The following is a 242,669-nucleotide window of genomic DNA, read 5'->3' on the forward strand; positions in this document are numbered from 1 at the left end:
CACACAGAAACTAATTTACCGATACTGAAGTACATCCCCTAGGGGAGTTCCCTCGTTGCCTCGGGAGGGAGATGCTGGACAATAAGAGCCACTACTAAAATTTCCAGGAAATTCTTCCTTAAGTATGCTGAGAGGAAGGTGACGAGGAAAGCCTCTGGGCAGCTTTGGGTGCATCTTTGAAAGATAATGGGATGACCCCTTAGTTTAAAGCTTGGAGCCTTTCTAAAATTATTTACAAGTCCCATTTTGCCACATCCACTACTGCAGGGATCTTAAATAATTCTGAAGAGAGGGAAAAAACTCTGAGAGAGGGAGGGGGGGGTCAGGGATCAGGAGCTTTTGTGGTAAGAGGGAGCCATACAGAAAGACATTTTGCACGTGCATCCGAGACAGGTGGGACTTCCCACAGCCCGGAACAGCAATCCCCAAGTTGCTTTTGCTCCAATATCTGATACGTGGCTTTCTGGTAACCACTGCTGCTGCTTCTTCTGTGGGGAGCACATGACAAGAGGTTGGTCAGACCCTGATGTAGCCATGGCTGACCTACAAGGACTTTCACCCTGTGCATGGTTGCAAGTGGCAGAATTTTGTGGTTCCACGTGGAGAGAGCTGATAGCTCAAGGGCTGAGCCAGGCAGGCAAGGTAGCTAGGGGAGAATGGAGATTTAAAGATGTAGCTGGAGTCAGAAGTACAAGCAACCTCATTATCTATAATGATGGGAAGAGCTTATGCCAGTCATAGATCTGCTGACAATAGAGTGAAACCTTTTTATTTCATCGGAGGATCGGACCGGGAATTGAATACCAATAAGAACAAGGCCAAGCCTTTCAGTGAGGTTCAGAGAACTGGCTGCAGCTTCTAAAAGTACAAGGCTGTTAAAGCCTCAAATTGCAAACATAAAATAAAGCTATTTTAGGTCAATTTTAGTGGTTCCTGAAATGCATTAATTATATTTTTTCTTTTGCTAGGTCTGTGCATTTTGACTTGTCTTGCCAAGGGAACTTGGTTGTATCAGCGGAAAGACATGAAAAACAGTGCCATTGAACCCCGATTTACTTCTAAAGTATTCGGAACAGAGGGACGATGTGGCCGACATGCAAGCTTTTATTGGAATTCACTTGGAACAACCTGCGTAACTTGGAGTGCCTCCATCCAAAACTTGTGTTATTCTCACAACTTTATCACGTGCCTATCTTCTCTTTCTCCTTCTAGGTGTATATATATATATATATACACATTTCTCTATATATTTGTATACACATGAGTTTATCCTTGGTTAAGCTGCCTTTTAGCAAATAGCATAGTTCCTTTGTCTCCCAAACTGAGGACTCCACCATCCCAGTTTTTATTCCCTCTTGGAGCTCCGAGGTTGGTATATGTTAAAGGTGCAATAACTCTTTGCTCTTCATGCTTTTCTTCTCACTTTATGAATTTTGTCAGATATTAACTCAGATGTGTCTCCTTTATTGAATTCATAAATTACCTTCAACCTTTATTTGTCTGTTCATCAGATCACCCTCTATTTTGTTACTCCTTTGAGAAGAATCCAGCATGAATTTGAATTTACGTACGATCAGTGTCTCCCACGCTGACTGAATGTTCTAGGTTAACTATTTTCTGCAGTTTGATCTTGATCTTGATCTAGTGATCAGAACTTACTTCTTTTTTCAGGCAGAATATCCAGAAATGTTTCTTTTGCAGCTCGTCCGAGATGCATGTTACAAAGCCCCCTCGCTGGCTGCACGGGACTCCACCAAACCTGATGGATGAGCATGAGTAATAACTTGTCGTTTTGTAGAGCTTTTCATCAGAGGCATTTCAAAGCCCCTCACAATGGGAGTATCATTATCTCCACATACCAAAGGAGAAATCAAGGCACAAAGCTATTCAGGCGTTCAGAAAAAGCATCCAGGTCTCCCAAGACTTCCCTTCAGTGCTTTGTCAACTGTCTTCACTGCTGACCTTAACCTGTCTTGTGTTATTCCACCTTTCTCTCTTCAGTCTAGGGAGGTATTGAGGAGAGGAGAGTGATGTCTTATCTTCTTCATCAGTATCATAAAACACATAGCAGACCTGACATTATAAAATAACAGTATTTTTTTTAATTCCTAATACGAGTTTATGTTAGAACTCTGTAGAAATAATTGATTAAGTTTCAATTTATACTCAGAATAATAACTGACATGGTAGTAAATGTGTTCATTGATATCTAATTTGGTGTGGCTAATTTCCTCAATGCCAGCTAAATGCCTGGGTATTTCTTACCGCCTTAACGTATTATCTGAATCTTGTTGCACATTTGTTTGGTGCTTATGTAACTATGACTTAATTACATGGCAACTGACTTTATACCCTGGTATGGAAGTATTGCTCCTCAGACAGTTCCTCAGATAAACAATAGATAATTGCCATGTTCCTGCTTTAATTAATGTAAATTATAAGATCATTTGAATGATCTTGGGTCCAGCCTCGGTGAGGCACAGATCGCTTCTCGAGTCATGCTGAGCTCCCACAGTGCCCACTGAAGTCAGTACTGCCCATCAGCACAGGCTTTCATCCGGCTGTGCGGAAAACATGAAATACTGTCCCTTAGTAGGAGGGAATGGTACATTGAGGGGAGACCTCATCGCTCTCTACAACTACCTGAAAGGAGGTTGTAGCGAGGTGGGGGTCGGTCTCTTCTCCCAAGTAACAAGCGATAGGACGAGAGGAAATGGCCTCAAGTTGCGGCAGGGGAGGTTTAGATTGGATGTAAGGAAAAATGTCTTTACTGACAGAGTGGTTAAACATTGGAACAGGCTGCCCAGGGAAGTGGTGGAGTCACCATCCCTGGAGGTATTTAAAAGATGTGTAGATGAGGCACTTAGGGACATGGTTTAGTGGACATGGTGGTGTTGGGTTGACGGTTGGACTCGATGATCTTAGAGGTCTTTTCCAACCTCAATGATTCTATGATTCTATATATAACATTTAAAATTTTGCTCGTTGTGGCAAGAATTGCCTATCCCCACACCTCAGAGAAGGATGTGCATCATGTTCTTGCGCTGTGTGACCTACTTAAAGCAAGTGGGAGTCAATATCTATTAACTTCTCTCTGTTACATCAGTCAATACTTTGTCCTTAAAGCAGTTGTTTTCCTCTCCCTGCTGCACAGTTCATGATCGGGGGGAAAAAGGAACTTTTCTCACCTCCATCCCCCAACGCTTTTTCCCGTTAATGTGATCAAGTGAGCACTGGTTTCCAAACCACACCTGAGCCAAGACAGACAAGTGCAGGAGGGGGACGCTGCGGCTTTCTCAGCCTGCTAGACAAACAACTCTGACTTTCACACATCTCTTACCTCCTCCTCTCCCGGTGGGGTGGGCAGGGGGTGCAAACAGCTTTTGTTGGGATTCAGCCTCTAGGTGTGTTGTACAGCCTGAGAGCACCAAGAGGGACGGAAAGTGCCGCTGTGCAGCACGATTCCTGAAACGACGGAGGGAAAACGCACAGAATCGGAGATTGCTGGGAAAAAAACATGAGTGATCCTTCAAGATACTTAAATAATGTTTCATGACTCAAGTGAAATGCTCTCATTGGGCCCTCTGGAGGAGAATTTGACATTTTCCATGCCACCTGTAAGATTAAAAGAAAATGCTGTTGGCTTCTGCATTGTCTCCTGAAAGGCACAGGGGCTGACAGAAATGTAATCAAATTACCTGCAGCATTCATCTGTTGTCATGGCAGCCCTTGCAATGAATATAACAATAATTTCATCTACAGCTTAGCTTAATGCAGCTTTGCCTAGACCAGCCAGAAGGCAATTTTCTATCCCGTACCTGGCAGAGAGAGAGTTCAAGAGTTCCCATTTCAGTTTCACCAACAGTGGTCTACAGCAGGGTAGAATCACAGATTGTGCCTTTGCTGCATTCCTCCAACATCAGAGAGCACCCGTTACCTGTGGGTGATCTCGTGTGATTCAGGAGGTCAGATTAGATGATTGTATTTTCTTCTAGCCTTAAAAATCCCAGCATCACCGCATCAACTTATATGCAAGTAATAAAAGCACAGTGCGGTGTTTTTCCCATCTTGATTAAGTCCACCAAGAAGATCTGGCTGTGCTGTAAACATATGCCCTTCGTTTTGATGGAGCTGTGTTTGAGTCTGGATGTGTGGAGCGCAGTAAGGACGCAGCAGTGCTGGCACTGATGGAGGGCCCAGCAGAGTGGGTAGAATTCGTCTCTTTTTTTTTTTAAACTTGCCAAGTGGTATGTTTCAAACTGAGATGTTATTGATGGACCCAGGTGGCTCCGAGCATCTCATGACTGTCCTTTGGTAAATGTGGAATGAGCTCCCTGGCTCAGTTCAATATCCCATAAGGTAAGTGGTACCTATTGCTGTGCTTGGCAGAGAGGGGCCAGCAGACTGTCTCTGCAGAAAGGCTAAAGGATTGAATGATCCTGAACAGCTGGATAATGTCTAATACCTAAAGGTGGAGCATCCATTAAGTCCAAAAAATGGTAACAGGCTACTACTAATTTTGATGACTTACCTTTCTTTGGATATGGAGGACTTTGTCATTGATTTATCACTGTAAGAAATTTCAACAAAACTCACTTCACTTGCTAATATTCAATTTTATTTTAATTTTTGCTGCTATTTATTTACTACTTTCCTCTAGAAATTACTGTTATTTACCACCTTTCTCAATTGAACAGCCACGCAATTCAGATATGTAGGAGTAACATTTCAAGATAACAATTAAAAACAAGTCAAGAATGGAAGAATATGATAAACGCGACATACAGCAAGAAATCTGTGGCTCCACCTGATACACCTGGGAAATATCCCCTCCTTTTTGCTTCTATCCACTCCATTCCTGTTCGGCAGCTTTAGGGAGCTGAGGTTCATCCTACAATGACTTGGTTTTATCTTGCGTATTCAGGAATTCACAAGTTGAAGAGTGTTTAAATACCATGTGAAAAAAAGGCTAACTTGTGCATGGCCAAGATAAGCTGATTTGTAAGCTGACGCTTCCCTGAGCCTGGTGTATGGAGGAGTCTTCCTTCGGGCATGCTCTGCTCCGAGCGCTGAAGCTTTCTCTCTCTGGAGCAGCTGTGCGGAATGACCTTCCCAGGCTAAACAGTGCTAAAATGAGTTATTGCAGATTGCTTATGTGTTGTCATTTTACTTTTCTTTGTATGAAGAGACCAAATAATATATCCACATGCACAGTACCTTTCCTGTGATGCTCTCAAATGCTTTACACAGGTGCATAAATAGTATTTATTCCTATTTTACAGCTGAGGTAAGAGGAATGGCAGCAACAGAAGAGCACAGCTGAGTCTCAGGCAGGGGAAGCAGGAGTTATATGTGCCTTTGCCGTGCTGGATCATACCAAGCAGTACTTTCTTAGAGTTTGGTGAGTATCAAATAAATATCAAAGGCTGTTCTTGCATCAAATTGTCTGTCTGGACATGTACGTCCATCCCTTTGGACTGACCCAGAGGCAGGTACGGAACAGCTGTATTCCCTGAGCTAGAGAGCAAGGGAGAAATTCTGCTCCCTACCTATGCTGCTCTCCCACTATAAAAGGGCTAAAGTATCTTTCAGAAAGGCATCGGGAGATGAAGAATCTGTAATTTTTCTCAGTGCTGTGTTCTCCTGTTTTTTTCCTCATTTCTTCCTGGCTTGAAATCTGGGGAGCACAGAGTCACCCAGCACGGGAACTCACACCCTCTCCTGCCAAGGGATTTGCTTAGAGAGCAAGCAGGAGTGGGAAACATGAGCACTCGTCTGTCCCTCGTGCCCAGAATGAATCGCTGCTCATATATACAAAATTTCCTTTTTTGGGTTCAGCTATGAGCTGGTCGTTGGTCGACTCCAGTTCCCATTTGGGCCAAATATGGTAAATCCAGAGCTGTAAATGCTTGTGAGTTGCAGCCAAGTGAAGTTGGACCCGTGAGGTTTACAAGGGCTTGCTCACTGAGAAACCCTGCTAGCTGGCTATCTGTCAGTACCTGCAGTACCGAGCTGTGAAACTCAGGCTCTTTTACAAGACAACAAAGCTCCTGAGTCAACAAAAGTTTTGCTTTGAGTTTCACTGCAGAGGCTGCAGGGTTGGAAATAACAAAAAAGGATCAAGTGGCTTAGCCATCATGGCCTGGCTAACCTACAAATAACCGATTTTCCTGTGATTCGCATGTTACATTGAAAAAGCTCCAGTTTCTCCTTTGGAGGATATTACAGCTTTAAATCAATTAAGTTAGACTTAAGTAACCTACCCTTGAGAGGCACCAGCAGCTCACAGAAGCTGCTCTCGGTGGCTTTGGTCTCCCTGGCTGCTGGGCTTGTATCCCACGGGGCTGCAACCCGTGATGTCTTTGAGCATCGTTTTCTGCTACATCAGGGATTGTGGGGAAAGGAAAGGGCCTCCCACATCTCCTTCCCAGTCCCAGGACTCCTTGGCTGTTTGGTCTATAATCTGTTAGGGAGCGTTGGAAATGGAGAGCATGTTTCAGGGTTTAACAAGAGGAGCCGCTGATGAAAACTGAGACCTGAAAAAGGGTTGAATGCCACCGGTATTTCTGGTCTGACTCAAAAATGAGGTTGGTTGTGAAGGAGTAAATTAAAGAAAGGCAGAAGTTTAAAGATCCAGCAGTAAATACGCTGAAGGTCATGGGACGTAATAAGTTAATAAACTCAACTGGATAATTTAATTCAACACCAAGAATGCATCTGTGTGCACTGAATAGTAGGTAAGAATTTGACATGACAAGATGGGAAGGCTTTGTTATCCTCTTGTCTTGCCGGGATTTGCTTCAATTATGCCAAAGAATGTTACTTCATTCTTGCCCTAATAACACTGTAGAGGAAATTAAATTACTCATATATAACAAAAGTGAACCGATTTTGACATCTCTTCTAGGCAAACCTCCCGCTGTATTAGCTCCTAAGTGCATTCTCCCTCACTTAAGGTCTCATGCATATGTATGATTATCACTCATAGTAAATATAAGCACTTTGCGAGAACACAAATTAACTGCAGGATGTAATGGAGGTTGCCAAGGGTATGTTTTATTGTTGACTGTAACATGAAATCTACAATACGGGTACAATAATGAATGGATCGTGAGGCATGGAGAAATAATCCCATCAAAGGATGCTCCGACATCAGAAACCGCAACAGCAAAACTGATGTCACTAGAACCTTGAGCTGCTTTTATTGTGCTTTTATTTCATTTCATTTTAAGAGGAGCTTTGGTTTAGCTTGAAATTTTTTCTTTATATTTTTATAACTCATCGATTGGTGAAAGGAACAATTAAAGGCTGTAGAGCTAGGAAAGAATTAATCTTATTTTTTAAGGCTGACAGATCTTAGCCGTTGGATTCAGCTAGGTTAATAATGGTGGGTTGTCTCTGATGTGCTGGCTCTTTCTTAACATTTGATTGCTCTTTCATTACATTAGTTAGGTTTTGGAAAGGTTTTTATAGTAAATTTAACCTCCAGAAATAAACCTCGCAACCTTGAAACTAAGGTTGAACCCTGCAAGGCACAGACTATTGCATCAATGATCTGCTCTTGCAGGCTTTCATTAGGAGGAAGCGAACACATCCCAAACAATACAGCATTTAAAACAATGGAGCTTTATTTTTAAAACCCATTACTTTTCCCAGCCCAGTGCAAATGCAGCTCTCAACCTTTGTTCTTTCGTTAAAACAGCCTCTTATTTGACCTTTCATTTGGCTCCATCCCCCAGCCCAACCGTACCTCCACCTTCGGAGCCTGCCCGTGCCAAGGACTGTGCCGGGAGGGGTTTCTGCTGCAGCCGAGTTTTGGGGGTAGACGCACATAAACTGATGTCCTGGACAGCGAGAGCTAGTTTTGAGATGGACATTCCTGTAGTATTTTCTGTAATTTCTGTCTTGAGCCTCGGGTTCTTCCTATGAAGTGGGGATGGAGTTTTAGGGGCGTTGCTGGGCTTTTTGTTTTAAACTCGGTAACAGAACCAAGAAAGGCCACGAGGAGAGCGGGGACAGGCAGGAAAGAGGCCAGTAATTACCCGGGTGTAGCAGAGGGGAGCGGGAACAGCTCTGCCTGCCTTTTCCTAAGGATCGCAGCACCGCCGTCCTAGGCAGCAAGAGACAAGTCCGCTTTAGGCCATGATGGATCTCCCCGTGCACAGGGACGTGCTGCTGTTGTCAGGTGTGTCATCGTTATAAAGGAACAGATCAAAGAAAGGAAGGCAGCATATATTTTGCGGGCATGGGAGGAGGGGGAGAAGGAAGGGAGCTGAACTTTCATTGAAAATGGCAACGTCCTCTCCATCCATGATCGAGTAGGTGAGAAAAATGAGATAAAAATGGAGACAGTTGTCCCTGGGTTAACTGTAACCTTGCTTTGCTGCGGTTCAGCATCACAGGCTTCTCTGCAAAGCACATCGCGTGGGTCTGCTCTCTTGGCACTCAGCAATTGCATGCGGAGCGAGGCGCCGAGCTGGCAGAGAGTGATCATCAAGGCGCAGCAGAGCCTGCAAGCGGGTCAGACTGCTGCACCCGGAGCATCCCACATCCAAGGGCTAAATCGTTCTGATGCAGCCTTCAAAGAATAATTCCAAATACCAAGTATTATATAAGATAAAATACAAAATAAATGAAATACAGAAACTAATAGAGAATGAAATTTCTGCTTATTTCGCCCATCATCATTTTTGTTTCTAAAGCAAAATGAGCCTGGCACGCAGACGATGGGAAACACAGTGTTTTAATGACACTTACAGCATCCCAGAGGACCATTCAAAGCAACAAAAAAACCTGGTGATGTCCTTAAAGACAGCAGATGGTTTCTTCAGGGTGAATAATTTTATTGTTTATTGCCTGCTTTGTATACTGCAAGGAATGACATTTAAGAAACTACTCAAAGACGTTTTTTCAAAGCACAAAGAAAACATTTAGGAGCCAAATTATCTATACCAGTGACTGTGTCATCGCCAAAGGTTGGAGTCTGGCTTAGAGGCACGTGACGGATTTGGGACAGTGAACTTTCAGAAAACGTGGAATAGGGGTCAGGTTTGTGTCTCCGCCAACTTCACCGTCTTTGCAATGACCTCCAGAATGGGCTCAAAATCTGGAGAGAGGAGGGGAAAAAGAAACCACCCCCCCCAGTCTGAAACTTGTAGTTACGCAGCAGCAGCGCTGTCAGTCGCTTTGGTGTCACTCACCGGGCTGCAGCCATGGCGCGATTTTAAACTCGATGGCATGCAGCTCTGCTGAAGCAGCGTGTTAAAAGGCTAAAAGCACAATAAATACCAAACGTAAGGTCTCTTGCAAGGAGGCGGTGGTGTCACTGTATTGGGTTTTGTGCCAACGTCTTTGTTAATGGAGGGGACGGTGGCTGAACTGCCTTGTGCCTGCTACGGTGGCCTCTGTTGGGACGTGTGTAATGGGCTGGTTCGGGTGGGATGCTCCTTCCCAGCTGCTGGAACATGGCGAGGACCTCCGAAATGCGGCCAGGTAAGTCCTTCATCTGTGTTTAGATGGAAACAGGCCCTGAGATTCAGCTAATAATAGAAAAAAAGCCAAGGGTTCAGAGAAAATCTCAGCACTGGAATGCTTTTACATGGCATATAAAAATACAGCCTGTGAGAAAAGTGTTGTTATAAAAGCAGGTGATCTTATGAAGCTTTTATTGTATAGCTTTTTCATTTTTTCAGGAGAATGAAATACCATTCAGAAGCTTTCCTTTTCCAAGATATTTCAAAGTTTCCAGATCTGGCCAAAAAAACAGTATATAGTGCAATAACACCTGGAAAGCGTCCTTAAATCTCCTGTAAGCTTGTGTTCAAAATTTCATCAGTACTGAAGATTTTAATGCATTCATATTTGGCCAAACCTTCCACTTCATTTTCAAGGTAGGGTTTGGGGTTGGTTTTTTTTCATTTTTCCTCTTTATATTCGTATTCTCCCTCCAATTCCTGTCCCAACAGATACCTGTCACTTCTCCAGGGAAGTATTAACTCCGAATAGAAATTCAAGTGTGACCTTTTCCACAGGTAAAAAACTTATTGCTCGCTAGTGCAAACTGTTTTGAGACTGTGCCTCCCTGATGCTCTGTCCAAAGCTGTCTGCTGCCAAGGGCTTTGACCATTTTGTTCTGATTCTGCAGTCAGATTTGAAGCCTGTAAAGCAGGCAAGTGCTTTTGCGGGAAAAAAAAACCCACCCGCTCCCTGAAGGTAGAAGAAAGAAAATATCTGTTTATAACTTTTTTGATTGGCTTTGGGTTTTTTCTTCTTTTTTTCAGAGTTCCTTCTGGAAGGATGGTGAAAAGGTCACAGCAGAATTGCAGGAGAAAGGTGTCCGTAGATCAGCCTTACGAGCTGCTTTCAAAGCAACTTTCCCAGACAAAAAGATAAAACATAATCAAAGACAACAACTTTTTTTCCTTTTGCCTGAAAGGCATTGTAGAATTTCAGCCTTGAGAAGGATGGAGGGAGACACAACCTCTTAGACCAGGCAGAGCGTCGCCCATCAGCTCGCTGCGACAGCTCAGGCGCCACGTGGCTCCAGACTCCTTGCCTACGCGGTCAGAGCGATGCACCTCGGGAGAGTGAGTGTGTTATTTGCTACATTTGGACTTTTTTTTTTTTTTTAATGAAATCTCTCAGGGTCCTGCATAGGTGTCAGGGCCCAACACAAAAATTTAGACCTGTCTTCTTTGGTTTTCCGTGCTATAATACACAACAAGATACGGCCTCTCTTGGAGCAGAAAGTCTAGGGCAAATTAATGCACATGTCCTGAGAGAAACCTGTGAGTTGTTAAATGAAAAAAAAGAAGCAGCAGGAAGGCAGAGAAAACACGGGCTTTGGGATTATTGCTTTCATTTTTACTACTTATGCAGGAGGCCTGGAGATGGGGGGGTTAGCAGCTGGAAATGAGTAAAGCAGAAGCCAGCCCTATGCAGGCTGCTAGTGAAAATTAGTTGGGGAAATATTGTGTTAAATCCAACCAGCATACACACGACATCTAAGCTAGAAGTATCTCACCGTAAGAGTTATGTGCAAATTAAATGATAGCGAAGAGAGGGAACTTCGTACTCAAGGTCAAGAGACACCGGCAGGCATGGTCCACTGCCACAGCGCAGCCGGAGCCGGGATCGCTGTGCTGCTGCTGCGAGGGTGGGCTCGGCTTTCGGTTCAGATAAACACTGTCCTGCCTTTGCACCTCAGTGGAGTGGATGACCAAGCCTCCCAAGACGTGTTTGATTATGTGGTTGGCTTTTTTTTTTTTCTCCAAATTGCAAATTTTGTGGCTTTAGCAGTGAGAAAGAAAGTAGCTGGCAGCACTGTTTAGAAATATTAAAATGCCAAAGAGGGAGAAAACTCCTTTCGCATAGTAAGAAGCTCTTATAACTAGGACTTCTGAGATAATTAAGGATAAGAAGATTTTGGGTTGAGTGTCTGACTGGTGTGATTTAACAGGCTGGAGAAAAAGTAGCCATGGAGGACGGGTCAGCTCCCATCGGTCTCCCAGATTTGGGGTGACGTGCCACAGGGGAGGGAAGGCAGCAGCTCTACTTTGTGGGTCATCTTTGAGATTTGGACGTTGGTGCTTAGCAGACCTGCTAAGCCAGAGCTCCGTTCACCTGAGCGCCTACAGTCTGGAAAAGCACACGTTGCCTTTACCTTCTTTAAACCGTTAAAGCCATTTTCCTAATTGGCTTACAACTGTTGTAATGTAAGAGTTTTAACACTGTGAATAAAGATTACATATGATTAGATAAGCAGTTTAAAAGCTCAGAGGGCTGAATCATTGCATTTATTAATTGTGCTCACTCATTTATCTTTGTGCTTTATTTATTATGATAGTCCCTGAAACCTTAATAAAATTGATTCACAGAGAAAAGCTCATTACTTAAAAAAAAAATTGTACATCGCTCTTTTAATTAGTTCAGTTTATGTGACCCTGCACGGAGGGCTCTTGCTATAACCCAGGTGTGGCGCAGAGGTTCAGGGCTGTCCGTGTGCGCTGACGACTGCAGGGCTGAGCCCCTCTATATGAAGCAGACCCAGCTTTTCCACTCTGATGGATCCGCTCAGAGAGGGTCACAGGTATGACTGGATAATTTAAACTGGTAATTCAAACCATTAAGTCTGATTAATTTATTTTTTTAGACCAGTTTCTAGTCTAAAAACACTTGTGTTGCAGGAGCGTGGCAGTCTGCCTTTAAATGCACTGCTGAATCTTAATGTCCTTCCTCTGTTTGAAGGGAAGGACGAGGGTTTATGCTTTGTTTTGTTCCCTGGCTGAGAAGAGATCACACTGAACTGTGAAGAAGGACTTGGGTTTTAGCCTTGTGTATACATTTTTTCAAAGAAGTGGCAAATTAAAAGTAATGACTTGGGCATTGCGTGTTTGCACTTTCAGCTGGCCATAATAAATCTTTACACTGAACTGTCGGAAGCATTAAATCACTACAGCGAAGCTTGTCCTTGTTCTTCACTGCAGAGACAACAGGATTTTAATGAACAATATCTTTGATTAGGTTCAGCAGAAAAGCCAAGGATAACTAAGTATTTGTATCTGTCAGGGATTCAGCAAGAATCCTTGTAATTCACCTTGACTGCAAAGCTCTTACACATGAGACTTGATAACAGGTTTGGTGAGAGGGTGTTTCTCTGAGTCTCCACATTTGTACTGCTGGAAACTTACCCGTGTAGTGACAAAGCCTTTTTTGATTTTCCCTAATACATTGTAGAAAATCCAGAAATTATCCCACCCAAAGTTTGCGATCAGTAAAATGAAAGTGTCTTTCTAAAAATAATGGCAGCCCAACGTCAGTGCGTTAAAGCAAAAGCAGTATAAGTGATGCCCATAATGCACAGGGTCACCTAGAGAGCTGTTGCCCGCCAGGGAAAGCCTGTTGGAGGACTGTGATGCTCTCCTTGCCGTACAGCGGCACAGCTGACTGCTGAGCTCAAGGACTCGGTGTTTGCTCTCATGATACAAAGCCAGCGGGCCACCTCATGCTAATGTCAAGTAATGACCAAAAATAAAAAAAAGAGCTGGCTGATAGATGGCAGATGGCACAGAAGACCTTGCCCTGCTTTAAAATACGGTAACGCGGTCGTGGCCAGGAATGCAGAATAGGCACGGAGTTTGCTGCCCAGGAGCTGCTGCTGCTGAAGCAGAAATGCCTCCCGAGTTGCCCAAGCAAGTACAAATACGACACCGCAGCTTTTCAACGCCATTAAAAATTGGGACCATTTAGGCCAGTTGCCACGGAGTTTGCTCACTTTGAGGCTGGCTTCCCACTGGATGCTGAGGTGGCAAAAGCCTCAAGCAGTTGATGCGAGTCAGTCTGCATCCTGCAAGACATTTGGCTTACAGGAGTGCAGGCTGGATTCAGGGCTGCGAAGCCCTCGCCCAGCCGTGCGGGAGACCACCGTGTACAACGCGAGGTGCTCACAACACCCTGATTTTCCCTTCTGCCAGGCCAGCCCTGCCATGTCACTGCTTGTTCTTCTGTACCTTCATACAGCTCTAGAAGTTAGCTTATGCTTTAAGCCACAGACGTTATGCGTCGCTGTATTCAAAGCCTCTTGCTACCAGCTCCAGGGTCTGACTCCCAAGGCTTGTGTGCAGATGTTAAATACTGAAATACACCATGTACAGCGGTGCCGTTCCCTTTCGAAAAAAGAAATCTCGTCTTAAATACAATGGCTTGAGCCTGGGTAGAGAATATGATGATAGCCCAGACAATAAATGCATATTATGAAAAATGGAGTCATGTTCCTCAAAGAAGAAGAAACAACTCACAAAAAAATAGCCAAGGAAGATGAGACCTGACGGGCTGAACTGGCTTGATGAACAGTAATGATATATAGCCACCAAAACAGATTTGCGAAATGCACTTTGACTTAATTTTAAAATTGCTTAATATTCTCATGATATCTGTAAAAGGTTCCAAGGCAGACTTTACACTGCTTTAAACATATCATTATTTATGTTCCAGCCACAGAGAAAAGGGCTGGAATATGTGGCCAGGACTTAAAATGAAAGAAATGCTCAAAATGAAAGCAGGCAAAGAAAACTGAGAGCTTTTGTTTCAGAATAATGACTGCCCCAATGGGATAATTAATTTCCCTTAGAGCAGCTTGTTATTTTTCAAAGATATTATACTTATGCAGATTTAACTGTAGAAATATTATATTGTAATTTCTCCAGTGTGATGCAGCTCCAATTATTCACAGCTCAGAGCATGAAAAGGAAATAAAAGATGAACAGCAAGTTAATTTTTATTTTAAAAACAAAGCAGAAAGATAAGTTTTAAAAGAAGAAAAACAGACCGTCGTATCAGACTGGGAGCACGGATACATTTCATGGGAAGAGGCGCTGCAGTAATTCTGGTGTTCCCGGGGGGATGTTGCCAAAGGTGAGCTACAGCCTGGAAAGAGGCTCGAGGTTATTTACACCAGCTTCAGTGGGATGAAAGAAGCACACCCTGAAGTACGTGCTAACGTACCGTGCTTCTGTCACCTCTTTCTTTGGATTTACCCTTAATCTGGCTATATACATTAGTTTCAACAAATCTTCTCCAAAACTAAGGATGCCGTGGTTCCTACGGGGCTGTTTGGCTTAAGGCTGCTGGATCAAATGTGCTCCCAGGACAGCATCTCTCAGTCACTTCAGACGACAAACCCGCGTTCACAGGCTGCTGTTTCTGTGTCTGTCGCACCTCTGCTTTGTGTCTAGGGCTTATGCTGTACCCTTTAAGTAATCCAATCATTTTTCCCAGGCTATGAAAACCCTTTTCTGCCTCATTTTTCCTTGCCTTTCCAAAGCCTTATGCGATAAAGTGCTGAGCACTGTCAGTACCTGCAGACATACGAAGTTCCTGATCCCTCTGCAGGTTGGAGCAATAGCGCTCAGTGCAAACAAATTCTTGAGAGCTTCAATGCATCTGGTGAACAGCTCGGACGCTGCCTCCTGCCAAAAGCATAAGCCTTAATGCATCGGTGCGCAAGCACAGAGCAGTGGGGAGAGCTCCGTATCTTCCATGTGATGCTGGAGCCAATTTCCCTCGTGGTTTGCCCCACTGGGATTGCAGGCACCTTGGTTGTGCCCCTACAGCAAACCCCCGGAGTGGAAGGAGCAAATGCAGCAGGTCTCACCCTCGAAAGCGCCCATGCACATCACTGGAAAAGGCTTGCGATGGTTGCAGTCCGAAATGGCTCTGAAGCATCCATCACACGAGTCAGTGCTGGCTGCTGCTGAGGCAGCAATTAGGGAGGGTTATTAGAGCGTTGGCCATCGAGGTGCCACGGGACACTGACAGTTCCCCGCTTTGATGGGAAGTCACAGCGTCTGATTCTCAGGATCTTGGAAATGAGTTGCACTTGGTGCCAGGATTCCCAGACCTGCCACGTGCTGGCACGTAATAATCATCCAATGGCTGTTTGTAGAAATACGTTTTTTTTTCTGTCTCAGCCACACAACCCTTAAAAATACTCTTAATGCCAGGGGAGCTTTGCCCAGGAACTTGCACACTTTTTCCCCTCCCTGTCTTCTGGTCTCCTCCTGCACTTAGAGCTTGGGTGCAGGTATTGAGGATGTTGGGCTGAATGAAAACAGACCATAAAGCTCTTCCACCTGCTAACCTCATTGCTGACCGGTCACTTCCATATCTCTCCACCACCAAAAAGGAAGATTAAACTGCTGCCCAGTTTCTTTGCCATGTGTCTCACAGCACCCGCCACCCACCGTCACAAGCCTGTGTTGCTCCCATCACCTGCCTGACCTTTAGATTCAAACTTCTCCAGCTCCGGGGAGCAGAAAAGGCTGCTTTGTCAAGAACAAGCATTGCCTTTATCTTCAGGGAGCTGAAGGAGATTTCATTAGACATTTTGCGCATGATATCAAGATATAAGAGTTTGATTCAAAACTTTATTGTTTTCCATAAATAAGCCTCAGCTGCCACACGACAGGAAAAAGCCTTTATCAGAAACCCTAAGGCTGGTACCACACAAGCCTCTCTTTCCTCCTCCTCTAGCAGATAGCTAGCTCTTCTTTAGGAAAAATAATCCATTTTAATTAAGTTGAGGAATATCTTTAAACTGGGCATGAGAACCGAAATTTATTATTCCTGACGTACAGGACATCAAGGTTACGGTTCACACTGGAATTTAACTCGTTGTTCACCCACATAACGTAGCATGAAGCAGGAGGAGAGCCTGTAAGAATACACAGCTTTGACATTTAAAGCCACCAACAAGCCCACGCAGAAGTTAATCATGGTGTAGAGTATCCCCGCTGTGTCTGATATGAGCTGCAGGCCATACTGGACGCTGCAGCCCTCCCCAGCAGTCACTAAATGATGCACCATGTTGCCCAGCAGTGCTCAGTGGCCGCCCCACTGTCACCAGTCGTACAGTCCCACCGGGGCTACACGTGGTCTGCAATCAATCAGAGCAGCTACTGCCTGGGTCAGGATTATGAGGATGATGACTTTCCTCCAGTTCTGCTCGCACAGCTCATGAATTCGGAAATTTCAGCAGCATGCAGCCAGGAGGAGATGTGAATTTCTGTGTGCCGGCTCTTCTGAATGAGCTGGTGCCTCCTGGGCTCCAAGTGCAGAGCCCGAGCCTGCTCCACGGCCCACATTCATCTAGGTGCTCTCACAGGCTGGCAAACGACTGAGTTATTGGCCAGAAGTCTTTCCTAGATCAAAACAGCCCTGCAACGGTGAACCTCAACGCTGCGCGCCTACGAAAGGCAGGTTCCCCGGGGAACTGCGACACAGAGCTTGTTTATTGAGGTGCTGCAAACGGGTCAAGGATGTGGCCCCTGTACAAAGGCAGCTAATTAAATGTACAAATCCAATAAAAACAAATATGCCATTCTAATATGCAGGTCCTGCTGTTCCCAAAGGTAATACCATGCAAGTCGGTTGCTGTAGCTACCACAATAATGGCAAAGAAACCCAGGCTAGCCCGGGGAAGAAATAACATCGCCACCTAGTCCTGCTCCAACCCGTGCTGCAGTCAGCGTCCCCAGGCTGCTGCCTGGGGTCTGGCTTTATGGGTTGAGTGAAGACAGGCAGCACTTCCCTGGCCATTAACTCTCTTTTGCCTTGTTTCCTTATTGTTTTGCCTTCGGTACTATTTTATTCAGTGACTGGTGGCTTTGTTCTGGAGGTGCCGAGGGGTTCACTCTGCGGTAGGATTGACGCTCCCGCCGCTGTATCGTGTTGGCCTCCACTGGTGTTGCTCTCATTTACAAATGAGAAGCGAATGGGGCGTTGCAGACGCGGACAGAGACTGTAGAGCACCCTGCTGCCTTCTGCTTCGCGCCAGCCCTGCCCCAACACCCAGCCCTTGCCTGCCCCAGCCACGGGCTGTCTGGGGAGGGGAGACGGCAGCCATGGATTTTTATCTGCTACATTAAGAGTCAATACAGAGGAAAAAAAAAAAAAAAATCTCATCAGCTGGGCTTTTGCCGGTTGATGGGGTCACTGTACATAGCAAGCAATTAAAAAAAAAAAGAAAAGGCAAATTAAAGTGGCAGCTGCACCCAAAATGAGGTTTCTTGAACCAAACAGATAAAATGCCACCTCACGATCGCCTTTTGGCTTTCTAACCGACACTGTAACCCACGCCGTACTGGGCAGGGGTGCTGAAGGAAATGAGCAAAAGCCTCATCCTGATGGCAAAGCCGGGGATGCAGCAGCACAGAGCAGAGCTCCAGAGAAGTGTCTCCTCAACGACCGAAGCAATGTGAGCAGCATGTCCTGCTCCTGGTTTCTGAATTCCCGGGTTGGGTGGATTGACACAAACTACTGCCCCACCTTATTTTCTTTTTTTAGAAACAAACACAATTTCTGCAAATGACCGTTTGTTATCGTATAGCAAAGCCCAGGCTTGCCGGGCAGCACTCTAGGTGTCGTGCAGAGCAGGCAGTGCAGTCATGGTCACTTGGATGCTTGTGAGCCAAGAATAGCCCCAGCACTCATCAGCAAGCTCGCAGGGAAGCAAAGGCTGCCTCTGCCCTGTCAGCTATTCAGGATGAAGCCTCAGACACAATTTAAATAAATAAATAAGCAAACACTTTTAAAAAGGAGACAAGTACCAAGGTTGCCTGTGGGCAAGGATGATGCTACAGAGCGTTAGTGCTGATTCACGGGCGTGTTGGCACAAACCAAAAATCTTTGCCCATTCCTTCCCACCTTCCAAGTCAGCTCGGACATCGTGCGGTCCAGCTACGTGGTGAGTTAGCACGGTTACAGCATCACAACCTACGAGCAAAGCCCGCTGGGGAGCACCGTGAGGTCATTTTGGCTTTGGGCTGCAGCCACGCTCCCGCTCCAGCAATGCCTGCATGTTTTACCCAGGCTGAGTGCGTGCTGGGGGGGGGGGGGATCAGGGTTACGTTACCAGCGCCGTGGCACCCCTTTAGCCCCTTTAAAATGGCAGGCACAGTCTGTGCTTATGTCTGGCTCCTGGACAGACGCCGACACCTCTGGCTGCACCAGCTGACTGAGACCAGAGTGATGTTGAGATTAATAATCCTTCCTGGGACTGCACCCTTGCGCGGTGTGACTCGCTCCTGCAGCATTCACGCTGCTGTCAGCATCCACCTTCATCGCAACCCCCGTCCCGTCCCACGCTTTGGCCAAGAGCTGTGCCGGGACAGGCCCCCAGGCTCAGCCAGTGCCACAGGTGATAACTCCTGCGTGTATTTATTTGCCTTTCCGTAGCCAAAGCCACCTGCAGTCTAGTGCTGTGGGAGAGGGCGGGGTGATGCTGAGCTGATACATCAGTTGGGTACATTGAGGGGCTACAGATGCTACAGCAATGGGAGTGATGGCCTCAGCCCTCAAATCTTCCCTCTTGCACGTAATAAACATAAAACAAAGCCATGCTGGAGTGTTTAAACCCAATTAATACAGGCTGCCAATAAACAAGTCAATGCCTGAGCAGTTTGTAAAAACCCTTCACATGCTCTCTGCTCCGCCTGTAAGCCGGACGAACCGTAAATCAGCAGTGTGCTGCGGCTGCTGGCAGCTGTACAACGCACGCACGCTTCTGGGGCAAGTCACGCAGTGCATGCTGTACCCTGACACGTCCCAGTGCGCCCAAGGCTCCCGCTGCACCCTTCAGCCCCGGACAGACGGACGGAGGGAGTTGGCTGTGTGAAACCTCACACGAGTCAGGCGCGCTGCTGTTTTGCAGCTGGTGGTGTAAGGTAGTGCATTAAAAGCTCATTTACGGTTCTCAAAATAAAGCACCTGAATTCTCCAGTTGTTTGCTTTGCCATCACAGTAATGCCACTAAATCCAGCGGAGGTGGGGGGGAAAACAAACAACAAAACCAACCAACCAAAAAAAGGCAAAACAAAACAGTCCCTCCAAGTTTTTTGGAAAAAACTGAAAAGATACAGTAAGATGCCAAGAATTCATGTTTACAGCAATTGTATCACACGTAGGGCATGAAATCGAGCACGTCCATAGCACAGACAAAAATTAAACAGCAAAGTGAATGCCATGATTCAATTCTCACCTAACGGCGGCTGTAACAAGGGCAGGAAATGGAATGCCTTGACTCAGTTGTCATGACAATGCTCTTGAAAAAACAGCTGCCGTAGGAGAAACCCTCACTGCCTCCATGTGACTAGCGAGCGCACGCTTCTGCTCGTCTTCCCCCCACTAATGCGGCACTTTCTTTCAGATCAGTTCCAGGACTGAACAATTATACTCGTCTGCTGGATGCGAAGGCAGCAGATAGACAGATAGCAGTGCTGCAGTTTATAATGCAGTTGCTATAATTAGTTTTCGAAACTCGCACTGCATCGGGAACTCCTCAGGCTGTATCATTATACATATAATGGGCTAATTGCGACATGGTCACATTGTGTTTCTTTTTTTTTTTACTCGCATTTTTCATTGCTAATATGCTTGTTAAATAGTGACAAGTACAAATGTTTGTAGCAGAAAAATGAAATGCAAATGCTATTGCATATGCTAAAAGAAAAAAACAAACCTGCCCTACTGTATCATTTTTTTCCTGTTACCACTGGTTCTGTGCTTGTCTTAGGAATTACACTTCTAGGATGAAAATGCAACATATTCCTTGGAATATAACCTGTGATTAGAGTAGGACAATAGTTTTGGCCTTATTCTTGAAACTTGTATTATATATATTAAAAAATACGCACATTATATGCATGTAATAAAGGGAAGGGGGGAGAAGAAAGAAGCTGGGTGTCTCTGCTGTTCAGTGTCAGCTTTATTTTAGAGAAATTTAAGAGCTAACTGGGCAGCAAGGGAAAAAAAAATACACGCTTTCATCTATGAGATTCCCTGCTAATTTACTTCCCCTCATTGTCTTTGTAGCAAATATGTTACTAATATCTCTTCCAAAATAAGACAAACAGTACTGGCATGTGATTTAGGTATTGCTAGTATATTTATTTGTGAAAACAAATAGAGGGAGGGAAAGAGAGGAAAAAAGTAAACCAGAAACATGAGAAAGGGTCCTGCTGAGTGATGGACAGAGTTTGCCCCAGAAAGAATAGGAATGAGGAGTCGCCGAGAGCAGAGTTGGCCCGAAGTGTGCAAAACAGGCACGTTATCTCCTTGAATCAGCGTTTCAAGGGCAAAACGAGGCAGAAAGCCTCCCTCAGTTGCGTTCTGCAAGCGCAATTCAAGTTAATCTGAGGCAAAGCAGCAGCTTTAACATGTAGATCCCCAAATCATGCTCAAAACAGCCCATTATCCTTTGCAGTAGGTGCCCTCGTCCCTTCCCCTCGCTTTTATGAGCTGCTTTACAACCACTCAGCCCAGAGGTCACCTTTCCCGCCGTAACCTAATCTAGCAAACAAACAAATTGCTTTAGAAAAGAGCGGGCCTGCATTTGAATTCCCACTTGACCCGCACACTCGAGTGCCCCGTTGGATCCTGGAGCAGCCCACGCACAGGGTTCGACAGGCTCACCCTCGCCCACGGCAGCCTCGCACCTCTACAAACGCCGGTGCTTTCTGCTCCGCTGTGGGGCTTCGTGACAGACAGTGCAGAAAGCTTTAGGCGGAGACGTTGTACAATAGAATAAAGAGAATAAAGAGAAATAGACTAGAGCCAGAATAAAGCACAGGATGCTTGCGCGGTAAAGCAGGACGCTTGTTAGATGTGACAGGGTCTGCGCTATACAAAGGCTATTTTATTTGCACGTATGTGTAAGTGAGTGTGTGTGTGTGTGTGTGACAGAGTTCCAGGCTGACCTCAGGGCAGCAGCTGAATGACCCTGTCATCACCAGGCATCGCTCCGCTGGACAAATTTCCATGTGTGTCTCCCCCATCACGAGGGCTTTGGGGCTGCTCACCCCTGAGCACAGGGCTGGGGGGCAGGTACCACGCACCAGAAGAAAGGTCCAGCCCCTTCTTGCTCTGAGGCTCAGTTCAGGCAGCTTTAGCTCCTCAGCAGCTCTCTGGAAACACTTTACCCAGGGATTTTGCGCTTTTAGTCATGCACAGAGATGGGAACCCAGTTGCCACTGGCCATGCGGTGGGGAAGGGCGGACGCATGTTTGGATGGCCCAGGCAAAGCCCTAACAGCGGACCACAGCGCAGGTCACAGCCCAGGTCCAGCCGTCTGCCGGTCTGGTTACAAAAGCTACCGCTGAGTCACCTTGGAGAAGAGAAAGTTACCATCTGGTTTTCACCATATTAAGCCACCTAGAAGGAAAAAGGTCCTCCTTTTGACATTGCTCTTGATACTCTGGCAATCGGATTATTACCACTGAAGTAGGTTCCTCACCAATTATTTAATGAGGCCAAACGGGACACAGAGGCGATGCCTCCTGAAGTCCTGGCAGTCGGTGACAGCATGTCACAGCCCTTTTCTCAGATCATCTGAAACAACCTAGAGGAAAAATAATACCCTACAGAAGCACAGTGTCAGGCACTGCGAGGATGTGCTCCTGGTTTGGCAATACCCCATGTTTTCCTTTCCTTGCTATAAATGAGTTGGCAAGAGCTGTAATGTGAGAGCAAAGCCTTTGCTTCAAACCTAACCAGGACAGAGTTCACGTAGGAATGCTTTCCAACAATAAGGGAAGAAAAACCCACCAGGTTACAACAGATGATAAATATTTCTCCAAGAAGCCTCTGGTTTGGCTAAGCACAAATTACAAGACATGAGAGGTGACTGAGGGGAGATGCTGGAGCAGAGAGGGAGGACTGCAACCAGAAGTTAAACTGTCAGCTCAACAAAACACACAAGGCGATAAAGGCAGCAGCTCCGTGGCTGTGAATGAGTGCGTGGCTGGCACTGCACGTGGGGTACCCTCCTGCTCCTCCTCCTCCAGGTCTGAAGGCCATCCTCTTGCCCATCTGGGAAGGAGCGGCTGCTCAGAGAAAGCCCGAGGAGCCAGCAGTTACTGGGCACTCGTCGGAGCACGAGGCAATGGCTCCCAGAAAAGCACCGGTGCATTAAATGGCGTGTTTCTGTTTCAGTGTGAAAGGCAGCCCCAGTGTAGCTCTGGGCTGGGAAGCTCTCAGCTGAAATCCCTGCCGGTGCCGAAATCTCTGCCTGCGCATCAACGCAGTGGCATCTGGAAGAGGGAGCGGGGCGAGGGCCAGCCTGGCTAAGCACAACCTGCAGCTCCAGCTCCTGCACGACACAGCTCGCAGCCGTGCAGGCTGCAAAAAACCACACAAAGGGATAAATCGCACGCGTACCAACACCGCCTTTCGTGAGTCCATTTTCAAGGTCACCAGCGCCGTGTTCAGACGCAGCACGAGCTGGCCCAGGACAGCACTCTCGATATTAAAAGGAAACAATCCATTAAATGTGCCTCTTGATGTCCTCTCATCCTTGCTGGTGATCTATCTCAGGGACTTAGTCATCAGAGTGGCATGATGTGACCTACGAGTCGTCAGTGGGGATAGCAGATACCTGCAAGCCTGCAATTTGCTAGCCATCAAATAGATGTGGATGGCTTGGCAGATCCCAAATTACAGTGCAAGTAGGAACTGAAGGTTTTACAGGAGAAATTATTATTGTCAGGGTTTTATGGAGAAAATAACCCCGTAGAATGTATTTTAAGGTAGTAGTTTAGACAGGAGCATGATAACATCATAAACCATAAGAGGAAAACTTGAGGCATTTAAAAACATCAGAGGAAAGATGAGAGTGAATTACTACTGTCTCGCCTTTCCTAGTTATTTGTTGTCTTAAATTACATATGTGTGCCTGTGTGTGCATTTGTAAATATATTTCTTTAATTCTTTCTTTTTAGATAGATTTTACAAATGGAAGAGCTCACAGTGTTGCTGTGTTAAACAGTAAAAAAAAAAAAAAATCTGTGAGTGTTTACAAGCACCAGCCAGAGAGTACAGGTAAGTACCCTCATCGCTACAGAAGATGAAGGATGCTATCGCACAGCAGCCCATCTGTCTGACTGCAGCCATCAGGGCCAGCAAAATTCCCCTTGAAAAGCTCCCACCCCTCCTCCCTTGTGTTTCAGAAGCCACCAGAGCCCTGCCGGAGCAGGCACACGCCCCCATAAGTAGGTTTGATTTGTTTGGGGATCTTCTCAGTGGTCCTTTATGCAGCAAAACATACAAAAGCTGCATCAGTGCAGCCTGAAGAGTGAGGTGCAGGTGCCCGGTTACAGCTAAGGGTGTGCAGGGAGCTCAGGAGGATGCACCGGCCTTCTGCTGCCTCTGTGGAGCAACCAAAGTCCTCAGGGATGTATGTACGAGCAGTTTGAAGTTCACCTTAAGTTGCACTGCCCGGTGCCATCCCACACAGGGATGAACCTTCGCTCCAACACAGCGCTGCCTGTATCTCCTTCTCGGATCAGTTTTCCTAGAAAGTGGAAGAGGCAGACGGCAATAACCAGGGCTGTAAAACGTTCATCCGCATGCATTTCGGCACAGAGGCAGTCACGTGCTCCACAGAGCTGACGTGGGTTTAACTCCATGTGTCTTCCATTTATCATAAGTGAATGTCATAAACAAGCATCCTCCAGCCAGCCCGGGGAAGGAACTAAAACGTCAGCGTTTCCTGAGCCTCGTTAACCAGACACTCGGGCTCCATCAAGGACTTCTGAAGGAAAGCAGAAGGTCTAACTGCACGGAGAAAGGCAGTGGGAAGCACCTCATCTTTCTGAGGTGGGAGGCTGGAAGGTGGCAGAACAGCTTATTTTGGGAGCTGCATACACGCACGAGTGGGTTTATGGGCCTGGTTTGAGCTGTTCCTTACTCGTTTGCAGGGGGCTGATCGTTCCTGTTACGGTTCATGTTCAGACCATGCATGGGGATGCCCTTCCTCCACACGTACTGATTTCAAGCAAGCAGAGCTGCTCTTTTGGCATTACCTAATACAGGCAGAAAAAGGTCACTGTGGGACTGTCAGCCTCCCGGGAGGCTCTGTGCCGATAACATCATGGTAATGCAGCATTTTTCACAGATCTTGGCACTTCTGAGGAGCCATTAATTAGCCCTTGCCAGAGAGCATCCAGGACAGTTTTTTCCGCGCCGCTTTCCAGGTTCGGTTCAAAGCTTGTTTGAAGTTAACAGAAAAGCTCCCACGGGCTCTCACAGGCTTGGGAACAAGGACCTAAAAACTCAGTGGCAGCTTTACCTGAAACACTGATCTGAGGATTTTTTCCATCTTTTCCCTCATTTTCTAAACGTGCCTAACAACCAAGGGCAGGACAGTTTTCATCAGTGCTATAGGCTTGCTGTGAGACCAGACATCCCTGCACACACCCCCGCACGTGCAGGTTGTCCCCTGGGACCGAGCGGCCCCAGGCTGCTCTGTGCTGTCTCCCGCCCAGCCGGCTCGTGTGATCCCTGATTGCTTCAGGTCCCAACAGGGAAGAACACGAGAAGAACGTGGTCTCCTGCTCACAGATGGACAACTCTGCACTGTAAGACATCTTCTTGTAGATTCAAACCTCTGAGTCTTTCACTTGGCTCAGATAAGACCAAATTGCAGGCCAGACCCAATTTAAGCTAACTGCCAAAGGATAAATACCTGTAAGTGAAGGCTACCTTCTGGGGAGCGAGCAGGGTGGGAAGGTGCCCACACCGCTATTTATCCCCAGCATAACACAATGCAGCCTGCACCTTGCCAAAAAAAATCACAGTGTGTGTACTTCAGAAAGAGTTCAGTCATGCAGGGAAGGTAACATTACACTGAAATCTTCTTTTCTTTTTTTCCTTTAATCTGCTCTAGGTGTGTCTACATAGGCATGAGATTAAGGAGACTCTCAACAGAGGCAAAATCACCAGTGCACGACTGACTTCCCTTGGCAGCGTATGTGCCCTCTGGGTGATGTGCCCTCTGCCCAGGAGACTCAGCCCCGCAAGGTCCGGTCCCCAGGGCACCAAATCCCCAGCAGAGTTAAGAATCTAATTTTCCTCAGCCCCCACCCAAAGCCTTGCTCCTCTGCTTTCTGCAAACACAGATCGGGTCACACTCCTCCTGCGGTGGTCTCAACCCGGCGTGCAGCACTTTGCCCAGCACTTGCAGCAGATACTTGCTTTCCTAATAATAAAACTGAACTATGGAAAATGACGCACAGGAACTACGCGGGTTTTCACTACAATTATTTTCACTAGAATACTATATCAAAAGTATCACAGAGCTGTCCAAGGTCTATTGGAGAGGTACAGAAATTAGAAAAGGAAAAGGCCCGTTCAACCACAGGTCCAAGAAAAAGACTTACCAGCTCAGCTCCCTGCTCTGCCTACTGGCATATCACCAAAACCTTGTGTCTGATAAAAGAAGACATGAATGAAAGGCTAAAACATATTTAAGCAACTTTCTAGGAAGGGGTTCTCTCTCTTTTTCAAAAATATGATTAGGATTCATTACTGCTTTGAGACTCTAGTCCAACATTTTCTCTGCAAATCACTAACCGAGTGGGAAGCTGATGAATGGAAATGTCTGGCTGACACAGAGAGAGGCAAAGTGATTTTTACCCTTCATTGAACTCTCGCAACTTTCCAAGGTTTCTCTCTCAAAGTCCAGCTTTGTAACTTCTGCTGGAAGTTTTGAATTACAGAATCCTGCTTCTCAGTGCAGGATATGGGGACAAAGCAGAGCTGGGCATCTCCCAAGGATGCGAAGAGCTGTCCCTTTCAAACTCACAAGCAAGGAAACCCAGCTAGCATGTTGTGGGCTGGCTGTGGCATGTTACATGTGAATAAATACAGCACAGCTGACTGCAAACACAGTCTAAGAGCAGGCATTTCTAGGTGTAAGGGCAAAACAGTTTCTCCCAGGCAAGCAGATTTCTAGGTGCTGTAAAGCAGCCTGGGTGCTGATTTCAGTGGGGCGATGCTGATTTCTATCATTTAAAGATCTGTCTTGGACTGTTTAGAAAGTGGGTCCCTGTTAGAGCAACTCCCAGGGTATCTTCATGGCGTAACACACCCTTTCTCGCAAACTGTCAGCCAGTAGCATGAGTTATTTCAATGGCTGTATCACTTCAGACAAAGCCTCACCATCTGCTCTACCCTCTAATTACAAATGCAGAAAACATAATTCACAATCAAATCACATAAAAAAAGAAAGAAAATGAGCAATTAAAATGCACATTCTGCCAGGCAAATCAACCTTCCCTTCCCAGCCATGCTGTACCCGCTACTGCTCTTGCCTGTTACAGGCAGGGTCAGCGTTAGTCCCAGACCACGGGAGACTTCAGTCCTGCTGGTTTCTCTGACAGCAGCCTTCCAGGCTCGATCTTCTCATCTACCAGGGACTCTCTTCAGCTCTAGGCTGCTGCTGTATTTACTGGTGACTTGCTAACCCTTGGGATAATTTTTTCTGAGGGAGAAATTTACCTTTCCAATGTACAGACATATTGTTGTTACTTCCCACTCCCCGCCTCTCTTCTGGGGTCCTCCTGGCTCACGAGTCAACAAAAACTTGAGTGTTTCGGGGGAATAAGCAGGGATTGACGGTGGTGCATTTGCCAGCGAACACCCCAGGGTGAATTAATCTTTGGTGCAATGTCAGTGGAATTAGTGAAGTTATCATCCACTCCGTAACGTTCATGCTGAAATGTACATTAGGATTCAGGCATCATTTACACTCCGTAAGTAATTCAAGCCTACAGAGGCAAGTTCTTGCATGTTCAAAATTCAAAGTCTCCTTCTCTAACATCAGCCGGTTCGGAAGGACTGAAATCCAGCTCTGAGGCCAGAGTGAAGGGGGTCCTTGGAGAGGGATACTCTGCTGGGGAGAAGCATTTGGCCGCTGTGCCTTACCCCCACATACCTGACCCATGAGACTGGAGGACAGACAGCTCTGTCAGTCAGTCTGTCCATCACTGATGCAAGGGCTTTTAGGAGCAGCCTGAACGCCCATCAGGTCCATCCCAGAGGATCAGGGTCAGCACTCTGCAGTGGTCCAGAGCAGGGGGAAAAACCTCCACTCTGTTAATTGGAAGGAAAATGTCACTCAAGGAATTCAAAGCTCTGCATCTGACATGTCTACAGAGCCTTTTCTCGTGGCACATACTCCCACTCCTGCCTGGGTGGAGAAAAACCCCTTTGTGAGCCAGCACTGCAGTCTGAGCTTCCTTCCCTCCCGTCCCTCTCAAAGCCTGCAAAAGGCCCTCTCCCTCTTTGTGGCAACGCTCAGGTTTCCCTGACGGGGTCAAGGAACACACAGCGGATGGTCCCCGCTGTCCCCTCACTGCATAGCTGCTATATGGCACGGCCACGGGAGGGGAAAGGGATCGGGCTTAGCACCATGGACACGCTGCCAGCACTGCCAGCCCCGCTCTCAGGCGGCAGAGCCCCACAGCGTGCCGTGACACTCTGCCATTGCAGGGGCTTCACCTGGACTCCTCTTGCAGAGCAAAACTCCAGCAACAAGTGGGCTGCCATGGGCCCAGGCTGAGGCGGGTCCCTGGCCGGATCACGCTGCTAAATAATTTCTAAGGCCCCGATATTATTTCGGAAATGTTTCAGGGCTTTACAATAGTTTTACAATATCTTGCAGCAAAGTGGCAGATGAGATTCTGGACTAATCAATACACTAAGCAGAGCCAAGTGCCGGATCACTGATCTGAACTGAAAGAATAAATAGTAAATCAAAAGAATACAAAAGTTCCATCAGTTCTGTAAAGCAAGAAGATCCGTAACTTGTTCTGCGAGCAATTCGGCTCCCAGATTTGCAAGCCTGTACTGTGAGCTCAGCATGATAAAAGGAGGAGTCATTTCTCTTCCTGCACCAGATGCTGTGCCCGAGGAGGAACCGCAGCCCTGATTGCTGCTGCGGGTGATCACAACCCCAGCTCCTTGTAAGCTGCTTAGCGTGAGGCTGACCACAGGCAGCCTGAGCTGAGCACAGGGCTCGGGCAGCTCACCCAGCCCAGTTCCCAACGCTGCGTTCACCCTCCCTGGCCCGACTCTGCTCTTCTTCATGAACCAAAAGCATACGATGTTACGTGAGAAGTGCTGGATGCAAGCAGCAACCCAAGGTCCCCGCAGCTGACTGGTGCATCGCTTCAGGGGCCGCTCCACAGCTTCCTCCCTCAGGAAGCAGCATTTGCCATCAGACACGCGGCAGGCTTCTCCAGCAACTAGCAAACGGGGCCGAGACGATTCACAGCTCTCAAGTGCCGTCAGAGCCATGACAAGGCCTCAGCCAAAAGCCAAGGGTCACATCGTCGTTGCTGGCAGATGGGAACCGGTGGCCGGGAGGTTGATTGCGCCATTAGGCAGCTTGCCATTAAGGGACGAGTGACCAGCTGCCTGGCTGTAAAACCTGTGACACGCAGCTCCATGTGTCAGAGACGAGGCAAAGGGGAGTCCCGGCCACTCACAAAGTGCAGGGGCACCTGTGACCCCCCCCCCTTCCCTCTCCCTTACAGGTACAGTCTTAATTCAGGACTTGCAGGGGTACCATGCTGAATCAGGAAAACCAAAGAGCTCCTAGCAGGGGAGAAGGGATCTGTCCTTCCTATTTTCTTAACAGCCCCTGTGCCCAGGGATGAGTCAATACCCATCATTTATTATTGCACAAGAAAAGTCTTTTTTTTTAATATTTGGAGGTTATAAAAGCCAAACAAAAGACATGCAACAAGTTATACATTTGAAGGAGATCCTTTTAAGTACCTAACTGCAGCTGAACTGTAGTTACGGTTATTATACAGAAACAGACATAAAACTATAATGTGGATCAACACATTTTATCACAGTCATTCAACAAAATACTGAGTCCATGCAGCTTAGCTATTACCTTTCTACAGCTCTGAAAGATTTACCATAGTTTCAGCTTAATCTGGAATTTTATTATGTAGTTATTTTAATCTCACTTTGTTTTATCACTGCTTGGAGTCCTATTATCAAAGTAAGATCATGTTTAGATATAGCAATGACGAGTAGTGTTAGAAACAGCTAAACCAGAAACAGAACCCAGCTCTGTTTTGCTATACGCAGTAGAAAACCATCAAGAGAGCCTTTATGATGCGTTACAGAGTGATAAAGGGGTAGTTCCGACTGGGTGGCTGGGATGAATGTTTAAATGGATGTTCCCCTCTCCTCGTTATTTATCTGTATGAGCATCTGTCACCCATCGTCAGATTGAAAGCCAGAAGAGGCCATGAGACTCTCTTTTCTGAGCCCATGGCTGAATATCAGGCACCAGCCTGATTTTTACATACTCTTGCACACGTTTTGCTGAGGTAAAGTACTTGTTCAGCAGAAGGACAAACCCGCACCAGAAGACCCTTCTCCCCTCATTTTCTCCGTAACACTGAAGTAGGGCTGGGACTCTTCAACTGCAGCCAGTGACTCCCGCCAATCGTCATGAGAAGGTGACTTTCACAAAAGATACGATATTGATAGCGGATTAAGCATACCCCGGGCTCAGAGCTGACCATGTAGGCAGGGTCCCAGCACGCCAAAACCAGCCCCGTCCCCAGGGGCAGCTCTGGGGACAGAAGAGCTGCCAAGCCCACCCTCCCTGCCAGCAAGCAGAGCCTCTCCTGCAGGTTTCCTGCACTGCGGTCTGGTTGCACCGAGTGCTTGGTCTTGCCATACGGTTTTTGGAGATGGAGCTGCTGCTTAGGCTGAGGGGATCTCTGAGACCAAGCCTGGCACTTGGGGCTGCAGTCTTTGCCCCGTTGGTATTTTGTTCAGATGTTCTCTGGCGGGTGCTTTGCCACCCCAGCTCCTCAGTAAGGAATTCATTGGAGCATTAAAGACAGATGAGTGCTCTAAAGCACAAATTTACATCTCACCTGCCAAGACATTTAAAGCAGATATTTAAGTGCTACCCTCAATCAGAACCTTTTCCTAAATTGGGACTAAAAATTTTTAGGACATGCTTTAAAAACATAAGGACGAAATGCCACATGGGGCTACTTCGAGAAGAACCAGGAGAAGGCTGTTCACGCAGCAGAGCGATGGAGCATCAGCAAGCAAACCATTCACTGACACGGGCTCAGTCGTCTCAACCGGTGACACACAAGTCACCCGGACCAAAGGAGGGTTGGAGTCTTACCTTACCAGAGCCTGCAAGCACAACGCTGGGAGAAGAAACCGGCACCGTTCATTCAAAGCGCGATCATCTCCTTCCCCTACCTCGCAACACCTGCCGAGACACCTGTGAGACAACCCTAGCAAGAGAAAGGCAGGGCACTGGCCCAGGCCACCCCGCAATCACCTCGCACCAAAACGCAGCCTGGCACCCTGTGATTTGTGTTTCTCCCCCCTCCCTTTCCATCATCCTCAGTCCTGCAAAGCCATCCCCCCCTCACGGCACGAGGGGATCATGGCGGGGCAGTTTCTCAGGCAGGTCCACCACAGGTCCCGCTAACCCCCACGTCTCTCTGGTGTGCTGGGGGATTTACTCTCCTACGTGGTTACGCACCTTCCGCGCTGGTGTCGATGCTCCAGCCCGGGTGGGCACATGCATTCCCAGGGGAGCTGCAGGAATCGGAGGCTTCGGTTTAATCTCGTAGCAGATGGGATGTGTATTACCTTTCCTACACAGACATAAGTGTCGTGCAGGAGCCGTGCCTTGGCAGCACACTGAGCCGAGCCGCCTGGCCCGGTCTGCACCGTCCTCTAGTGGTCACCGGCCCCGATTCACTGGCCCGGCTCTGGTCCCTCAGGGCCGGGGGGGAGCAGGCAAAGCCCCCGGGCAGCTCTGGGTCAGATCTGCCTGCAGTGCCCTGACTGCAGCCCCGTTCCACGCAGCCCTTGCTTTCTCCATGGCACTGTGTCCTCACCGCACCGGGGTTCCCTCTTTTCCTCTGCCTTCCCCCAATCACTTGAGCCCGGGACTGTCATCGTTGCAATAACGACTACTGCAGCTATCGTGCTAATCATCAGCAAGGCTGTGGTTTTTACCCGTTGCCCCGACAGCAGAGACGGGGAGAGCAATTGCCACTATTTCTTCCACCCTTTCCAAGGCTGAGCTCCATCCCAGCAGGCAGCCAGCCCTGCAGAGCGGGAACGGGGTGCTCAGGGCTTGGGGGAACCTGGATGGGAAAGGCCACTGTGATGGCAACGCAGGTCCTGGGCCAGTCCTGTGCGTGCTGCTCTGGTCTCTGCGACCTGCTAACCTGACAACTTCTGAAGTTACTTCCCACGACAGCTCTCTCGGCACTCCTCACTCCATGCTGGCTTCAGCGTGGCTCTAGGACAAATAACCCAGCAGGGTCATCCTACACCAGCAAGTTTCCAGAGAGCCGGTTCCCCCGTCCCTCTTCACACAGCAGACGTCCTCTGAGACCAAATGACCTCACCGGTCTCTGCATCGAAATGGTGGGACACTAAACTGGTGTTTCAAAGACTCCACTTTTCTTTCCGATCCCTGTTTTTTGGTTTCAAACCAGAGGTTTTTAATCCGTTTTTCTCCGTGATAGCGCACGCTGCCAGCTTCTAAAAGCAGAGGTTTTTTTCCACAGTCTTGTAACAAGGAGATAAGAGACCAGCAGTGGATGAAACTCCCAAATAGCAATTACCTGCTGCCCAACTCTGTACAGAACACTCAGGGCAGCATTCCCCTCCAACCAAGGCGATGAGCATGCGGGAGGGCAGCTGGGAGAACCCCCCTCTCAGCTGCTCCCCAGGGCCTGGGTGCTGCAGAGGACCACGCAGGACGGCTCCCAGCTTCACTGGCCTGTGGGACGCTGGCTGGCAGGCTTCACATCAGCAACTCAGACTACCAGGACCAAAGCCCCCAGGCAAAAGTTGCCAGTGATAGCAACAGCCCCCAGGAGGAAGACGGGGGGGCTCCAGACTTCCACTCTTGGGCACAGAGGACAGGGAGGATTTTTGCTGGGAAACCGTCTCTGCTGCCGAGTATGAAATAAAGAGGAAGTTTGAAGTAAAGAGAAAGTTTGAAGTAAATCAGGCCATAAATCTCTTGATAAGCTGAAAAAGAGAATAAAAGCTCCCATCGATATTTATACTCAGGTCCTCAAAGATAACAGGAGTTCATTTACTAAATACCTTTGAAAAAGTAAGCCTTCGGGCAGACATGGTCCAGAGGAAACATTTCAGCCAGGCAGGATGCTTCAGGAGTCATCTTAACAAGGAAAAGCTTCACAGGAGAGGACTGTATCTCTAGAAGCAGCCACACGCTATAGCTTTAGACATGCCGCACCGAGCGCAGGAAGCCAAGCCCTGGGACAGGATGCAAAAGCGGATCCGTTCCAGCTCCCTTTGGCTCCACCGAGGCTCGGAGCCATCCCACAGAGCGCATGAGGCTGGTGTGTGGTCAGACACCCTTCAGGCATGTATCAAACAAGATCACAGCATGCTGGCCCATAGATCTAGCCAAGCACACAGCTAATTGGAGCCGCTCTGCTGGGCTCCACAGCAGAGCCCTGCGGCACACGCTGGGTAACCGGCAGCAGCAGCGACGATCACTGCAGACATCCCTGCTGCCTGCCCGCAGCCCCCAGGACTGGCATGGTGGTGGGACCTCACTTACCGCCTGCATCCCTCACCCTGGCCTCCCCCTGTAAGTCTACCTGTGTGACACAGCAGCAAATTTCACCTACAGCTTCTCTCAAGGCTTACTCAACTCCAGGAGCCATCGCCCAGGTCGCAGGAGGACTGCATCTGGGCAGAGCAGCACACCCAGCAGAGAGACCCGTCTCTTCACCAGCAGATGAGACTGAAGGTCTTCCACTTGGGAACTGCAGCTCTTGGTCATCAAGCCTCTGTTTCCAATACCACAGCACGCGGTATCTCCCGTCTCCAGCTGAGATAACTAAAATGTAAATCCTCACTCTCCCAATCTGCAGGAAACTGATGCAGGCAAAAGGGATGTGATGATTCATTCACTTCATATCTCGGAGCCCAACACTCTTTCCCCAAGAGCAGCACAGGAATGCACCTTGCCACCCAGCTAAATGATAGAAGTTAAATACGACAACCTGTGATTGATGCTTCTCCTCACATCGGCACTCCAGCCACAATCTGGATAATGTGTAGTGTTATTAAAGCATCAATTATCTTTAGCGCGAGCAGAGCTACATTAGCAGGACTGCAGTCTGCTCATTTTGATAAGGTTCGCTCTGTTTGTTTATCAACAAAATGGGGATACCAGCAGGCCACGGAGTCTGCAGGTTTTAACTCTGCTAGGACGGAGTCGACATTCACATCCTCTGTGCGTGCACCATCAACTAGAGCATCCTGGTTGTCCTGGTTGTCGGGGTTCATTTCTCAGGAAGGTTGGCACTACAGCCCATGAGGAACCGGTGGTCATTGCTGGCAGATAGCCTCCAGCTATAAAGCACAGGGTGAGTTCCCTGGGTCCCAGCGGTGTGCTTACGCCTGACTGATAGTGCTCCAGGTACCCAAGCAAAGCGGCCAGAGAGCTCAGGCTTGCTGCCGAGCAGGTGATGTTCCCAACAGCTCAAGTTTTGCTCCTCTCGTGTGCATGTAGGATGGCGGCTTAGAAAATTACGGGAGACCAAGACAGTTCTCTGAAGGTGGCCATACACTAACCCAGCTGTAGGCGCCTTCCACCAGCTCCGAGGATAAGCTTCCCTCTGCTTTTATCTCTTTTGGCTCTACCCACATGCTCCAGCTGTCTCTTTTTAGAGATGCAAGCATGGCCCAGGGACAGGGCTAAGAAACTGCAGAAAAGCAATTCTTTTTATTAACAGACCTAAAATTTCCTTCATAAACTACACTAAGACAGACTCTTGGCTTATTAATAGCAGTAAATCTCCAAGTCCAATAGACTTCAGTTAATGAATATTGATTATGATAGTGCTGGAGAAGGCTGGTGTCAGTCGAACTGAGATCCTGTAGCCCTCGTTGCCTGAGCAGGGTTGTAAATTACCCGAGAGCTCATTTGTTTTTCAAAACTAGGTAGTGGAAAACACAGGGGTTATGGCTGCACTGCAGCTTTCACCATCTCAGGGCTGGGAAACCACCTTAATGCTAATAGCAGCTGGTCAGGGGGCTAAGCATTTCTTACTGTCTTTTTTACACGCTCGGGAGCTTGTGGATCTGGCCCTTTTGGGACTAAGACAGGCTTTATCAACTCAGTCAGTGTCCAGCTCCCGTACGCTGAGAGGAGCTTGCATGCAATTCAGAGGAGCAGAGGTGGAGATGACAGGCAGGGGATGCCGGTTAGGCAGTTCCTAATACCCACTTGAGACACCTGGACGTACGGTGCGAAAAGCGAGTTATTTTACACACAGAAGCCTAATTTCTTGGAGGACCACTGCCAGCCTGCAACCAAGCATACTTATGTCCCACTGTGCTGGAAGAGGACAGGCACTGACTCTGCCCCGGAGCAGAGATCCCTCTACTTGGGGCAAGCCTGCCCCAGGGCTCTGGCTGGCATTTGCACTTTTCCATCTATTTATGGATGTAAATGTACACTTCCCTCTGACCCCCAATGAATATCTTAAAAGTAAAATTCTAAGCTGATTAACACAAACGTTGTGGTCACCTGGACCTTTGACTCACAAGACAAATCTCATCGAGCTTTTGATGAGCGGCTCTATCTTTTACCTTCAGGCTAGGATGACTTTGAAAGGCCTTTAAATGAATGAAAACTCAGGAAAATAAACCAAGGGCAGTCCCTTGCAACACAGAGAGACCATGTCACTATCCTCTGGTGGGGGAATGAGGCAGTGATGGGTGGGGAGGGTGGGGGACTCTGTCAATGTTTTCATAAAACTATCTTTTATGCTCACTGAAATAACCCAACAACAACAAAAAAGCCCAGAACAGCCCTCTCCCTGCTCCCCACATCTGATAAAAATCAAATAATAACAGGAGTGACTTATGCGCTCTCTGCCTGGTACTTCAATCTGGCCTTCCAGTTAATACACGCTATGATTAAAGCATCCATAATCTGCGGTCTGTGGAGACCTGTAGAGCAGCAGCAGCAGCGGGTGTGCAGCCTGATAAGGGTTGTTCACTCAGTGCAGATGAAACTTTTAATATTTATAACTGCTGATTTTTTTCCCGATGCCTCCTATTGAGGGGAGGGGGGTGAAAGTGTAAAGATAAAAGCTTGATGAAAGACCAGGTGGAATGTTTTTCCAAGGACAGGCAGGGGCTTGAAGCTATCTCCACCTAAAAGTCGTTTAAGAACGCTGCTTAGGCCAGTGCAGCATCGGAGGCGGGGGATGAAGTCTCTGGAAGACCTTCAAGGCTTGTCTAAAAGCGCACCCAGGTTTTAAGCTGCAAGTTCCTCTGAGCTGTCTGCGGTTTGTCTTGTCTGCACCAAGCGCAGCGGGGCTGTGCCTGGGACTGCCAGGCATCACCACAAAATAATTGTCACACCAGGTCAGCTGCACATACTTTAAGTAAAGAGCTAACAGCATTTCCAGCTCAGCACTGAAATATGCCGAGAGATCTTCACTATGAGGGTGGTGAGGCACTGGAAGAGGTTGCCCGGAGAAGCTGTGGATGCCCCATCCCTGGAAGTGTTCAAGGCCAGGCTGGATGGGGCTTTGAGCAACCTGGTCTAGTGGAAGGTGTCCCCGCCTATGGCAGGGGGGTGGAACTAGATGGTCTTTAAGGTCCCTTCCAACCCAAACCATTCTATGACCTGAAAACACACTGTGTCAGCCTAACCCTCCCTCTCAACATCAGTGGGAGCTGCGACGGCCAGCACACAGGGCACTGGGAATGCACTTGAAAAAATAAATTGCATCTTGCTCCAACCAAGTCACTATTAATTGCAGTACAGTACTTAGGATCCACAGCTGGTGAAACATTGAAGATGCTGATACCTTTGCAGTCTCCCTTCTGGGGAAAAGCAAACCCCCCCATTTCCAGTAGCATCCCTTTTCCAAGCGTACTGATGGTATTTTAGTCCGTGGTCATCTGGTCTCAGAGATACGAGGCTCTGCCCGCAAGGCAGCAGCAGACCATGTCGGAAGGCAGAAGCTGCTACTTTCCACTGCTCCCCACCAACTCAATCTGCCCCATGCGTGTATCCTTGTTTGGTGCCAGGAGACCCCAGGACGACAGACAGAGGCACATGGCTTACGCAGCCCTTCAGGTGCCTTGTTGACAGAAAGACTCCGCTTACCCTCTGTCCAGACGTAAGAACCCAACCAAACTCCCTCATTTTCAACACCATGAAACCTGGACTTGCCCCATGCCCAAATGGTTTAATATTCGTGCATTAAAAAAAGAATCCTAACACTCCCGGAGTGTCAGTATTATGAAAGATATGAATGACATTGCCCGTTGGTAATTTCAGACAGATAGAACTGGGCCAACCTGAGTAAAACAAAAAGGTGCAGAGAAAGGCATTCAATACATATATTCATTCATTTCAATATATTCATTCATTTCATCTGAAAGATGATACGCTTACATATTTCTTTGAAAGGTAGCTACGTGGTCCTCATTACTATGGCATCAGAGCACTTCAAAATGTTTACCAAACACATACATACAACCTACATATGATATAGGGAAATACATTTTAGAGCTGAAATACAAGGCTTGGGTGAACCTGAACTGAGGTCTCTCAAGTTTTAAGTTATCATCTCAGCCATTCCGCCTTCCTACCACAGATAGCAGAAGTCAAACAAAAAAGAAGAGCAGGCTGGCCAGGGAGGAGGCAGGATTGCTTTTTCACCAGAGAACAAACAGTGAGACTTTTTTTTTTAAGAAAAAAAATTTGAATCCTGAAAAACACCCCACCTGACTTCAAAAGCATCAAGAAGAAAGGAAAAAAAAAAAAAAGCAGAGGTAGAGCTCTATACTCTGAGGACATGTCCATTGTTTGAAAAGCATGAAGAAAACTGGATGAAGAAAACATAACGCTTTGTGTCTCCAAGACAGGTGCAGCTTTCCTTGACTTAAACAGACTTGTCTGCCAGAAATTAGATTTCTTGGCCTCCACTTTCTTGACTGTATTTTTCTCCTCCACAAAATATGACTTCAAAACATGCAAGCGGAGTTAAAGTCTAATGAGACAATAAGTTGTTGAAAACGATTACCAAAAAAAAGTCCTGAGTGAGTGTATCTGTGTTCTTAATAAGGAGTTGATCTCAAACTTAAAAACTTGGGGGGGGGAACCCCACCAGAAGGAATTTCTGCATGACTTTTGGAACTATATGAAAAAAACAAATTCACAAAACCACCTAATATCAGTGGACTAGTTAAACCTCAGTTAGCACCTGGATACACACTGGCCGTAGCTCCCACAACGCTTGCAGGCTGCAGGCAAAGCTACATTAAGCTGCTTATCATTCTGAAGCAAAAATCAAGGATTAGACATACCTCCCACTGCACATGAGTCGGCCTCCCTAATACAGCAGTCACCAGGATTATGCTCATTTCCAAAGCTCACGAGCATTTTGAATTAAGCAACCTTACAGCAGGAGATGGATGTACATGAAGGAACATCAACAACACTTCATAGATGGAATTACTGAGCATCATCTACGAGTTGTTTTTGACAAACCTGGGCTTTCAATGCCTCGAATGTGAGAGTGTTAAGATGAGTACATAGAAGCTAAACATCCCTCTGAAGACACGAGTTCAAAAGTGTATATGAAAAATATAATTAGAATATCATCAGGTGTTTACAGCTATGCATTGAGGTCACTTGCTACAAACAAGTTATCAGCTCTAGTATGAAAGTAACACATCTGAAAAATAAAAGCAGCAGTCAGAGACCGCACTTCCCCTCAGTCCCATCGAACGGCAGCAAGATGGTTTGTCGATGCAGTCACCGATCACAGCCAGCACCAGCAGCTTTGGAGAAAAGGGCTGGAATTCCAGCAATAAACAAGTCCGGAAAAATCTGCTCTGATGGAAAATCCCTCTCAAGTATCAGGCGGCAACATGCAAGCGTGAGAAACAAGGAGCAACAAAGGAAAGTCCATCCATGGGTAGCGGCAAAGGTCACTGAAGGAGGCTGCACCCTTCTCAAGCAGTCCAGCTCTCATCCCATGGAGATACTTCCAAGGCAGAGCTGCCGAGCACAATACGTGAGCTTTGTGCATGTCCCTAAGATCAGTCAGTTGTGCAGATGTGTTTGTATGAGATCACGTCAATCTAAAGTGAAGTGCTCTGCAAAAATATCATTTTTCTTCCCAAACAAACCTCGTACTTGCTCAAACTCCAGGGGCACATCAACAGCCTTTTTCTTTACTTCTTTATCAAAAAGCTATAAAGAAAAAAACAGAAGATATTGGCAAAACTCAGTACAAGCTCTTCACCCTGGCTGATACCACTGCTCACTCTAACTTCTTAAAAGATCCAGCAATAAACCTTTTATATAAAGGCCATCCCTGTCGCCACTGCTGCCTCATGCCCCGTTATTTAACAGACATTTTCCCGTTTTCCCTGGCTTTGGGTAACCAAAAGTCAGTCTAGCTCCCGCCCCAGCAGCAAGGCCGATGAACAGGACACGGCTATTGCGTCCAGGAACCAGTCTCCTTTCCCCTGGTTCCAATCATTCACAAAGGCACAGCAACGCTACCTCATAACCCGAGAGCTCCAGGAGTCCTGATATGTCATCCTCTATCTCAGACAGCGACTGGTTCAGGATTGCAGCTGCCTTGGCCACATCTGGGTGGTAATGGTTTTGTAGAGACTGCAAAAGCAAGACAAACAAGAGATGGTCTAATGAGTACCGGGTAACACACATCCATCTGGATTCCCACACAGGTATCTGCCCCTTTGTTGGTCAGATCTTCAGTGAACATCAAATTCTGGCAGAGGCAAGTTTGTTGTGCTGTGCTACTACAGAGCTTCAAGAAATCCTGATTTCAGCCGTCTTTCAAACACATGAAAGGCCCCTCTCACCTGGTTCACATCCAGCTCGAGACAGACAGACTCCTCCACGGGCCATGCCGACAACGCGTAACCCAATTCCGCTACCTCCCACAGCCCGGATGCTGCATCCGAGCTCCCGTTCTCGGGGAGCAACATTCTTGTTGCTGCTTCAGCCCCTTACACAAAACCTTTGTAGCATTTAAATGGAAAGTCATAATCCTGACATTAAGGTTTTAGAACCATCAGGAGTAATTTAACCAATTTCAATCTTCATTCACCATCCTACAAACGATCCAGGTGAAAGGTGAACGTTATAATCTTCTCTAGCGTTTTTAAACCCATTTCTACAGGATGACCTAGCTGTACCCAATTAATTTCTATCAGTGCTCAGCAAGTTCCTCTCTCCCCTCCAAAGCAAATAAAAAGCCTCATACATTTGCAGCTATTTAGTCTGTTTCAGCTGTTAACTGCACACTTTTCAACTGCAGTCAGACGTGTGCTCACAAGTCATCTACTAATTAGCATGTACGATTTCTCCAGTGTGTGGAATCCTTTGCCTCTTATGCTAGGATAGAAAAGGATGCAGAATAAATGATCAGCCAGAAACTCATCTCATTTGCAAGACGTATGTCAGGAGGTTCTTGTAAGTGGGACTGGCCACTGCCAATGTGTGCCAAGGAAGCGGCAAGGGTGAAAGAAGCCCATACCAGACGCAGATGTTCCTTTTTAGCCGACATACCTGAATCTCCCAGAGAGAGCTCTCCAAAGCCCGGCTTTCAGATGGCTCCTCCTCCTCCATAATATATGGATCTTCTGACATACCTAAGGAAATAGAGATACAGAGCTAATACCTTCTGCGTGATGTACATAACCCCAAAGGGAACACAGGGACCCAGAGCAGTGCTGCAGCCAGTTGCTCCTTCCCAAGACTTTTAGGGTCCAGGAACAAGCTGACACACCCCAGCACGACCCGAGTCACTGTTTGCAGCAGTACAGAATCATACTACTTTTAAAGAGCACAGGAAGTAGGGCACAAAGAACTGGAACAGTCTGATGCAAAGGGCATCTCAGGCAACTTTGAACGGTCACTACTGATGTTCGACACTGATCAGTTAAATCACAGAGAGATGAAATAAAAACTCAGGAGACTGCTGAGGCCCCAGTGGGGCCACCTACACAAAACCACCAAAACTGAAGAGGTCTCTGCATTCATTTTCTTCTCATTTCTTGAGGTGAACAAGACAAGCTCTGTGTCTGGTACAGGTCCCCCCCAGCCCTTTAGCATTTGTAAGTAGCCTGGGTCAGTGTGCCAGGCTCAGAGCAGCCTTCTCCCAGGGAATCACAGAGGCCGGGGAGCCAACTGCGAGGCCTAAGGTCAGAGAGGAGCAATGCAGATGGGTCTTCACAGTCAGAGAACTTGCAGAAGCAGCCTGCTGGCTTTCCACAAACGCAAGGGACAGAGGGATCCTTCTAAACCTCAGAACTGGGGCTGGGATCTCCTCCCCTCCTCCACAGGAATCCTGCTCTTTATGATGTCTAAAGGCGTTAATGCAAAACTCCCCTGCCCACCTTCCCTCTTACCTTCTGGCCCATTAGGTCTGTGTACTAGCACTTTGCATGCGGGGTGCCTCCGAAAAAGATTACAGATGAAGGGAATGACCATGAGAAGAGCCTCGGGAGGAGCAGTGAGGGCCAGCCGGGAGAGGCGCTTTATAAATGCTGCCACCAGGTACGCCGGCAAGTGACTGTTAGAAAGGAGACAGAAGAAACCAGCATGTAAAAGTCCTAGCAAGCGAGCCAGCAGTCTCACTGATCCAAACAGCATGTCAGGTTAAAGATCAGTGGGGCTCTTCAGATTTTTTGGGCTCTGGAGTAAAGAGAAGCTATAAGAATCCTGGTTTCAAGCAGTAATATAGGGTCTTGTGCGCTCTCTGGAACAAATCTGGGGGCATTTCCATTCAATGCATGAATAATCTCAAATCACTCTGTGACTCAATCCAGATGCATGGCACCACTCCAGGCACTCGCCGTAGCCAAGCACAGCTCTTGTACATGGTCATTCACATGGCAGTCTTTATTCAGTCATTTTATAAACTTCTGAGGGCCTGGCCAGGCAACCTTAATTATATTCTGCTAATGTCATTTTGTGGGTTTAACTAATACACGGGCCATGGTGTTAAATTTACATAATACTTCCAGCACTAAAGCAAGCAGTGCAGCTGTTAATGGGAACATAAAGCTGCTGTAATGTAAATGTGCAGGACAGTTCTTTTTTCATAGTAAAAATGCAAATTGCTAACAGCAATCAGCTCATCTAGGCATTTCTTCAGGTCAGAAGAGCCGGGATGAAAGATGACAATTTTCAGCCGCTCAGCCTTCAGCCCTAGGGCTTGCTACACCTGCAAGGCTCAGCAAAGCCACCCCACGGGACACCATCTGTTAGATCTCCTTACTCTCTCCAAAGCACACTAGGAATACAAGGGGTTTGATATTAAGTGCCTAGTGCTGAACTGTAAAGCATTACTCTTGGTGTATTTTATAACATATGATGGCAACTATATGACCAGCTGCTTATCTAGTTTCTTCCCTGTGTACAATGAATGGACAGCATCAAGACAGACTGCCAAACACTTTATATTTCAATGTTATATGTCTGTAAAAGGTCATCGATTTATCAACAGCTTTATGATCTATAAAAAGCCTGCAAATGTAACTTTTCCATATTCATAAAGACAGACAGAAAAATGATCACTTTCAGCCAAAGTGGAATACAGATCAAAATACATCCATAATCACTTGCAGATCAAACTCAGATAACTAACTGCATTTTTACTTTCTGAAACTAGATGGCCATGTGGCAAATCTTCAAAAATAGCACACGAAAAATTACACAACGCTACAATAACACTCTTGGATTCAGTTTTCTCGGTAAAAATGAATCTAATCCAGTAGGCACACTGAATACATTATATCCAGGCACGTGGGGGACTGTTCAAGAACAGTCTCTGGACAACAGAAAAACAGGAGGAAAAATATGTGAACGTATGTAATAAAGATGCTACTTACGATGAAGACAAAAACAGATCAGCCAAATGGAAAAAGCGGGCTCGGTACTTCACGTGATATATAGAAGGGTCTAAAAGACTGTACAGCTTTTTGAAAAAGTCAGGATATTCCCTGTTAAAAAAAGGAAAAAGACGACATCCATTAGTGATGTACAATGGGACCACACTGTGTCTAAATGTTTCTGTGCTTTCATTATAGACTACCCCAGACCACTGCTGTGCTCTGTTTAGCTTTCTTCGGCTTCTCTCCACAGCCACCGCCTGAAAACAAATTGTAAGGTGAATTTACGGCTCTTGCAGCGCCCAGCCATTTTCAGGATGTGAAGCTATGTCCATTGACTGCAAATGGTACAGGATCCAGTGAAAGGCATATCAAAGACTACGGCTTCACTATGTAACCAGATCAATGGAAATTGATTTTCAAGTGCTGAGCAACCACAGTCTGGAGAAAAGGATATTTAGGCTCAGCTGAAAAAAGGTCAGACTATCAAAAGAGCTCAGCATCCAAACAGCTGAGCCTCTTGTGCAGAGTTTGGCTTTCTCATAAGGGAATTTTGAAGCCTGAAGATGCACAGAATCCATTTCAGCTCCTTTCTATAAGGCTGTAAATGCAAAAACCCATGTTCCATTAAACAAGATGCTCTTTTCACTTACAGATTATGCTGATGAATCAGAATAAATAATCCATTTAAGGCTAGAAGACTGATTGCTCCACCTGTAAGAAAGCAGGCAGGTATCAACACAATAAGAAAATAAATATCAGCTTCGATTTGTTTCTATTATAAAACTTTCCCGCAAGGAACACAAGTTTAGAAGAACAGGCTCTGAAGGACTGAGACACAAACATGCTGCTCTAATCCCCCAAGAAAGCCACACCGGGGAGGCAAAGGTCTCCTCAGAAAGGACATTTCTGTAGGAATCTGCACATCCTGTGCCCGGATGCAGGCCAGGTATCAGCACTGCTGGCTGACCTCTATATTTAAAAGAAACCACTCCAGTATTCTACTCTTCCCAAAGCCTTAAATATGATCTTCCTTACACACAAGGAACAACAACACTGACAAACAGAGGTAAAAACATCTCACTTTCAGGGACAACGGAGTTCACACTAGTTCCTTAGCTTCATCCCAGCCAAAAGTACATCTATTTCATCACCCAGGCTGTGGTGTTGCATCCAGCAGCCCTTCCGAGTCCATACGTACCATGCTGCAGAGCCTCACAAAGGACAAAAAGCCTGTTTTCACTCACCTATGCCATAGGCCACTGTCAAGAAGTCTATCATGAGAGTGGGCTCATTCATGTAAGGCAGGATGGAGTCATGCAGAATGACAAGAACTTTTTTGTAAAGGCCAGTGGGTAGCTGTGAAGGACAAAACAATACAGTGAAACAAGCATTGCAGGGAGAACTCAGAAAGCAACGGCAACCCACGGCTCAAAAAGGCGACGCACAAGCAAAAGGGAATGTGCCAGGACAATACAGAACAGCTTGCAGCAACAATGCCCAAATGGTAGAGTTTACAAGTGACACCTGACAATTAAGCTCATTCAAAGAAGCAGGTGCTCACAACTAAAAGTGTCATCACAGCTCAGAGGGGAAAGTCACCAGCAAAAAGGCTTGGGAACCTTCAACTTGTGAACAGAGGTCGTTATGCTGCAGATCATTCCTTACAGGCAGACTGGTTTACACGGGGGAAAAAAGGCTGAGAGTAAGGAGAAGCAGCAGACCGTACACGAGGTCATGTTTCTTGGCAGGAGAACAATCCAGCAGAAATGGTGACTGGGCTGTTCTCATCTGACACTGAAAGCATAGTGGGGTCCTACCAGGAGCTCCACGCAAGGACGGCCACAGCCTCTAACGATTAGCAATTGGAAAGCAATGCAGATCGGTGGCTGAAGTAACACTCACCTTGTGCTTCAAAAAACTGAGCCACATTTTTTCAAACGCCTGCTTGTGTGCCTTAAAACAGAATTGCGAGCAGTGAGTTAAACACACTCGTGTAGACAAAGCTCTATTTTAAGTAGATAAAATTTCAACTCTGAAGCACCAAATGAACAGTTACCTGCAGCTTCGACACTTTCAATTCCTCCCAGTTATCTAAGAAGAAAAGGAAAACAGACGCTGAACTTGAAATGGATGTTTAAAAAATTAAGACGACCCTTTTTTACTTAGTCCTTTGATACCCTAAAAATTTGGGCTGAAGTCCTTGTCTTGACACAAGGCCATGACAGACCCCACTGTAGACTGAGGAACGTGGATTTTGTAACACTTTTAGAATCACTGTGATCACAGAAGCAGACATTTTTCATTAACAAACAATATAGTCTTTACACAATAAAAATCTTAAACCTGATTTTCCTTTTCATACACAGTTCATCATGTGGAGCTTACTAACCTTGCTTCACCATAAATCTGACCATGTCACACTCTTTGTTTGGCATGTTAATGGGCGAAATGAGGGAAAATACATTCTGCTGGTAAAACGGCAGCGGCCTCTGAGAAAAAAAGCATATAATCACACATGAAGCAAGTTCCACAACAGATGGTAAGATGCTGGACTTCAATATTGTCCTATTTCCCAAGCACTGAATATATTTAGGAGAGAAAAAGGAAAGGAAAAATGCTGATGGCTGAACTACATACTGGTATATTCTCTACTGCTGCCTCGTCCTGGACTATTACTTGTTTGCCTAACACAAAACCCATCTCTGAACTAATTCTGGTTTAACAGAATTGGTAGATCCAATCAAAGAAAACAGACTCTTCTTCTGCACCAGAGAAAAAACAGAATTAAAAGTTCTGTGTGTGCCACCCGAGCTGCAGAGATTTGGGTCAAACAGAAGCTAGAGCCCAGACCAGGTTTTGCATGAACAACAGTATGTGTGTCTTGAGCTACTTCCAATTTCAGACTGAAGACAGTCTTAGCATAATTGGCATATACTGTGAACAAGGAAAAAAAAAAAAAAAAAAGAAAAAAATCAATGCCTTCAAGTGAGCACACTCACCACTCTTGCTTCCAAAGTCTTTCCACATACCACTAGTCCCTCCCTGCTTCACGCACAAGATACACTTTTCAGAGCGGTTTATCCAGACCCACCTCAACAGTAACCATTTGTTACCTCTTTTGTCTTCTGCATGACTTGTCCAATGCTCTCAGTGACCGCCTTTATGACAAAGTACCGAATGTCATCATACTCCATATATTCTTGAAAGCGAGAGATCAGGAGAGAAGCGTCCTCATTTAAGGGAAGTAAGCCATCAACAACTACCTAACGAAAGGTTTGCAAAGGAAAGCAACAAGTCAGTCTCTTACAGTACTGGAGCAGACAGCGAGCTGTGATGGCTGAGGGCACCCTCCTGTCTTTCTGAAAGGCAGCTAGCATGGCTGTGCACTGCTTGCCCCAGAGCAATGTCCACAAGCCATTTTGACAAGCCCTCCTGACCTCCAAGATGGGCCCCTTCTATCAAAGGCAACGTCACTTAGAAATGACACGGTGGCTGAACCAGGGGCAGTACCCTCCCTCTCATCTCCCAGTCCTCACAAATGAGGCCAGGGACTCCAAAAAACCACCCCAGAACTGGTACCTCATAAACACTCAGGAATCCAGCTCGAACCTGTACAAGGCAGCTGCTCCCACACCCGCAGGTGTCACCTCACCAGGGACAGAAGCTCTAGGTCTTGGTGCTCTCTCTAGAACACCACCCTCCCTTTGCCCTGAAAACCTCCGAGCGTGAAATTTTAGTCCTGGAGAAGGTGAGCACATGAGGTTGTGCGTGCCATCGGGTAACTGACAGGAGGAACTTTTCAGTTCTGTAGCTTACCTTAAGAAGTTCACGAGGAAAAGTTAAACTCCCCTTCCACTCTACTTTGATCAACGGATATTGTGCCTCCAACTCAACAAACTTCATGAGGGTGCAGAGTGACAGTTCCTTTAAAAGAAAACAACAGAAAAAAAAAACACCTCAACAAGGACACCAGGGGTCAGACCCAAAGGAGGCAACTTCTGAAGGAGGAAGAATGAACTAAGATGTTCTTCACTAAGAAAGCTGCGTGCCTGCTCCTGGCAGGCTGGTGAGCAGAGGTGAGCCAGAGCACCAGCAACGTCTTACAGCACTGCCCGCCCTCCCACACTGAAATTATTAGAGTGATAATTGCTTCTGCATCGCAAGGGACCCCCACGTGAACTCGTGTCTCAGCAGCAGGCTCGGGACCTACCTTGACCTGGAAGGCATCGTGTCCCATCAGCTCCGCCAAGCAATCCACGCAGTCGTTGTAGCGGTGCCTCATCCACATCTTGTATTTGTCCTCCGCGCTGTAGTTATCTGAAGGGTGAAACACAGACAGGTCTCGAAAGCTCAGACCGGCCGGGACGAGCCCCAGGGAGACGCGACCCAGGCTCAGGGCCCTGCCTCTCCCGGGACAGGGCCGCAGGAGCCCCCCCGGCTCTCGACTCACCGGCGAGAGAGGCCTCCTCGGCGGGCAGCTGGCCCACGAACAGCTCCCTCCGCTCCAGCAGCGCCCCGAAGAGCCGGCTGCAGGTCCTGGCGGCGCAGAGGACCTCCTCCTCCTGGCCCTGGGGAAGAGCGCGTCTCTGAGGAGAGGGAGGCAGGGCGGCCCGGCGCGGCCCCGCTCCGAGCCGCGGCCCTCAGCCCCCAGCGCCGCCCGGCCTCGGCCCCCCCTCCCGCCCCGCGCCCCGGCCCGCACCGCCAGCAGCTCCAGGATCTCGAAGACGCGGTTGGCATTGCTGCGGCTCCCCAGCACGGCTTCCAGGCAGGAGGCGAGCGCGGCGGCCCGCGCCATGCTGCCGGCGGAAGGGCGGGCGGCGGGAGGAGGAGGGAGGATGAGGCGGAGCCGGCGGCGGCTCCGCCCGCAGGCGGGGCCGGGGCTCGGGGGCCGGGGCTCGGGGCTCGGTCCCGGCCGCCCGCTGCTGCGCCAAGGCGAGAACCGCGTCTTTGAGGAAAAACGGCCCGAGTCCCCCCTTCCGTGGGGCGGCGACCCCCGCCGGCAGCGCCCGCCCCCGCGCGTCAGAGAAGCCAGGGCAAGGCGGTGTTATAAAAATGTACACTTTATTACACCCTCAGGTAGGATACATCACTATTCCTTACAGTCCTACTGGATCAAGTACAAATGCTTATGTTCGTAAGTTATTTACAGGTTGACTTCCTAACACACTCCTGGGAGAAGGACACATCAAAAGGAAAAAAAGGAGAAAAAAGGTGATTTTTATCTTCATTAACTGACCTAAACAAGAAACAATTGCCTCTTTAGACACCAAATCAGACCAGCACAATGATGCAGTCAACAGCTTTCCCACTGTTGGAAGCGTTCCCCCACACACGACTTTCATGCACATAATAAGAGCTAAACATTTAAAAGTAAAACTGGGGCTAACTAAGCAATATTTTTGGATGAGCAACACTATACTGTACACAGTGTCAGTTATCCGTTACCATCGCATTTGCTTTGCATTTTAAACTATTCTGCTGCCAACACTACCAGCTTCGCGGCTAGTAATGAAGTTTAGCTAATGGCACAAACCAGTGGTTCCGCAGGGTCAGGGGAATGCTACTGCATGCACAAACAGCCTAAAAAAAAACCAACACCCCCGTAGTTGCAGACCTGAGGGTCCAAGAAAAAGAGGATGCAGGAGAAAAGAGGTATAAAATAAAATTTAAAAAAAAAAAAAAAAATCACTGACCCAGTGTTTACATTCGTGATCGTAACAGCATGGGCTGTACCTATCCCACTTAAAATGGAGCAGCTGACTGGGTATTCTTTCTTGTTTAAGCCATTTGGATTGCTAGGTACCAATAGGTGTGTACATACAGAGATAAGAACAAAAGATACGCTCTCCTTGCCTTTAAATAGGCTCCCCTCCTGAAAGAGTAAAAAGATCACAGAATGGAAAAATAATTTTAAAACCATCTCAGAAAAGGAATGTTATAATTTTGTCTGAATTTTACACGTCGTGCAGTTTTATGGCCAAAGTAAAATAAACCCATTCAAGCCACCAAGAGCTTTTTGATTCCTCACTCGGTGCTGTTTGCAAACAGAGTCTGTTTTTCATTTTATGCAAGAAAAGTAAAGAAAACCCCCACAGTTCTATGCAGCTTTTTGCTTGGGTGTTTTTTGTTTGTTTGTTTTTCATAACAGTAAGGCAAACTGATTTGGAGGAAGAGGCCACGCTCTATTCGCATCCAAAATACCCACCTGAAGATACATTCATCATTAGCTTTAGTAAAAGAATAGTACAAAAGTTAGATCTTACTCTTTACACAGTTGAAGAATTAGTCTTAGATTTAATTTCACTATTCTCCCCTTCCCCCAGCCCCCCACCCCCCCCCCCGAGCTGAAAGCTGAGTAGAAAGTACTGAACATTTAAACATGTTGCAAGAGCAGAATGAAACTGAGAGATTAAATTTTATCAGTTGGAGAGTTTCCTTGACGGAAGTCCCATGAGAAACAGCTATGGATCATTTGTTTAGCTGTATCCACCGAACAATTCTTTTACAAAAAAAATGGGCTACACTTTAATACACATCTACTATCAACACAGTATTTACCCAGTTCATGCCTAAAATATCCATTATCTTAAAGTGAAATATGATAATGAGCGCACAGGTTGGGTGATTCAGTAAACTGTACACAAAACTACTAACAAACATTTTAAAAGACTTACAAAAATGGATAATGAAACTTTTTTTCCTTTATAATTACATATACTTACAGGTTTTCACATTTATTGGCTAAACTTTGCAGGGAGCACTTCAAATATAAGTTAGATCTTCCAGAGGTTATTTACCTCAAGCGAGAACAACACGCAGCTTTTATACAGATGGAAAATACTTTGCTATATTAGCCACACTTGGTTCTTTGAATGGCTTCACCGTGGATATTGAGCGCACATCCAAACTATAGCAAAGAACTGCATATTCCCATGGGCAGTTTATGGTATACTAACATAGATGAATTTTACCGACATTTATGGCATATTACCATTTTACTTCTGTGAAGCTGGGCAGAATTTAAACGTAAGTAATGTTTGCTTTATCTGGTTTCAATGAGCACAGAGAACACTGGCAGAATACATCCTGTACAGATTTTGAGTGCTAAACAGTTGCTAATACGCTGAAGTTATGTGAGAGTTTCCATGTTTAAATGTTCACCAGCAAAACCCTTCCGCTAAGAAAAAAAATATAGAGGTGGTTTGTCTTCATTTGGATGTCTGGAGTAGCTTCTCACTTGGCTTAGCAAACAAGAAATGCTGTGTTTCCCTGTTATTGCGTTTTAATCATTAGTTCAACTTGGTTTAGTAGGTGCCTTTAATCTGACAGTAGGCGTCCTCATTTGTACTTTTGCTTGCTGATTCTGGGCTTCAGATGTTGCTGGTGTCTGGGCTGGATTCTGTACACCTGGAGCCTGAATCTGGGGAGATGCTGTTGTCACGACTTGCTGTTGTATCAGTTTCTGCTGGACGACCTGAGCAGTAGCGGTCGTTGCAGGAATCACCTGAACCTGCTGTTGACCTGCTGTCGTCTGAGAAAGAGTCACAGTTTGGGGTTGAGCTTGTACCTAGACATTAGGATGACAAGCCAATTACAAAAGAATAGTTTGGCATTGAACTGACATTCATTAAATTTCCACTCTGCAGAAGGCATCTTACTTATACAGGCATTTAGTCTCTTGACTGACAAGCACCTTGGGCAAAGTAGGAAGGCTGGGAAGGATTCTGGGAACATAGGCTCTGTGGTTTCAGTGGGAAACAACGTTCTGTCACATTTTCTAGAGCCTTATAAATCAGAACTAAGAGCCAAGATGCCTGGAACTCGGATCTCTGCAGCGCAAATCAAAGGATATTCCCCCAGATCCTTTACAGAAGATAAAAGGGAGGTAAAAAAACCCCACTGGATAAACAGGAAAATTCCTGTACTACAGAAGCGAAGGAACAGGGAAAAGAACAGAGGGATAGATGGAGGATCAAAGAAGGGAAAATGCCCACTCTGCACCCATATTGTGACAATAAATACAGCCACTGAGGCTTCCTACCCGTCTCTGACATTACCCTTTCAGACTACAGCTGCCAGTCTCTGTTGCCAATTTAGGGTAGAACAGTTTGAACTTCATCCAGATATCTAATTTTCATAGCTCTACCCAGAGCGAGGGAGAAAAAAAGTCAAATGTTTCCTTGTTCAGAGGACAAGGTAATGAAAATGGAGCAGCTTCAGCTGCCTTTGCCAGACGCAGAAGCCACATGAAGCTGCAAGGGCTTCTCCAGGGGAAAGTTAACTCTTGACCGATCCAAGAGAAATCCACGGGGAAGCATTAAAAATGCAGGTAAAAAGAATGCCACATATACATCAAGACCACAGTGCTAAAAATACTTAGCGTGGCCTAGTCCTGCTGCCACTGGTGTTTGTGGGAAGGCAGTTGTTTATTTGTCTTTTTACCACGGACTTCAACAGTCCCAGAGTTATGCCAACATCAATGACTTTTGAAAATCTGGCTTTTAATGGCCCTTGAAAAATTATCTAGGAGCTCTTACTGACTGCAAAGGACAACTCAACTTGTGTTGACTGATGAGGTTTCTACTCCCTGCTGTCTACCTTGCCCTTGAAGCATTCGCATCTGAGGTTGTTATCAAGTCAGCTTACACCACTTTATCATCGTTTTAAGATAAAGAGTCACAGATTTTATTCTGCACTAAAACAATGCACTATAAACTGTGACAGATTAAGAGCCGATTGGCTCAGATTTTTGTGCACTGAAGGCAATAACTTCATCCACTGTCCAAAGTTAAATCATTCCTGCCAATCAACAGCATAAGTTATGCCTGTTGCTAATGGTCCGAATGACATTGTTCTAAACAGTGTAAATAAACTGCCTGGTGGTCAGGGGAGGGAAGACCAAACTGTTTGACCTTCTCTTGCCCTAGTCCCGTCTGTTATCACACCACACGTAGAACTGATACCACACCATCCTGACTTTTACAAAGCACTTGGCGCAGCTTCATGAACTAGAACAAAATGATTTGTCCCGAATTTTGTAGAACAAACTCAGATAGCGCTCATTAGTTCAATTATTTGCTATCTTGACTATATATCAGAAGAAACCATTTTTTTAAAGTTCTTTCAGCTCTAGAAAATATTTTTAATAATCTGTTTTGCAGCTTATCTACAGTGATGAACAAACATTGCTCCATCTACCAAAGTTTTAGACCAGAGAATACACAGCAGCTGACTCAGTATTCACGATTCATTTTTATAGAAGAGAACTTGCCATATCCCTCAAAAATACTGCCTATGCCACACATAAGGTGAAAAATACACATATTCCAAATAAATGAGCTTTCAATAGGATCGTGTTTCTAGTGCTGTATCTGACAAGCGCAAAACCTACCTGTTGGGAAACTGAAACCATCTGTTGAATGTTGGCAACAGTAGCCTGTTGCTGGACCACTTGTGGAAGTTTTGCAACCTTTAGTGACATGAAATAAAGAAAGATTTGGACAAAATAAGGAATTGCTAATAGCAGCAACACAGCATACCTATCAAAACTGCTACCTTTCTGAAGTCCTGTTCATGTTAAGTTGCAGCTTGGCATTGTCAGCGATACTGAACTTTTGTAAAAAGAAACTTTAGATCAGTGTATTGAAGAACTTAGATAGGAGGGCAAGAGGAAAAGTAGTATTTTCAAATTTAACTGCAACATACTCGTTTCCTCCTAACTATACATAAAATTGAAGGAAGCACAGAAGTTCTAATGGGCTACATTATCTTAGATATACTTTTGAAAGACTAAGGCTTCCAATTCCTAACCCCCCTCTTTTTCCTTGGTTAGACTGATCCAGTTATGCAGAAAAGGCAGCAACTGTCACCCACTCTTGGCTATCAGAGATTAGGCTGGGAGGTAGCAACAGCAAACAGGAAGAACTCTGGCTGAATTTTCCTTAGTAAATACAGTACGGAATCCCTTGCTTAATAAAAAGGAGTGCCAATGTATTTCTTTCAAAGAGGAAAGGTGAACTGGTGGCTTAGTTCCTCTGACCTACTACAAGGCCGCATCTTCAGCACCACTTACTTTTGTTACTAAGTCAATTTAAACAAGTCTGTGACTAGAATTAACAAGAGTGGGTGCTAAAATGCTACATCACCTGCCATCTTTACAATTCTCCAGTCATCATAGAATTTAAAGGTGTAAACCTGTGTTACCTGTACCTGAATCTGGGCCTGCACTTGCTGGGTTCCACCTGGTTTCTGGGTTTGGGAAATTGGAGTTGTTAAGAACTGTGTTTTAATGGCAGGCTGCGTAGTATAAGTTACTTTCTGTTGCTGCGACGTCTGCTGTTGGGTTTGGACTGTAACCTGTTGAGCATTTATCTGCAGAAGAGAAAACAGCATCAATGACTACAAAATATATGTGTATTTTAAAGAATAGGTACGTAGCTAACAAGATTAATTACATTTAATTATGGAAACAAAATCCTCCCAGGATTAGTAATAGCAAAACGAGCGCTAGGAGAAAGCTTTCACGCACTTATACAAATATTCCGAATCACTTAAAGTATTTACTGAAAAGGTTCTCTTACACACATGCACACATACGCACACTTCATACGGTAACGCACTTCCAAAAAACCACATTGGTGGCTGACTGACAGCAAAGCTCATGAGAACATGACATTTCAAGAAAAGTATATTTTGCACAAATTATATTGTAAACAGTGAAAATATTTGGGAATTTTCCACATTTGGTTACATTAGAAGTGACTAAAGAGAACCTTAATCTTTGTTACTTAAAAAAGAAAACCCAGTTTGGGGCACGGGAAATCACACCAACAACAGCCTTCTTGAAAAAACTGTTAAGCACCTGACAAGGCAGACGAGAACCCGTTCTCTCTAGATACACTTAAGATTCACCCCTAGAAATACTGACGGACTCTCTAGGGGTGTCCTCGTAGTTCAGAGCTGAAGCTTTACAACCACAGAAGCATTACATAACTCAAAGGGAGAGCAAACGACAAGTACCTTTTGCTGCACCGTAGCTTGACCCTGTGCAACCTGAGGCTGGATAGCTTTCTGTTGCTGTGCTGCTTGATGATGCTTGAGTTTTAGAAGCTGCTGGACATGCAGTGGCTGTGCAACTACCGTCTGGCCTCCTGAAAATTACAAAAATAATTAGAACTGTAAAAGTCTTCATTTTATTGCTTTGTCCCAGTAATCACAGCTTGCAAACACAGATTGTGCTTTTTATAGACTTATACATCTGCATAGCTTTGAGCACTAATAACCCACTGGTTTTAATGGGAATAAGACATATGATTTTGACAGTGGAGAAGAAAACATTCTGTTATCTAAGGGCAGGAGTAAGCTACTTTGTGTTCTAACAATAATCTTCCTACAGGAAAAATTCTGTCCGCAGTACAGGAGACAGTTATGAAATACAAGTTCTCCTGATTCCATTTTGCTTAAAAAAAAAAAAAAAAAAAAAAAGATGAAACTACTATGTCTTTATTTTTAAAACTGTATCTGCTCGCCTACTCTCATGCACAGATTTTTAAAAAAACAAAAACCCAAAACCAACCACATCTGGCTGAAGAATCACGCTAACCTCTAGACTAAATGGAATGAGCTCAACTCTCTTACCTCATTTTAGAAACAAACTGGAATGCAACCTCTATCACTTTAGTTTTTAAAAAGTGTAAGTGTCCCACAGAAGACATTATTTGAAACGTCCGACCTTTAAAAAAGTGGGATTTAATATTTTATTATGTTTTAGCAAGTCTGTTGACATACCTGCTGCTTTCTGTGGCTGCCCAATGGCAACACTAATGCCTGCAACAGTAACGGGGAGTGTAGTGACTCCTGCAGATGACACAACGGCGGCTGGAACCGACACTACTGGAGGCTTTGCCAAAGCAACCTGTGCTGCTTGCGGAGTTTGGGCCTGGATCTGTCCTTGTGCTTGAAGCTGGGAAGCAGGAACACGAGTCTAAGCAGTAAGGAATGAAGATTATTGTACTGGCACAAAATATATTTGCTGCATATAACAGGTCATTATAAAGTGATAGTTGTAAATGTTTCTAAATATAATTGCTCCTTTACAGTAATACAATTCAGAGACGGTATCAGTGGGTAAGTGCAATTTAAAGCTATTTATGTTACAGCTGTATCTTTGTATTGCCTCAGTAATGCCAAAGGGCACTTGTGTGCGTGAACGACTGGCATCCAGTTCGTTTAAACCAGCAAACAGAGTAAGGTGTTTAAGACTGTTTTTGCAAAGTCAAAGACAACTTACAAGACGAGCAACTTGAAGGTTTGTCACAGTCGTGCCTGTGAGAACTGCGCCAGGACGAGGTGCTGTAACAGCAGTGAGTTGTTGAGTTTGCTGTTGCTGTTGCACTTGTACTTGTGCTGTTTGCTGTTGTGCCCCTTGCTGTGTCTGCTGCGCTGCCTGCTGCTGGGGAAGCTGCAGTTTCTGCTTCTGCAACTTGATCAGCTGCTCCTGCAAAAATCAAACACTTCCATCATTTCCCATCTTTTACTTGACTACAGGAAAAAAATGGAGATGAATCTGGAGCTTTAAAGGAGCAACATTCTATGCCAGACTTCAGTTAAGATCAAAGAGCTAAGAATGCAACTCCTTTACGCGATGGGTTGCCAATGAATAAGTAACAGTAAGTGCTTTACATCCTGACCTACTGCGATAGTGGTACTGTTTGAAATGGCTGTCAGCCTCACTGCCTTCGTGAAATTTTAGTAGGATCAAATTTAATAAAGAGCTGCATTTCACTCTAGCTCAAGAAAACAGGATACAACACGCACTGCTAATGATGCTTACAATAACGATGAGAGTAACATGTCACATCACTTCAGAAGCATTTCCTCACCTGTGACAATTTCCCTACAGTTTTTATTTGAGCTGGAGACTGGGCTTGTGCCTGAGCCTGAATCTGTGGGACCTGCACCTGAGCAGCCTGCTGCTGCTGTTGCCTCAGAAGCTGGAAGTGAGCTGGGGTGATTGTTTTGCCGGAGAGCTGGACTGTTGGTGTAGCTGTGAATAAAGAAAAAACAAAATGCTCTGAAGAAAGATTTTCAACATTCAATTTAATTCATTGATTTCACCTGAAAAGCCAAGCTGCTAAATGCATATTTTTCTGCTCCAGCACAGTTTCTGGACTAACTACAAATAACAACACATTAGCATAAGCATGATGTAAAAGCAGAGTAAATAATAAAATATATGCTCCTTTGTTCACAATGGTTTTTGAACCATTGAGACAGTCAATTCTAATATTTTACTGCTAGATTATTAATAATCTTTTTTAATTGTAACACCTAGGGGCCAAGCAGCTCTCTACTGCAACACTTTATCCAGAAATACTGGAGAAAAATGTAATCTGAGCACCAACAATAAAGCAAGTTAAAAATCATAGCACTGTTTAATTGTGCTGCCAACAAATCCAGATTTTCAATATTGTAGGGCTATGGCGGTCAAGCAACCTACAGAAATTCCGGGGCCCTTTATGTACCCTCAGAAAAAATCCCTAAACACGATTATTACCTGGTGTAACTTGAGTCACCAAAGATCTTGTCTGGGTCTGCACGGGTGTTAAGTTTGTAGTTACCACTGCTGATGCTGTCACTGATGTTACTGCACGAACTCCCTGGGTAGATGCTATGGTCACCAGTTCAGTGGAAGCAGCAGGTGCTGCTGCAGTTCGCTGCTGGGTATGTACCACTTGTGCGGTTGCAGTGCCTCCCGAAGTCTGAAAAGGAACAAAGTCGTTACTTCTCACAGTTCCCATACCCCACAGAAAGCTATGGAACCTTACGGAAATGGACTACACAATTTTAGAAAGAAACATCAAAAATGCAAAAGTAATGCAAAAGCAAAGAAGGTCCAAGTCTTTTGGACACATCTGTCTGTTCGGATGTGTCTCGTAATCAGCATCTGGTTAAATCTTTTTCAAACAGGCTGATCACCAAACCCTTAACTACATTACAGAAATTTGATTTTACTACCTTTCAATTTTTTGCTTTATCTTCCACAGTCTTAAACCATTAAAATAATACTAAAGATCATAATTAACAAAGTGCAAAACAGTTACAGGTTGGAAATGATAACAACATAATACGTTGCCTATGGCAGCACTCGTCTACGAACTATTTTAACAGTAGTACCTATTAGGCACTTTTTTCTGATAAACTGTTCCAGTGTGTTCTGATATTTTGGTAAGGGAGAAGGGTTTGATACAGAATCACATGATGCACATGAAATCTGCAAGAAGCAGTTTCTGATAACATGGAAAGCTAAAGAAGAAAACAGATATGCTGATAAAACATGCAACCAAGATCAGTCCAGGGACACAACTAGTGATGCAGTCTACTCACAGTCAACGTTCCAGGTATAACAGGTGAAGCCAGACGTTTATTGATGGGCTGAAATGTAGCAGCAGGGACTCCAGCAACGGTATTCACTATGACATTTCCACTCACTGTAGCTAAAAGCAAGCCAGGATTAAATGTGAGATTCTAAAAATGAAAATCCAAATGTCCTATCATCGCCAATGCCTAATTATAAAGTCTTCTTACCAGTCTGTATACTTGTCCCCGTAACTGCTGTTTTGATTGTGCCCGCCTATTTAGAAGACAATTGAGGTTAACAGTTCAGAAAAACAATAAAACTGAATATAGCTCTTACGCTACTATGCTGTTTAACACAATGCTGTATTCCAGAAGTTGACAAAATAAGAAAAATGCAATAAAATGCACAGATACTTCTGCAGTTGTTCATTCATTTTACGTATCAACAACAACTGATGTATATATTAGGGTTCTGCCGTACTAACTAGCAATTGGAGACGAGTCAAATGTCTGGTAAATACTGGTCGTTTGACATCCTTGTTAGCAGAAGGGAGCAATACATTACTCTGGCACGCCACAGACAACCACTTACACACGAACATCACTGAGCAGTAGATACACAGCAATACTTATGGGTCAGAACCCATCCTCTGTCTCTTTCTGTAAAAGCTGTAGTATTCTGGCCCTTCAACAAGCAAAATAAAATCACCACTGCCTGCACACATTAGTATGCAAACTGGACTGGCTCTAAAAGCAAAAGCCCCAGACCTGTCATCAGACTCATTAAAACAGACTCTAGATTTAAGGAAGCCATGAAAACTTTGCAGAGGTTTGCAATAAAACAACCATGATAGGTCCTGTAGGATGCAACATTCCACTTGTCTTGCAAAGGTTAATAAAGCTTTGGTTTTTAAGCTACTTTAACAGAGTAGCTCTTACAGCTACATTCTCTTTATTGTCCAAGTTCTCTGTATAACACTGTTCACTGACTCTGTAAATGTATTTGCTCAGACTTTGACTAAATTAAATTAAAGTTTAAACTGAAAAAGGCAAAAAAATCTTTGCAGAGGATATGGTGTTTTTCCACCTCAGAATGCCAAGACCTATTGCTATAATGGTACGAATACAGTCTTAATAAATGAGCAAAAAAGAAGATACCCAGCATACTCGGGGGGAAAAAAAAAAAAAGAAAAAAAAAAGGAGAAAAATAGTTTTTACCTCACTACACTGACCTAAAATTCTCACTTTCCAGAGAAAATAAAACCACGCAAATATGGTACACACAGAAGAACTGAAGTTACTACATCAGAGGCACCAAGCCCTCCCTTTCTTACCAATACTGCTGTGTTGGCCACAGTAGTTACTGCAGTCTGCACTACTGCCTGCGGCTGCTGAACTACCTGTGCCTGAGCCTGCGGCTGAGGTTGGGCTTGTGCTTGCTGTACAGCTGGTTGCTGAGCTTGCTGCTGGCCAGCTTGCTGCTGCTGAGACTGTGGACCTGTCTGCTGCTGTGCCCTCTGCTGTTCAGCCAAAGCCTAGGAAATCAAAGTGTGAGCTTCATCGTCTTCAAAACAGTGCATGTAACAATCAGGATGTATTTTTTTAAAAACAAAACCAAACGACAAACAAAACCCCTTTAATTCTAAGCATGTAATATATATGTGTGTGCAGAGACAGCATACAAAGCTGTCTTCACTGTAACTATAACTACAAGTTACATGACCTAACTAGTTTCAAACTACAAGCTATAGCAAAGCACAACAAGCAATTTGCCAACAATAAGCAAGGACAAGTATCTCTTTCTGAATAACATAAGAAAGGAGGCTACAGAAGGGTCAAGAATAAAACAAGATTTTTACATGGTTTTAGTACGTTTTCCAAAAAGATGCTTCTAAACAATGAGTGTAACATACAGGCCCGAGGAAAGGTCCCACTTTGGACCTTGGATATCTAATCCTAGTACATGAACAATTTGCAGCTGCCCGTAACATCCACTGTACCGCCAAACCTTTCCCAGGAGGCAGCTTTTCTCGTACTTCCTCTGTTGTCTAATTTTTTTAATTACTGAAGTCATTATATGTATAGCTGAGATGGAGACCGTACCTTTTTCTCTTTTGCAATACGTTCTGCTCGGAGGGATGCAACTTGAATTGGAGGAAGCGGCTTATCATAGTTGATTCCACTATAAACAATCATAAGACAAAGCACACAATTGTTAAAAATAAATAGCTGAAAGTTAAAAAAGAAAAAAAAAGCACTTTTATGCAATTTATAACTCCTTTAAGACAGAGAGTGCCCACCTTTCTGCAAGCACTGATGCATGCTTTGGATTCTTCTGGAAAGGATTCATGCCAAGTCTGAAATTGAGCAAAACTGTATTACTAGAGACAGAAAAAACTTTAAAACAATATTTAATTTCACATATTTTAGTGGATGACACCGCAGTTTTGGTGAAGTTTTCATGATATTCCCACCAGTACTGGAGCCTGCATACAGACAGACATTTTAAGAAAGACTCAGAGTAAATATTAAATGAATCAAAAAAAAGTTACTGCAGGAATATACATAGAAAACAACGTACTACTAAACGGCATAGACATCAAAATGTTTACAATTCAGGCAAATGGAAAGTGTAGTTTATAAAGTAGATTAAAAAAAAAACAACTGAGTGCTCTTCTGCTCTTAATCACGCAAAACAAATTCATGCAGTGAGTAAAAGCTAACCCAAACACATGAAATATGAAGGTGTTCCAATAACAGAATGCCAGGACACAAGCAAAGAGATCAAAACCAGAGAAACAAAACGGCGGTTTGAAACGAGCGTAAAATAATACTCAGTTGCGAGAGCAATTCAGAACACAGTTTCCAGAAGATCTGTGGTGACAGGGAGATCAAATGATCCCAGTTAAACTTACAGAGGTTTGATAGGTGGACTTCTTTTCCCTGCAATCATTTTCATCATCTCAAAATGATTAGTATAAAGTTGCGTGTGGGTGGCACCCTCATCTTGAGCATAGATCTGATTGGTACGAAGTGGGCGACTGTTTTTAGTCTAAAAAATGAAAACAAACCAACTTTCAATTGCGAACACACCCACATGGCCTTTTGTCTATGTATAAACACATGGTGCGCTTGTAGATTATTTAAAAACGTACTCCAACATATCTATCACAGACTGGTTTCTGCCTCGTGTCACTGATAACTTACTGTTACACAAAACTCTATGGGAAATATATAAAGAAAGAGCAAAATAAGGAGCAGTTCTCACGGTCACACTGGCATCAGCACTTGGGGATGTACAAAATGGCAAACTCTAATTTGAAAAAGAATCTTTGCTTTAGTTTAGATTTTGCAAGTTTAATTCAGTACCCAAACCAAGAGCCCATTAGTTTATAGTTATGCATAGCGCACACATAATATAATAAAACCATCACTGCACTGCTCTCCCAACAAAGCTATGTTAACATCCAACACACCATGCCATTCTAACATTTGGCTTCTCCTAAGTAGAAACTGCCAGTCAGGGACAAACCTGCTTATTAGTCAGAGAATGGGACTACAGTCAGAAGTTCTAGATTCTCTACCCAGTTCTGTCACTAAATTGCTGTATGTTTGGAAGAAGTTGTTTATAATCATGGAATTTGTTTTTGTTTCTGTAGCGTACTATCATCCTCATTTACTAAAAGGTGCTTCAAGCATTAAATTCACTATGTATTTGTAATCCACTTAGACCCTAGCATGAAGTACATTCTTACAGATCTTATGTACCATCATAATAATCAGGATAAGTTACATGGTGGTTGTTAGGTGGAAAAATACCCACTACAGTTTAAGTGAAATCACAAACTTCTTGCATGATTTAAAATTTATCTACCAAATCCAAAAGCTGAAGTCTGGTGTCAATCCACTGTATCAACAAAGAAAGGAAAAATAAATTTGGAATTTTAATTGATGTTTCAGAACTCAAGTAACACTCAACATGGATCTCATATGAATTATCTGCCCACCTCCATTGCTGCTAAATACCACAGTGTCTAGATTTGATTTTGAAAGAATACCAATGCACACCTTATAAATACTTTTTGTCTTCTTTTTAGGATTAGCTTCGTACATTAGCTGTAAAATAAGAAGGAAAGTTAGATGATCTTTTGTGGAAGATTTTGTTCAGGTGCTTTTTCTTTTCAAAGAAATCACATAAAATAAGTGGAAATCCTGATGAGGATAATTTTATAATCTTTTAAAAGTTATTTATTTACACTGTTGAAACATTTAACAAAAAACAAAGTGTTTACGGAGATAAGGGAAAAAAACTCTACAAACTTAAGGTAAAAAAAGACGCATCATTCTACGTAAACTCACCTTTCCTTCTTCCCTTGGAATAATGACATTTTCGTATCTGTTTCGGCATTGTTTTGGTGAGCGATAGACTCTGCTGCATGAGTTAACAACATCACTAACAAGGTCCCAATTGGGAGTGTGTGCTGGCGATACAACAGCAAGATTTAAAGGAAGCTCCAGCAGCTGCTTCACTGCCTACAATAGATAAAAGGTACAAAAGCTTCAGATGACAAATCATTCCAATCTTCCAAACCTACCCTTATCTGCATGTGTCCACACACCTTTACTACAGTGACACAGATAGCTTAGGGCTCAGGCTACGGCTTCACCTACGTTCACAGAGAATAAGCAAGCATAAAATGCTATTACGCAGACTGACGTGCAAGAAAACACGTGGAGACTGGTGTAAGAGGAACAGAGAGCTGCCATTCAAGTGCTGCTCTCTTCTCGAAGGTGGGGAGAACCTTAGCTGCACTACCCAACGTTCAGCCAGCACAGCTAATCTGGCACATAACAGTAAGTGGTCTCTACAACAAATATAGGACTTAATCATGCATTCTGTAGTTTAACCTTTAATTTATCCTCAGAGGAACACAAATGATAGGCAATCTGTTCTGAGTTACGTCAGCAAAATGCCAAACTAACCACTAAGAATTAGAAATAACCTTGAAGAGATAAAGTGCAGAAAGAGCCATTTCTGAAACTAGATGCAAAAATACAATAAAATACAATAAATAATAACAGCAGAAAGTGCAGGTATCATCTGACCTGCAGAAGTGCCCAGTCTTCACTGATCAACCACTCTGGATTATCCTGTCCAGCCTCAGCAGCTGGTTTGACAAGAGTTGGCAAAGGCTTTGCAAACTGCGTTTGTTGTTTCAACAAGATGTTTTTCTTTTGCTCTTTGCCCTCTCGGCGCATTTTCAACATTCCTGGAGTTGCTCGATCAAAAAGAGAACGAGGTGGAATAACTGTCTCTCCATGACGTTGCTTTTTCTTCCTACCTGCAGCTAAGACCAAAAAAAAAAACCACCAAACATTCTTGGTAAATAGTTACTACCATTCTTTGACTCTTCTGCTACTTACAGCTGCAAAATGCTCCTACGCGTGTACAGAGTATTCCCCACTGCCTCTTAAAAGCGTACTGTCAGTAACTAACCGGATCCTGGTATGAAGTAAGATCAGCCTTGTCCTAACTCACATAGTAGAATGCCTGTTTTCTAAAATTGTCCTTTTAAAAACACCTATATGTCTAAATAGAAAAACGCACTGTAAGAACTGGGGCTTCCAGTGATCCTATTGCTTCAAGACCACGGTGAGACAAGAATTTTCATCTCTTCAAATCTGCAAATTTGATCTTTACTGGACCAGACATGTAGGAGGTATGAAAAATCCCCTGATTTTTTTAACTTTCAGCAATAAATCTCAGAAGTTTTGAACAAACACTTACCAGATGGATCTGTTTTGTGTCGTTTACGTTCCTTCCTGACATACACTGGAGGCAACTTTGATTCTGGAATAGGGGTGGTATCATACATCAGGCACATAACAGAATCAATGTAGATATCATTGTCATCCTGAGGTGGAGTGGGAGGAGTCCAAAGCTGCACAGAACAAAATTTGTAGTTGTTGCAATATTAACTACTCTGCACTGATCTTTATGTTTCAAAAAATAAAAAACCTATTTAGGCTGCCTGGTGTTACTTTTACTTACTGGCATTATTTCGGTTTGTCCATCTGGACCTTCATAGACATATTCCTACACAGCAAAAAGAGAATACAGTTCAAATGATCCAACTGAACCCTGAAGGAAACGGTATTCTCAGAATAATTGTTAGGAAATACACTATTAAGAAAAACGAGACTAATCAGGAATTACTTTGTTGTATGCATCCTCCCGAGTGTACGTTAGAAGTTCCTCTTCATCCTCCCAAAGCATTTTTTGCTCTTTTTCCTTTAACTCCTTCATATGCTGGACTTCCCATGCTTTCTTTGCAGTTTTCAATTCCATCTAGATGAAAGTCAGACTCCTTATAAACTTTATGCAGTAACAGACACTGAATTAATAGTTATCGATTTGTATTTTTATGGACAAACTCCTTAAACTTTGACATTTTCAGGCACAGAAATCTTACAGCAATTTCTTAACAGATACTTTCACAATCATTTAGAAGAGATTTTTTGGTCTCTGTTGAGGGTCTTTAAACCCCTTTAAACCCTCGAAATAAAGCAAATTCAGAATTTCAGTTAAACAACCAAAGACAATCAGAACACAGCTCCTTTACCCAAATAAGCAGGCTCATTGAAATTTATGAAATTTTTTCCCCTATCAATGGAGTACGACAAATATTTGCTGAACTGTGCTGAAGAATGTCATTCCCATTTTATAAAAAAAGAAATTAAGAACTGACACCTGCTTAAACCAAGAGAATCCCAAAATAATAAGCTCTCTCTAAGGCATTCCGGTGTTCATAAAGTACAGCAAGAGAAGATCACAGAAGCACCTACAATATATTCCACGTCACTGGAGAAACTTCACTTCACATCGAAAATATAAACCTGCTTGTACATACTGTGACAGAACAACATAGAAAAGAAAGATTTGTTGGTTTACCTCATTCAGCCGTGGCTCATGCTCATCAACTGAAACATGGAAGAGCTCTAAATAATTCAAAGCATACTTCTCAATTGGAGTCAGCTGAGAGAACGTATCAAGGAAAAAAAAGTTAGCATTGAGGAAAATAAAAGAAATGTTAACTGAAGGAGAGTGTATCAGAGCTCTCCTTAAAACTCATCTCCCTTTCTGATGATTTAACATCTTAAGTCAGTAGAAGATTTCCCATCCATTTAATAGGAGTATCAATCCCATAGACAAAGTTGCTTTAAGGCCAGACTGCAAAGAAATTGAAATATTTGAACTAAACATTACTTTTTAACCAAATATTCATGGAAAGTCATGGTACCTGATCCACAACAGCAACTAACTCCTGCAGCTGTGAAGGCTCTTCATTGTATTTCGTCTCGCAGAGCTCTGTGATTAAGGGTTCAATGCTTGACTCAGGTCCTATTTCTCGTATGTGATCATTTGACTCCTCATCCTCTTGTTCAATACTGTTGAGGGCCTTTCAGAAAGACATATTTTAAAAATAATGAAGACTTCAAAAATACGGAAAGAAACCCATAAGAAGTTCACTGAAATCCAACACAAATTTCCAGAATAAGTCTCTGCTGAGGCAAGAGAAACAGTCCCCAGAAAGTATAAAACTCAACTGTGGGCTTTTGGAAGTTTTGTTACAAGGAAAATGACAAAACAACATAAAACTAGCAGGAAAAGAGATTGATAGAATTTACCTAAATAAAAAAAGATAAGGCAGCTGTTTAATACTAATGTTGCACAGCTGTATTTTTAATGTATGTGTTAATAATTACCTCTATGAATGGTCTTGCAACTTTAGGTGAAATATTTTCTGCTGGAGATGGCTCTTGAGAAAGTACTACAAATTCTTCTGCTTTCACTCTAAACCCAGAATCCTCCATAGGAGAATGAACCTCAAACAATTCCTGAATCGTTTGCTTGGTAAGTAGAAGGAAAAAAAAAAAAAAAAAAAAAAAAAGAGAAGTACATTCAGCTTTCAGGACCATTTTATTTTTTTTATATAACTTTGAATTAGCTCAGGTTCAAGTCACCTCATAAACTATGGACTGACTAAAGAAAAAATAAACCTCTATCTATTAGTTCTGGAAAATTGTCCGTTTTCTCTTCTGTAACTTTCTCCTGTAGGTCAGAGTAGAATAAAGCGTTAACAGTTCATATACAGGAAAGTCAGAAATACACACTGTCTCATCCTGCACCACCATACTGGGAGTGCCGAAAGGGGATGGATTAGCTTCATCAGGGCAGTCACCTTCTTCTGCATCTGCAGAGCAGCAACTCAGAGCCTATCTCGCTGAATACCCACACTTTCTATTTCGTGTTTTGAAAGTTGCCGAAACCTTCATCCTTACAAGCTCTGCAGAATTTTGCAGCAGGGTGCAAGAAACCAGAATACATTAAGTTACATAGGTGACGCCTGTGCATCACTATGCAAGTAACGGAACAAAAGCAGATAGACAGTATTTGAGAGAACGTGGCCCTAAGTTCAAGCCATCATGAAATCCAATATGCTCACCTATCAATTCTAGCCCAAACAGATTTCTACTAAACTCTCATTAAACACCCTAACACAGATGCTTGATTTTATTAAAACACTGAAACACAGGTGTTTTGAATATTAACTTACCTGTGTTAAAAAGGCCATTGAATAGTCATTTCCCTGAGCAGCTACTTCTCTGATCAAGTCCTTTGTGCCGTTTTTCAAAAGCTTCTCTTCTACAGAATTACCACTGACAAGCCTAAAAAAAAAAAAAAAAAGAAAAAAAAAAAAGAAAGAAAGAGAAAAGAATGGAAATCTGATAAGTCATTTCCAAAACAGCTTTCAGAAACAAAAAGAGAAATTGCCCTTAGAGAATAACACTGAACTCTTAAAATGTGGTGGTTTGTGGGGGGTTTTTTAGTTCTGGTACAGGCCCAGAACCAAACACATACTAACACCTCTACTTTAAAGCCTTCTTTTAACAATTAGTGTAATTTAAAAAAAATAAATAAATTTTTTAAAAAATTCAAAAAACACCTCACTTAAAAAATTCCATGTAAACTAACAGACAAAACCATGCAAGTACGATTCATTAATTACAACTGGTGTTAAGAAAGACCACGTTTTCATATGATAACCTGGCATCTTTTTTATTGAAGTGAGGTGAAGTTTTCAGCACTGTTTCCACTTTATTTCAGATCATACAGAGCAGCACTATCTGAATTAACCTTACATTAAAGCATGTTAAAGAGCTGTCGTTGATCTGTAACAATCACCTGTATATATGGATATCTTTACATCTCCCAATTCTGTCACACCATTCCTGAGCTTTTGCATCCATCACTGGGTTTAGATCATTGTCATAGAACACAACGGTGTCTGCCTCAACAAGATTGACTCCGGTGGAGCGACTGTGAGAGGAAAGGATGGCACAGAAAATGCGCTTGTCTCTGTTGAAAATTTTCATCAGCTCCTACATAAACAGAATAAAAGCAAGGAGGAAATAAACCACACACCAAAATAAAATACCAAAACAAATTCACTATAGCCTAATAAAAAACAGACAAAAACAAGTCTGGTGTTTCAAGATGAGTAAGAAGCAAGGCAAATTTCCTTCCCCTGCCATAGTGTATAAAAGCCCGAGCAGCACATATTGCTGTGCCAGTGGACAACCGTTAGGGCAAACTTACCTGCCGCTGTTCATGGTTAGCATATTCATCAATCCTCACAAATGTGAGGAAATGGAAATTCAGGAACAATTCCAGTATGTCCAACATCAGAATCATCTGTGACAAAATCAGCACACGGCGCCCTTCAGATTTCAACTTTTGAAGCAAGACAGCAAGAGCTTCTAATTTTCCTATATTTCAAACAAGAAAACAAATAGTCATTTTATACAGACATTCCATTCCTGTGAAACAGGAAATTACCGAAATATTATCACCAAATGGTCTCCTTTACCTGAGTCATACTGCACCAGCCGGAGGTCAGGGAACTGCAGCAAGTGAGGAGTTGTAATCTGTTGCAACTGATGCAAGTGTGGAGCTGCCTTCTGCTTAAGACTGTGCTTAAGGAGTTTCAATCTGTGACTATATGAAGGGGGAGGATTTGCTACATACAAACATGGGGGAGCAGCAACTGCAGCTGGCAATACGAAGAGAGCCCTGTGAAAAGCATGAAAACAAGGGAATACCAGTTTAAAAAGCTACATACAAAATGATCATCTGCAGCAGTAATTTTCAGCCTGTCAACCATGTAATTTTACACTATTATCTAACCACTTTGTTAAAGTGACTTAGTAAGTGCTGCACACCTTCAAAGTGTTAATATTCTCTACCTCCCTTTACTGTTTTGTTTTGGTTTGTCTGCTTTGATGATAGCTTCTGCTAAGGTGTTTGCACTGTGACCACTGTATTCAGTCACTGGAGCTCAAACACAAGAAACACCCATCATACCAAACTTACTAAAAGCAATTCAAAAAAGTTTGAGTTCTTCTAACTGCATTTCATATTTCTAGAAAATTGCAGCTATTCCTCTGCACACAATCCACTAAATGTCAGCTTTAGCCAAACTAGCTTCTGCCTACATCTGTGTCTTAACTCTTGTTGGTTGGCTCTAAGAGGTACCTACTCAGAAGTAAATCCAAAGCATAAGAATGTAAGCTGAAGTATGGTCAGCTGAATTTGGGCTTGAAATTAGGAATGTGGCACTGAAAACTCTTATTATAAAGATCCTAAAAGAAACAGAAGTGACTGTTATTTTTATGTTCATACTGCACATCATTTACTGCTAAATAAGTCAGTCTAAACCAAACAAGCTCACGAACAGAAACAAGGTTTTAAAGCTTTTTTGAAAAGGAAAGTTTAAGAAATAACTAAATGTGGTAAAGGCTTACAAGGCAGAGTCACACATTACCTGTTAACAGCATCCTTTAGAGATTCTTGTTGCTGAACCAAAGTCAGGATCATTTCTTGCAATGGATTACTTGGGCCTCCAGAGGCACTTGAAGAAAGGCAACAGTTCACAAAGCCAGCCCACCTCCAACTGTTGTCTTCACTGGAAGACAGCTGAGAGGGCTTTCTTTCACCAGTCAAAGAACAAACACTCAGCAAGTCTCTGCCATACATTGGGGCCCGCGAACAACGGCGCTCATTGCCAGAAAATATTCTGTCCAGGCGCTCCTTCAAAAGCCGGTTCTTTTCTTCATATGTTTCCTTTGCAAAGAAAAGTTGAAAAAAACATTTGCTGCTCATCACAATCACTTAGGAATTTGAGTTTCTTTAGACTGAAGCTATCAGGATCAGAGTACTGCGTGCCTCATACCACCAACATCCTAGATTATAACAACTACTTAGACCAATCACAAAACGTGTAAATTTTGGACAAAATTTGAAGACTACAGCTAAATTCAATTCACATTAAAAAGTCAATTCCACCTTAGGTTAGTATTTCTTGCTTTGTTTAGAGTACATTTTCATAGTTTTGGAAATAAAACAAAATGTATCATTTATATTTGGGATATTTCAATTAACACATCAATATTGATAAGGTGCAGGTTCCCGCACAGTTTAACATACACTTGATGTTTCCCTATGCTTTATAGGTTGCTTGAGTATCTTTTCTAAAAACTTGTTAAGATTAGAAGCCTATAAACATTTGCCCAATTGCCTTTGTGTTCAAAACACACAGAAAATCTTATGATTCCTTTATTTAAGCATTACTACATAATTATGATATATTACAGTTTTAAGAACCTGTCTGCTATCAAAGCACAAGAAAGCTGTTAGCTGCTTTTATACACCAGAATTTATTTTAAACTATGGATTATAGATGAAAATGCATCAGATCTGTCAACCTGAAACACTGACAAAAGTTAGGTTTTTTTACCTCATCTGTAATCAAAGTTCCTAATTAATTCCAGCTTTGTAAATTATAGCTTCCAGCCGTTACATGGGCTTTGTCTCAATCCTGAAAAGTTGTGTTTCCATAAGAAAATAAAAATTAAGTACCTGCGATTGTCCATGTGTAGGTGCTGGTTTTAACACTGCTCCCATGTCACCAGATGACAAATTAGTAACCGCACTTCTACCTGGAATACAAACTGAGGATAAACCTTGTATTTATATATTTATTCTTCTGAAGATTTGGTTTCATTATTTTCACTAAGTAGACATTTCATAGCTGTAACACATCATAATTGCAGACAAATTTTTAGTCTAAATGTCCATGGGGTATTGCAAATTTGTACTTTGTTATACATCAGATATCTGACAGATATTTACACCACCTGTTTTCACAAAAATCCAAGACAGATCAATGGAATTTTACTTTGCTTTGCACAAAGACCTGCTGCATTCGTAGTTTACTCAAAATGTCATGTATAGTGCAATAGGTATTAACATTTAGAAGTTAGACTGTAAATCAGGAAAAGATTGTTCTAATTTATCTCAAACAAATCATCTAAGATTTTTCAGAAAACGTATGAATTCAGTATATCTACAAGTTGATGAAACCTCACAGTAGCATTCTTATGAATTCAGCTGCTAGCAGATGTTTTCCCAGGCAGCTAACTAACCTGTGAGAACATCACACACAAGTAAACTAATCGAAACTACAGTAATACCCTTCATGTACCAGCAGACGACAGACACCGTGTAGCAGTTATGTTCTTGATAGGATATATAGGTTTCTATCTCAGCCAGAATGCGTTGCTCATCAGCACTGATTATTTGTACTAGAAAAGCAGTACAACCCTCCACTAGTCACTGTGAAACTGTATTTAGTGGCGAGTCAATACACCCATGAAGAATTGCATTCAAGTTAACAAGCAGGTGCTAGCCCTTACATTAAGAATAATAGACTCCAAGGAGTATGCAGAGGTTCAAGCTTTGCCTTTCCGCATTTTTATTATGAACAAGCTAATACAGATAGCCAGTATAAATCCAATTTTACTACACAGCTACACGTGAGCCCAGCAATTATAGTTTCCAGTCACCCAAAGCAATGGATAAAATGCCAAATAAATTCCAAAATTCAGAAAGTCAAAATAAGTATTTTCAATATGCTTTACCTCTTCCTCCAAAGATGAACAGCAACAATAATAAAGTTTTCTTTCATCAATTGGAAACAATAGTTATTAGTGCTTTTAATGGAGCTCTCTCTTTTACCGTCATGAGAGTAGTAAGATGCGTAAGTTTTTGTAGACATCTTACATCAATTTTCATTCTGAACTGTGGCCATATTAGGAGTGCCTGTAATGTTTCACCCTCCAGCTCTGACTACATTTGAGCCACAGATCTTCCAAACTATGACAGAAATCCTTTACCTCCCAACAACTGGGAGGCTGTTGAAGCTTCCTCTCCCCATTTGATGATGAGATGTTTACTCTTCAGAGAGTCAAAATATGAACTTCAAGGGCATATTAATACATCAAAAGGGAGCAGTAAACAGTCTGTTTTGAGGGAATGGTTTATATCCAGACAAAAATTACAGCAGATGGCCATTTCCAGGGAACGAACTCCTAGCATTGAATTTATCATCATTTAACAATCTGCTGTTTTGTTGTAAATGCATCCTAGACAGCAATTTCTCTAGTTTTTTGATCAACATCTTGATTGTGCTTTTAAGCAAGGAACTGATCACATTTGCAGCAAGGCACCAAACACCTAAGCAGTATTTGCAGAGGGAAAGGGAAAACAGTAGCTTGATTAGATAGAGAAGCAAAGAAAACTAGATAAAAGCAAAATCAATGTGGAAAAATGGAGAGAATTGCTGGCTGGCTGGCATTCTCTGTCAGTATAAAAAATAATCACCCTGATCTTTCCTTGAAAAAAAGTAACACAGTATTTCAAACTCACTTCTTCCCACAAAAATCTGACCTGAGACACAACTGGTAAAAAAAAAAATTCTATATATTTAATACAGTTTCATGGTCTCCCAAGTTTGTACTAAAAAATTACCTAAGACTCCAGTACACATCACACACAAATCGGAAGGATGTGCCTCATAGTTTACCTGCTTCTGAACTCAACTTACAGAATTACGATCTATAACAATTTGGAGTTAGATATCAATGTGATCTTAGTAATTGAATGTTTAGATAGAGATATTTCTTCAGGCTAGAAAAACCTACCTTGCTGTGTCACTGCTGTGGAAGTTGGGACACCTGCTTGATGCTGGTTTCCTAAAGCGTTCAGAGCATTCTGAACAGTTCCTGCTTGGGAAACCGTCTGCATGACAACCGGACCCTGAGGTCTCAAATACTGCTGACCGGGTGCTGAAACAATCTGAAGAACGCTTCCTGCAATGGAAAATTTAAAAAAAATTAGGCTGGATAGAGTGGAGGAGAATAAATAGTGTTCTCTAGCAAAAGATACTACTGTTAACAAACTGATCATTACTGTTTCAAACTATGTTAAATTTTCCCAGACAAGTTCATTACACCAATCTGATTTAAAGTTCCATAATATCCAATAGGAGGAAAACACCTAAGTCTTCATAGTTAAAGAGGAGATCCACGTTGGTATCAGGGTATCATTTTAAATCTAGGTATTTTATATGGAATTCGGATGAAATCCAATCAACCAAAAAATCCTCAGTGAGCGTTCCCTTTATTTATTTTGCTGGCCACAGAGAATCAAGATTTCCAGGTTCTCCTGAATTTGGCAACACACATACCACCAGCAAGGGAAATTTGAGGGCAAAATATATCGTAGCATTCAGGCACAGGGTAATAGTTGGGTCAAAATTCAGAGGCACACTGATCTTGAAGTCTTATTTACACCATTTCAGAACAAACCAAGAACGTCCTCAGTTTTGTCTGTTTCTGCTCATCAGGGAGTTTATTCTGAAATAATGCCTCACCTTACTTTAGCTGTATTCCACACATGTGAAAACAAATTCAATAATAAAATCTTGAAATACAAACACAGAGAAAGAAAGTAACCAAGTCTTTCATTTGATAGGCATTTATTTTTCAAAACAGAGCTACCTCGTTATCCCTGTCTCACACAGAAAACAGGTAGAGCAGAACAATACAAGCAATAGGGATGGAAAAATCTCCTTAACATATAGCAACAAGGAATGTGCTGCCCATATCAAAAAGCGAGCATTCGAAGTAATGGAAAACTCCCTGTTTTGGAATCAGTACCTTGTAACTGCAAGGGTTGCCCTGCAGTGAGCTGGCGAAGTTGGCTGTGTGATAAAGTGAACTTGTTCCCTTGGAACTGCAGTGTTACAGGGGTCTCTGGCTGAGCGATTCTGCCTTGTGCTCCTGCTATAGAAGCCAGCTGGGCTATTTTTACTACCTCACCACCTGTTAAGGAGGGAAACAGGCATTAAAAAAAAAACCCCAAAAACAAAGTGGGAGGTGGGTTGTTCAATATTCACAATTCTAAGTTTTGGTTAGTAAACTGGTGCTGAAGCGCCTTCCATGCATAATTATACTTAGTGCATCAAAAGTGTCATATAAAAGTTAAGCAGGTATTGCTTTCTATATTTGTTGGACAAACTGGAAAAAAGCTGATTGTTTAAAGGGTAAGAACATCAACATTTTAGAAGTTATCACTTTCATTAGCAAAAAAGTTAAGAGCTACCTGAAAACTCATGTGACACTTTGTAACAGAACGAGTATAGACATTAAAGTGATTTTCACTGCCTTTTCAAGAGCACGAATGAAGGTTTAAGGAAGAGACAAAAATATTCACACGTGGCACCGTAAATACACATTTGAAGTGGCCTGAAGTTTGCTGATGAAACATGATTTATATTAAGCTATCTGCACTTAGACAAACCAAAAAGCTTTAAAGTGACAAGGACCAAGCTTTTTGTGATTTAAATGCAGAATTGTTAGAGGCATTTAAGCATTAAGTTTTACGATATTGAGAAAATATTGGCGTGAAAATTTAGCTTTTGTAAAGGCAGTGCATTACCCCAGAGATAAAATTAATACATCAGTGCTCAGTACTCTATACACATGCTAATAGGCAGTGCACATACAACCTTAAAGCAAAGCCTCATCGCTTTTCTCTGCCTAACAGTTGCGACGTTCCTCTCTGCGAGAGGCCTTTAGCAGATGGATTAGTGTTTAATATGAAAGGAATAATTAGGATAGAGCTAAAACATTTGGTCTGAAGGAAGTCTTGCCAGCAGAAGAAACATGCAGAAATAGGAGATTAAGTTGACACCGCTAATGTATGTCCACAGCAATTCTATTGTTTCTTATCCAATTTTCGATTTTCCTTGGTCATAAGCAACGTACTGAGCAAGGCTAATCAGAAGAGTGAAAAAAAAACAACGATTCTGTACACATTTTAGGGTGCCTAGTAACTTAACCTCATTGTAGTACAAAGGTGGGAGAAACCTTGAAAGGGGAGGCCACTTACTAGGCAACCGTGCCTGGGCCTGAGAGGTCAGTACCAGCCTCTGAGGCAGCACACTCTGTTGGATGGTGTGCGAGGGGGCCTGTGGCTGGGCCTGGCCTAGCTGAGAGGCCTGCGCAGAGGTCTGGCCCCGCGGTTTCACAGGGTTGGCTGTGCTAGTTGCTGTGGTGAAGGTCGCTGCGGGCTGGTGTCTTGGAGCACTGGTGGAAGCCTGAGTTGTCTGAAACTGTGCTGCTGCGGCTGCAATCAATAAGGGTTGTTTGTGCAAGCTGTTAGAGGTTTTAACTCCGCTCTTTTAAACAACCTGCATTAAAAAGAAACCTTCCAACAGGATATTAAAATGGCTACAGGAACGGTTTGTCCTTACAGACTGGGATTTCTATCTGCACCTTTTACTCCATCCTATTTTTACAACATTATATATTTGGAAAGCATAACGTTTAAACGTTAAATCAATACACAAAAGCACTGTAAATTCCCATCTTTGACAGAACATTACATGTGATCACATGTAATTACATGTGGTTGAAATACCAACTGTGCCATATTTACTCCATACGCTAACAGTTAGGTTACACAAAGCTTAGTTTTGCATTATACTGGCAGATCATACTGCAGAAACTAGCGGGGAAATTTACTGGCAATTAATCTGTTGGTATTTTTAAGCCATTAGTATTCTAGACCATTAAGCTAGAGGGAAAAGGAGTTCTATTAACAGACTAACTTTTATCGTCTATGCAGAGGTTCAAGGTAACCAACCTAGCGCTAACTCTCTTACCTTGATTTGAAGACACCGCAGCTATGGGTGATCTTCCTCGTACTTGTCCCTGTTGAGTTACCGTTGCTGTGGTCACCGTGCGTTGTACTTGCGTGCTTGGGAAAACTACAGTCCTGCCCTCAGGTTTCTGACCGTACTGAACAGGTTGAAACAACCTGAAAAGAATACGAAAAGTCAAAATCTATGGGAAGATCACAGTTTGGCCTTTAAAAATAAACTCTTTCACCCGAGGAAAGTAGAAACTGATCACATCAGATGCTAATCTCTCTTGCAAATGGCCGAAGCTGGCAAGACTCATCACTTCAGCAAACTTCACGTATGGACGTTCTATAAAGTCATTTCGCCAAGTCCAGGAAAGAAGAAAACTTTCATTGCCATGCATCCAGTTTAATGCAGGATACATCAGAATTACAGCAAACAGCTTAAAGAGTCTAGCCCGGTATCTGGAAAAAGAATGGGTCTCTCCTATCACTTTCAGAGAGACATCAACATGCCGGCAGGTCATCAGGCAGCTCCTTTGCATCAGAAAAAACAGTTCCACCTTACTTTGAGATCACTAGGAGAGAAATACTCTTAAAAAAATTTACTGCTATAAAACTTCGTATGTCTCATAACACTGTAAGCACAGCTAACACTGCAGGACCAGCTTAGTCTTAAAGAATTATCTCCTTGCTAATTTTGCAAAACAACACTCACTTGCCATAAACAAGGACCCCAAGAATAAAATTCATCTGCTGGTGAAGTAAAAACTATGGGAAATCCATAAATAAACTTCGAATGGAACTGTATGCCTCAAAAAACTATTAAAATAGAAACCCTATTTTCAAGGGCAAACAAGAAAGCAACAGAATAATAGAATGTAAAGTCAAGTCTGAGGTTGTATGTGAATCACGTTACCAGAGATGCAGACAGAACTCTGTAAATGTAGCAACAAAACTATGTTTTCCTCCTGTAATTCTAGCTTAAAAGAAGGACAGTTGTACCTACCTGCTTGGTTTGAGCTTCACTGGGTTGGGCCTAGCTGGTGGTGGAGGGGAGCTGTAGATTTCTTCAATCAACTTTCTAGTAACCTTCTGTTTTGGCAACATTTGTGCTTCATAATGAGTCATTTTGTTTTCCATTCCAATGAGATCAAAAAGAGACAGGTCTGATTCCTAGGGATATTGTAAAATAGGGTTTATTTTATGTGATGACCCGAACAGTTAAGTCCTCTCTATGTTCTATGCCGAATTCACTTTCTACATTTTACTTTTCAACTGGAAATAAATGCTGTAAGTTTAAAAAGTAAACTATTAATCATTAGCCAAAACTGTCTAGAAACCTTGGAAATACATCTTAAACTGACAGTACCATTTTAAGCATCAGCATCAGAACAAAAAGAATTAAAATCATTAGCCAGTTACGGAAATCAAAGCAAGGCACATTTAACAGTTCTTCATATACCGTAATTTCTAAAGAATTAAGTAGAACTCTTAGAAGGTGTTTGTTAACTATTGAGCTCAAATGCCAAACTAAAGGCACACATATAATTTAGGAGTAGAAAAATATGAAGGACGGAAATAAGACCAACCAAAAAGATAATCTCATCTGCTCCATTACTCATACTTCTCTCTAATGCAATTATTTCCTTTGATTATCTCAAAGAGGGGGATCACTTCTTTAATGATAACACAAATACTGGTACTTCAGATAGATTGACAGAAGTGTACTAATTTAGTCATTGAATCAGTGTCTACTCTTATGTGAAAAAGAGTAAGTCTTGCTCTCCTTTAGCTACTGAAAGCAGAAAGAAAATTACAGAGTGCCGTAAATAAGCACTGTGCTACCCAGAGTGTTTTCAGTGTTGGAGAATTCCTGCAAACATGAGTATGATGAAAGCAAAGCTAATTTCTCTTTGACCAAGTAGTTGATGAAAAATTACCGATTACAAACCACTTGAAAAGCTCAAACTACTAATACAAAAAAGAGATGCAGCAAGTACGCACTTGGTAGGCACAGTCATGGAATAGTGAATTCCTTCTATTTATAAACTTCAGGTAGACTTATGATGTATAAGAAAACAATGTTAAGTACTGAAATTCTACAAGGGCACTAAGAGAGAAAAAGTAGTTTACTTTTCTACTCACCTTCCAAATATCCCTTTCTAGGGCACTCAGTACCAGAGATGCAGTTCTGTATTCCAGTGTTTCTGATACATAAGAGGTACTTGAAAGCCGGGGGTTTATCAGATCAGGGTGATTACAGATCCGTTGCAGCTGCATCAGGACATGCAGGACACTGATGAAGTGTCCACTTTTGAGGGCTTCTTGGGTTCTACCAAACAATTTACACAGAAATACATTAATTTAACTACAGCTTTTATGGAGATGTCCCTAAATCAGCAAGGTGAGAATGTGCAATGCAGTATGTTATGCAAAGGTCTTAAAACAAGCTCAGATTTTACCTAGGTCTTTCTAGAGCAGTGTACCAAATGTAAAGTTGGAAACATGAAACTTAAGGACCAGTGCTACCTTACAGTCAAATACGATCCAACCAGCTCCCTACCCTCTACCTGCTTTGTTTCTGTTTCATCCCTGCACCTATCAATAACCACTTGATGTCACAGCACAGGTAAATGGGTGGGTGGGAGGAGAAACACTTTGGGCTTTAAGAAATAAAGAACCACTCATTAGAGACAAATCTTAAAACAAAATAGCAGCAAACCTGACCATTACAACTTGATTTTTAGGTTCCAGAGGTAAATGCATGTTTTTCATCAGGCCCATAGCATCACTTGCCTGTAATTTTAGTTTACAATGTAATCACATTCTATTCACTGGTCATAATGGAAAATTTCAGAAAAAAAAAACTGAAACACTTCCAACTGTGACAATCATTTATCATCTTGCTTAAGCACCAAAAATGACAGCATTTTTTATTTACTGTTTTAACTCCTTACCCTGGTTGTAAGATGACATCTTCATACATAGCTTTTTGTCGACTAGAAAGACGACACTTTAGCACATGTTCATATTTCTTTGTTAGCTGCTTTTCAACGTCTCTCTTTGATCTTCGCAAAATAAATGGCTGAATCATCTGAAACATTTCATAATTAAGGGGAAAAAAATTTTTCTCACTTCAAAGATGCAGTTTTAGAACAGGAAGCTAAACCTGTTCACACCTAACGCATTTCATGTGATAAACCTCATATGCCATATACAATCATATTGCTACGCACACAGTTGTATAGGCATTAATTTGTTCTTTAATTTCTGCATGTTATGCTTCAAAATCTGAGCCTTGTATTACTTTTTTTAAAAGCAATCTCCATACTATTCTGGTAGCAGAAACCCTTGCTTTCAGCAGGACTTTCTGTCTGAACTGAACAGTGTTAAGAAAGGCCAGAAATTTCGAGCAGAACCACATCTTTTCATTTCTTCCCCCCCTTCCTCCCCACCCCCCTCAACAGCTTAACTACTGTAGTAGGACAGATGAGAAAAAATTACAACATACTCTGTGTAACCTGATGACCAGTTTATGGCAATAATCCTGGTTCTCCTCATTAGCTGCTTTTACTGGAAAATCTAGATAAGGTCTGGAAATTCCCGGAATCAGAAAATGTACCATGGTCCACAACTCCATCAATGTGTTATGCAAAGGAGTGTCTATCAGAAGCAAACGATGCTGGCTGTGAATAACAAAAGAAGATTTTTAATCGATACAGCATTTAGCTAGTATCGTTAGGAAAAGGACACCAATATTCAAACACTGTTTACTGTAGCTTTAGGTTTGTCAGAGAAATAAGTAGTGCTAATAAAATTAAGTCTAGGATAAATCATCTTTTTAATCTTGAATATACCATCAAACTAGCTTCCTCATTGCAGAGGAAGTATCAGGACATACAAGGGGATCTGTTTGCGAGCACAGAGTATCAGCAAAGAAGAATTATAGTGTTACGATAGTGGCAACAAAAAGTTCCTAAGCATGTCTCTGAATCCTGATTGTTTCAACTAAAGGCACCTCTGTAGGCGCATGTTGCATAGGAATTTGGGCAGACGAAATCAAGAGGGTTTTTTATCAGTTTTGTGTTAAAAAGAGAACTGTGTGACATGAAGAGAGAAAAACCCACTGCCAGCAGGAAAACAATTCTCTGCTCCATACCTGCGGAGACTGAAAAGTGCCTCCCAGTGTTTCTCAGTCATGTTCTTTATTTGTTGCATCTCATCTACTATTAAGTATTTCCATCGCATTTTCATAAATGCTGGGTGGCCTTTGAACAGCTGTTTGTAGGAAGTGATACACACATTGAAGCTGTTGGGTTCTGCCCATTCCTACAGAAAAGGAAAAAGAGGATGAGACAGAAAAGTTATGGCAGAACCCTCAAGTATCTTACAACCAGCTACTTCTTCACTAAGAACAGAAAGATGCTATGACCCAAAGCACTGTGAAAGACAGTCTTGGTCTTTGAATTATAGTCAGTTCAGAAAGCAGGTCAAGTATTGCATGTACTGCTCAATACCAAGGGAGTTCCAAAAATGCCTTTGAAAATCTAGAACTGTTAGGTGTGAAACTCTTTGTAAACCAGCTTGTAGAGTTAAAAACTTCTCATATCCCACCAGGATGTAAGGAACATATAGATAAATGCAGGTTAAAGGAAGAGTCTTGCCATCTAAAATGCTGAATACAACAGTGTAAGAGTCGCGAAATACAGTACCTGTCTTTTTGCCCTAAGTTCCCTTTGGCTGCCAAAGTAGAGAAGTATTTTCAACCCTGGGCACCAGCGTTTCAATTCCAGCTCCCATTTCAGTATGTTACAGCTCCGTACAACAACAAGGTGAGGGCCCCAGTTACCTACAGAAGGGGAAACATAGCAGTTAACAGCAGAAAGAGACTCCTGACAATTCATGTGGCTTATATTCTCCTCTGATTTTTTAAGTGCAGTGCACTAAATTAATCATTAAAATTGAGATCCAGTAACAACAGAGGCATTTTAATGACTAATCTATTCTTTATTATTTTTCAGACCTCAAGTACCCCTTGTGCACCTAATAGCTATTTTTCCTTCAACTACATCAACTGCTTGAATAAGAGATACTACCTCCACAAGCTTTGCCTTACTTACATTCTTAAACCATCCTGACTACAACACCACTATTAGTAATATCTGAGATAATACAAGACACACTTGTCTAACTGTTCATATTTACTCCTTGAATTTAATTATCTGTGGCCATCTGGTCATTAAACAACATGTAAGCCTTTTTTATACTAATAAACTAGGCTTCAGAAGAATTTTATCACCTAGAAGGTAACAGCAGATTGATCAAACAGTATACTTGATAAGAAGGTGCCCCTATGTCACACAATCTGAGAAAGTTTTTCTGATATAATCTTACTCTGTGCATTAACTAAAGTCTGATACAGTTCAGCAGAAAAAAATGTGACCCTAGGCTACAATTCACAAAGATAGTGCTGGCCCAGTGCCTGTCTAAAATTGTTAGGCAAATGAACTTACCTTCATTACAAGCCAAGTGGGCAAAAAAGGCGATAATTTGTACTGTTTTTCCAAGCCCAGCCTCATCTGCCAGAATGCCGTTGAGATTCTTCCTGTACAGCTTTGCTAACCAATCCAGCCCAATCTTTTGATATTCTCTGAGAGGCCCATACAGTAGCGATGGAGTATTGTATTTTACCTGTAATGTGAATGATGTGATACTTTTCTCCCAGAGTTAAATTCACGGAGCACATCATAAAGCATAACCATTCTGTAGTTCAGTAACTAGAAAATATTTACTGTGATTTGTTGCTAAAACCTGTGAAATCATGAAAAAAAGCATTCTTTGTGTAAAAGTAAGCATGCACAGTAGCAGACAACAGGGAGTCTTACCGCTGTTGTTATCCTAGAGCTGCCTTTAGGTAACAGCATTTCTGCTGCAGCCGCAACCTCTGATATGTCTCGCATATGCTTCTTTGGAGGACTTGATCTGTCTATACCCTTGTACTGGTCAATGCTGAGAAGGGAGTCTATGAGGACAACTTCTTTCTGAGGACTTTCCCTATCAGAGATACGGTCTTCCATTTCTATGAGAGAGAAAAATTACATTGGCATTTAAAATAAACTTAAGTATCGGTTACACAAAGGAATTGAGATGGCTAGAATTCAGACCAGGGTCTAAAAGGAGGCAGCTAACTTTTAAAAACAAGTCCATGATCTTCAAGCTAATCAAGCTAAAATGAAACCAGCCTAAGCTCAGGATCCCGTACATGTTCTGGATGTTCACGCTAGCTAGGCTAACATGACCGTTAGCTTTTCACAACTTCTAGGGAGGTCCTCTCATACTACCTAAAACCTATCCTCAAATATGTAATTCTGTCATCACTCCAACACAGAACAGATGGCAACTGTGTAATAATGGCTAGCCATGAGGTGTGCTGTTTAATTCAGTGTAGAGAGGCTCTTCTATGGCTCACTATTGTTCCTGAGAATCTCACACATCTTGACTTTAAGATAGGCAAACACTACCCTCTTTTCATAAACTGAGAAGTGAAAAAAAAGAGAAAAAGAAGAAATTCTTCACAGACCATTATCCAAAAGTATTTAGTGATAACAGGAATAAATCTCATTTTTCTAATGATCATTCCAAATGCTTAGCAAGAAAGCCACCATACTTTCCCTTCATTTTTGTATATACCATTCTTCTTCACTTAAAAAATAAAAAACATTTTAAATGTGATTCACTCAGTATTTGTTTTCCCCTAGTATAAAATGTCTTTTAACAGAGACCTGTAGAGCCAATCCATTTATTTCACCTTGTAAGTCAGTACAACTTCTTCTAGACAAAAAGTAATTTACCTTCCTCACTGCTATCCTCTTCACTGTCAGGCTTCGGCTGGGGCCAGTGAAAATTTTCTGCAAAGGCACCTTCATACATCTTTAGTAAATCTTCCAGAGGCAATTCAGCTGAAAAGTCATTAAAGGACGTAAGTTTAAAAATACCAAAACTTGTAACAATCAATACCATTGTTTTTAATCTCATTACATTCTTCACAATTGTATAAAGCCAGTTCTCTAATCAGAAGTTAATTGAAGAGGTAATTATTAGGTGGGAGATGGCAATATTTATTTAATGACCTCAATTACAGAGAACACTTGGCATTACACCAAGCAGTTTGCTCACCCAGCTTGCTTTTTACTATATTACAAACCCACCATACAAACTGACAGTAAACCACTGGTTGGGGAGGTAGGGGCATCAAATCCAGCCGAGTGGTTGAAAGACAATTCAAGAGCTCAAAGTTTCAAAACTGAGCTGTACCTCAACCCCACTAAACAGTACCTCCATGAATCCCTTGTCTGATCTGTTGAAGCAGGAATGTGCATGCTGGCGGTGGCCAATCAATCAGGAAACATCCTCATTAGGAACCTGGCTGACTGGCCAAGAGTTATAATCCCTCCAACTGGCCAGCTGGCTGCAGCCACTAAGCTGCCAAACAGACCAAACAAACGGATTTGGAAACTGCATATTAATTGTCAGACGGGTTTAGCTTAATGGGAAGCTTGCCTCTAAAAATCAGCAAGGTTTTTTTACCATGGTAAGTGAAGTGATCCCTATGGGATACTTTGCACACATCAAGCTCAGCATAGCAGTTATTGTTATGTTGTTAATGAAAGAGAGCTGCTAGCCAGAGCATCGTCCCTAAAAGCCCCTGATCTTCAAGTATTTATACCCCCCAAGATCAGCACTTCAGGGCCCTTTCAGACTTATCAGGTAGGTCACAAAACCCTTCTGAGATACTCTAGACAGTTGATGTTCATGTTCAATCTGATACACTTCTGGTTTTAAGTATTTATCATGCATTTCTAGAACTTAGGTTGAGTCTTTTAGCGTGAGGTTTTAAAGAAATGCAGTGCTTCAGCAGAGAAATACTTTTTCTCAAGCTACCTTGTGTGATAACTAGTTAAGTATACGGACTGCTTTATTAAGTACAGATGTCCCTCATCATCCCATAAACTAACCGCTACAACTTTCCAAACAGAAAAAAATAAATACGGATTACATATGACTAAACATCTGAACGCACTCAACTTCTCATCTATAACCCTATTTACAAATACAATAACTACTGCATGTTTTCACCTGCCGTTTCAGAGCCCACCACAGAGAGGAATCAAGCTACACGCCTACCTTCTTTGGCTAGATTAGACAATTCAGTTTGATGGTTTATGTTTCCTTCTTTAGCTTCTTGTTCTTCAATTGTTTCTTCTTCATCTTCAACTGAAATAAAAACAAATGCTAACCTTGGCATTCAAATTACACATTAATTCAGGAAGTTTGTAATAATATGCCTCTGAAGTGTACTAGCATAGAATATTGTAAGTTACCAGGATTCAAAAAGAATGAGACATGTATGGAAAACAAGAAAATCTGAGAGCAACTATACACAGAACTTAAAAGATAAGTGAAAAGGGGAGAAGCACTTCTGCCTCAGGACAAAAGGCAGTCTTGAACTCTTAAGTGTTGGCTGACAATGGTCACCAGAGACAGGTTATTCTGTAGCTTTAAACTGGGGATTTTGTCAGAAACATGACACAGATGTCATCACAAGGAAGGAACTAAAGCAGATGGGTTATTCAGTCTGAAATCCTCAAAAGAAGTTTAAGACCACTAGTAAGGTTTGAGAAACGAAGGAAGTAGGACAGAAAGAATTAAAATCCACCAACAATGATGGCAGCGTGTTTTCAGGGAAAATTTTATTTTCAAATTTTCACTGAAGCTCTTTTTAAGGAAAATTTACTATCTAATTGACTATCTAATCTCTCTAAGAAATGGATGAGGGTTGGTATTTGGTTTGTGAAATGCATTGCATCCATGCAGTAACAGACTGAAACGTGTGGTTTCAGGGTTAATATACAACTTCTGTACTACGCTATAGATGCACAGTTTTGAGAAGTGACTTACCTTCCTCATCAGTCAAAGAAGTGCTTGCCTTTCTTTTCCTTCCAGATGAAGAACCCTAGCATTAAAGAATTAAAATATGTAAAAGCACAGAAAACAAAGTTAGGGAGGTTTTTTTGTTTGTTTTTTAAAGAAAGCAACAAGTGCTTTGCAATCACAACAGCATTTGCTAACAGACACTTGACACCTATTAGCACTTTCCTGGCCAGGCAAAAGCAGATACTCTGCTTCTGTATTGAAGGCAGCATGCAATCAGCCACTTCAAGTGCTTGCAGTTCAAACTACTCAGGTCCAGCTGTGGCGCAGAGCCATAGCACACTCTTTCCCTTGCAAACATTATTGAGGCACAAAACTTGTACCCAGGTTGGAGTCAAGGACTAAATTTTCACTAGTCAATAAAAAAGAGATACGGCACAGGCCTACAACTGCTCACTCTCAGCTGTCCAGCATACTCTGTAGCACGGTTTAGCCTGTGCAAGTTAACACTCGCAGACAGCGCTAGGCCACAGTTTGGCTGATAACACACGCTAACGCTTGCTCCTAACAGGGAATTCAGATGCAGGCACTCTGCTTGGTGAAAGGGGAGCATTTCAGCAAGTGGGCATCAGCTGTGCCATGCCAGATGGCTCAGGGCCTCAGAACAATCCCTCGCTCATTTTTTTCCAAATTGCACAGATGTAGCCAAGGAGTCCTAGCACACATTTTGTCTAGGGCAAAAGATATTTAAGTTACAGAATGGATCAAACTGAATGTAACATACACCTGCATCTCTCAGCAGATAAATCACAGCTGAACAGCTGAAAACGTGCTTTCATGCCCCACAGAGTTTACCCCTGGTTACAGTAGGTGAAACTCCTGCCCAAAACGAAGTCTGGCAATTAATTTGTGCATTTTTTTGGTCTTGCAATCTTAGAATGACCAATTCAAAGCCATTGAATAAATATGAATTCTTCCTTTAAAAGACATGTATCAACCACAATCCATTTCCCCGTTAAAAGCTGTGGTTCATAACCAGAAAAAATGGTATTTGTGCTTATGACAGTATGTTCAATTGTCAGTAACTACACAGAAATGTGCTTGTCATCACCATGTATCTAAGGAAAACATTTCACATTTATCAAAACTTTTTCACATAGGTAGTCATATTTAAACTAATTTGATGGCTTTTTAAGAAACAGAAAGGCTTACCATTTCACTTTCTTTTTCCAATAAAAGGTCTTCTGCAGGTTTTGTATCCTTACCTGGAAAATTATTATACTTCATGTATGCATTAGTCACTTAGCAATTTTATGTTTCTTACGTGAACTTTTAAATGCATTCAACATAAAACACAAGAAATATTAACAAAATCTAGCACAAAAGCATAAAAAACCGCTGTAACTCATAGTTCAGATCTGTTCACAACCTTTTATTAGCATCTCACAATTCTATCACCAACAAGATTAAACACCACTGAGTGAAATTATATAAAACAATAGCATCAGAATTTATACTGGATTTCTTATGAAATGGAATACAATTACCTCTCCTTGAAATTCTCTTTAAATTCAAAGCTTTTTTCCTTTTCTCTTGAAATTCAATTTGCAGTTTTATTTCAACAACCTGAAATGTAAATCAAGTCTCATAAAGCACTTAAATTTTATAAATAAATTACTGAAGATGAAAAAAACAGTATGACTTGCACAAGTATTAATAAGTCGGTATTTTACCTGTTCAATGTTAGACCAGAAGTATTCTATTTCTCTAGCAATTGATGCAGCAATTCGCCTTAGTTTGTTTTGTTCTTCCCTTTTAGCTCGCTCTTCATTAAGTTTCTTTTCTTCATGGTAACGAGCCACAGTTCTTACCATCTAAAATACCACGAGAGATACTGAATTAGGTTACCTCAAAATACACATCACTGTATTTCTTAAGATTATAGTGGTTGTCAGCTGCTAGATGTTGACCACAGCTTTACACATGTAGCAATTACTTTCAATATTTCTAATTCTTACCATGCCAGTAAAACAACAGACATGAAACTCGAAGGAAAAAAGAAAATACAAGAACTATAACTAAGCAATCACGTAGGAAACTCGTAATTCACTACTCTCTCAATATAAAAATTAGGGAAAACTCTACTGAAACCAGCAGCAAACACACAAAAGAAAACTTTTTTCAGACAGCACATATGAAGAAGTCATAGAAATCACACCACAAAATGTCAGAGACCAAAGGTAAAATGAGTTCCAAAAGAGTGTACATACATGAGTGAAAGATCAGTCAATGGCTGTTAAAGACTGACTCGATTGCAACCTTTAGCTCAGAAGGTCCCTAAAACATTGACTTCCAGAAGTTTGAAGCGTACTGCCAGGGGAAGGATCATTTCTTATTTGCCCTTCCTGTTTCTCCTATTCTTAAAAACCTACCATTGGCCACAAATGGAGTAAGTGCTTCAAATCCAGATTTAAATTATATTCAAAATGCAGATCTTCATTTTACAAAATGATACACCTATTTCAACACTTTGCTTGTAAGGAAGAGAGTTCTGAGTTTCCATCATTTTAGAATATACAATAGAAAACAACGTGGCAACTTAAACTAATGACCTTCAGTTGCTCTCTTCATTAGCCCAAACTGGTCATAAATGTATCAAAAGAAGGTGCTACATTGCTAGAGTCCATAGAAAACTCTTGCCTATTGTAAATAAACAGATTTTACATATTTCATCTCACACCACCCCAGTTTTCATTCCATCACTGACTTAATTATTCCCACTGTGCTGCTCTCTTCCCCCATGGAAGCAGTTCTCTACCATGTTTACACTGCTGTCCTTAGAACATGGTTTCTCCTTCGTCTTTTTCTGAGATTAAGAAAGAAGAATCAGACAGACAACCATACCCAATGGAAGTTATTTACAAAATTCTGTATTTACTCTTCATTGAGAGGGATTTGTGAGACAGGCACGATAGCCGTATTTCTTAAATATGACACAGTCAACATATTGACTGGCTCCCCTAAACAAGCTATTTGACTTCCAGAGAAATAAAATCCACAAAATCCAAAACTACTCTTTGCATCCACAATCAATACAATTATCTAGCCTGTTTCAAATGCTAGAATATCCAAAGCTGACAACACGGCTTCTCATTTTGAGTTAAAAATCGGTGCCTTATATTCCCATCACTTCCATCTGTAGAAAAATAACGTTTAAATAGCTTTGCTCCCAAGCTCAGTGATACCAAGACCAATTGTTCTGAGTCAAAAAAATGTTTTTCCAGTACCTTCTTAGCAGTTGCCATCTTCCACTTTCTCTCTTGGGCAAAATCAGTTGCCATCCACTGCATTTCTTCCAGCAAATAATCCCAGTGAGATTTTGGTCTTGGAGCCTCTTGTAGTTTAGGCAGTCGCCTCAGGGACCATAAACCTTCCTTTCTCAGTTCTGCTATTCGCTGGTGGATTTGGTTTTCCTTAAAAAGAAGGACATATAGTTACAATGAAGCTGCAGAATGCACCTAAACCAGTAGCCAAATAGAAAAATAGTAATTGCTCCCACTCCGTCAGAATAATTGACAGCAAAAAAAGGTGTAACAGCGTGACACATGCATTACAAAAATCAAGTCTGAACACTGCATCAATGAAAAAATCACCGGACTAAATTCAACTTATGCATAAAGAGAATCACAGTACTTCAACCTGTATTACAAGAAGTACTTTGTTAAATAACAGGATAAAAAAGGTTCGCTGGACAGCACAAAAACCAAGTAACATGACATGTGCGAACAGCAATCAAATAATCTTTTTTTTTTCAGAAATTGAAATTGCAGATGTATTTACCCAAAGAAGATAAATATAACTTCATTATTAATACTGCTTGATTTTGTGAAAAAACAAGTTCTCTATGATGTTCCTGTTAAATAAGCAAAACATCTCCAGTTAGCTATAAAAATAAATAAGGTTGCAGTCACCTCGAATGAGTAGATAGAATCAATATAATAGAAAGAGAAAGAATGCAACAACAGTAGGAAGACCAGTAAGTCTTCTTCAACTTCTCTGAATGCCCATAAAAGCAAAACTCAGTATGTAGAGCAGACTAAAAAAAAAAAAAACAACCAAAAACCAAAACGCCAAACACCCCACTCCCCCGAAAAATAGCCCATTTTCATAACTCAAACGCATTGCTCGTGTTAATTGTTATTTGTGTGTTAACTGTTCATAAGTTTCGGGAAAAACAAAAAATCTTACCAGCTTTACTTGCTCAGCAAGCTTGTCTTGAGAGTTGTCCTGTGGTAATACCGCTGCATTCTGAGCTGGACTTTGTGTTTTAGGTGCTGCTGCTACTGCTAAGCCTGGGGGTTTTGATGCAATAGGAGACAGGGACTTGTTAGTTGCTGGAGAGGTCCTGTTTGCTTGTACTGGATATGCAGAAGGCGGTGTTGTGCCTGAGATAGCTGCTGGCGCAACGGATGAGGTAGGCGGTAGTGTATTTGCCGTAAGACGCTGAGAAGTCTGAGCAGGATCTGCAGATGGTCGTGTCAGAGTCACAGTCTGCCCAAGAAACACATTTGTTAGTGATGAGTTTAGGATTCAATACTGTCTTAGTCTACACTACAGCAGAACACAATGCGGACTTAAATTTAATTTAATAAAAAATTTACACCTGCATTTTTATAAGGAAAGGATTTAAGTGTCCAGTGGAATTAAAAAACGTTAACATATTTCATATTTTTTCAAGAAGATAACGTTCTTAGATTTTACTGGGCATTGAAACGAACATATTTTCACCCCAATGAAGTTCACATACCTGTTGCTGTATTGTAGCCTGTGGCTGTGACACTTGGTTTGGTGTTTGTCCTTGCACATGGATTGCTGGTGGCACCTGCTGTTGAAGTGGTGCTGTAAGTGGAGCGGAACTCAGAGGTACGCTTTGAGGCTGGATCTTCACCTGAATCTGAGGCTGAGCTGGAGATTCCACTATCTGTGGTTGCTGCTGTGAAAGCTGCAGCGCGGCTGGGAGAGACGTCATGGGGACATTTGCAGGTTGCAGTCTCCCTGGCAGCTGCGGCGGAGGTGTATGCAGACTTGCTGCGTTCTGCACAGGAGGGCCTTTAGATGGGTCATACTGCTGTTGACTCTGTTTCTGACCAGTCAGCTGTACAGTTTGAGGAGTGGGAGGCATTCCACCTACAAAGCAAGAGGAAACACGACACAGATGAAATTAAAACATCCAATGCTCTTTACCAATATAAAGAGGAAATCAACTGCAAATAGACTAATTTGTTACTTACTTTGCCACAAGACACCATCACTTGAAAATACCACATCACAATCACAAAATAAATCACCATTACAATAAACAACAAAGTATTTCATGCACGGGACTGCAACTAAAATTTGGAGCACAGCAACTATAAAAAAAACATGTCATTATATGTCTTCTGAATTTCTTATACTTCAAAAAAAAAAAGACTGGTGAGCTAATGGAATTTAACCTAAAATAACAGCATCAAGTCTAAATAATACTTAGTTCTTAACACATTCACTCTAACACATATTCTAAAGCTTGGCATGACTAATGAATAAAAATTTGTCATGATGTTGCAAATTAGGAGGCTTCCTTTTCATAAATCATTGGCTCAGTTCCAGAATTCTCAGATTAACCATTTTGCATCAGCACCTGTGACGTATTTCCATGCCCACATGCACCTTTGGAGCCCGTCACTCAGCTCCTTCAACAAACCAGGCATTGCATACCAAGTATTAATTTACATGGAGAAGTGCGTGGTGGGACTAGGATCTTGGAAGGCCGGAAGCCCAAGTTTCTAGTCCCATCACTAACATCTCCTTGTTAAATTAATGTGCAATTGGCATGTGGTGACACAGTACCTTGTGCCGTTGGCATTAGCTGTTGAAGAGGAACTCCTGAAGCCACACCCGGGTGCTGAAAAACCATCCCATGACGGCCCACTTCAATTCGTGGTCTCTTAGACGAATCTGTGATATTCAAATTCCATTTATGGCATGGTATAATGGAATGGGTTCAATTTTACAAAGCAAACTACTACACATGATTCCAACATCAGCTCAGAAAGCTATGACTACTATACATGTGTAGCATTTATGAAGAACATGCTCCGAGGGCAGAGTCCCTCTAACTTCAAGTTGGCCATCTCCAATCTTCTTAGCCAGAACAATCAACCTAACAACGTCTCCGTGCCTGCCAAATCCAGTCCTATATATTGTGAGTGGAGTGCACTCTTCACACAGCACCATTCACAATAGATAGTCCTAGGGATCTGGCAGTTCCCAAGGTGAGGCAAAACTGTATTTCAAGAGTTACAGAACAGTGGGCTCCATTAACTGTTTGGAAAAAAAAAAAGAACCGAAGTGAAATTCTGTCTGTGGAACATACCTGCTGGTGCAAGTGCCTGCTGTCTCTTAAAAGCTTCAATTTCTATGGTGTTCACAGTTGCTGTTACTGGAGTCCCTGTATGCGTTTGCTATCGGAAAAAGAAAACAAATCACAAAAGTTCAATCTGTAGATAGTTTAACACCAAGACGTAATTTACAAATGGATCTAAAGAGGCGAGCACCGAACAAATCCTTCAGAACAGTGGTACAACAAAGAAAACAAGACTCATTCAACATCTGCTATAACGTTTTAGATGTCCATAATGCACCAATACTCTTCACTAAGTTTAAATTTTAAAACAGTAACTGAACTGATGAAGTTGGTTATATATAATACACGTCTACATTTTTTAAAAAGTGATGCCAAACCCAGGAAAATGGGATACGTAAGAAATAAACTTGCCCAATATTTCTTTTATTTCTCATTTTTTTAATAAATGGAAATTTTCATTAATGTATTACCCTTCATCATTTGCATAATGCTGCAATGAAGTCAAAATGACGTATTCATATAGTATATAGCTGCAATAAAAAGCTGACGACAACAATTGAACATTGTGACTTCATTACAGGATAAATTAGAAGGGAAATTAGATGGGGAAAGAGAATTTACACATAAACTGTATCATAACTAACAAGACACAAAAGTCAGGAACGAGAGTCAATACATTTGTGAAAGCTAATCCTTTTCACTCTGTATGAAACATCAGTAACACACAAATTAACTCTCATCCTGAAAACAGTTTAAGCTTACTTGAGTCTCCACCACTGCCACTCTCAGGATAGAGGTCTGTGAGAGTTAGCCTTGAAATATTTCAGGAAAAACTGCTAAGACTCAGAAGATGGAATAAAAGAATCTCAGCCAAGTAACACAAGTTCCAATTCCAGTTTTCCAGATGGCAGACTTGTACTTGTTTGCACCGCTGGCAAAATGAGTACCATGAAGAAACTCAGTGAGGAGAAATACAATATTGCCGTAAGGCTAACGTGACATCAGAGCTCATCAGAAATTACCAGACATTTTGTCTGAGGATAAACATCACACAACTATGAATTAACAAGCCTGGAAGAGCACTACTGATACTGAGATGGAAAAGAAATCACAGGGGTTTGATTCAGCAAGTTGGAGTTTAGCTTCAGTAGGATTACACAGCGCGTGAAAACTTTATTTTAAAATCACTACAATTAATATTGGCAACGATGGCAGGGAGTATATCCTCAATAATCCTTTCAGCACCAAACTCAGATGGCAGACTTACATACGAGATTATTGAAACAAACAAGTCTGGGTATATGACCATTTCCACGCTCTTTGGGCCCTCAGCACTACTGGCAAGTACTTATTTATGTCCGCCAGTGTTTGTGCAAGCCCAGTTCTTTCCAGTGAGTTTCCAAGTCACATTTTTAAGTTCTCCTCAATATTTAGCCATGCTATACCCAATATTCTACTATGAAACTTGTTATGAGAAAAATAAGGGTCCAAAGAAAGGGCTTAAGAGATTCTATCAGAAAATACAAAGATGGACTTTACGTATGCCTCTATGTCCTGGAAAATGAGCTAATTCAACATTCGAGTTCTCTAAATGTAATTTGCTATAGGTGAGAGCGTCTGCCATACCGATGTACAGTAGGGGTTTGCAGATGTTGTGAAAATTTATTATGACAACATAGCAAAGACAGCAATTTCCCAAAAGAATCTTCTAGTTTATTCACAGATCTTTTCTTCTCTGATTTTTAATAGAAATTCTACCAATGTAAATTAAGCCTAAGGAAGTAAACACCAGTCTATATTGAAATAAACCGTAGCTGTCACAACCCTACATCTTCAACGCTTCATCAAACGGTATCAATAAACATAGCCAACGTCACCCAAAATGACTGAGTTTCAAACACTCCTTTTTGAGCTGAATATATCTCATGCCGCTCAGATTCTATCAATAGCTATGAATTAATAACATTTAATCTCTGCTGCTGTGAGGGCATTTGTGGCCACTCTAGCCATACAGCTGTAGCCTTCAGATGCGAATTTTGGTTTTAAGAAATCTCTGACTCATATTCATCCCTAATGGTCATGGTTCACTGTCATATCACACCCGATATGGATTAAGTTGTCAAATGTTTGTCTTCTCACAAGGCAGACATGCAGCATATTTCAAGTCCAACGGCCAGTGTCCGGCAGAGCATCATACAGTTAGGCATTTACAGAATTTTCAAAGTAAGTCACAACAACTTATCTTCTACAATGCTACTGGATTAATTAACAAATTCAGCTTATGTCCTATTTGCATCAAATGCTTTCTGGGACATCAGTTTAAGAAAGTACGTTCTCCAAACTCTGCTTCTAATGCCATTTATTTCACCTGCCCTCTTACTCTGGATGACTGCATACTCACAGTTTCAGGCTGCATCTCTACTTTAGGATTTTTGACTGACATTTTCTTAAGAGTATGCCTCCCAGCTGTCTGCATTATCACCACGTAATTTAGGCCAGACACTTCAAAGAGCAAAGATGTTATGTCTTTATAAATTGCAGTCACATACCACTAATATTAGACTAGAACTGTCCTAACTTTAATTAAAATAATGTAGTTCTCCAGAGGTCATGATTATGCAGCACGCCCACAATAATCATTCCGAGTGCTGCACTTATGCACTCAAATTTGAATGATGATGCTGATTGGGACACATTATTTCTCTATAAACAGTTACAAAGAGAAAGACTGATGGAAAGAGATGATACTTTCTGATACTTGTGCTAAAAGGTATTATCACAATTACATGGAGTTTTGTACATTTTCAGCATGTACCTGCTAGTTTCTCTGAAACAGGTCTGAAATGGTATAATACTTTCAAAAGTACTTCATCACTGCTGTAGCTATAGCTTGATGATAACCCTAATCACTATGATAAATAACCTGATATAATATTACATATTTTAAACAGCTTAGATGAAGCCTGACTACCTAAGGAGACTTCCAAGACATGTCACTATTGGCCATAACAAAGAGCTCTCAGTCAGTGCAAGCCCCTTAACTATGCAACTCATTTGTAAAATATCACCGTGAACATCCCATTTGTTACACACAGCAATACCACCCATTTTAGATTTCACTTAACTCTCCGTTTTCCAAAACCTAGGTGAAGGCAGTGCAGACTGTACAGCTTCCACGGTACAGCAGAGTAATTCACCCTGTAACACCTGCTATTCAAGCGTATGTAATAGAGCTAAAAGGTAAATATTTTAGTTGCAGAGGAATTAGGGTATATTACATCTCAGGGTATATAAGCAATCATGTCTGGGTAGCACAGATTTGAAGGTAGCTGCATAAACCCATACTAGTCTGAATTTAAAAGATGCATCATCACTGATCCACAGAAATTTTAACTGTCACATTTATTTCTTTACTTTGTTCAGTATTCCCTCATGGAAAAAAAAAAAAAAAAAAAAAGAAAAAATGTAAAAAAGGACTTATATAATAAAAATAAGCACTTCGGTTTCTTCTTCCCAACATTTATGGTAGAGCTAATGGAAAGTGGTTAGTTATTTAAAAAAAAAAAAATGTGTCAGCGGGTTATTATTGCTGTTTAAAACATTTCAGGGGAGGCAAATCCAAAACCTTCTGTAGCCATACTCAAAACCTTTAACAGATAAGGGAAAAAAAGAAAAGAAATTTAGAAGAAATCCACAATTACAATGCCACAGACAAAAGAATCCGTATTATCACTATGCAGAATGCACAAATGAACCAAATGCATTAGGGAAACAAAAGACAAACAAACCAAAGTGAAAACATTCAAGCTGAAAGTTAATGAAATAAGCCAGCAACCTGGAGACAAAGATTTAACTTCCTCAAGGCTTCATTAATACTGATGCATTTGAAGATTGCAAAGGTTTTTTTTGTTTTGTTTAGATGATAAGGGATGGGCTCTTGGGAAAATTCTAATTCATCTAAGAAATATCAAATCTGAATGAAGAAAAAAAATCTGGGATGAAACTACATTTTAGAACCATTGAAAAGTACCTGAAATGGTTGCTGCTGGGATGAAAAAGCAGCAGAAACATTTGGAGGAAGCTGGGTTGCTATAGCGACAGGAGTACCAGTCTGCCCATCCTTTCCTGTCACAACCTTTACCTGAGAGAAATATTTGGGGAAAAAAAAAAAGAAGGGAGAATCATTTTCTTTTTAAAAGTTTTTCTTCTTTTTTTTTTTTTTTTTGTACTGTTCAGTACCTCACTGAAGAGGGGATTATAACTAAACAACCACCAGTACGGCTCGGTTTGAACGCAGGCCGTTTTTGAAGAGTTCTGTCTCACTTTTAATAGCAGAACAGAGTATGGCCTTGACTATTTATAGTGACTTCTTGTCACTGGAAACCTTTTCTTAAATCCAGTTAACATAAAAGTGTGTTTTAAATTTAACGATTGCTGCTCCTAACGGACAACAAATTAGCATGACAGACAGTTCGAACTTAAGAGAGCTCCAACATTTATTTAAGCAATGAGCACAGCCACCATTCGCTCTCCCCTTGAATTCCCAAAGAGATCAACCTTTCCAGGCAAGGGATGAAGTGCATTGCTTTAGCAGAAAGTGATAAAGAGGGGCGAGGGGGAAATAAAAGAGAAGACGACAAAAAAATACAAAGAAAGAACATACTCAAAAGATGTCTTAAACTTTCAAAAGGATTCATCAGTTGAAAACACATAAAGACTTTTGCTGTTGCACTTTGCAAAATTCTCCAGCAGCTAGACGAACAAGCGGCTTTCACAAACAAAAGACGATCCATCGCAAGAAGGCAGTGAAGTACAGCAAACTCCAACCCCGAAAGACCGAGGGGCAGAGCCTCAACTGATGTAAATTGTAGTAGCTCCACTGACTTCAATGAACCTATACAATTTACACCCGCTACAGATCTCTCAAAATGTGCGTACTGTAGTTAAAAATACCTGGTATTTCAGCTGACAAACACGCAACCCAACAAGAACACCTAAACGATTTGACAAAATACAAACCAGGTGAAAAAAAAATATTGAATATCCATTGTCAATAAATTACAATGACAGGCTAGCACTTACGTTACTGTATATGGAAATGATTCCTTCAAAATTATCAGTAACTATCACAAGCAGAAATATATTTTTCCTAGTCACGAAGTTTAGACCACAAAACAATGAACAAATTGAAGTTCAGCTGTTGTACTGTTAAAATTTCCCACAAATTCCAACTGAAGATATGATAACTAATGATTCACACCTAAGAGAGTCATCAATTTTCACTGAAGACACTCATTTCTAACAGATATTTCAAAGCAATATGAGTTTCTTTACAGAACAGGTTTGGTTTGGTTCTTTACAAACTGGCAACTATAAACCCACACATATTTTAACGAATTTTAAAGGCTATTTGTGAGTGCCAAGTGATGCAGTGGCATCAGTTATATCTACCCTGTTGCAACCACTTGCCACATAGACTTTCAGGTAGGCGCTGGACAAGACAGGCACTGCTCCAGCACCCACGGGGGTGCTGCAGGTCAGGAGCTACACAAATGGGTACAAACGTGCAGGAGAAGTTGCATGGCATCTGTCTGTGGCAAGCTTATTTCAAGCCCTTTGCCATTAATAAACAGTGAATTCAAGTCAGTAATTTTAAACCTTTGCGTAAATAACAAAGTTAACTTGTTACTGTCCAGTCTGTAAGTGCTATTTTTTAATCATTTAGACAGCAATACACGCACAGAGCTCTAAGACAGCCTAAGTAACCCGATTCATTACTACAGACCCATATACATTATGATTCACGTTCTCTCTGAGAAATTAGATAACTTCAGATTTTTCTGTCGGCCACAGCAACGCTGAACTTCAGTAACATCTATGGTTAGAAGTCACATGAGTCAAATAAAGGTTAACCTCTTGTAAGACTTTGTGCTTATTCTTTTTTGGTTTGTGTAAGTCTAGTAAGTGAAATTTAATCTATGATTCCTACTCATATTAATTCTGATAGCTTAAAACAGCTTCCACACCAATGCCATCTTTATTTGTGTGTTGGCTTACATACTAACTAGGACAGTGAAAGCTCCTTTCAGCTCTCTGTTCTTTTCTTTTAAATACATACATTTAACGGCATGCTCAAACCGACCTGTCGAATCACACTACCCAGCAGAACTGCACTCTCTCGGACGAACTATTTAAAGAAAAATTGCCATACTCCATCAAGTAAAAATGATTTTTCAGGTACTGCCACTTTCTCTAATACTTCACAATCCAGGTGCCACAACTTCATCTACAATTTTATCCCAAAACCTTAATCAACAGATTTCTTACCTCATCATTGATGACCTCAGATTGTTCTTCCTCCTCTTCCTCCTCCAGATCCAAGTCATTTTGCCTCAGGTATGCTTGCAGTGGAACACAATGTTTCTTCTTAAAAGCTAAAAAGTCCATCATATTCCCTTGAAGATGTTGCAGGAAAAACAGTTCAATCAAACACTCCTTAAAAGTTTCCTTAAGAATTTCCATCTGCTTGTGGTGATGATCCAAACATTGTTTTCTCATTTGAGCAGTCTCTTGGTTGGCAGGAGGAATCTCCTCCAATTTTTTGGGTTGTTTTTTCACTGCTGTATTAACTGTAGGAGTAAGAGGAAGACTCGACAGCCCCTGTGGTACAGTGGCCCGTGAAGGACTTGTGGGAGGAGGTGGTGATGTCATTCCAAATGCACTCGGTCCTCCAACGCCTGCTATCAGTCCACCAGAAGTCCTGTCATATCCAATGGGTCTACCCAGCTGCTGTCCCTGAAGCACTTGCTGCTGCTGTTGCATAAGTTGCCCTTGGATAATATTGCTGATTTGGGGTGGCAAGCTGGTTGTCGTAATATGGCCCGGGCTAGTCAAAGATTGCATATTTGCTCCGCTAGCTACAGGACTTTGAGGACCGAGATGATGAATGGTACCACCAGACTGAGAATGAGGTTGTGAAAGCCTGCGTTCCCTTACCGTGGCAGGTGTCCCAGAAGATGGAAGCTGTACTTGTGCAGCAGCTCCTTGAGCAATTTGTGCAATTCCCGGTCCTTCTTGATACACAAAGTGTCCACCATTTGAAGGACTCAAGCTGATTTGCCTCACAAGCACACTAGCATCTACAAATCCTCTAGTAGGGCTCTGGCTGCACATACCCAAGCCAGGGCCTGGAGTGCCTGCCCGAACATTTGGTAACGTTTGCACTGGCACAGGGTTAGGCTGCGTAGGGCTTTGAGACTGAACTTGCTGAGGCAGCGGTGACGTAACTTGAATATACGATGGGGACCCATGCTCAAACCGCCTCTGCTGAGGACTGAACTGAAAACTCGGCGATGTTGGGTTTGGAATTGGCAACGGGGTAAGCGTTATCTGCTGGTTTCCTGAAGCCACCGGTCCAACGTTCTGCAGCGTGATGTTCACATTCTGCCCAGCTACTGGACTTCGACTCATTATAAATTGCTGTATTTGGTAACTGGGGGACTGGGGTGCAGATGGACTTGCAGAAGGCGCAAAAGAAGCTGCAGGGGACTGGGGTAAATTTGCCTGTTGCTCTTCTCCCTCACTGCCCGTGAAGGACCTGGACCTCTGGAGCTGACGCTGGGCATTCTGAGGACCGTTACCATGGTGCATTCTCACTGTTCTAGGTTTTTTACAGTGTACTCTAAAGAAATACACAAAAACAGAAATTCAGGGAAGGTAAAAATATTTCTGTAACTGAAACTCTGTAGTTACTATTCGAAAGACCACCTTATAGTAAGAACTCGGTTATCCTGTCTTTGCAGTTACTTAAAATGTTTTACGTCCCAGTCAAATTATCTGAAATCCTCGTCACCACAAAAGCTCACTTGAATCCCTCACACATTTCTCTAGCTAACAAAGTACTATTGAATAGTTTTACAAATGATTCGTTCCTCTTAGCTAGTTAGAATGACTCCAAAGAATTTAAAAAAAATACTTGTTCCCTTTCTGAGGAACTCCAAGAATCGACAATCTCCAATATCAAAAGTATCTACTCTTTCTTGTATTCATTATCCCAACGTTTCAGTGCTTTTAACACTTAACACGATGTTCTCAAAAACACAACAGTTGCTTAAAATCTACAGTACGTTTCTTCAACAATAACTAAAAATATGATAAAAATGGACACAGACTATTCAACTCTATTGTTCTAGCTACTGAAGAAAAAATGCGTCATCAAAAAATCTCCCTACAAAATCATCTGGATGTTTGAAAAAGTATTGTACCCGACACTTAACTCTGCCTTTGCTTTCCTTCAGAACACCAACCCCTTAGAGAGATGAAAATTAACCCAAATCTGCGTTTCATTTAAAATGCTGTTTATTGGGCCCAGCTATCCAGAAATACAAAAACCTTCTGGTTTTGTATTTCAATCATTGAAAAAAAAGAATTCCACCGACACGCACTGACAGGTAGATTCAGCGCTGGGTGTCACGTAGTAGTAGCAGCAAAAGAAAAATTAAACCTCATTTTTTAACCAGCCATCCCACACCACACACACCCCCCCCAATCTGTCTCATATTTTGAAAACAAGTTTCGGTTTTGGTATTTCAGGCCAAACACATGCCCGAGCGTGCTGCCATTCGTCTTTGCTCCTAACCCTCAAGTTGGTTACAAGCGGCAACAGGCAGCGGCACATCAACACCGCCGCGCTACCGGAAAGGTACGCGGTGCCGCGGCTGACTGCCCGACCCGCTCCTCGCCTGTCGCTCGGGCCGGGAAAACACAACGCAACTCGCCCGCTCCCCTCTCCCGGGCTATCCGCAGCAATCCGCTCGAGCCCCGGGGATGGAGACGTTCCCCTCCTTGCCCTCCCGGGAAGGAGCCGGCTTCCCGGGAGGGCGAGGAAGCGGAGGAGGGCTGTCACAGGCGGGCGAGCGACGGGAGGCTGCCGAAGAGGAAAGGGGGCTGCCCGAGAGGACGAGACCTCGCACGCCAGGGAGGCACCACGGAGCGCAGCCCGCTCGGGGACCAAAACGCCGTCCCGGGCAGGTTTTGCCTCTCCCGCTCCGCAGAGCTCAGATCTGAGGGAGAGCCCTCAGCAGAGCGGGAAGGAAAAGAAATTCCACTCCTTACAGGCACCTCTTCCGAAAGATTTAATAATACTGCAACACCCCGTGGTACTGCGACTCCTTCGTAGCACTGATACCAAATAATTGAGATTCAAACGGTATCACCCATCGCCAGTCACAAAGTCTTATTATTTTAATTACCTGTACCTCGCTAACATTTACGGCCCAAGTGAAAACACTTAATTAATTACAGGCTGATAAGGAAGCGTCACCGGCGCGCTGCCGCCGCCGGCCTCTGCCTGCCCGGGGAGAAGGGATCGCCTTTTGTGTGCGAAAACTGAAGTGTGCGAGCGGCCCGCGCGGCGGGCCGGGCCCGCGGCGACCGCCCGGCCCCGCGGCGACCGCCCGGCCCCGCGCCCGAAGTTCGCGCGGGGCTCCCCCCCGCCGAGGCCCGCGCGGGCGCCCCCCCGCCGGGGCAGCGCCCCGGGAAGCGCCGCCGCCGCCGCCGCCTTCCCTCCCCCCGCGGCGGGACGAGGCCGGCCCTGCCCGCCCCCGGCGCCCCTCGCCCCGGCGCCGTGCGGCGGCGCGGGGAAGGCCCGTTCACTCCGCGGCCGCCCCCGCCGCCAGGACCGGTGCCGCCGGGCCTCGGGCCCGAGGCCTGCGGGGAGGGGGTGAGGGGGGGGAAAGGCGGGGAGGAGCGGGGCCCGGGCGGCCCCCCCGAGCCCGGCGGGCCCCACTTACCGCGGGCGCCGGGGCCAGACTTTCCATTCGCTCCTCACAGGAAGCGGGGGCGGGGGGCGGCCGGAGCGGCAGCCGCTACCAGCGCCGGCAGGAGACAAACCGCGCCTCCTGCGCCGCGCTCCGCTCCCGGCGCCTGCGCCGCCGCCCCGCCCTCCGGAGCGCGCTCTGCGCCTGCGCCGGCGCACGCGCGCCGCCCGAGCGGGCCGCCGGGGCCCGGGCCGGGTTGGGTTGGGCCGGGCCGGGCCCCGGGCAGGGCGGGAGGCGCAGAGCGGCGAGGCGGGCGCCTGCCGGGTCCCGTCGCCCTGGCTGTATGTCGGGACAGGGAGAGCCGCCGCAGGCGGGAACCGGGGCACGGCGCGCGCAGGAACCAGACTCCGGGACAGGACAGGGCAGAAATTAACTTTAATCGCAGCGTAGCGCAGATGCGGGAGCGTCGCAGCCGTTCAGAGGGCGATGTCCGCCCGGGCGGGTAACGGCGCCGGCAGCTCTCTTCAGGATTTAGTGTGAAAATCCACGGAGAAAACTTGCCTTCTTGCAGGAGGGCGCGGCCGCCGCCCGCCCGGAGGATGTAACCTCCTTCCACGCGAAGGGGGAGCTGCAGGAGGGAGAAGGTAACCTGGTGCCGCTCCCGATTACAGTGCAACGCCGCCCCGAAATCCTGGGGAGTAGTTCAGCGGTACAGAAATCGTAACTTCCACCTGCTAGAGAAGGACATTCGGTTCTCATTTACAAAGCAGCCGTTGGCCCTGCTTAGGTCGAACCTCGGCCCCCGAAGATGTCGCGTAGGCTGAAGCGGGGTCGGACGTGAGCCTCGCTTCCCCCGGGGGCTGACGGACGCCCGCAGGCCGCTGCCAGGGTAGATCCTGCACTGGTTTCATCCCTGTGGCCTGATGGTCCGGACTTGGTTCCCGGAACTTCTTGCGACTAAATCTAAAATCAGATTTTAGATGAATATTGGTTACTGGCTCAAAGTATAGAGATAAAACTGTCTAAGATAATACTGAAAATAAGTGACAGTATTCAAAGATGAGTGTTTAAAATTCTATGTAATTAAAATTAATTACACTTAAATAATACAACATCTGGGGCTACACTATTTTCGAAAGAGTAAAGGACTTACTGAAAGCCTATTCTCCCATCATTTTCACTTACTGTCAGTAAATTTTAAAGTGAGCAGTGCTATTCAACAAAGATGTGACGATTTATTTTCAATAGCAAAATGTGAACTGAAAGTGAAAAGTAGAAGGTTACTTGATGTAAGCGGAGTCGTCAAAAGCATCCGCACGGTTGTCATCAGGGTGATGACTGTTACAACTGATGCTGTCAAATGCTTCTGCCTGAAAAAACTGGCCGGGGGTCGTGGGCTCCGGCTGTGCTGGAATGGCGGGTACCGCGGACACCTGCTGTAATGCAGCTGAGGCTGGAGAAAGCGTACGTCCTGAAGCCTGAAAGTGTCATAAAATGTATTTTTAACATTTACAAGCGTTCTAAAGTGATCGCAAAAGAGGGTGTGAAGTTTTAAGAAATTCTTCCAATGAGGGAGACAAATACATTGAACAAGTACACTTCTATTAGTACCATAAAATGACATTTGTTCCTCTCTGTATGTGGAATTCCTTTTTCAGCATCGTGAAATCCACTCTGGGATGAAGCCCAAAATCCTGTATCTTTAAGAAGGAGCTTGTCTATAATTCTTCTCTGAATACTATTCTTACATCCTTGAACAAGACGACTGTATTTTTGGTAACATTTAAGTCCATTCACCTCAGCGCAGATAAAACGAAATGCTCCTGTTACTCAACGTCCCAATTCTCCAATCTGCTGAGAGTCCTAACACAGCCTCAGTGAAGTCGAAACAGATGCCGTAAGCGCACGTGAATCCGGGCTTACAGCTTCATTTAGCCGGGAGGAACATACTTCTCTGCCTGCAACTGCAGGAGTGAACTGAACTTGCATACCAGGTGGCAATCATGTTCTTCTTTCTCGCCTGCGTTTCCCCCTGTGGTTGACACTGGGTTTGGATTTGCTCCACCGTTTGTTCCTCGTCTTGCTTCCGACTAGGCTGTTGCTCTGCAGTTGTGGAGCTATTTGTTCTTGCCTGTGACAACAGAAGTAGAGGAAGGGCGGGGGGGGGGGGGGGGGAGCAGAAATCACAGCAATAGGTTTCTTTTTAACTGTTTTAATTCTGAATAGAACAAAAGCATGACTGTTGCCGCAAAGTCATGTAAAGATTTATCCTGAAATGAATTCCTAATTGTCTACACCAATAATTGTGACAGAGAATTCTGACTTGACAAAAAGTTATGATACACATCATGGTTGACTGCTTCTGACATGGCTAAAATGCCAAAAAATGAGACAACCGCAATACAGTAAGGGAACCGATCTGGAATGGACAACTGATAGCTCTGATGCACTGATAAAGGTGATTAGGCAGTCAAACCCATACCGAACAATTTTCAGTCTTCCAAAAACCCTGGTAATTTTTCCTTATTGCCCATGATGATGCGCTCCCCCCGCCCAACCTGATCTTTATCTCCTGTAACTCTCCTCGAGCGATAACTACCAGGGGTGGTCATTAATGGATGCCGATAGTGATAGCTGCGTCCATTAACAAAGTGGATTCGGGAGCCAGATAACACCACTAGCCCTTGGTTACTGTGGGAAATATGCCCACCTAACCACAGTTATCAGTATGCAAATATGACTATAAGTCAATCATCTTACTCTATAAATAGTGGACAGCCCAGGGCCCCTTGAGCTCTCCTGCAGGGCAGCGGGCTGCGCGGCGGGATCTCCCCTGGAGTAGGGACGCCTCTCAAGGTTACTCCTCGAGGTTGAGAGACTCCTTGCCAGCAGATCCTCGGGAAGTGACTAATAGCATGCTAAGCTTTGAAATCTTAGCTAACTGATATAAAGGCTTGATTGCGCATATATAGTCCTTTAGACATAAACCGTTGGCCAAGTCTGGGACTAGGTTTGGATCCAGCCACACCTAGACTCCTCCCTGAGAAGGAGTTTAGAAAGCAAGGGGGTCCTTTCTGAACCTCATGGCTCAACGGGAGGGTCTCCCTGACAGTGTCGTCTGACCCTGTCCTCTATGCAGTAAATAATCAAGTGTACCTTGCCATGGAACCTTGGTAAATCACTGTCACATTTACCATTGAACTTTGTTAACTCACACTTTAACTCACTGTTTTCTATCAATAAAGTGTATTGTTGCTTCTCTCTTATGAGTGAAGTGCAGTCTGTCTCCATCTGTGACATTCCCAGCCTTTCCCATTGCTTCCACAGGAAGAAGTAGTTAAAAAGTACTTGAAACTGAAAAGAATTGAAAGGCTATTGAAAAGAATGTACAGGATGGAATTCACCTGGAAAAACTGAACAGACCTTTTCCTGCATCGTCATAGGCTCTGCACAGATGGAAACAACTGCAGACATAAGTAGTACATTGTCATAGTCATCTGCACTGAAAGTCAATGAAGTAGCTTAAGCTAACTTAATTTTATGCAACTATTTTAATATTCATGACGTTTTAACACAAAGAATTTTAAAATTCTGTGAGAGGACTCTGCAATTAAGATCCGACAAAACCGGGGATTAGCAGGGAACTGCAGCCACTTCTTTACCTAGAAATATGATGGCTATATTGTTAGACCTGAGAAAAGAGTTGAGGAAAGAAAGCCTGGGCTGACCCTCCTGGTACATCACATGGAACAATACTGAGGCACTTCAAGCTTTTCTTTACATCAGCACAAGCACAGGTTTGATCCTTTGCTGGTACATGCACTACTTTACCTTAAGGCTGAAGGTCACCACAGCACCTCTGACGAGAAATGCCACTGTGAAACACATTCCTGCTTAAGAGAAAAGAATTTCACCAATCAGACCACCAAACTGTTTAAATGTTAAATCTGGGAAAAATTATCATTGACAGTAGAAGTAAACTTGCTGAAACCCATTTGAGGAACTTCTTTTTCTAGCAGTCATTGTCGTCAACTCAAAGTGATTCATATGGATTTGAGTGTGCTCAGAATTCTGGTGTTTAGCATAGGCTTGTCTAACACGAAGAGGATAACCACCTATGTTCTGGAATAAATAGAAATTGAAGGCTTAGGTACCAAAAATAAGCAGTCATAAGTGCCTGTCGTGGTTTAACCCCAGTCGACAACTAAGTACCACACAGCCACTCGCTCACCTCAGTGGGATGGGGGAGAGAATTGGGGGGAAAAAAGTAAAACCCGTGGGTTGAGATAAAGACAGTTTAAGAGGACAGCAAAGGAAGAGAAAATGATGATAATAATAATGATAAAAGAATATACAAAGCAGGTGATGCCCAATGCAATTGCTCACCACCCGCCGACCGATGCCCAGCCAGTCCCCGAGCAGCGGCCCCCCCGGCCAGCTTTCCCCAGTTTCTGTACTGAGCATGACGTCCCATGGTATGGAATGTCCCTCTGGCCAGTTGGGGTCAGCTGTCCTGGCTGTGCCCCCTCCCAGCTTCTTGTGCACCTCCAGCCTGCTCAGTCGGTAGAGCATGGGAAGCTGAAAAGTCCTTGACCAGTGTAAGCACTGCTCAGCAACAACTAAACCATTGGTGTGTTATCAACATTGTTCTCATCCTAAATCCAAAACACAGCACTGTACCAGCTGCTAGGAAGAAAATTAACTCTATCCCAGCCGAAACCAGGACACTTACACAGGAATTTGTGTGTGAAGACCCAGATGGAGAAGTAGCAATAATGCCTGTAAGTCAGCAGCCCTTATTTCATCTGAAGGAAACCTTACTTATTAAATTACTTATTAAAAAATATTTTAATTAATGGCAAACTATTGGTTGTTTGTTGTTGAGGTTGATGTTTTGTGGGTTTTGGGTTGGTTGTTTTTTTTTTTTCCCAAGCTTTGGACTCCCCTTGTTGTACCTGAGAATCATGATGATGTCTACACTGATTCTGTATGTGTCTGATGTACAGTAGTACCCTGATTCCAGAGTCTTAAGCTTCCACCTCTGTCAGAAAGGCACGTAAGCTGCAGAGAACAGATCTGTCTTGTAAGTTGGATTAAAAATTGCATGGGAAGGTGTGGTAATGTTTTTGTGAGAAACAATATGAAAACTCTTTTGCAAGAATATCTTTAGGTTTGTGTTTAAAAATTTAGGCATGCATGTACCATTATCTCTGTTAAGCTTGGTATCACTCAAGACAAATGATTGAATGTAGAGTGAGAGCAGAGGGAGTGCACTGTGAAAACTTGCTATTGTCCTTATGAATTAGCAATAGAAATACAGGTGAATTAAATAAGCAGGAGTAAAGCAATGAGACTCCTGTGCATCCATTTGAGCTGTTTTTAAGCTTATTTTCTTAGTGAAGCGAGAAGCTATTTAAAAATGACCGATCAAGTCAAATACTGTACTAGGGGACCACAGGTTGAAGGTACCTGCATTCAGAAAAGTACTACAAAAGGCTTATCATTAGTCAAATGATTTGCAGCAATCAGTTTTCTGTCATAATCTTGTTGCATAAAGTTCCTTTCTCACTGGAGGTAACAACTTTGTCCTGTCAATTAGCTTCAGGTGAGAGAAAGCAGCATTGCCATAGAAGGATCGTTTTCAATCAAGTGACTCCAAGAATATTGAAAACACGACAGAAGAGCAAAGCTCAGAAGACCCTCCTCTTGGTAAAACAGCAGACCTATCTGGCAAGACCTTTGTCAGTTCTCATCAAGTCAGCGGCTGACACTGAGCAAGATAGTCCTGCATGGCTTACACTAGTCGAGGACTTTTCAGCTTCCCGTGCTCTACCGACTGGGAAGGCTGGAGGTGCACAAGAAGCTGGGAGGAGGCACAGCCAGGACAGCTGACCCCAACTGGCCAAAGGGACATTCCACACCATGGGACGTCATGCTTGGTACATAAACCGGGGAAAGCTGGCCGGGGGGGCCGCTGCTCGGGGACTGGCTGGGCATCGGTCGGCAGGTGGTGAGCAACTGCATTGGGCTTCACCTGCTTTGTATATTCTTCTATCATTATTATTAATTTATACCAATTATTAAACTGTTCTTATCTCAACCCATGAGTTTTCTCACTAGTCTTCTGATTCTCCCCCTCATCCCATTGGGGCGGGGGCAGTGAGCGAGTGGCTGGGTGGTGCTCAGTTGCCGGCTGGGGTTAAACCACTACAGTGAGAAACAAGGAATTTTTAATACCTCAATACATCATCCAGCCCAGAACCCAGCATTTAGAAACATAAGCATGTTTGCAATAACTATAATAAAAAAGTTAAGATTAATTCCTTAGGAAAAAAAAAAATTTAATTTTCAAAAGGCAGCATATTTTTCTCAGTCTCTTCCTTCAGTTATTATTCCCTTGATACATAACTGTGCAATTCCAGGTCAACCTACAAAACGACAGTCTTCCTGCTAAAAAAGCAACTTGCTACTCTACAGAATTAAAACTGTCCACAGAGTGACAGCTTCAATTTCAAGAGTATAATACTTGTGCGAGGGCACAAGACCAGTGCAATACAAACCCAACAGACATACTTAAATACATGGTTCATAGTCACAATACGCAAATTCCTCGAAAAGCAGGGACTTGGAGATCCCTTGACGTTACCGTGTTACAAACATCTTGTCTGGTCTAAGTTAAGAGTTCCTCTTTCACTTCCTGCTGAAATTTTTTTTCTGCCTTTTCCAGCTCCTTGGCATGCTGATATTCCCATTTTATATTGGCAGTTTTTAATCTCCTTTTAGGAAGAAAATGTGTACACTTTGAAATATTACCATTTTTCACAATAAATATGCTAACAGCAGTAAATTACCACTGATTTGAGTCTCATCTTTTATAGGCTAGCAGTCATAGCAAAGTTCGTTAAACTGAGTTTTCATTCTTGGGTAAGACCCTCATACCACTAAAGAGCAAGGGAAGTATGTCTACCTGTTAATTAGGAACCCATGTGTTTTTAGACCACGATCATTTGGAGCAAAATTTCAGTGCTCATAAACAAAAACCAAACAAAAAACCCAAACAAACAAAAAATAAAATCTGACAACAGTTGGGGTTTTCTATTTTGTTTTTATTAATTGCTCAGAAAATGAAACATAGTTGCTTACCTTGTTGACTTTCTGACTTTTTTGATCATTCAAAGTATGAAACAATTCCAAGAAATTCAACGCATACTTTTCAATTGGCTTAAGCTGTTCAGAAAGCATTTTGACACATTGCTAGTTATTTAGCTTTTGAATTAGAAACACGTAAATAATTTAAAACATTTAAAACAAGCAGAAAAACACCCCAACCAATAAATGTATTTATTTTGGTTGCAAATAACGGCACTGTAATTAAGGTAGAAAAGAAATCTAAGGACCAAAAATCTGATGTTCTGGTCCCTAGCTAGTCTGCTCACGTCCCACCAGTATCACTGAGAATAGGCTCGAACTACTGGCTTCCATTTCCCTAACTGGAAAAAAAAAGATGAGAATCCCATCCGAGTTATTATGCGCACTCTTGACTGGCTGTTGGTAAGCAGGCTGCTACTTGGGTTCTGCGCAAGTAGCCAAAGGGAAAAGGAGACAATTAGAATCTGACAGAACTTGGGGAATGCTAAGAGTAGTCATTTCATGGTTAAGAAGAAACAGATCCAAGGACTTTAAGAAAAAACACAAGTATCTGGCAAAGCACAGGACTGTAAAACAGTTTTGTGTCACAAGATACAATTTAGTCCAAAGCAATTCACAATCCTCAGAACATTTGGTGACTTAAGTGTTTCAGTACGTGAACAGATCTATCAGCAAGCTCAGATCACCTCCCAGGATTGTTTCAATATTTAAGTTTGTGCAGAACAGTAAATGTACTGTTTACGTGTACATTTCATGTAAATGGAGTGGAAATAAGATCATAGAATCATAGAATCATTAAGGTTGGAAAAGACCTCTAAGATCATTGAGTCCAACCGTCAACCCAACACCACCATGCCCACTAAACCATGTCCCTAAGCGCCGCATCTACACGTCTTTTCAATACTTCCAGGGATGGCGACTCAACCACTTCCCTGGGCAGCCTGTTCTAATGTTTAACCACTCTTTCAGTAAAGAAATTTTTCCTCATGTCCAATCTAAACCTCCCCTGGCACAACTTGAGGCCATTTCCTCTCGTCCTATTGCTTGTTACTTGGGAGAAGAGACCGACCCCCACCTCGCTACAACCTCCTTTCAGGGAGTTGTAGAGAGCGATGAGGTCTCCCCTCAGCCTCCTCTTCTCCAGGCTAAACAACCCCAGTTCCCTCAGCCGCTCCTCATCAGACTTGTGCTCCAGACCCCTCACCAGCCTCGTTGCCCTTCTCTGGACATGCTCCAGCACCTCAATGTCCTTCTTGTAGTGAGGGGCCCAAAACTGCACACAGTATTCGAGGTGCGGCCTCGCCAGTGCCGAGTACACGGGCACGATCACTTCCCTAAAGATACTTCATGAAAGCCATTTGACTGTTGCACAGAAAAGTAAATTTCGAGTATTTCTAAAGCTTCACGTAAAACAAGAGAAATCATCATACCTTATCCACAAAGCTAGCCAGCTGCTCTAACTGTGAAGGAACCGTGGTATTTCTCGAATCATACAACTCTGAATCTCTGTCATCTCTTATCTCGGATCGTGTCTCTCCTGTAAACTTTCTAGAATCCTCTTTTCCGTATTCAGAGCAAAGAACCACCTTACGGAAACATGTTTTCAAGTATTCAGTAAGATGATGTGTGATGTCAAAAGTTTTGTAATCATCCTAAAATTGAGTTTAGAAAAGTCAGATTACAGACATATCTGACACCTTTTGCTGCAGGAGATGTTGTTTTCGTTTGATTAAAACAATGGCAAAAATAGTGTAAAATTATCATTGGAACAAACACAGTTTTCTTTCTAGATATTTTTATCTTCTGATTTTCTACACAAGCTAACAATTCAGGATTTTTACTGATTTTAACTGTGATCACATACCACTGGCCCCCAAACAAGTCTGGAAATAAATATAGGACTAGATGATGTTTAAAATTCTGCCTCTGATCTAGTAAAGCACTTATTTTTTACATATCACTAAAGAACTGCTCATTTTTAAGTTACAGTACCTGAGTTAAAAAGTCTGTTGAACAATCATCTCCTTGAGCAGCCACTTCTTGAATCAAATGTTTAATACCTTTTTTCGACAGCCTCTCTTCAACAGAATTACCACTTATAAGCCTGTAAAACAAAGTAACTCATTAAATACTGCTCTCTAGAGAACAGTGACACTTTCTGAAACTCAACTGTTCCATGTCTAATGTTCCTCGCCTACAGCAGTGAGCACCAACACTTGTTTAGAGTCCATCAGGTGTTTTTGTAGGAAGTTTTGTATTCTTTTTTAGTTTCTTAGAGGAAGGTGCTTTTTTTACATCTGATTTCGTATTTTCAAAACACCAGGTTCTTCTACGTTCTTATTTTCAAAATGAACAATGAACAGTACTTCATTTTTAAAGGGATTTTAAAAGAACAAATGACTTAAACTAAAAGGACGACCTCAACCAAAAATCCTAGTTTCACCTAAAAACATCTTCCCTCTATTTTTGATTTTAAAACACCTATACTATTTCTTAGCGTAAAAGTCACCTGTATACGTATCTCTGTCTCTTGCAATGTTATCACACCATTCCTTAGCCTTTGTATCCATCAGCGGATCTAAATCAGTGTCATAGAAGACAACAGTATCCGCACCTACATGGCTGACACCTGTGGAGGGAGTGTGGGAAGAGAGAACAGCACAGGAGAAGCGCTTGTCTTGGTTGAAGTTTTTTATGGATTCCTAAAATGGGGAGACAAGCAACTTAATTACAAATTCACATTAATAAAGAATAAATCTCTAAACAAACTTCTTTACAGAATGAGAAGATCAGAAAAATTGTTTTCTTAGTAGTTCCCCAACCGACATTAAGCTTGCAAACATTTTAAGTGTGACTGCCCACATTACAGATCTACACAATTCACAATTAATTTGTGTACCATTAAAACTATTAATTTATGGTGCAGTCAACCAGATAAAAATCTGAAGATCTGTTACAGTAGTCACATTATGTCCTATGACTAAGCACACCTGACCGGGTTATCACATTCTGTGCGTGCTTCATCATTTTTCTTGTCTATTGACTAAATTGAATCCCTTCTATTGTGCTGCCTTGTGTTGCTTCAAGGCAAAGTATTTCTTTATGTTTTATACTGCATCTGACAGAAAGCATAACAATGCAATTTGAAATAAAAAAAATAAGAAAAGAATAACTTAACTAGATTGTTAATGTTTGCTCAAATTGTAGGCCCCAGAGGATACTGAGAATCTTACTGGGGAGGGAAATGAGCATACTTTCAATTTATCCTCAGGCAATGCCAGGGCACTCTACAAAAAACAAAAGCCCCTGGAGTAAGGCTGAGGAAGTGCCAACATAAAAACAGCAACTACACTTAACGTACTAGCAATGTAGATAGCTACAGATAATGAAAGCAAAAGTAATTAATCAAAACACTATTGTGAAATAAAACACCTGTATTTCAAGCACAAATTACTCACAAATGTAGGACTAGTGGCATACCTCTTGGAAACACCCTGGATGCCTCATCAAATAGTAATATGACTGACATATTTCATATATAATTATTTTGTGCTACAGCTACATACGTAATTTGCTTAAATAACTAATGAAATTATGCAAATGTATTAGGCTTCCCTTTAGCATTTTCCCTCCCACTATGAGCATCTATTCACAATTACCTTGAGTAAGAGGTTCTCTTACCAGATAATGCCAACTGTGAGCACCGCTCTCATTAACTTTTTTGTATGTGAGAAAATCAAAGTTCAAGAAAAGCTCCAATATATCAAGCACTGGAATCATCTGCGTCAAAACCAACACACGATGTCCTCTTGCTTTCAGCTTCTGAAGCAAGACAGCCAGAGCTTCCATCTTGCCTGTTTATGAAATAAGAACCTGAAGGTTCTGCAGGCAGCATTCAACAATTAGAGAAAGCGCATTCACACAGTTAGAACAGGTGGTGGTTTGTTTGGTTTTTTTAATACCTGAATCATGCTGCACCAGTCAGGGATCTGGAAACTGTAGAAAATGAGGCCTTGCTATCTGCTGCATTGAATGGAAGTAGGGAAGTATCTGTTCCGTTAGATTAAACTTCAAGACCTTCATTTCATGGGTATAAGGAGGATTTGCTACATACAAATACGGAGTAGCAACAGCAACAGCTGGCAATACACACATCTCTCTAAAACAAACCAAAACTTTAATATACTAATTTTTAACAGCTTGGGCTACTAATTACTCAGAAACAGTAATAAAGAAGATGTCTGCATGGAAGCATAAAGGACCTGGCTAAAGGTAATTGAAAGCAAATCAGTAGATGAAGTTTTATGTTAACATCAAGTAAATGCAAAAACACTCAAGAGCAGAACAAGAGGGAATTTCCACTATCCGTAAAGTTACCCAGATAAGCTGACTTACAACTCCTACTTTTTTGTAAGTATTGACATAAAAAATACAAGACGTCAAAATGAAGCAGAATTGCTATATAACTAATAACAATTACCATGGAACTATTAAGAGTTTTAAAATCTTAGAACGATCTAAAATGATACATCAGGGATGCAAATAGATTCTGCATAAAGGAATTTAGCCTGCAGTAAGGATAAAACAAGGCAACTCATTTATCACTTTTAGCATTTTACAGTACTTTACATAAATACCCTGTTTTGGATAGCAGTATACACCCATCAAATTTGTGCAAAGACTGCAAATGGATTTGTCTCAATTACCTCGTAACAACATCCTTCAGGGCGATCCCTTGCTGCTTCACTGTCAGAATGAGTTCTTGCAATGGATTCTTTAGAACCTCTGAAGTACTTGAATATGGAAGGCAATTTGCAAAGCCAGCCCAGCACCATTTGTTAGTCCTGGCAGAACAATGCTGAGAGATTTTTCTTTCACCGATCCAAGAGCAAATTTCCAACAAGTCTCTGCCATACAGGGGGGGTCTGGAACAACGACGCTCATTCCCAAAATGTATTCTGTCCAGGTGTTCTTTTAGTTGTCTTTTTTCTTCTATGGCGCCCTTTAAATTCAAAATTCTTTTCTGAATGTATTTTGATCAGATAAAGCTTATGCAAAAAAGAAATCTATGCAAAAGAAAGCTGAACATAAGGATAATTTAGTTAATGCAAGAGTTCTAGGAATGACTATGAAAGGAGACATGAGCAGGAGAAAAGCTGATGATTAGAATAGTATTTGTGATATAAGGACATACGTTAGGTTTGGTATTTTAATGAAAAATAAATCTGCTTTCCTACTCTATGCCTACTAACAAAAATATAATGGCCCTTTCAAACTACCATTGGAGAGTCCACTAGTACAGATGGATGAGACTAGTCAATTACCATATTCTACATGCTTTAAATATTAAAGCTTTGACTATTTCAGCAGACAGATATGCACACATGAATCTTGTAAAATATACATTGTTCATGATCAAGTATATGCTCTATCATATAAAGAGTTAGCATAGTACCTGAGTTGGACACGAAAGTGTAGATACTGATTTAGATTTAGCACTCAAGTCATCCACTGTCACACTAATAAATTCTTTTTTCCAGGAAAGCAGCAAGACAAGAAAAATACTTCAATGAAGAAAAATAATTTAGTTTCACAGACACACGATATTACAATATAAGGATATTGTAGCTTCTAGAATTTTGATTTCTGAATAGTTAAAGTTAAAAAGAAAAAAAAGGAGGGAAAAAAAATAGAAAGATGTGAATGGAATCACGTAGCACCTTATGTTGATGCTTCAGAGACTGTCTACCAATAAGCTGACAGAATTGACTGTAAGACAAAGTAAATGTTTTCCCTCTAAACTGTAATGTTACAGGCTTCTCTGGCTGAGCAAGTCTCTCGTGCTCCAGCTGTGGAAGCCACTGGGCCGAGAACTATCTTGCCGCCTGTTAAGAGAAGACAAAAAAGGTACAAGGTTTAAAAATAAGGATTTCCTCACTGTACACTGCAGGATTTGAATGCTTATCCCATGCATATAGTGTGCCCTATTTCCAAAGAAGGCCAATTTTACTCTAGACATAACTCTTGGGTTGCACGTAACTGCACACAGACTAGGTCTCCCTCTAATACTGGGTGTTCTTAAACTACACATGAAATGTTCTTCCCCTCAGTACCACTGGTAGACCTATTTTAAAAAAAAAAAAAAAAAAAGGATGATTTCCTAGATACAGTTTGACTGGTATTTCACATGGCTACTCATTTGATTTGACAATGTACAAACTTTGCAAGGGCTTCAGGAGTCTGCACAGGTATATTTTAAGCAAAGTTTTTGGGGAAAACAACCACAGAAATGTAGCCATATGTTTGGGTTAATACCTGTCCTAGACTGTATTCTTCATCGTACTAGCCTGATTACCTGGCATAAACAACGCATGCCTTACAACGACTATGCCCTTGAAGAAGAACTAGAAGACTGATAAAAGGGGAACATCCTGCCCTAGAAGGTGTTGGAGGCTAGAGGATTGCCAAAAAACCAAGAAGTCAGCAAGAAACTGCAGTAACTAGGGGAAAGGTAAAGGCGGCAGGGGGAGATCGTGACCACCGACTCAATTCAAGACTGGAAGGACTTGCCCCCCCCGCAAGGAGCATGCGTGCTAATTTACATGGCAAGCGAGGCTAATTTGAACACAACTAACCGATGAGCGTGAACTTAGGCGGGCTTTTACTAATCATGTAACAAGATAAATACGCTGCAGTTCTTCTGTGTGGTGTGCTAGCTTTGCGGAATTACCACCTAGCACCCATCTTTGCGCAAACATGAGATAAATGAGTATCTCGGCTCTGGGTGTAAGATTGGCTTATTGCACACCGGGTACCGGACCCCGCTTGTGGGACAACAGTATAAGAGATCTTTTCCTGCACAATTCATTTTTAGCAACGAAAGAAGTTCTTAAAACAGTTAAGACCACAAAAGAGTAATTATCAGATATAATTTTCAGTCTTCCTTCATACTGAATGCTTCCTGTTCAACCATGCAAAAACTTATACTGTACCCAGCTGAAATCACTACCTAGAGAATTTAGAAAAGGCCTGAAAAAGAGCATGCTTGAAATACTTAAAAATACTAAATACTAAAAAACAGTCTGTTCCAAAGGGCTGTGTCATATAAAAAAGACCCAGTTCATAATGACCTTTAGTAGTGGCTCAGCAGAGACCCAGAGAACGGGACAGTGATGATGCCTAAATCCGATCAGTCAGTTAAGACTGACACGTGTGGAAAGCTCTCACACGCTGCAGGTCAGGTCTGAAGAGACAGTTTCACTAAGATGGTATACCTGGAGACCAACGCAACTGTCGGCAAAATTTCCAGTGTTTGCACAGTAGTATCATTCTGTTTAAAAAAGACAGACTGATAGATAATAAGGAATTTTGTTTTGATTTTGTGAGCGAATTTCTGTTAGAAAACTGCTAATGGAACTTGATATTCAAATATGTAATGCGCAAATGCATTCAGTACAACCTCATTTCTTCCCCAAATTCAAGCAATATTTAAAAAAAAAAGACAGCAAACCAGAAAGCAATGGTTTATTATACGTACAACACACCTTTTCCTATGCTGATTTTCTGAAAACATGGCAAGGGGTTGTCATCTTTGTATTTTCTCATTATGATCTGCCATAACTGTTGCTGTGTCTACTGTCTGCTGCAGCTGAGACCTTGAGAAGTCTCTAGTCCTACCTTCGGGCTTCTGTCCATACCGCACCAGTGTAAATAACCCAAAAATTAACAAATTTGGTTTCTACACATACAAAAAAACCATACACGAGGAAGTTGTTAATCCCTTCTTCCTAATACAAAATCAAGTTAAAAAGCAAAGTTATTTTTAGTCAGTAATCTGAGCTAGAAGAGGTGCCCAGCTGCAGAGCATACGGCAGGAGGGATTCTGCTTCTGTCAACACGCAGAAGAAACACAATATACTGTAAAATGCAAGTACACCAAATGCTCTAAAGCTCCAGTCTTCTCTGAAAGATTACGTGGAGGGGTACAAGCATGACAGATCTCCCATATTCCTTAGTCATCTTTGGAGTCTGGAGACAGCAAGAAAACTCCCCAAAAGATGCTAATAAGGATCCAACTTAATGGAGCAAAGGCTTAACTATGGCTAGGTGCAATGTAAGTACAGAAAGCAGGGGATCTCTACTTCCATGCATCTTCAGGCAGTCTGCTTTTAACAACATACCGCAATTGTAAAAGCTGACTTCACAGTAACTGTTTCGTGTAGACAACTTCAGGGAAAACATCTAAACGGTAAAAGAATGAGTTCTTTTTCTGCTTTACGTATATATTTTAGCTATCGCTTCTAATTCTTAAATTTCATTAACTGACAAAGCTCCCTCCTGGCAGAGCTGCCTAACAGAACTAGTGCAGGACATCCTCCTTGTCACCTGTTACAGCCGCGTGTGACACAAGCTGTCCTGGGCTTCAGTAACCATACTCTGCTCTTACCAGGTTAATTATTGTAAAATGTTTACGTCTACATTGCTCTACAGCAGAATTACATTCGCTCCAAGACTCAAAAATGAACCCTCCCAACTGCTCTTCAGAGAGAAGAGTCATTAATAGCAAAAACAAAAGGTCAAAATTTAACAGAACACCTTTTTTTCTTCCCCTTCCCCCGCCCCCCCCAAAAAACCCAACAAGACTTCTTTAAGTGCTTTGCAAGCACATCTTAGACTTAAAATTAATCAGAAGGAGAAGATTTAATTATTCTGCTTAGGAGACTCCACTGCAGAAGTCACTTCCACTGTTTGATCAAAACCACAACAGACTTGAACTCTATTGAGTTTGGCAGGGAAGATCACAACTGAGCCTTTGTAAATGAAAAGAACTATTAAGTGGTAAAAAGCAGTCTGCTTTCCCTCAGAAGACTAGCATACAGTCTTTAGCAGTGATCAGTTTGGAAACAAAAGACAGCAAGAAAAACAAATGCTTCTGAATGAGCCCTCTCACCCTCACAAATATTACTCACTTTCACCTGTTACTTACAATAAATAAATCAATAAATCAGTCACTGGAACTCTGCATACCTATTTGGTTTGAGCTTCATCGGCTCGAGTCTGGGTGACGAAGGAGAACAGTAGATCTCTTCAATAAGCTTCCTAGTTACCTTCAGTTTTGGCAGTATTTGTGCCAAATTATCTGAGAATGATTAAAAAGCTCACAACAGCTGATGCCAGAATTAAACCAAAACGTGGAGGAGCCAACTGTCACGTGGTTTTGCAGAGAGCAGCTGCCGTTACTTTAAAAGGTTTCAGCAACCTACACCATGAAAATAGAGCATTATGCTCATGTTACCAAGAGTCAAAAACAGGAGAGCACCCTCAAATTACAAGCTCTGCAGTTAATTCAATGCTTGTAATTAAAACATTTGTCTTTGTGGAACTGTCATTCCAGGCTCATTCGTTCCCACCAGGCTCATCCATTCCCACCTTGGTACCTTAACCCTACTTCCTTCACAAGCCTTTCACACTCACCCTGTCCCCCCCGCCCCAAAATTATTTTTCCAACAGGCTTAAAGGAGTAACTATTTGAATTTCCCAGGACACATAATGCTACTGTTTTAGCTTTGTCCAGTCTTTCTTAAGCCTCTACTATTGCTGAAATCACTAGGAAAAAAATGGATGAAATCCCTTGCAATATAACTTTAACAAACAGACTATAGTTAAAACTAAACTGTGGCATCTGAGGCAGCTTCTCACCTCCAGAGCTGTACACAGCTATGCCTTTACTGCTCCTCAGGACAGGACAAGAATGGCAGCTTTCCCTTGATCCCAAGGCCCATCAGTTTTGGTTCATTGGGAACTTTAAGCAAAACCAAAAAATGTTGCAAAATAGTCTGACCACCCTTGACAAGGATAGCAAATTCCCAGCATACCTACTGAATTCAGCACTAGCATAAAGTCAATGGTTATTATTTATAGTCTTAGCAGTTGCTTCTAAAAATAAATGAATTAGCAATTCAGATTTTGAAATTTAATTGGAACCTGAGTTATGTGTAAGAAATTTTATGTCCTAAGCCACCTGCTCTCCCAGTCAAATCAAGTCCAGCACAAGAGAATTACTTCCCTGCTCACCTCCCAAAGATCCCATCCTAATGCATTCAGCACTAGAGAAGCAGTTGTAAACTCCAGCGTGTCCAATACAAGGGAAGAACTTGGAAGCCGGGGACTTATCAGATCAGGATGGTTACACACCCTTAGCAGCTGCGTCAGAATATGGAGGACGCTGACAAAGTGCCCACTTCTAAGACATTCTTGAGTTCTGTTATTTAAAATTAAAATATAATTTAAATTATCTTTAAAAAACAGTGCTTTTTAGGAGCTTAGGTCTTTCTGCATACTCAAATTGTTTTTCTGAATAAATCTGATAACACCAAGTTATCAAACTTGGAAAAGTATGAGTTTAAAAATGCAATCTTCTATTCTTCCGGCTTCTCTCACATTCACACAAACTTTATTAGATTTATAGAATATATTCTTATTTTAAAATTCAGATTATGATAAACCTGAATTTCTCAAATAGCCACTCTATTTCAAATGGAAATGACATTGGATAATATCTGAAACACATATTGTCAATATTAAGGCCTTTTTTTTTTTTTTTAACACCTGAATAAATACCACCTTAAATTACCAAATTCACTGGAAAATACAAACTAGACATATCAGAAAAGCAATGTAACGTATAACCTAGGATATTCAGTTCCTAAATAACTTAAGAACTAAATTTAGACAAAAACTGTGACACATGGTCAATTGTCTAAGTTATAAATATTTTGTCCTATATATAGTTTGTCCCATAAAGTGCAAATACTGTTTATTTATGCTTCTTTTCACCTTGTAAAACAACTAGATCTAAATAAACAAACACATAATGAAGAAGTGGATGAATGCAATTACCACTAAGTGTAGAACATGATTAGCCTGCACAACACTATGATTATGCCAACGTGCTTTAACCTTTAGGTTTGCCCATGACTCGCTTAGAAATAACACACCAGCAAACAAGCTCTCTTATTGTAACTGGAACGGTTCCTAACTTTAATGATGAATGAACAATTAAGAACTACTCAACAGATGTACCTTGGTTTAGACAAGAAGTCTTTATACATTGACTTCTGCCAATTAGAAAAAGTACATGTAAGCACCTGCTCGTATCTCCTTGGTAACTGCTTCTCAACATGAATTTTCGACCTCCGCAAAATAAATGACTGCACTACCTAAAAGAATACAAAACATTAATTCCTAACTGTATTTCCTCAGAGAAAGAGATACTAGTATTAAGACACTATCCTCAAGATAGTTGCAGTCTCACTGCAACTCTCTGGTAATCATCTTCATTCCCCTCCTCAGATGTTACCTTCGTAAAATCCAGATAGGACTGGGAAATCCCTGGAATCAGGAAACGGGCCATGGCCCACAGATCCTTTAAGGCAGTAGGCAGAAGCGTATCCATCAAGAGTAAATGATGATGACTGTGAACAACGAAGATAACAATTAAGGTAGACAAAAGCAAAATGAAAAATTTGAATGAATGCTTCAGCCCTCTGGAGATAGAATGTTGCATCCCAGTGCTTCTCCGTCATATTATTACCGTTCTGCCTCTCATCTGAAACTAGGTACGTCCATCGTACTTTCATGAATGCTTCACAGTCTTTAAAGAATTGCTTGCAGGAGGCAATACATACATTAAAGTTGGGGTCAGTCCATTTCTGCAACATAAAAACCACAAAAATCCTAAAGGCTTTTTTGGTGGCTTTCAGAGCCAAGATTATTAAGTGTTTCCTCTTCTGGAATTAGAATAGATTATCTTATCTTGCACTTCATCCCAGCGCAGTTCTTCAAAGCTCTCAAAATTCCAAAAGGGAAGAGAATGCTCAGTTTAACTCTCTGGTCGTGATGTTTGAAATATTATATAAAATACCCTTAACAGAAACTGTTTTTTTAAAGAAGAACGAACTTTTCCTACAAAACACAGTAGACCAAGTTTCCTAGCCATCCAAAACAACTGGCAATGAAAAGCCATCTTTCCTTATACATTTTTAAATTGTTCCTTGAAGAGTTTGGACATGTTTCAGAATACTTATACTTGTTGTTACAGGTTATCAATAGTATTCATACTGAATGGATAAATTCTGATCTCTAAGATTCGTATGTGGCAATCTTTAGGTGAATTCTACCCAGAAGTATCAAAATTATTATGGACTTGACCGCAGAAGCTGTCAAATGTGTGAATTAACATCCTAATACTTACTTTCAAAGGCAAATGAAAAATTAGAAACACAAGACACAAAGATAAAATTGCAAGAATGAAAGGAAAAGTCGCAGAACTAAAGGAATAAATATGCTCAAAGCTAAGGCAATTTCGTTAATTTTCTTCTGCTCTGCTCAGGTCACAAGGCAAGAAAAAGCTACGACATGATTTATATGGCCCAATTCTACAAACTTAAGAGAGAAGTGAAAAATTGTTAGTAAATCTAAGATTATATGAAGGACTCCAATAAAGAAAGAAATTGAAAAGTAACTGGAAAATACACATCATCCCAAAAGGAGGGATAAAAGTTGTATGTTGTAAAAGCATTAATGGAGGAACCCAAGAAGTTCCTTGTAACTATGGAAGTTGAAAATACAAAAAATAGAGGGGGGAAAAAAAAAAGGAAGAAGCATATTTTGCAAATCAGTTTAGTGAAGTTTTGAAGCCTGAAAACACATACATGGCTTCCAAGCTACAAAACACACACCGAACTTCCTGTTGCTTCTTCTGGATTACGCATCAATTTCTCATCCAAAAAATGGCTAAATTCAACACATTTTCTTAATAAACTTCTGCAAATACTAAGATGAGGTACAAGTCACTGGAGCAAAGATGTGAGTTTCCCCATACAGAGACTAGGTACTAGTCAAAAACGTCTGTGCAAAGGGACATCATGGCAGTAAGTACATACACACAACTTAAAAAGGCTAGCCAGACATTGCTGGTCATCAAAGCAGATTTTATTGGTAAATACCAAACTCTGCTTATGAACTAGCATTCATGAAATGAGGAAATGTCTTCATTCTTCCAGTATGCTACATAACAAAAGAGAAAAGAACCAGGTTGTGATATCACTATACTGAAGTTTTTAACTACAATGGTATAACTGTGACTCGGGCTGATATTTCTTTCTGTGTAATGCTTATGTTACCCAGTACATGTGCAGATGAAACAGCGTTCCACAATACCTGCCTTTTTTTAAAAAGTTCTCCTGGGTTCCCAAGATACAGAAGAATTTTCAAAGCAGGACACCAGTATTTCAGTTCAATCTCCCACTTCAGCACATTAAAGTTTCGTGAAACAAGAATAGGACCCCAGTTACCTGTAGAGATAAAAGGTACAGCATGACTGGAAATGACTGCATACCACTTCAGAACTTACAAGAAAAGGCAATTGTGTATATACAAACAACATACACATGCACTAACAATGAAAGGAATTGTGTATCCTGTTTTATAAAATTTATTCCAGGTACATTTCTTTAAGTGATACATATTAAAAGCAATTTTTTTTCCTCTTACTGAAAACACATTCACTAATGAACTGTTAAAAATACAGATTTATAAAATAAAAGATCTACAATATTTCATACCTTCATTACATGCCAGGTGTGCAAAAAAAACTTGCACTGTTTTTCCAAGTCCAGCTTCATCAGCCAGAATGCCACTGAGGTTCATCTTATACAGCTTTCCCAACCACTCTAGTCCAGTCTTCTGATACTCTCCAAGAGTGCCGCACCATAAAGACGGAGCATCACTTTTTACTACTGTTGTGATTTGAGCACTGCCTTTGGGTAACAACGCTTCCGCAACAGCAGCGGTGTCTGCTAAATCTCTCGTGTATTTCTTTACAGTAGATGTGAGAAGTTCTGGAAGCACCACTTCCTTCTGAAGGCTCTCTTTCTTATTCAAGCAGTCTCTTATTTCTGCACAAAATAATAAAAATTGTGGTGCCGCCATATCCGAGATGAATAATTCATTAACAAATTTGATGCCTTTTACAGCTAAGCCAGGGTCTAAAGAACAGAAGAATTCTGAACACTGTAAGAATAATGCAAAATCCAGTTTATCAAACTTGACTACGTGACCAAAGGCAAACTGCAGTGGGACACAGGTGCCCACATGATAGTTTTAGTGAATTCAGTCTCATGCATGGCCCCCAAGGGACATAAAACTAAACCCCGATACAAACAAGAGCTCAGCAACAAAAAGCCTTCACAGTGCGTTCATCAAAGCTTTAGTAAGCTACAGGAAGTTAGCGAGCTCAAGAAAGGAGATATTTATGACTCGAAACTAAGACCAAAACACTAGCTCCTAAACATTTATTTTGGTAAGCTTATACTAATACTACTGGTACGCAAAAGAGGAAAAAAAAAAAAGGTCATGCTAAAAAAAGTCCTAGGTTCTTACTACCTTTTTCTGAGATGTTCTGTGAGTTTAATACTTTCTTCCTCCTCTCTTCTAACTCTACTTGCAGTTTTAAATCTACCACCTAAAATGGAGAGAGTGTAGGGGGGAAAAAGAGCAGAAGGAAATGACAAACATGAACGCACTTAGCTTCAAATACAGCTACGGATTACCTAACATTCCTTCAACAGTAAGACAGGCATCAGACACGGCTACAATGCAGAGCACTCGAAGAACAGAACAGTGTGTACAAAACTGACCATGAATAGAAGTCATCCACATAATAAGCGAGAGCTACCCAAGAATAACTCACATCAAAACATAAATGTCCGCAGCGAGCCAGCTGCACCAACGAGGATTAGTGAAGCACTCTCCTCCATGACACATAAGGCCTGCAATTATTCACGCAACCGTAACGTGAAGCTATCTTTACCAACAGGTAACAGTCACCACGTGGGCTGAGCAAAGCTCAGTTGTAAGATTCTCGCTGTTATGGTCCAACAGGTTTTTATTCAGTACCTCTTTAGATTTTTTTTTTCTGTTTTTAACATTTACCTGTTTAATGGTGGACCAGAAATGTTCAATTTCTCTAGCAGTAAAAGCAGCAACAGTCCTCAGTTGCTTCTCTTCTCTTTTCTTGCATTTTTCCTTATGAAGTATCATATCCTCGTGATGACGAGCCACACTTAAAATCAGCTGAATAAAACCGTAAAATTGTTGTAAGTTTTCACCCTGTTCTAACAAGCATATTTCTAAAGAAAGAAAAAAATACAATCCCTTTAGGAGTACTGCCAAAACTTTACAAACACAGTGGAGAGGGAAACCAAAACTCGCGCATCCTCAGTGATCACATCCTAACCATGAAAATGCTGCCTGTTCTTCCCCCCTTTCTGGTTGAAAATACCAAATTCACATTACTCTCTTGGCAGTTGTTATCTTCCACCTTCTTTCTTGAACAAAATCAGTTGCCATCCACTGCGTTTCTTCCAAAAGATAGTCATGGTGTGATTTGTGCCGTGGGGCCTCTTGGAGTTTGGGCAGACGTTTCAGAGGCCATAAACCTTCCCTCCTCAGTGCTGTTACTTGCTGCAGAATCTCATTTTCCTTCAAGTAAACATAATTAAACTTATGTTTCCTACTGCACAACACAAAACCAAGACAGAGACACTGTCAGAAATGTTGCATGAATAACCAATAGAAATGATTATTCAGTCCTTGGAAACATTCTACACTGTTTGAAGTTGCACTTTATTAAAAGTTAATGAATAACACATCTTGTGCAGATTTATGTGGAGTCTCTGAAGGGCTTTGTGATGCAGCGGTATTGTGTAAAATCAGTAGAGAAATTTGGGATGCAGTGGTAATCAGTCTTTAGAATTTTATTTTTTCCTCCTAAAATATGGTACCTCTATATCTCATCAGAAGAGCAGGGCTGATTCAGTGAGAATTTCCACAGAACTGAAATGCCCTGCCAAGTGGCAGATGGACAGAATTCCCTACAAAGTTCATATAAAAATACGTTTAATTTATGGCATTTTTATTAACACATGTAAGTGTCCTGCAACCGCTGGCAAGTAAGCACAAGCAACAAATTCTCATTGTGTTTTTCCCCCACCTTGTTCTAAATATGCTGCATAAAATGTTAAAATAATTGCTTCTGTTTTAATTAAATCTCCTTTTAGGATTTCATTACGAGAACAAATTCTACTTTGCTAGAGAATCTGCCTGATTCCTTCTCATTCCTTTTCTTTCTTCAAGAAAAATCATACGGCATGTCCACACCACCAATTAAAACCAAGAGAGAGACACAGCTATCTACAGCGCACTCTAAATTTAAATGAAGACAAAGTTTTATTGTAAAGAAAGATTTATACCCAGCTGTGCTACAGAACAGCTATCTGAAGCAAATTATTAGTGCGTGGTAGTCTTTTGTAAAACGTACTGAAAATATTTGCTCCTTTCTCCCCAGGTCGGAGTAATAAATTCTGTCATCCACGAAGTCTCAATACAAAACACAGATGACAACACTGCCCGGACACAGTGAGAGGTTAGCACGCTGCTCCTTCTTGCTGCACCTTGTAACTTACTTACCTGCAACCTTCCAGACACATTTGAAATTTGCTTTGAAGCATGAAATGAATTTGATTCATTTGATTCATTCATTTGATTAATGGCTTTAAACTAAAGGGGGTAGATTTAGACTAGATATAAGGAAGAAATTTTTTACGCTGAGGGTGGTGAAGCACTGGCCCAGGTTGCCCAGAGAGGTGGTGGATGCCCCATCCCTGGAAACATTCCAGGTCAGGTTGAACGGGGCTCTGAGCGACCTGATCTAGTTGAAGATGTCCCTGCCCACGGCAGGGGGGTTGGACTAGATGACCTTTAGAGGTCCCTTCCAACCCAAACTATTCTGTGATTCCATGATTCTATGATTCAATGAAAATCCAGCACAATAGCATTTAAACTGAGAGTTGGGTAGCCATCGCAAATGACATAAATGAACAGATATGTTCTTCACAGAAGTAAAATTTCCAGAGAAAGTGGCAGTAAAGTGCCAAAAATTAATCTTGTCTAGATTTTCTTAACAAGACACATGTTACCGCTCTGTTTTCTGAGGATACTCTCTTCCCAGTATTCAGACAGACTATTTAATGGTGCAGAATAGACGACAACAGCAATTACAATATACAAAAACCAGCCGTTCAAAGCCGCATACAATATAATATGCAAATCTGATACCTGTTGCTGTACAGGAACTGGAGTTGGGACCGAAAGCACGTGCTTCTTAACACAGCCTGCTGGTTGTACTTGCTGAAGAAAAGCTGTGTTCCTGCTGTGTGGAGCAGGTAAGGAACTATGCAAACTTGACAAGTTTGGTCCATTTTGCTGTTGGCTTTGCTCCTGGCTAATCTGTTGAGCCACTTGAGGAACAGGAGGCATTCCACCTGCAGAGAAACTTTTAAAAATTGCAGTTTCAGTAATTAAAATAGCGGAGCATCAAAAAGAACCAAAGAAAGTGGCAATACAGACTGTTACATAGTTGGTCAAATCAGCTTTCTACCGTACCACCATGCAATCGCATACCTCAAAACCATGAAGATGCAAATCAATCAGCATGCTAGTCTAGAATGTACTTACCCGCTCTTTAACCTGACAACACGAAGATCTTTTTTAACAACATCCTACAGAGAGGTGATAGCTAGGCGACCAATCTCTATCAGGGTATCAAATGACCAAAAAGGAAAAATTTCATGCAACATCAATTAAAGAAAACAACAAATTAGGCACAGAGGGTACAAATTTAAGCCCAATGCATGGAAAATGAGATGTGCAGCGCTCACTAAGATTTCTAAGATTTTCTCCAGAGCATTTTTAAATCGTATAATGATTGGTATTAGACACAATGTTACAATTACAGAAAATCTCATTAAAGCAATTATCTTCAATTACAAAGCTTAAAACTTACATTTGATCATAAATACTCTATCATAAATCATTAATATATGTAGTAGATGTACCAGCGTTATTTTAAAGGTCGCGGCATTTTTTTTTAAACTGTTCTCAAAACTAATTATGAGTCTCTATGTGAAGTACTATTTTGGAAAGTTAACCTAATGAAGTATCTCATTCTCAATAAAACAGTGCATTGGTCTACCACTTCCAAAGCTCTATCCACATTTACCTTTGATTTCACTTTTATATTCGCTTTATTTTGCTATGAAATGGTTTTTATGGTCACAGAATTGCCTCCTGCCCAACTTCTATAAAGAGAGTTCATCTCAATGGTCATTGACCTTTTAACTCAATTTAACCACTTGACTTCTTTATCATTCCAGCAGATTTATCCAGTTATTCTATTTCTAGGAGTCAGACACAGAGGATTCCTGCAGCACATGCTGAGTCTTGACCGGGTACATTCGAAGACGACACTGGATGGTCAACAGGCGCTTTGGGCACACGGACTCATGACAACCGAGACCGCAGCCAGCGTGGAGACCGAGGGAGGCCAGTGCTCTCGTACACGGTCATGCGCTGGAGACGATGGAAGCTGTAACAACAGGGTGATGCCTGGCGTCACTCATGCAATTCCCAGATCTCTCGTTTCACAAAGCGCTGCCGTTTGAGGGGCAGAAGGATTTAACCCGTAACTACGTTACAGCCACGTATGCCATTAATACAAACCCAAGCAAGGTTTAAATGCTGCCTTAAAATGCGACAACGTCTGCAGCACTACTGGCCAGGCTGTGAGGAAGCTTTAGTGCAAAGATAAAGCCACCTGAACGTACAAGGGCAATGCATTATCAAACCTGCGCTGCTGCAGGACACACCAGAAGCCCGCCGGCGCCGAGCGGAGCGGGCAGCGTTGCCTGCAGCTTTCCCGTCAGGAACTTTCCAAGCGGCTGCGGCGCAGCGCCCGCCGCCGCACGGCTCCTGACGGACCCGCTCCCCGTCACCGAGGGGCTGCCGTACCCGGGGCAGAAGGAGGCAGTTTACCTAACGCCCTCCATCTTCCAGGAAAAACAGACTCCGACGCCCCGCTCAGCAGCCCTGGCACGGCACCTGGGTGCGCAGACCGAGGCGGGGAGAGCCCTCCCTCGGCTGCCTCAGGGCGCCCGCGCGACCCCGACCTCTCCGCCGCCGCCGCCACCACCCAGCCCTCGCCCATCTCTCACACCCCTTGGCGTCCCGCTTGCCCCGCACGGCGACCGCACCGGCACGCACCTGGGCCGCCGGGCCGGGCCCCGCCGGGCGCCCACCTCCAGACACCCCTTGGTGTCCCGCTCCGCCGCACGGCGACCGCACCGGCACGCACCTGGGCCGCCGGGCCGCGCCCCGCCCCGCCGCGCCGCGCAGCTCTCCGCGCGGCGGGGGCCACCGCGGCGCCCCCTCACGACCGCGGCCACGGCGACAGCCGCCCCTCAGCCGGGCACTAAGCGACACCGTTCCCCTCTCACCCGGGGGGCAGCACCCCCCCGCCCGACGGTCCCACCCGCGGAGGGGGGGGGGGGGGGGGGGGGGGGGGGCCGAGCCGCCGAGCATCGGCGCATGCGCGAAGCCCGGGCGGCGCCGGGGCCGCCTCCTTGAACCGCAGCGTCGAGTCCGATTCAGGCGGCGGCCGAGGGTCTCCATTTCCCTCAAGATGCAGCGCTTCCCCCCGGGCGGCTCGGCGGCCGCGCCTCAGAGGGTCGCCAGCGGGGAGAGCCAGAGGCGGGCGCCCGACGGGGGCGGTCCGGGCCCAGGCGCCCAGCGGGCCCCTGCCCAGGGCAGCGGCCTTCCCGTCGAGCGCGGGGCGCGGTCTGTGTTTTCTGCCCCCTGAGGCAGCCGAGTGTTGCGCCCTTTCAGAGTCCCTTCTAGAATTTAAACCACTCCCGTATCTTTTATTTTATTTGTTCGGCCCGTGCACTGAAACGGGAGCTGAAGTACCAAATCGGTAATCCCCGTGAAATAAAACAGCACGCGTACCGAGAGGTAAGAAATATCCTTTCTTTTATTACTGTTTTGTTTCCTCCAAAGGCTATAAATAGGAATTCTCGTTGATTTCAACTGAGATACGTGTCAGTTTTGGGGCCTTTATTATAAGCAAATAAAGGTATTTTTTATTCAGATTGAAAGGGATAGAAAGATAGAGCTTTGGATAGAGGACTAATGCAGATTAGGTCAATAGCATGAACCGGCAAGGGATATAAAGGAAAATCTAGGCAGAGTCCCTCTCCAGAACACTTTCACACACTCGCTCTGATAAAATAGAGCAAGGCCTTCACGGTAAAATAAAAAGCACTAATTAAAACCCAGATAAAATAAACAAGAAAATCCCTTTTTAAGGGACAGCTGCGCTCTGGCAAAAAAAACCCTAATTCCAGAGGGAGCCATAAAATTAGGGACTTTGGCCAGAAGCCACTGAATGGAGGAGCAAAGAGTTGACTCCTCATATTCAGTAACTACCGTATTACAAAGCAAGTCTCCGTACAGACCCAGCTAGGGAAGCGTATCAAGCACTCGTACTAATACCCGAATGCGTGGGGAGTCTCGTTCTACCCCTTCCAAAAGTGTTCCACAGGCAGGGAGGGCAGGAAGGCTGCTGCCTTGCCTTGTTTTTTCTTTCACCACCTCCACAGAGAGCTGGAAGCAAGAACCAGAAGTCAAACCACAGTTGGGGAAAGGAGAGCAAGAACTCCAGAGTTCTGGAGTTCTGCAGAGCCCCAAAACACAGAAAATTAAAATCGATTCCCAAAGGAAGACAGTCCTCAAACATGTGCTTCCTGTATCATTGCACACATTCCTCTGCTCCGAGCAGCTCGATGGGAATTAGGAGTTCACACACACAAAGTGAAGGCAGACTTGATCAAAGCCCAGAGGAAGTCAGCACCATTCCTTTCGCGCATGCTAAATTGATTCAACCCCGAATCTAGCAGATGGTTAGCTTCCACTAAAACCAGAAATGCTAAACCAGCAGCAACACGTTTAGTGATCCACCACAGGCAACGCAAGAACGTTCATGGCTGCACGCTTTGAATTGCAGTCCTAACAATTAATTTACATCTTCTCACGTCTCAGCTGCAGGTCTGTGAAAGGGCACCTCAGGCAGCAGAGGCCCAATTACACACGTAGCTGCGGATCTATATTCTTGAGTCTGCCCAAGCATGTGGGCAATACTGGGAGGATGACATCTCCCAAAGAAGAGGTCTCATCTTGAACTACATGGTTCAGTCCACGTTCTAAAATTTAAGACCTCTCACTGAGTAAGGAATCATTTCTTCTGGACTTGCAAAGCTTCAGAAAACACAGAAAATTTGTTTCAATACCAAAAGAATTCACAGCAGTCAGCATGATAATGAGTTCCTAACCCATATATGTTACTCCACAGGAAAGTCACAGATGACATGGAAAGTAAAAGCTTAATGGTGTTTAGAGATCAGGTTAAGTAAAGGTGAAAAAAAAAAAATTAAAAAAAATCAAAAGTTCATGGAGTCATAACTTCATAATAATAATAATAATAAAAAAAAGAGTATATTAAAATGACTTGCCCCATCTTTATGTAGAGATTATATATATTTAAAATACTATTTTCCAGGTAAACATACAATAAAAACATTATTCAAATAGCAATTAAGATATCCCCCATTACAAGATTCTTTTAGAAAGCTTCGTTCTCGTTACACTATTTTCAAGTATATCAGTCAGGTGAATCAGTCAGTGGTATAAAAAGCTGCTTCTACTTTTTCTACTGCACTGTCTTCCCCACCCGGTTTCTCCTGGGCAACTGGTTCTTGTTCTGCAAGCACACAAACCCCTGCTTTACTGGATCCTTGGATTTAGAAAGGCCACCTTTTTGCAGAGAACGGGAACTGCAAGCAGTAAGGGTCCCACGTCCAGCCACTTCCTGGCTCAGTCGGAATCATCAGCACAACCATCACTGCCTTCGAGATCGCTGCTGTTCTGTAAAGTAAAATGGAAAATGGTTTGTCAGTATTTCGTTTACATCTAGAGACTGACCTAAATCAAAGACATCATTGACTGTAAACTTCTCCAAAAGCGTAAGGAAATGGGGCTAGATCCCAACATCGTGTCTTAGACCCGTCTATTGTAACAAAATTCTGTGATGGTAAATGACACTTCTTGTAGCAAAAAAATGGTACATTGGATTACACTCACCAGCAGAAGACATTCCTTCTCATTTATATTTACAACGGCATGATTACAACCTGCAGTATGTGGGAAACTTAAAAGTGGGATAATAGCATGAAATGCTGATGTTTAAAATAAATGCAGGTGAGGCAAGTTAACAAGTGCTTTTTTCATGCAAGTCCCTCAAAAGCTGTTTGTTACATTGTCTAAAGCCAGATTTGAGAATTTTGTTTGTCTGCTGCAGAGAACTTGCGTCCAAACTGTATGAGAGAGATGCAAGGGCTCATAATGCAAGGGCTAATACTTGTTTAAAAATGAAGTCAGTCGTACAAACTAGTATTAGGGAAATACTACAAACATTAGCAACTTACAAGGAAACTGAAGTCTGAGTTCTTAACTGGGAGACACTCCTTCAGGAGTAAGTCAACACGGTGCGATAAATTTGGGGGGTTTACGTAATTTTTTGAAGCAAGTATTTTGACTGATATGATTGGCATCAAAGGATTTTAGAAAGAAAGGCAGGCTAACATGACAATATGCCTGTAGTTACTCCTTTTTTTCCTCACCACCACTTGCTGAAAACATATAAACCTCCAAATCCCATGAATTTAACATTGACAATTTAATATTCTACTGCAAAACAAATTCTGAGAGACTTGGACAGTTGCCTTCGTAACAGCAAGCACAGCTCACTGAAGTGCAAACAGCCTGCAAAATCTCAAAGGAGTCTGTCATATCATCCCTTATTTATCCTTCTCCAGACAACTTGTGCTAACTATGATGCCAAAACTGTGTTTGGTCGAGTTTATCTAAAGCAAGCAGACCTGCCTCCCGCTAGCAATACATCAGTGATTTTTGAACCTGTCAGCAGTAAGTCCTGCCAACATTATCATCAAGACCCCTGAGCCAGGTAAGGAGACTCTGCACCACGCGGTCTCTTTGGGTGCCATTTAACCAAACTAATGTGGCATTTGTCATAACCTCCTGTCACGAATGTCCTCATACAGCACTACACTTCAGAAAAACAATCACCACAAGTACAAAAATAACCCTGAGAAATTTCTGGTATCTTGCTTGTACTGTTTAACGAGGCTGTAAATTTTATTTTATATGTTGAAACTCTTTCTCGTACTCAAACAAAAAATGGCAAAGACAGGATTAAACCTAACATTTTTCAGAGCAGGATCATTATCTACACAAAATAAAGCTAATTTTAAAGACTCCATTGAGTGAAAAAATGTCATTATTTTCTTCTGAGTTGCACTACTCAGAAGTTTTAGCCCTGCCCATCATTTGTCCTTCAAGGATTTGCCAGCCCTCTGACCAAGAAAATCTGAATTACATACAGAAGTGCAAGGTATCTTTAGGCCATCGAGTCCAGCCCCCCACTCAAGCAAGGCTTGCTTCAAAGTTAGATCGGCTTGATCAGGGACTTGTCCGATCAAGCACTGTTGTATTTTAAGTCACTCCAGTGGTTGTCAATTTAAAGAAGTATTTTGTGAGTTTGACTCAAGGTTCCTCATGTGGTTTCCAACCTACTTCTAGCATGTCCCAAACATCTTTCCACTCTTTTCTTTTGAGGCTATTCTACATCTCAACCGGAAAAAAAAAAATTCTTTAACTTAAACCTGAAATTTTCTTTTGGTTAAAAATGTATTCTACACCTTTGTTTTACTGCAACTCACAGCTGACAGCAGTTCCTGTTGTCAGAAATCAGATTTTGCAATATCCCATTTTACTCAGTAGGAGTTGTTCTGATGACCCATTTTGAGCTCATGGCAGATTTACTTAAAAAAAGCTGGTCCTAAATTTCCCCGATTCCAAACCTTATCTAGTGAACAGGGCATTACACAAAATGAGAATTAGCCCCAAGTCAGCGAATACAAAGAGCCAGCAGGCGATTAAAGGGAAATTGTCAACCTGAAAACTAGTCTCTCAAACAGCTTCACAATAGCAAAGGCTGGTAACGTGGCCACAATTTCTGTTGCCGGTTTATGATTCTGCAAATTGGCCTGTGCTTTAAAGCATTCCTTCCTCCCTCCCTCAACACCCCCATGCAAAACCCTGCAAAAATAACACTTGGTATAGTTCATTCCACTATCATCAAGTGCACAAAGACGGAAAAGATAATAAACATTTCATACTCCAGATGACTGTCATCTTCCATGGCATGTTCATGGAAAACAAAAATGTTACTAAAGGAAGAGCTACTTCAACTGGACAGCTTCCATTTGGTAAAATCATGGCTTCAATCATTACCTTTGAATTTTTGTTGTTAGCTTGCATCCCAACAACCGAAGAGTTGAAGTCATGAATGGAGAGGGTGTTTAGCCAGTTCACCATGGATTTCTCTTCCCTTTCTGTGTTGATAATGGTAGGATAGATGTACTGCTCTTTGAAAACAGCAATCTTCTCCTCCTCCTCTGTCCACTCCAGTGGCTCATGCAGCCCGTCATTTCCAAAACGTCTGTTGTATTTTTCAAAGTGTACTCTTTCCAAGACCAGCCCAAGTCCTGGAGCTTTGGGGACATCTACTTTCTCCTCTCCCCAGCTGAGCTCTATGATAGACTCGGCAGCATAACCTTTCACAATAGCTATCACCAGCCCAATCATCTTCCTTATTTGGTGCATCATGAAACTCTGACCTTTCACTTTGATCACTGCAAATTCTATGTCTTCCCTCACGAATGGCTCTCCACAGTACATCTCCATTATGTACCGCTTGGCACTGGGGTCCCTGGGTCCCTTCTGAGATGTGAAGTTGTGGAAGTTGTGCGTTCCTTTATAGCACGCAAGCAGTTTATTGACTTTTTCAAGGGTCTCTCTGTCCAGTCGATAAACCTCTTCTTGCACATCGTGGTCTTTATGGGCAAAGGCAAATGTTGGCAGCATGTAAGAGTAGGTTCTGGCATCACATTTGTTCTTGGAGTTGAATCCCCCAGTGACTCTCTTCAGACCTTATTTTAAAAGTGACATTAGGTTTTTGAATCAGTAGGTTACAACCTGATTGTGATCTTGCTCCTACCAACAAGAATATTTTTTTAAATGAAATACAATCAAAAGATAGAAGGGTTTATTTTATAGGACCCTGATTTCAAACTAACAGAAACATATGGGTTCATGTTAAAACTAAACCACTTATAAGTAAAATTATAATGGTAAGGGAGAGACCTTCTGCAGGAGAAAGCTCCTCTTTGAAAACATTTTCTCTGCCCATTCCAGTATCCTTACCCAGAATTCTGATGTGAGAAGGAAGATGGTTATTGATCTTTTCTAAGATGTCATCTATTAGCCTGACCTTTAGCGACACAATCTGTCCAGCTGCAGACACACCCTATAAAAAACATAACACACACACAAACACGTAATTATGTACCTTGGAAGCTCTGGGATAGCACTTGCAGAATTGAAACAGCCGAAGAACAAGTTTATTCCTTTTTCTCACTGGTCATTCCAGGCTGAAGCGAGGCAAAGGCAAGGCCGCAGGCAGAAATCCAAGTCGAGTACTCCTGGAAGACCCGCTGGTGCTGTATAGCCATACAGCACCTTAGCAATCTTACACAGCAGAACACTGCACTCCCTTCCATGACATCTCACTGTATTCGACTGCTATTAAGTAAAGCACCAACTGAAATGACTTATATGTAAGATCAGCCACGAACTCCAGTTCAGACTTAGAACCGCACTGCGGCAGGCTTAAAAACAACTGAGATGCAGCTAAAGTCTCAAGCACCGCATCAAGCAGGCAGCAGCAACAATGAGGAGCAGCAGCAGCAGGCTGGGAGGCTGAAGCAGACGAATGTGACAGAAACACAGACAAAGTTTAGGTAGGAAGCACCAGCTTTACAAACACCATCTAATCAGTATCCTGCGCTTTCTAAGTATTTGCTCGTACGTAAGTTTAGCAGCGGATGAAAGGAGACGTTTCAAGCACCATTCACTGTGAATAGTATTTGCTGTTGGATCTCACTCTAGACAACGCTTTACCAGCCAACCCCAGTAGCGCTGGCAGGGGTACACCCGAGTTTATGAGAGCACAGGCCCTAACCAACGTACCTTATCCGTTCGAGCACACCGCTGAAAAGACATTTTCTTCATATCTTCCCCATGGTTTTCTGGGATGCAGCCTGACTGAACAAGGGCAGACACTAAGTCATCTTCAATTGTCTTGAACTGTGAGGATCCCACGTTTCTCTAAAAGAGGATATACAGTAAAAATAAGAAATAGAACAAATAGTAATAATTGGATAACTGAAGATGATAACTGAAAAATTTTCTTAATCGAACATTGTTGTGAAATTCTTTAAAAGTCTTCCCTTCACAGTCCTAAAAGCACTGCCATTCTCTAACAAAACTATGCTTTACTAGAGAGTGTTAATAAAACAGCTACATTCTGATTTACCTTTTACTGTTACTGCAAGTAAAGGATCATTTCTAATTTCACTGTGCAATACTTCCGCAATGGAGTTTTTTGACGATTCCTTCAACCACATGAAACAGCACCAATGTGCTGAAATACTGTTCCAGTGCCTGCAAGTCACCAGCTGCTGCTCCAAACCTAGCCTCTGCAAATCCTGCTTCTGGAAATGAGAGTGGGTTCTTTCGCTCAGTTCGCCCGAGCTGTTGTGTAACGCAGACTATGGTTTTCTCCAGTGACTTCTGCACTCAACTCACAGATGAACTATAACAGAAACGCACAACTCCACTTGTGTGTAAGGCTTCAAAGCACACACCCTCGGCACATACCGTTCAGTTACGAGAGCAGTAAAGCTGACAGGCGCTTACACGGACGTGCCCACGAGCGTAAGTTTACTGCTGTTGAACAAATCTACTTTGTTGTATAAGCATGAAAGACTCCCTTCCCTGACTGCGTGCAATCTTATCAATTATCCTGTGGAGCTTTTAAAGCACACCTCAAGAGCGTGTATGGAGCCTGCAGTATGCCGAGAGGAGCAGCAGATGGAGCAAAATCATCCTCTTGCTGCCAATACTGTGTGCCTCAAGAGCGTCCCTGCACAGGCAGGTCTGGTGCTGGGGCACTGCTCGAATGCTGGCGCTGTAACAAAGCAACATCCCTTTTCTGCCACACGCAAACACAGAAGCCTTGCAAGGGTTTTCCTGTTTCTAAACTGCTACGAGCCACCCCATTAGAGTGCATCAGAAAAAGGAGAATTTAAAGTGTCTTCAAGTACAGATAATCTTTTTAGAAGTACAAGAGACAGCAACAGAGATGCCAATTTGTTTCATTCAAATGCGCAGCTCAGTTCTCCGGAATCTGCCCGTAGTGAGACAACTTGAGGTCTAACCTAAAAGAAACTTAGCCCAACGGCTTTGAAATGTAAAGCTTCAACCAGAAGCACTGGTCAGAAGGGGATCACTGGACAGCGCTTCAGGTTTTGACAGAACTGCCGTGCCCGTGCTTTCAGTCTCCTCAAGAGCCTTGTCTGCAGCAGTTTTTGAAAGATCTTCTGCTGATGCTCTATACTAAAGGCAGACTCGCTAGAATCACCAAATATCAGAGACGTACCGCTGCCTTTTTTTATTCAAGTTACTACCAAGCCATGTGAATCCAGGCATGCACTGCTCCTGCCCCTGCTTTTCAAGCTGCAACTGCTTCCCTACTCAGTCACTACGACTACAGCTATAAACCTAATAGACTTCAAAAAAAAAGCAGGCCACATTGTTTTCCCAAACGACATACTTGCATCCCATGGTAGCCTTTCCCCGAATATGCCATCAACAACACAATCTTCCTTTTGGGCGACTTTTTATTCCGCTCCTCCGCATCTTCCTCATCCGCATCTCTCCTCAGCCTTTTATTTGGATGCCCATTTTCTTCTAGCCTTTCAGCCACCTCACTGCTGCCGTTCCGTCTCTTCGTCTGGCTGGCAACCGCTGCTCTCAAATCCTCAGCCATTGTGAGGACCTGCAGGGGACAGAACAGCAGACAGCACTCAGCAAGAAACCCAGGCGAAAAGTGACAGCTCCGTCCCCCGGAGCGGCGGGGGTGGGGGGCACCCAGGGCTGTTTAACAAGCTGGAGGCAGGAAGGGCGCCCACCCCCTGCTCCCCCCCGGGCCGCGTCGCCTCCCCCCAAGGCTGCCACCATCCACCGAAGGAGGAGGGAAGCGGGGCCTGCACAGCCTGGCCCGCATGGCAGCCCTGAGCCCGCGGGCCTGCTGGGAAGACCGGCAGGCTGAGGAGGGGGCGAGCCGAGGCGGTTCCCTCCCCGCGGCCCGCCCGGCCTCTCCCACCTCCCCAACGCGCGGCGGCCCGGCGGGTACGTACGCTGCGCAGCCGGGGCCGGCCGCACGCCGCGCTCCGCGGGGCGGAGAGGCCGCAGCTCACAACCCTCAGGCCCCACCGCAGCCGCAGCATCGCCCCCGAGCGCAGGCCGCGCCGGGCGGCTCCGCCGGGCGGGAGAGGCCGCCGCCCCCGGCCCCGGCCCCGGCCCCGGCCCCGGCCCCGCGCCTCCCGCCGCCGCCGCCGCCGCCACTTACGCGGGCGCTACGGAGCGACGCCACCGCGCGGCCGCGGCGCGAGAGAGCCACGTGCCCCCTACGGCGGCCGCGCGGGGACAGCGCGGCGCTGAGGAGAGCGGCGGCGCTGAGGGGCGGGCCGGGGCCGGGGCCGGGGCCGGGGCGGCACAAGCGGGCCCCGCGGCCCCGGGCGGTGCGCTGGGCCTCCGGGAGTCCGAGCTGGGGGGGATCCCTGCGGCGCCTCGCTGCCGGCAGGCCTGGCTGTGCGGGGGCGAAGATCCGCCGCCTCGAGGCGTCCGACGGGCCACGGGCGGGGCGGCGCGCTCGGACGACGGCAGGACCGAGAGCGTCCCCGTCGGCGCGGCAGCCCGGTCCTGCTGGCTCCTTACGGCAGGCCTAGCCCGGAGCCTGGCTCCAGCGAGCTGCGGCCCCCGGAGCACCGGGCTGGATAGCAGGCCATTCGCCGGGCTGTGGAAGGCGCTGGCGGGGCGGCCCCAGCGCTGCTCCGCGATTTCCAGCCCGAAGAGCCGGCGCCGGCGCCCCGCCGCCACGGCTGCCTCCCGCGGCAAGGCACCGCGGGGACACGGCCCCCGCGCAGCCCCACCTGCCACACGCGGGCTCCGAGGAGCCAACGCACGCGAAAAGCCCGTCAAGTTATTAAATGGAGCAGCAGCAGGGGACAGGGCAAGTAAGGAACGCGTTCCTGTGGCAAGTGTTAGCTGTGCAAGTAGGCCAGCCCATTTTTCCCTTACAAACCCACCCGGGGGAACTAGCACTACCAACAGCCTTGCAGTCAGAGGGAGACGAGGACGACAAGCCGGAGGAAGTTCTTCACATGACGCGCAGGTCCGTCGTTAAACGCTCGAGGCTTGCCTTCCCAGAGGGGTGTAACATTGGCCCCTGTCCCCCCCCTTTCCACACAGCTTCTTGCTTGTGCAGGTATCGAGCACGGGCACCTACGGTTTCGTTTTCCCGTCAGGTTTTCCTCCAGCCGGCTTTCTCAAGCAGTCGTTGTGCTCACGTCTGCTGCAACAGGTTTCACCTGCAGTGATGCACTCAATGGGAAAGCCGAGTAGAATAGGCGCCCTTATCAGGCAACAGCATGTACCTCCCAAAAAGCCAAATGCACCTGGAAATTGTTTTGTTATGCTACGAGCTTCAGCGCTTTACAGGACCGAGCTACCCAGAGAGGACGCGGGTTCCCTGGCACGCCGCGAGATTAGCGTGAGGGGGCTCCGTTTACTCATTCAGATGAAAAACGGAAGGGTTGACGTTTCCAAGCAGGCCAGATTATCAAACGCAGGCTTGTTATTTCTGCTAATAAGGGAAAGAAACGCAGCACGGCCTTTTTTGAACTGACATTGCTGAGTTATTTCAGTAGCGGCGTGGGGCAAGGGGAAGATTTATCACGCGGTCCCAGCTGCGCTTTGTTTAGAGAAGTGATAAAAGATCGCCTGTCACAGTGCAGCACTGCTGCCAAGGGAAACGGGAATACAAATGTCTCTATCGCTTCGACTAGGGCGTCTGAATCTTTTTTTGCCTCGTTTCCTTAGGAAGTGAAGCTTATGCAATTGCGCTTGTCTGTCCAGCACCATCTCTTCCTCCTCCCTCCCTGCTGTGATTTCTGAATTTGGCTCATTTCGGCTAAATTTGAGAGAGGGAGGAAGGCCCCAGCCGGTATGGAAGAACAGTGGTGGGACAGGAGAAAGCCTTAGGGGGATATCCCCGTGAGGGAAAAGCTCCGGTATCCCAGCCCCTTACCCCTTCCAAGAGCAGCAAAGGAGCTTCGAAACAGGCGGCACAAGCTCTGCTCTCAACCTGCCACAGCACGTGCTGCCTCTTTCTTCTAAATTTATCATCTGCTTTATCTTTAAACGGATAGCTACCAAAGGCAAGGAGAAACTCCAGTGACTTGCCGGAGTTGCTGCTGTCGGGCAGTTCTGTGGGAGCTGGCTCGGGGAAGGCAGACCCCCCCGGGGTGTGGAACTCGAGTGGAAAGGCAGCAGAGGCACGGCTGCCGTTTCTGGCGCGGAGCAGGTGGTCCAGCTGCGGGTCGCGGTGCGGGGTCTGCGAAGCCAGCGCGCTCGCTTGGGTTTGATTTGCAATGCACAGCGAGCGCCCATCGTCTTCAGGAATTAAATTAACGCAGGGTTTCTTTCATTCCTCTCGCACGTATACCCAGGGTTAAATTGGAACCGGCGCAAACAATTTGCGAGGTTCCCTGCTGTTTGTGTGAGGAGCAGAACATTTCGTATGTGTTTAATAGGACTGATAAAATTAAAGTGCGTTGACTGGTACACCTGCTTGGCCCTAAGTGAGAGCGCTGCCATTAGGTTCGCTCGGCAGTGAAATCGGCCTCGTAAAAGCTTTCCAGGTACAAGAGCATCTGGGGATTCACGGACAATTACAGCTTTGTCAAGCAGCCAGCCGGCACGGGGAGCAGAACAGCTGCAGGACAGGGGCTCCGGCACGCTCCTGTTTCGGGCCGTATTAATTTTATGTTCCTAATGACATCGGTGTCAATCCTCACTCACTCAAAACCGGTTTGTTAAGCGCCCTCACGGAGGGTCCGTCCAAGCTTTCCCGGGGCGGTCCCTCCCTCCATCCCTCCCTCTCGGGGTCACACCGCTTACCGGGGCTGAGACCCCGCCGCCGCTCCGGCGCTGGAGCGGGCACGGTCGGCGGGGCCGGGGGGCCGCTCCCCGGCCCGCAGCCCCGGCAGCCCCGGCAGCCTGCAGGTGGGGCTCTGGCGGCAGGAACCGCCGCCTCCTCCTCCCCAAAACCTCCCTCTGCTCGGCTGCCTCCTCCTCTCTGCGTTTCCCTGGGGAACGCAGCGGGGCTCAGCTGTTATTTACAGCCCCGGCTCCCCAGCAGCCCCCAGCCAGGGCACCTCTGACGGGCAGCTACGGCCCCCGGCCGGGACCCGCTCCTTCCAGCCCGGGGGGGCTTCGGCCTTTACCCCTCCGGCAGGCAGAGCCGGCCCCACACGCTGCTCAGGCCTCCCCGAGCAGCCTGTCCCTCTTTGCTGGGGCACCACGACCCCTCCAACTTTCTCATCTTCCTCCCCACGGCCTGCTTCGAAAAAGGACGTATTTAATTCAAGAGGGTTTGCTTTAAATTCTCAGGGAAATACGGTTTCTTTTAAATCAATTAAAAACCAGCTCTGAAGAAACACTGTGTTTTGAAGGACATTTTCTTCAAATTGTTTTCCGTTAAAGAAAAAACCTGCTCGATCGATCTTTAGTGAGTTGAAGGGCCGGGGTGGGGAGTGCAGCAAACCCAGCCATCAGCTGTAGCAACGACTCTGGCAGAGGATGGAAACCCACAGCCCTTCTATCCCGGGGAAAAGAGGTCGGGGCCGAGGGTCAGCGCGTACCCTGAGACTCGCAGTAGAAAGATCTTCGTTGCAATGCTGGGAAAGCAAACCCGAAGCAAATCTGGAGAGACCCATTTTTCTCATTTGGGCAAATATTCTTTGCTGCACGGCCCTAGAAGTTCGGGGGATACCAAACGCCGCAGTTAAAAGCTCTGCACCTCCATGCTGGGAGCTGGAGACGCGCCGCGCTGCAAGGGACAAGGAGTACCTCGGCCTGCAGCTCCCCAGCAGCTGTGTGTCCGGGCCCTAGCTGGAAATAAGCACACAGAAGAATACAAGGGGAAAACACTGGAAACTCTTTCAGCTGCGGAGAGCATTCCTGTTCCAGAGCACGCCAGGTGTTCTTCCTCCACCAGGCGCTCCTGGTGTAACACAGGCCGGTGTGTTCTCACTTGGAAGTGACTTGACTGCCTAAAACAAGATCTAAATTGGGAGAAGTTTAGCAACAATTCACTTGTGTTTCAAGATTACCTGCAGCAGGAACCCTGGCAGACTTGTAATTCCCCGCCACAGCGCATTCATGATCCCTCTGCCAACGTAAGCAAATACTCGCAGAGAGCAGATGCTGAGAAGAAGCTGAAGCCACGAACCCCACGTGCCGTAGGTCTGCAGCGCGTTGCCTCGTGCCCTGCAGACTTGGGAATGACTTTTTTGGGAGCTGACTCTTCCTGCACCAGGGCTTTGGATCTGAACCGTACCGTGGACGGAGCCAGGCACGTTTAACGACGGGAGGGGTGGCTGGGTCCAGCTCCAAGGGATCTCTAATAGCAGTGTCTGCGTCTCGGTGAGGGCTCACGAAGGACAACCACGAACATTTGGATACGTGGTTACCCTCTGTCCGCAGTAAGGGAAGAAACCTGTGTTTGACGTTACTTGCTTAACCTCATTCTTAGAAATACGTTATTTAACATGTTTTCTGAAAGTGTCCAAATCCCCTGCCAGGTTTCAGCTCCTGGTGGGTGTGTGGGGGTGTGTGTTTCTGACTGTATTGTCCCTAAAAATGCTGGGTTTAGAACAGAAGTGTCCCCGGGAAGTTTGTATCCCTGCACTACATGCCATTCCTCATCCAGGGAACGAATGGTGCCCATCATCAGTGCTACATTTATGGTAATAAATCTAAATAAATCCAACGGCTAGGGTTTGTCTGGAGAGCATTAGCTCCTGCCCTGCAGAGCTTTGGTAGCGCGTTGCCTCCCTGCCACACAGCCCTTCCCCTCCTTCAGCAAGAACCCTCCAGCCCTTACGACTTCCACGACTGCTCGCCCCGCTCAGGTGAGCGGGACCGTCAGCCAGCACCCAGGAGCGTGCTGCAAGACCAGCCACGACGTGCCGCTGCAGGCGGAGAAGGCGACGTCACGTTGAACACCGCAGAGCTAAAAAATGCCGTGAAGGAGTTAACTCCTCGTGAAATAAAGCTTTAACAGGGCTGGTAACTAGAAGCGGAATACTTGATCTTTGTATCGCCATGGTTCAACACGCACCCACCCACTTCTACTTCCTTGATGTCACTGAGCCACCTCTGATCTTTCGGAGTTGAGTGAGTGTGTGTTTGCTGACGTACTTACCAACAATTAAATATAAAATGCGGGAACGAAGCCAAATGCCCTGGAAGAACTGCTCGGGTTTGTTTTCTCCTAGAATCGACAGCAGCGTAACATCACAGTCAACATCTAGAGAGTTGTGCAATTTTCACCGGTGCTTTTAAGCTGTTCAGGCCCCGTGGTTTAGCGCTTTTAGAAGAGACCGTTTATTTCAGTTGTTTAAGTCTCCCCAGCTAGCACTTTCCCCCTTCGCTCTGCTGCCTGTGAAAGAGTCCCACGGATTCAGCAGAGCATTCTCTGTCCACTCGGGCGTGTGACACGCAGTGGTCCATCTGTCATCTGGCTATAGGTTTTCCACCTGAACCTTTAAACTTCTTCACAGGCAGCTTCGAAAGACCCCCCCTCCCTTACCCTCAGCGTCAGAAACTTGTGTATGTGTATTCTTCACCACAGTCCCACGCCGCAGGGAAGAAACACACGCAAGGTTTTTTTTCCACAAAAGAGGGCTTTACGTGTTAAAAAAAACAAACAGAAAACCCCCCCAAAACCCCAAAAAACAAAGGTCCAAGCGTGCCGAGCTGTCAGACTTTAAGCAACACCAGCATTTGTACTTATTCAGCTCTGACTACCTTTCCAAGGGCTGCCGTAGGGTCTTGCCCAGGTTGTACCACCGCCACGTGTTCACCACAGCGAAGCGCAGCTTCTCGGAGTCGTCCCCAACGCTGACGCCGCTGCAGCGGGGGGGCAACTCCGCAGGGAAGCGGAATCGACTCTCCCTGCGCCCGAGTCTGCGTGTGACGAGTGACCAGAGCCCGGCGTTTCCAGGCAGGACCGTTCTCACAGAGCGAACGCGTGGTGTCCAGCTCCCTGCGGTGGGAAAGGCAGGGGCAGGAAACAGAAGTTATAAATAGGGCTGAGCAAGAAAAACCAATTCCAGCTCACGGTAAATTAAGATTTTGAAATAGGGTCTTTTCTCACAAAACCACCAGCGCAGACCGGTAACTGCGTGGGGTGATGCCGCGTCACACAGGGGCTGGTGGGCAGGACTCTCCCCAGGGATGCTCACGGCCAACAATACCAGGCACGGCCCAGCGAGCAGAGTTTTGGGCGATGTTTGGTGGAATTGCGGTATTTGGCTCCTGAAAGTTTACCCCTCCGTTGCTTAAGTTTCTGTAAGAGCGGAAGGACTGGACTACTTAATTCAGGACCTCTCTCACGTCCCGGAGGCAGAGCTTAGCTTTTCGTCGTAGAATGTTCCGAGTCAGACAGAGCAGGGGTTACAACTACCCGTCTTGCACCCCAGGTCAGGGCCAGCGCTCACAGCACCCTCGTCGTACTTCTTGCCACGGTCAGTGGTTTTTTGCACAGCTAGGTGGGCAAGAGAAAACGAAGCCACGTGCCATTCTGTTCACACAACAAATTGCAATGAGTACAAACGCGGCGGGAAAATATTTCATCTTAATTAAAAACACCCAGATCTTACCACTACAGTCACACTTCAAGTACCTCTCTTGTACAGCAACAAGCTCCTGACTCTGTTGATTAAAAAAAAAAAAAGCTAGAGTTTAAAATAATGCATAATTATTAGGTCTCATAAAAACATCACCACGAACCTACACTCAGTCCTCGCCCTTCCACGCGGCCATCGGACACCCCTGCTCCGGCGTGCTTCACCCTGGAGCTCCGACAGGCTGATCTTGCAAATACTGACACGTGGACGAAATTCAAGCATCGAGCGGGGCGGGAAGGGGTCTGCCATCAACTCGCGGCGGAGTTTCTAACCGTAGCAGGAGGAGCGCGTAGCCAGGTCATACGGACGGCCGAAGCAGCGATTACAGCTACACCCAGAAACCGGCTGCGACTTTTCCGACTTCAAAGGCTTCACGCGTGGCTTCAGGCAGCGCAGCTTGCTGCGCCCCAGGCTTCACCCTCCGCGAAAAGGGGGTAACGGCGCTTTTTCACCTGGAAGTCAAGGCTGGTAGAACCAAACACTAGACACGTCCCTCAGATGCTGCGCTAACTGGAATTATAAAGCACTGAAAACAGGCCGCTAACAATTTCAAATCAATTTTATTTTCTTAAATCGATGTTGTACAATTTAAAGCCAAAAAAAAGTCACACAAAAACACAAATAAAAAATGTTGACAAAGTATCAAGCATTACCTTATAAAGAACATCATCATACGCTCTCACAAACCTGAAGATACGTGTTTATTAGACTGAGGTTTCTTGAAATCTATTAAAGACGCTAGACACAAACGCTGCAACAGTAACAAAGCCATGACGACAGCAGGCGGACTACACTAGCAACTTCAACAATGGTTGGGGGGTTGGTTTTTGGGGTGTTTTCTTTTTCTTTTTTTATACCTTATTGTCTACAAAGCAATAAATATTTTTCACCAAAAAAGTTGGTTCCACGCTACATGCAGTTAGATAAAAAAGAAAGTCACCAGAGTGATGGCAAAATAAATCACCTGTCCGATTTGCTTTTCTTTTTTCTTCCCCCCCCCCATTTTTGGGGGGTGGGGGTTGCGTGGGTTTTTTGTGGTGTGTTTTTTTGTTGTTTTTTTTTTTAATTCAAGCACAGTGGCTAAGTTTCAAGTATTGAGAGAAAACATATATATACACGTTTGTGTTTGTGTGTGTATCTATACACACACACACACATATCCTTGCATGTATATACACAAACACATACATATATATTGGTTGTAGGTCTGTAAACCACAATTTTTTTGAGCAATATATACTTGCGAACATCGAATGTGGACAATTTCGATACATTCAAGTAATTACGTACAGCTGGAAGGTTCGTGCCGAGCCTGCCACGCGCACGGATCATTAAACCCGTGGCACAGACGCGGACCCCGGGCTGTGCTTCTCCGCGGCAGGAGGCTGGCGGCGCACGTGGGGGGGGGGGCCGCCGGGAGGGTTCGGGGTGCGCAGCAGGTGTCTGTATTGCAGAGTCAGTCCTGGCTTAGTGCTTTCATGCCGCCTCCCGGTGCGCCGCTCCCGCCTGCGGCATAGCCCTTTGCAGAACGGGTACAATCCTTTCGGAAGCAGTCTGGGTCTCCTCGGCATTTCTGGCCACAGGCTGGGGGGGGGTTGGTTGGCTGGGTTTGTCTTTTTTTGGGGGTTTGTTTTTTTTTTTTCTTCCACAAACACAAACGGCCACAGAAGCAGCAGGCTGTGAGCGTACGATACAACAGCGGCCCAATACTGAAGCATTTGTGAAAGCTACGCTTAAACTTCCCTGGTTGGGGCAATCTGAAATATTTTTAAATTTCTTTACTGGCATTTCTGCTCCGTGATCAGAAACACCCATGTTGCCAACGATGACGCCGGCTCCAAAGTCAATTAAGTTGCTCCTGAAACCCTTGTAAAAGTATCACGCTGATCGTGCCAATATTGAGAGAAAAAAAAAAGCAATGAGGACTTAACCACCATGTGCAAAACATTTTTAGATCCCCAAAAACAAAGCCTGAGGTTTCGAGTTGCTTTCAAAGATACTTTTCTGCCCAGCGCTAACAAAATACTGCCATGACTCTGATAAATTAAGACACACACATGCGCACACAGACAGACGGAAAGGCAGCCAGCTATCCTCTCACGCACATGCTCACGGCATCCGAAGCCTCAACCAGAACTCGAGCCACTCGCACCCGCAGTCTCATTTGGCTACAGAGTCTCCTTAAAAGAAATGCTGAACATAAAACTGAACACTACGAGATTTCTTTATAAAAAAAAAAAATGAAGCAGCAAATAAAACTTCTTAAAAAATGCATTTCCAATTGTAAGTGTGTAGGATCTTAACGCCTGTTCTTGAGCTCTTAAAAAGCACGGAGCTTTATACTGACTGTCCTTAAAAGAACATTTAAATAAAAAACGAAACAAAACAAAACAAATCGTGGTACTGCCAGACTGCAAGTCAGCTTTGCCTGGTGTGGAGGAGGAACAGCACAGACTCCGCAGTGCTTTTTGCCTCTCACAAGATACAGTACAGTTAAATACGTACAGTTACACACAAACCATATATATATATCAATATATATTCGCCCTTAGGAATACATATTAATATACGCACACACGTAGTGCAATAAAACAACCAGGAAGCAAGGAAAGGAATAAAAGGAACAGCATTCCTAACAGTCGTGATGTTCCTGGGTTGTTGTGTGATGCAAAGTCAACTTCTCAAGTCCCCATAGTGTGTAAAGTGCTCCTTTGATTCACAAAGCTAGTGTTTTCAGTTTGGGGGTGGGGTGAGGGCTCCAGGAAAGGGGTTATCGAGCCAACAGCTGAAAGCAGGACAGCGCTAGTGCTTCCTCCGGGTAGATATGTACTGACAGGCCGCGCTGGACAGCCAGGAGTCTTTCATGGTGATCCCGCTGAGCTTGGGGACCAAGGGAGGAACGGATTCATTTTGGCTTCTTACAAACACAGGAGCGTTACGCTTTCTGTCGTCCTCCTGTTTCCTGCACAGAGTCTCTGTCCCCGTGTCGTTTGCCCATCCAGGCAGAGAGGCAGTCCACACAACACCCACGGGAGATGCAAACCTCCCCAGCAGCAGCGTGTCCTCTGCCTCGCTCGCTAAGTCTGCAGGAGGTGGGAGCTACTTCAGCAACGCTCAGGCAAAAGGGAGCCGACTCCCTCCTCTCTGCCATTCAGTAAGCACTCCAAGGCATAAACACGTATGAGAAGGGACAAAGGAGAGAAAGGAGGGGAGCCTCGGGTTGCCAGGAAGCTTGAGGACGCCTGGCACTCAGCTGGGTAGGGAAAAGTACACAAACTGGCCTTGATTTCTGAATGACACCCTCCAACGTTAACTGAAGCCAGCAGTTTCAGCACATCCATTGCCTGCAATGGACACAGCACTGGAATACCCTGTTCTTAAGCAAGAGGGATAGGCAGCAGTCTTATCCTTCAAAGTGCTGGGAAGAAGCAGACGTCTATCCTTCATCCCCTCTGCCAACGAGGGAAACCTTTCCACATCGGCTACGTCTTCGCCCAGGCCTTTGGGCAGGGAAGTATTTGTGCTTGCTGCAGTCACACATCCCCATGAAGGAATCCGAGTCTGTGGGACAGCTTCCCAAAACGTCAAAATACAAAACATCGAGCAGTTCATCCTCCAGGTCTTCTACTGCCAAAATCGTTTCCCACCACAGCAGCAGGCCGTTGGAAACAAAGTGATCAGCTGGGGCGAGGTGCGTGAAGAACACACCACCACCACTGCAATCAGGCGCAGAACCCCGACAGCAGAGCTGACAGCCTGCGCTCGATGCACAGCTTACCTGGGAGAGAAAAAAACAACAAAAGAAATCAACTTCTCATTTTCCTGGCAATATAAAGACTACCAAAACATGCTGGAGACTGGGGGGGAAAAAAAAAAAAGAAAAAAAAAGAAAGGCAGAACTTCAGCAAATCTAAGCAGCCCTTCGAGAGTCATTACCACACACTGATTTAGACCAGGTGAGGACCTGACTGCAAACACCATGCTGGGATGGGACAGGTCAAAGGGTTGAATAACCGGAGATCCAACAACAAAAGCCAGGAGGCAGCAGTTCTGACAGAGGTATCAAGATGGTATAAAGAACCACTGTCCGCTGGGAACAACGTACTCACTTGCACTTATTGGAGTGGCTTTTGCCAGCGGGCAAGACGACTCAAGGTCTCCAGTGCCATTTGTCATGGCTTAGAACCGAGAGACTGAGCCCAGCCCAGCACGGTCAGTGCCAGATTCTCATCGCCTGAGCCCAAGACTCTCTCAAAAGCTAAATGTCTGGTGGAATTCATTCCTCTTCCAGGAAGACTTGCTTTATTTCTAGGTTCGTCATTTTACTTTTCAGAAATAAGTAATCCTATACCTGAGATCTAAAATGAAACGCGTACCCACTACAGCCTACCAGAGAACAGCTCAATCAGGAAGCTGGAACATAGGGTAAAACAGGGAATACCAGGATATCAACTGGGAAAAGAAATCTATTAGATGCATTAACCGTATCACTGGACAAAAGATGTGATTTAGGTTTGGTAAGAAATGGTACGATAGAAACTACTTAGTATTCCCTATTCACTTAGCCCTCCAGTACCCACACGACCTGCCAATCTCCCTTTGCTCTCCTCCAGTGAGCCTCATGTCAACTGTGAAAGTTGGTGATAATTAACTGACTGATTGCCTGTGAGCCAGAAATCTCTTCTCTCATTACCTATCCGAGAGCTCTGCCTACACGGATGACTAGAGCAGCCTGGCAGCGCTCTGGACGCCGGCCCAAGAAACGCATTCGGCAGCGAGCAGAGGGGAGAGGCATGGTTTGCCAGCTGTGCCCTTTCCCTTCAGCCGCCGGGGACTGCTGCGGATGGGCTGGTTTAGCTGCGATGGAGCAGAGCCGAGGCCAAGTCAAGCTGCTCTAACAGATGATGGCTATCCCCCATCCCCTCTGCCTGCCTCCCGTAGAGAGAGACGACAGGGGTGATTAAACCCCAGCCATAAGGGCAGGAAAAGTGCACTCAGAGCAAGTAAGGTCAGTCCTTTCCACTCCACATGTGTTAGCTGCAGAGCCTGCAGCAGCGGAGAGTAACACCCCTCACGACAAAGGGAAAGTGCGAGAGAGGTGACAGCTCGGAGCAGCAGAGGGGTCCATCTGTCCCTGGGAGAGGAAGCCAAACGATAGCAAGCAGGTAAGAGTTCAGCTTTCACTGCTACAACAAGCACTTGCTGATGAGAAGAATATTTGTCTGCTGCCTTCTCAGCCAGGCCTGGGGCTGGGGAACCAGACAGACGAGCAGTCCTGTTTCAGAAGACGTGTTGGAAGGAGCCCTCGCTGTGCTGATCGGCCACCTCTGCCCGACAGCCGCTGCAGTTTCACGTTCCCAAGTGCTCTGTGCAATCAGAGGGATGGTTCCGGATGGAAACCAAACCCAGGCCCCTGCTGTTGCCAAACCACTTCCTTCAGCAAGTTCTTTCACACATCAAAAGCTCCAACAAAGCCCTGGCAATCACTCTGCATGGGAAGCTCTCAAAATGTGGCTCAGAACAGGGACCTGCATTTCCAACAGCTTTCCCGCTGGGAAAGCAGGAGGCCAGGCTGCGAGGAGCTGTAACAAGCCAAGAGATGTCTGCTGTGTCCACCAAGACGTAGCCAAAGGAAAAAAGGATGCTGGGTACTGAAATTTCTGAGCCATGCAGCTAGAAAAACACATGTTCCAGTGGGAGAAAAAAAAAAGTCACTGAACACTCACATTTATTGATGTTTTCTATGTCCCCCTGTTCGGTGATGATGTTCAGGAGCCCCTCCATCAGCAGCAGAGCCTTGTGGTACCTCTGTGCGCAGTCCTCTCTGTGGTGGAACATCTCATCCAGGGCTGCAGACTGCACCTGCAGGCAACAACCCCGCGCCAAGAGGTTACTCCCAGACCAGACTCAGCTCTCCCAGCATGGCCCCTCAGCTGCATGAACACCTCCCTCGCCCAGCCTCCAGAGGCTGCACACAGCATCATGAGTAGAACCATCTGCTAAGGCCACCAGCAGGAACCGTTAATGCCCAGCACCGGCCCTGGGCTAACCCTGCTCCCAGTCACCGTATGGTCATTACCATTTGCACAGCATAGCTGAAGATGAGCTTCTCTGCAGTGATACTGTTGATCCGATCCATGAGTTTCTGTTTGTCCAAGAAGAACCTCTGGAGTCTCATGTTGAGGCAGTGGCAGGATGATACGCTGGATTTATAAAGCTCATTCAGCTTCTTCACAACTAGAGTAAAGGAAAGAAATGCTTTAGGCGCTACTTCCAGTTCTCCCTGTGCCTCCCAATCTCCACGCACAGGACCCCAAATGAGTAACTTCAAAACAACGGGGTTACGTTAAAGCCAAAAGACTGGCAGGAAAGTACTTGCTGCACCAACAGGGTCTTTTTCCTTTCCTCTGTCACCTTTACCAGTTATAAGCCTGCACGTGCCAACACCTACACACATGCCCAGTTCACCTGAGGCCAGGTCTATTTTTGTTTCCTTCAGCTGCCACAAGGCAGAGAGCAGTTTGTACCACGCAACATGTCTCACGCAGCACCAGAAGCAACAGACGTGCCAGATACAAAGCTTCTGCTACTTGATGGGTGATGACATGCCGTGAAGAAGTACGTGACTTGCGTGTGGTAGCTGCTGGAGCTGAGTGCGGATGAGCAGCACTGACTAAGCAAGGGAATCTCTCTCAGGACTCTGCTGTCCCAGAAAGAAGAGACACTGATGCCTGTGAAAGGCCACCTCCTTTCCTGAACCACGGCAGCTCGTACGGGAAGGTTACGGGACAGAGAATCAGAAATCAAATATGATTCTGAGGAATTAAACAACAATCCAAAACAGCAAGTGATGCCACAGGCTTGAGTCTCCCTAGCTGCACGGCATGATCTACACAAAGTACTGAATACAAACTCCCACCAACATCTGATGAGTATTAACTGCTACGTGCACATCTGAAAATACCCATGCTGCATGATTTGCTCCTGGGGGAGGCAAATTAACCCATACCATGAACCAGCCTCTCTCAGCTGCGATGCAGAGGGGCAACCTCACATGAGAGCCAGGCCTTGTGACTAAATCCAGCCTTCCCAGGCAGAGATAAGAGAGCAGAGAGCCAGGGAAGAGATTGCCTCCAGGAAGAAAGGCTGCTGTAACTCTTCATCAGAGAAAAGGACCGAGGCACAAAAACATAACCCTGCCAGGGTCAGACTGTCAGATCACCCTTGCTCAGAAGGAATTTGAGAGGGAGTGGGAACCCCAAAGCTCATGGGTGACATCAGGAAGGCAAAATGAAAAGCTCCGTGAGAAGAGAGTCAAGAGAGACTATTTAAAAACCAAAACAACACACAAACACAGCAATATCCTCCTCCATGGAATTCAATCAGAGCTCTGAGCTGTGCCCAAATTATCAGGAAAAAGAGGATGGCTGTGGGTAGGAACCCTGCCTGGCACACACTGCCCAAGGACACTCCAGGGCAGTGTCTTGTCGTGCTTCCCTGCTTTTTCCATATACATGGGACACAAGTACCTTGAAAACCCTCTTGTCCTCACTGTGCCCTGGAAAACCTCAAGGGAGCAGTATTTTGTGGGGAGAGAAATAAGAAAAGACAACCTTGCCCAATTCCCACACACTGAAGGTCAAATTACCCTACGAATCTAGAAGTTGCAATCTGCCCTGAAAAGGAGTAATTTATTTGGGTTATGACAACTTTCCTGTTAGCCTGAACTTGTGGAAGACGTGTGGCTAAACCTGCGTATCTTGCTCCACACTGCCTGCTACAACGTATGTGTGCTCATTGTATTTAACTCCTATTTTTTTTTTACACCCCATCCCAAGGCAGCATGAGTAGTTTCAAAGACTAAGCTCTTGGGGAAGGCGGCTGATGGGTCAAGTGTTTCAAGTGCTTCACAAAGCTCCCTCAGTAATATTACAATGGTAGTTTTAAAATTATTTTTCCTAATCACATCTCACATCTCAAGCCAGCCAGTCAGATGCAAACGTAAGGCTGTAACACTAGCAAAGAAGTGACTCTGGCACTACCAGTATTTTACTTCCCGTGTTTTTGTTTCACTTGAAGAATCACCACTGCCAAGACAGGTCTCCATTTGCCAGGTAAGCACTTCCTAGGGCATGCACTGTGTAATTAAGTTGGACACGTCAAGTACAACTAAGCACCTGAGATAGAGATGTATCAGGTAAGATACATTCCCCTCTCACTAATTAGTGCTGAAGATTCTCACAGGGGCATGAGCAGGAGTTCTGAGACCTAAAGTCAATGTGAAGAGAGGAACATTCCCCTTAGTGCAAACAAAAGAGACCCAGCTGTGCAAGGGGACAATAAGAAATAAGCCCCTGCCCACACCGGTGGGGGCTCACACTCAACTCAACCCCCTCCATACCCTTCGTGATACTTTTAAATACTTCCATTCCAGGCGAGTCCTTTGAGCCGCGTGCCCGGCAGCCCCTTACCTTGCTTGACGGTGGAGGAGAGGCACAGCTTGCCAGCTTTGATCTGCTCTATGGCCATCTGCAGCCCCGAGGACAGAAGCTCCGCTACTTTCAGATACAGCACGAGCTGCTCTGCATAGCTGCAAAGAAAGCACGTTGCAATGCAAATAGATGATGGGACAGTGGTAAGTGTCCCAAAGGACTCTTAGTACCTAACGATAGGTGGGGTGGGAGGGAGTGACAGAAGACTTGGGAGCTGGGCAGCTCTCTCCTTGGGTCCTTACCTCCACTCCCGGCTGAGAAGGCTGATCTGGTCGGCCACCACACTCTCCTGGAGCTGGTACTCAGATGTCACTGAACTGCTCATCTCGCTGGAGCTGCCTTTAAAGGCAGCAATTTCCATCACGTAGTGGACAAAGGCCAGTGTGAAGCGGAGGCTGCGCAGGATGTCAGTGTGCTCTTGCTGTTGAAGGGATGCCAAAGTGGGGGTTACAGAGGGAAAGCTGGCATGCCAGGGAGGGCTGCTCACCTACAGCTGTGCCAGCAACTCATCCCAGCTTACAGAAATAACACCTGAGTCCCAAACCCCCCTACACCTCTGCTTTGGGCAGGGACAGCCAAACTCAGCCTCGAGCCCGCACACTGCACCAGTTCCTCCTCCACAGTAACAGCAGCAAGCGACAGGCCAGAAATTTCCAGGCAGCTCCCTGAAGAAGATGGGGAGACTTGCTCCAAAATTACATGCCCCCTTCCCGAGGAGGATCCCAGGTCTGTGGGACTCTTTCAGAAGCCAGCCAGGAAGGGGGAGAGACCATCTGCACTGTGGGCTCAGCTCTGGTTCCCACCACAACAATGCTGGTACAAAACTGAAAGCGGGTGTGGATTTCATGAGAGTGACAACCTCCTACGCCACAGAAAACTGCAAACAAAACGTGTCCCACCCTTCAGCCCAGCCCTCACTTAGCCCTTGGTCTTTATACCCTCCCAGTTCAGTGCAGTGAGCCCTGGGTGAGGTCCTCTGAAGAGGCAGCAAGGACAACCTTTTATCTGCAACTCCTGTCCAGCTAGTGAGGGAAGAGAGCCCCTCACGCTAAGTGCTACGTTCATTTCAAGGTAGTTTTTCCTCTGCTATTACAGATCCAAGGGGATTATCCCATTTCTGGGAAGCTGCATTGCTTAAGTCACTGCAAGCATTTTTGGGAAGTTGGTATTTGCGGAAAAACTGAATGCTTGTGGGTCTACAAAATGAATTGCTGCCTGGATCAGATGCAACTCCATTGTTCGTACTCTCTCTGTAGAGAAGTGGCTAACCTGCTTGATCTTCAAATCTTCAGTGGTTCAGTTCTCTCGAAGGGGGCTGGTAAGGATGTTTCCTACGTGAATTTATCAAAGAAAACCCATGCTCAAGTTCTGCGAGCTTTTGTTTTTCATTCACTGGCTCAGGCACTTGGCTGCTAAGGCAGCTTTGACTATCTGAAATACGAATCTCTCCTCCCACTGTCTTTCTACCTGGACAGTCCAGTATGGTAAGGAAGCGTTATCGCCATCTTCCTCTATTTTCTTTAAAAGCAGAGGAGGAACATGGAGATTAAGTAATCGCCAAGTCATACAAGAAGTTTGTGGCTGAGCAGGAAACTGCTGAGATCTTGCAGGTCTCGGCCTGGTATCTCCAACCAACGCACAGTCCTTCCTCTCTGCTTATACAGTCAGCTTCTATTAACTATGCTGGCATTTGTGGCCTCATCTGGCATCACAAGAGTCTTTCCTTCCGTAGCCACCTCTGGATTGTCTTTTTAAAGCACTGCAAAAGAAACTAAAACCTAGCCTTCAGTTTGCCTTGTCTGCACCCAAAGAAACTTTTACAAAAGATGGAAGAACCACCCGTCTGAATGCAACAGCTTTGCTCAAGATAAACAAGGGTGCTTAAACAGTAAGATTTCAGTGCCCTGAAAGTATCAGCAGAAGTCAGAAAAACTGCCAGGTTTGCATTCTGGCCAACTCCACAGAACACAAAGGGATCTTGAAATAGGCTGGTTTGTGACATGCAAATGGATTACTGTGCTCAGCAGAAATGATGACCGAACCCAAATGACTCATTACAGACACAGAAGCTAAGCGCTATCAACAAGATCAAGTTGGTACTTCCTTAGGACACTTCTCTTCAGACCAGTGTCCGAAGTGGTGGCAGCTGGCAGGGCCCCATACTTCTGGGACCTCACACAGGTAGGATGCTCAGTTAAACTCACTACTATTGCAATCACATCAATGCTGAAAGTCCTAGCCCCGTGGCTCTGCAGGTAATTAAGCAAACAAATGCAATTCAATGCATAATTGACAAAAAAGAAAGAGCTAAATAAAATCTGAAATAGAAGAGCAAACCCACATCCTTAAAACAATGTATGCCTATCTCTGCGGGTATCTAGGGGTTTTTAGCAACACCAGCAAAGTTCAGATACAAAGAGCCTTCCCCAGTCCCAGACAGCCCAAGGAGGTATCACGAGCAGAGCTGAAACCGTGACTGAATCTGCCTCCCACCTCTACTGCAAACGGGCAGCCTGACCTACATTTCAAATATATCTCAGCTACAAAAGCATTTGCTCTGCTTCAGCCTGTCTTCAGCCCACAGAGAAGGGGAGCCTGCCAGCCTTTCAGCTCGACAATCTAGTTCAGCTGTTCTGGTGCAGAACATGGTGTCCCCCTGCCCCCAGTAACAGAAGTGTCTGGTTTACTTTTTATCAGATCCTTTCAGCAGAGGCTGTATCGCTGCCTGGCTCCCCAAGTGCATGCAGCAGGCAGTCATTTGATGCACTAAGCTACTCACGCTCTCAAGTCAGCTATTACTAACATTGAGCCTTTTAAAAGGGAAAAGGCCCAAAGCACCCAGGTTTTCTTCAGAAGCTGTTAATATAGAATGCATCAGGTAACTGATGTTTCCAACCTGCAACTTCAGCTTTGGAAATGGTGAATTTTAACCCCGGTCATGGGCTGTCTCATGGACTAAACAGCTTGGTAGCAGGCTCAAAAGTCACTGTGCTAAATATGTCCTGGGCTTTCTGAGCACTGCACCGACCTTGCTCTCTTGAAACCAGTTTGCTCCATCTTTGGAAGCAACCCCCTTGGCTGCAAACACGGAGCCATCTGACCTCTGGATCTGCTTTACTTTTATTCCCCCGTCCTTTGCCCCTAACAAGTCCCTGGGATATACCCACCTCCATGAGCGTCTCTTCGGGTAACTCTGGTGCCTCAAATGTAACAGCACCTTCCAGGTTGGCGGTGATCGGATCAGCAAAAGCGTACCGAAGACTTGAGGGGCCTTCCACAGCATCCCCACCAGTTCCCACTGCCAAGTGCCTGCCGGTGAATGAGCCTCCAGAACTGAGAGAGCTGGAAGACCCCACTGAGAAGAAAAATAGGCAAAGGAATTACTGAAGATATTAATAGTAGGCTAGGTATTCCTTGCCCAGCAGAGGGGACAATCCTGTAGGATCCAGGATCTGATAGGAGCCAGCAACAGGTACTTTGGAGGTAGATGCAAGGACTCGTGATGCAGAATAACCACTCCCCAACATAAGCTCCTTAGCGACTCAGGTAGACCAGCTTACAAGCTCAAGCAGATTTAATGCACCTTCCAGAATGTCTGTCATTTACGGACACAATTCAGAAGTACTCTTTTTTTATTTTTTGTCCAAATCCTTTCTGAATCCTGCCACAATATCTTGGGCTGATTTTTATCATACACCACCACAGCCAACTTCCCCATCATGGATCAGCATGGTTTGAACCCTGGTTCCCTAGCTTTTACACTATCGCTGAATGAGCACCTCTGGTAAGTGAGGGTTTTATCATGGTTTTAAAACATCAACCACTTACATGCAAACCAGGAGAGTTTTCCATCACATGCCCTGCACTTCTGCTTCCCCCTCTTTACAAATAGGAGGCTGGGCAGAGAGTGACTTCAGCCGAGTCAAGACCCTAACCTCAGGATTCAGGAGATCCTGTAAGTATGGTGTCCATCAGACAACTTCCTCACCATCATCTTTCCCCCTTCTTGACCACTGAATCCACCCTAAGAGCATATTGCTTATAAAAGATGGACACTTCAAAAGGAGTTTCTGTCTCAGGGCATTCATAATACATTTCACCACTTCCAGAGTGCTCCATATCCCCTGACACACTGCCACAGAGGCATATATTCTGTCTGACAGGGGGATGCCAACACCAGCTACAATACTCTGCTAATTCTACCAAGGCGATATTCTCCACTGTCACTGATCCTTTGGAGGGAGATGTTTGTTTCTCTTCTACTCACAAATTTAATTTGCTGCCCTACCCTGCCTTCAAAAGGTTCAGCAATATAATAATGCACAACTGACAGTGCCTGCAGAGGCACTGTCTCCTCTCCTCCCAAAGCTCTCTCCCTGTTGGCAGCTATGCTTCAAAGCTAAGCGGATCATCAAAGACTGGCAGAGCATTTCCACGTCTTTCAGAGAGAGGAAAGGACCAACAATAGCACATTCTGGATACCCTATAATTCCAAGGGGCTGTTTGCAGAAATTGTTATGACGACTCCTGAAAAGGCTCTGCCTTTATATCTGTCAGGTGATCTTACTCATGGCTTGTCCAAGCACTTGGGGTGCAGAGTTTCTGCTTGCAAAGCTCCCCTTTTCACCATTAACTATAACATAAGGAGTTACTGCACAGACCTAATAAACAAAGCTTGTCAAGCAGCTTTGACCACCGTGACCTAATGCTGTGTATGCGTTGTAGGTTCATTATTCAACAGCCTTCTCTTCCAGGCATCCCATCTGAGATCTTGACTGTTCGGCAGACCCTTAAGCATCCAAATATCAACCTGCTAAAAACTGGTGCTTGGATCTGCTTCCAAATTGCTATTATCCCTGCAAAGGCAATACAGGAAGTCTGAATTCTCTATTCACAACATTTCAGTAGGAGCTAGAGCCTGTAGCCAGGATAGTAACTCCATTGTGCTACAGGCCCGTCAAACACTTTGTAAGAGTCTCTGCCCTACAGAGCTTACCCTCTAAATAGATGAGACAAAGAAGGGATTATGGTCCCAACTTTCCAGACAATCAAGGATGTGAGTGGTTTTAGTTATGATAGAAATGCAAGCCATACCCAGGAACTGAGCCCATATGGCCCCCCATCCCAGTCAAGCAGCTCATTCATGGTTACATCCAAACCTTCCCTGCAGTAATTAAGAACAACAGAGTCGACTACATTCAGATGAGGAACAGCCAAGACGAGAACCCAAACAAGCCAAAAATGCAAATAAAAGTGTCCAAATATTTTCTTAAACTGAACATAGGCTCCAGCTCCCAGACACACTGTCCCAAAAGGGCCAGTTACCACAGCCTCAACTGTTGGCTGATGAGGCCAGAGCACTGGTGTCTTAAAAGAAGTATCTGTCAAGCAGGAGTGCATTTCCCCATTTTCTACTTAAGCAGCTCAGAGCATAAGAAACACCACTAATAATTTTGCATACAGAGCCATCCTGGCCCTTTCCTAACAGTACTCGTGCACTGAAATTCTTGGGCACGGACAGTCACGCTCAGTCTTTTATAGCTCATCCAAAACCCATGGGGAAAATGATCAGAACACGACACAATCTTTATGTTTGTTGACCTATCAGCAACAGTGGGTCTATGAACAGCTGCAGCATTATTCCTGAAGCAGAGAGCAATGAAGTAAAAGAAGAGTTCGCCTGTCTCTTCCAGTACTGGAAAACCACTATCTGGCATTAGCCCTTGTGCCAGTGCAAACAGGTATCAGCAATAACTGGGGTCGGCAGGAGCCAGCACGAGAACCTCAAAGGCATTTAGACCAGCTGAGCTCTACAGACTGTACTCTGAGCAGCCCTCTGCCACCACCAGTGTTCAGCAGCAAGGAATTCAACACATCGCTCTGCCCCCAGGCATTCCCACTGGAACAGGCAGGTAGGTATCAGCCCTTTACCTGAAAACATCCTGGTCCTCGTGGTCTGTGGGGGGGTTGTTCCACTGGGAGGGGATCCGACAGTAAAAATCACTGGGGAAGGGCTGGCAGAGCCCCCAGCCCGGGCACCAGAGTGCAGGGTCCCTCCGTAAGCACCTGAGGGAGCTGGGGAGACAGTTGAAAGGTGCAGACTGGCATTACAGGAAAGTTACTCAGAGCACGGTGTGCCTCACCCAGCAGTTCTATGTTCCTGCAGACTCTCTTGGGAGACGGTGGTTACCAGCACAGGCCAGTGCTCCCTTTGGAGGCATCCCCCGAGAACATGACCGGGCCAGGCTGGCACGGACTACAGGACACGAGCCTAGGCAGCGTTACGCATTGCTGCAGCTGTTCTCCCCTCCTCGCTTCCCAACCTGCAAGCCCAGGAAGACCCACCCTTGCAGAGCCATTCATATTCGAACCGCCTGGCCGAAAGTCCCCACTTCCACAAGTTATCACGTTCAGAAGGGGCCAAAAGAGGAAGCCCTGCCTACAAAAGTCACACCGCTAGCCAGCAGTTACACAGCACGTGTAGCCCACAGACCTTTGAGCGTTCCACAAAAGAAAGCAAACATCATTACACTCCTCACACACGGCAGTCGCTTCCTTTGCCAAAAGCCATCAGAAAAGCAGCCTCCCACTTGTAGGAGGCATGCAGACAAACTGTTCGCCCCAACCCAGGACCATCCCTGCCAGATCCACCCGGCCTCCCCACCTACCTGCAATTTCCATTGGCTTCTCATTGTTCAGGCTGTCGTTGCTCCCAGCTTCTGAGATCTGTGCCCCAAAGGCTGCCTTCAGAAGCAGGTCAGTGAGCCTGCCTGTGCTCAGAGATCTAAAAAGAGGACATATAACATGATGCAGAAAGTCAACAGGTGCAAAGTTTCAGCTAACTTCCACTCCAGTTTCTGTCATTCCTGGTCCACAACCGCTTAACACTACACAGCGAACAGTCTGGAGCTAAAATAACCACTCTTCCTCTTTCAACAAAGCATCTGAAGCACCTCCTGCTACTTGTAGAAAGCATACAACTACCGTGACTAACTGCAGTAATGCAAGTACTGACTACAGCATTTTTACAACACAATTTTACTTTGATGGAAGATACGGAAATGAGCTTCAGAGGACTCCTCCAGACCACTGGAGAAAGCTGCAGACTGCAGAGAGGCAGGTAAGAAAAACTTAACGCTAGCACCTGAGTGATTTTGTATCCTGCAATGCTCATGACAGTCAGCACATGGCTTTCAAACAGATCTCTGGTCTGAAGACCTGTGCCCACTGTTCGATGGACAGCACCCATAACACCCTCTCATCCACGACAGGCACAGGTTCCACAACGAGCAAGGCACCCATCTGCACAATTGCAGGGCGTCTGGTCTAATAACAAAATCCTGCATCCCCACTTGATGAAACCCTGGACATTAAACACCGTGTGAAGCTGCAGACAATCTTTCATTTTATAAAGTCTAGGCCATGGCCTGCGCCTGTAGAGGAAGACTTTAAAAATCTGCATCATATCTACTTGCAAGCCAAGGGTGCTAGCAGATAACTACAGAATGTTTACAGATGCTACATTACAACTTCAATGTTAGCTGGGGTTTGAAATTTGCCCCATCTGTCCTGTATTAGGGAACGAAGCACCACTGTATAAAGCAGACTACAGCTCACCTGCCCTTGATCTCTTCCACAGGCCTCAGTCCCAAGCCAGTTTGCTGGCAGTGAAAATGACCCATCTCCTTCAGATCTGGCAAGGTCTTGTTCCGTGTCGGAGTCATCATGACCCCCTGATGGGCCAAGAGGGTGAGGAGATTCTGGGAACTTGGGGTTTTGGGAAACTCAAACGGGGACACAGCCTAAGAAGAACAGAAAAAACAGATATCTGTCTTTAAAACGAAGGAGGAAGGTTCCCCTCACCCCCCCATTTGTTTATCAAAATTAAACTGTATGCTTAACAGCCTGCCTGAAATAAAGAGGTAGAAATCCCACCCCACGCAGTTACTTGTCCCCAATCCCAGAAAGACTAAAATGAAAGGACAACAAACTGCTGAAAATTTGTAGCAGCCTAACACAAGCACAGAGGAAACGCTGTCACAGTGCCAGCTTCTCATGAGACACCAGGGCTGTCACCTGCTTAACCGTCTGCCGTCTCTGCTAGGGATTCCTACTGGACGCACACATGCGTCACAAGCCGAGTCGCTGCGCGCAAACCAGCTCAGGCACCTCACTTCACTAATGCTCTTCTGCCTAATCTGGGCAGCTCCTTTTCATTGCCTGTTTAAAACCCTGGACTCTGCTCAGATGGTCAACACTGCTGCCAAGTGAGATCTGTCCAGTAAGAACTAGGACACTACCCCATTTCACGCAGATCACTAAACAGCCCTTGAAGAAAAGCGAGCAGGTGGTGATAAATCCAGGTCAGAGTTACCATGATCATGCAGCGGTTTACCCCCAAATAACCCAACAGATCAAGCTGTGAGAAACCCAAAAGCAGACTCCTTGACATACCTTTGTAGGGGAGCCCATTATAGTTGGCAAAGGGCTTCTCTGCATGAACTCAGACAGCTTCGGTGAGGATCTGAGCTGCCGGCAGTGCTGCAAGCCATGAATCTGCAGAGGCTGGCTGACTGGGGTATAACCAAAGTGAGCAACGAGAGGATCAGAGTGCTGCTTGGTTATCTTCTGCCTGCAGGAATGCAAATCTGACAGGTTCGGAGCACTGTGGAGCCGGGAGCCCATCCCTCGAGGAGAGTGTTCAGGCACTGAGGAACCTGGAGGGCCCAAACACAGCGACAAACCACATCATTTTCTGGTTCTAACGCAAAAAGCCAGCCTGATCTCAGGATCCACTGCTAAAACATCTACAGATCAAAACCTTCAGCGGATGGCTAAGGATAGCACTCTGATCAGCGCCACAATCTGCTAGGCCTGAGCAGGTTTTGACTCTACAGGAGGAAGAGACAGGCACAATAGGGACATAGAAGTGTAGCTTCTTTCCTTCACTGCAGCCCTTACAGAGACAGGGACCCTGATTGTCAGAGTTCAGCAGCAAGGAAGTTACACAGCAAGCCAGCCACTTGGCAGAGGGGGAGTCGGGGGTTTTGAGATGCTTTTCCTTCCCTCAATCCATTGAATTCAAGTCACAAATTTGAGTTTCTGTGACACAGGGTCTGTCAGCACCAGAAGAGGCTGGCTGATGGGACGTGAATGGATCAACCCCGACTCCTACCAGCACACAGAAATCTTGGCTGGCCAAGCATCAAGAGAAGCTGCTGAAGGACCATACCCAACCTTGAATGCCCCGAGACTATGGTTCTGGCCCTATCCATAGGAATAATGAAGGAAGGTAAGGACCAACGCACCGGCGACAGGAATCCGGCTTCTCACTTCTGTTCCAAGAGAAGAGGGGATAACAGTCTGGCTGGGCTGCTCTGGAATTGTTCCAACTTTGAGGGAACACAATAAAAAAAGTTTATTCAGTATTAAGTTTCCACAGGCAATAACCACACTATGCATCATCTGTTTTATAGAGAGAGGCTAGTTCTCTCTCCCATCTTCTCAGCCCTAGCTGTGTAGTGAAAAGACCAACAACTCCTGTAAAAGGAGGAAAAAAAAGCTCTGTCTGATGTTAGTTTAGCCATGATATTAATTCAGAGGAATAGAATATGAATATTCCGCATCTCCCCACTAGCACAGACTAATAAATACAGGATCAAAGACACTAGGGATATAGAATAGCTAGTTACATCAGAGTCTGTTCTTTTATAGAAAACAGCAAATTGCATCAGTTGCACACTGGGGTTTTTCTTACCCCTTTTCCACTTGAATTGCTTGTTATCAGCTGGATCAGGCTACCAGATATTCAGACAGCTACTTTTCTGTTTGAACAGTGAAGGTCAAACCCTTCCAAAGCTGGTCAGAATTTTGCTCTGACAACAATTGGCTTACATTTTTTCTCACCCCAGCCCGAGCCACTAAAAAGATACTTTGCACTTACAGAAGTCCTCTTCAGAAGGCAGCAAAACGTTTGATGCAGACACCAAAACAAAGCTTGCCTCTCCCGGGGCTAATAGGTGTTTTCCTCTCCATTTTACTGAGGCCAAAACACTTGTCAAATAATCTACTGAGAAGAGCCATGGGAGAACACAACAATCTGAATTCCCTATTACCTGGCAGCTACAGCTGTTCATAACCTCCCTCTTTACAGGAAAGAGGCATGTGATTTCATTAGGGCAGCAACATGCCAGTTGACATCTTACCTTGCGGTGATGGCATAAATGGCTTGGCACCGCCAAAGGAGAGCCTTCTAGAGCTGGGCACAGATCCATGCTCTCCAGGATAAGGAGGGGAAGCACCAGTTTTAGGAAAACCAAGAGGACTTGTACTGCTAGACCTCCGGACCGCACCAGACCTTATAGGAAACAACAGCAGCACACAGATTACTCCAGATGCCAGTATAGAAGAGTAAGGAGAACAGTATCACCAGACACACACACACAGCTACTTCCACAGAAGCGGAGCTTCATGACTGTTTATCCTGGATCAAAATCCCACTGTTCTAGGACTACAACAATACAGATTAAGATGATAAACCTTGTTCTCAAGAGTTTCAATCCAAACAAAATTTTGCAAAACAAATTAAAAGAAAGAACGAGATTAGCTTAGCTGTAAGCAGGAAAGCCTGTCATTTTTCAGAAGTCACTTTTAGACGCTTTCAGGTATGTACATCAGTCCTGAACAAGACAGAGTATCATATGTTGCCACATCCAAGTTGATTATTTTAGGCAGTGTCTTCAGAATGCCCTGAGAGGGCTTTATTCAAGCGTCCCTCCTGCGCTGAGCCACTTGCTCTTTCATCAGAGCAGCCGTTTAGGTAGAAAGCTCCATGAGTGCAGGTTGTACAATGTGGAGGTAAAGCTCTGCCAAAGGCACTGCTCCGCAACAGAGCTTTGACTCAAATCAGAAGCTACAGAGCAAAACAGAGCAGTGCGTGGCTGTCAGATCTGAAACAGTTCAGTGATTCTAGTACTACCCAGAGGAATTTCTTTTTGGGCTGGACAGTCAGAATTGCCTGAGCTCCAAACTCCTTTAACTCCTTGTGAAGCTTCACCTTAGGGAGTTAAAATTAATTTGGACAGCCCACACGTGCAGGAACCTCAAGTATTACCCAGCTGCTAAAATGAAACAAAAGAGGAAACTAGACTAGCGGGAAAGTGAGTACAGCCACACCATCGCTCTGGAGAGAGATGGGATTATTGTACATTAATTATTTCTCAGTATTTTAGTGTTTTCACCTCTCGTTAAGAACACACAACCTAAACTATTTACTGAAATGTCATTCTGCCTCTGCAGGCTCCTTCACCAATTACACTCCTCTATATGAGAAAACAGTCTTTTCAGCAAATCCTTCACTCTACTCTCAATTTGGAAACATTTTTTCCCTTGTCAAAAGAACATTAGTCTCAGCCAGTAGGTGGTTTTCTGGACAGGAATCAATGAATGTGCTGAAAAAACCCTCTGTGCTCAAGCCACTGAAAGATGCTATCACCAAGGTATCCTGCCTCCTCTCCCAGTGACACTGCATTAAGCTGTCCATACGTATCTGAACAGAAGGAACAAAGGCATATTGGTTTCAGCAGTGCAAGCAGGGCTAGCTACATTACCCAGGAATGGCAAAGGCATCCTGATGAAGTGTCAGTACATCTACTCAACAACACTACTAGGTACATGCTTTACTTTATGCCACGTTTCAGAAAAAAAAAAATGTTAAATAAAAAAAAATAAATATCTATTTCAGTAGTTGAGACACAAGAGTTTGATCCGCCACCACCCCCATTTTCAATGTGTTACTATATTTATCAGCCAAATGAATCCACGCTATATTCACATGCTTGGAAAAAAAAAGGAAATCCTTTAAAATTTTAACCTAAAAATCACTTCTCTTCAGGTTGCTCCAGATTCAGAGGCCTAACGCTCACCAAGTGCCTGGCCCTGAAGCAAAATGAATACACAACAAGGAAACAGACACCGGGCAAGGTGAAGAGATACCTAGACGTTCAGTGGCAGAAAGTACTGCTCCCCCATGTTTTTAGCTCTCCAGAATATGAGCCATCCAGAAGGCTGAATATTATCTATCGGGAACTTGCAGAAAAAAACACCAGCTGACCGCCACTGCTGAAAGATGTGGAACATTAAATGCCACCCTACGAGACATGAGATAAGCAAGCAAGCAGACGAGCAGGACAGGTGATGTGGTACGCACACATAATTACCACCTCAACAAGCAACATATCTGTCCACAAACAAGCTACCTTACACAGGCATACACCAGCCAGATGACAGTGGTCTGTTTTTCAGAAACAAGAGTGTACGTCAAGGTTTGTAGTCAAATGACTTGGCAAACATGACGAGGCACTGGGCTGTAATGGCCTATTTGATACACCTGACGGAAAAGTGGAATCACATACTAAATGCTTGATCAAGATTTCTCCTTCCATTCCTGAAGGGTGTCTACTGAATTTGCTGATTAGAGGAAGTGATGGTGAGAGATAAATATGGCTTCCTGGGGCAGAAAAAAACCCATGACGCCAGAGATTTTGAGATGATGTTAAAAGCAGAGTATGAGTCATCTGATTGTGTCCATTCCTCGAGTTCCTCTGCAGGGACGATGCTAATCTCGTCATTACACAGTGCTGACTAAAAGGAGCAAAACACGACAATTTGATCCCTGACTGGTAGCTGCAGGCTGTGAATCTGAACTCAGCAGTCTGTCACCAGGTCTGGGGTAGGCACAGCATGCCTGGGTGCACCTTCTCCAGAGCTCTCAACTTTATACGTCACATGGATAACCAGGACTCTTTTGTGAGTTCCGACACTAACAGGGTCCACAAGTTTTGCTGTACAAAAGGCATGTAGGAAACAGGAAGGAGCTTATCGCAAAACCTGCCACACACTCGAAGAAGTGAACATAAAATAGTATTAAAGTAACACTGGCACAAAACAATCTCTCTGCTGATCCCTGATTAATATCAACATATCGTGTCTCTGCTTCTGGGTTCACTTTGAATAAGCCTTATCCTGAATTAGGCTGGCTGAAGCCCAAACTTAGGCTGACATAGGTATTACCCTACTTCTGAAATCTAAACATTAATCCAGATACCAAAGCAACTGATCCGAAAAAAGACATGACACCTCACAGACACTTCTGTTTGAATGCCCCTGCTGTACAAACTCTTTAAGATCCTGTATGAGTCTCCTTCCAACCAGTCTACAATCTGGGCTGCCACTGTCAACCCAGATTTCAAACCTGTAAGAACCAGAAATTACATGTGAGAAGAGACAGAAGCCCTGTGTGTCTTGGATGTACAAGGCATTACCACTGAACTCAGAAGGTCAGCTCTACAGCTGAAAGGCTGGCATCTGGGTCTTCCTGACGGCCTTCAGAAAACATGCTCTGCCTCACAGGCATAAATTGCTCATGACTTAATCAGTCCTGGCTGCATAACCACATTAATATGCAACTCGTGTAAGACACATCATCTATGGTGTGACTAGCTACAGGAACCAATTAAGGTAAAGTCAGGTAAGTTTTGCAGCCCCATCATTTTAGTTGTTTATCTCAACTTTTTCCTTTTATAAAGGCATCTGCCAGATGGATGGTTCTCTCTGCTTGGTTGGGACACCCAACCCATAGGTGGCATGGGAAAAGCTGTCAGACTCAAAGGGGCTCACAGCCTGCACCGAACATTGAAGGGAGCTGTCTCACATACATGCACACAGACAAAATTTACAGTACGTGGTAACAAATAAATCTCAACACCGCTACAAAAATACCCCAAAACTATACTACCACATAACACACACCACATTGGCTCCCTACAGCAAGGGGGAGAGCCCATCACACAGAGAAATTTTTAGAGGTACAGAGAACAAACTGTGAAACAGTTTGTTTTACAACCCCCAAGCTGTAATAGAAGAGCCCCTGCACTGATGTTACCCCCTCCCCCCAGCCCCAGCACTTACCGCGGAGAGGAGTATTGATTGGGAGACTGCAGGTTCTGCTCAATCCGCCGGTAGTTATGAATTTGCGTTGGGACTGGAATGGGCACGGAGTGTCCGTACTTGCTGCTAGAAAACTGACCTGGCCGGCTGTTCAAAGGAGACACACAAAGAAAGCTTCTTGTAATGGGTGGGCCTTCAGACAGGTAATTGGAGGTTTTATCTTCGTAAAGCAACCGTACACAGGGAGCGTCCCCTTGGCTCCTCTCGGGTTGTGGGTTTATACTGGGAGGTAGTTCAAAGTCATATCAAAGGGAAGTGGCACCACACATCTCCTGAAAACAGGCACCTTTCTTCCAGCACGATTCCCACCCACAGACTGAAGTTAAAACACACACCCAAGCGCACCACTCCCTCCAGGAAAATTAGAGCCCTGCTATTTCAGGCCACAACTGGCCTAGTTTCCAACAGCCAGATCCACAGCCGAAGAGCACATCATTGAACAGGGGCTAAATATTTGTGGCTCGCAAAGGACACCAGCAAAGATTCTGCTGCCAAGAGCTACTTGCAATTCATGCAGAGGCACTGCTGCAGCAATGGCATCTCCATGAAAGTCTCAGCACGCCACGAAGAGAATACAAATCTGTGGTGCATGTCAGAGTATTTGCAAGTTAACTACAGGGTAGAGAAGGCAACTGAGGAGAGAATAAATCTGGGGGTCAGCTAGAGTATTACACACACAAAATGGGACAGGCCAGTTCTGCAAACTTCAGACTTCTTTCTAGTTCCATCCAAGCAGGTTAATCAGCTCACGTCTGATATCTATTCCCCCAGGTGACAGTTTCCCCTGTTACTCTTAACCTGTACACCACACTATACACAAACCATGCTATACAAAAACCATGCAAACACCACATTTAACTAAGTAGCCGCCTCAAGTCTTTTCCCAAAGGCTCCAGAATTCTGGGATTAATTGCCATGGCAATGCTATTTACAACTGCCAACAACAATTGCAGGGATGTTGCACAATTACAGAAAGATCTTATTGGTAATGAAGGCTTCTGCAGTCTTCCTTGTTGTCAGTCAAGGACACACGTCTGGGTCTGCCCCTGAGGAGCAGGAAGTATCACTTCTTCGGGTCTAACACTTGGAGCAGAAGTGTTTTACATAAGATGAAAGGAGATATTTAATTCAGCAAAAACATACATGCGTGCACAGGGGAAGAGAGAAGAGTTTGTGACTTATTTGGCAGTTCAAAGCATCCCATTACCAGAATTTATTTTTTGGGGAAGGTCAGTAGTACTCTGTGGTTTATGGTGACAGTGTTGAACAAAGCTGACCTCCAGGAATGTGCCAGCATACCTCCAACACTGTGCACAGGAAGATGTTCCTCCACCACAAGATAACTGGAAGAGATCTTTCATCAAGGCCGAAAGATCAGAAAGTGATTCAGATTTCTTCGTTCCTCTCTCCATATGCCTACTAATTTTTTAAGTTCTCTATATGTTCTTCCTTATGTGCTCTAATTTCTTCCACCAAGAGAACAGACTCTTAATCTGATGTTTGTTTCTAAAAGGCAGCATGGAAGCCTTGATTCTCCATTGACGTACAATAAAATAAAAGCATTCAAGGTTTCTGATTGCTCAGTGGAAAGGTGAGGCTTTGATGTCTCTGCCTTCCATCAGTGTAAGACGTGGTGTCAGACAGACATAAACTGAACGGAGCTTTAACCAAGAAATCTGGGTGTTAACGTCAAACTTTGTATACATCCTGACTTTCAACATACATTTCAAACACTATCTTTTCCATCTGGTCAAAATCCTTTGGAGGAAAAGAAGTTCTTGGGTGAAAGGATCCTCCCTCTCTGCAAGAGTTCTATCAAATCCTTATAGGAGCCAGTTGCAAAAGAAAGCATCCAAGTGAGCTGACATATACTAAACCTGCTAATTGGCCTCAAGCCTTAAAGAATACAATTGACCGTAAATTTGCAAAGACCAAGAGATAAAGCAGGGACAGGGAGTTTAATTACTTGGCAGTAATTAAAAGCTCTTTGAAAATGGTATTAAATCCATTGCTGTGGGATACGTCCAAGGAAGTACCTTTCGTTAGACTTATTAATCATTTTCAACAAGGAAGTGTTTTTTTAAGAAAAAAAGAAAGAAGAAAAAAAAAAAGATCAACTGTCAGCATATTTTAATTCTGCCTAGCCCTTATGCTCTTAGTTAACAACAAGGAGAACTGCTCTAGAGCGTACCGTTATATCCTGAGGAAAACCCACTGCTGGCCACTCTAAAATAGCCTTTCCTTTCTGTCCTAGTTGGACTGCATCCAGCACTGCTTGCTAGCCTAGAGCCACACAAGAAAGGGAGAACTGCTGCTTGCAAGTGAGCAAAGACGGAGAGAAAATCAGGAGTCCTCTGCGCCAGCGAAGCCAAGTGCTGAACCAACGGACCTCATGACATCTACAGTGAAGGTCACTGAAGCCCACGTTAATAGCAAGGGCATACCTGGGTGGCAACAGTTCAAAGCACTTTCAGGGGACAGATCAAAGATCGTGTTTTACACTCTGGATTCAGAGTGACTGCTCCAATCTTTCATTATTTATGTCTTACTCCCCATCCTGGACAGGGTAGGAAGTAACTTTTCAGTGTTCCTTTAAAGCAGAGAGAAAAATGGGAAGTAGCACTAGAGGGTTTGGCATCTGCACCACAGAAGCTGCTGGGAATGAGTAGGAAAGACAGCGAGAGCAGAAACACGTTTAGATCATAGCCGCTGGCATTGACTTGCCACCTTGTGATCCAGTAGAATACGATGAGGCCAGTTTGGTGCAGACAGTGGTGAACAGTGAGAAGTAGGCAGCATTTGTAGTCAAATTCCGTGAGCTTCCACTCACTGCTGTCCAGAAACAAGGCCAAATCCTTTAATAAAGACTGATCCCCAGAATGCAAAGGAATCAGTTAAGGAATAAGCTGTTAAAAAGCTTAGCAGGCAATGGCATAAGCAGCCTCATGCAATTAAACTCCACACTGTGGTACGTGCTTGCCAATTAATCTGATCACGTCAGCAAGGCTTTAAGCTATATTCTTCTCCTTTAAATTTGTATGCTTTGAGGCTACGTTGTGTCATTTTCTGGGCTCCATTTATGTGACGAGTGTGTTCAACACATAGCCTGGGACTACATTTTCTTCTTAAAAAAGATTTTAGGATCATCCATCTCCCAGTGTGAAATCCCCTTCAAACTGTCCTCCCCCAACAGGTGCCATATTGACAGAATAGAAGATGAAAGCTGTCCTGCTTCCCCAGTAGGCAAGAATGAGATGGGAAGCAACACCACCAGTTCCCTGTAAACTAAGCACATTCTCTAAAGCTTCAAGCTCTAGAGTCAATGGGATCACCTTCCACAGACCATTAATGTCTTCTGAACGCAAATGTTGGCAGCGCTGGGCAGCTGTCACCTACAGCATTTCTAAAGGCCAAAGCTGAGTTTATACCAACTGGTTTAGTTGGAACTAAACCTATGACCACATCTGTTTGCACTTGTTACTCCTACTCCTGCATCCTTCGTTAGTAAACAAGGCCCATGTAGCAGCATTACTTTATACAGACACAGTGCAAGGAGCTTTTCGAATCTTTAAGCAAACTACAAACAACTAAGTAGGCCCAGATCTGTTCTTCAACAGCAAGGGGAGATGAGCAACACACTTCCACATTTGCCCAGTAATTCAAGTCCATTGTAATTTCAGCCTTGGCTAAAGTGTTGTGCTCTAATTCACTGCATGAATTTAGAAACAAGGGTCTTTAGCTGGAATACTCACCGCCTCTGCAGGCTGAGCACAGAGGGGATGAGTAGCACATACATGCCAGTGGAGTACATTTACTTTCTGCTTGAGAATAATCCCTGAGCCCCCAGGGAACAGAGTTAATTCCAGCTCTACTGCATTCTCTCCTAGCCCCTCCTGAGGGCCAGAAGAGGGAAAGACAGGCTCTGTAGTTGGGACTGATCAGTGCCCAAGGCTGGGGAGTTTCTCCTGTGTGTTTCTTGTTACCTTTTAATTAAAGGAGAGATGTGGATCTTGCCCAGCACACCAACACCTGTAAAATGCCCTCCTGGAAGTCAATGGGTGTTCAATTAATCAATGTTGCATAGTCACCACTGAACAGTCTTTCTTACCTGGACGGGCTAGGAGAACTGCTGTATGGAGGTGAAGGAGACGGTGTCCTTCCCTGGCTTTCCAAGCCTGCTGAAGTCACCAGAGAACTCCTGAAGAATGACAGAAAGAACCCAGCTGTTAGAGCCTGGGAACCAACTCTGCTCCCCCCCTACAAAGCATAGCAACAGAGCTGTGTCTGCCCAGCACCCTCTGCTGAGTCTAGTCGTAGGAGCCCTGGGGACTGCCATGCTGCCCTACATACACTCTGGTATTCAGGTGCCACATGCTGATGATCAGGCTGAGAATGGTCAGAACCAGGCAGGTGACAGTTATCCCTGAAACAAAAGTTAACTCAGCGATGTCTTCCCTCCCATCCACCAGAACACAAAAGTCCCTAATGCACAGTACGCTCCAGTGGCTGAACAATTTCAGTTGCCTTGGTGGCCTTACCCGCTGTACATCAGGCTGTCTTGGATTGGTTTCCCTCCTGCAGCCTCAGCAGTTAAATCACCTGAGGAACAAGGAAGTGCAGAGTGGAAGAAACAGATTAATCTGAGATAATTTTCTTAAAATCTTTATGTATTCAGAGCAACTGAGATTTTGGGTAGAATTTCCTGCTCTTCCAAGACCTGCTGAGTTGCTTCCGAAGTCAGTGTTTTGCAAAATACATGTGGGCTGAAGCTGATGTGGATGCTGCTGATCCTTATACCCTGAAGTTTTGGAAAGTTTAGGCTGAAAGGAAGTCCTTTTGGAAGGGGGCCAAAACCTGACAGAATCATTTGGGGCAATAGGCATATGCCCACCTGGTGCATGCAATTAGCTGCTGTGTAAAAAGACAGTGGTATATGTTGCACGTAGGGCTTTGAAACATCCGTGTCCTCAGTGGCAAAAATCCAGGGCAGCCAAATGAGCTGGCAGCTGGATACACAACCTCGGGGAGTTTGTGCCTTTGCCAAAACATCTGAACACTAGAAACATGACTAGCACAAGACAAGTGTATACTGGTCCCATCGCTGTTACCAGGAAGAATACAAGCAACACTGAGCTCTTCCTTATCATAAGGATTGCACAGCAGAGACCTTTCACAGATTCCAGTTCTACCCCTCCAAATTCCTGTTTTAATACAAGTAGCGCAACTGTGAAAGGAGGAATCGCAGCATTTATCACCAAGTCCCAACTCAGCAAAACATCACACACGGTCCAGGTTGAACAATATCCTTCTGCTGGTTAAGTAAGGACTCGTGCATGGACATACTTAGGCATGCGGCTGAACCGGCCTCTATGTACATAAATATTTTCAAGCAATTCCTATCAAAGTATAAACACATACAGGTGCTAAAATGAAAATCAAAACGTTTGAAGAAAAATTCAACATCTTTTAGTTTTTCTCAGGGATTTTTTCAAGTGTAAAATCCAGCTTGCTAGCTGAAATCCTGTCTTAGAGTGTGATGCTGAGTGAAACTGAAGACAGGATGACATGGGAACAGCTTCTGTGAGAGAAAGACATTTCCCTGTGAGCCTATTTATCTCCTCCAGTTGGATTTCCAGGTTCAATCTCTTACTGAGGTCCCCGAGTAACCTTTACTCTCAAATCCTGTCTTTGAAGGTAATCACAACATATCCTATGAAACTAGCCAGTGAGACAGATGTCTTTTCCACCTTGAGAACAACAACATTCCTGTTATTCAGTCAAAACAGACAGATCTAATGGCTCTTTCAACTTTCTAGTAACTATCCTTAATATCCACATCCCCCTCTCCTTAGAACATCTGCATTTCCAGAAATGACCTTACTTGAGAACTGTGCTGGGACCATAACGAAGTCATCTGTGTCACAGGACGAATTCTTACTGCTGCTTCCAGCAGAGTCCTTAGATCCATGCAGAAAGCCGGGGGAATCCTGGGTGGGAGATGCCAGCGCCTTCTCCTGCAGCTGCTGCTGCATCTCTCCAAGGGACTGCTCATTCAAGAAGAAAACAAACACTGGCTTCAGCACAGCTACTTCATCATTCTGCTCGATCCTTTAAACTGAGCTGTACAAGGCTACAAACAACATTTTGCTGATAAACTGGGGCTGACGGTTTGCCAGAAGCAGCTGTTTAGTTGACTGAAAAGGAACAGTCTTTTACATCCGTGTCAGAACAGCGCATCTTTTGTTACACAAAACATACTACCAGCATGTCTGATGCTCCCCAGATAAGAAAAATTCACTTGAGGTAATGCACCCCTCTGCTAAGGCTTTCTGGATCAACCACGCATTTTCTACCAACTCAATTTAGTATGGCTGTGAAACAGAAGAGCTTTCAGACATCGTTTTGGGTGTTCTTTTTGGTTATGTTTTTTTGTTTTGTTCTTAAACATTAAATATCTGGTCTCTACTGGCACTTTTGCAGTAAGCAGCACTCGGGAACATGTACATAAGTGTCCCTACACTTTCAGGACAACCCTGTTTTGCTGTAGTGCTGATAAGGAGTTGAAGAAAGGCCTGAAGGAGGCTAAGCATTCAATAGATGAACACCTCACAGCTATCAGAGACAGGACAGACCCTAAAAAGTCCCATTTTTCTGCTTCCTTCAGCCAAATGATGAATAGCCCCACAATCCTCATGTTTTGCAGACAGACGGAAGAGGCCAGATGGTTTAAGAAAGCTTTAAGACAGCTGAACTGCCCACGGAGCAGATCACAATCTTTATCCTAATGCACTTTTAGGCTAAGAAAGACTTGAATCAGCTTTTATTTGGGCCCTATTAAGACCTTGTTCACCCTCCAGAGACTCTCCTGCTGTACCAGTGGGGACTCAGTGCGGTACAATTCTGACACAGAACCCCCGCCGGTCTGGCAGTGAGTCTGTACCATCCCTGAGCTTCCCAAACCAGGAAAGCTCAGGGGAGAGAGTCTGTTTTTCACACCATCTACCCATTCCTGGAGTCTTATGGTCAGGAGGGCCTCAGCCAACAACCCTCTACTTAGGACTGCAGGGGGGAAGAAGCTCTCAGGCATGCAGTTACATGACATTCAGAGGAGAGCAGACCTTTCCTTTCTGTCCAGCCCACATCATAAGCACCTACATCAACTTCAGATAGTGCTTCTCAGCCTTTCCCACACCAGGTTGAGATGCCTTGGCCTAAGAAAACTCAGAGAACAAAGCAAAAAAGCAGTAATGACTGGGAAGAAAAACTTCAGTCCTTCCCCCACCCATCACACCACCAGCATTCCTGAGTTCAAAGTCAAAAGGCAGCTTTCACCAAGAGCCTCTGAAAACAAGCTTTCAGTTCAGTGAACTAGAGGAATGTCAGTTCACTGGCCAGTTAATATTCTGCCCTCCAGAAAAGTTTTCATCATTTCAGGTAACCAGAGAGAAAAACCGTCAGTTCAGATCATCTCTCACAAGGCCACCGGACTGTGGCAGGTCTGGTCTGAGCAAACAGCTTTGCTGAATGTCCCTCTGCGGTGCCTGGGAATGCTGGTCAGAAAGGAGGAGGGTCACCTTACAAAGAAGGGTGGATATGCTGTCAAGCTGCAGAGACTTCACGTGAGAACAGAGAACTTGCAGCCAAGTAAGCAGTGCTATACCCTGAATTAGTGACTGTTTTTTGGTTCCAAGGAGCTTTCCATCTCTGCCAAGACAAGCTAGCATCATTAATACCAACTTCTTCATAAAGGCTTTTCATATAATAGGCAATGGCAAACTGAAATACTTCTTGTGGAGAGAAAGACAACCTTCAGGATCCAAACTCTAAACAGACTGGAGAAGACACTGAACCAAACCCAGGCAGAACTAAGGTGTTCAGTGACTTGCACCAGAAGACAGCAAAAGCAGAGACCTCGTTTCAAAGAAGCAAGCACGGAGACCATTAACACAAGCAGTGCATCCTCTGAGCTGTACTTACAGGAGGTGATGCCAGGTGGGAAGTAGAAGAGCTGCTGGAGGAACTGCCGGAGCCTGAACTGGGATAAGAAGGCATTGGCACGGAAGCAGCTGAAAATAGCAAAAGACAAAAACAAAAGAAGTTGTCAAACTAAGATCAATCAATAATAAAAGGTCTTTTTCATCTTTTCCCATCAGGTTTATCTCATGTACCATCATTTATCTCATGTATCAGATGTGGCCAATTAAAGGAGAACAAAAGAAAGATGAGCATTCTGTCCAGTTATATGATTCACATCCATCCACTCCTCTGCACACTATTTCACAGTTATAACTCTTGGGCTGGAAGATCTCAGAACATCTGACCATGGTCAGATGTTCACTCGACACCTGACCTACAGAGGTAGCAAGATGGTTTCTGCCCTAAAGAGCCTCCAAAGCATCTTTGCAAATGAAGGGAAAGATAAACAGAAAAGTGGACTGAGTTACTCATGTTAGGGGCAGAGGTTAGAAGCTAGACCATACCCTTACAGTTTCTTCTTCATCAGACCTTGTGGCTCAGCCCACATACATCAAATGTTAGGAGGTCTGTGCTAAGTTAAACACATGCCTACTCAAGTCCTATGTGCTTGCTGCCCAAACAGTCACTTGGGCATCCCAGGCCACATGCCGTAAAAACACCCCCACAGAATTAATCTAAAAGGAAATAGTTCATTGCTTTCTATACCTCAACACATTCTCCCTCGGTCACTTCTGCAAGTTAAAGAGGTTTTGCTTATTTAATCTCTTGGTACAGAAATTGTTCCACAGCACAGGCTATTCTTGCATCCCTTCTTTTTATGTTTTATTGTTCAGTGTAAGAACTGTCCATTTTATTCACTTCATTGTGGAACTGGCTCTTGTAACTCTCACAGAGGCATAAAGCTCACACTGAAAGGACTAGTTAGCATTGACCTTCAGGCAGAAGAGATGATTAAGGCATCACAGCAGAAAAGAATATTTAACTCCAATGACTTATGCAAGTGAGGTTCAGTAAATAACTTAGAAGAGTTCAGCTTAGCTGAGGAGGGAGACGAGTCAAAGGTAACACTGGCTCTTTAACAGACTTTGAAGTATTTAGTGGTTCAAATTCCCCAGTCCACCCCCACAAGACTGAACAGTGCAGAAGTTGCAGAAGAGGCCCAACATCCCCACTTCAGGGCAGCCTGAAGTCAGATTTTACTCTGCAACCATTTTGGTCTTTGAATGACTTAAGATAGAGATCAGAGGCAATGCTTAAGTGAGGAGAGGAACACTTTGCTTCTCTTCCATTGTGCTGGCAGAAAATTAGCACCTTGTATCAGATTTCTACTTTTACAGGATCTGTGCTAATGACTCCATACTTAATACAAGGAAGGTTAATAACACCTAGAAGAAGCATGCTTCTGTTTGAAGTAAAACTACCTGTGTCATTAATCACATTAGATACTTACTCTATTCAACCGTCTAGAAAAATAAAAGTACATCTCTCTGCAATTAACTGTTTAAACAGTGTTCTAATGATAAAAGAATGGGAAAATATGCCTTTTAATGAAAGGCTTTAAGAAGTCTTTCCATGTAGCCTATCAAAGACGGTTAAAGGATGACTGGACCAGTGTTCTCCTAGCACAAAGAGAGCCATCACTTAGATGCTGAATTCCTCAGTCTGACAGAAATGTAACAAGATCCAACAACAGGAAAATGAAGCCAAAGAAGCATAGACTTAAAATACACGTTTTAACATAAGTAATCAACCACTGTAACAGTTTAACCAGGGTCATAGTGAACTCCTCCACCCTTTGCTAATATTAACAAAAATGGAATGTTTTCCTAAAGAGGTTAAGTTATACTGCTAATAGAGATTGATTCAGCGGAGTCCCGGGGCTTGTGCAATAGGAGGCCATAGCAGGACGGCTGCGTGGGGCCTGTGTGCAGTGACACACACACACACACAGAGATGCCTTTCCCTCTTGTGTTGGACCATACCGGCAGCACTCACTCCGCCAGCATTTTGAGGGTTAGGTCCATAACGAAATAAATCTTTCCAAAGTTTTGCAAGAGGCTACTTTTTAGCCTCTGCATCTATTCTACACTTGATTTTGTGCCCTTGATGGACTGTGCTGTTGAAACGCACTGCTCTGGCTCCGGTAAAGGAACAGAGACCGTGGTACTCTGATGATGGGTATTCTGGGAGGTCGGTCAGGGGCTTGGCAGAGAGAGCTACACCGCCCACACCCCACACGCTCTTCCAGCACAGCTGGTTCCCACTCCCCACGCTCAGGGAACACACACAGAGGTCTGAGAACTTGCCTGTAAAATGGAGAGCTCTGTCCTGCCTATACCACACTGCTTTTGATCTCCGCGATCTTCCCACAGAGCCTGCAGAGCAATCCCTACTACCTTCCCTATACATTTAATACCAGAAATCTGAGAGGAGAAAAAGTCTCCCCATTTTTATCCTGCCAACTGTAACAGAACAATTCACCCTTGTACAGACAGACCTTCCTATTATGGAAAGGCGCTTTTAAGAAAAGGTGAGTGATTTCTGAACTGTATCCACACGTGCCTGCTGCAAGACTTGCATCACCATTCATTTTTCCTGGAATTAGTATTTTTGTTAGAGTCATTTCAGTTCTCTCTCAAGGTCCCCTCCACTCTATTTTGGTTCTGTGTTTGTTATTGACTTAAACCTGGTTGGAATTGCGACTTTTCCATTTTTGTCTATTTGCTTTGGACAGCTTTCCATTAATCTAGGAAGGGAGACAAGCAGGCAGACTTTGCCACTATCATCTGAAACTCAAGTTAAAACTCTATCTGCATGAAGCACACCTTTAGATACAGCCTCTATTAATCATTGTTCTTATTTAAAACCCTGTAAACTCCCCAAATTCACACTGTAATGCTGTGAGGTCCAACTCAAAAGGTCCTGACACTGAAAACGGACTTGCATGCAAGTAGAACCACAAGGTTTGGCTCTGACAAACCCTCTCTGACCACCATATCCCTGTTGGTGCATTTTTCAGCGTCAGCCACCTAGGACAGCTTGAAAGCAAGATGCTTGCTTCCATCTCCTCCACACACCCAGGCACTCCCAGTTTAAAATTAAAAAGGGTGCAAACACTTGGCTCATCATGTTTTCAGCTCAAGTCTGAATGCGGGGAATGTTAACATGAATTGTAGGCCCCCACCCAAATCCAAAAATTGCTGGATTGTAATTGTAATGTAAATAAGTGTTTTCATAATTGTCCTCTCCAACTTGTTCCAGCAACAAAACAGTCATCCTGTACATTGCGTAACCAACGCCAACTGGTTTCAAAATGGGAGAGCTGGGAGCCATAAAGGCAAGCCTCTGCTCCAGCTGTGTGGATCTTGATACTGGACCCTCCACCTGCAAAAATCACTGCTGACAAATCATCCTACCAGGGGCTCGGTTGTCCTAAAAATATCCGAGCCTCAAGCTTTTATATAAAGCTTATTTGGAATGCAAGTTTTACACACACTGGAGAGACGCATTTTTGTGATTATCTGGATTCAGTCAAAACCAGTCATCAAAAAGTTACTTAATAGCAGTCTCTGACAAGGCAATAGTTTGAGTGCAAAAACTGAAAGGACTTGCCCAAAGAATAAGCTGCTTTTTAGAGTTCAAAAATTTGCACCATTAAAATCTTTTATATGCAGCATGGTGATTTTTTGCTAGTTTTTACCCGAGTATTTTATGGACAATAAGATTATAAAAGATGGCAGAAGTCAAGTTAAGCCTGACAGATATTCCAGACACTGAACCACCTGTACACTTCTGAACCATAGCTGCTCATGTTTCATGCTCTCTTAACTCAGAGCAAAGGAGGTACCAGCTTACCATTCATTAAAGGCAGGAGCAAAAAATCCTCCAAAATATTCTGCACGGGTACCAATTACAATGTGTTTACTGCAAGACGACTTGCACAAGCGTCTAATTATGCCTTCTCATGCATTATTACTGTAACACACTGCCCCATACCATATGCTGATCAGACCTGGCTACAGACAGATGACATTCTGACTAGACACAGTATTTTAAAGACTTTATTAATAAATTTTTACACATCTAAGTACATGCTTAGTCACAGGTACAAAACCCACAATATAAAATATAAATAAAAACAAACAAAAAAAGTACGTTTTAGTTAACAAAGCCCAAGGCTCTGAACCCACTCTCCGGGCTGAAGCCTGTGGCAAACAGAGCTTTGCGGTACACCCTGGATGGCAGCAGACTTAGGTCCTTGCTTCACTAAAGGAGTGAGATGAGGAGAGACATGAGAACAACCATCCCTCAAAACCACCGTGGAGAGGATGAGCTTGTCAGAAATGTCGTATTTGAAGATTTTTGACAGAAATGTTGATTTTGCTGAAGTGTCTTGAAAAACATGCAAATTTGTTTAAACAAGGGGGACCCCCTGCCTTAGCAACTTCAAAATTATCCGCTTAGAGAACTATCTGCATTTGAGGATTCCCCAATTTTCCGGAATTCCAAATTACGTTATATTAAAAAAAAGTTTCTTTATAATTCCATGAGATGGTGTACTAACACATATCCACGCAGAATGAGTAGCCGATGGCTCTCACTTCATTTTTAATCATCGTGTGACCAGATCCGGACCAGCCTTGACGGTACCAAGGAGCCCGGGTGACGTGCTCAGCTCTGCATACTGGTGGCAGCTCTCCCACTTGCCCTTGCCACCTGAGGGCAGATTTGCTTGCAGGGGTACGGAAACCACCACACACTGCTCAGACTGCAAAATGTTCTCGTATGGAAAGGAAGAGTCTAACCTTAAAATTGGTTTGGGACCTAAATGGATGCACGGTTGCCTGCATCTGCAGTGCAGGTGCATCTGAACTGGAAGGTCCTTTAGGCAAAGGCTGCACAGTGGGTCCCTGAGCTTAGCTGAGGTCTCAGTGCGTTCATCACGCAACAGCTACTACTCCAAAACACAGATCATCCAACAAACTCTAAGAGAAACTTGCACACTCAAGTGTAAATGACTTAGTCCTGTTTCCACCAAAGCCAGTGGTAGCCCAATTATCAGCTCCCAAGGAGAACAAAAACACAAGGGCACACTGTTCCTCCCCCCAGTTCTCCACTGCAGGCCTGAGGACTCTAATTCAGTCTGAGCATGATGATCATGATTCAGATACAGCCGTATCTCTTCTCCTCTTTGATATGTCCTGCAGTCATGATGCTGAACCACATGTTGAGATGAAGTTGCACAATAAATTTTTGGACTCATCTTAGAATCATAGAATCATTAAGGTTGGAAAAGACCTCTAAGATCGAGTCCAACCATCGACCCAACACCACCATGCCCACTAAACCATGTCCCTAAGCACCTCATCTACACGTCTTTTAAATACTTCCAGGGATGGGGACTCCACCACTTCCCTGGGCAGCCTGTTCCAATGTTTAACCACTCTTTCAGTAAAGACATTTTTCCTCATGTCCAATCTAAACCTCCCCTGGCACAACTTGAGGCCACTTCCTCTCGTCCTGCAGTAGTTCTGCAGGCAAAGCCGGGGAGCTAGCCCCTGAGCAACTGCAACCTTGCTAAGTCATCTACTTCAGCAAAAACTGTGCAAATGTTAAGCACGCTACCATGTTAAGCAGCATTCCATACACCTCAGGTGAGTTTTTCTTACTGAGATCACCATAACCCAGACCTTTGCTGACACACTGGCTCTTCTCTCACCTATTCAGAAATCAAAAGGACCACCATTCCCACATGCAGCCTTTCTCATGCAGGCTCTTCACTGCACTTCCCAGAGGCCTTCATCCATCACTGCCATCTGGCAGTAGCAGAGACCTACACAGCAGACTACAAGAACCATCTTCTCCACTAGCAGATTTCTGTGGACAAAAGCTTGAAGACCTCCAGCAATGGGGAGATATTTCTCCCCTCATCTCTTCAAAACCAGTAGTGGCCTCTTCTGCCTGGAGAGGACTCCAGACTGTGGACATATGCCCAGAGACGTGGACCAGCAGGGCAGCAGAGAGGTCTGGAGTTTGTATAGTCCTTACTTGCCTGTAAAGGTACTCTTTTTATTGGGCCTTGACCCCACACCATTAACTTTGGTGCAGCTGGGGGCAAAGGCTGAGCTACAGTCCCTTGCTCATAATGGTGCCTCTGGTTTCTACACAGCAAACGTGCAGAAGTTGGAAACTGAGGCCAAGTCAGGAGAACCCTCTCCTGTTTGCAGGGGTTTTTCTGTTCCGCTGGCCAATGAAGCAACGGAACTGCCGGAGGTAAGAGATGAGCTGGTGGGCACGCAAGAACAACCTGAGGGAGTCCTCTTCTGCCCACAGGGGGGTCAGACTTTGAAGGACTTTTCCCACACGGCAGTGGTGTAGCAGGTGCTGAGAGCTGAGCTGGCTTAGGAGCAGTCCTACACAGGCAGAGTCCTTTCCTGCCTGCAGAGCAGTCCTGTTTTACAGGACTCGCCCCACATCTTGCTGGTGCAGATGGAGACAGGGGCCTGGCTGGCTTGCAAGCTCCCCTAAACCAGAAGCGTCTTTTCTTGCCCGCAGGACGGTCACCTAAGTACACAGTTAAAATCTGTATCAGGAACAACTGAAAGTCCTGCTCTGGAACCAGGAAAGCAAGAGACTGTCAGGAGTGACGTGGACATCAAACAAGGGGCATCCACCCACGGCGTACGTCCAAGAGGGGCTCCATGTTCACAAAGCATCGGACATGCTTCCTCCGAAGCTTCCAGCCCTTGCATTGGGCACCCCGAATCAGTCACTGATGAAGTTCTTGGCTCTATCATTTACTCAGGAGATTAAAGGCCCAGGAGGATCTTTCCAGAAGATGACAACCATACACAATTCCAGTAAACCAAGTCTCCTGGCCAGAGGACTATTATATCTCATACACTAGAAGCAATTCTGAATTGTTTTCCACTGAAAACAAACCTCTGAATCATAGTACATGTGTTTGGAAATTTTCAACAGTTTTGAACCAAAAGAGGAAAGAACAAACTTCCAGTGGAAATCCTTCTTTCTTTTGGCCAGTTCTCACAGAGGACCCAAATTTAACCCCTTTAAAACAAGATTTATCAACAATTTGGAGGTAAATGCTGAAACAAGATTTGGTAACCGGAGTCTGCCATTTGGCACAGCCAACCTAAGGTACCACCTGGCAAGCAGGGACAAGAGTGCCAGTTTCCACCATTCACTATCCTGAACTGTCCTACAGGTGTGGATGAAAAGCAAGATGATGCTGCATAATCCTGTTTACCTACAAGCATCCCCACTGGCCAAGCACTTCATACAAAGCAGCTGAATATATTTCAAAGCTACATTTACTTCTACTTTAGGTTTCTAAATAGCCCCCTAATCATCCCTTTGAAGATAACTCAGAAAAATTAAATACATTTTGATGGCAAAATCTGGACATGATACAGTAACAAACACTGAATCCCTGCCTAAATAACTAAGAAAACATAAAGCAGTCGTCTTCTTTCCTTTTGAACTAGCAGCAAAGGAAGTCATGTCATGGTTCAAAAAGAGTTATAATAAAAAATGCAACACTTACATTTTTTCATAGAGGCACTTGCATCCAAGAATGGGTGATGGAAAAATTCATCTGAAATAAAAAAAAAAAAATCAAGAGCAATGACTCAGTGAAAGGAAATGACTGTAAGAAGTTTACAAAGCAGTTAAAGCATAGCAAGTTACACTATTTTACAGTGATTTTTCCATGCAATCTAGTCAACCATGGAAGTTGACTGACTGCAACTGCATATAGTAGTGGTCAAGAATGCAGACTGGGGACTGGATGCAGGACCTACTCACAAAAAAAGGATGGGAAGTTATTTGGATCCAGGGATTGCTATGTAAGAATGAAAAAACAAAAAAAGTGGCTCCTCTCCTACCAGCCACCTCTGCAAAATCAGCTGGGGGGGCAGAGAAGGGAAATCAGCTGGGCCAATTATATGAATGAAGAAAGGGAGGAAAAAAAAAAATCTTTGCCAAAAGCATGGCCAAAAGACATGAGGATTTGTACCTTGGGACTCACCACCAGTACTAATGGATCCTCCTTCCCCACAGGGCATTAAAGAACTTAGTAAGGTTTTGCTGCAAGCTACAACCCTGGGCTGCCGGGGAGAACACGCTAAATTAATTGTTAATGCTCCTCTGTCTTGCAACAGCTCTTACACTTGCAGGAACAGGAATCAGTTATTGAGAGCCAGATAGCGTGACTATGTCGAGACATGGCATGGCCATGTCTGTGCATGTGCATCAAAAGCTCCTATCAGCAAGAAGGGAGAAATCCTAAGGCGCAAAGTAGCACTAAAAGACAAAGGCCCTGGGTGATCAGGATGGCAAGTCACCCTAGTTGTAGGGATCCATGGGAGCTATATTTATCACACTGCACTGCCACTCATTCCACAGAAGAGGAATAATGGACAAAGGGACTTCCACTGAATGATCTTCCATCACACACAGACTCAAGCCCATCGTGCACTGAAGGCAGAAACGGATTTTCTAAAAGGCCACCACAGAACTACAGCCCAGAACTCCCTTCCTTTCACACCAGACACAACTGCTGCTTTCTTCACTCATTACAGGAGGATATTCTACAGATCCAGGCCAAGAAATGCTTCTGTCCTGGCTTGCTGGAGACGTTCTACACATTTGTCTGTCCTCACAAGTAGCCACCCCTCCTGACTCCTCCACCTCTGATCCACTGCAGCTCTACGCAGAGTCCTCTCCTATCACAATCAGCAAGTTAGCCTTTCAGGAGCCTTAGTCATGGATCAACACTGATTATGTGGCTAACTGCAGGCAGTTCAACTTGTTTTCCCAGCAGGGATTTCCTATTGCAACACCCAAGGTTTACAAACTTCTGCTTTCTGTAAACAGCTCCTCTTTGGCCAATGCTTTCCAGAAAGTAGCAACTGGCTTTTTGTCTGTCTGCTTTTTAAACTTAAACAATCCCTCTCTCCCCAGCCCCTCCTTGCCACTGCCATGCCAGGGTCCTGCAGTCAGAATGTACTGGTCTGGAGCTCAGCACAACAGAAGTGATGGAAATCTCTGGCAGGGAAAGCTGGAATCTCACAAATTAGATCTGCTGTGGATGGAGAACACCCCTATTCCTGCTGGGAGCTGCTCCGCTGCTGGAGTTTCCCGATTCTTCTTCAGCCTGCTCCTCTAGAGGGTACCATCCCTCAGCTGAGCTGATTTAACTGTGGGGGTGGAAATGATGATTTCTTCTTTCACTTTTACCTATCCCCCCTCCAAACTGCTTATTAGTTGTGCCTGCAAAGCAAAATTTAACAACCCTGCTTGTAATCATCAGCAGGAAACTTGCAACTTGAAACCCTCTTGGCTTTCCTCTAGATAATCTTGAGATTGAAAAGACCATCAGTTCCTGGTAGAAGAACAGCTGAGACACATGACAAGTAAATGAAGATTCAAGTTTATGTGTTGCTGTGGTGTGAATCAACTAAACTCTGGGGAGCTCCGCGGCAGGCACTGCGCATATCTCCAGGTGGACTACAGAGAGCCTCAGGGAACAAGGAGCAGCAGGACATCCTGCTCCTCTGGGGAGGGTGGCTCAGGAATCATCCCTGACCCAGCAGCACACATGAATCTTCACCGCAGGAGGGTAAAGAACAAAGGTGAGCAAGGGCACCAACCATCAGCCAAAGTAGACCTTTTATAAATAGTGTAGGTGAAGAGAGCAGCCTACGGTTAGTTTGCCAGTAGGAGGACAAAGCACGTGTCTACTGGAAGCCATCTAAGGTAAGGGGGAGATCTGCTTCAGACAGGATCTGGAGCTGTGGGACATTAACAGCTTGTGCACAGCTGGCCACAGACAGCAGCTGAAAACATGACAATAGCTGGGCACAGGGAAGTGCTCTCATTTCAGTATTGCTACTATTTTGGCAAGGGGCATCATCTGGAGGTCTCCTGAGCTGATACTCTAAGGAAAGGAGGAAGGGTCCTTTCAGGTGGTGTAGGTCAGAGAGTCTCTGAGCCCTCAGGAACATAGAGGAGCTGAAGACTGAGCACCAGCAGACAGCAGGGAAAGGAAAACAGTTGTGTCACAAGCAGGGAGGAAGCTCAGATGCTTTAGCAGAGTCAGAGAGGAGGCAGAGGTGGATGAGACCAAGAATACAACTGGATGCTGAGGAAGTATATTGGTCTAAATAAATCATGGTTCTGGTACTTGCTTTCCTCTCAACTGACAGGAGATATTAGAATACAGCATGGGATGCTACACAGCCATTGAGATCTTCCTTCTGTAAAGCACAAGGAATATCTCAAATATAGGCTTCTGTACAGAATATATTCACAAACCCTCCCTGAGAAACAATTACAACTTACAGGGCTGTGCCAATTTGTAGAGAAAAGGATCCCGCAGGTGATTAAGGGGAAGCAACAATCTTAATGCAGCAAGACATGCTGTAACTGTTGTCAAAGTGAAATCAAAGTACATTATCTCAAATTTCCAAGTGTTAGACACTGACTCACGCAGTCTACTCCCAAGAAGTACAAAAACAGCTTATAGGGGGGCTAAGATGGTTTACCAGACTCATTTTCTGACAGCAGGGAAACAGGAACCTCAAAGATATTTTCTTTTGAAATGCACAGCAGCATGATAGAAGAGGTAGAGATCCACAGCCCAGATAGATGATCTGCAGGGAATAATACTGAGAGGTGCTTATATCCAAGTCAGTCTGTCAGTAGCTTCAACAACTCCCCTTTTAAAAGGCTTGTTTTCTCACTTCAGCACCCTAGTAACCAGTAGTCCTTTACATTCAGCACTGGATAATTATGATCAGCCTTGGTTAATCCACATGCTTGCTTCAGCCAGGTGACACTGTCCCCAGAAAGGCTTTCCCGGTATCTCTAATCCAAAAGAATAACAGAGGCTGCAAAACAATTTCTCTTCATCAACTAGCATATGCTGCTCAGCAGGAAACAATCCACCTGAGCAGATAAGCAACAAAAAAAACCAACAGAAAACCAACTCCCAAAAGACAGAAATATCAAACCCCTTTTACCCCAAGCCTGACTAAAAAGCAACATCCTGAAAACACACAGCAGCACACTTTATTTTCAGGTAAAAAGATAATGTCTGTGCAAAAAGCAGAAAGCTCTCTGACTTGCTGTGATACTGCCCACCTGATACTTAAGACAAATCTGTGGGCTTTGGCCCCGCAGCCTTGTTTCAGGAAAACCACTTGAACAGGCTTGCCCAGCACCAAACCTTATTCAAACACAGAGGCTGAGGGGCAAGCTTACCCTTTCCACCAGCAGCACTGGCCCATGGAAGCAAAGCTGCTCCCTGCTGCTCTCCTCTGCACTCAGAGGAGACACACCACCAGGACCAACTTCCTTGGTGAGAGAGAGTATTCACATCCTGATTTTTACTTGAGACAGGTCTAGACTATCTTTGCCCAAGGGGAAGGGAGAAGTGGGGGGGAAGCATAAAAGACAACAGAGTTGCCTTTAGATGATCTGGTCTTTTCAGGGGCTCTAGGAAAGGTTCCACCTCTGCCTGCTTTCCTCTACGGCATGGCTTCACTAACGGTTCTTCAGACCTTTTGGCTCAGCTAGGCACATCTGGAAGAGATTGCCAAACCCAGAACTGCCTGGCACATAATTCCTTCTCAACTGAGAACAATCAAGACATCAAAAAAAAAAAAAAAGGAAATCTTCATGCCAGCCAAGTCAGGAGACTGAGACACAGGTCTACAGGGAGAGCCAAGAGACTGCCAGCTTGAGCCCTGATGAGAACCAAGGCATCCTTCCACAGAAACCTGGAGAAGGAGTGAAGGGTCTGCAGGCAGCTACGGTCTCCTAGCTTGGACCACTGCAGACCCTGAGAAAGCGAGGGTATTAACTGAATTGTTCATTAAATGGGTGCAGCTTGCAGCTTTGGGAAGGAACTATGACAGAGAAAGAGCATGGATGCACAAGATACACGTTTCACCTGGTAGCGTACTTAGCACAACAGAAGTTCAGAGAGATTATAAACGCAGAAGCCAGGAGAGGGGATGCAAGTAAGAAACATTTGCTGAAGGTGTGCCAAATCTCTGGGTTTACAAAACTGTACTAGAATCAGCACTGACCTTTCCAGCACATATACTAAAAAACCCAAGATTATACAGTCTTCCAGGCACAGGTGAAACCCAGGTGTCTGGATGCTTGTCCTAGCACCAGCCAGAAGCATGGAGGTTTGTACAATGCCATGGCACAGAAGACGACACAGACAGGCAGCAGAACTAAAACTGGAAGGAGATCTTACCAAAGTCCATGCGGTCCTTATGATTACGCTGCAAAAGGCCCAGCAGCAGCTGCCTCAGGTGGCTTGATGTCTCCCTTGGGATGCTAGGATTAAAAACAAGAGCAAAATAAGAGAGACTTGCAGTCTACTTAAACTGCTTTTACATATTCAGCAAGGCAACCTGCAAATGCAAACTCATTTTGTGTCTGCTGGGCTAGGAACATAAGACAAGCTCACTGGAGAGAGGCTGAACAGGAACATCTCTATTTGCATCTCCGTTTGGCTTTTACTCCCTATTGTCATTGTTAAGGCTACAGCTAATCTAGCTTTAGTGGCCTCTCCCACGAGCACCTGCAGATCCTTCCCTTCCACAGTGGTGCCAATGTCATCCCTCTGGTTCTCAGCTAAGTCCATTCGACATGCAGTATTTTGCACACGATAAATAAAATCTCTTCTACTTGCTCTACTGGGAATAAGGAGGCCATTAAAACGAAGCAGTTACCAAGGGGAAGCTTCCAATTAAGACATTGGTGGTGAAATGTATCACCAATTACTACCATTTTATTAAGGCATTCCTTTTCAATGCAGCTTATGTAAGACTAGCAAGTGACCTTTGTCTATTTGCTTCCTTGATATACAGCATTTATTAATTGAAGGCCACTAAGATGCGAGCAACTGCCACCCGAGCAAGCTAGAATTAGTGCAGCTATTACCGCACTTTCCAGTATAGCTAGGAAGAAAATACTCTTTTCAATGGCCATTGCAGCACAAAAGAGCTAGTAAATCATTGTGCTCTCCCTCACCCCACAAGCAGATGGGGGAGAGGCCAGGGCAGCTCTTCACAACCCCAGTAGATTGCAAGAAGCAGGGAATAAATGAACGGATTAAGGCAGGGAAAGCAGAGTTCAGCTCTTGCATAAGTGGATTCAGCTCTGCTGACTTTCCTCTGTAACCAGAAGCACCGTCAGGGGCTGTAGCAGCCAGGGCCTGCCCGCAGCCAGAGCAGAGCTCTCCAATTAAACGTAGGTGGCTCCAACTCCTTTCAGTATTGACTCTGTTTATCACGGCTGTGGCCAGCATGGCCCCCACTGTCTGCCAGGCTTTCCCCTCTCCCCATGCGTGGGTCAGCTGAGGTAATGGCATGTGTGCTCAGCACAGTAATTTTAACTGCACAGAGCTCAAGGCTGCTCAGTAGCACAGCACGTGGCTCGCTCGGGCAGGGCTCCACTTTGCTGGGCTGGCATCACTCACCGCCCTAAAGCCAAGCCCGACGGACGCTGGGAGAAACAACCCTTCCTGCACCATTTCCACCACCTCTACCCCTGCCACAGACAGGGTAAAAAAAAGAAGCTGGGACAAAAATACTGGGGGGAAAAGAGGTGCTAGCTAGCACTAACAGACTCTTGTTCAGTGAAACTAGATACGTGAGGCAAGGTGTGTATTTATAGGTTTCAGTACTACCCGGTTATTTTTCTGTGAAGCCCTAGGCCTCACTGGCACAGGAATTTGAGCCCAGTGATTCCTAGAACAGAGAACGATGGCAAGCATCCCTCATCCTTGTTTGCACTGGAAGAGCTGCTTTTCCACCCCTGACACTAGAATGGTTTCGTGCGCCTTCCCAGGCTGATAAGGGAAGAGGCCACTAGGACTCCAGAAGGGATGCAGTTAAACCAAGACTCAGTTTGAGCCAAGAAGAAACACCCTCTTGTCAAAAAAAGGTGTGCCTTAGAAGTACATTGCCTAACGGAATAACCCAAGATACCACTGCTAGCAGAGTCTCCTGAAAAATACATTAGTGCTAGAGACCTGCAGTCCTCCAGTGTTATCGTCATCATTTATTTATCCATGACACATAAAGCTCTCATCCAAAATGAGTCCACTTCCCAGCAATGACTTTAGCTTTTGTATGGTTTTAAAGCCAAGAAACAGGAAGGTCAAGTAGCAGACCTCAGATGTCACAACACAGACTGAAGTCGGTGCAAATAAACAGCCTGTTTGCCTCCTCTTACCTCTCACGTCCAAAATGTCAAGCTTTGCTACGCTACCCCACAGTATTATTTTCCAAGGCTGTCTTTTTAAACATAAAGTAACAAAACTGCCTCCTTCCCCCCATGATCTAGAATATACTCTGCCATGCAAATCAGCACAATGAGTGTTAGCTATTTAGATCAGCGCTATTAAAATTGTGAGGCCTTTGGGCCTTCTCCTACTGACATGGGCTCCCCACCTCAGAATGGCTTTCACCTGTCAGCACCAGCCCCGCAGGCAGAGACCGCTGGCGAGCATTTAATGAGCTTTTTCTGCCCCACCCCGTTCCCAAGTTCCCAAGCCAAAACACACCACTTTCCATGGTGATGCCAGGGAGGTGGGTGCCAGCCTGCCTAGCCCCAAGGAGAATGAAACCAAATCCTGGCACTGCTGCAGTCCGAGAAGGAGGTCTCTGGAGTGGTTTTGTGTTTCATCCTGTGTTGGCAGGGCTGGCGGAGGCAGTTTATTCATGTTTATTCAGGAAATAGCACAGATTGCGGCTCATGTTAAAGAGACAAACTGACTTTGGAAAGCAGGGAACCGGTATTTACACAAAGGCTGCTTCGAATCAGACTTCTACAGTGAAAAAAACCAATGGGCTTGGATCTAAATTTTGGAGGAATTTGGTAGTTAAAAAGCAGAGATGAGTGAAAATGGTAGAAGCAGAGCGCGTACCAAGGACTCACAACAAAGGAGAAGGACTAACCCCTACAAGGACAGACATGCTGTCCTCTTACAGCTGAGTTTCATTTCTCCCCTCACCTGCCTCCTACTGCACGCCCCACGAGCCAAAGCAACAGCAGGGCAGTGTGATCCACACAAGGAAGCTTATTAATTGTAGGGATTAATTTCTCTCTTACTAAGAGGGACTACCTCAAAGGTGAGCAGCCACGTTTTAGGCTGTGTAGGGGAAACAGAAGCTCTGCGTTCTGCTCACACAGACTTTGCCTCCAACTACGTGGCAGTGTGTTTGCTTTGAGTTGTTTTGTTTGGGTGTTTTACTCCATCACGCCCTCTGGTTCAATCCAGAAGAACATGCAGATGCCCCAAATTTACTCCTGGTAGCAATTTGCCCCTTCTCCCCTGATCAAAAAAGGAAGTACTTGAAGGGAAATTAAATGTATAGCGCAAGTCATTGATAAGAGCTCTAGCTTCTTGACAGTTCCTTCCGCTATCTCCTGGGGCTGTCTAAACTGATAAGGGGAAAAAAAAATAATCCACATACAGCAACTCAATGAACTTCCTGTGTATGTGGCTGCATTAGCAGCTCCGCCAAATGGAAACTAACTTTCTGGTTAAAAAACACCTTCCAATTTTTTGATGTATAAACTTGGAACTTCAGTCCTGTCTCTATACCAGGCTGAAGTTTTAAGAGCAGGCATGAGGTTCTGCTTTAAGAGCTCAGAGATCAAAAGGAAAGACCAGAGCAACAAAACCAAAATACACTGACAAATCACAGCACAGCTAGGTAACATACACCTCGGTGGGACGAAAGCAGTTATCTTCCTCTTGGAAACTGCAGTAGCGTCCATTTCCATCGAGGTTATATTTCCTCCTGTTAGCAGGATGGACACAAGCAGTTGCTGTCCTGACACGTGATAAATGGGAATGTCATCTGCAGTCAGGTATGGCAGGTTACAGGAGAGACTGCAGTTTGGCTGCTCGCATGATTCAAGAATGGCCATGATTTCTTCCCAAGACTGCCAGGAAGTCATATGTGGGGCAGGACCACTACCTGGCTCTTGAAATCACTAACGATCCTGAGTTTTTGCAATGTAGGAGAGAAGTATCATCTGCGGAAAGAGAGAACACCAACTCTGGCAATCCGCTGCTGTCTGACTTTCTCTGGGGCACAGCACTGCTGGTTTAAGGAGTGGGGGAAGGCAGGTGGCCAAGTATTTTACAGTCACCTCCCTGAGTGACAAGCCAGGAGCATGCGAAGACAGGTGTAAATACAGAGTAAACAAGTGCATACAAACAGTGACACTGGAAAAATGCTTACTTCGGCATCAGCATCTTGTTTTTCTCATAGAAGAGACGAAGATCCTGTGGGCTGCTGGCCTGTAGAGGAGAAAGAAAACCAGTGCATGAAGCAGCTGACAACGAAGGAAGGGGATTAGCATTTCTATTTCACAGTTACTCTGAAGAGCAGAAAGGCACTTTTCAATTGCTGAACCAGCACGATGAGAAGCTGCAGCTTGCTTTAGATTGAAAAGCCAGCACTGTGCCAGAGTGAAAATACAGTATTTCAGCCTGCTGCCTTTTTGTCCCTGACCTGGTTCTGTCCTGCTCTCCCCTTCCAAGGGCTGAGCTTCATTGCAGTGGGCTCTGATGCTCAGGTCTGAGCTGGCCTAACAGCCTCACCCAGGAGGCTACATAATTGCAGACATGAGGAGTCCCAATGATGAGTGGCAGCTCCCGCCAAGAACATGGATTAGTGCTGCAGGGCATTTAGAAGAGGGGCAGGGAGCCTGTTGATGGGCAAGGGATCTGTGAAGAGACCAGGAACATGGGGAAACAGCAACCAAACTAGGATTTTCTACTTTAATTCCAGGAAGCCAGAAGGTCTCAAGCCACAGCTCCTATTTGTGCAGTAATATACACAACTGCTGGGGATGTTGACGACAAGATCCCAAATTCTGAGAGATGGGATCAAAAAAAAAAAAAAAAGAGATTTATGGCTGAAGTTAAAAATAAAATCGCCAGTATAGAAGCACAGACACATAAAAATCTCCTAACGTCATTTCTCCATTTGTTTTTATGCAATGAATAATACAGGCCAGTAAATTAACCCTAGTGTCTCAAGCTTTTCTGCTTAGGCAAAGTCTCTTTATTAAAGGCAGAGGAGGCTGGCTGGCATGACACAGACATGAAAGCACATATAAACAGGGAAGGAAGATCAGAGAGATTCATCTGCAATCAATTATTGGTGCAGCAGTGTGTAGGAAAGTGTGAACAAGGAGGCAACAGACAGCTTCTCCTGATGTTCAGGGCAGCCTCAAAAAACCCTTGAGCCTTCCACCTACTTCCATTTCTAAATTAGAAGCATTTAAGGTCAATTAAGATGCTTAAAACAGCAAATCAGACAAGCCAATCTGCAGATGGCCATCAAAATACCACTAACACAGCATGGCTGGAAAAGCAGCCACATAAGATGCTGTTTCAACATCACCTACTCCCTCTGGCTGAAGATGAAAATTAAGGATAACTGAGAGCTCAGTACAAAACCTCAAGAGAAAGCAAAGGGAGAGTCTTAAAAGCTGCTAACATCAATAGACTCATGTAGTACCGATCAGGACAGTTTACCAACTCAAGCTTCACAGCTCTCCTATCAATTTGTACCAATAAGAGCTACTAGATTCCTAAAAGAAGGAAATAAGAAAGATTTCCTGGCTCTCCTTTCTGCAATAGCATATCCTTTGCTGTTCACAGACACAGCAGGGACCCAAACAGGAGGTGCAAAATACTTTCTTCACAAATCATTAAGATGAATGTTATTCAGCAAAGCACCTTGTTACACAGATGCCAAACTGCATCAAAATTTCCAATCACTGCCACCCAATTTGATTTGGTTCCGTAAAACTCCATTTTACACCCTTCCCCTTGCAGATCTTGCCCTGTAATTAGATTCTTAATGTTTGGCAAACTTTAATAAGGCAAGCATACACACTGCACCAAATGGCTTGGCCACAACGCTCTGCGTGATGAAAAAATATGCCTGACAGACATAATGTACAAGGAAGAACAGAACTCCACTGCAGGGAAGCGAAGTGCTTGCTCACATCAGAGAGATACAAGCCTTGGCTGTTTGCTCTGTTCATTTCCTGTCGCAACAACTCAATTGTTTCACAAATACAATGAAGCTCTGATCTGTTTCAAACACTGTTTTGTCAGAAATTTTCCTGGCAATAAAGACAGAGTATATTAAAAGCAGCACACATGCAAAGCCCAGCTCATTAGAGAGGGTTTCTACGCACTAGCTTGGATAGAAACAAAATCCTCAATAAAGTTCCTCTCCTCTTTTACAAATTAAAGAGATACCCCCTTAGGGACGTTGTTTCTCCACGTTCTGCTGTCTCAGTACCATTCCCACTTGTTCTGCAAGGACCATATCCAGGGTGTCAGGCCCCTACCAACCCAGACCACGCTTCCTCACGAGGGCTGTCCCCGAGAGCCCACAATTCAAGGCTGGCCTCTGATATAGGTAGCTGCCTGCTGGGGAATAGAGTCACTTTAGTGAGTGCCCAGCACAGACAGCTATGGATCACCATTAATTTGGTAAAAGCAACTGCATCTTCACGTAACTTCATTATTAATCAACCGAGTCACACATTTCTGCTCCTAGCAGCAGGCTCCCAATAACATGCCCACTGCTCTCCTGCTGTTAGCACCCATTTCATAAACCACTGGTACCTTCAGCCACTTTGCTCACCTCTTCTTTCAATAAATAGTGCTTCTGAAAATCATGGGAAAAAAAATGGAGAAATGTTTGTAAGACACTAAAAATGCCATTTGAATTCCTTCTTCTAGGAAGCTAAGGACTTAATTTGAAATCCACCTTCCAGGCAGATACACCCTACCCAAGAAAAATACTAGAAAAAGCACATTTTAGGCACCTAACAACTAGACCATTCAAGGTACACCGAGCCAGCTGCTACCTGTAGGACAGCATCCATCTGTCAGAAACAGGGATGGAGAATGGACAGCTCAGTTTTTCCCAAGAACAGGGGCCATATCAGCAGTCCAATTCATGCCCTTGTTCCCCCTCTCATGTTACTATGGAGCAGCTGCATTAGTGTAACTGGCTCTGTTTTTGTCTGTCCTTTCTATATATAAAGACAATTGGACAAATTCAATCCTGCCACTCTGTTACTTTGTCCTGAGCAGCAGTGGAAATATGTTGAGCCAACAAAGGCATTCAGTGTAACCCTGCCAAATCCCACTCGGTGCTGGCTGCCTGCAAGTGAATTGCACGCGAAAAGCACGCAGGGTGGTGTTTCCAGAAACACTCAGCACTGGATTTGTTGTGCTTGGGGAAAGGCTGGATGCAAAAGTCCAGCGCTCAGTCAGAAGCGGGCCAGAGACATTCACACCCACAGTGAAGAGCACTGTCTAGTCAACACTTCATAGCAGGTGTATGGTATCTGCTCTGTTCTTTGAATCCTTTCCTTTGGGATTCCTGGGGATTTGGAGGTGCAGAGAAGGGATTCAGATATGTTAGAAAAAAGAAAAAAAAGTAGTGATGTTTCTAGCTCAGTAGTTCTACGGAAAAGCTTGAAAACCTGCTGCAAATACCTTCTGCTTGTGCAGTCTTAACAGTTGATATTTTAAGACTCCCACAACTAAGTGGTTGGCATTCAGGGGATCCAACAAACAAACCAACCCACCCCCCTAAACCTTTTTCTTTAGCTGCTGTTCTCTCTACTCCCAACAGAGCAGGATCAGACCCAACAAACACCGGGCCAAAAGCCGATGGCTCACTGTCTACAGCAACAAGTCAATCACTGCGCCCAATTTCAGCAGAGTAATGTACCACTGCCAGGAATACCTGTCCCCATTGACACAGGACAGTCCAGAGGAACAGCTTTGGGAACAGAAGAACAGCCTGCCCAACAAATAAACCAGGAGTTCAAATTCTGGGTATAAAATCCTCCCTTCCCTAGTCCTCCTCAAGACCCATTTCACAACATAGCAGTTGTTGTAAGTGATACATAATCCTAGTACTTATGCAGGCAGAATTAACCCAGAAATAAAACAGTGGACTTGGTACACCAGGCTTAGAAATTAATTTTTCACCCAGCAGCTAGCTGGGATGAGAACATACGCAGGCAGGTTTAACTCCTTCAGAGCTGCCAGACCAGGCAGCAAAACTGGCATTACCTCTCTTGTCACTTCCCTGCTCCCCAGCTCACTCTCCCACAGACACAGCGCACCATGTCCGTAAAGCAGCTAGGAGAAGTTTCACGCAAAGGCTCAGACAGCAGACAACCAGGTTTCATGGTCCTCAGCAGGATCTGTTGTCCAAGTGGACCCACGCCACTGCCAGAGACAGCTCTGACACAAAGCGCCTGTGCCTGGCTGTGTGTCTGCTTACCAAGAGCTGCCCAGTTTTTAAAGGGGTCACACAACAGAAACCACCAGGAACATCAGTGAGATTCCTCCCCCACAAAAAAAGAAAAAAGGAAGAAAAAAAAAACAAAAAAGAGATTGTGGTAATTTAACTCTAATCATATTTAAAACATCATCTGACAAGGACTAGATTGTTTTTGGAAGATATTTTAGACCTCGTGTAAATCTTTTTCTTCTCTGCCTCCAGTTTTGCTTCTGGTTGTCACTTGTCTACACAGCCTACACCACCTCATGGCGGGCACTGGGTCCCAATCTTTTCAGCTCAGGTACGGACAAGAGAAAACCACTGTACTTTCAAGGCACTTCCCAGTACCAGTCAGCAAGACCGGGAAACGCACTGTTCAAGTCCTGTCCTCAGCAACAGAAATGAAGAGATGCAAGCGCAGACCACTTATTAGGCAAGGCAAATTAACAATTCCACATTAATACAGTGCTCAGCAAATCTGTTTATAGGGATTATGAATCCCATTAATCTCATCCCTATGGCAGTCTCACTGTTTTGTTTGTGGGCACGTTTAATACAAAAAGCTCCTTAAGACAGCTTCCCCAGCCATCCTACCAACTGTTCACATCTGAGCATGAGCAGCTTCTTTCTTGTCTGCGTGCAGGGAGGCAGGGAAGGGACAGGAATAGCTCTGGGAAGTTGCCTTGAGTGACCCAGCTACAGTTAATTTTAACTTTGAGACAGCTAGAAATCACATTCATGCACATACACACATCTCTGTCTTGATTTACAAGCACTTTCTGGATTGACAGCTGCCTCAGCTTTTCCACACATTTGATCTTTTCTCCATCTAACCCAGCCACCCGAAGCCCTATTTTATTTTTAGACAGCTCATTCCTCCTCACTACAGACAACACCGGAGTCCTTTTGGTTTGCATCCCCATGAAGGTGCCTAATTGGCTCATGCAGCAAACAGCTAGAGCACCCAAATGCAGCATGTTTCAGGCCACCATGCTCCAGATTCCCATGGGAATCTCAGCTAGACAAAGGTGAGGGGCTCTCCTTGCCAGTCTGGGAGGGAAGGCATTCTGAGGATTTAAGCCTGAAGAGGTTAACGTCAGAAATCCAGTTCGTGGCTGCCCTGTACAACTGAGTCTGCTGGTGGCACTATGTGGAATCAGCCTGTTATCTCCCCACCCATTTGTAGCTGTCCCTCCCAAAAGCACTCACTCCTATTCACGGTCTCCCCATCACCTCTGTCCACTACCCCTCTCTCCTCCTAAAAGCCCTGTAAACAATAGCTTCTCGCCTGCTCAGTGACCATCAGCAAATTCTTACAACACGGTCATGCCAACAAAGAAATAAAGCCAGTTAACCTTTAACTAGCTTTCCAACATCTGCCCTAGACAGGCTTCTTTCACCTGAAACTCCCAGCTAGGAGAAGGCAATTTGTGACACACAGGGTCAAAACAAATAGATGGTGCACAGAGAACCATCTGGGCTGAGCTCTCCTCTCTCCCTGATCAAACAAATCCACAGCTGCTACTGCCGTAACAAATGGGGCCTGGCATTTTGCTTCAAAATACAAACCCCAAAAGAGGAAAGGGCGTGGGGAAAAATTAAAATAGAGAAACAAGTGACCCCCAGCCCCAGCCCAACAGATGTTGGATGTATATGGGAAAGAGAGAAGTTATCCAGTCAGGCAAGCACAAAGCAAGGATCAGGACCCGCTGGGCAGGGACCGAAACGTCCCTTCATTGCTCACCATGAGGCAGGGTATTGGCATGCCTCAACCAGAGGGACACAGGCACACAGGACTGCTTTCACCTCCGTGTGAGCCTGAGGACACACATACAGACAGAGAGCTGATGGTTTTCTGACCACCTGCCCTTTCAAAACCTTGGCTGGAGAGCTGAGTGAAGCTGACTAGTATTCAATTTTGTTTCCTGTGAAAGTCTTTCTCGATATGAACAAGTGTTTTCAGAAGAACATTTCTGTGACATGCTTCAATGACCAATGATAAAAGCCACCTAATTCTTTTCAAACAAATCAGATCCCCCAAGGTCGTGTGTAAGCGAAGAACACCCATGATAAAGTCACCATGTTAAACGATAAATAAATCATTTGAATGAGTACAGTATCAAGGTGCCTTTAGAGACTAAAAGGCACCAAGTTACAAGACAGAACGAGTGCAAGGCTCTCCTGTGCATGCAGAGTCTCCACCCCCACATCTTTTTCTTAACGCACAAATATTTATTTTCTTTTATCCTAAGAGTCATTTTCTCCTCTCAAACAAAGATACCAACACTGACAACAAGTGGATGCAGCCAGTAAACAGGAGCCATTCAGGAGTTTCAGTGCACTATGTAGGGGTGTTTATAAAAAAAGAAACATGCAAAGGAAATGAAGTCTTGCTCTAAATACAGAGCAAGCTGGTGGACAGAATATAAAGCACTGGAATGGAAGATTCTTACAGCAGCAGGGAAAAAATTACCCTGAAGGAGAAAAGTGTTCTTGGCTCTAGACAAAACCAAAACATACCATTAGTTTACTTCCGTATTTGCCCACTCTTTCCTGCAACAGATTCGGAATTCACTTTATCCTTCCTGATGATTTAACTGCATAAACATTCAGGTCTTGTGTGAAATTCTAGAGAGCTGTGGAACTGAAGCTCAGAAAGTCCTGCTGTTCATAAAATTTGCCTTGTTACATGAGCATAGATTCCCTCCCTCCCCCCCAACCTGACCTTTTTTTTGTTCAGGTTGTTTGTTTTTGGTTTTGTTTTTTTGTTAGGGAGTCAGGATGAAGAGATGTCAGGACATGAGAAAAAGAGGGCCACAGTTCACATTTGCCCTAACTGACCTAAGAAGCTGAAGAGTTGGCATCAGCTGACACATCAGTATGCAAATCTGAGGTTTGGTCTTTTTCTATGGATTAGAGACAAGCTCTACAGAACTCACACATTACAGAAGCAAAGCAGTATCAGCAACTCGAGCATCTCTCTGCTATGCCATAAGACTGCACGAAAAAAACCTGACAAATATAGTACTTTAAAATAGTGGTTGCAAGGGAGAGTCTGCAGATCTCATTCAGCATGGAAGAAGAGTAATACGCAGTATGGCCCACTAATGATTGGGAACAAGAAAAATGCACTGAGTCTAGATGAACTCCAGCTATATATAAGCCTAAAAAGACATGAAGTAATCCTGAAGCAACTTGCATAAGGCTGTGATGAATTCTCCATCATTTGAGAATTCAAAATCAGATAATACCTTTCACAAAAGATACGTTCTAGCTTATCCAGAAGTTATGGCATAAATTACAGGGTGGAGTTTTACTGGACTGTGTTATATTTGGAGGGGTTTGGACTTGATGAACATAAACATTTCAGACTGGAAGGGATTGCTGTGAGATGACAGATAAGATCCTTTTGATAAGATCCTATTTACTGCTCTAAAAACAAAGTCAATTTAGCTGCAATACACCAGTTACCACCAAATCATCCCAAACATTAACTTGCAATTACAATCTTCCTTATTGTCCTTCCATACCCAACAGAATTATAATTATAAATTATACACTGAGTACAGTTGTAAATAGAAACTGATTTTTTAAGTGTGGGCCTGGAAAAAAAGCCACTGCTTTAACTGATTCATGATAATTTTCTGAAGAGATGACCCTTCCTAAGGATTTATAACCAGGAAATACGTTTCACTGAGATACAGCCTAGAGAAGGAGAGTCATATTCTAGTAACACATCCAGCATTACAACATATAAAGCACCACATTGTCAAGGTGTTGGACAGCCAGACCTCCGTGAGGCTAGATCTATGGGAGTTGATATTATAGATGACAGAAGCCTTAGAGTAAGCGGATTAAAAGGAAAAAAAAGAAAAAAGCAAGAGAGTCAGAAACATTAGATCTAAGCAACTCACCTGAAAAGGAGCCTTTCCTGTCAGACACTGATAAATGATGGTTCCTATACTCCAGAGGTCAGCTTTGGCATCGTAGTGTTGAGACATAATGACTTCTGGTGCCTTTTTGGGGAGAGAACAGAAATCTGTTTTATAAAAAAAATGTAGCTTTTTTTTTTTTAAAGCAGCTGCAAGAAAGAAACAGAAGTCACTATTATGCTTTAAAAACCCTTGAGCTAGATTCCCCAATAACCGTGAAAGATTTGCTCCTGAAAAGACTGTAACACTACCTCGAAAGGCCAATTCCCTATCTAAGTGGGGGAAGCAGAGACTTTCATTCAGGCAGACAAAAAAAAAAAATCCTATGCTGTTTGGCTACTTTGGGCAAACTCATTACTTTCCCTTCTCAGCGTACTGTTTTCTGCTGAATCCACCTGTGCTCAGAAGAAGCCTCACTGAAATCGCACAGATGGATCTTCTAAACCAAAGCAAGTAACAGGCAAATGATCAAGAAAAGCAAAGGCTCACACTGCACAGGTAAGCTTCAGCCTCCATCCTGATCTGCACCATTTATGCACTTTCCTCATTTAGCCTAAGATGGCAGCATATTAATTATGCTCCAGAGCCTGCTGCCAAGGTCACAGTTTGGGTCCAAAGGCAGATCTGTGCATTTCAGTCCAACAGCTTGAGCCCTGCTGTGCCTCAGACTCTGGTTTCTAATCTCACACCATGCCCTCGGTTGCTCCCCCCCAGGCTTGTTCCAGAAGCTGGAGATGGTGCAAATCCACAAAGCCCCATGGCTCAGGAGGCAGCGTGCCTTAGGAGCGGCAGCAGAAGAAGAGGGACAGAAGGGCAGGCTTGCTAATCCCACGTGTTTGTAACAACAGATTTCATTGCAGTGCTGCCAGCATGGAACAGGATCAATTTTCTAGCTCTGTTAGAAGTAAGGGCCACATGTAACGGAAAAAAAAAAAAACAAAGGGTGGCAAACAAGTTGTGGACAGGAGCTCGGTCTGCCCTAAGGGAAGTAGGCATGACACCAAACAAAGCCAAGGAAGTGGGACAAGAACTGCACAAGGAGGTTTCAAGTCTCACGTGACATGGATCATATCAGGGTATGGGTGTGGGTAAGATACCTTTCTTTTTTAAAAGAGCAAAATGAAAAGAGCAGCAATGGGCTACAAGCTAAAGCAGGGAATAAGGGCCTGCCTTGCCAGCAGACATTCCCAGGGCTACCCCACAAGATCCACAGTAGTAGTAGGGACAGACTTCAAACACCCCCTAAATCCCAATTGAACCCTCCCTCCCCATCTTCCTTCAAATCCATCAGTAAACAGAGAACAATATGAAACGTTCTGAGATTCCTTGTAGTGTCCAGAGTTGTTTAAAATAAAAAAATAAAATAGAAAAAGGTCATCACTAGGTTCCTCCAGCCCTTTCAAAAAATAAGCTGGGTGTTTTCATTTACTTGCACAAGAGACTCCGAAAGAAAATATATCACTAAAAAATAGACAATTCAGGAAACTCTCACAGGAGAAAGTTACATCATCTTCACATATAGCATAGTTCAAATAAACATCAGGCTTCAAAAAAAGGGAGAGAGAGGAAGTCTCTTTTGCTTGAGTTAGTACTGTGGAACAGATTACCAAAAATGCTACCCCTGCGCAGTGCAGCACAGTCCAGCCTAACTCTGCTCAAAAAGTACAGACAAAAAACTTGAGAGTGGATTAGACCATGTTCAAAATCAGGTGCCTACTGCCTCAGGGCACTTGTAAAAATTTCAACTTAAATTGATCTACATCATCTTTTTACTTTGAGCTCACACACCCATGTCCCCAGGAACTATTACATGGCCAGCTTTGACATTTTTATTTCTGGCCTGGTTTTGTCATTTTTAATTTCACTGACTTGATGCGACACCGAGATCTCGACTGCTGCCATGAGTACAAACAAGAGATCACCTCTTCACATCCTGGTCCCAGAGTGGGAAGTACAAAGGGGGATGAAAGGGATCAGTTTGTTTTTTTTAAACACATCTGTTTCACAAGCTAAGAAGTCACCCTGGAAGCAGCTGGTTTGATGAAAGAATTAGTGGGGGGGAAGGGTTAGGGAGTGGGAATGCACAAAACATAAATTGCAAACAGAAGCAGGTGAGCTCTGTTTACACCCATCTGCTGAGCTGTACAGCAAAGCATACTTGGGAGTATGTTAGCCAGAAAGGCAAAATCTCCGCCTGCATAGGTCCATAGATCTGAAGGGATTTCACAAGACCAAAGAGCTAAAAACAGTTGGGAGATTTTACAAAACTGCTGTTAAACAGGGACCTTGCTCCTGATGCTGCAGCCTTAGCAAAAATGACTGCAAAGCCCGAGGTGACAGCAGGCTTGTGGAACCACTCTGTCTCAAAAGGGCCTGCTGAAGCAGTGATGTACTGAGGTTCCTCTTCAAGGAAGCAACACCTCAAATATAGCCAGATGTGTGAAATACCACCCCAGCCCTCACTCTCTGTTGTTGCTTTGCTCGCAGCAGAGGAGATAGATTTCATTTCCCAATGCCTTCAGTGGAGAGGCCCTGGTCCCCTCTGGAAGAGGCAGTTTCTGGGAGCAGACAGCAATCAATACTCGGTTTTGTTCAGTTTTATTTATCCACAGCTCACCTGAAAGTTAGATGTCAACACAGGCACCTATTGTCCAACATTACCAGCAGCTAGAACTTTATGAAGTCTCCCTGTATAATAGCTGGTTTCTGACAAGTAAATAAAATTTCACCTTTGGGGGAAAGACTAGCAAAAAATAAAGCCTTGCTTCTGGGGGGCAGAGCGAGAACAATACAGAAAAACCTGTAGGCAAAACACACTTACCATGTACATTGGTGAACCACACAATGTTGCTGCCATCATATTATTCTGCAGGTATCGGGCAAACCCAAAGTCAGCTGCAAAGAGAAACAGAGGTAGGCCAGGATCAGTCACCAGTTCTAGAGAGCCTGCACCTTCTCCAGTTGATTCCCCCTACTTTTCTTTCACTTCCCATGAACCTTCGCAGCAAGTGAAGTACCCCATCTTAACAAGACTTTGATAGCTCTCTTCTCAAGCAGCAACGTCCTTGAGCTAGTTATTAATGCACACTACAGACACTAGAAAAAGACAGACCAAGCCACAAAAGAAGCATTTAGAAGAACAAACTCCCATCCATTTTTCAGAGAAAAACAGTCACTTCTTCCTGTACCCATTTGCCTGCACTCAGCTGCTGGAAGCTGGTAAAGCTGTCTTGACTTCAGCGAGAGCGTGCCAGTTCATCTGCTGCTATCTCAACTTTTAAGTTGGGTAACTGCAAGTTCCCCTCCATTGAAAAGGCTGCAATGTAACAGACATCCAAGAGAAACCACTGCTCGCCACCACCCACATTTCTAGACCAGTCCTACTGAAAACAGTCTTCCTCAATTTCTTTAGAAGAGTTTCAACAGTGCTAACCCCAGCACGAGGACAGAAAGCTGAGCCATAGTTCACCTGGTGGCTAGAAAAGCCAGGGACAAGGAATACCAAGATGAATTACCTCTGCAGGTTACTCAGCATCTGATCATATGATACTTAGAGGTTCTCTCAAGGTTACCAGATATTTCAAGCTAGGAGATTGACACAGCTGTTTACACTGTCATCTGTCAGTAATGAATTGGTATGGCTAGCTATTCCCCAGACCATGTACTTCCCAGGGAAGCAGGAGGAAGGGGTTGCAGGGTACATCATGCTGAAGAGCAGCCGTGCCCGCAGCCCTCCTGCCTGCGTCTGCGGCTCCCAGTCACTTCCACCTTCCAGGTAACTCTGCACTTCACAAAAACCACTTCAGCCAAATGGGCAGCAATGTTTCAAACTTTTCCACTGGACCTCATTTCTCAGCTGAATGAAAGCATTAACACTTTCTCTACAGCACAGGGTTCAGGCAAGGGACAGTTTTATCTAGTAGGTGTCAGCTTCAGCTTGTGAACTGTAACATAATCAAAAGTCCACATGTTGAGGGTGATATCATCCAGCACTCATTTCTGAGGGACCACAGGGGATACGTGTGCTCTGTAACTAGATTTCTGGAGCATTTGTCCCAACTACTGGTCCATCTGTGCCACTGGCCTAATGTGCAAAAAGTTAATTTCTTCAGGATGCAGCTGAGAAGCCTGCCTCTAATTTGGACTGTGGAAACGCCTGCTTTCAGGTGCGCCTGACTCCCACGGTGCTCCCTGAGGCCAGCCAGGAGAGCAGCTAGATTCAGGCCTTAAGACAGCAACGTTTACCTCAATTCTATTAAAAGCCGAAGACAAAAAGTCATAATGGCTGCTTGTTTCTCGGTAAGCCTGGAGATTACAAGCCAGTTAGGGCAGGCTGGTGTTCGTTTTTACCACGGGAGGCACTGTTCAGCTCGGAAGCGGAGCAAGGCCTGCCCAGTTTCTTTTGCATTAGTCTGTGTCCTGGCAGAGCAGAAAGCTCTTGCTCCCACTGCTTGGAGCCAACTAATGGTTATGCCTAGCAGAGGAACTAAGTGAGGAAGATGAAAAAAATTAGGGCATTTTAAGGAGTGCAGCAATTCTTTCCTCCCCCTAGACAGTTCCCCAAAGAAAGATTGAGGCTTGCCACTTATCCGTCACCAAACTCTCCCGAGAGCTCTTAGGGCGACGTTTGTAACAGGGTCTTACCGATCTTTATGCGAATGTTGTTGGGATTTGATTTCCTGCCTCCCGCGTAGGAAAGGAGGATATTCTGTGGCTTCAGGTCCCGATGGATGATGCCTTTGCTGTGCAGCATTTTCATGGCACCTGCTATCTGCTGGAGAAAGAGCCTGATGGTGTCTTCACTAAGTGTCCGCATAGCTAGGGAGGAGGAAAAAAAAATGACCACAGATGAAAAAAAATTACAATGCTAGTTCTCTGAAGAGCCCAGAGGGCAGATTCTCCACAGCAATTAGCCATAATGTGGCATCTTTACTTCTACGTATGGCATTTTTTCTCCACACGCTATTTCTGAATGATTCCTACAGGCAACAAGGGAGAGCATTTGCATTCCCAGCTTATTCTGTGGTCAGGGCTGTTTTCAGCCCTGAGTCTCTCAGGGTGAACTCAGGCCAGTGGCAGGAGCTAGATTTGGGTTATCAGCTGGGTCCAGAAAGTGACATTTGGTAAGGTTTAGGGCTTCCCTCAGCAAGAGCTGCCAGACAGATCTAGGCAAGCACTAGGCAGGGCCTGCGGCCCAAGCAGTGGCAGGGTCGCTACCTTTGAGCTAAGGTCGATAGCGGTTGGATACCTAAGGTCAGAGCTTTACCACAAAGACTACGTCTAAAGGTGGAGCTAAGAGGAAAGGCAGTTAGGATTAGGATTTATGCCTGCAAGAATCAGTAAGGCTTATGCTTGGCCTGGAAAGGGTTGGTAGGTTAAATTCAGACAGTCAGTTAGGGTACATGGCCAGCAGGGATCTGTAACTTTGCGGTACAAGTCCAAGCCTAGGCCTAATCCTTGTGCATCATCACCCGCTAGACCAAACCGTAATTCTAATCCCAAACCCAGTGTTAGGGTGAACTACGGTCCAATACCTAACAACATACCCCTACCAAATGGCCCCTACAAACTGTCATCTGACACCCTCCATCTTGCATCCATAGATGGAGCAAGAATGGTTTCATAAGCAAGATTTTTAAAAAAATAAATATATTAGTAATCAAAATCTGCAAATATGGAAACTCTGAACTGCACTCTCCTGAGATATGGGCTTCCCAAGAACTGTGGTGTGAAAATAAATATTGAAGGGATTAAAACAATGTTCAACTGGCTCTTCTAATCAGAGCAATGCGACATTAGCTCTCGTTATTTTAAGAACTATACAAATGAAAACTCTTGCCAAAGCTGGGAGCAGCCTGCTGAACAAACCCCAGGATCAACAGCCTGCCTCCTTGTCAGTCACTGAGCAAGTCAGGCTTAAAGCAAGCACCGTTCCACTTGAATAAAATAATTTCTTTTGTAAAAGGTCCCTGTAAATTACTTGGGACTTCATTTAGTGTTTTTCCAGCTGTTCTCTAGTAAGACATTAAAACAAGCTGGCAGGACCTTCAAAATGCTACTCTACCTAGTCAGCTAGAAGGAAGGAATCCTTACGAAAACACAGATGAGGCTGCACACAGCTTTAACACAACACAGGAAATTAAAAATCTAACTTTTAAAATACGTGCATGGGAAACAGCAAGGGACACAGATAAGTTAAACAGCACTTAGAATAGAAAATAAACTCCCACTGCTCCCAAACCTCACTGTTCTAGAAGGAGGCAGAAGCAGAGCTAAAATGTCACCATGGCTATCAGCTGGTCCTGGACTCATACACGTGAGACCAGTGCACATGTATATAGAGTTTCTCCCCCCTCACTGGGCCTTTTTGCTCATGAACTGGCACTGAGCTGGAATTCAAGAGACTCCTCTGCAAGAAGGGGAGATTCTGTGAAGGGATTTTAAGGATATTAAGAGGCAGCTCAGATGCAAGTCTACCAAACCCACTTGCATCTTCTGAAAAAAGCGCTGCCTCATCTTAAGAAGGTTTTCCCCGACCTCCTGCTGAAGTATATCAGTGTACTCAATCCTGTACCATTTTCTGACTATTAAAGGTCCAGCATCTTAGCTGTGCTCAACCTTCTCTCCAACAAAACATCTCTGCAATATTTCTGTGATTCCTATTCAAGGAAATCTATTTAGGAATGGTTAAAACACCATCTTTAAACAAAACAGCAAGAATTCCAAAGTTTTTTTGCCCAATTCAGCTCAGGCCCAGAAAAGGACAGGTTGTCTCATCTTCCCCGAAACACGAAGCAAGACTTGAAACTTGGCAGTTCTTAACATTATTAAGCTGGCAGGCAATTACAAACTCCTGGCTAAATACACTCTGCCGCTAGCAAAGAAACGGTGTTGAGAGCCTTGTTCTGACCTGCAGTTCCAACAGCATGCCACATCTTTAAGGCGTTACCCTCTCCTTTATATAATTTGGTGGCTATAAGGCTAACACAGTGCTAGCCACTATCCCTCAAGCAAACCAGTTAAGCCTCCCTACTGTGAATCCTATCTCTTTATATTGAAAAAAACCCCCCACTGCTACCAAGATCAGAAAAATCCATTCACCCAAAGAAAACAGGCCTCTAAGCTACTAATTTCTGCAGAATTTAAGTTTTCCACTTCACAGAAGTCTGTACAAAGCTCTCAGCCCTGCAAAGGTGCTGTTTTCCAGACATGCGCAGAATCTAAGCTGGTGTCTTGAGCCTGCAGACAGATTCCCTCAGCGCATCTGCTGTGGCATAACGGAGCTACCACACTGCAGCGCAGCAAAATTAGACAGAGGTCTGTTGGATCCTCTGGCAGCATTATATATCGCGAATCCAGGTAACGCAGCAAGGCAGGACTGTGAAATTGAGATGCTGCCATCAGTAACAGAAAAGGGACCGTCAGTTACTTGGAGAGTGTAGGGGCATACCCTTTTACCTCCCTCCATTAACAGACACGCCATGACACAGAAAAACAAGAGTCCTTATCTCTCATACTCAGCTCATCAGTCTACCGAGTGACAGCAGCAATCTCCAACTGAAGGAGAGAGACATAAATACAACTGACACTTTCAGCAACTTCAGGATATTCATCCACAAAAGATCTTCTAGACCAGCTACCATCAACAGAGGGAGGGAGAAGATACAGAAAACTCATTCAATTTATGTGCCACCAAAAAAAGAAAAAAAAAAAAGCATGGAGAACGAAACAACTCTCTTTGCTACATCCCAAACAGGGAACTTTTACTTCTGTCCCTGTAGAAAGGGGACATTCTCATCTTCACCAGAAAACTGCTGGCCAAACAATAATCCCACACTGAAGTCCGGGCATCCCTGTGGATGTCTGTGGTGAGCAACACATTCTTGCAGAGAACGCTGTTTCACAAGCCTTACTTTGCCATTACTGAGAAGTAATAATATCCCTGTGTTTATTTTCATGGGCTCCACTTCAGTGATGAGGCACTCAGCTTACTGCCTTGGGAACAGTGGCTACACAGGTCAGCAGATCAGAGCAAATATCTACTGCAGGTCAGTGCGGGCCCTGCGTGCCTCGTAGCTCTTGAGACATAGGAAAAGGATGAAACCACCTAAAAAGTACTCTGGTCAGCCTGTGCTAAGGTGTTCAACCTGCCAAGAGGCTGCCAGGTAAACTGTAGTAAACAGCCCTTGTCAGCTGATCCAAGGGTAGATGCACTGGAGTACACCCGCCGATGTTACATGATAACACCATTTTGGAAAAGTTATTTAGGAAAAAGAACTTCTCCTCTTACCCAGAGATGCCACAAGTATCTCTAACATGGGCCCAATCCAAATCATGCTGAAGTCTCAGAGACCAAGCTGATTTATTTGGGGCCCACCTTGCAACTCCCCCAACTCCACCCACACAGAGCATGGCCAGTGAGACTCCTGTTTAGACCTCTCTACAAGTCAGAAGACTTATTCCAGATAGGTCTAGTCTTATCACAGATATTCTTAATTACTTAGCTGTAGAGGGTGAAAAGTTACACAGCAGTGCCTCACACCTCTTGTTTACAAAGGGGTCCCCAGACCACTTGGGATGAATTAGAAGGCCACAGCTCCTTGCACGTGTCGTGGTCAAACCAAGACATGTCCTGCTCTGACTTGAAGTTTTCTTTACAGAGATGCGCTCTTCAAGCAGCAGCTTTAAGGAAGGTCATGAATATGCACTTATGAACTGTCCATAACAACCTGTGTCAATGCCAACTCACAGAATTTAAGAAGTTTTAGATCAGCCTGCTCTGACCTCCTGAGTACCCGAGGCCACAGAATTCCAGTTATTCTCGTACAGAGGACAGTCACTTTTGTAATGCTTCCCACAGCTCTACCACGCACGGTGGCAATCTGCTACTCTCAGCCCAGAACATACCCTATGGTGGGCTTTAAATGAAAGCAACATCCACAGAGGTCTATCAGAAGGGAAATTGCATTGTACCATTAAAGAACAACAACAACATAGAAGTTGCACTTAGCAGAACATGCACGACCTTCGGTTGTATCAGAGAGATGGGGCTGACCAACAGCATAACCCAGCCGAAATGCGTATTGCATTGAAACGTGCACATACTCACGTCTTCCAGTTATGAAGACAAGGAGAATTAGAGTGCCTTTGGATTCAACACAGAATTACCTTATTGCCTAATGCTTGTAATTAGAGGGCAGAATGGATTGGGAAGCTTACAAGCATCTCGTTCGATGAGAAACAGGGGATTTGCATGCGCAGCTTGCATAAGTGTTACAGGAACTACCAGAAAAAAATATCTGAGGAGTCAGTGGGAAAGTAGACGTTGCAATTAAATACCATCACGCAATTATTAAAATAACTGAAGCAGCACAATAACCGCTCAATAGAGATGAGCCTCCTGCGTACCAGTGAAATGCCCTGGAAGAAATCTGAACTTTCCAAGATGAGCTTTCAGGAAAAAAAAAATCATTATCATCAAAAGCACCCTGAGCACCTGCAGAAACTGGGAGAGGAGATGCCCCAAAGGGGAATGGGGTGGAATGGAAAAAGCCACGTGATGCAAAAGCTGACACTTGTATCTAGGCTCTGGGATCTGGAAGACCCAGATCTCTGCCGCAGTGATGGGAGTAACTAACTTTCTTGCTGCAGTCCCTTACTGACTGCTCCCTCTGGAAATCTGTACCTGCTGGGTTTTCTTTACTGGCAGCTGGCACACAGATGTTAAGAGTTAAAATAAAAGTAAGCACCAATTTCCCAGTCACAACAGCTGCTTTTTACAGTTGTCAAGGTAAAATATTTTATTGGTAAAAACAGAGCTAAAAGGTAACTTTTTCAAATTAACTCAGGCAAAGAAGGATCAAACCTTACCCCAGGCAACACTCAAATAAACCAAACTGGGGTAAAACTGAATTTTATTTGGAAAATACAATTCATCGTCACTTTCTCAAACTAGCCACCAATTTCCTGAGCAGTCTCATTTGATAAACAAGGAAGCAAGCTGTATTAATAGCCTAGCTAATCGCACAGTATGCTTCACTTTTTTTGGCGGGGTGGTGGAAGGGAGAAGATGACAATGGACACATAGAAGCACTAGTATGAACAGGAAGATTTTCTATAAACCCATGTTTCTATAAATCATTTGGCCAGAAGCTGTGTTCTTGTTTACATACGCAGCTTTGCCAACAAGAGTGCACAGCCCAGTGCTTTAACATCAGGGTTCATTTCATGTGCACGAAAGCTCAAAACTTTAGCTTTCAAAGCCCCACGCATTGGTAAAACTGAAGTTTGACTGTTTTTTAAAAGCACTTCATTATTAAAATTTTCACTTGTATTCAAGGAGAAAAAGAAGGTATCAAATACAAAACCATTTTCACTTGGTATTCATAACAGCATTTCACCACCACCAAAGATGCTCCTTTTAAAGCACAGCAATACCCAAAAACATGGGTGCAAAAACACCATCACTTATCTAAGACAAAGCACACTAAACCTGGATTTTAATAAACAAATGCCTGTCACTGCTATCTCACCCACATTTTAGACAAAACACATGAAAGTTAGAATATTCCTTCATTTGCCTTCAAGTACTAAATCCTTTCTGAAAATTAAAGTCCACAAACATAATTCATTACCCTGTACGAATAGAGTGCAACACACTAGCATCAAGCCCCAAATAATCATTCTAGGGATGCCAACACTAGCTGTAGGGCAAATGTAAATTTAGCTTTTAATCCTTCAATTTTTGCCATTTCCAGGCACCATGTACCTCAAATAAGGAGCCTGAAGTATTATCCAGCTGACTAGCTTTTAATTTGCACAATGTGAAGAAACTTTGTTTAATCATGACCCAGAGCCACAGCAGAAATGAGATTAAAGTTGTCTCTTCACATTCAGTAATCTTCTAGTTAACGTGCAAAACAACAAGAAAGCTGCTTTAAAGAAAAAAAAAAAACAACCCACCCAAAAAACCACACCAGTCAGGCCACCAGAAAATAAGGGCTGTGTCTGACTGCAGCTAAGCAACTTGTTCAACGTGTTATCCTCCTACCGCTTAGGTACTCAAGTGCAACGTGATTTTCACATAGGCCAGGATCCTGTACCTGTGCAGTGGGCTGCACTGAAAAACAGCTTGGGAGATTGAAGCCCCAGTCCCAGCAACACAGCTGGATAACATGCAAAGCGTGTTTCATTCGGTTTGATGGCAAAGACACACTTCAGTCTCACCAAAAGGTTCTTCAAGGCACCACCGTCACAGGTAACTGTGCTGTATTCTCCAAAAGACCCTGAAGTTAGTAGTTTTCATCACCCTCACAACACTACTGGCTACACTACAGTCACCGTCAATACACTGAAGAAAGAAATGTGTTCCTGTCCTAGATGTGGGGACACCCTTAGGGGTAAACTTAAAGAAAGCGAAATACACTCGTGGGATCTTATTTTAATCCAACCCTACAGAACTGCAAGGCTTCAGTATAAATAGCTTTTTTCCAGTGAACAAGAAAGACAAACCATGTCCCTAGCAGTGTTAAAATATGTTTAATCTATAAGGTCACTGTAACTAAACTACGTAACTACTGACAACAGTCACCACTGACCTACATAGGAAAGACTACAAGACTAGCTTTTATTGTCATGGATTCTCAGTTTTCAAACAATTATCAAGGGCGAACCTCTTAGAAGAGGAGCAGTGATACTCTGTTTATTTTGCAGGAATTAAAAAAAGAGAGATACAAACTGCTTACTTAGATCTTCCACAAACCCCAGCAACTTTAATGAGCTAAAACAGTGTTTTCTTCTGAATACAGAGGATATTCTCCATATTGTTCTACTTACTGTGAAGATAGTCTGCCAGGTCACCACCATTACAGTACTGCAAACAGAACAGAAAGCTCAGTTAATGCAAGGCAAATCAAAGATTAAAAACAAAAACAGTAAGCTTCACTAGGATAGCAGGCTTATCATAGTATTTAAACTTAAGTAATCACACGTGTCAAAATAAGTATTCAGAAGTTGGCAAGGAAAACCCCGTTCCTGCAGGTTCTTCTTCTGTCCCATTTCCCCTACACGTTATATTGCATTACGATACACCAGCATTAACTAGCTTTTGTGCATGTGCACACCCGGGTACCTGCACATCAGAGAAAGAGATAAAACCAGAACAAAGCAGAAGGGTCACCACTGGAGACACCACCAGAAAGGTGGTTGAGGAAAGCCTGGGAGCAGCCACAGCTGAAAACTGAAATTCCCCACATCATGTTCCGTATCATTAAGGAAAGTCAACAAGACCTCAGAGTGAAGACTGCAGAGGAAAGAAAATGTTCAAAAGCTTTGTAGCTAGGCTGTGTGGAGAAAATTCTCTTTCCGTGTATCTTTGAAGCGGATACTACCCAGTAACACCCATTTGACCCTTGAGGTAAGATGTCTGACTGATTAAACCTGTGCCAGCACGACCTCCTGACAGTAGCAGTATGAAAAATCCCTCTAGCTGCTATCTTCACCCACACTGGCATGCACCCGCAGATTAAACTAGCAAAAGCATCACAGGTGAGACTGTGAGCAGAAAGCACTACTTGTGTAACAAGCTGGTCTGCTTAAAACAAGTTTAAAAAAAAAATTAAAAAAAGGGAAAAGCGAAAAAGGAAGGGAAAGAAGAAAAAAAAAAGACAAAAGAGACACACACTCACCTCCATAACCAAGTAAACAGAGTTTGCCAGTTCCTGGGGAAATAGAAAATGGAAAAATAAGATTTATGTATTGAAATATTTCACACACTTTACAACTGCTGCATTTCCTTTTAAACAGGTAAGCTGTGCTCTGTTATGATTCAGACTGAAGAGAGGGTAAAACTTCTTTATAGGTTAATTCCTGGAAGACTGCTTACTTTGAAAGCACCAGGTATTTAAGCATGTTATTCCTTTCTGAGTGTGCATCTGTTTAACCAAGCAGATCTCCTGTATTGCGGCTTGGGTCTTCATGTTCCTTTCAGGCTCTTGAGATTAACAGCAGCATGCAACACAGATGCTGGCACACTACTATCTTAGAGCCTTAATCATTTCCACATTCAGCTTGGCCCTTTATAGCAGCTATGCCCACATGAACAGCGCTAGTCTGAACAGAGAGATAAGAGGAACACAACTTTGGCACCTGCAATTCAACCCCACAGCTGAAAAGTGCCTAAGAGATTCACCTTTGATTTGAGGGCAAAAAGGAAAGATCTCAGGTCAAAACCGCAACATCGGCCAACCAGTTTCTGCACATGCATTAACAGAGTGTTATTATCGGGCGGCTAAAGCTTTCTGGATTATCATGGGGGTCAACACCAGCGAAGTCCAGGCCAAATGCTCACCTTCCTAAGTTTGCTACAGGTGCTGCACTGTGATGCTTCTTACAGTCTTCAGCATTTATCTCCAGCCTTACCTGATCTTCTCCACTGGCTCCCTGGCCTTAGGAGGCATCTACATGGTGGTATATCCACGGTGCAAGCACAGGATACTGTGGAGAAGTGCCCCACAAACATAGAGCACCACGGAGCCACGTTAGGAACTTTGGTGGCTGTGCAACACACACGCTGACACCAGCAACTGCCTGGCACTTGTTTACCAGAGCTGCCAAACCACTAGCAGAGAACAAACATGAAAACAGCCAGACGTTTCAACCCTGGGTAGACACCGAAGGGTGAACGAGACTCGATCCTCTTCTTGAAACAGAAGTCAGACAGAAGCAGACCTACTACATAAAAGCCTGTATGCTAGAAGTCACTCCTAAACTCAAGGCTCAGTCCTGGACAAGCGCAGGCAGCAGTTACCTGGGTGAGTGGAGAAGCTCCGAAAGCAGCGGCAGAGCAAGAGACTTCACTCCATTTCCATAGCTCCAGGGCAGCATGCCTTTACTTACAGGCTGTTTAGACACCTGCCTGCCTGATTCCTCTTCCAAGCCTGACTACAATTTCAAAAAGCCCCAGCATCCAGCCTACCAGCCTTTCAGTTTCCAAGCAGTCTCCACTGTTTGCTCTCAGCCCCTTTCATCTTGGTCTGCCCACAGGACTCTACTTCCCGTCAAGCCTGTACCAAATTGACTGCCTTTGTCAACGCCTCGAGTCCTCAGCACCATTTCTCTTGCAATCCTCTTTTAACCTCACAACGTGAAATCTAAGTTTCCAGATGCTTGCTGGAAGACTGGTTGGAAGATGTGGGGGGAGAGGGGAGGAAGCTGAACTACCTGCCATTTGAGAGACCCAAGCTACAGCTGCATGCAGCAAGGGCCACCTTCCCCCGGAGGGGCACGAGGCGCTGGGCAGTCCAGTAGCCTCAGCTCACGTGGCTCCCCTGGTTCGAGCGTTCCCCAGACCTGGGGCTGGCTGTCCCCGGCTCTTACAGCTGTTCTCACCACCAAGCCCAGCTGAGCTTTTTGAAGGTCTCCTTGTTTGTCCAAAAAGCAATTTTCTGTGATACTTCAAGAAGGCGTTTGTTGCATTTCCTTGCATGACAAGTACTGCTTTAAACAGGCCTTGTTTTCCAATCTCTGCATTTAAAAGCAGCACATGTAAAGTCATCCACTTTCACACATGCTTCAGATGAAGTGGGAATCCAGCCTGTGGTTAGAAGCACTAGCCCAGGGAAGCAGTGCAAGAAGAAAACCCCAGGCATGGTCACAAGCTTTGCAAGTGACAAAGCACTGGGGGAAGATTTTTCAGAAGCGTTCAAAGCCCACCAGCTCCTGCTGTCCCTAACAGGAACAGAGGAAAGTCAAGGTTTATGAAAGACACCCAGGCCTTTCACTGCTCCGGGAGCTCCAGCCACGGATCTACCAGAAGACGCGAGGACACACCAGAAGTACGGTGCAGCTGCTCAGGGAACGACTGCGGGGCTGCGGGCCAGGGAGCTTGCTAGAGGGCACGGAGGAAGTGTCTGAAGTGTTTTTTGCAGCCCACACAGAGTTCATCACTGCCACGGCAACATTTTTTCATAGACACTTGTTGTTTAAACATGCTGTGATCATTGCAGCTCAGTAACTCTACACATTAACACGCATAGTGCCAGCAGGGTTTGGGGAAGCTTAATATATTATTACTTACACAGAAAACAAAGAGAAGGTTTAGCTTACCCAAACTAAGCCCAAAAGACATTTGTAGTAAGTTATTAGCCAGTAACTAATGTACACTGTACAGTTTGGTTGTTTTTCCACTGTATGTTATTTAAAGACTGCAAACAAACATCATCAACAAGTCATTGATTTTTGGCAGCCAGTGTGTACAGTGACTAGGGTTAAATAAGGACCTACACAGGCAAGGGAGATGCTCTGCTTGACTCCCCCAGCAACAAATTGACCTTGGTGGTTGGTGGTTTTATCCCACCACCACAGGGTGAAGAGATCAGAGAGCAATGCCTGAAAGGCTTCTAGGAGAGAAGTAGGTGGCTCCCCCAACCATCCACCGGCAACAACACCCTCTGAACATTCAAGCCTTACTGGGAAGCACTCTCCACCCTGCTGCACGCACACCCACCGCAGAACATTTAGCAAGCGTATTTTCAGATCGCAGAAGCCTGTAGCAGGGTTGACACAACTTCCACATTTGCAACTTCAGCATTTCAAGACCCACTTACCAGAAAGAGATTTGTAGGAATTTTGCCACCAAAACTAAACATTTATTTCAGGAAGGGCCCCAGAAACAAGTTCTCATTTGGAAAAAGCCTTCAGCCAGTAGCTTACTGTGATTACAATGGATACAACTGTCTGTGGAGACTTCTGGTTTCTCAACAGGCTGACAGACTTCTCTCAAGCTGATTCAGCAGCAGAAACTATTTCTTTTCCATTTTTATCCTTCCACAGTATTTATGATTTGTTCATTAACAAAACAAGGAAAAAAACTACTGCAAGACAAATTTTGCAGACTACCACCCTCTCTGAAAAGAAACAAAATGCCCAACCCACTCATGTCCACATCAGTAACAAGAATAACATTACAGTTTGTTGTATTTCTGTAGAGGCTTATGTCCAAGAAGCGCTACAGATAATTTACTCTGGACCTCTTACTCACATGTACCAGTCTGTGCAGCCAAGGCTAATCCTGTCACTAAACAAGCTCGACAAAGGGAACAGCAGAGAGGCAAACCCCTAACTTTTCCTCTCATTGCAAAGTGCAGCAGTACCCTGACTGTGCTCCACAACAGCACCAAAAGGCCTCTGCCAAAGACATTAAGCCAATAATTAATCAGCCTGGATCATTGCCTGACTCATAGTTCTTGCAGCAGAGGCCCCAGCAATGAAGTTACAATTTAATTGAGTGTAAAAATAGGCAACAGCCTCTACTGTCTACAAATAACGTGCATTTGCTGACGGAGGACAGAGAAATGAAGAAACTTCATTTAGCATAAATCATCCCAGGACAATGCTGTGTTAAAATTCCTCACTGGGACACTAGGAGGGATGGCGTTATGAACATCAAGACCCAGCAGTCCTGTCTCCCTTTAAATTTTCTCTCCACCCATACTTCAAGGTGGCATGGTCCTCTTCTTGGAAAGTGTATGTTTAGGTGTGTCCAAAGGGAAATGTCTGGGTGTACCCACAGTTAGTCATCCTCCTACCACAGCTTAAAAAGTCTGCGAGAGGAAACTTCCTTAGAGAAATCCTCCTCTGCACTCTACCTCAGCGCCTAGCCTGCCACCAAGTTTAGAAAGATGTTTAGGAAGGGAAAAAAGTTGAAGTTTAATTACACAACACTCCAAAACTCTCAGCAAGGCAGTGTTCTCACCAATCTGTGTGGGACCAGTGTTGTAATAGACAGTGGGGTAAAACCAGCAAAGAATGGCTTCCATCTCACAGAAACCCTCTCCTCTAGGAAGGCTGGGAGATGCAGGAGGAACACTTGGGAGATGAAGGTAGCTCCACTGTTACGCCCATGTGCTGAGCACCGCAGGGCTGACAAGGCTCCTACTGCCTACAGGAGAGGAGCTGTATGGACTCAAGTCCTCAAAACTAGTTTTGTTACTCTCCTGAAGAACGGCGTACCACCGCCTGTTTGTTGGCCTCCCTCTGATGGCGAAGGTTCCTGTTTTGTACCTCTCAGAAGATGTCTACCATGCGCTGCCGAACACTGCCTCTCAAACAGCACCAGGAGCAGCTGCCAAGCAAAGATAATTGCTGCACACAGATCACTGTAAGCGGGGCTAGGACTTGTCAATCGTTCCAACACAACAGAAGCATAAAATAAAGCTGAGGATCTGACAGTGAAAGATAAACTCAACACCAACTGAAAGCTAAGCTCTTCCAATCTTTTTTTTTTTAATGCTACTTCCCTGACTCGCTGCAGCGGAACCACAGCACACTGCAGCCTCCTGTTTTGCCAGTAGCATCTCATGGAGCCAGTGCCCTTTTGGCCTATGGTCTCTAGTCATCGCTCTTCTGACAGTGGCACTGGAGTCATGAACGTGGGCTGTAACGAACACCGTTTTGCTTTACAGAAACCAACTCCTAGGCCAACGGCACCTGGAAAGCCTCTAGCTAAGGCAGGGGCTCCCAAGCCAGCTGAGCTCAGGAAACAGAACCCACCGTTCTCAAGAGAGGGAAGAAACTTTTCCAAACAGTAAAATCTCTTGGTATTATTTCACTCTGGTTCACAGCTTGGCTTGAACAGGCTAACCTCTGAAGAGGGAAAGGAAAACAAGTCATGCTATGCAAGGGTTATCTCTTGACGCAACTATTTGAACGGAAGCAAGACAAAAGACAATAGTAACATTAATCTGAATTGTGGGAGCACCTACCAATACTAACCGTTTGGAAAACGGATCTAAAGCAAATAGCTGAAAGATATTCATACGCCTTTTGACCTCATGCAGAAAGAAAAAAAAAAAAAACAAACCTCAGAGCCTACTGTGTTTCTCTGTTCTCTGGCCCTGCTCCCTCTTTACTCCTTCTGAACCTTACCAATGAGGAGCTCAGGAACATTTCAAGCAGGTTTCCAATTCAAAAGACAACAATTAACTCAGATGGAGGAAGAAAAGGAAGAAAGAAGAGGAAAGTACTCATTCACTGCAGTATAATCTCCTCTCTGCACAGACACACAATATCACAAAATGTTTCTCAAACCCAGACACAGCTTCGCAGCCAGACAAAAGCACATTTTAGGACAGACTTTTGGGATTCAAGTCATGCAGCCGGTGAGGTCCTGCACCAAGAGAGTTAGCACATTATAAGGAACGAGCAGCCACTTTCCTCTTGCTTATGGGCTACGTTGGAAGTGATAAATCTTGGGCTGTGGCAGCAGTCACACATAAACACGGTCCAGGAGATGGTATGCAAGCAACAAATACCATCAACCAACAGTCTACTCAATACCTCTGCCTGATTTGGCACACCCAGGTCCAGCAATAAAACTTACTGCTACTGACTGGAAAGCGTTATTACCACAGTCAGCAGATCTTCGGCTTCCCAAAAGAATGAGGGCTTCTAATTTCTTCATGTAGATGCTAGGGAATAAGCATAAGAAGCAAGACCCAGAAAGGCCCACAGACTTCAGCATTGGCTCTTGACTGCATTCTGCTTCCTACAGACCTGTCAGCTTGCTCCAGGATGTGGAGCACCTGCAGCATAGAAGTGGTTTATGGGCAGCCTTGCATCAGGTGGATTTCTGTAGGACCAGGAGAACAACAATGCGAAGGGCCAGCGTTACCCCATTCCAGGCACTATGATATTCTCTGCTTATGAAACAGATGAGTTGTTTCAGGACAGGTTGTACTTCAGGGCAGATTAAAAACAGCAGGAAAGCTATCCTCTGCTCCTACACGGGCTTCAGGAAGGGAGGGAAAGCACTTCCCATCCCCTGGCAATAGTCCTAAAGTCTGACTGCATAACATTAAAAAAAAAAAAAAACAAACAAGACAGCATCGTGTCCATGGAGCTTCTGTTTGCCAGGCAGCTAATACCACCACAGACAAGTGGTAGGACAGCTCAGACTTCAAGCGACCTGAAGAAACTTCACCATCCCTTCCACTGGACACGAGCTTTCTGCAGCTTCCTTCAAACCAGCCCCAGTTCTCTTCTCCTCTCCACCTCTACCTCCAGGCGGTGGCAGGCCGCAGTGCCTGTCACTGCCCCACTGACTGGGCAGTCTGCTGTTGGCTTCACACAAGTTCACTGCAGGCCTTGATCAAAGCCCTGAGATTCAACGCACTTGCTGGATGACCGATGGCTACAGCGCTCGCAGAGAGCTCGAACAGGAAAACAAGACTCTCCTTCGGAGGCAGACTGTGCCACCTCTGCAGAGCGACACACTACAGCAAGTCAAAGCTGAGAGCTGCATCTGACCCTAACCACAGAAACCAAAATACTGGATTAACGTCATAATAAGAGTATATAGGGACAAAGTGGCAGCTTTCACAAGGCACAGAGCTTCAAGGCGAGACCAAAAACATGCATCAGAGCAAACTGAAGACTCATGCTGCTGGGACACTGAAAAGCAATCACTTCTTACAACAGTCACGTTCGTCTGGGGGTAATGCTGCACCACCTACACCAGTTTGTGTCCCCAGCTGGCCAGCTCTTAAGGAGGCATTACTGCCCGAGAGCATGCAGCGCAGGTCACATCTGTACGCAGCAGCCCAGCAAGGATAAGAGACTGTGGAAGAAAAAAAGCAGCACAATCCTGAAGAGTTTGGACTTTCTGACATGGAGTGGAAAGAAGTAGTTACCCCTTTGCCAACAGGCAGAATAAGACCTAGAAGCATCTTTAAACAAAAGCAAGCTCCTTTTTGCAAATGGCAGCACATTATCTTAATGCTATCAAGAGAGCAGACTTCAGAATTCTAAGAACAATGATAAAAATATTGAAGATCTGATTTGCTTTTCTACATTTATTCCTCATCTCCTTTCTGTATCACAGTCATATTATAAAATGAACATTTAAGGTTGAATTCCCCATTACCTTAAGCTCAGTCACATGTACTGGAATGAAATCCTTGCACACCATAAGGTTGTATTTTATGACCCTACCCAAAGTGCTGGAGTAGTGGGGGGAGTGCTGTGGGTCGAGGCAGACAATAAGGCAGGCCACAAGAGTGAACGTTTCCATTTTAATCACACACTCACCAAGACATATTCACTTACTGAGATATGTTCAAATACAAGCAAAGCCACACAATCTGGAAGTTTGATTTTAGAACCAATTAATGTAGTTCTGCTAATAAAGTTGGGAACGGCTTGTTTTTTTAAATGGCATATCCCAAACACAATCTGATATCCTGCAGGAGAGGGGGTTTTTTTGGTGCAACTCTGGAAGTTAGAGATCCAACCCCCGCGGGGTTTTCTATGGCAGCTGCATGACTGACTGGCCTTTGCAAGTCTTCTATTTTACATCCACTTATTTCATACTTCATTTACCAGATTTAAGAAAACAAACACACGTTATCACAGCACAAAGGTGTTATAACAAGGAGTTTAAAGGAAAAAAACATAGGTTTTCAAATAAAAACCATCTTAATTTAAGAGGGGGAAAAAAATATCCGATTACCAGAAGCCAGAGTAACATGGGCTTGAATCTGCAGTATTTAAAAAACAAAGAGAACTGAGTATGTTTTAACATATTTAACAGGCTGGTTACAATTGCCAACTAGACGAAAAAAATATCAGTCAAACACAAATGAAAAATCCTGCAAAGAGAAAGTTGCCCAACTGCCCAGTTGCGTGCACAGTGACATTAAGCAGCACACATGCATAGGAAACATGCAACCTACATGCCCCAAACCCACGCAGAAGCCCGGCGGGGCTGCATCTCAGCCTCAACATCACCTTGCCCTCCGCTGCGATTCGTGGGGTTTCCCATCGCGCCAGCAATGGGAGCGCCTTGCGCTCCAGGCCACCAGCACGTACTGAGCCGGCTGGGAGGCCTTCCCTTCCTGGAGATGCAAGACGCTTTGCTAAATAGGAACTCTAACGACTTAAAATTCTGCATCTTTCATTCCCCCCACCAGAAGCACACTGTCTGGTTGATCTCTAGTACGCCAGCTCAGCTGACCTAATTCCTCCTGTTATTCTGATGCTAGGAGACAAGCCAGGTGCATCTGCAGCCAGACAGAACATTATTGCCCTAAGCAACCAGTGATGCAGAATTTGATTTATTTCTATCAGCCCCTCTTGAAACAACCTTGCTTATTAAGCAAATGCAGCTTTGGAGATCCTCACTTTGCATTTCAAGAGCATCTTTATGTTTATGGTGGTATTTAAGGCCTGCGCATCATAAAGCAGGAGACATCACACAGTTAAAGCACCTCTTGCTATACACTAAGCACAAAAGAGGCTCTAAAGCTATCTGTTGGCAGGGCTCCTCCCTTGATTGTGCTGTGGACATTTATTATTAAATTTCTCAGAGAGGAACCATAACATCTGAAGACAATTAAGATGGCTTCTCTTAAGCAAAGTATGTTTAGGTCTGTACCTGAGAAACACTGCCTTGGAAGACCACATCACTCGTATTCACTTTCCATCAAGTTTGCCATTTACTATTGCTACATGAACATGAGTAACAGGGAAAAAAAAAAACCAAAAAAAAACCCCAAAACCACCCAACCAACAAAAAACAACAAGCAAAAAAAGCACATACTTCCTTTGAAAACAAAACCAAAAACCTTCTCTCCTCGACGTTGCAGATCAAAGACCACCATCTCTGCTGACCATCCCTGTGCTTAGCTTCTCACCTCCCACTGTATCTCGCTGCGTGCCGTGTGGTGAAGGCAGTCTGCCTCATGGAAGAGACATGTCCACTTCAGAGGACCAGAGATTCTCTAGGAGCTTCCCCAAAGCAAGCCAGAGCCATCCAGCTCAGATTCCTACCACCAACACCAGTTCTATGTTTGCTGTTTGCTAGTCTGCCTGTTGTGCAAAAGCTTTTCAGTTGCTATCAAGAGGTAGGAAGGCAGGGGGTGCAGGAAAGGGAGAGGAAAAAGGAAGACGCATGGAAGTGAACTGTATCCTCAATTCTCTGCTCATGCTTGAGCATTTGAAACATACAGTTTTATTGCAGTTTCACAATTTAGGTCAAGTCCAGACGGCCACAAAATCAAATCTTTTAATTGGGCTTTGGTTTGGACCTATAAATATTTGAAAGAAATTCAAACAGCAGTTCTCCATCTGAATTCAATCCCATCCAGCCACTGATTAGGAGGCACTTCTTCCCATCCATCTTTCAAGTCTCCACCGCCTTGCTTTGCTCACTCCAACCATATGCATTCAATCATCACAAGGATTTAAAACAGTGGAAACTTTTATAATGGAAACACTGATGGAGCTTCATGAAGAGCAGCATGAGTAGCACCTGAGCCGTTACCAGAGCTTTGCTGTCAAACTGTGAACACAACAGCCTACCAGTTTCCGATTACTCCTGGGAAACATTCCTTAATCTGTCATTATAGTCTGAGTAATGCTACCTTCCACAGGAGCTTTAGAGGCTATTAACTTCCACGTCGCCGGCTCTTCCATGACATCTTAATCATGTGAGAGGAACACAGGTATGTGCTTTACACACAGGATGAGTAAAACAGTGATCGTAATTTCAGAAATGCAACATGACCACTCCCTCTAAAAAAAGCCTATGACTCCTCTAAGGTCTATATTTAGTGGTCAACATTTGCTAGATGTTTCTGTGACCTGCACAGTGGGGTACCCAGCTAGCGAAGCCAACATAAAACAGAAGTTCAAGACTAAAATTCTCTGTTCTCCATAAACATAGCCATTTTGGTCCACTAAACTCTCAAGCTTCATCCTACAGAACTACTGGCAGAGGCCAGTTGGATTTTCAGTCCTTTTCCCCTTCTAGCTCTAAATTAAGCCAGATCCAATCTTCAGTAACAGAATGATACCCTTCAACAGATGCGAGGATGCTGACGGAGCGGGATGGCAGACACCCCTTTCTTGTCCGCAGCGCAAACAGAAAGAGGATTGCTTGGCAGTTCAGAGAAGCCTGCACTTTACACCCACTCACCGGGCAATTTGCCAGCTTCGCTCAGCAGTGGAATTAAAACAGGATTTAACCAAGCAGGCAGCCTGACCTCAGGAGTGTGATCTCCCAGACACAGAGTACCTCCTTAGTCATTCCAAGTGTCACAGTGGAGCCCTGTCTCCTGAGATGGGGCACCCGAACAGTGCTGAGGAACAAGATCCTGCATTAGGTGGCACGAGAGGTGGCGAGACAAGGAGGTGACACTGCAGCAACACTGATTCATCCGACATCACACTCATCAGCGAAGCACTGCAGCAGAAGCAAGCGGTGCTGGAGGGCACACCAAAGGACACTGCTGTACACGGAGCTCCAGAGGTCCCGGGGGACAGCGGGAGGCACGTACACAAGATGTGGACTAGCAGTTAAAGGCTCCGTATCGGAAAAGGGTGACAGTGCAGACAGCACAACAGAACATCACAGCCCAACAGCCCTGATCCTAATGATCACAAGGACTTTCTATACAGCAACAATAGAACAAGCCTGTTATTACTTGGCTCTCAAGACCAGCCCAGGGTGACTGATCATTAAGCTGAGAAGCATTTGTTCTGCCACCCATGCCTTAATCCATCTGCACAAGAAAAACTGCACTGCAAGGACTCCATGTTCTTTGTCTCCAGGAGCTCCAGGTGATACAGTCACTCCAGCAGAAATATTTTTGGTGAGTCTGTACTGCATGAGCGAGTTTAAGCACTACTTTCAGCTCATCCCGAGCTGGTGAGTACAATAAGCCAACTTGACACAAAATTATGGAAAGCAGACCCTCAGGTAACCTAGGCTAGACCAGAAACTCAGCAGCGCAGTGCCCTGCATGACGTTAACAGCTATGTTTCTACAACCTGTCCATCCCACCTGTGCAAAAATTAGAAAACAAAACAGAACACCCAATACCCACACAAGCACAGTCATAGCTAGGCTGCTTTAAGAAGCAAGCTCAGATCACAGCATACAACTAGGGAAAACGTGCCAGTAAAATAATCCTTCTTCCTATTTCATACAGGAAAACACTTTCTAATATCCAAAGCATGATTTATGTCCAGGAATAGCAGATTTTTCTTGCCCTAGCACCAACACAGCCACATGTGAGATCTTCAGTTGACACGTATTCAACCAACCTTCCTGGGGCAGCTGGCACAGCAGAGGGAAGAAAACATACCCAGGACCTCCCGTTGCCCCAAAGATCTTAGTTACATGTAAGAACCTACTTCTTACTAGTGCTGGAAGAAGCCGTCTAGCGCACAGTGCTCCCAGGGTCTGACAAGTTCAAGAGTTACCTTCCTACCATTGAATCCCCTTAGCTAATCGAGTGGTCTCTGATCACAGAGTCAATGTCCTGAGTCAGAAAAGAAACCAAAGCAAGTCCCATACACCAGACCACATGCTACTAAGCTTTCAGTATCAACACACGAGTTGAGCTGATCCTCAGAGTTTTGGAAATCCATTTTCTAAGAAACCTCATTTCCAGACCAAGTCCTCATGCAGCAGAAACCACCATTTGTATCTTTGCTGTCACTAATTTCCACCTTAAGGAACGAGAGCTCATTTTGGCTGTCTTTAAAGAGTAAAAAGACTTCTGTTCTCCAGATGTCTCTCTAGACTGCTGCACTCGCCTCGACTGCTGCAGTCTGGAGACCCAACTCCAGCCCCTCCGCAATCCAGCGGAGGAGTCGGGCAGGGATCGTTCAGTAGCAACTAATGCACCCTGCATATGGAGGAATCCGGTTTTTACTTTATGCCAAACATCTCCTGTGCCTAGGAAAGATCCGCACCACGACTCCATACAGACACTAAATAGACAGCACTTTTAGAAACGCAATACTATATGATTTATCCTCTTTTTGAGCAGGGGCTCTCACATTAGGCTCCTAGACTATTCACAGCACCCCTCACTAATACACGAGCACATAATAATGGAAATTTGCATATTTCATTTTGTGAGCCATTCTCATGTAATGATGCTGCTCTTAGGACTCCAGTGAGGGGATCTATAAAAGTCCAGACACTGCACTTTTACGCATTAAACATTCACCAGTATCATTTATTCCTAGGAAGCTGCTTCTTTTGTCATTATTTATGAACCAGTATCACAAAGATCTATGAAACTAGAAGGAACACAGCAATTTTCCTGGATTTGAAGGACAAAATTAAGTGTGCCAGGGTGAGAGCTGCTGTCAGTATTAAATATCAGCACCGCAAGTGTCTGTCTGGGGCAAACCTGGCATTACATCAAAAATGGAGTTGTATGAGGCCTAGTTAGCATTAGCTTTTAACTAGGAAAATGCAAATGAAAGCATCATTGGCTGTAATCACTTGCTTAAGCCGCTGTGGTTTTGGCAACCATTTCCTTGCGTGTAAGGAACACACGAGTAAAAGTGCAGAGGAAGGGACGACACAAAATGCAACGATAGGCAAAGCTACAGGGCAACATTAAGATTCACGGGAAGCATTTTCTCCTTTTTCCTCTGTGATGTTGTAATACAAGAATAAGCCTCTTCAGTTTTAGCCTAAAAGTAAGGGCTCAACTAACTGCAACTATGACGTTTTCGAGGGTAAATATACATGCAGCTATGAATGAAGCAACCAATCTTGTATCAGAGGACGAAGGTGAGTAATAAGTAGTCTTCTCCACAAAATAAGGAAAGGTGGGCAGAAGCCAGCGTTCCACAGAACTGCACTTTATCTTTGCAGATAATTTACTCTCACACACCTCCTAAGCAGACACAGAGCAAGGCCAAACACTCAGACGCATTACACACACACAGCGTAGGCGGGTGGACCGCATCAGACTGTGTCTGATGACCGATCACCTTACACCAGAGGAGACTCCACACCCTGGTAGCACTATATAACACCCAGTGCCACCTAAGTCATCTCATTTTGTCCAAGACATCAAATTACCCAAGTCACACAAGGAGTCTCTGACAAAGCTGGTAACTAACGTATACCTGGGCATGCTTTGAGCCCAGGACCATTCTCAAGTTCCTGTTTTGTGGTATCTTACACAGCTTCTCGCTAATATCTCACCAGGCTACACTGCTATACACAGAGTTTAACTAAAGCTCATTTGCCATCACATAAGGAGAAAAACACATTGCTGCAGTTCTAACAGTGATGAAATCACTCCTTTTGCAGGAAATGTCTTTGAGCTGCTTCCTACCCAGCAGTTATTTGAAGCAGGGCGAGGAACAGAACATGAACAAAGGTTTTGAAAGAGCTGCAATAAGCAAATCCAGCAGCATAACGCTTCATACAAATGCAAACTATAGAGGAAGTGCAGGAGCAGCCACTCACTCCCTCAGCTGAAAAGTTATTAAGTCAGCTTAGAAGGTACGGAGGAGAACAAAAAACCACGAGATCTAATGCCCCAAGCGGCCTGTGCCCAGAGGAAACTTCCCCAGCTCTCTGACCTACTCTGCAGCACGCACCAGGCCAGAGGTGGTCACCGTTTTGCAAGACCAGCTCTAAACGGTGGCTCAGGAGCGACGCACAGCTGGCCTCCTACCCAAAGGATATTTCCAAGAAGCAATCCCGCTCCCAGCAGCCTTGCCTCCCTCCCGCCAAAACAACGCCAGGCATTAAACACTTTCCAAGGACCCGGCCACCCGCAGCACCTCGCCGTAACCCCCTGCCCCGGCAGAGGGGGAGAGAGCGGGTGACACAGCCCCGGGGGGCCGCAGGGCCGGGGTGACGCGGGCAGACTACACCACCCAGAAGGCATTGCAAACAGGCTGTACCAACCGGCTGGGACTCGTGTTTGGGGTGACGCGGAGGCCACCGGAGCCAATCCACGGGAGAAGGAGGAATGTCAACAAACACGGCGGCCTGCAGGACACGTGATATCAGGGACAGGGCCGGCAGCTCCAGATAAGCCACCCCAGGGCCACCCGGGGGGTCCGGCGGAGCCAGCGGTCACGCAGCCGTGTATCAGACCGTAGGGCGGCACAGGCTGTACCGACACACCGCACGCCAGCCCCTCCATCCAGAAACAGAAGGGCTCCATTTTAGGCTTTTAGATCCTGCAGCGGTTGTTTTTTTTTTAAAAAGCATCACAAACGTCAGAGAAAACTTGCCCCGTAACCCAGCAGGATTTTTTAAACTAAAAATTCAAGGGGGGGGGGGGGGGGGGAAGTCATTGGATAACTTGGGTTTCAGGGCAGATCAGTTTTAGCTCCTTAGATTAGATCTTCAGAGCTGACTTTGAAGGAAAAAGCAACTGCGGGAAACCACAATAATCTAAAAATGTCTGCTGCAATTTTTAACACTTAGCGATTGCCACAAGGACAACAGAAAAACGCAAATGAAAATCCTGAGACAATCATATGCTACAAAGTCACGCTCGCACTATTTTTACATTGCTTAGGGAAAATAAATTTTCTTAGGGAGTATATCCAGACCAGAGAAAGAAAATAAAAGGTAGGCATGCCAAGAATAACTACTGTAATTTTATTTCTAACATTTTGAGAACTTATGAGCTTCCAACACAGACACATCCACCACACACCGCATTTCACTGCATAACATCCTGGGAGCAGGAGCTCCCACCTCAACTCCCAACTGCATAAAAGTTCTGTGATCCAGACAACAATTAATACATGATCTGCTCAGCCGTGTTTGTTTATCTTTCCCTAACTTATCAGAAGACTTCCCCCCTGAGAATACATGTTTGATTACAAACATCTGTTAAAAACTGAAATTCCACAAACTCCATTCAACCTCTCCCAAACCCAGAATGCTTTGCCACAATTGAATGTATTTACCTGGAAGTCATACAAGGCAACGATGTTTTCATGTTTCAATTCCTAGAAAAAGCAAAAAACAAAGACCATAAGCTAGGAGCAACAATGGACATACAGAACAAAGACTGAAGAAAACAAGTCAGTCTACTTTTACCTTAAGTATTTTTATTTCCTTGCCCAGCAGAGTTTGAGATTTTGCAAGGTTTTTCTTGTTAATGCATTTCACAGCTACTTCCACCTCAGGTTTCTGAAAGAGTGCATATGTCATTCAATAATAAATGTAAATTTCACCATTAATTTACATTAGGATAAGCAGCCTCTTAGCAGATCACAAATACTACTGAAAGAAGTGTCTTGCAGCAGCGGTAAAGGCCTCTCACTTTGTATCCTAAATGCTGATCCCTCACTTGTTTAGACTTGCCCTTTCCTGAATTATGCTTGTCAGCCCAAGGAGAAAAACCCAAGGTTTGGGTTTTTGTTACTACTTTATATGATGATTATCCCCTTATTCAATCACTAGAAATAAACACACTGTGGGAGCCATGGCTTATCCCAAGCCCTAATGATGGAAAATCCACTGCCGGATTGGTTTCCTTTTATTTACCAGTGAGCGATTTCCCCTCCTGTTGGAAAAATTAAGTGGAAAAAGGCAAAACTTCAGAGACACACAAAAAAAACCCCCACACCACCAAAGCCCAAAGCAAGAGCCATCTACACACTTCACAGATGGCGTGGGGGGATTTTTGTTTACTTGATTTCAAGCTAAGGGCCAGTTTTGGCAAGCAGGACGTCTCTGCGGACACCTCCGCGGCCGTTTGCCGGCCCCCAGCCCCGCTCTGGCCAGCCGCAAGGTGAAGCCACCTGCCCGGGTCCTGCTGGGGCACACGCCTGCCTCCCAAATAAACTCCAGAATAACAATAATAAATAACAATAAATACGTCTACCACCACCAGAGCTGCCCCAGAGGCCGGGGCCGATGCCCAGGCTAAGAATAGCTGCCGCAGCCCAGCAGGGACGGGGCGACCGGGATGCGGTGCCCAGCTCGGCCCAGACCAAAACATAAATTAAAAAAAAAAAAAAAAAAAAAAAAAGGCAGGAAAAAAGAAAAAAAGAAGAGATTATTCACCTCTTTGTGCCTGCCTTTGAAGACGACGGCGAAGGCTCCGTGCCCGATCAGGTCCTTCCTGCTGAACTCAAACTTTCCCACCGTCTCCATGGCGCTGCGCCGGGGGGTCCCCGGAGCCGGCGGGGAGACTGCGGCCGGGACGGCTTCAGAGCTGCAAAGGGACGAGGAGGAGGAGGATGGCGGTGATGAAGGAGCTCCCTTTAAAGAAAATTAAACCTCTCCCAATCCAAACACAGCGGGGCACGCACACACACACACACACACACACACACACACAACCCCCGCCGCCCCCCGAAGAGCAGTCAGGAGCCGGAGACCCGCGGGCGGGGGGAGCCTCTCTCCTGTCAGCCCCCCGGCAGCTCAGCGCCGGGCTCCTCTCCCCCACCTCGCCCTCGTCCATGGGCTGCCTCTTCCTGCAGAACGGCCGGGAGCTGGTCATTGTTAGAGGCCGGGGAGAAGTTGGCTCCTCAGCAGCGGGCCTTCCCCATCTCTTCCTCAGGACAGACCGGCGCGGCTCCTCCGGCGGCCGCTTCAGGCGGGGCTCCCCATGCCGAGCCCCGGCCCTCCCCGCCTCGCAGGCGCGGCTTCGCGAAGAGTCCACCTTAAGCGCGAGCCACCTTAACGCCCGGTCCACCTTAACGGGAGCGGTCCACCTTAAGCGCGAGTCCACCTTAAGGGCCGCCTGCGCCCCCCGACTGTTTGTACACAGCGGGGCCGGGGTTACCCCGAGGGTCCCGCCGCACGCCCGGGTCTCGCCGCCCGCCCGGGCCTCGCCGCCCGCCCGCGCCCAGACAAAGCTCTGCGGGCCGCGGCGCGGACGAGAAGAGGGTGCCGGCCCCGGCGGCCGCGGCGCAAGCGCGGTGCGCGGCAGTGGCGGGGGCAGGCACGGAGGCGGCGGCGGCGGCCACCTGAGGCGGAGGGGGCCGAGCCCGACGCATTTAAAGGCGCCGCCCGCGGCCGGCCCTGAGTCAGCCCGGTCCCTCGTGCCCCTCCGCTGCTCGTGGGGCTGGGAACAGGAGGGCTCCTGCCGGTTCCTGCGACCCCCCCCCCGCCCCGAGCCTTTGAGAAATGTTTCTAACAACTAAATAAATGGGTCCGTTTGGGTGAATTTTTAAAAATTCACCACAGGATCCGTGACGGGGCCCAGGTGCGACCCAAGGGGCAGAGGTGGGACCCGGTCCCACCACCTGCAAAGCCCCTTCTTCTCCCACAGGATGGCCCACCCCCTCCACATGCCCTGGCCCTTTGCCTCATGCCTGTGTGCTGCGGCCGGCGGCTGCTCCATCCTCTGTTCCTCTGAGGGGAGCAAACCAGGCCTCCAGCACGCACCGAGGGGTGATGGAGGGCGCCTCCATCGAGCTCTCCTCTGAGAAACCTTTCCAGACGCTCTACTCCGGAGCTCAACATGAAATCGTTGTTGCGATGAGAAACCTTTCCCAGCCTGAGCCGGGTGCTCGGTTTGGCCATCCTCAATCTCTCGCTTGTGCAGTAGCCCGCAAGCTTTGCCCTGTGGGTGCGGGCCCGCGGGTCATTCCCTCCATTGCAGGAACCTCTCACACATTTCACCCATCCCCTGCTCCAGGCTGCCCAAACCTGCTCCCGCCAGCCGTGGTGGTGCCCAGACCGCTTACGCACTCGCTCCGTTTCATCTGCATCCTTATCAAAACGTCCAAAGCGGAACATCACATTCCAGCTGCAGAGAAAATAACGCCTCACGGGCAGCACCCCTCCTCGCACGTTCCAGTCTGAAGTTTGCTTTTTACACAATTGCGCGGTATCGACCCGTATGCCGACCTGTATCAGCACTGCAATACCAAACACGCCCTGCCCTTACAATGCCGGCGGCTCTACAGATACGTGATGCAAAGGGCGCTCAGTATCGTGACGCTGAGCATCTGCACTTATCGCTGTTTTCAGCAAAAATTAGGAACAAGCAGCACCTCACAGCATCAGACCCTGTTTTCTACACAAAAGCAGTGGCTGACTGATAGGATGTCTGGCCTGTGGTCTGTTGCCCTTGGTTGCTACATAACTCATGTTCAGGTACCATCCTGTGCATAAAATTTTGGTGGAAAAATGACAGCATATACCAAACGCCGATATAAAAGTCGCAGCGCCTGACCGGTGGTAATTTGCATCTCAAGTTCCAGCAGATATTTAGTGCTTAGTGAGAACTGTAAAAGTGATAAGGGGTATTCTTCAATGGGAGTTTGATAACAAGGTCTGTTGAAGTGGCCTTTAAACCAAACCAAGACCAGAGTACATTTGTGATTTTAAAATTTAAAAAATTACTTTGTTAAAAAATACAATATACTTGGCTACTTGTTTTCTTTCTCACTTCGAGGCCTGTGCCGTCCATGAGGTCTACAATTTCAGGCTTTTGTCAATGATCACAAGAGGTTAATTCAGAAATTGACACAGAAACCGGTAAAAACAGCAAACATCATCAAACTTGCAAAAAAAATCAAGCCGCTTGGCAAATGACAGACGCAGGAATTTCTTTCACCAGTTGTAAAAAGCCGCTGTCTCTAATGCAGAACATAACAGTTGCAAAAGTTTAAGGCAGGAAGTGAAGAAAATGTTTTGAAACTTCTTAGATGATTTCTAAGCAGGCAAAATCTCGTATCCCTCTTCACTGGAAAACAGCCAGGGCACCATGGTTAGCAAGTGCACTCTTGCAAGAACTGCGGTAAAATCTCTAGTGACCACAGGTGTCTCTGCCTTTACTTTCCTAGCACGGCAAAGACACGCAGTCCTGGTGCAGGGCGAAGGAGGAAGTTGATATGCGTGCTGTTCAGCTAGAGGCCAACATATCACAGCGATGAATGTTCTTTGTTCTGTACTGCCTGTGCTTATTTGTTCCTTCATGTGCTGATGGTTGTGAAAAAAATGTTTAGCTTAAATTGGTTTTGATTAAACGTGGGTTCTAAGGTAGCTTTCCGCATGCAGCTACATACAGAGCGGGGCGGTAAAGACAGCCTCCTCTCTGTTGACGTGCTATTTTTATTCTAAGCAAACTGGGTTTGTTTTTAAGCAGACTCACTGGGTAGCTTTCTAGTGAATAAGTGGAACGTCAAACTAGCATAAGAATTGCGAAGGTACTCAGAGGTCTCTACAAGGATGAGGACCAAGTTGTACTGGATGCCATGCGCACACGAGGCACGACGCTTTCTTTGAACTGACAGTTTAACTTTTGTAGCAGTTAAATGTCTCTCAAATGTATCTTCCAAAAACAGGCTAGTGAAAAGATTTCAAACTTCTACAGAGCTTTAAAAACTTACCCAAGGACGACTAATAAATGTAATGTCGCTTGATAGCAAATACAGTTTTGAGGTATTTGGAGTGTACTCTGCCGACACATGGTAGTAGCAAAACATTTGTTCGTTTTGGAACAAAGGTGGCTGAAAAGCTTTTTAATTAAAAGTAGGATTCCTCAAATTTTTTTTCTGTGGTTTGCTGATTAAATACTTATGCTCTATCGTCAATTCTTCCCTGATGTCCAGAATTCAGTGAGAGTATGTTTAGGCCGACATCCAACACATGCAAATTCTGTTCTCCTCCCACAGTCTCCCTTTTGCTACTGATGAAAGTACTACCACCAGCAGGTATTCAGCTACTTCCTCAGATAGAGGCATTAATCTTTGAGGGGACAGAGTGTACAGTTCAATTTACTAATGCAAAACAGGGGTGGGGGAAGATCTACTGCTGTGATTTACGATGGGTGGAGAAAAATATAAGCATACACCCAACTGTGGGAAACCTTTGAATATTTTCTTGAAATTCTTTTTTTAATTTAATGCAACTTTATTCTTTTTTCTAATTCACATGTGAAGGAAAGCAACAGACAACTGATATCCTGATGACTCAGTTGATACTCTTTTCCAATGCCATGTTTTAATCAGTAGTCATAAATATGGCTGTTTCTACCTACCGGAATCCAAGAGTGCCATCCTTACTTCTGGGCTGCAGAGGTATGATATAATTATCTCTGACACCACCTCTATGCTGTGGAATTGGTTAAAGCTACAGAAGTATGAGGGACTTATGCAAGAACAAGCAAACTCTGAATAAAGATTTAGAATAAAGACAGAATAACGATTTCCATCTAGGGCTAAACTGTTCTCATCATAGTCCAGCCTATGGAATAAATTATGTATGTACCTCATCAGTAGCTCAAGGTGTGGCTGAAGCTCACGTAGGTACAACTACACTGGTTTTAAACAAGCTAACTCTTTTACCAGTAACCTGGAGCAACGTAGACTTCATTTTGGACTGCAAAGCCTAACTTGGAAGCTGGGTGGATGCTACGGAGGGCTGGTGCGTCCTCAGCTGCTTGCTGCTATGCGTACTTTGCTGTAGGTATCAGAGCTTCCGTGAACGCTTACATGAGACTTCAGTCCCATCCAGATATACCCAAAGAGCAAGATGTATCCACTTGACTATGTCTTCTAGGACGAGCGACATTTTACATTTGCTCCTATGTAGCAAAGACCTGCATTCACATATCCCAAAGAACCTGTGCCAGATGTGTGACATGTTTCTTGTTGCTGTTCTAGACAGTTTTGGCTGCCACAAGCATCTTCTGCAGGCCAGACAGCCCTCTTTCCCGAAACCCTAACGTTTTTGCTTTTCTAGTTCAGCAACTCCATCCCAGTGTTTCCCACACTGTTCCATGAGTGACCAGAAGCCCCACAGTGGCCACCCACAGAGTGGAACCAGAAGTATCTGGAAGGCATGGGGGAATCCTTGGCCAGATACAATCTCAAAGAACAAGTTCTTTCCCTTGCTGTATATCTCTATTTTGAAATCAAAGTTCTGCTTGACACAGAGGGAATCTCCAAGGTACTCCTGTGTAATCGTTTTATAACAGCAATTGCCTCACAGACAGAGGCACTAAGGGCCAGGAAAACAAATCAGTGTTTCTAGAGGAAGGGAAATGCCGAACTATGAGGCTTGGGCACATGAGCAAGATGTGACTGAACACGTTACTGCACATGGACTGAGCCTGTTAATTGGCCACACATCTCCTCTTTGCGTGAAATGGAAGCTTAAGCCTGAAGACGAGCTTTAACATGAGCTGTAGCACAGTCATAGGTAGTGCTGCTGCTGGGTAATTTATTTTCTTCACAGAAGCGGATGCTTGAAACTTTTTCTGGGTACTTCATAGCCAAAAAAGATGGACAGAGTAGCACAAGAGGAAAGATCAAGTATGGCTTAGTTTCAGAGTACATCTGGATTGAAAAGCAGACATTGTATTCGTGCGGTTTCAAAATCTGATTCAAATTCATACATGTTAAGACAGTTACACATCCGCTTTCCACAAACATACTAATAGCTGAGCATAATCGCCAATATCTGGGCAGAGCCAACACTAACCTGAATGCTGGAATTTTTGCCAGATTCATCAGGAAGGAGTGAAGGAACTGAATACGCAGTGCTTGGCTGAAGATCAGTTCGGTGGAAGAAATATGTGGAACGTCCACAGATATCTGTAAATGGTAAAAGTAAATATTAGCCTAGCGTTAATGGAATAGAAGGCAAGCTGCAGGCTGAATTTAATGGAAAATTAAAATGACATCTTTTAATCGTACCCATTTCAGATGTCTGTTAGCAGGTTAGGTTCTGGCTCAGTTATAGTAAGGGTGAGACACAGACTACAGTAGAATTGCACCAAAGTCACACCAGGATAAGTGAGTTTTGAACACAGCCATGTTGTGTTGCACTCCTGGAGAGGTTGAATGAGTAGATTAATTTGGAGCACTGAAAACATCTGTAAATTTACAGCAGCAATGTAAGTTATGTCAGGACTATTTGTTCATACCTCACTGAGGATCTGCAGAAACAGCACTCCAACTCTGGTAAAATACTTTTATCTTAGAAAGGGAGCGGTCCTCCACTCACAACATCAGCTCTTGATCAGTGAAACTGGAGACACTCAGTTAAGTGATAGAGTTTACAATCTACTCCTTACCTTTTACAGCCTGCTGCTCTCTCCATCGCACGCACAGCTGAATCGAAGACATTTAGGTGGCATCTAAACACGGGATAACACAGCTGGAAAGACTGGATGTTTGAACTGTCAGAGCATTGAGGTTATTCAAATACCAGTTGCTGGAGCAGTATGGCATCTAGCCTCATGCACAGGAGAGGAAGAATTGCTTTCCATGCACTTCCATAGCCCTGTCATATTACATTCTGGATTTATTTATGCTGTGGGCCCCTTTATCGATTAGTACTGTTGAGAGATTTAACTAGCCACTCAATTATCCTGGCAGGCAAGGTCTGAGATGTTTTATTACCCCCCTCCCCACACATATACACCAGCTCACTGAACAGATTTTATGAATTATTGAAGGCAATGTTTTAATGTACTCAGCAAGGTGCTCTGGCAAGGGGCTTCCTAGGTTCTCCTCGCATTGTAATATCAGATGCGTTTCAGCTACTGGCAGAGGGCTCTGGGCACTAAAGGCTGTAGTCAGTCAGGCTGTAGTTCGAATCTGTTAGTGCTCACATCAAGGACCATTACCTAACCTGCCTGTCAAGTGGCTGATTATACTAAAACGAGGGTTGCCAATAAATAAGAGAGAGTCTGCAAATCCTCTACCCAGAGCAGTCTGTTTTCAGGCTAATTGGAAGCTATTTCTTGCCAGAACACTGCTGGTCCGTAAATCAGCAGGTATCATCACGCAGTTCCTTACAAGACCTTGTCTCTGTCCTGAATGAGAACAGATCCACCCTCAGCCTCTCTCTGCATCTGCACACACAGTTTGGTCCGTGCCATCCACGGGGCCCCTCACATCAGTCCTGGGGAAGCCAGGGTTTGTTGGGAGGGGACACAGGCTGCTCTTCAGCCAGCACCCTGGTCCTCTGGGCCCCCCTCCAATGTTCACTCAAGTCAACAGGATCCTCTGCAGCAGCTCCAACAGGCTTCGGCACTAGCCCTTGCTTTGGTGACCTCTGTGTTAAAAATAACTGCTCACCTCATGGGGGGAGGAGGAGTAGGAGTGTCACATCCCTTATCTTTCACATCTACGGAGTCATACGTTTAGGAGGCCAGAAGAAGGTTGCTCAGCCTTCAGCTTGGGCTTCTCTCCAGATAGGGCAGGGCGAACGTGAGGCGAGGAGGGGGCATGACTCAAATAGGGGAAACCTCCAGGTTTAAGGACCACCTCCTTCTCCAGGAGAGAGCTGAAAATCATGGCCAGAAGGAACCTCTCAGCCCAAGAAAGTCTTTCCAAAGCAGTCCAAGTGGACAGTGACGTCACATTTATCACCTCAGGTGTCTTTGACCTTCTCAAAAGTGGCCTTAAGACAAAAATCACCTATGAAAGCTAAAATATTAGAAGCCAGCAGTGACTTCCCAGAGAAGCTTGTATCTGTCCTGTTATGAATCAGAAGCCTCCTTGTTTTTCCTGCTCCAAAACCTGCCCATCTGAGAGCAGGTTTAACACCCTTTCCCTGCTGGCTTACAGCAAAGAGCCGCAGAAGCGCGCAGGCTTATAGAAACAGTCACCTCTTCCTCTCCATCGTGAACCTGGGAAGTCCAAGACCTGCAACAGCTTACAAATGGGATTCTCGGGCTTTTTTTTTTTTTTTTTCCCAGCTGGGTTCTTTCTGGGGTTTGGTGCATCAGCACCGCTGCCCCTGGGGAGGGGAGGCATGGCCAGGAGCGCCCCGCGCCTGGGACCAGCTCACTCGGGATGGCTGACTGCTTCCAGCAAGCTTCGCCCTGGGAAGCGACTGTTAATGAAACTTTCCTCTTTATAACTAACTGGTGTTAGTTAGAGGTGTCTGTTTTCAAGTAGACCAGTAGCATATACAAGTTCAAGTAGGCATTGGTCCAGCCAAGGCCTTACTCATCCCATCTAAAGCCAGGGCAGAAATGAGTTTCCTTTATTTACAGGCATATGTAAATAACAGCTGTAACAATGAGGAACGTCCACAGGAGATAGGACAAGACATAATGAGCTTCAGCAGCGATGAAGGAGATCTCTCCCTCCGCTGATGGGTTCAGGAGGGGAGCGGGCTGCCTGAGCAGCAGAGCGCTGTCACTGCCGGAGCCTTTCTGGGACAGGTTGGGCAAACATCTGGCAGGAACGCAGGCAAGGTCAAACCATGGCCTTGGACGAGCAAGCTACGTCAGGCCCAGCTCTCTCCCTCTTTCTGTGATTTGCCTTTAGTGTTCTGATTTTGTGCAGAGGCTGAGAGTTTCTCTCCCTAAAAGCCCAAGATGAGCAGTTAGGAATAACTCGGGCCTTGGAAGTTACCATCCTAGTCCCACTCCTACAGGTACAAAGAAAGAGCACTTGGGAAAAAAATTCAGGCTCTTCCTCTGGACCTGATATCACCCAGATTTTTCAGCTGACGAGGACAGGCTGCCTCACAGAAATGTAAAATTCGGCATAGATGCACACTGAGGTGAGTCTGGACGTTGCTGTTTGCAGCAGCAAGCAGCCGGGATCTGTACCCGTGTTGCAACGCTCCAAAGCAATGATGCCTCGTCCTTGCACATTTCTAGGAAAGCAGAGGGACAATTCTCCAGCATGGAAGCCTGAAGCAATGAGTGATGGGGAAGAAGAGTTTTCAGTGGAGCATCAGAAAAGTTTCTTTAGTGCATTCAAAATAATTTTATTAAAAAAAAAATCACTGATCTGCTAAGATGTCATACCCACCCATATCTGCACCCCAGTGCTTATTGCCCCACAGCAAAGAGGAAGACCTAAGGCCAAGGAGATAATGAAATAAGTTATTTTTAACCTGATTTTTTAATTTCTTTTCCTCTTTTTTGCACATCTGAGCTCTCTGCTCCATGAATTCACATAGCAATTGCCCAGAAATGCAGTTTAGCTGAAGCACTTGACTGGGACTGAAGATATCTAGCTGCTGACTTCCTGCCTGACAAATCAGAGATGCATTTCTTAGAGGTATTTAGGTACTTAACTCGCCTAGACTGCTGTCTCTTCCTTTGCCTCATCTGTGTAAATGGCACAGTCTTTGAAGACCTAATTTCTCATAGTTGTTTCTGCACTACTTTGATTTTGGTAGCAACTGTAGCGCAGTAATGGTTACGTCCAATTAAAGATCAGAAATGTACACATCTCAGCATTTGTCATTTGCCCTTTGTCAAATGCAACGAGGTACAATCACTAATAAAAACAAACATCTGAATGAAAGCAAGAGGAAAAAGGCTAGCCCTGATTTAGGAATTCTCTGTCCATAGCTAATGCTCTCCCCAGGGCAGGGTACAAGCTGTGAGAGTTGTTCTGCTAATACGCCAGGTTAACTCTAATATTTCCCAGTAGAGGATTTTGTTTTTATTGACACTATAAAACGTTGCAGGATGCATTCGCCATGTATATCCAGGCATTGGGAAGACACCTGGCCTGGCAGTACCGGACAGCAAGATCATCCTGAACTATGAGGGCTGTGGAGCTTTCCCATGACTCATGAAACCATAGTCAAATATTCCATGACTCATGAGTAAAACCCAGAGGGAAGAAAAGCTATTGGGTTGTTGGTTGACAAGAGCCTTTTAAAATTAACATGGCATAATAGGATACCAACATCCTCTTTCTGACTCTTGAGAAACTCGTAAGGAGGAGTTTTACCCACTCACTTATTACCAAGGGACCTCAGCTGAGGTTATGTAATTAGGATGGGACGCTTTTTGCAGCTTCGAGGCTTGAATAGCAGTATTAATATAATCCAGTTACAGAAAGCGCGGCCACGTGCAACAAGCTATTAGTACTAGCTTATATTTAAATGCGGTTCCCTTCCATTCTACTGCAAATGAACAAAATTTATCAGACAAATACACAGAAACCAGAATGTAGCCTTAAATGAACCACATGATAAAATACAGTAAACAAAGTTAACTGTCTCCCCTTCTGCCAAAATGTTATATACTTGTTTAACCCTGTAACACGAGTAGTCTGACCCCACGGACAGGGCATGGAAGGGGAATCTGAGCACACATTTCCAGAGTCCTGGGTGCATTCGTGCTCCCTGCTTTGCAATGAATTTCCTGGGAAGCTCTGGGCACCCCTGCAACTACAACAAGATAATCATGCTGGTAAATTAAATAGCGTAGACAAACCTCTCTAATCCCTCTGTGCCTCTGTTCTCTCTGTAAAATAGGACGAGTGGAATTGCAGAGTAGAGAGGATGAAATATATTAAGTATTGTGGGGGCCGGTGTTCGATTGCGGTAACAGAGGCCACAGAAAGGCCTGGGATGCTGCTGGTTGAACAGGTACAAATTCCAGAGGAGCACAAAGGGATTGGCAGTGGAAAGCTTCTCCGCTGTGGGACTTACAGGGGACAGAAAGTGCCCCATTATTTTTAATTTGGCATTCAGTCTCTGCCTGACCCTTAACATATCTGGGATCCTAATGGCTTGTGTGAACTCTCTTGTATAATAATACAGACCTAAGTCTAGGGAGCAATACAATACATTTTACATTTAAAACATCAGGCAGTTTGGTTTAAATAACTTACATTGTATCATTCCAACAATACTGATTACAAGTTAAGAGATTTTCTCCTTCAGACACTGTATGTGATGAATAAAGAGAAAGAGTAGGTAGAAGAATAGAGTTTAAATGGCACCTAGGGGACAGAAAGGAACAGTGGAATGATTTGTTTTAAGATAATTTGTTTATTTTTTTTATGACATTATCCTGTAGTTTATAAGACTAGGATTTGCTTGGCATAACTTCCTTCAGATCTCAGGGTTTATACGGAGAATCAGGTTTTTCTGTCAACAGTCGTAATCTTTTAACTAACATAGCCTCTTTCATGAAAAACTCCAAGCACTTCGCGGTCCTCAGGTCATATGTTTTAAGACTATACTCAACCATTCTCAATTTAATGTCGCACTCCTATAGGAGCCTAGAGCCTCAGCCAGATGAAACAATGCTAATTATATCGACTTGCGCCAGCAGAGGAGCTGGCTAATGCCAGCCAACATGCTTAGGAAGAGAATCAACTTGAGAGACGTGTAACCACTGTGGCATCAGTTTAATGTGTCACAGGACACCAAATTAAGGCCATGACAAAAAAAATTTCTGCTGATACCTGTATGGGTACAGACTGTTGTGTAAGGCACCGAAGGGCTATCCCTGTGACTCTGACACAGAAAAAGCCATTGTACATGACTGGGAAGAATAGCCATAGCGAGATGCACGCTCATTTTCTCTCATGCGTGCATATTCATTCTGATCACTGCATAGGAGTGAGAGCTGGGAGGATTATGTCTTTGTGGATGGGAGGTTTAGTTTTTCTTACAGTGAGCTTCAGAGGAAGGGTCCCCCATATCCAAGTAGGACACCCCAACAGCATTTAAAGAAATAAAAAAAAGTAAAATATAGCAGAAACAAAACACAAACATCATCAGGCACCGCAAGTCAGCACTGTCACTGAGGATAAGAGTTACCACCAACAGACCCACCCACATCAAACCAACCTGCCTAATTTGATCAGAGAAATTCTTTGTGGTTGGATTCAGTTAGAAAGACCATGCGCAAATAGGCCCTGGAGCAAATTATACCATTTTAACAACGTAAGTATACTCTTATCTGAATCATAGAGGATCTGTTGTTACCCAATGAATCAAGTGTCCTCCTTATAATCGTTTAGCCAGTTCCCTCATGATACAGAGGAGGCACACGCTGTCTGTATCACACGGGAAACGTCCTGCCTGCCCTGGTTATCAGCACAGCATCGGCCATGTAAAGGCATCGCTTTGCATCGCAGAAGCAGCGACTTATTTAGCATCCCCGCTGATAGGTCCTGAATAGCACACCGTATTCTGGATTTAGGCTAGCCATTCATTGCTTTTCTTCAGCAAAGCTCTTGCCAACTCTTTAGCTTTTAAGAACAGACTCGCCAATGTTAGGCGATTTCAATACAAATGCCTCCTCACTGGAGCGCCAGAGGTTGCAAGTGGGAATGAAGAACCACTGGGCTGCTAGACTACAAGGCGGCCAGAATACCTGCCTGATTACTTCTAGCAGGTGCGAAGAGATGAAAAACTTCAGGAGAACATAAGTAATGAAGATGTTCCAGGTTCACAATGTGCGATGATTAAAGCCAGCATTAAATCTATTCTGTAACTACACAAAACGACTGGCTTATACATTGCTGACTTGCATAACTTCTGCTTTTTTTTTTTTTCTTCTGTTATCCAAGAAACCAAGGCCTCTTTGCTCTTTACCCACTAACTTCATTAAAGTGTAATACCTCTTATCATGCAGCTCATTGTAACAGGTTTGCTGTGTACATGTGTTTTCCAGGAAGTTTCCAACAGTACTCCTTGTGCTGATTGCAGGAACTGTTATCAATCAACTGTTTTTAAATAGACAATGATGCATACGTAGCCTCTGCGAAGGGTTTGTTTTAAACCTGTATTTCATTTATCTTGAAAAAGGAAATATGTTTAGCAAAGTTATCTCCTTGTACCCTTGTGTCTTTGACCTTCACCCACTGCCAGTGCTACAGACCCCATGGCAATAAAGGATTTAGCCCTCTGCTACCCACTTCTCAAAGGTGTCAGTCAGCGAATGTTAGGGTCAGCCTATGCTAATAAATTGAATTTAAGCATTTCTAATGCGGACAATATAGCATCTACCCACCTTCTACTTTGCCTGGAATATCTACATTTTAATACATACTTTTACTACAGCCCCAATAGGCATGACTGTCAAGTGTCAGGCTGAGCCTAGAAGCAAAACAGGTCGGAGCACTTAGAGAAGCAGGCTACTGGGAGATTCCTCAGCTCTTACATGGTCTCACAAGTGACCTAAGTAAGAAGGAGGGAGCTTAAAGAGCCTGCCAAAATGGATCCTTTTTGGAAATGCAGACAGCAGCTGAAGCAGACTCAAACAGTGCTTCCTGTCTCTGTTGCGTATAACAAATAGGACAAAAAAGGAAGGCAGAAAAAGCTTCATCTCTGACACTGATTTTTTTTCTGAAGGTCTTGAGGGGGGTTTTTTTGATAGTTTTTCAGTTACCTGAAGTAGAGATGATTTAACTTCATGTTAGAATATTAGGGGAGTACTGCCTGCTGTGTAAAATGAAACACTAGCGATATCTTCCAAAGTACAGCACAAAGAGAAGGTAATTATAGACGATATGTAAGCCTGAAGAGTCAGTCCTTCAAGTTTCAGGGCTAATGAATTCCTGATAAGAAATTTCTGAGCCAGAAAACTCATGGTGGGACGAATAGAAAATACCAAATTAACTTGAGGCAATCAGAATTTGTCGAGCACAGGTAGTTATCCAGTCCAGACTGATGCTAGGAAAGGCTGGCAGCACTGTGACTTTCTGGGCATGATGGATGATCCAAAGCAATACAGAGAAAGAGACCAAAGTGGGGTGGGGTGGGGGGGGAGAAGAAAAAAGGTAGAATTCGCAAAGAAGAGCACATGGAGATCTCCAGGCCCGGGCTGCTGAGACATGCCATCTGGTTAGAGATCAAGCCTGGCCAGAGATCAAACCTGGCCAGAGATTACATCATTTTTTGCAAGAATTGGCAAAAACTGCTTGCATATCCTACCAAAAAAAAAAAAAAAAGATGGAGACATTCCCAAGTCATTTTACAGCCAAAGTGCCATCAGCACACCATGCCTATCCCTCTCAACCGAGCCAGGTGGAGCATGAACTCTTCCCCAGGGCAGAAACATCTGTTATTGCTTCCTCTGTCATGGATCCCTGCTCTTGAACTAACACCACAAGTTGCACAGAGCCAAGCAGACCCCACAGGACAGAGCAGCGTGGGCTTCCTTGGGATTTTTTTTTTTTTTAAACTGCAGACATTCAACTCATGAGTACCTCGTGCAACATCTATTTTAGTATGACAGAGAAAAAAAAAAAATCTCAGTCATTGCCCCATGGCTGCTTACCTTGTCCTTCCGTGTTAAGACAGAATTTAACCTACATAACATTTCTGTGTTGCTGTAGCCAGAGCATGGGATGGTTGCACTCCCTGTGACGCTTTGCTACTGATCTGGCATGTTGGCATGTGAAATCCCATAAGGCTGGATTATGCCTTTCCTTTCTTTATCCCCCAAGTTTTGAACAGGCCCAGTGACACCAAGCCAGCTCCTTTTCTGAGCTAGTTCATACCTGGGGCTGTTTCACCGTCCTGTTCCTGGGTTTACCAAGTGCCAAAGCACAGCAGCTTCCCAGATACCAAGACGTAGAGATCTAAAGTTCATGAATTAATTTGTTAGCAAACATCTTTGGCTCTGTCGTGGTTTAATCTCAGTCAGCAATTAAGCACCACGCAGCCGCTCGCTCACTCCCCCCCACCCGGTGGGATGGGGGAGAGAATTGGAAGAGCACAAGTTAGAAAGACTCGTGGGTTGAGATAAAAACAGTTTAATAATTGAAATAAAATGATAATAATAATATGATAATAATAATAATAATACACAAAACAAGTGATGCACAGCACAATTGCTCACCACCCGCTGACCGATGCCCAGCCAGTCCCCGAGCAGCGGCCCCCCCGGCCAGCTTTCCCCAGTTTATGTACTGAGCATGACGTCACATGGTATGGAATGTCCCTTTGGCCAGTTTGGCTGTGCCCCCTCCCAGCTTCTTGTGCACCTCCAGCCTCCTCAGTCAGTAGAGCATGGGAAGCTGAAAAGTCCTTGGCTAGTGTAAGCATTACCTAGCAACAACTAAAACACCGGTGTGTTATCAACTTTGTTCTCATCCTAAATCCAAAACACTGTACCAGCTACTAGAAAGGAAATTAACTCTATCCCTGCCGAAACCAGGACAGGCTCCTTGATCAGCTCAAGACAAATGGAAATAAGAGCTCCAGTCCCAGAGAAACTCAGGCCTCCACGTGGCTTTGAGCTTGGGACTTTCCGAAGAAAGTCAGCTCTGAAATATTTGCGTGCAAACTGACAGTTTGCATCCCAGACACTAGGACAGAAGTCAGTAACAGAGCTCTAGAGTTCATGGTGAAAATGCTGTTCTGTATGAAACTGCACCCAAAGACCAGACACTTCCCATTTGACACAGGGAAAGTCTGATGATTTTTTCAAATTTTTTTTTTTTTTAAAGGCTATCTTTCAGTCACCCTCAGTCATTTTCCCCCAAGTTAAAACCCAACCATTAATTGTACGTGTTTCATCTTGGTGAGGTTGTGAAGCTGGAGACAGTATGGTGGAAATCCCATACTCAGCACCAATAGACTCTGCTGAAGCCTGTCATTTATCGCCTGAATAGAAAGATTAACAACCCAATGCAAATATTTGAACTTCTCTTTGTTCCTGGCAGGGCTCTTGCAGCATACACATGAGCAGACTGCATTTGTTTTTGCTAGGGTGGGAGAAGCAAGGGACAGAGCTGGGTACGAGCCGAAGCCAGCATACAAGGAGAGGCAGATGCTGTTCCCAAGGCTGTGCACATGTGCGCAGGACTGGAGCACCAGCACAGGTAGTTTTATCAAGGCAGGGCAAGTTGGTTCCTGGAGCCTTATCAGGGTGTAGATCAAGGATGGTTGTTGATCACGAAGAACAGCACAGGGCAGAAACTCCAGCGGGTAAATCCTCTGCCTGTGAGGTTATGAGCAGAACTGAACCAACCACCAAAAGACTCCAGATCTGAGCAAAAATCCGGGTGGTCCAAACCTGGACCTTCCTCAACACTGCTCCAGCCTGGTCACATGCCACTTAACCAGCACAAAGCATTAACCAGACAAACAGCACCCTTCAAAATAATGGCATCTTCCTGTCCTCACCTCAGAGCGAGGGCAGGACCACTGGAAAGTTCAGTGACCCCAGCTGCATGACCACACAGTTGTTCCCCCCCCCCCCCCATTTTTACATCTGCTACAAGTCCAAATACACAGCACTGCTGTTGTAGGGCTAGTTTGTCTTTACAAGTAGTTACAGCGTGGTCACCTTGTGCTTGGTGCTGTGGAAACTCATGCAAGATGTTCCCCCATCCTCAAAAAGCACAGGGGCAGGAGATCAGAGGCCTCCACCACCTGCAAACCAAGAGGCCGGGAGCAGACTTGGCTCCACCGATAGCGCTGGCGCAATTTAAACAGCCTGTGGAAAAACAAACAGCCTGTTGGTTGATAGGCCCGATTCCCTGGCTCACGGCCCAAGGAGGGAAGCTCAAGAGCGCCGAGCAAAGGGTTCAGAAGAAAGCCCTCGAGTCAAACACCCGCCACAGAGGTTAGTGACCGGTGGCCTGCACTTGTGCAGGGGACGAGCACTGAGCCGAGGAGCACCGGGGAAGGCACCATCTCCCCAGCTGTCTGCCGCTCCGCTCTCCCTCCTGGTGCTGGATTTCACCAGCGATCACAAGGGGCTGCTAAGCTGGAGAGGAGAATACGAGCCCTTAGTGACATAGCTTGCAATCAATATAAAAGGCAAGACTACAGCTAACTTCTAATATTTTTTCTACGGCTCACCCTGCCCTAATTCAGCATGGTTTGCTAACTACTGCATTTAGGCTTTTGTTCTAACATTAAAAAAAAAAAATCTGCTCTGCACTCATGGCTTCAAGAGGAAAGAAGTGAAGGCACAAGTCCAACAGCAACATTGTCTTTGCTGCTCTGCCCATGAAGATGGGCTCAACCAGACACAGCAGCTGCACAAGCCGGTCTTCTGCTGCGGCGCTGGAAACAGCAGCCCAAAATAGCAGCCTTCAAAAGTTTGGTGCTGTGATGGATGTTCACTGATAGGCATTTGAATTATTTCTTAACACTTATTGGAGCTCTTCACATCCATCTCTGCCAACATGCTTCAGAAGCCGGGTTCAAGCGAGGCAAGAGCCCTGACACCAGGCAGAGAACAATACTGCACTTTCTCTCTGCTATCCGCAACATGATTACACCCCCAGGAGCTCCTCTGGGCACACCTGCCCCCTCCAAACAAAGCTGGAGATAGCGTGTACATAGACACATGCATGGACATACAAGGACAGTCACACAGCTATGCCTTTTGGTGGAGCCTGTTGGCAAGTGTTTGCTTGCCCACCCTTAGTGACATGGACAAGCAAGTAGGAAGCAGAGTTGGATTAAAACTCAACCTTAATTGTGTTCGCAAGGCTCAGGATAGCATTAGAGCACTTCCTACGCTTTGGGAGCACAGCAGAGAGGGATACTTCTTAGGAGTTGGTAAAGCAGCCCCTTCAGGTATTTGTCAAGCCCATTTCTCTTGGCAGCCTCCTCTTGAGACCCAAGGAGACAGGAATTACTAAGGGATCAACATCTCCTGGCAAGCACTTGCCGAGTCAGCCTGTATCAGTCTTCAGATACTCATGGAAGGGGAGACATTATCCCCGAATGGCTTTGCCCAGGATCTGTAGAGGTGCCGGCTTACACAGCTACAGTCACCCCATCCTGCCCACGCCAAGGGGACTGGTAGAACAGGGCAAAGCACAAAGGCAAAGAAGCCTGCGCTGGCTCCCAGCAGGGTGGACAGCAATAATAAACAGACTGCCTTTGGCAGCGTAGAGAAGAGCATTTCACTTTGCTAATGAGAAACGGCTTATGCCAGTGGAAGAGAAGCACTGGGGCCGTCCCCCTTTGCAGCAACAAACAGAATGACCCAAGTTTCAATGCAGCTCACAATAGAGCAGTTGATGGATGAGCCATACTTCAGAGCTGCCGTGACAGAGTGTGCAGAGCAAAGTTCTTCCATTACGTCACTGCTACCTTGCTTGACCCAAGATTAAGAATAACAATCAGGCTCCACTGCCTCATGCTGCCAGAATGAAACTATTTAGAGACAGGCTTCCTAGGGCAGCTGCGAGTTTGCTTCCCTGGCAGGCTTGCAGGGAGAAGAGCTTTGAGAGGTAGGGCCCATCAGTACCCCTGAAGGAGGTGGAGGCCAGTAGGGACATGACTTCATTCCTGTAAGTGCAAGAGGTGCCAAGTGTTTGGCATGTGCTTTGCAGAATAGGATTAGCATGGGCCCTGCAAAGCTCTACTCGCCTGAGCATGGCTTTTGCTTAGGGGCTTTCTGATCTGACTTGTTTACCCTGGTTGTACATGATCATGAAAGCCTTCCAGAGCC

At 44.5% G+C, this 242,669-nt stretch overlaps 5 protein-coding genes and 1 non-coding gene across 41 annotated transcripts; all 6 read right to left on the reverse strand.

Annotated features, from left to right (window-relative positions):
- Positions 1 to 36,742: 36,742 nt before the first annotated feature.
- NOC4L (nucleolar complex associated 4 homolog) lies at positions 36,743 to 47,094 on the reverse strand. Its single transcript, XM_076352829.1, has 15 exons — positions 46,997 to 47,094; positions 46,748 to 46,865; positions 46,508 to 46,614; positions 46,114 to 46,221; positions 45,411 to 45,560; positions 44,687 to 44,786; positions 44,354 to 44,388; positions 44,200 to 44,250; positions 43,542 to 43,653; positions 42,948 to 43,008; positions 42,295 to 42,405; positions 40,810 to 40,973; positions 39,968 to 40,050; positions 38,933 to 39,046; positions 36,743 to 38,617 (listed from the first exon to the last, which is right to left on the reverse strand). Exons 1-15 carry the CDS (start codon positions 47,090 to 47,092, stop codon positions 38,501 to 38,503), a joined length of 1,527 nt encoding a protein of 508 aa, XP_076208944.1. The 5' UTR covers positions 47,093 to 47,094; the 3' UTR covers positions 36,743 to 38,500.
- Positions 47,095 to 48,980: 1,886 nt separating this feature from the next.
- Positions 48,981 to 98,956, reverse strand: EP400 (E1A binding protein p400). 12 transcript variants are annotated; one of them, XM_076353352.1, is made up of 54 exons: positions 98,894 to 98,956; positions 95,430 to 96,783; positions 89,112 to 89,199; positions 88,586 to 88,693; positions 87,504 to 87,883; positions 86,945 to 87,247; positions 85,984 to 86,169; positions 84,430 to 84,570; positions 84,244 to 84,322; positions 83,909 to 83,961; positions 82,724 to 82,778; positions 81,950 to 82,039; positions 80,617 to 80,724; positions 79,651 to 79,844; positions 79,279 to 79,456; positions 78,478 to 78,614; positions 77,925 to 78,094; positions 77,277 to 77,451; positions 76,723 to 76,859; positions 75,911 to 76,097; positions 74,772 to 74,938; positions 73,785 to 73,939; positions 73,010 to 73,246; positions 71,776 to 71,940; positions 70,759 to 70,926; positions 68,636 to 68,727; positions 67,542 to 67,840; positions 66,588 to 66,790; positions 66,317 to 66,486; positions 65,903 to 66,099; positions 65,274 to 65,385; positions 64,423 to 64,566; positions 63,957 to 64,115; positions 63,608 to 63,691; positions 62,873 to 63,004; positions 62,708 to 62,752; positions 62,444 to 62,597; positions 61,762 to 62,003; positions 61,015 to 61,188; positions 60,724 to 60,771; positions 59,571 to 59,707; positions 58,956 to 59,012; positions 58,759 to 58,837; positions 58,056 to 58,190; positions 56,884 to 56,929; positions 56,683 to 56,792; positions 55,853 to 56,057; positions 55,179 to 55,342; positions 54,587 to 54,793; positions 54,085 to 54,280; positions 53,317 to 53,447; positions 52,501 to 52,668; positions 51,689 to 51,766; positions 48,981 to 49,864 (listed from the first exon to the last, which is right to left on the reverse strand). In XM_076353352.1, the coding sequence occupies exons 2-54, from the start codon at positions 96,750 to 96,752 to the stop codon at positions 49,592 to 49,594; spliced, it is 9,225 nt and encodes a 3,074-aa protein (XP_076209467.1). In that variant the 5' UTR covers positions 96,753 to 96,783; positions 98,894 to 98,956; the 3' UTR covers positions 48,981 to 49,591. The 12 variants fall into 12 exon arrangements, with proteins under 12 accessions (XP_076209467.1, XP_076209465.1, XP_076209463.1 ...); XM_076353350.1 differs by having other exon boundaries at positions 54,085 to 54,259; positions 57,990 to 58,190; XM_076353348.1 differs by having other exon boundaries at positions 52,507 to 52,668; positions 57,990 to 58,190.
- Positions 98,957 to 99,278: 322 nt separating this feature from the next.
- Positions 99,279 to 125,286, reverse strand: LOC143167688 (E1A-binding protein p400-like). 22 transcript variants are annotated; one of them, XM_076353408.1, is made up of 19 exons: positions 125,171 to 125,212; positions 124,131 to 124,496; positions 123,188 to 123,404; positions 121,367 to 121,552; positions 121,004 to 121,144; positions 120,455 to 120,533; positions 119,635 to 119,967; positions 119,235 to 119,364; positions 117,369 to 117,483; positions 110,716 to 111,011; positions 109,691 to 109,863; positions 108,519 to 108,711; positions 108,002 to 108,113; positions 107,440 to 107,595; positions 106,004 to 106,087; positions 102,692 to 102,982; positions 100,881 to 100,991; positions 100,145 to 100,338; positions 99,279 to 99,823 (listed from the first exon to the last, which is right to left on the reverse strand). In XM_076353408.1, exons 3-11 carry the CDS (start codon positions 123,386 to 123,388, stop codon positions 109,773 to 109,775), a joined length of 1,572 nt encoding a protein of 523 aa, XP_076209523.1. In that variant the 5' UTR covers positions 123,389 to 123,404; positions 124,131 to 124,496; positions 125,171 to 125,212; the 3' UTR covers positions 99,279 to 99,823; positions 100,145 to 100,338; positions 100,881 to 100,991; positions 102,692 to 102,982; positions 106,004 to 106,087; positions 107,440 to 107,595; positions 108,002 to 108,113; positions 108,519 to 108,711; positions 109,691 to 109,772. The 22 variants fall into 22 exon arrangements, with proteins under 22 accessions (XP_076209523.1, XP_076209522.1, XP_076209520.1 ...); XM_076353407.1 differs by having other exon boundaries at positions 100,658 to 100,991; XM_076353405.1 differs by having other exon boundaries at positions 100,472 to 100,991.
- LOC143167698 (small nucleolar RNA SNORA49) lies at positions 109,197 to 109,335 on the reverse strand. The gene has a single exon (XR_012996587.1). It is a non-coding gene; the product is annotated as a small nucleolar RNA SNORA49 (small nucleolar RNA).
- Positions 125,287 to 125,912: 626 nt separating the features above from the next.
- Positions 125,913 to 134,615, reverse strand: PUS1 (pseudouridine synthase 1). 2 transcript variants are annotated; one of them, XM_076352857.1, is made up of 6 exons: positions 134,574 to 134,615; positions 133,776 to 134,000; positions 132,131 to 132,268; positions 131,306 to 131,408; positions 130,334 to 131,031; positions 125,913 to 127,885 (listed from the first exon to the last, which is right to left on the reverse strand). In XM_076352857.1, exons 2-6 carry the CDS (start codon positions 133,989 to 133,991, stop codon positions 127,835 to 127,837), a joined length of 1,206 nt encoding a protein of 401 aa, XP_076208972.1. In that variant the 5' UTR covers positions 133,992 to 134,000; positions 134,574 to 134,615; the 3' UTR covers positions 125,913 to 127,834. The 2 variants fall into 2 exon arrangements, with proteins under 2 accessions (XP_076208972.1, XP_076208970.1); XM_076352855.1 differs by lacking the exon at positions 134,574 to 134,615 and adding an exon at positions 134,362 to 134,451.
- A 6,905-nt stretch (positions 134,616 to 141,520) lies between these two features.
- Positions 141,521 to 225,126, reverse strand: ULK1 (unc-51 like autophagy activating kinase 1). 3 transcript variants are annotated; one of them, XM_076353118.1, is made up of 29 exons: positions 225,012 to 225,126; positions 224,627 to 224,824; positions 223,655 to 223,747; positions 223,522 to 223,563; positions 208,464 to 208,496; positions 207,613 to 207,649; positions 200,422 to 200,595; positions 198,599 to 198,672; positions 195,760 to 195,861; positions 187,754 to 187,812; positions 183,745 to 183,827; positions 179,020 to 179,070; positions 171,456 to 171,544; positions 169,360 to 169,522; positions 168,017 to 168,077; positions 167,587 to 167,676; positions 163,440 to 163,565; positions 159,677 to 159,828; positions 158,780 to 158,863; positions 157,926 to 158,188; positions 157,089 to 157,273; positions 156,140 to 156,255; positions 155,403 to 155,546; positions 152,639 to 152,826; positions 149,714 to 149,892; positions 149,451 to 149,569; positions 147,059 to 147,216; positions 146,706 to 146,841; positions 141,521 to 144,757 (listed from the first exon to the last, which is right to left on the reverse strand). In XM_076353118.1, the coding sequence occupies exons 1-29, from the start codon at positions 225,063 to 225,065 to the stop codon at positions 144,702 to 144,704; spliced, it is 3,309 nt and encodes a 1,102-aa protein (XP_076209233.1). In that variant the 5' UTR covers positions 225,066 to 225,126; the 3' UTR covers positions 141,521 to 144,701. The 3 variants fall into 3 exon arrangements, with proteins under 3 accessions (XP_076209233.1, XP_076209231.1, XP_076209232.1); XM_076353116.1 differs by lacking the exon at positions 225,012 to 225,126 and having other exon boundaries at positions 224,627 to 224,773; XM_076353117.1 differs by lacking the exons at positions 155,403 to 155,546; positions 225,012 to 225,126 and having other exon boundaries at positions 224,627 to 224,773.
- Between the last annotated feature and the right edge of the window lie 17,543 nt (positions 225,127 to 242,669).

This window comes from Aptenodytes patagonicus, chromosome 15, assembly GCF_965638725.1.
Source record: "Aptenodytes patagonicus chromosome 15, bAptPat1.pri.cur, whole genome shotgun sequence".
In the NCBI taxonomy this organism is placed as follows: Eukaryota; Metazoa; Chordata; class Aves; order Sphenisciformes; family Spheniscidae; genus Aptenodytes; species Aptenodytes patagonicus.

Bases quoted from the DNA above. Each gene is read 5' to 3' on its own strand.
- EP400 (XM_076353347.1), bottom strand. From the start codon at position 96,752: ATGCACCATGGTAACGGTCCTCAGAATGCCCAGCGTCAGCTCCAGAGG. The intron at 80,725-81,949 runs GTAGGCGTGTAG...ATGACTTTTCAG, and splicing joins GTCTAATCTAGCCAAAGAAG to CTGAATTGCCTCTGGAAGAT. The intron at 62,753-62,872 runs GTAATTCCTGAT...TTTGCTGTGTAG, and splicing joins GGGAGGATGCATACAACAAA to GAATATGTCTATGAAGGTCC.
- NOC4L (XM_076352829.1), bottom strand. From the start codon at position 47,092: ATGGCGCGGGCCGCCGCGCTCGCCTCCTGCCTGGAAGCCGTGCTGGGG. The intron at 43,009-43,541 runs GTGAGTGAAAAC...GCTTTCTTACAG, and splicing joins GACAGTGGCCTATGGCATAG to GTGGAGCAATCAGTCTTCTA. The intron at 42,406-42,947 runs GTAAGTGAAAAG...TTTTTTTAACAG, and splicing joins CTGATTCATCAGCATAATCT to GGAATATCCTGACTTTTTCA.
- ULK1 (XM_076353118.1), bottom strand. From the start codon at position 225,065: ATGACCAGCTCCCGGCCGTTCTGCAGGAAGAGGCAGCCCATGGACGAG. The intron at 200,596-207,612 runs GTAAGTAGAACA...CCTCCTCCCTAG, and splicing joins CCTGGCAGACTATCTTCACA to CTATGCGGACACTTAGTGAA. The intron at 158,864-159,676 runs GTAAGATGTCAA...GTTCCCTCAAAG, and splicing joins ATTTATGCCATCACCGCAAG to TTGGAACAATTCCAGAGCAG.
- PUS1 (XM_076352855.1), bottom strand. From the start codon at position 134,451: ATGCTGCGGCTGCGGTGGGGCCTGAGGGTTGTGAGCTGCGGCCTCTCC. The intron at 134,001-134,361 runs GTACGTACCCGC...TGTCCCCTGCAG, and splicing joins GCCGGCCCCGGCTGCGCAGC to GTCCTCACAATGGCTGAGGA. The intron at 131,032-131,305 runs GTAAGGATACTG...TTTTAAAATAAG, and splicing joins TTCTCACATCAGAATTCTGG to GTCTGAAGAGAGTCACTGGG.
- LOC143167688 (XM_076353398.1), bottom strand. From the start codon at position 123,388: ATGCCTCCTGTTCCTCAAGTGGCTCAACAGATTAGCCAGGAGCAAAGC. The intron at 119,365-119,634 runs GTATGAAATATT...TTATCTCTACAG, and splicing joins ACACCTGGCATGTAATGAAG to GTAACTGGGGTCCTATTCTT. The intron at 109,864-110,715 runs GTAATTGAGACA...TTTCATAAACAG, and splicing joins CTGAAGGATGTTGTTACGAG to GCAAGATGGAAGCTCTGGCT.